Raw genomic sequence first — 247,855 nt, 5'->3', positions numbered from 1 at the left:
TTTTAATTTCTAGCTGCCTCTTATATTTAACTCTCAGTTCTGGTAATTTTCTCTTGTGACTGTTGTGTTTAGATTTATTAATCCAAAAAGGATCTTTTTTGAGAGTAGTACAAGATAAGCATTTTTCCTGCTTAATTGTAGAGCTTTACAATAAACAACTTGCTTTGTTTTTTCCTTTTCCACCCTATAGAGATGATTTTGCTAGTATAACAAGAAAGTGTTACTGGTAAGGGCTTGCTTTGGCTTTCTCTAATTACAGGTAACAATTCGCAGTTTTCAAGCTACTCTTTCAGTTAAGTCTACACACAGTAGTAAATTTATTACAAGTAATAAGTGGTCTGATTTTCAGAGTTGCAGTGTACCAACAGCATGCAGTGACTTGCAGAAGACCTGCTCCTCTGATAACTAGGCTGCATATTTAGACATTTGTGTACGGATACAGTTGCTTGAATTAAGGCAGTGAAGTATAAAAAAAATGTAGTTCTGTCCCTTCTCGTGGTTTCTCATACATAATAATGTGAAAACACCTACACTGAAATAATTGTCTGTATTTTTTATGCACCGTTGCAGTACAGCGAACCACTCACAGATGGAAAAATATGAAAAAATGGGTATTTTCAGTACAAAATAAGTTCTAGAAGGAGACAGCTATAAGGTTATCTTAAATACTTTAAAATATATGCAACACTAGCAGATGTATAAGCTTTTTCCTCTTTGCTGCAGTATGAAGATTACACCACAAAGTTCTCTTACGCGTGTACAACAATTCAATATTTTCAGGAATATTGTGCAGTTCAACTTAAATTGCATTTGTTGTTGCAGATTCTCTATAGCAACTTGTGTACCGCTAATGTGTTCTCTTGACGTTCTCTTGACATCATGGCTGGATGAATAGCTCTTGACCCCCAACAGACCTATTTGCGCCTTTAGTAAACCAATGAGGTGTCACTGCCTTTCATCAAATAGAGGTGGGGAGGGGTTGCCATGTACACTGGGAGAGCCAGCTTTAACTCCTCCAGTCTCCTGGGAATTCAGGCCGCCATGGCACCTCTGATCCTGGATCAAAGGGAGAAAAAGTCTAAACCTAAAATGAGGTTTGCATTCCCGCTTGCTTGGGTGTCCTTTTCCTTTCTCCCATCTTTTGCCTTCTAATGCATTTGTCAGCCTCTGCTAAGAGGGGCAAATGACTGATGCTGTTGCAAGCATCACAGGTGCATGATAAAACCACATATTGGATCTGGTTTTGCCACAAACTTCCAAGTGAAGCTTGGCATTGGTCACCAGTTGCGTTTTGTTGCAATTCTTCCCTTAATCTGCTCTTACTACAGTTCTACATCTTGCTTTTTCAAAGCTGGAACTGAATGACAGCAGCAGCAACTGTGAACCATTAAAGTTAAACTTTCCTCCTTTTAAAGTCCAGTAAGGGTACTGCATATAAGGGGAGGGGAAAGGGGATTATTTAATATTTATTTAAGCCCCCTCCCTGGAAGTGTTCAAGGCCAGGTTGGATGGGGCTTTGGGCAACCTGGTGTAGCAGAGGGTGTCCCTGCCCATGGCAGGGGGGTTGGAACTAGGTATCTTTGAGGTCCTTTCCATCCCGAACCATTCTATGATGATTCTATAATACTTTATTTCAGAGAGTTTATTTTTGTAGGTTAAACTGAAAGGGTTAGAAAAATGTTTAAAGTTAGTTGTTACAACACCAGAACCAGCATTAATTCAATGCAGAGACCTGTACTTTCCTTCCCTGAGTAAACAGTGAAGGGCGGAGGGGGGAATCTTGTTACAGTTTGTTTCTCTTGCTTTTTGCAAAATGGGATGTGCTCAAGGCTGTTCATTCTGGTCTGCTTCACATCAGTTTGTTCCACTGCTGGGAGAAGCAATTGCAGAGGCATTTTGATGCTGATTTAAGCTTTTTGTTTTAGAAGGATTTTGTAGTGCAAGAGTGGGCTGAGTCTGTTAACGTTGCTTTAGCTACGTGTATTTTAACACTGCTCTTGAGTCAAAGAAGTCTAGCTGTCATTGGAAATCAAGGGTGAAGCTGAAGACCACACAAAATGGCGTGTGCTTGATTAGGTTTTGAGGGGCTTCTGTACAAATTAGCTTTTTTGCATATCCACGTATATGAGACTGGATTCTCTTTGATCAGTAATGGTCAAACCGGTGTCCTACAGACCTGGAAGTAGCTGAGGTGGTACAAAGCAGAAAAATTGCAGTGATCCTCTGTTCTGCTGCTCACAACTTCAAAGGCAAACAGTAGCGCTGCCTTTGTCAGCTGCAACTGTCAGAATATGTTATTTCTAATTTTAGGTGCTTTCAATTTAAATTTGCTCTTGATGTCTGTTTTTTTAAAGCCTTCAAAGGAAGGCTAGCCATGTGGTCTCCCACGTGGAGCAGCATGATCTCATGGTGCTTTTTTAAGTTTAGTATCTGTGAGACTTTTCCTTCCCTTTACATGGTAAGCAACGTTGCTTTCTTCCCAAGAAAATGTGCAAATAGAGAAGCAGAGCCGTGGTAAAGCAGCCCAGAGAGCCTTGTGGTGCTTGGAGAGTAAGTAAAGGGTTGTGTCTGTCCTGTTTGCAAACTATGCAGGAACAGTTTGGCCTCTGGTTTGCAAACCTCTAAGGGTGTACCTTCTTCAACAACCTCCCTTGTTTTTGAGACAAGGAAAGGAGCAATAGAGGACTTGGAACTTCTCTCCACCTTCAGGTTGGCTTGCAGCTCCACACTGAAGCTCTGCAACTCTTATTTTTTTTTCATTTGTAGCGTTAGATTTTGTGTGGTTAGTCTGACCTTTCCATTCTCTTCAGTTGTCTCTAAGAGCAGGTTTTGGTCTTAAAGCTAACTATTTCTGTATTCTAGCTAACGGGAGTTCAAATCAGTTGCCTACTTACGGACATCTGTTGCCATTAGAGAAGTCTTAGCATACCTTGCCTGATCACTGGCTACGATACCAGAAGTTGTGGGTCTCCTGTAGTGCTGCGTCATCAATCACGAGCACAAGGGCATCTAAAGTATCTACAAGTGGGCACCTGGATCGGGCCCCATGTAGCTGCTGCACATTGAGCGATGTGGATATCTGCTCCCCACCATTTGTACTGATGCTCCACATGCTCACAGCAAGGACTCCTACATTTTCTCTTGACTGGAAGATTGGTATGGAAGAACTGCAGCTTTCCTTGGTGAAGGGTGGAGAAAATAATGATGATGTTGACAGGCTGGTTTGAGAAGGCATACAGCAGAAGTGCCTCTGAGACAAGGTGCAGAAGATTTGGGTACGCAGGAGGCAGGTTTGGTGATGGGAACATGGAGATGTTCCATCCCAGCACTGCAGGATCCTATAGCATGAGAACAGAGGATTCTGCAGTCTGAAGTTGGTAAGCCCAGTGCTTATTGGTTCATCAACTCATGAGCCAATCAATATAAACCAACATTTATACCTGTATTTATAAATTGATGTGGTTTTCTCTTGGTTTCTGTTACTGTAACAATTAAGGAGACAAAATCCTTAGGGAGATGAACGTGGTGCAGTGCTTTGTGGATGTGCGGATTGCTAGCAGAACAGCTTGATCAGAAAGGGTATATATATTCCAGAATTAAATTGTACCAATGACTGCATTGCCGTTCTGTTACTTGCCTCCATCCAGCACTTCAGAGGTCTGGTGTACAGAGAGGGAAGGTGCTGATGCAGTAACATTATGAGAAGCTCCTTCATCATGGTCTGTAAAGACCAGCTGCGTGACAAAACGTGTGCCCATAATGGGGAAAGACCTAGGACCTATTACTGAAAATGATAAAAGGGGAAAGAAGTGGAGATTGCCAGTGTTTCCTCAGAGAAAGTCTTCATTTGTTATCCAATATCCTCATCCTCCACACTCTGTGCAATCTCTGACTGAGCAGCAGCTCCATGGAAAGGCAGCCTGTGGAGCTCACAGTGCTTGCGCATGAGATATGCCTGAACTCTGCATAGGAATCCCTTTTACAAGCTGGTGTAGAGCTGGATTTCTGAAGTATAGCAGCCAGCCATTGAAGAGGCGCCTGCTTTCTTTTTCAGTTTTCTCATGATACTGATGCAAATTTCTGCATTCCTTTCTGGTAATACATAATGTGCTTATAATATCTCCTGTTTGTCTGACAGTTCTTTCCTGTTTATATCAAAATTACTTGACACAGTAAGAATTCATGGTTAATGCAATTACGAATGTGAGCAATGCTGGGAGATCCAGAAGCATTCATAGGATGTTTTGGAGACGCACAGTTCACAAGAAGCTTGACCAATTGGGAGTGAATGAGCTGTACCATATTTCTAACGGGCTGGACTGCACGTATGTTCCAATCCACATTTGCAGCTCCTTGTTTTCAATATCTGAAGATGACTGTTGTATTTTCTATTACTAAATGCCACCCTTTTCTGTCTTGGATTCGAGAACATCAGAAAACAAAGGAAATGCAAAGCTATAGGTGAATTTTCTAGCTAGCATCTTAACACTGATGAGCCACTGAAGGGGAATGCATTTTTAATACCTGATTGCAACAGGGAATAACAGGTGCAGAACTGAAAGCCTCACTAAGATAAGGCAGATGCTGCTGCTTGCATAATAGTAATCTTAATGATGGATTTAGAAGTGTTTTTTATTGGTACATGCCTCCTTCCTGCTCCTGGGCTATGCTTTGTCACCTTCTTTCCCTGCCTTCCTGTTGAAGGTTAGAACAAATTTGGTAAGAAGAAATAAAGTGAGAGGCAGCACAGCTCCGGGGATGGGTTTGGTTCGGGTGTGTTGAGGTTTAACCTGGCCGGCAGCTAAAACAACCACACAGTCGTTTGCTCACTCCCTGCCCCTCCACCGCCCCATGGGATGGAGGAGAGAATTGAAGATGGAAAAAAAGGTAAAACTTGTGGGTTGAGATAAAGGCAGTTTAATAGGACAGAAAAGGAAGGTAGTAGTAGTAATAATAGTATAATATACAAAACAAGTGATGCACAGCACAATTGCTCACCAACCGAAGCCAATGCTCAGCTAGTTCCCGAACTGCCCTGCCTCCTGGCCAACCCCCCAGTTATATGCAGAACATGACATCGTATGGTATGGAATATCCCTTTGGCCAGTTTGGGTCAGCTGTCCTGCCTGTGTCGCCTCCCGGGCACCCCCCCTCCTTCTCCTTGGCAGGGCAGTATGAGAAGCTGAAAAGTCCTTGACTGCTTGGCCACAACTAAAATACCAGTGCGTTATCAATGTTATTCTCATACTAAATCCAAAGCACAGCACTAACAAGCTGCTAAGAAGAAAATGAATGCTGTCCCTGCCGAAACCAGGACAGAGTGCTTTGAAGATCATTTGAGTGAACCAGTTTTTCAGAACCATATAGCTGCAGTGGAGCGTGGTGAACTGAGCGGGGCAACTGCTGGAGTGAGCCAGGTAAAATGAAGTCATGGCTATGTTCAGTGAGACTTTTCCCAAAATTTTGGGAGTCGACCCTTCATGAAGAGAATGAAGATGATCACAACATCCTGGCTTCAGCCTCAAGGGAACGCTGATCAAGGCTGGGTTTTTCTTAGGGGAAAAATCTCTTCCTCTCTTCCCCAGTTTGTCTGAATTGAGAAATAAACAATTTCCTTTTGTCTGATTCTGATTAACACAAAATTGTCTTAGTAAGAAGCCAATGTTTATCCCTGTAAGTTTGGCTCTCTGAAACCCTTTGCTAAATTCAGTGAGGAGGAAATGAGACCACTGACACCCCCCCACCCCCCTGCTATTTTAGCTTCTTTACAAACTCAGGCCAGCTTTGCTCTGAGCTGTATTTTAAACACGCTCCACAGGCCTACCTGGCAGCTGTTACAAATGTGGAGACAAAATGCTGCCATTGTGTCTGAGGGAAGTTTTCTGATGTCCCAGCCTGCTCTTCATTAGGGATGACTAAATTGTGGGTACTCAAGCAGCAACATCCAGTTGTCTGGAGGATATAAGGAAACCTGCACATTGCTGGCCCACTTCTATAAATGCAGCTGAAAACAGGATTTCTCTGCACTGAGAGAAGTCTCTAATGAGACATGCCAACAGCTCCAGCTCATCTCTGGAGAGCAGTGCTGAAGGTAAGCACCACCACCGTTACCTGTTCCGCGAAGGCCAGATGAAGAACTTACGCAGGCCATCGTGGTGTTCCCCTGAATGCCTTCACCTCTCCTTGAAATGTGAAGGAAACCTGTGACTGTGGATGTGAAGGGGCAGAATTAAGGCACATAACAATGCTAAAGTGAACCCAAACAGCCTGCTTTTGGCGAAGAAAAATGTGTGCCTATGAGTTTATACTGAAAATGCTGCTTTTCTGCAAAATAAGTCATTTCCAAAGGGGGATATGTAGGGGGCAAAAAAAGAGGATTTGGATACTTCTGGATAGAATAATGTTGAAATTCTTTTTATTGAGTCCAAGGCCTTAAATCCTTCAGACCCATCTTGGCAGTCCCCAACTGGAAGCAGAGGTGTGTGTTATGTGCTGCGGGCTTTGGGAGGGGGTGCTCATCCTGGGGGAGTGAAGGGCCACCATGCACAAGATGGTTCTGCTTTTCACGGCCTCCAGAATTTGGGGGTGGTAGCGTGCTGTTTGGTTTTATTCTTACAGCTGAGTTTATTAAAAGGTTTTCAGGAAACTTTCAGCTTTGATAATCTTGCCTGTGTTGTAGCTTAGAGGTACGAACCGCTGTGGTCATTTTTAAGTGCAAAGTCGATTGCCAAAATAATTATTTAAATCACAGGGTTATTACTTACATGTATCCAGCCACATTAAAAAATTAAAGGAAGTTTTCTATTACAAAGTTGTTCAGTGGTTATTTTCTGAAATTCACTGTGTGGTATAAAGGTGTTAAAGCCTTAGAAAGGTGTTTGCCCTAAGTCTGGGAAATGAGTCAAATCTTAATTTCATCTTACTGAAGTACGATTTGAGGTTAAAAATTTATTAAAAACATTAACTATGTTAATTCATGAATTTGCAAAATGAAACCAGTCTGCTCTAATGAACAAACCAATTGAAAAACAAAGGAGACAAAATACATCAACATGTACATCTAGCATGCAAACAACTAGGCTATTTCTTTTGCTTTATGATTTGTGAGACGTTATCAGTGAAATTGGGGAAAATTGATTTAAAATACATAAAAGCAAATGTTTGATTTTTATCTTTCCCACCCCCCCAACAAGGTGCAACTTATTTGTGTCTTTCATCTGACTGGCGTTTCTATCAGATGAATGCCAAGCGGTTCAGCTGGCCAAGATGGGCAATATTTGATTAAAAGGCATGTGTGATAGCTTGCCTGGCCTCTGGCACCCCACTTTTGCCTGGTGAATGTCTCATCCTCTTGTGCATTATTTTTGCTGCCTGAGGAACTTCTCTGTCACCACGCGGCATTGCCAGCATCCGTCTTGTGTTCATTCCCTGGGATGGGAGCGAGTTTTGCAAAGCCTCTCCTGTTTTGGTTGGGTTTTTGGCAGCTGTTTGTTTTCTAAATGCAAGTCCCGGGAAGTGATGGCCATGCAGGCAGAGCCGCCGGCGGGAGGGGGCTGTGCTGATGAGGGTGGCTGGGGTCGTTCCAGGCTGCCAGGGCTGGAGAGAAGAAAACCACTCCTAGAAGGGTGCACCTCGTCCTCCCTGCGCCTGGCTGGGGTGATGCCAGGGGTGTCTGCCACGGGAGCTTCCCAGAGGAGATTTTAGCTTGGTGCCCAGTGATGGGAGGACCTTGGAGGTAAGGACAAAAGACTTCGTGCTCTGGCAGTCATTTGCAGCCACCCCGAGCTTGTGGCCTCCTGCCTCCCTGCCTTGGGCTTTCTGTCAGAGCAAGAAGACAGAATGTGACTGGAAACCCAGGACAGGGCGTCAAGGCAAGGGAGGAACGATGGCTCACTGATCCTGGTCTGGGAAACACAGAAGATAGGGGCTCCAGAGCCTCCGGGTTTGAACCAGTTTCTGCCAGAAGCTGCTGGAGGGGTGACTGAGCAGAGACCCAGGAGGTGCATGGATGGGCAGAAACAAGCGGTGGGCATCAACCCACCAGAAGAGAAGGTCCAGAAACAGCATCACAGGCAGAAACCAGCGTCCATAAACTTCCCTGCTCATCCTTGTGACTTTATAACCTCTTTATCCTTCCTAATGGGACAGTATTAACTATGTCCTGTGTCTCCCAGAAATTTTACCTCCTCTGTCGTGTTTGCTCACATTGCTGCCTTCTGCTCTCCACCCACCTCTGTCTCCTGTCTAGAGCTATCTGTGCTCATCTCGCAGCAATCATTTTTTCCAGTTAGATGACGCTCGCTTTTGTAGCCTCTGACCTCCTGTTCTCAGCGCTTCTACTGCTCGTCCTTTCTGGTTTATTTCTTTCCCAAGTGATTTTCTGTGCAGCTATTTTTAACATTATGAAGCCAACCCTTTAAGGCACTTACTAATACCAGTTTCAGTTCTGTGCTCAATTTCTCTTCATTTTCCGGGACCTAATAGACAAGTTCTGTTTCCACAGTGGCAGCAGGAGGCCTCCAGCACATATTAGTCACAGGGACTTGCCTCCCTCCTCCCTGTTCTTGAAGTTACGGAGATGTGCTCTTGTCACCCGTGTGGCCGGTGTGGGGTGAGATCCCAGCTGAGGCTGGTGCCTTCTCTGGTGGCGTGGATGTAGGTGAGACCTGCTGCAGAACACCAGCTCCTCCCTCACCTATGCCCTTTGCTGGTTGTTTTGATGTTACAGTGCTCGTCCTGCTGACAGCACCAACTAATACAAATTTATGCTCCCAGATGGCCAGTTCCAGCTCCTCCACCCGCTGGGAATGGATGGAGAGCTCTTGGACACCATCTTGGGCATCGCTGTAGGGATTTGGTTTGAGATTGGTGCCTCGGGTTGGTGTCTGAGCTCCCTTCGCAGCTGGCAGAGACCCAGGTGCTGGGCCCACAGGAGGAGCTGGCTGGCGAGCCGTGGGGTCTTTGCATTTGGTCGGTGTTGCCTGGATCTCCTCCAGCTGTGACGCTGCTGCCCCAAGTCCCACTCCCCAAACTCCTTAGCTTCTTCCTGCACGGCCATTAGCTTGTGCTGCTTTGCTGTTTCCATGAGGAATTAATAACACCATCACACGTGGTGCCTGGCACAAACCTGGTTTGAGCCACGGTGAGACCGAGTGTGGGTCTGTGCGCAGCCAGGGCATCCTCTGGTTCCCCAAACTGTTGCTCACCACATCCCATCTCCCAAAATCAGCCCCTCTCTGCTGCTCCTGGCTTCCTCTGCCCGTCTTTCTTCTACCCTGCTGGTAATTGCTTTTACGATTGTACACTGGCGCTCGCTTCTGTCTGGGGCCGTCTGAGCTTTGTTTTACGGCCGCTGCAATATGCAGGAACGGAGCCATGGCATTAAGCGTGAAAGCTTTCTTGGCCAAGCTGGGTGGGGAAGAAGTCGCTCGGCCTCGAGATCTCATTCCCTTGGCTTTGATGGAAAACAATGGTGGTTTCTGGAAGCTATTACAAACCCGGTCTGCAGGCTTCAAATGCAAATAAAATGTACTTGCTTGAAACGTGATGGGCCAGGGAGGTGGGAGAGAACACACCCAAGGCTTGAGAAAATATGGAGCAGACAGAAATATTAAGTAAAGCATTACTTAAGTGTGTAACTGATATGTAACTGTATAACTGAGATATAACCGCTGTTCTGAGCAAATGCGGCTAATAGAGGAGAGCAAGTATTTACAGTAGCTTTTTGCCTCATTTCAGACATTGCCCTCTGGCTTTTTTCTCTTCTAAGTTTTCTAAGCATCCATGGAAATATACATTAATACCTTCATGTCCCCTTTCGCTCCACCTTTTGCAGGATCCAGCAGCGGGGTGGATCTGTGAGCATCTCCCCGGGCTGCAGCAGGTTTCTGCAGCCTGGGAGGTGGATTTGAGCAGCAGTAAAGGCAGCAAGCATGCAGTAGCATGGAGCTGCTTGTCTTTGCCAGGCAGAGCAAGCAGGCCTGGGTCACAGCCTGCTTTTCTTCACTCTTTGTCTCCTGCACTGCTCTAGTTTAATGCACTTTTTGTTCTTCCCAAAGGAAAAAGTCAGTATGAAGTCCAGACACCTCGGGGAGTGAAAAAATGGCGTCTGCTCTGACTCGTCCCTCGCACACACCAGTCTGTCTTCATCGATGAGAGAGGAAAAGCTAATTTCAGAGAGTCGATGTGATGCCGTGAGTGTGCAGGAGAAGAGCCGCAGCCCCCATTGCCCCCGCCAGGGCAGATGAGTGGCACAGAGTGATGTCCCAGGCTAGAGGAGAAGCCCCTCTCCAGTGAGAGGACCCATATAGGTAGTTTAACTCCAGCTGGAGCCTTTCCTACAGAGTTAATACCAGAAATACTGAAGGAAGGGAGGAGGAGTTTTTCTGAAACTTTACAGAATTTCAAGCAAAATGGTGCATCGTTTTTTGGGAAGCATCAAAACCATGATGTAAATGCTAATAAATATGAGTGAGTATAGACTTTTATGGAGATGGGTGGGTCCATCGTGCAGAGCTGTGTGTACAGAGCTATGTGAATAATTCCTTTTTTTAATTAGTTTTGAAAAAAATGCAGAAGAAAAGGGTTTTTTCTGACTCAAAGCAATTAAAAAAATCAGATGAAAACCAAAAAGTAAATAAAATGTTTTGGATCAAACTAAGTACCTTGTTCAACTTGAGAAGTGATGCTTTCTCTCAAGTCCGAGACCTTTCAGTTGAAGGACATCTTAAATGTAAACCAAAAAGATCAATCATAAATGCCAGGAAGAAATTCTCTTTTCTCTGAACCTTTCCTTTTATTTCCCTGTTTGGTTTTTTTGGCATGAACAGTCTGGAATCCACAAAATGTTTTTCTGCCATCAAATCTGTACTTTGTGTTGGAAAAAGCTTCTTCTGGATTTGGCGGGGGATTTGTGGTGGTGGTGGTGGTTTTGGCGGGGGGGGGGGGGTTGGCTGCGGTTGTTTTTTGGGTTGGTTGGGGTTTTTTTTCCTGCCCTCTCCCTCACTATGTACACAGGATAAGTTACAGCCCGTATCCCAAATCGCTTCCAATCTTTCTCCTCTGCTGGTGCCAGAGAGGAGAGATCCCCTTGCTGGGGATCCGCCAGGTGAAGGGGAGGTCCGTAACCCCGGTGCACAGGGGGAGAGCCCAGTATCCCCCCACAGAAACACGGAGCTGCAGCTAAAAACACGCAGACCGGGCTCCCACACTCGATTCCTGCCTGCTTGGGTCAGGATGGAAACCCACACCCTGGTGCAAAAAATCTTTTACTTAATTAACAAGGAGCCTCAGAGATGGGTAGGGGAGAAAAGAAATAATTGGGATGCCTCAGCCACACGCTCAGCACCAGATGGGGTCGGGGGGGGGGGGGTGGTGTCAACTTCTATCCTGTGTCTGCGGCAGAGGGGCTGCTGCGGGCGAAGCAGCAGAGCCAGGAGGAGGAGGAGGAATAGCACAATGCTAAGGCATGAGTAGCAGGGGGGTGCCATGGCAGGCAGCCCCAAAGGCGCGCTGGTGAGACCAGGTCTAGTTTTCCCTGGCCAGAGCAGCTGGGCTAACTGGGGACCCCCCCACACCCCCTGGATGCTTCCCATGGCGCTGAGCCACCAATGTAGCAAAGAAACCACTTCTTTTCTCAGAAGCAGATAAATAAAATCCCATCTCTCCATCTAGACCCAGGGCTCGTGCGAGGTCAGGTGCCCAAGCAGGTCTTGGAGGTGGCCTTGGCAGTAGCCACGATAATGGCGTCGGTTCCCTGCGCTGAGGCGCGACCGGTCTGCGTGCGCACACTTGTACATCCTGGAACATTAAAGCCAGCCTTTATTTGCACTGGTCAACAGCATTTGCGGTTTCTGTTTGTTTTCAGCCCAGGTCTGCAGTCTGCCCAGGTGAGTTGGTAGCACTGTGGATGTGAAGAGCTCGCCGCACCTGGACCTGGAAGGGCCATTTCAGCTCCAGCAGCCGCAGCACCTGCAGCCTTCCCATGCATTGCCCCTGGTGGGCCCCTAAGGGTTTTTGTCTGTGTTATATTTTAATTGCCAGAAAATTAAGCAGACTATTTGGAGAGTGGAGAGTAATAAAAAGCTGGCTCATTGAGTACGTTAGCTGACAATAAAGATAATGTCACTTCCTATACATTTTTTTCAAGGCCTCATTTTTGACAACAAAATTAATGCTTAAGAAATTCAGACTAGGGGAATATAATGAAGCTACAGAACAAAAACATCCAGTACAGTATCTTGAGGGAGATTCCTGTTTGCATGGGAGTATTCACGTTATGCAAAATCTAAATTTTCACTAAAAATGAATTAAAAAAAATAATAATCTCACACTCATAGTTAAGGAAATAACTTAAAATGAATGTAACTTAAGGGCTACTTCTGCCTGAGCCTCTACCAAACCTGCAACAGGGAGGTTAATGTCCTGGTTCCCCGCAGCTCTTCCTGCTGTTCAGGTGATGGGTTGCTCCCCCTTCTGCAATGGCCGCAACCAGGAGAGCTGCACAGCGGAGCCTGGCCACCCTGAGGGGTTCCAGGTGACGAAGAGAGGTGACAGGGGCGACCAGCCACTGACACAGCAAGTGCCTTTTTCCGTTTCTTCCATCAACACGGTGGCTGGATGGAAGAGGCGATTTTAAGCTTCTTCCTCATCTTCCTGATGCGAGGGTCTCCAGGTACAACGGTGACCAGCTCATGCCCTTAGGGACATGGCCACCATGGCTCATCCCAACAGCAAAACGGTGTCCTGCAATGGAGGTCCACCAGCGGTACCCGGTGTGATTTCTGGCAGAATCCGCCCACAGCGTGCAGAGCTGTGTCCGTAGGCAGCGAGGTGGGTCACCACCAATGGTGGGACGGGCGTTTTGGAGCACCCCCGGGCAAAAGGCAATGGCATGGCCAGAGCAGAGCAGGATGATAAAGCTGTGCGCAGGCTCGGGTGCCCACAGGGGAAGGGTCCCTGGAGCCAGAGGGGTTGGAGCAGCCATGGCCATGGAGGCACCTATCCCTAACAGTGGGGCCGGGCTGTCTGTGGGGAGCAAATGCTGTGGCTTGGGCTGCTGGGATGGGCAGGAGGCTCTCGGGGGCCCACCCTGCTCCAAAAATCAGCGGTCAGAGACAGGCGGGGTCTGCCGAGGAGGGTTTTGCATGTGCTTGATTTTCAGGAGTGTGCTTGGGAAGGTTCGTGGGCTTGTTGGGTTAATTGCAAGTCTGCCAGGATGAATATAACAGCGCTGTAGTGCCTTGTATAAAATGGCTTGCTCTTTTAATTCCAGGTGGGTTTTTTGAGGTTTTAAAATATTTCTACAAAGTCTTTTATTGCAGCTGCAGCTTTCTGCTTCTTTCTCTTGATAACTGAAACTGCTGGGACTTTGCATAGAAAGTATGTGTGGTACACATATTGCAGAGAGGAGCAGAATTCAGCAGGACTTGTTTGAGAAACCAGCAACTTCCCCCAAACCGGGATGAGAGAAATCGCTGTCCACCGAATAGATGGATAACGTCCTGCCCAGCACAGGGCTTGTCACTGGTTCTCTGTAATTTGCAAAGTGCCACATCCCAAGGACCATCTTTTCATCATAAACACTCAAAATGTTATGTTGATATTTTCATGTAAAACCAGGCATTCCTGGTTTGCACATCTTAGAAATACGACGTCTATGTTTTTGTGGAAACACGGATAGGTTTCATCTCAGTCTGGCTATCTGTTCAACGCAAGCCCTATTTAGCTGGAGTACCGCTTGGTTCCTTTGCTAAATTACTGTTTTCTCTCCTCCCTTCATATTCCCCAGACCACAGAGGGGTTTGGCCTAAAGCCTCCCTGCCACCCCTCCAGGCTGAGGCCACCCATGCGTTGCTGCTGCTGGGCACGGCCATGGCCCTGGCCAGGCAGAAGCTGGGAGGGACGGCCGCGCCGCTTGAGTGCCACGGTTTCAACTCCCACCAACATTTAATCATTATCCGTCCCGGGGCTGCGCTTGCGGCAGTTTGCCGGGAGGCCTTGCTCCCGCCGTTGTCCCACCGGGGCGGTGATGGTGGCGCGTCAGTGGTTTCCTGCACCGTCTCAGCTGTTTGGGTTGGCAAGTCCCAGCTTGCCGTGGTGACCTCCAGGTGTTTGCCTGTGGGAGTAACCCATCAGTGCACCTCTCCCCTAAAACGTCGCTGGGGAACTCGCTCCCTGCCCGCTTTCCTTCCAATTCCTTGGGCTTCCCGGCAAGGGCCGGCCGTGGTGGCTGCTTCTTGCTTGGCAGTGCTCGGCCCCGCTGCTGCCTCTGGCTCATTTTGACCTCCTCACAGGGGCAGCCCGACTCTGAAATAAGTGCCACCGCTTGATTGCCTGCGGCTCGTCGCTGGCCACGTAAGGTGCTTGGGGGTCCTGCGAGCAGGAGCGGGGCCACGGTGCCACGTGCTGCTGGAGATGCCCGGCGTTTGCCACATATGCCAGAATGGCAAAGGAAGCAGCGCCGTGCTGGGCACAAGTGGTGCTTGGGTACAGAGCAGTCATTTCGAGGTTTTTTTTTTTAGAGTTGATTTGGGTGGATTTCAGGTACAACCTCTACAAAGATAAGTCTCCATGTCACTTTTTAACAGCGACTCATTTTTTTCTGCTAGTTTTTCTCACAGTGGGTGCTGGGTTAAGGCCACTCACCGGGGCATCCTGGCACCGATGGCCCCACTGCTGCCTGCACCCAGGCTGTGGAGCCCGCCCAGCGCCACTGCCTGGCTTTCCCTTGGGGAAACCCCTCCAAAACCCAACGCTGCCCTCCCTCCAGGCCAGAATGGGCTGTCTTGCAACACGATCTCCTACGCTCCTGGAAATGATGAGGTAAACCTTCAACAGGAAGGAAATACAGGATAAAACGGACACTCAGTGATCCCCAGCCAGAGGCATTTGGGAAGACAGGCCTGAGCTGTGGAAGGTCAGTCATATGCTCTTCACTTTGCTTACCTGACCATAACATCACGTCATGGAGCCACTCTAGGTAGCACTGCAAAGCAAATGATGCGCGTTAGTTTTACAAACGGAGAGCCTGAAACTATTTTGGAGACATAGATGTGCAAATATCTGCCTATCTAAACCGAATATTTAATTTTCCATCAATAAATTTAGGAAGCTTCTAACAAGAGCTGGCCTGAACTCAATGGGTTGTACTTTCCTGAAGGCAAAGGCAGTATTTTGTTAAGCGGGTTAACGTTCAAACAGTTAATAATACTCCAGACTGCTCAGCTGAGGGGAAGAGTTTCACTTCTTGTGAGAAACTCCATTGAAATGACCTTCTTTTGTGTCCAAAATATACACATTTTTGAGCCATTTGTGGTTGCACCATTGGCCATCTCAGCTGATGCAAAGACAGGTGAAACGCAGCAAATTTGGGCAAGGGGCTGAAGGGAGCCTGGTCGTAGGAGGGCAAGTCTGCTGGAGGAACTGCTTTGAGTGCTCCCTTCTGCTCTTCAAAACTGACTGGCTTGGGAGATGAAAACCATTCAGTTCCTCAGTTTGCTGTATCAAAGCAGGGTTTTGGAGGATGGGTGAAGACCAAGCAAAGCCTCTGGGTTTGTGGTATTGGCACATGCGTTGCTGAAGGAGAGGAAGCGCAGTGGTGGTGGTATGCAGGTAGCCGCCATCATACCGTGAGGCTGTGCCGGCTGCACATGGCAGTGGGGCTGTGCCTGAGCCAGTGAGGTATTTCAGCCCATTTTGCACATGGGTGGGAGTGAGAGGCTGGGCCACCTCCAGCTACACTGGGGAGCCAATGTCTTGCTTTTGACCTTTGGACCAGGGCAGGCTTCATGCCATGGCTTGCTCACAAAACAGGGATGCCTCAGTGCACACAGGCTTGCACACACCACCCCTGCGCTGCGGCTGGGCACACGTGTCTTGCTGGTCCTGTGGGGTGCAGCAGGGACGCCCAGCTTCTGGGGGGTGATGGTACCCCATGGGTATGGGGGGGTCACCAGGCATCGGCGTCCCCTCATAGGGCAAAGCCATTCACAGAGATGGGGGTGGAGGCACTCCACTCCCTTGGGGCCTTTCCTTATTTGTTTCAATCATGACAACATGATTTACTTTATCTATAAATATCCCTCTGGCACAGGGAATAACGTGTCAGATGACATTTTCCAGATGGTCTCATGTTCATGGGCAAGGCGATCCCCCGGCATCACCAGCACACCATTTTGCAGCGTCTTTAAAATAATTTCGCGTCCATCCCTGCTCTCAGGACAGAGCAGAAAGAACCCATTCCCCATGTTTTGGCACGTGTTGCAATCCCCTGGCTGAGCCCAAACACTGCTCGACATAAACCTACTGCAAAAACCCTGTAAGGCGGACTGGAGTCAGTGGCCTTTCTTCTGCCTTTTTTCTCCCTACCCTTTTCTTGTTTTTTTTTTCTTCAGAAAAATGCTTTTCCTTAAAGGTGGGGGGGGATTTGAGGGATAAGAAACTGAAAACTTTGCTGCTGTTCCTTATTATGCTTTTTTTTTTAAATTTCTTAAACTTGCTTCAAGACTAAGAGCTATTGAAGGCAGGCATTTAAAAGTTACCATTGCAGTTCAAAATGCCCTGTATTTTTTCAAGTCCTTTGGAAGGAGCATCCTGACCAGGCAGCGCCGGTGGACCATGCCATCGTTAGCTGCCATTAAGTTGTTCAGATGAAGCGATCTGCCTCCTGCGGCTGGACAGGCAGGATCACCCAGGGGGGTGCCATGAAGCTCCTGGCCGGCTTCCCCAGGAGCTCTGCGACGTCCCTGCGGGCCAGGGCTGGGGTGAGAGCTAGAGCTGGAGGGTGGGGTGCCGTGGGAAGGGCTGAGTGAGAGCATCCCACACAGGAAGTGCACGCTTTGCAGGCTGATGGACCAAGCTGTGTGCAACGAGATGTCCTGTCCCTGCACGGTGTGCCCGGGATACCCGCTGGGCACGCAGGGGTGCTGCAGGGGTTGGTGGGGTGTGTCTGCCTGCTGCTGGCCAGTCGCTCAGAAAGAGCTTGGAGCAACCGGATCAGCTCCATGGGTTGGCTCCTGTGGGTGGATGTTACCCTGCGGAGGAGGGACAGCCTGTCGGAGCGGTGAGGAGACCTGGGATCTGGAGTGGAGGGGAGCAGGCAGAATTAGCCAGGCACATCGCACAGGTGTACAGCAGCTTTGTGCTGACTGCAGGAACTCATGGCACTAAATGCAGCACACCAGCCAAACCCTGGCCTGGCGGAATATCCAAATATTTTGTGCAAATCCAAATACATATTTATTTACTGTAATAACCTATTGATTGTTTGAGTTATTGGGGGAAAAAAAAAAAAACAAAACCAAAACAGGAGGTGAGATAATAGCTCAAAACAAGCACCTCTTTAGTAAGTCCCTCCAAATGGCTGAGATCTCACCTCTAGGCTTCCAGCCAGGACACAAACCTTGTTCTGATATCCAGAGTGTGGAGCTATCGACATCTAAGAGAAATCCATAGTATCCAAAATTGGTTTCTAGCTAGTAGCTTCCTAAAGATGTCCGTACATCTGAAATGATTTAGGTATCCTCAAAGCCCTAGGAGGGCAGGAGGGCTTTCGACTGTTATTTTTATGTATTAGTAGAGCGCGTAAGAGTACAAGGCGGCAGCTCTGGCCTCGGTGACCGTGACAGCTAACAGCACTGGTTCCTGTACCTGGCATGCTGGCAGCCACCTCAGGGAGAGCCGACATGCACGTTGGGAAGCCCTTCTGAGCCAGTGTGGTTCACAGCCTGGCATGTTAAGAGGCTCCCCCAGGTCAGCTCTTGTTTGCTTTAATACATCTCTCTTTCGGGAGCTGCTTCCCAGGGGTCTGCACCCCTCTATATGGTAAACGCATCCCTGTACGGCAAATGCAGAGGCCAGGAGCGGGTGATGTGTGTGTGAGGGCAGGTGCTGCCAGGGAGCAGCACCCGGACGGCGTGCACCGCCCATCAGCAAACCCTCGCTTTTCTGCTGGTATTTGTGCCGTTGCTTATCCTAGTGCTCCCATTGCTACTGGTGCGACAGCAGCACCAGGGTTTTTGGATGATGCTCCCCACCCCGGGAGGGTGACGGGACCATCCCCAGCTGTGGGAGTGGGGGGCTTGCAGGGCAGCCACCTGCCCGTCCCACTCAGTGGGTCAGGGTGAGGTTAACTTTTTAATTCTCTGTGCGGTAATCAGGAGTAATGACAATTACTCTAGAGGTTCAAACAAATCACAAATTTACCTAAAACTCAGCAGAACTACAAAAGATAGTGGCTTGGCAAAAGTTATAACAATACTTAAAACTCAGCAGAACTATGAAAGGTAATGGCTTAGCAAAACTTGTGACATTATCTTAATGTGCTGAAAATTAAGTTAGAGACAAAGAGAATGATAGAGAGGAAAAGAAAGAGACAGAGAAAAGATATCACCACCCTTGGATCCAGCGATATTCTCTGTTTGCAGTTGTAGTCCTCAGGTGGTGTGCGTGCACCGAAAACTTGTGTTTCCCCTTTTTATAACCCAAAATGCTCCGCATAGGTGGGGGTCTGTCATCACTGAGCAGGTGCAGTATGTGCTCAGGAATGTTCCAGAAATGAGTTGGTGGGTTGTGGGGGGGGGGTCTCACTGGCCCCCCCCTTCAGGGCTGACCGAATGAAGGCCTTTCACAGGCACGCGCGCACAGGACACGGATGGTCTTTTGTCTACATTTGTCTCAGGAATAGGGGAAGGGAGTCACAGGACGGTATCCTGCCTCTGCAGGTTCTGTCCTTGGTCAAGACAGATGTCTGCCACATTCCCTCGTTATCAGTTTATTCCTGCTTGGGTCAAGATGGATGTTTGTGACATTCACTTATCAGAGCCTTACACCACTCCCCCAGGCAGGAACACCCGCCATGGGCGGCAAGTGCTGCCTGGCCACAGTGGTGGCCCTGGAGCTGAAGGCAGCCGAACAGGACATGCTTTGCCTGGTGCCTGCAGTATTTCTGGTTTGAGAAAAGAAGCCCTGAAAGCCCTTAGGGTGCAAGGAAGGTCCAGGGAAGATGCACCCAGAGAGACCGACCTGCCTGGGCCGCAGCTGCCTACTAGCCACACTGGGCATATTGCCAACTCATCCACTTTGGAAAGAGGCAAAGCTGCCTTTTTTAGGTCCTCTGCCTTTACTCACAGAGAGAAAAGGTCTGGGAAGAGGCTGGTACAGGGACTGAGCTCTCAGCAAACTGTGGCTCTGGGCAGGAGATCTCATCTGTGGGGCTGCATCAGTGCTGATTTATTGCAGGGGCCTCCCTACCATCACCACTCCCAGGGCCAGGTGTTGCATCAGAGCCGAAATGAGAATTGTGGCTCCTGGCGATCTTGGCATTTGCTGCCTTACACGCTGTTCAGGGAAACCCGGGGAGGGTATGAGTTTCTGTGCACCTCTTGGAGATGGAAATCACAGCTTGGAACAGGTCCTTCGATTTAACCTGCTAATGACACATGCAAGTGTGGCCTCTCCAGCTGACCATCCCCAAACTGATAACACCACTGCGCACAGCTCTGATGTTTTTAGCATCGTTTTTTTGGGGGTTTGTTTTATTTTAGTTTACCAACTGCAGATTGGCTGCTATTTTCACTCTGAAGCCAGGGAAAGCAAAAATGTGGAATGCTTTTTGAGGCCTCCCTGACAGCCACAGCTCTCCAAGCGAGCTGCCTGTGGTGGGCGAGCCCTGAGCGGCAGCAGCTTTGGGGAAAGCGTAGGCACGTCCTCTTCGCACCGACTGCAGCTTCACCATGCAGGGAACGTCCGACGTGCAAGAGTCTCCCAAGCCGTCCCCGAGGCTGCACCTGCTCTGGCCTTTTAATCAGGGAAAAGTGTTTTCCCAAGGCAGGGAGTGCCTGTCTTCCCAGGGTTGGGAGTCGGTGGTGCCAGGACTCCTGCAGTCATGGTGGTGTGATTAATTCCTAATCCTCCCCTGCTGTTGTAAGCAATGATATTTTTTGTTCTCTCTCTGTTGTAGTACCAAGGGCTTAAGGCAGACCTGCCTGCTGTTACTAGCGAATATACAAGTTAGTTACCCACCGGTCAGGAGTAAGTACAGCGCGGTCTTGTTGTGTTTACCGACTCCATGACTACTGCGGAAAACCACTCTGGTTTTCACGCCTGCTCCTCCTTCCTTATCAATCCAGAGGTGGCTAGGACAAATGATTACAAAAAAGGGCAAATATTACGCATGTGGTACCAATTCTACTTTTCAAATTAAAACCAAACAAAATTAAGCCTGACACAATGCCCAGGAAAGACATTGGGGTTGTTGAAAGAGCAATAAACTTTAAGGACAGGAGGAGTTGCAGAACACGTTACCTAATCAACATCAGCTACCCACAGCATGCTGGAGAACAGGAAAACCTCAATAAATGCCAGCAGTTCTGTGTGTGAACAAAAGGACTCTATTTCACTAGTTAAATACTGACTTTAAACTTGATAAGTGCTTTTGTGTTGGCATTGGTCATCTCAGGGGGGAGTGAAAATTTTCCACGACTGTGTTTTTCCCTGACGTTTCAGTGGGCCTCTTAACCCTGCTGTCATGCCCCATCCAGGAGCTGGGTAGATTTCACTCGGGGTGAAAAATTTCTGGTTTGCGTAGGTGTACGCACAGTACCTCTAGCACACGGCTAGGTCAGTGCTTAAGCTCCTGCTAATCCTTTAGACTCAGGCTCTGGCCTTGTGGTCAGGAGCCTGGAGCTCTGCCCAGCCGGACCAGCGGGGACTCAGGTGGGACCAAGGAGGGATACAGCCAACAGGAAAACCAGACAGCTCCTCTGTCAAACCCTTTGCAACATACAAAGTGGAAAAATCCCTCTATTACACAATACTTTTGTGAGCTGGCTGATGAGCGTGAATATATCCATGCCTACTCCTCTACTTGAGGTTTTCTGGGGTTTTTTTTTGCCTGTTTCACAAGTTAGCTTCGGTGCTTAGAAATCTCAGACAGTCACACGCTGCTTTCAAACTGGTACAGGTTTCGTATCAAAATGGTACATCTACTTCAAGTCAACAGGAACCTTTTAAATGAGAACATCCAGCTCCCCAAAGCCCCAGCATGCAGACTAGACCATCCTCTTTCTGGAAGGTGCATTAGGACTTTGAGAGAGTGGCCCCAGATCGCTAACGAGCCAGGCAGATTTTTCTGAAAATGGACCTTCTGCATCCGCCTACATTTATAGTCCTAAATGTATTTTACTTCCAAATAGCCTCAGAGTAAAAAGTAATTCACATCTAAAGTGTAATATTTAACTCAACAAATATCCTTAAAGACCAAGTTGAACAAAGGAGTAACAGAAGACATCATTAATGACCTTTATTTGTGTAGAAACACAACAGTCAGTTGTTTTGAGAAGCATCCTCACCATCTTAATTACATCTACACCCCAAGGTAGGTTAAGGCGTGAAAACCAGCAGTATTTTAGCGCATGCTGCACTGGAGCTGGGAAACGCTGCAACTGCTTTCTTTATCTTATTAAAACTACATTATGCTCTTGGACGAAAATACTAGTCTGACGAGCGATAAACATTAACAAACATGGAAACAGAGGGAGAGAGGAGAGTCAAACACTGGGTGTTTGTAACTTAATCTTGGCGCCCACATAAGAACCACCTGATTTATGGGAACTGGCAACTCTTACTGACGGCAGCTTTACAGATTTGGGCCCCTATTATTAGCCACAAAATTTGGTCTAGAAAATAATTGCTAGAATCGGTGGAGACAGTTTGGGATTTTTTGATGCTTTTGGTTTTTCTGATGTTTCTTTCAAACTGTCCTTTTGGCAGGAAGGAGTGAAATTTAGTGAATATCAAAATAATGGGAAATGTGGTGCAGGGAAATAAAGGTTGGCAAAAATTTTCCAAATTTGACACTTTCTAAGCAAACATTTCCCCTCCAACTCAAAACAATTGTTCCTTTTGAAATGTTATTTGAATTTTGAATTATTTATATATGCTAGAAATTAAAATAACTTTATACAATCAGCGCAAAACTTTTAAATGTGATCCAACCCAATTTGGTGGTGATTATTAATTCAATACGCTTTTACTTTGGACTTGGGCCAGGTGAAAGCTTTTGCAATCTCACGCTCCCATAGAGAGGGGAAAAAAAAAAAACCCCATCCTTGATTTCCACGTACCCAAATGTTTCCAGACCTTCCTGCAGCCAGCTATAGCTACACAGGGATCACCCTTACCGATTCCTACCCAGAGTGAGCTTGGCCAGGTAGAAAGCTGAAGCAGAGAAACGTCTGGACCTTTTTTGTGGAAAGCAGATGGCTCCTGGCCTTGTGTCCAGCTGAAGGCTCTTACGCCTGCAGTAGCACACCTCCCTTTGGGTTTAAATTATGTAGCAGCCATCCTGCTTTCTGTCTGAAGGTATCATGCCGTTCCAATTTCCCTCTTACCGCATCTTCATTTCTAATCCACTCACTGCACACAGTGCTTATCATCACGCTTGACTCAACTGGCAAAATTTATCAGAGTGCATGCCTTGTTGGTCAATACTGATCAATAAATATGATACCATCCTAACAACACCGAGCTAATGCTTCTAAAAGGATTTATCCCTATCTGCCAACTTCAGTTAAAAAAAACCAAACAAACGTCTCTTGGTAGAGGCTCAGTGACTTCATTTCAAGGGGTGTCTGCTAGCAAAAGCACTCATTTTTTTTTTCCTTCGTCTTCTTTCCTCTCACAGAAATTTGATCAAGAAAACCTGACAATGGGAACACGCTCCGGTTTCAGTCACGTTATGGCTGATCAGGGATACCATCCCTTTGGGCCTGTAGCACAAAAAAAAAGGCAGGTGTCTGCAATCTGGCTCCTATCAGAAGACCAGACAATCGCCAGTGGCTGCATCATGAAAGAGTTTCATCTGCTTTTCCGAAGAGAGGGGAATGCTTCTGGTTTTCTTAAAACCAAAGCCAAAAGAGACACAGGGAGTGAAGCCAACAGCCAAGGTTGAAAAGTGGGAGGAAGGAGAGCAGATGTGGGCATCTTTCAGCCCAGCCATTGGGTCGCTGTCTGCAGCCCCCCGGGACAAGCCACCCCCTGATGTGACCCTGCGCAGAGCTGCTGGACAGAAAGGCAAGAGCAGCTACCAGACGTCCCTGGTGTCTGCAGGAGGCAGCCCTTGGGGTGGGAAAAACAGCCCCAGGGGCACAACTGTGCCCTCGGTTATGCCCATTTACCGCTTTGGGCCTTTCAGCTCCAAGAACATCCAGGCTACGGCCTGCCCATCAAGGAAAAGGTACGTGTAACAGCAGTAAAGCACGTAAAATATCTGGAAGATTGATATCACAAGGGCTTAATGACCGTGGTGGCTGCCTGCCTTCCCTCTGCGCTGCATGCAGGCAACCCAAAGCCTCTGGCACATGCTTCCTCTGCCCTGTGAATGGATGCATGTCGTTCCTTCTCCTCCTCCCACCTGCTCCCAAAGCAGGATGCTAACTGCCAAGTGCCAGCCACACAGCACCCTTCTCACTCGCCAGCTTTGCTAAGCCATTTCTCTATTTCCCAGGCTGAGACCAGCACCATGATTATGCCGCTTTCTGAGGAATAATTTTTGTGTAAGCTCTTTCCAGCACCAGTGCCTCAGCAGCTGACATACAGACCTTTCCAGCAGCAGGACTCAGCCCTGTCCAGCAGCTCACTGGCTTATTTTGAAATAGGGATGAGGATGAAGCCATCTGCAGTGTCATAGCAACCCTCCCCAGCGCTCCCCTCTCCCAGTTCAAACCAAAGCCACCTCACTAGCTGGCTGACAGACAGGGTAGGAAACTGCTCATCAAATCAAAACTAGGCCGAAAGCACTTAAAAACTGTTTACTCAGGTGATTTGCAGCTGTGAAATTAGCTGGCAGGTGATGCTGCTCTTGTTCTGCCAGGTGCTTTGGAGGATGATTTGCATGGTGCTATTCTCTTTACGGTGGCTGGGGGTAGGTCATTTGCCTCCCACAGCCCGTCCCAGCTCCCTGAGGCCCAGCGTACCCCAACTCTGATTTGCAAGCAGGGCTGGCTAGCATCTTTGGGATGGTTGTTGCCCCCTTCAAGCATGGGGGCAGCTGCACCACTTGCGCATTAGCGCTTTAAGGCAAATCCAAACCAGTGGCAGTTCACGCAGGGCTGTAAGCTGACGGCTCAGGAACTAATGATAAAACAGCCCAGAGGCGTGTGCCTGGTCCGAATTCTGCTGTTTAGATATGCCTCCACATCCAGAGACTAAGACTTTACCATCCCTGCCGTAGCAGACCCACAGGAGCTAAATCGTGGCTCTGGGGATCTTCTGGAGAGATCTCTGGGTTTCAAATCCTCCTTCCCTGGTTTGTTACTGTTCCATAGGGTGCCTGCATATGGCAGCACCGCAGGTACTGCACTTGCCATACCAGTTCCCATGATGTAGCTGTTTGCCCCTGAGCGCACCCAGGTTCACAAACCCCACCTTGCCTTCCCCTCTGTCCGGTGCCTGCTTTCACCCAGGGACCAGGCGAGGAATAGCGTCCCTGGGCTCGGTGCCATGGGCTGCTGAGGGTGCTGCCCGTGCAGCTCAGAAACACCGAAAAACTCGGGTGAGAAGGGATCTCAGGAGGTCATCTGGCCTGAGCTTTCCCTCCAAGGAGGGTGAGCATCACTATCTTCAGTAGCACCTCTGTCTTATTAATCTAAATTCCGCTCGGCGAGGCGGACAAAGATATCTCAAAATCCATTTTAACTTCAAATTTGATTAAGGCCTGTTCTTATAAAAGAAATAGTTTAACATTTTTTTCAGGGGTGGGGGGAGCAGTTTCAGATTACTTAATTGTGAGGAAAACATGGTTTTTTTTATAAAGCAATGTCAACATTTCTTTTGTGGAAATGTTTGTCATAGGTACACTGTTTTGTAACACGTAAGTAACATGGGAAATGTAAAAAACAGGGCTGGAAGACATCTCAAAATAGCTGGTGTCCAACACCTGCTCCACGTAGGACTACCTCCATCTAAACCATTCCTGATTACCATCTAACCTGCTTCCCAAAATCTCTGGTGATCTTCCTATGTAATTTACTCCTCCCCATAACAGCCTTGCAGTCAAAGGTGCTTTTGTAAATGAAAGCCCAAATTTCCCTTCTTAATTCACGCTCGTTAAGAGGTTGTTAAGCAATCATTTACCAGGAGTAATTTAGGCAAAACTTCCTCCTGCCTGAGGGTAGAGATGACTCTTGCTTCACAACATGTAAGCAGCTTCATCTGCGGATTTCTTCTCTTCTTCTAAAATTTTCAGTTTCACATCTTTGTTGACGCGTGTTAGCTTTGTAATCATCTACTTGGTGTAAAGCGATGTAGGAAGCTCAGATCCTCCTCTGCTCCTCCTTCTGTCCGTAGTTACCAGCCCTTCAGGCCGTGAGGTCTCTAACCGGGGTCGTTTAATCTCTCACTGGCCGAGGGCCGTGCGCTACCGACCACCGACACGCATCGTGACTTGTTCCGCTCGATATATCACAGCGTGACAACAGGTAAAATTGCGATGAAAAGCGTGGATCGGATTACGAGCTCCTGACCGGCCGTGGGGTAAAGGAGAAATTCCTGGAGGTGGGGAGGGGAGAGCGAGGACAAAACCAACCCTTACAGCATCTTAAACCGGTATATTATGAATTAACCACCCCCCCCCCAACCCACTACCCCCAAAGCAGCAGTGGCCTTGCGCAGGGAGGAGCTGTTTCTCGGCCCCGTCGGAGGGGGGGGAAGCCGCCCGCTCCGGGGCGTGGGGGCGGCTCGGACGGCGCCGCCGGCCCCGCGTCTCCGGCGAGTAACGGGTACGTTTCCTCGCGGCGTCTCCCCGACCCGACGGGACGGACCCAGCCGGAGACGGGGGCGGTGCTGGTGATGCCCGGGGCGGCGGGAGGGAGCCGTGCTTCTCGGCGGGTGCGGAGCGGCGGCTCCGGAGGTGAGCCGGGACGCGGGGAGGCCGGTGGCCGCGGCCGGGACTCGCTGCGGGCAGGGCGGCACACCTCGCGACGGCGCCGGGGCGGAGCGGAGCGGAGGGGACGCGGGTTAGTCGTGAGCTGGGGGTGGGTGGCTTCGTTCGTGGAGGAAAGGTGTATTTTTCCACGGAGAACTCTTCCATGAGCGGAGGGCGTCCCCGGCCACCCGCCGCCCTGCGGGCAGCCCTTACGCGTGGGTTGGAGTTCACCCCCCCCCGCGGGACGGCGGCTCCGCTCGCCTCGTCGGGCGCAGCGGCCGGGAGGGCGGATTGGCGGCGGCCTCGCACGGCTGATGGGCTGCCCTCAGCCGGGACCCCCGGGCAGCTCGGAGCTGGCTCCGTGCGGCTGCCGTGCCCGTCGGAGCTCTGCAGACAGCAGTTCCTACGGTCCAGGCAGACGAGGGCCGGGGTTATATCCCTCCCGGCGGCGGCAGGGCGTTCCGGCTCAGGTTTGTGAAGGGGAGCTTCTCTCGGATCCCTGCGCAGCTTTGTGAGGGTTGCTGCTGTGCAGGCATCGCTGTCAGAGGTGCGGATGAGTAGAGTAGCCGTGGGGAAGGGAGCCGCACGTACAGTGTGGTGTGTGGTGCAGACTGAAAGGGCTCCGTCCCGCTTGAGAAGGACTAGTGGAATGCTGAGAAGCTGTGGATCCAGGTGAATGGCAGCAGCACGGTGGGAGGATGAAGAGAAAAAGGTTGGATGGGATGGAGAAATGTGCAGCTCCTCTCTGCCAGCGGTGACAGGCTGGCTTGGGTGGGAGGGTGGAAAGACAACAGAACTGGTGACAGGACAGAGTGCAGTTGGCCATCATGTTCTCCGGCAGACGTACCCTGAAAAATGTCAGAGTCTGAGCAGGAATAAGGTCTGAGGAAGAAAGATGAAGACTCGTAATAGAGCTGTAGAAATGCTTGCTGCGGCAAGAGGGGGAAGAAAGCCCCTACAAAAGAGGCGTAAGAAAATACGTAACCCTTGTAACTGTAGTAACCTAAACCCATAGTGATGTGCTGAAAGAAGGTGAGTTTAGAAACTTTGGCTAAGAACGAGCTATGCCAGTTAAACTAACAGGTTGTTTCCTAGTGCATGAGAGATTGGTCAGCATAGAGTGGATGTTTCTTAACCCAGAAGAGACCCACTCTAGCTTCTGCTGAGCTCCACTGGTTTTGCGCTACTATTCATGTGTTCTGTAATATTTGCATGGAGCAAATATTACAGAACTCAAATTCCCCTTTTTTACTTCTTGTAGCAATTCCAGGTGCATCTCAAGGGACAGGCTCTGTAGGAGGAACCACTGACTAGGGAGTCTTATGTGAAGGTCCTTCTCCTGTTCACATGACCCTCATTTGACAACACAAAACTGGCAGTCATCCTTGAGAGCCAGAGTGTGTGATGCTGGGTGAATAGCAATCTGCCTGCTATGAATTAGTTTTAGGTGTGTAGTTTAGGTAGCAGCTGGTAGCTATGCCCCAAGTTTTTCCTCTCACAGGATTTCTGCTGGGTTTCAAGGCATTGGCGCTCTCCATCTGACAGTGGGTCTAATGAAATTTTTCCTGCACAGGACGGGTATCATGGGGCCAAGTTCAGTAGTTGTAGACTGTGAAGGCCTCTGTGTGCAATTTGGTGTTACCACAGAGTTAAGTTTGGTGATACTAAAAGGAGGCAGCCTCCTGGTGCCTATCTCACCCTGCAGTGGAGCAAAACGAGTTCTGGGAGCTAAAACAGTAAGAAAATCAAATTCTTCCTCAGAATTGGCTTTCTGGTGCTTTAGCTTTCAGGGCAGGTCACAGCAGGGTCAGAGGAGTGTCAAGGAAGAGCCTAAGGAGTTAGGGAGTGGGGCCTCTTGCTTTAGCAACAATTAGCCATTGCCTTGGTTTTGTCATGTTATCAGTGGATACTTTGGCATAAAGTACTTATGAGTAATTCTACTTCCATCTTACTTTAGTTGCGTTTGGTCATTAGTATAGAGACAAGCTGCTGTCTGCCAGGTGCAGTTACCATATACAATCATACAGATGTGCTTGTTCTGTATATAGAGGGAAGACCAGATGAGCCATGTACAGTGTTGGATACGTCTTGCCATCAGTACTGTTGCGGTTTGGATCAAATTCTAGTTTGTGATGGCAGGAGAGATTGGGGACACCTCTCTTGTCTTTACTGGCAGCCCCTCAGTAAATCATCGTAGCAGTACTATCATTTGGCTGCCTAAGGGTTGTGCTGCTTATGCTTCTTAAAAGCTTGTACTCTGTCTTTTTGCTTGGAGATCCCTTTCTCTGCTCTCATCTGGGGTGTTTTTGTTTGGTTTTTTTTTTCTTTTTCTTCTCCACAGGCACTCTTGCCCAAACAAACACTTAAACTCCCTTACGTTGCTGCATCATTCAGATTCCAGAACAGACTCACAAATCTTATTTTGGGTGGTGCTTTCACTTGGAAACAGGTGATATGTTACCAACTTGCCTTTTTACTTGTAACTGACTTCTTAGTTTGTCTCTACTGGCTTTTACAATTGTCTTAAACCAGGGCTGGGAACTCTGCCCAACAGTATAAATGAGCATTGTGGCATTATGAACCAACCACTCCCCTGCGAGTGAGGGATAAAGTACAATCACGTTAGTATTTAGATTTTTCTGTTAAAAAGGAAAATGTTCACATTATGTTTTTTATAATTGCACAAAACCTGCTGTCTGTGCAAGATACGTGGGTTAATATCTCCTGATCTTTAATGTGTTCAGCCTTGCAGTGGCTCTGTCAGGTAGGAAAGTACTTCTTCCACATTCACAGGAGGAAGGCTGTTCTTGGACCATCTTTCCTCTTTAGCATGTCTCTGGATTTTAAAAACAGAGAAAGAAAGTGTCGTCCAGATTAGGGGAAGGAAAACCCACTACACAGTGGCCTATTAAACTGGAAGTGTATAATCATTAGTATGCTCTGATACAGTGTATCTCTTCACTCGTTAAGGCTGCCGGATGGTTAGTCACATCCAACTGACCTGTAGAAGAGGACAGCATCTTCCGTGCCTTCTTTCAGTTTTGCAAGATGTGCTGTGAAAGCCCTTGCATAAGCCTGTAGGCAGCAGTAATATTGGTGATAAACAGGATTTGCTCACTTCCTGACCAGGCGTCGTTCTGACTTACGTATTCTCGCAGTCTCCCCGTATACGCACGTCCTTCCAAAGAGCTGCTCCTTTTCGAGCCATGTGCCAGTATTTGCTTGAGCTGTGAGGGTTAAAATAATGTTTAGACTTAAATTTTATACACAGTTTCCAACCCTACTATACAATGAGTGTGCATGGCTTTCTACAAATATGCAGTAATAGGAAACTACTATTTGAAAGCTGTTTGTGGCAAAAAGCTGTATCGGTTTGCTAGCTGATCTACTGCTAGCATCTGTCCCTTTTGTCTCTTTGTCCTTTCCAGCAGCTTTCCGCAGCCAAATTTTGCATTTTATTTTAAGTATTGATGAGGGGTTTATGTGGTCTGTTTCTTGAAAGCTAAAAGCTGTGAGGTACAAAACCTGCTCTTTCAGTTAAAGAAGATCCAGATGCTAAGCTCTATGAAGAAGAACATTGGGACACTTTTCTTGACAGGATGCTGTATAAGATGCTCCTGTATTATTTTGGGGGGAGAGATACCAGTCTGCACACCGTAGCTGGGTTCCTGATTTTGCCAGTCTTCCTCTACCCAGTAAATGTTCCTGCTCCCCTTTGTGCCCCACAGTGACCCCGGCACCTTGCCTTGCTCCCCCCACTTGTCGCATTGCTTGGTGCTTCCACCAGGACAAAACCCTTCATCGCTCCCTCCTCCAGGGACCTTGGTTTGGCACAGTGGAGCCCAGCACCCTGCACTATATGGTGTCACCCCAGCAGTACACTGCGGAGCCATGGAGGGCACTGGGGAATGAGGGGGCCAGGCAGGCCTTCCCTGACCCATGCCAGCCCCTGTGAGCCGAGTGGGGCAGCCTTGAGGTGCAGCAGGCTCAGCCAGGAGCCCCACACAAGATCTGGCCATGGGGGTGAGGCAGCTTTGCAGCCAGGCTGGGGGTCAGTCCATGGGACAGGGTTGGGGTCAATGCGGTAGAAGGTCAGACACAGGCATGACTGCAATGTCAGGGGCGAAAGCCTCAGCTTAAAAGCCTTCTCCATGTTTCTTGTCTCCTTCCTGGTTTCCTACCTGCAACCTGGCTGCCTCATACAGTGCTGTTTCCTCTGTTAAGCAATTCCGTCTTCAGTCCTGCCCCTCGTAGCTCAGGGTTTCTGGGTTGGTGATGCTTGCTGTTGCCATCTCTGATTCCTGAAGCTGTCCTACGTAGCTGCTGCTCCCCAATGTCTCCTGTACTGGGCTCAAGGGCCATGGCAGAGCAGGGAGGAAGGTGTGGAGCGAAGCAGCATGGGGAAGGATGGACCTGCAATGAGGAAGTGAAGAGGCTACGGCCCACTGTGAAGGAGGGAGGGATGGAGGTTTAAAAAAAAAAAGAAAACGAGGGGTGTGCTTCAAATTACTACAGGACTTCTTGATTTGGGAGGCGGGTTACAGCTCCTGCATCGCTGGGGTGCTGTACTTTGCAGCTGGGAACGCTGGCCAGCTGTACAATACCTAGTGCTGGGGGCTTTGCAGTATGTTCTGCTGTTGTGTCTGTCAGGTGCAAGTAAATCTTATCATATCACTTTATTCACGAAATAGGCATAGAAATCTCAGGAAGACACCAGACTGTAGTGTTTTACTTGTGCTTATGAAGCTTCACTAAGAAATACTCAAGATCATTTGAGACCCTTGCAAGGACACATGGAGTCTTATATTTCAATAAATAGCAAAAAGACTAGCAACAGCTTTTTGTGAAGTTAAGAAGAAAATTAATCTTCCTGGGGCTTTCTGGGTAACCTGAGGTATCCCTGAGGGGGGTGAGGAGCAGGTACCCACCAGAGGGCCCTCCTTCCCTGCACCTTGGTGGCCTCGCCGCAGAAGTGTAGCTCACACCTGCAGAGCTCCTTGGAAGGCTTTGGGAAAGCTGCAAGTCAGAAATTACTTCTTCCACTTCACCCCTGTATTCATCTGAGCAGGCAGTTAGGATTTCAATATTGGAAATCTGCTTTTCATCCTGTAGCTTAATTCTCTAGATGAATGCTGTGTGGAGTGTGAATAGCATTGAATTATAAAAGGCGTTTTCTTCAGTGAAGTTACATGTGATCCTGACAGGCAGCGGTTTAGCTCAGTGCAAATAGCATGTTATCATGAGGTGTGCAGAAGGGAACAGAATCAAATGCATTATCTCTTGGTGTTTCACACGTATAGTATTAGTATTGGGGGGAAGCCTTCATAAGCAAGAAACTTGAGCTTAGATTCAGGTTGTGTAAAAAGTCAAGGTATTTTAAATGCATTAACTATGGTACCTGGTGTACCCTTTGGAAAGGCTACCCTGTTTCTCCTTTAGGCTATGATCATGTGAATAGCTTCATACAAACTGGGCTACCATCTGTAGTACAGGCACCGACCTGAAAAGCACGGCTCCAAACCAGAGTCCTTTGTCCACCTTTCTGCTGCAGACTGCCTTACTCCAAGTATTTCTAGAGACCACCCTTGACCGTAACTCTTCACAGCACATACTAACAATTCAGAGTATCACTTTATTTACTGTTCTGGCAAATGTGGCAAACTTAAGAGTGAAAGGATGAAAGGTGAAGGGACAGTGCAGAGCAATGTGTATGGTCTTTGGACTGAAAGACACTGCATGCTTTGCTTTCACAACTTGTGTAGTCTGTAGATCTGGTTTTTTCCTCATTTGTTCTTGATGAAAGCTTTGCAAGCTTTAATCTTCCATTGTGCTTGAAAGGAAGGAAATGCGTATCTGTAGCCACTCTGAAACACGGTAACTGGGAACTAATTCACGTAAACTTTCAGCAGCTTTTTTTTTTTTAAATTATTTTGGTTATACTTAAGGAAGCCTTAACACTAAATGCATTCGATGGGAATTGCACCCACTGGTTATTCTAAATCCCCCTAGCTCTAGATTCAAGCTTAATATATTTAATTTTGGTGTGCCAAATGTTACTTAAAGGTCTACCTTGACAATTCTGCTTTGATACTAGTTTTAGGTTTTAAGATTTTGTGTATTTTCTCGTGACTTATGTTTATAGTGGCTTTTAGAGGAAAAGCTATTGGTGCACCCTCCAAAAAACTTGTCATGGCTTTCTGAGAAAAACCAATGCAAGGGCTAAAACCTGTTAGCAGAGAGGAATAGAATTATGGATTTGACCTTCTCCTTGAAGCAGCACCAAAAAGACTCTGGATCTTTTGTAATGTTTAATCTGGGAAAACATCCTGGACTCAATATTCGGGAGCATATTTAACAAAGCATTTAAAACCAGCACTTTACCTGACACATGTTGAAATGCTCTAAACTTCTATTATACCACCTTCAGTGACTTGCAGCCCCGTCTGCCTTGTGGAAACTCTTGAATGGCGTTCTCTGTGCCTTGCTGAGCCAATAGCATGTTGCTTCAGTCACGGCTAACTAACCATTGGGGCTGGAATAGGCAGGAGGTATCTGGCCACATGTGAAGGCTACTTTGTGGGATGCATGTTGTGATTGATGTGGGATGTAGCACACTGTTCTGCACAGAAAATACTATACTAAAGGTACTTTAGAGTAGCAAACTAGTTTATTCCTTGGTGTGTGCACCACAGTGAATGAACTCAACAGATCTGTGGGAAAGTGCAGCCTGTTTGCTGTGAGGGAGGACCTGGCTCTTGACTCTTGTTGCTGATACCTGTTTGCTAGTAAGTCATCTCTGTGTTGTCTCAGCAAAGTCTTAAAGCACCTCTTTCTGACAGGGTCAGGAAACTCCCTTGCTCAGAGCTTAATAATATTTGCTTTTCTTAGTCACAAAGCACTGCTAACATAAAAATGTGAGTGAATTTTAAGCAAACACAGCTGCACGTTTGCATTGGTGTGGCGGTCATTTTTGTGCTTGTGGTCATTTCGTCTTGCTTTGTTTTATCAATCAGAATTACTGGATGGGACTTCAGTGGTGTATTGCCATCAGCCATCTTGTAGCTTCAGATAAGACTTCAGCAGATGTGATAGGAAGAAATGGAGCTTTTTGCTCTAGCCCTAGAGGTGTTTGCACTGCCATGGAGGAGTCTGTAATTGCCCTGGTGCTTTCACTGTTATTCTGGAAAAGCTGTTGTAATCTGCTGCACCTATTTACTGCCTGAGAGATTTCTCTCCTCTTCAGCCGCTGAGTATCTGTAAAAGAAATCAAACTGGGGCATTGCTATCTCCACACTCCTCATAAGGGAGAAGTGTTGAGGGAGTAGCAGTGCTCTCTTAACAGCCTTCCCTCAGTTTGTTCTTCAGTCAAGCTGTTCTGTTGAAGCTAAACCTCAGAAAAGCTTCATATTTATGTTGTAGGTGGAATTTTCTGCCTCAGATACTTGAAGGAATCCCCCTTTTGGTGAAAATTTCTCCTTAGGTTGGTTTAGCTGCAACACAAAGCCTTGCTTTCTGAAGAAGGATGTACAGGCAGGGTGGCAATGCCAGGACATCCTTACCTTCCTGCTTAACTGGTAGCGACTCATTTGGCATGTGCTAAGGAGATGTTTAGGATAAGCTGTTGATAGGCTTGAGCAAATTATAAAATGAGTTCTCTGGAGCATGAAGCCATCAATACATTGTTTGCATTCCAAGTAGGTAAATGATGATGTGTCACAGTTGCTCATTTTCTTTGTTTAAAGAATTTCTAAAGAACTGTACAGGGAATTTTTGTAATTCCCTGTAATTAAGGGAAATAAATACACGAGTCATTCAGGAATTCGGTAACGTCAGCCACCTGATGTGTGTTATAACTGGTTTTGTTTGCTCTAGGATCACCAGTTGGTAATCCAAATCCAGATTTCACCCTTTCAGGGGGAAAAAAGCAAGCTAGGGATTTCTCTGTATTTAAACATTACAAGGTACTCTGTATTAGGTATAGCTGGCAAGGTTTGGGGAGCTGGGGGCTCCAGGGGTGACCTGTGTGGAAAGGGACTGTGAGCTGCCCTGTGCTGGTTCTAGCTGGTTCCAGTCACCTCCAAAACAGATGAAAACAGCCTATTGCACACCAAAACTGCAACTGGTTAGGGCAGTATACTGTGCCTCTGCTTGAATGTATTTAATAAAGGGCGGTAGCTGCTAGGGACAGGAGACACAAAAGGGCACACATGAGGACAAACATGGGAGGATGTGGAAAAGGAGACATGAGGAGTCACAAAAAAGGATGTGAAAAGGTGACATGAGGCAGAAGGCACAAAAGGACATGTATGAGGACAAGTAAAAGGAGGCACAAAAGCAAAGATGTGAGGAGACACAGGACAGGATGTGAGAGGAGGTACAAGAGGACATGCAAAAGGAGATGCAAGGAGATACGTGAAGAGATGTGTCTGTAGCAAAGGGAGGAAGAAGTGGAGGAGATGTGGAAGGGGATATTGTTGGGTACATGGCTGGAGATGCTCTCCTGGAAGGAGGTGCTCTGTGCTGGAGGAGGTACCCTTGAGGGACTGTGACCCATGCTGGGGCAATGACACCCCTGAGGATCTGTGGCTTGTGGAGTACCCACACTGGGACAGGGACACCCCTGAGGGACTGTGGCCCATGGAGAGCCTGTGCCGGGGCAGGTACATGCCAAGGGACTGCAGGCTGTGGAGGATCCATGCTGGAGCAGAGGAGCAGTGGGGGGAAATGTGAGGTGCAAGGAGCAGCCAAAGGAAGCCATTTCACACTGACCTTGTGCCACCTATTGCCTCATCGAAGGAACTGGGACAGACTGAGTGTAACCTACAGTGAAAACAAGGGAAGTTGAGACTGGGGGGGTGGGGGGGGGAGAGGAGTAGAGGTGTTGGATTGAAGATAAGCCTGGATGAAGAGGAGGAAAGGTGTTTCTCAAAGTGTTTGTTTAATTGTTGGCCGGTGGTGTCTCTTCTTTTTTCTTTTTCTTTTTTCTCAGTACCTGAATCAATAATTAAAAGTTTGTTAACTTGTAATAAATTAATTTAAAGTGAAATTCCCCAAGTCAAGAACATTTTGCCTATGGCAGTATATTCATTATGCTGGAGTGTAAAGTGGTTTAGCAATGACCTGGCCAAACAGTACAAACCCTACAGGGATATAATCTGGGTAGAGTTTTCCTCCTCCATGTGTGAGACTGGCGTACTCCTGTATTGCTGCATTGGTGCTTTGGCATTTTCCTAGGTACAGCTTTCTAGAGAAGGGCCAGCACCAGCCAGTTGCAGGTGTTCACGAGTGGTGATCCTTGAACAAGTCGTGTAGGCAAAAGCCATAGAATAGATGCAGCTTTACTTGCAAACCCTTATATTCAGATTGTAAAAGATGCATTGTGGGGCAGAACTGGAGTAAACTTTTGCTGTTGATGGTGCTGTTTCTGCAGGGTGGAGTTGCATACCCATCTGTCTTCCCCCATCCCCAAACTCTTTGCTGGTGCAGTACTGCTAGCCTAGCAGTAACTATACTGTGTACTCTAGGTGTAATGTGGTTAAAAAAAAAATATCTCAATACCTCACACTTCTTCCTTCCAAACACGAGTGAAATGATAGAGAGAAAGAGAGAGAACAGAGGGAGGGCAGGTGGCAGGATCTTGCCATTTCTTGCAACTATATGGAAAGCAAGTGTGTGTTACCCTCTTAGAGTCTGAAGGAAAGCAGAGGGTATGGATGGGAAGGGCAACTCATCGTGACGTGGCTGTTCCCAGGCTGGATGATGCATCATTGTCTACGGGTAGAGTAGAAACGCTCCAAAGCAGTCTCTCTGAGAGACTGAAGATGTGTTGAAAAATCATAGGATGATAAGGCTTTTGTTCAAATGGAGGAAAAAAATTATGAGATGAAAAAATCTCTGCTGGGATTTTTTAAATTGAAGAATGATTATTCTGAAATGGAAAATTGTGTTCTGTTATTAAGCTGACCCATAGCCATCTGTAGCAGGCATAAGGTAGTTCTTTATTACATTCTGCCTGAGATTTGTCTCACAAAACTTCTGTTTTTACTGTTGGATTGTATTGATTTTATTTCTTTTAAATTATGCAGACTTTCACCAAAAGGGAAACAGGGATTAAAGCAGAGAAGACACTAAAATGTTTTCCATCTTTCAGACAATTTTTCTTCTTTAAAGACTATATTTCTTGTGAAACCTTACTGGTTTTTTTTTTCTTTATTAAGAACCTGGCACCACTTTGACTATGCAGGCTTTGAGGAAGGCATTGGCATATTGATGACAGCACCCTTCAATTAGACTGTGGGTTGACACACCTTATTTCAGAATGTTAAAAGCTGTTGGACTTTGTGGGAGATAAGCTCGGCTCTACTCTTCCATCTGCTGCAGCATATCTCTTCATGGTTAAATCTACACTTTGGACTTCAGTGATCTAAACTTGGGGGCTGGACAGGAAAGTCACACTAGGCTTGTAAAAACAGAAATAGCACTGTGTATCCCAGCTCAACTGCCTGGCAGGGTTTTTAGGTGTCCCTCTGCACTTGAGTGTATTGCTAAAGAAGGCCCGGCTCTGTGGGTAGAGTAGGTGGGAAAAGAGGAGAATGTGTCTTTTAAAGATGACTGCTGTACTGAAGGCTTAACAGTTATAATGTTCGATTCTCTTTCACAAAGTGTGGCTTTAAATGGTGAAAGAAGGGGAAAATATGATTTTCTTCAGTGGAGGAAAGTGTTAACTGTGGATCTTTGTGGCAAATATGGAACAGAGGGTGGTTATCAAGGAATAAATGGAAGGGAAACAAGTACCATTCTGTGATTCTGGGAGCTCAGCCCTCTTGACAGGAACAAGTGTTAGCACTGGGGGTTTAGATAAGTTCTCAGTTTTGGGGAAGGCTGACAGGTGGTTCTCCTCTGGGGACATAAAATATCTCAGAAGCAGCTGTCCCACTCACTGTCAGGTGTCAGGATCATTAGTATTGCAGCAAACTGGAGGATGAAAGAGAATCTCTAAAATCCCATTATCTAAGATTATTCTTGTACATGTCTGATTTGAAAATAATGGACTGATGAAGACAAAATTGAATAAATGCTGTATTTCCTTACAAGTGGCGAGCACAGTATGCATCCAGGGAAGTAAGGGTCTGTCTTGGTTTGTGATAAACAAAGGGAGAGGTTTGACCATGTTTTGTTTTTGAAGGAGAGTAACCTTTGCTAGAGGACAATATATCATACCAGATCCAACAGCCCGAGAGAGTTGAGACTGCTGCTCCATGTCCAGCCAGTAGTGAGGCTGAAGATGTATTCAGCAGGCACACACACACGTATACACTACATTATATATGTTACGTATACATGGCTGGCCACACAAATCACAGGCAGACACTTAGAGCACCCACATGAACATAGGCAGCACCAACAGCCTCATCCTGCTCCCCTCTCTGGCTGGACAAGATGGAAGTCCACAAGTGAGAATATACATAGACATATGCACAAGGTGGATCACTTCAGCAGCTGGGCTTAGACACTCAGCCCAGTATAGCTGCCCCTGGATCCCAGTCTCCTCAGTTGCTGGCACCTGGACATACAAGTCCCCAAGGTCGTAGCCCTAATCCAGTTGCTAGGACAGACCATCAAACGCGTGCACACACACAGAGCTGGCCAGGATGTCACATGTCACATGTCCCATGGCAGACCCCTCTGTGCTCTTGCCCTTAGAGATGCACAGGTGATCTCAGATCCAGAGCTGGCCATTAGAGACCCACACACCCTCCTGGCTCCCAGGCCACTTTGCATACTCGCAGACTGGCCCACTTGATCTTTGCTAGCCATCACACACTTGCGTACCCACACTCACTCCAGTTGCTGGCACCATAGACACATGGGCCCTCCGACCTGTGGTCTGACTCCAGTTGCTGCATTCACACCCTGATATGCACACGTGCCCACAGAATTGAAAGTACTCACCCAGGAAAGAGTCCGAAAGGAACTTAAGAAGACAAGAGACTGCGCTGATCATACGCAGGGCATGGCCAGACAAGTGTACTGACCATCAAGCTATTTACCTGCATCTAGCCCTTGTTATCCCCTCACACCTCTATTTTCCTCACTCTTGTTCCTCCCAAAATCACCTAAACCTCTCTCTTGCCCTGCCTTTTGTTCCTTGGCAAAATATTTCATAAGAAGTCCTGTGCAATTCCAAACTGTTCTTCCCCCTGCACCCTATAATATATACCACCTGTAGGCAGTGATCCCCTTAGTCTGCAAGGTGATCTGGAGAGCTGCTTCTGGTGGCTGTGGTGATGGGTCTCGTGCCTGGATGCTGGGACAGCCCTGGGAGGGGCCCAGACAAGGTGCTGGTTCCTCCAGAGTCCTTGATCCAGGATCCTGCCTGCCATTGTGCTTCTCTGAGCTTGGGCAGATGGGCCTGGGAGTAGCCCAGATGGGTATATTTGGGCTCCCCCTCCTGCCATTGTCCCTCTGAGCTTTTTGTGGGTGTGCAGATGAGATTTGTCACGTAGCCTCACAACCTGAACCTGAGCTGTGTTTTTTTGATGGGGCACTGTGGCAGCATGGAGAAGCCAGGATGCTTTTTTAAAGATAACCTAAAGGCGTAATTCAAGCATGTCGGTATGAAGGAGAGTTCAGCATGTGGCTCTGCCATAATACTGTCCGGAGGCTCGTGGTCTGTTGCCTTCCCTGTCAACGTCTTTTTCTTCTTTCCTCCCCTTCAGATCACGACGGTTGTCTTGGGAGAGCAGGCTCTGACGGGAGCAGGAATGCTCAGGATGCCCAACTACGTGCTAAAATTGACCAGGGTGGTGCTGAGCCACAAGCTCAGGGCTCTGTTTATCTTCACCTTTAAGTTAATGTCCTTTGCCTCCATCATGTTGTACTGGAGAATCACGGAGGACCCTAAGGGCAGGGGCCAGGTCTACAGTTTGCCTGTTGAGATCCGCTGTGCTCACTCTGTGCCTTCTCCTCCCCACGCCATGGCTGGTGGACCCTCTCCTTCCCCAGGGGATGTGTTTTTTGTGGAGACCTCGGAGCGAACTGACCCAAGTTACCTGTTCACATGCTCTGTGGAGTCAGCAGCCAGGACGCACCCTGGGACAAGGGTTGTGGTGCTCATGAAAGGTTTGGCAAACAGTAATGCCTCGTTACCCAACCACTGGGGTTTCTCGTTGCTGAGCTGCTTCCCCAACGTGGAAATCCGGCCCCTGGACTTGACGGAGCTTTTCTCAGGGACACCTCTGGCAAAGTGGTACTTGCAGGCTCAGCAGCGCTGGGAGCCTTATTTCTTACCTATCCTGTCTGATGCCTGCAGAATCGCCATCATGTGGAAATTTGGTGGCATCTACCTGGACACAGACTTCATTGTGCTTAAGAACTTAAAGAACCTCACCAATGCGCTTGGTACCCAATCCAAGTATGTACTGAATGGGGCCTTTCTGTCCTTTGAGCCCAAACACAAGTTCATAGAGCTTTGCATGCAGGACTTTGTGGATAACTACAACAGCTGGATCTGGGGGCACCAGGGCCCACAGCTCCTAACACGTGTCTTCAAGAAGTGGTGCTCCATCAGGAGTCTTCGGAGCAGTACAAGCTGCAAAGGAGTGAGTGCTCTGCCCCGTGAGGCTTTTTATCCCATTCGGTGGCAGGACTGGAAGAAATACTTTGAAGTGGTGAGCTCCTCGGAGCTTCACCACCTCTTTAATAACACCTACGCGGTGCATGTGTGGAACAAGAAGAGCCAAGGGACAAGGCTAGAGATCACATCCCAGGCTTTGCTGGCTCAACTGCATTCTCACTTCTGCCCTGCCACGTATGACATCATGAAGAAGGACTCTGGACGGCAGTGACTCAAGGGTCAGCTAAGAGATGTTGCCCAGGAGCCCACAACTCTCCAGCTGTTCCCTCACAAATGAACCTTCTTTTGAAGTGAGATGGTGGGAGTTGAGGATAAAAGTAATTTGTGGGGTGTAGGTGGAGCCTGCAGCTTCAGCTGATGTCTGTGCAGCTCTTTGTCCTGATTTTAACTGCCTACCAGCAACATTTTGTTTCTTTGCAGGACGTTGCTTCTGCTCTGCTTGGTCAGGTAGAGAAATCTCGGGAGTGGAGCAAGTGCTGGGCCACTTGTGGCAGTCTCCATCAGCCTTTCAGAGGAGTAAGGCCCCTTTCTATGGCTGTAAACCTGGAAGAGGCCTTTGTGGAAATGTGTATCTCATTGCCTGATTCTCAGGACTTCTGAAGTGCAGTCCTCAAAGCAACAAAAGGATGGGAGAGCAAATAACAACAACTGAGGAGCAAGTTAAGGATATGCTAGAGGAGGTGTCCTGAGAAAAACACAGAGGAAAACAGAGAAGAAAGAAAGGGCTAAAGTAACTTTTTCTTTTCATTCCTTTCTCTTCCGAAGCCTTTGGCAGAGGAGACTTTCTCATGTCTGGTTTGAGCAGGGAGTAGGATACTGCAGTCTGTATTCAATGTCGTAGATCTAAAGACGTGGAAGTTTGGTGTGAATCAGAACATGAGGACCTGAGGCCAGCTCCTTTAGAAGGAGATCTTGTGCAGCAATGATCTATTTTATAGTAGTGGCAAATTAACACCCTGTGATGAGCAGGAGAGCTCATCTAAACCATTGCACTTGACACAGGAAGAGCTGAACTATCTTTTACACTGAGTTTGTCTCTGTGACCGAATGTCCACAGCTGTGTCTAAGATGCACCAGATCTTTCAGCACTTGGCTGGATCCTAAAGGAAAGGCATGGTATTTCTAAGTATTTCCAAGGTTACAGAGAGCTTAGTAGGGAACGTCTACTGTCTAAATTCAACTCCATTTAGGAGTCATTTATGGTAGACCTCTTCAAGTAGCCTGGAGTACTCCTGGAGTACAAAACTCTCCTGGGACGTCTTGAGGAGGGCAGTAGTGGAAAGCTTTACTCTCCTCCCTGAGCATCTTTCTGAATTGCAGTGGAGAAAGTTAACTTATCTCTTGCAAAGTGCTGTTGTGCCTTTGAGCGTTCCCACCACAGAGGCAAATTTGTTGGACAAACCGAGAGAGGAAACTTGTCCGTTGCCTTGATGGCCAAAAGGACGTATTGATGCTTGTTGTGGTTTAGCCCCAGCCAGCAGCTAAGCACCATATGGCCGCTTGCTCCTCCCCTGGCCTGGTGGGATGGGGAGGAGAATCAGAAGAAAAAGGTAAAACTCATGGGTTGGGCTAACGACAGTTTACTGGGACAGCAAAGGGAGAGGAAAATAACAACAACAGTACTTATAACAGAATATACAAAGCTGGTGATATACAATGCAATTTACTCACTGGAAGCCAATGCCCAGCCCGTTCCAGAGCAGTGACTCCTCCTCCCTGTCCAGCTTCCCCCTCATATAATGAGCATGATGTCATATGGTATGGAATATCCCTTTAGCTAGTTTGGTTCAGCTGTCCTGGCTGTGTCCCCTCCCAGCTTCTTCTGAAAATTAACTCTATCCTATCCAAAAACCAGGACAATGCTCTTACAGTTTGTGTTGGAGAATAATGGAGAAAGACCAGTGAGAAACAAGAATAAGTGAGAAACAAGAATAAGGTTGAGACCATCAGCATCATTATATCTGGTCCCCACCATGCTCTAAAGGGGATCACTAAGGCACATGAACTTGGTACTACAATAGGATTAATGCAGATGAGCAGAGCAGTGGCCATTTGCTCTCCTATACTACTAAAGATTATGATCTCACTGTAAAATCTTTTCTGCCTCCAGCGTGCCTCCTCTTCTAATGTCTAGGAACAGCAGTGGTGTAGTCCAATGACCCCTTTGATGGCCGCAAGTCAGTCAGATCTTTAATGTCACCTGGCCCCAAAATGACAGCTCTTTCACGTGGTGCTTCCTGCAAGTCCTCTGAGTGTGAGTCAAATGAGTTTTAGATCTGCAGTTGTCTGAGGCCTCTTCTGTTTCCCAGATCAACCATAAGCAATGTGAGATTTTCTCAGTTTAGCCAAAGCAATGGTCAAAACCGTAAAAGACTGTGCATGCAATATTTTTCTGTTTGTCTCAGGTTTATTTGTCTCTTGGTGATAAAAATGAGAAAGACAAATTGCCCATCACTTTTACAAAACAGCTCCCTGTCCCTCAGGGAACATGGCCATGGGAGCTTAAGGAAGGTGTGTACCTTTTTTTTTTTTTTTTTAATGCTGAGCTGTCTGGTGTTGATCAGAGGCCGGTGCTGCCTTGACTGAAAGCTACCTGCCTGTGAGTTGGGCAGGGCTTGAAGTTCATGCACAAGTAGCTACTCTGGAATGAAGAAGGTGCTGGAAACACTTCTCCAGTGGCTGGCACCACATGCATGTATGTATGTAGTGCTGCCCCTTTGTTTTGCCCAGTTTTATGGTATATCCTGGAGGCATTCAGGATTTTGAATGTCTGCAGCTCTCCCAACACTGAACATTTTTAAAAACAAAGACTTTGTGGGGAAACTGCATGTCTTCCTGACTGTATAAGTATTCTTCAACATGCTAAGTGGTATAAATGGATACTGTTTTCACTCCCTACTCCCACTGTCACTACTCTGTGGGGTTTTTTTCACTGCATTCTTTAGAAGCAGATGCAAAATTGTCTGCCCTGGCCTAGTGTGTGGTCAGTGAGGCATGGTTTTTCCTTCTACTGGTTCCTTCTGTTTTGGGTCCTTTGGGCTAAACAGAAATATTAGTGAGCTAGGAACCCCTACCAGAGATGATAAAATGGTGGTTGGTGATATAAAGCCATAGCAGGGAACTCTACTGTGCCAATACCAGAAATTGATTATGGGAACATTTGGGACCCACTGCAACTAATATCTGGCTTGATGTACCACTGCTTATTCTAGGAAAGTGCCTTTTTGGATAAGTGGAGTGGGGTTTGTTGTTGTTGTAGTTCTTTGGTTTGTTCCTCTGTAGAGTCAATGTTCTGAGGTTTGATGAGAAAATCAAACCAAAGCAGCCTTTGGCCTTTTCCCCTTTGTCTTGTGGAAAAAAAAAAATAAAAATACAGTTTTTTACTATTACTTCTCTCTGCCAAGATGTTCCATTTTGTTCTGTGGGGCGTTGGTGGTAAGTCTGAGCAATCTTAATTATTATGCAGAAAAGATATTTAAAGTTGTATCCTTAACTGACTCACTAAAATTAGGAATGTGGAATGAACATAAGACAAGTTGAACATAAGCTCGTGTGGAAAGAAGGCTCTGTGGACCATGACCACATGCCATCTTTGGGACTTGAGTAGAGAGAACAGAGGAAAGCAGTGTGTGGTACTGATTCCTAATCAAATCAGGTATTGCTCCATTATTCATGACCATCAATGTATCTGAAGCAAGGCATTTTAGTCTCACTTTGAAGGTCTGGATTTTATGGAATAGGAAACTTCATGAGAACCTGTGTTGCTTTTCCCCTGGACTACAGCCTCCCTTAGTAGTAACAGTGTCTGTGCTCTTGTAGACCTAAAAGTGGAAAGCTTGTGCTGCAGCCGTTCATTTCCCCACCTGTCATTCAGAGCCTGATATAAAGACCCTGGACTCCAGGGGAGCATTTTGAGAGGCTGTGAAAGGACTGGTGGGGTCTGGTGTGCAGAGGTGTTTTATTGTGCCTCCTGGAGTCAAGACCCAGGGAAAGTTTTCCCTTGAGATGTAAAATAGTTGCCTGTGCCTTCCTCATTACTGATATGCAGTCAAGGATGATGCAAAGGCACTAGCTGTTTCTTGCCCATCTCCTTTGTCCTTGAGCTCATGAAGGTTAGCTGGTACACAGGTGTGCAGTACATCAAAGAGAGAAGCCTAGGGTTGGAGTTTCAGAATTGGACAGTGCAACAGGAGTAAGGAAGGATCAGTAGGGTAATCCTGGACCTGGTCTCCTGGGAAGAAACTGAATGATTATTACTTTCTCTGTGCTGGATGAGAGCGCTTCTATGCCAGGAGTTCTTATGTTGGAGGGGATCTAGGACGTGCAGTAGGTAGTCATGCTCTGTAGGGCTCTTTATTTTCCCCTGTTCTTCTCCTCCCTGTTTCTTCTCCCTCCTCCCAAAATGTGTAGTCCAGGAAGGCTGTGGTGCAAAGCAGGTTAAGACCCTTTCTTGGGGGAAAGTGCTGTTACCTGCCTTAATCATGTACATGTTGGGAGCTGAGGTCTGCCTAGGGCTGGTTTGTCCTCAGCAGGAGAGAAGGGGAAAAAAAAAGCTCTCTCCACATGTTCTGTTTGGACATGCCATTTGTGTACACTGGCACTCTGGTCTTTCTTATGTACTTCAGGTTCATCTCTCTCAAGTATTTATGACCATTCCCTGTGTCCACTTGGCTTGTGGTCTCTCTGGTACCTTCTTTGTAACCACGCCTGGAATTCAGATGAAAGGGCGTAGTCTAAAAGAGAAAACTACAGGAGGAAGTCACTTCAGCTGCACCCTGCCATTACAGCTGAAGCTGAGATCTTGATCTTTAAATTTGTGTATAACTGATGGAGCCAAATAGCAGCTGCCATGGCTCTGCAGTGTGTTGGCAGACATATGAGAAGTAAGCAAGTACTCTTCACAAAGTGGAATCTACGTCCGGGGCGGGGGGGGAATTAGGCGCATAAAGTCTGGTGAGTTAGCTATGAAAACACCATCAGTCTATAGAAAACATTGTTTGACAAAACAATGAACAAAAGATATTAAAAGCTACCAACATTATTTTTTTTTCCAACTGCAGAAGGAATAGGAAGCCTGCTAGAGAGGCAGAAGGTCAGTAGGAGATGAGAGATTGAAAGGGAGTTCAGAGATCAGTTTGAAGCAAACAGAACCTAATTTCTGCATCTGGCTACAGGTAAGAGGAATTTGGGGATGTTTCTCTACACTGTAATCTCTCCTTGTGTGGGATGCACGCTACAGTCCCTTGCACATCACCATGTCCATGGAATACATGTCAGGACTGAATGCACAGACAGGTGATGGGACCTGATGGGATGTATCCGTGAGTGCTGTGGGAGCTGGCTGATGTCATTGTGAGACTACTCTTTGTTATGCTGAAAGGTCATAGAAATCAGGAGAAGTGGAAAGAATGAAAAATCATTCCTATCTTGCCTATCTTCAAGAAGTACAAGGAAGAGGATCCAGGGAACTGTAGGCCAGTCAGTGTCACCTTGACCCCTGGGAAGGTAATGGAGCAAATCCTCCTGGGAGTCATCTGCAAACATACTGAGGACAAGATTAGGAGTAGCTGGGATGGATTTCAAAGGGGAATTCATGCCTGGCTAAACTGATAGCCTTCTATGATGAAATGACCAGCTCAGTGGATGGGGAAGAGCACTGGATATTGTTTATTGCAATTTTAGTAAGGTTTTTGACACAGTCTCCGTAATAGCCTTGTAGGCGTAGTAATGAAATGTGCACTACATAAACACAGTGAGATGGATTTGAAAGCTGACCGAACTTCTGGACTTGAAGGATTGTAATGTGACACACAATCCAGGTGGAAGCCAGTAACTAGTGGTACACTCAAGGGATCTGTGCTGGGGCCAGTACTGTGTAATGTCTTCATTAATGACCTTGATGATGATGGGATGGACTGCAACCTTGACAAGTTTGCAGATGATGCAAAACTGTGAGGAGTAGTTGATAGAGAAGGTGGTTTAGCTGCCCCTCAGCGTGACCTCAATAAGCTGAAGAAACAAGTAAACAGGAATCTCATGAAGTTCAACAAAGACAGATGCAACAGGTGAGAGATTACTCCATGCGGCTGCGGGTGGTAAAGGCAGCCAACACCCTGCTGGGCTGCATTAGTGTCATGGTCTTGCATCAGTCAGCAGCTAAGCACCACACAGCTGCTTGCTCACTTTGCTCTTCCCCTGGTGGGTTAGGGGAGATAATCAGAACAGTAAAAGTGAGAAAACTCATGGGTTGAGATAAAGACAATTTAATAGGTAAAGCAAAAGCTGTGCATGCAAGCAAAGAAAAACAAGGAACTCATTCACCACTGCCCAAGGGCAGGCAGGTGTTCAGCCATCTCCAGGGAAAGCAGGGCTCCATCATGTGTAACGATTACTTGGGAACACAAAAGCCATCACTCTGAATGTCCCCAACCCCTTTCCCCAGCTTTTTGTTGCTGAGCATGATGTTATATGGTATGGAATATCCCTTTGGTCAGTTGGGGTCAGCTGTCCTGGCTGTGTCCCCTCCCAGCTGGTTGTGCACCCCCAGCCTACTCGCGGGTGGGGTGGGGTGAGGAGCAGAAAAGGCCTTAACTCTGTGTAAGCACTGCTCAACAATAATAAAAACGTCTCTCTACTATCAACACTGTTTTCAGCACAAATCAAAAACATAGCCTAATACTAGCTATAATGAAGCAAATTAACTCTATCCTGGCCAAAACACACATATAGAGCATTGCCTGCAAGGTCAAGGGAAGCAATTCTTCCCTGCTACTCAGCACTGGTGAGACACATCTGGAGGCCTGGTTCTGAACTCCCCGGTAAAAGTGAGACGCGGACGTACTGGAGCAAGCCCAGGGAAGGGCCGCTAAGATGAGAAAGGGGCTGGAGCGCGTGCCATACAAAGAGAGGCTGAGAGAGCTCTGATGGTTTTTCTTGGAGAAGAGCAAGCTCGGGGGGTGTCTTGTCAAGGTGTATAAATACCTGTTTGAAGATGGATGGGGTAAAGGAGGCAAGCCGAACTCTTCTCTGTGGAAAACAGTGGCAGGCTGAGACACCATGGGCGCAACTTGAAATATGGGAAGTGAGAATGAAAGAGATGGTGGTGAAACACTGGAACAGGTTGCCCAGAGAGGTTGTGGAGTCTCTGTCCTTGGACGAGGTCAAAAGCCAAGAGGACACGGTCCTGAACAACCTGCTCTAGGTGACTCTGCTTTGAGCCAGGGGGGTTGGAGAAATGATCTCCAGAGGTGCCTTCCAACCCCAACCCTTCTGTGATTCTGTGACTAGATGGGACGTGACCTGAGGCCTGGAGAGCTCCCTCGATGGAAGGGCTGGGAAGAGCTCAAGGTGCTTTCCCAAGAGCTTCCCCGGTGTTGGCATCTTATGAGTCCGTCTGTGGTGCTGCAGTGCTTGGAAGGATTTGGGGAGGGGTCTGGGAAGCTGCAGAGCAGTAGGCCTGACATTTGCTTGCAGGCAGCCGAGTAGAAACTGCAGTAAAGCCTAAGCTTAGAAGCTGTATGGATAAAGATGGTATTTTATGAACATGTCAACGTGTCTTCTGTAAGGGACGGTCAGCTGCCATCGAGCACAGGGCAAGGGGGGAACTGTAGCGTAAAATGAGGGACACCTGAATTTGGCAAAGTCATGCAATGAAGTATCCAGCATAAAAGTGAGTATTCCCAAAGGGATGAGTAAAATAATTGGTCAAAAGAGTGTGTGTTCAAAGGAGCATTCAGAGCTGCAGTCTTGGGGTTCAAGGTGGCAGGTCTCTGAAACTCTCACTTCAGCTCTTGTGGCAGCCACCCAAGCAGCGTGAGCACTGGGAATTCCTCACAAAGGAGCGGAAATCAAAAGAGCAAAATGGTTTCCTGCCACAGTGTAAAGCTTAAAGTGTAGCAAAAAGGGTTTTCCTTTTCCTCCTTTTTTCTCTTTTTTTTCTGATTTATTCCTAATTAGATGAGTTCTTCACAGCACAGCCACAAGACCCATCAGCTGCATGACCCCCCTTTCAGCCAATGTGTTAGCTGAATATATGGTGTCACATCCTCCCTAATTTGCATGATATCTCCATCTGTTCAGAGTCCACCTTTCACCTTTTCTTCTCAGAAGAAGGAAGTGCCAGACCATAGAGTTCTAGGCGCTCCCAGAGACACTAACCTCTTCAAAATCCGAGCAGTGACTTCTGTGGTGTCTTGAAAGCAGGGACAGGTGAGTAGTATTTGCAGTTTCTGTTGAGTGGGACTGGCAGTTTGAGAGGAAGGTAGAGCACCAGATTTCCTGTGACATGGAAGAACCAACGCTCTCTTCTACAGTTTATCAAGCTAAAATGATTTACAGGATTTAACAGGCTGTGGTGAGGAGGGAGGGAGAAATAGGTATGTAAAAAGCAGAGTGGCTTTTTTTCTTTCTTTCCCCCCCTACCTGTAACACCCCCAGCACACACTGGCCTTTCTCTGCAGGAGAAGAAAATGTTCTGGGAACCCAGAGCTGATGATCTGTGTATCGGCTGCCTCTCCTCTGCCCACCAAGCCCCAGTGCCTAGTGGAGAGCGGTGGCTGTGTGCTGTTGCATTTGGAAACCTCCCAGTGTGGCTGACAAGTCATTTTCTGGCTTCATGGAGCATTTAGTATGTGACGTAGCTGCAGGGGTGGATGAGAAACGGCGTTGTGCCAGCTGAGTTCTCTGTCCTGTTTCCTGTCTGTTTGGTTAGAGATTAGAGCTTTTGCTGTTTCCTGAAGCTCTGTTCTGGAGCATGGGGATTTGGAGAAGGAGCAGAGGGAGGCAGAAGAAAGCCAGAATCCTCCTCGCTGCTTTCCCCTCAGTTGCGCATTGACCTGAAGGCCCTGTGACAATACAGAGAAGCCAGGAGATTGTTTCAGAAATGACCAAAAGGCATAATTTAAGTGTGCTGCCCTGAGGTGAAGGAAGGAGAGTTCTGCTCTGCTGTGGCACTGTCCTAAGTCTCGTGGTCTGCTGCCTTGCCTGTCAGTGTCTTGTCTTTTCTTTCCTCCCCTTCAGATCACGAGAGCAGGCTCCGACGGGGGCGAGGCTGCCCAGGATGTCCAACTGCCTGCCAAAACTGACCACAGGGCTGCTGAGCCACAGGCTCGGGGCTCTGTTGATCACCTTTTCATTTGTGTTCTTTACCTCTGTCATGTTCTACTGGAGAAGTGAGGAGGATGCTGAGGGCCAACCGTACAGCTTGCCTACACCAAGCAGGTGTACTCAGTTTTTGCCTTACCTTCCCCATCCCACCGTTGGTGGGTCCCCTCCTCCACCAGGGGACGTGTTTTTTGTGGAGACCTCAGAGCGAACTGACCCAAGTTACCTGTTCGTGTGCTCTGTGGAGTCAGCAGCCAGGACGCACCCTGGGACAAGGGTCGTGGTGCTCATGAAAGGTTTGCCTAGTGGGAACGCCTCATTACCCAACCACTGGGCATTATCCTTGCTGAGCTGCTTCCCCAACGTGGAAATCCGGCCCCTGGACTTGACGGAGCTTTTCTCAGGGACACCTCTGGCAAAGTGGTACTTGCAGCCTGAGCACCAGAAGGAACCTTATTTCTTACCCGTCCTTTCTGACGCCTGCAGAATTACCATCATGTGGAAGTTTGGTGGCATCTACCTGGACACAGACTTCATTGTGCTTAAGAACTTAAAGAACCTCACCAATGCGCTTGGTATTGAGTCTAACAATCTACTGAATGGGGCCTTTCTGTCCTTTAAGCCCAAACACAAGTTCATAGAGCTTTGCATGCAGGACTTTGTGGATAACTACAACGGCTGGATCTGGGCGCATCAGGGCCCAGGACTCTTAACACGTGTCTTCAAGAAGTGGTGCTCCATCAGTAATATCCAGAACAACATGAACTGCAAAGGAGTGCATGCTCTTTCCCAAGAAGCCTTTTATCCTGTTCACTGGAGTAACTGGAAGAAGTTATTTGATACCATCAGCTCCTCGGAGCTTCACAGTCTCCTTAAGAACACCTATGCGGTGCACGTATGGAACAAACTGAGCCACGGGACAAGGCTAGAGATCACATCCCAGGCTTTGCTGGCTCAGCTGTATTCTCAGTTCTGCCCTGCCACATATGTGAAGATGAAGAAGGACTCTGGAGAGCCCTAATGTGACCTGTGGGCCCTTGGCTGCTGGGAAGTTCCCCAACCCGAGGGAAACTGAGCGCCTGTCACCTTCCACAGCATTGGTTTCTAGCCTGTGGAGCAGGTATTCTGTGTGACTGCTCAGCGATTTTGTACCATTTCTGATATCTGCCTCAGATCCCACGTGCTTCAAATATACAGTAGAACCTGAGTTTGGACTCTCTTGTTGTCCTTCAGTCACCCTTGATGCTGCGGGGAAGGGTGAACTTGTTCATCGGCGCCCATCAGTTGCTCCTCTGTGGCTCTTCCCTCAATTGTATGAGGTCTGTAAAGCCTCTCGTGTAGTTTCAACAGCTATAGGAACCCTTGGCTTGCCCTCTGTAACATTTCTAAGTATGTGAATAAATGTCAGCTAGTGCTATAGGACACGGTTTAGAGGAGCTTAGGACCAAATTCCCCAGGAGATAAAGATTCTTATGGCTGGTGTTGTTTTGGGAGAGACTGCGAGCATATGAAAATTGCTTTAAGAAACGGAAGACGTTTTCAATCCCTGCTTGGCTCAGTGTAAAGTTTTTCTTGCTTTCCAAAGCTACTTAATTTCAAAGATCTTTTCTACTGTTTTATGTTCCACAGTGACAGGCCATCTTTTTCTGGTCCTCCCATCAGGGAAACCAATAGCCAAAAGCAGTTCGTTTACTAGCATGGGGAAACATGACAGGCATTGAGAACAATACTTTCATGACGAGTCACTGCTTGGAAGTAGTAATTGTCCTTGTCTAAATTGCACCTCTGCAACACTCGAGTAATGTATTTAAGATAGCACTGGTGGTAAAACAGTTGGTAGGCTGTCAGTGATTAGGGGTATTTCCTGGTGGTTTATTTGCCTCATACTGTTACATAGGTAAAATAATAAGCAAGTCACAGTAATGCAACTCAGATTTAACTTACACCAACCCTTTTTCCTCACATCTGGAATCATACATTTTATGACTAAATCGTTCACTCCAGTAGGTACTTGTCTGTGAATTCTGAGAAATGGTCCCATCATCTCTGTCAGGAGTATGGGTGTACGCCTTTTCGTAACCTTCTGCATTTGCTTGATATGGAAGGGTTCTTTTGTACAAGTATTTCCATCAAATACTAGGATTGTTCTGGGAGAGACCGGGCTGTGCAAAGATGCAGACTGATCAAATGTGCAGCTTGTCATGCATTTCTTGTAACTCCCATTTCAGACTGAATACCAGTAGTCTGCTTTTTTTTTTTAAGAGTGAAAAATAAAAAAGCAGTGCTTCTGGTCAGCAAATTTGCACCAGCTGGGCTATATTGGGGTTATAAGGGGTGGGAGGTGTAGAAGACACAAGGGGCATAGGAAGCCTTGGGAGCAGCTTGGAAGGTTTTTCTGAGGAGAAGGGGGAGACCTGAGGGCCTCAGACTGGTGCTGTTTGTAGAAAGTGCCTAAGAATAAAAAGCTCAAACTTGGGTTTCCATAACCTTGCCTCTGGCATGGCTGGCTGCGCCTTCTGGGTGGCCCCCACAGCACAACAATGTCTGGGTGTGATGGGAAGGATGAGGGAGGTAAATCAGCACTGGCATAGTGGCCACACCAAAGGGGAAGCAAGATAAAGGCAGAGCAGTCTCACCTGTGGGCTGGTGGGCTCCTGCAGCCTGCCTGGCCATGGTGGGGCCACACGAGAGCGGTGGCCAGCCAGGGCTGTCACAGAGAGCAGGAGGGCGAGGAGGAGGAAGGGGATGTGCCATGAGGAGCGGTGCAGGGGATGTTAGTGGGGGCAGTTGAGGTGTTGATGGGGAGGATCAGGATGTGTTACCTGCTCTCTGGAGTTGCGTTTGGCTGTAGGTGTGCCGAGGCAGGCACCTGCATGGTAGCAGAGGCCCTGCTGCTATCTTCCCCCCTAGAGGATAGCAGTTTGCCACTCCTCCAGCTCCTCCTCCTGCTGGGCTTTCTAAAACCATGGAAAATAGGGCTGGGCTGGGCTGGGCTGGCCCAGCTCTCCCTCCTGCTGCTGCTGGAGCCACACAGACCATGGGTGTGTGCTGGGGTAGTGCCTCACCACCATGGTCGGGCTGGGAGCAGTGGCTGAGGTGGTGGTTCTGCCATGGCGGAACCTTCCAGAAGGCTGCATGTGGCCAGGGGCTACATTCTCCCTTCTGGGCAGTGCTGGGGGAACGGAGTGGATTTGGGGTGGGCTGTTTTCCTTATTTCTGGGCTGGGTAGGAATAACCTGTCTCTGGGAGAGGCATCTTGTGCACCTGTGGGACTGTGTCCCTCCCTCCTCCTGCCTCCCCAGCCCTTTGCTTGGGTGGTGTAGAGCAGCACAGCTGTGCATCCCATGGCCAAATCCTGCCCCTTCCTCTTGCTGAAATTTAGGCAGTTTCTTGGGTCAGTGATTAGAGGGTATTTCTGTGGTGTTTTTTCTGGTGTCTGGGGATGGTCCCAGTGCTATGAGGCTGAACAGCCCTTGGCTAGAGATGTCTGATCTCTCAGGAGTCTCTGACTCCTACCTGTGTTACAGGGAAATACAGCATATCTTAACAGCAATCTCAATTCCCATGGTTCATGGTTCGGGAAATGGTGATTGATTTATGGCTTCACGTTTGATTCCCCCCCCCCCCCCCCCTTGTGTTTTAATCATATTTGATCTTTTTTTCAGCTTGTGCTGTTTTTCTTAAGATCATTACTCTGAGGCAAAGATAGGACCTGTGTAGCTGTGCCAGTATCAGTACTATGAGTGACATGCAGCCTCTCTTCCTTGCATTAATCCTTATCTTCATAATGTCTTTGCAGGAGATGAAGAAGAGAGCTAGTGCACAGCAGAATATGCTTTGGATTCTTGTAGCCATGAGAGATTGTTTCCTGCAGACCTTTTCTCCAGGTCTTTCCTGCCCACTATGTCATGGGCACATTAGTTTTTACCTTCCAGTACTACAGAGTGTGATCTAAACTGCGGGCAGGATTACACTTTTTGGGTAGAGGACTCTGTGCAGCAGTCCCTTTATGGACAAGGTGCTCCGTGGAGTGATTCATTGGCATGTTGCTTTATGGTCATTTCATTGTTGGATCCAAAGGATCCTACAGCAGTGCTGGAGCAAGTTGTGCTCCCTGCTTCATCCATCCATCCTCCGATGTGATCCTTCCATCCCTTCCTTCCCATAGGATTACTTAGCTCTGCAACACCCCACTCAGTCCACCCCTCTCTGGCTGTTTCTGATGCTGGGAATTGCTGTTTCCAGCCACTCCCCATAGACATGGGATGATGCGGAAAGAACCTGCTGTTACCAGAGCTGAGCCAAGCTGGGAATAAAAACTAGAATGAGCAACTCTGAAGTCGAGGACAAGGGCACTAGCTAAGCCTGCATAAACTACATGGCCTTCTTCTACTGGGGAAGTGAGGAGCGGAGCTGGCTATGTACTGGGGTTGGCACCTAACACTTGACATGAAAGGCTAGTCCCATGCTGGACACAGGGAGTTTTGGGTTAGCTCTTGTGCCATTTTGGGTGTGGGGCTGCTATGACCCCAGCTGGGCCATCCTCAAACAAGGGTTCAGAATGGTTCCTAGGGAATTTTAAAGCCCAGGTGAAAGCTGGGCTTAGACTTGAACTGCAAATCTATGGTTTTGGTCCATATCTAGTAACCCCAACCAGTCCTGTTGTAAGTCCAGAAGGATACAAAAATAGCAACAGACAGAAAGCTACAGAGTCCAAAAGTGAGCTCTGACTTGCTTTCTTAACCTTGTCACTTTGCGAGGTTGCTGCAAACAGCCAGGTTGCCAGCTGATGCCAGCTTGTTTCTTTATCTCTTGAACTCCTGCTGCATGCTTGTGAGCAGAAGTTTGTCTTTGCTACTGGCACTAACAAGCACATTGCTGTGCCTGGCTCACAGCTCCTGGCAGTGACTCAGGTGCTCCACACCACACAGCATGGCACGTTCTGCCTTGCCACATACTCGTTACGGTAAAGGAGCAATCACTTTTATCATAAAAGGAGACAGATGTCTTCTCTGGTTGTACATTAGCCTTGTGACTACTACTCATTGCCTTGTCAGTCCATCAATCCCTGTCTTATCTGTATGTATTCAAAATGGAAGCTTACCTGCTGTTTTTCAGAAGCAGCCAAACAATACAATGCACCAAGTCTAATATTGGGTTTTCCATAAAACAGCTGTCTTGCGCTTAAGAGTAGTGTGGAGAGACCTCAAGGAGCGAAGCTGAGGAAGTGCTAATTCTTTGTGATTTCAGGCGAGAATAAACAAATAATGAGCCATTTCCTTGGCCTGCACCCCAGTGGTGGTCTGATAGAAACTGCAAGTCTAGTATCACTTCTTAGTCCTGGTAGAAGTCTTAATTCCTGAGGGAAGGGAGAGCTGAGTGGCACAGGACTGGGGTCTGGGCTACAGTCCCCTCCTTGGTGGCTGGATATCTTCCATTCTGAGACATTGCTACACTTGGTATTAGGGTCTGGCAGCCATCAGTGAGGTTCAGAGTCTTCTTAGTGGTGGTACTTGTATCGTAACTTGGTCTTTTCCTGCTGCAAGGCTCAGGGGTTGGTGCTGGCATGCACTGTTCTGGTGCACCACTGCACCATCTCTGAGCTTGCTCAACAAGCAACTTTCATTGCGGCCATAGCTAACAGCACTGATAACATTAGAAGAACCTCTTCTCTGTTATGAATTCATATGCCACCATTCTCAAATAGCACTGTCACTGAGTGCAAGCTAATCCTGTCAAAGTGTTACTGTCTGAAAAGTAACAGCTCCTGCTAGCGGTTTTTTGCATTTGATGAAGCTATTGAACAAGTTCACTTAACTGAAATTGAGCATGCCTGGTTTTTTGGAAGCTGGTACAGCTCTATCTGAATTAATTCAACAAATTTCCTAGTCTATCTAAGCGTAATAGCATTACTGACCATTTTCCACTAATCTTAGATGATCGCTTATTGTATTAAGGGAGACAGAAGCTGAATTGTAGCTGAATGATTTTGCCATGACTGGCTATGAGATTTTCTGTTTGTGGCCATTACTTACATACATCGTTGGTTCTCTCTGTTGCAAATAGACAGAATCTCTCTCTTTTTTTTTTTTTTTTTTTTCTTGATAACTTCAGTGAGATGCCGTCACATTTATGGCCGCATTCTGTGCAGTGATTTGGGAATCAACAGCTATAAAAACTGCCATATCATTTTTCCCCACAATCTGTTTATTTTTTGCAGAAACTTGCTAATATCCTCTGACTCTCTGCTGTGGCTTGCTTTTAATTTTTCTTACCCCACAGAGTGTCTCTCCAGCACTGCATTAGAGCTATGCAAGTGGGTATTTTCACTTTTCTTTCTTTTATTTCAGGTGAAAACCTAGTTCTAAAAAACATGTAAGTGAAATTGGGTATTGTGGGGTTCACTCTGGAAAGGTGAAATTGTGATTAAGTACAAAAGACACAGTTAAGAGACAGGTACCTTGTGTCCTCTGTATCTAGCTGCAGTATCGTATGGTTTGGTCTAATATACCCATTACAATTACAATACTTCACTCTCAACTCCAATATTCACACATGCTTGGTCTGCCATTCTCTCTAGGGTCAGAAGGAGGAGCTCTAAAGCTGTTGCTAAATGCCTAAATACTAATTTACTAAATATTGGGGGCATTAGCTAGTGGATTCATCCCTGTTTGGCACTGCTCTGCTCTTCCATGCCTAAGAGACTGATTAGTCACCCACTGAATGTTGGTATTGTCACATCTTACCTCTTCTACTCTTGTTGGTAATGTAAATCTGGAGAAAATGGAGATCTTCAGCTGTTTTCTGGTGGGTCCCAAAAATACGCCCAGCAGGCTGCTTGTGATCAGTGATATTGTTTAAGACCCCTAGAAGCTACCTGGGTATGCAGCAGCCTTTGCTGGACCTTCTTCCTCTCTGTTTTTGTTACTGAATTTGTAGCAAATTACATACCCCCTCCAGTGTTTTTCTGTTCATCTGTCCACACACGTACTTGAAGGGACATCACTAAACTCAAGAGTACTTGACTCATTCTCCTAAGGACAACGAGGAGTGGTGCAATCAGTTCCAAGGTTGAACAGAGCTATGTTGCTGTGTTTCTACCTGATGTACTGTAAATGTAGCTTTTGAATAGCTAATAGCATTAGGTAGTTGAAGTTGCACTAAAATTGTGCAACAAAGATGAGCAATGGTAAGACAAAAAAAGAAGGGAAGGTGTACCACAGTATATTGTCATTTAGCCTGTTGTTGTGGTTTAACCCCAGCCAGCAACTAAACACCACACAGCCACTTGCTCATTCTCCTATGGTGGGATGGGGGAGAGAATCGGAAGAGTAAAAGTGAGAAAACTCATCGGTTGAGTTAAAGATAGTTTAGTAAGTAAAGCAAAAGCTGCGCATGCAAGCAAAGCAAAACAAAACAACGAATTCATTCACCACTTTCCATGGGTGGGCAGGAGTTCAGCCATCTCCAGGGGAAGCAGGGCTCCATCACACATAATGGTTACTTGGGAAGACAAGCACCATCGCTCCAAACATCCTTCCCTCCCTTCTTCTTCCTCCAGCTTTTTATTGCTGAGCATGATGTCATATGGTATGGAATATCCTTTGGTCAGTTGCGGTCAGCTGTCCCGGCTGTGTCCCCTCCCAGCTTGTTGTGCACCCCCAGCCTCCTCGCTGGTGGGGTGGTGTGAGGAGCAGAAAAGGCCTTGACTCTGTGTAAGCACTGCTCAACAATAACAAAAACATCTCTCTAGTATCAACACTGTTTTCAGTACAAATCCAAAACATAGCTCCCTACCAGCTACTAGGAAAAAAAATTAACTCTGTCTCAGCCAAAACCAGCCCACCTGTGGAGGCAGACTTCGATGTTCATGACATATTCTGGCCAATCTCAGCTGTACCAGATTCTCCAGCCCTGCCCTAGTCTCAATGCCTCTAGCACTGGGTCCCATGCTAAGAGCTGCAACTCTCCTATGCTTTCCCAGCATCTGATTCCCTCTGGCTAAGACAGTCATTTGTGCTGGTTAGGCTAAGTTCTAGGCCTGGAGGTTTGAGAACTTCCACAGAAGTCATAATCTGAGAATTATAAAGTTATAATGTAACTATGTAAAAGCAATTGTAATTGCTTTCAGTGTGAACTGAGCATGTAACGTTTCATTCTCTGGCATAGCTAAATGCATGCCCTTAAAGAATTTGTACAGTTTATTTCTTGCCATTTATTCTCACTACTTGAAGTGTCACAAAAATCTGATGATGTTCTATAAAAACATTGCTCAACAGTATACATTTTTTTCCTGTTAGGAATGATTCGCAAGGTTTCAGGGACTTCTGAGTATCTGCTACTGCAATGTGAAAAATAGAGGATTGCAGAAACTGGTGATGCTTGGTTGGCTTCATGTACAATTCAGGTTGTACCATCATCCAATTGTCTTCCAGTTATGGTTGTTTGCATTTTTTTCTTTCTGTTGTTGTCTGTGGTTTTGCTACCAAAGAAAATACAGTAAAGTACATTTACAGTTACGTAGGGCAGGAACCCCTTTGCTTGCTTCAGGATGCTCCAGTACCCCTCAGGTGCCTGTACCATAGCCTTTTAAAGTTAGGTGAAATAAAGCCAACTGTGGCTTCCAGCAAACCTGGGCAGAACCAATGCAGTGATAGACTTGAGGAGAGAAGTACATGGGCTGACCAGCTGGAAAGCATCTTAGCAGAAAAGGACCTGATGGTCCTGTGGAGAAGACGTTGACCAGGAGCCATGAGTGCGCCCTTGTGGCAAAGGTGGCCAGCAGCCTGCTGGGCTGTATTATGTAGAGCATTGCCTGCGAGGTCAAGGGAAGCAATCTTATCCCCGCTACTCAGCACTGGTGAGACACATCTGGAGGGCTGGTTCTGAACTCCCCAGTAAAAGTAAGACGCGGACATACTGGAGCAAGCCCAGGGAAGGGCCGCTAAGATGAGAAAGGGGCTGGAGCACGTGCCATACGAAGAGAGGCTGAGAGAGCTCTGATGGTTTTTCTTGGAGAAGAGCAGGCTTGGGGGGTATCTTGTCAAGGTGTATAAATACCTGTTTGAAGATTGGTGGGGTAAAGGAGACAAGCTGAACTCTTCTCTGTGGAAAACAGTGGCAGGCTGAGACACCATGGGCACAACTTGAAATATGGGAAGTGAGAATGAAAGAGATGGTGGTGAAACACTGGAACAGGTTGCCCAGAGAGGTTGTGGAGTCTCTGTCCTTGGACAAGGTCAAAAGCCAAGAGGACACGGTCCTGAACAACCTGCTCTAGGTGACTCTGCTTTGAGCCAGGGGGGTTGGAGAAATGATCTCCAGAGGTGCCTTCCAACCCCAACCCTTCTGTGATTCTGTGACTAGATGGGATGTGTCCTGAGGCCTGGAGAGCTCCCTTGATGGAAGGGCTAGGAAGAGCTGAAGGTGCTTTCCCAAGAGCTTCCCCAGTGTTGGCATCTTATGAGTCCATCCGTGGTGCTGCAGTGCTTGGAAGGATTTGGGGAGGGGTCTGGGAAGCTGCAGAGCAGTAGGCCTGACATTTGCTTGCAGGCAGCCGAGTAGAAACTGCAGTAAAGCCTAAGCTTAGAAGCTGTATGGATAAAGATGGTATTTTATGAACATGTCAACGTGTCTTCTGTAAGGGACGGTCAGCTGCCATCGAGCACAGGGCAAGGGGGGAACTGTAGCGTAAAATGAGGGACACCTGAATTTGGCAAAGTCACGCAATGAAGTATCCAGCATAAAAGTGAGTATTCCCAAAGGGATGAGTAAAATAATTGGTCAAAAGAGTGTGTGTTCAAAGGAGCATTCAGAGCTGCAGTCTTGGGGTTCAAGGTGGCAGGTCTCTGAAACTCTCACTTCAGCTCTTGTGGCAGCCACCCAAGCAGTGTGAGCACTGGAAATTCCTCACAAAGGAGCAGAAATCAAAAGAGCAAAATGGTACATTATAAAGCTTAAAGTGCAGCGATAATAGGGTTTCAATATCCTTCTTCTTTTGTGTTTTTTCCCTTTTTTCCTTTTTTTTTTTCTGATTTATTCCTAATTAGATAAGTTCACAGCACAGCTGCATCACCCTTATATCAGCCAGTGTGTTAGCTGAATGTATGATGTCACATCCTCCCTGATCTGCTTTTTTCTCCATGTGTTCAGACTCCATCTTTCACCATTTATTTTCAGAAAAAGGAAGTGTCAGACCCCACAGAGTTCTAGGCGCTCCCAGAGACACTAACCTGTTGAAAATCTTGTCCAGCTGAGCAGTGACTTCTGTGGTGTCTTGAAAGCAGGGACAGGTGAGTAGTATTTGCAGTTTCTGTTGAGTGGGACTGGCAGTTTCAGAGGAAGGTAGAGCGCCAGATTTCCTGTGTTTGTTTTGCAAAATAAATGGACTGGCTAATGCAGCGTCTAAAATATCGTCTTATCCACTATAAAAGCAGAAATGTATTTCTAAATATATAGAAGTGCAATTGTAGTAGAAGTTCCTCCTCTCACTAAAAATACAAGCCGTGCTTTCCTGCCTTCACTATAGCAATAGGCTCTGTCTCCTCAAGGCTGTACCTGCTTTCTCTTTACAGTTTACCGAGCTAAAAATTATTTACAGGATTCGACAGGCTGTGGTGTGGAGGGAGGGAGAAATAGGTATGTAAAAAGCAGAGTGGGTTCTTTTAGCTGCCTCTAACACCCCTAGCACACACTGGCCTTTCTCTGCAGGAGAAGAAAATGTTCTGGGAACACAGAGCTGATGATCTGTGTATCGGCTGCCTCTCCTCTGCCCACCAAGCCCCAGTGCCTAGTGGAGAGCGGTGGCTGTGTGCTGTTGCATTTGGAAACCTCCCAGTGTGGCTGACAAGTCATTTTCTGGCTTCATGGAGCATTTAGTATGTGACGTAGCTGCAGGGGTGGATGAGAAACAGCGTTGTGCCAGCTGAGTTCTCTGTCCTGTTTCCTGTCTGTTTGGTTAGAGATTAGAGCTTTTGCTGTTTCCTGAAGCTCTGTTCTGGAGCATGGGGATTTGCATTTGGAGATGGAGCAGAGAGGGGCAGGAGAAATCTTAGAATCATTTAGGTTGGAAAAGACCTTTAAGATCTTCAAATCCAATGTAAGCCTAGCACTGCCAAGTCCACCACTAAACCATGTCCCTAAGCACCACATCTACCTGTGTTTTAAATACCTTCAGGGATGGTGACTCAGCCGCTTCTCTGGGCAGCCTGTTCCAATGCTTGACAACCCTTTCAATGAATAAATTTTTCCTAATATCCAATCTAAACCTCCCCTGGTGCAACTTGAGGATGTTTCCTCTTGTCCTGATTGCCACAATCCTCCTTGCTGCTTCTTCATATGCTTTTCCACACTGTCCTTTAGGGCCCCAGTGGTGGGTCTAGGAGGTTCTGATTCTGCTGTGCTTTAATGGGTGGCAAGGGCAGAAATGCTGATGCTAATGCTGAGAATGTAGCTAAAATGACTTCTCTTCTTGTTGCTGCCTTGTCAATAATCTTTTCCTCTCCATCCCTCCCTTTTGAAGGAGGAAGAGAGGAAGGTAAGGATAGGGTGGAGGAGGGATTGTATATTCATCACCAGATAATTCCACTTGCAGAGCTGAGCAGGTCACAGCCAGCATGGCCTTTGCATCCTGGGTTGGTGACAACTGGGTTAAGCAGCACCATCTACCAGAGAAGGTAGATGTGAGGACTTGGCAGAGGAGCAGTGTTGGGAAGCAGCTTTGAAACTCTATTTACCTGGGCAGTTCTTGTCCTTATCATCTGCCTCCAAAGCTGCCTTGTGTCAATTCCGCTCCCACTATCCATCCATTGTGCTATGCTACAGTGCCAGCAAAAATGAGCCAGGCTCTCTGTAGGGGCATATGGTTGATTTCAAAAGGCAGCAACTGCTCGTTCAGCAGTCTGGGAGACTGAAGCCTCTTGATAAGAACTGATGTCAGCACTGGGGTTTTAGTATTGTGTTTAGTTTTGGAGAAGGACAGGTTGTGTATCAGGGGAAAAAAACTCTCATCATGAGAAAAAGCTCTCATCAGGGCAGCAGTTCCACACAATGTCTTAACAGAGCTCCAGGAATATTCATAAGGAGCATTCCTATTTTCTTGTCCTAGGGTTTTTTGCACATATGTCTCATGTCCAGAATGACCTGAAATTCTAGAAAATGATAGATAAGGTCTCTAATGCTGTTCCCAGAGTTTGTTGTGCACCACCATGAAGGTATGCCATTTGTGTGTCAAATGCTGTCTATCCTTCCAAGTGGCAAGCACAATGTACATGGACAAAATATATGGGCAGAACTGAGGATTAGTCTTGGTTTGTGATATGCAAAAAGGAGAGACATGTCCTTATTTTGCGTTTGAAAGAGAGGGATCCAAATTCTGATGTGGGACCTGAAGGCCCTGTGACAATACAGAGAAGCCAGGAGATTGTTTCAGAAATGACCAAAAGGCATAATTTAAGTGTGCTGCCCTGAGGTGAAGGAAGGAGAGTTCTGCTCTGCTGTGGCACTGTCCTAAGGCTCATGGTCTGCTGCCTTGCCTGTCAGTGTCTTTTCTTTCTTTCCTCCCCTTCAGATCACAACAGTTGTCTTGGGAGAGGAGGCTCCAACAGGAGCAAGACTGCCCAGGATGTCCAACTGCCTGCCAAAACTGACCACAGGGCTGCTGAGCCACAGGCTCGGGGCTCTGTTTATCCTCGCCATTTCATTTGTGTTCTTGACCTCTGTCATGTTCTACTGGAGAAGTGAGGAGGATGCTGAGGGCCAGTTCTACAGCTTGCCTACACAAAACAGGTGTGATCAATTTTTGCCTTACCTTCCCCATCCCACCGTCGGTGGGTCCCCTCCTCCACCAGGGGACGTGTTTTTTGTGGAGACCTCAGAGCGAACTGACCCAAGTTACCTGTTCACATGCTCTGTGGAGTCAGCAGCCAGGATGCACCCTGGGACAAGGGTCGTGGTGCTCATGAAAGGTTTGGCAAACAGTAATGCCTCGTTACCCAACCACTGGGGCTTCTCGTTGCTGAGCTGCTTCCCCAACGTGGAAATCCGGCCCCTGGACTTGACGGAGCTTTTCTCAGGGACACCTCTGGCAAAATGGTACTTGCAGCCTGAGCACCAGAAGGAACCTTATTTCTTACCCGTCCTTTCTGACGCCTGCAGAATTACCATCATGTGGAAGTTTGGTGGCATCTACCTGGACACAGACTTCATTGTACTTAAGAACTTAAAGAACCTCACCAATGCACTTGGTATGCAGTCTCAGGATGTACTGAATGGGGCCTTTCTGTCCTTTACACCTAAGCATGAGTTCATGGCGCTTTGCATGCAGGACTTTGTGGATAACTACAACGGCTGGATCTGGGCGCATCAGGGCCCAGGACTCTTAACACGTGTCTTCAAGAAGTGGTGCTCCATCAGTAATATCCAGAACAACATGAACTGCAAAGGAGTGCATGCTCTTTCCCAAGAAGCCTTTTATCCTATTCAGTGGGAGGACTGGAAGAAGTTATTTGATACCATCAGCTCCTCGGAGCTTCACAGTCTCCTTAAGAACACCTATGCGGTGCACGTATGGAACAAACTGAGCCACGGGACAAGGCTAGAGATCACATCCCAGGCTTTGCTGGCTCAGCTGTATTCTCAGTTCTGCCCTGCCACATATGTGAAGATGAAGAAGGACTCTGGAGAGCCCTAATGTGACCTGTGGGCCCTTGGCTGCTGGGAAGTTCCCCAACCCGAGGGAAACTGAGCGCCTGTCACCTTCCACAGCATTGGTTTCTAGCCTGTGGAGCAGGTATTCTGTGTGACTGCTCAGCGATTTTGTACCATTTCTGATATCTGCCTCAGATCCCACGTGCTTCAAATATACAGTAGAACCTGAGTTTGGACTCTCTTGTTGTCCTTCAGTCACCCTTGATGCTGCGGGGAAGGGTGAACTTGTTCATCGGCGCCCATCAGTTGCTCCTCTGTGGCTCTTCCCTCAATTGTATGAGGTCTGTAAAGCCTCTCGTGTAGTTTCAACAGCTATAGGAACCCTTGGCTTGCCCTCTGTAACATTTCTAAGTATGTGAATAAATGTCAGCTAGTGCTATAGGACACGGTTTAGAGGAGCTTAGGACCAAATTCCCCAGGAGATAAAGATTCTTATGGCTGGTGTTGTTTTGGGAGAGACTGCGAGCATATGAAAATTGCTTTAAGAAACAGAAGACGTTTTCAATCCCTGCTTGGCTCAGTGTAAAGTTTTTCTTGCTTTCCAAAGGTACTTAATTTCAAAGATCTTTTCTACTGTTTTATGTTCCACAGTGACAGGCCATCTTTTCTGGTCCTCGTCAGGGAAACCAATAGGCAAAAGCAGTTCTTTTACCAGTGTGAGTAGAGATCCTTGCTTTGTTGGAGAAATTCTTGTGGCATGTGAGTATCTAACCACTACCTGTCACACTCTAAGAGGGTCTCAGCATCTGCCTGTTCCTGCATTGGTATGAGAAGGAAAAGCGTTACCTTCCTTTCATTGGAGTATGGAACACATTTTGGAAGAACGGGGCAGACATGACCACATCAGCAGAAGGACCAGTGACCTGGTCCAGAACTAGGAGCACTGTCCCTAGTGACATCATCTTATTGTCACTGGGGATCTAGTCAGCTGATTACACAGGGTCATTCATCTAACCCTAATGCAGATTACACGAGCAGATAAGTGACTTCAGGCATCACTGCCTGTAATGGGAACACAGGTGCCTGTACCACGGACTTTTAAATTTAGGTGAGATAAAGCCAACTGTGGCTTCTAGCAAACCGGGGCAGAGCCGATGCAACCTGCTATTGATCTGATGACCATTTTCATATCTGAATGTGTTTCCTGTGTGTCCAGGGCACTGCAATTGTAAAAATGCATTTGAAATTAACCTCTTATGAAATGAGGTGAGGAGAAAAAAAATGTGCTGTGTTTCTGCAGGTGCCAAATCAAAATTCCTGTCTGGAAGGCAAAATGTAAGCAAGATGGGGTTATTGCTCTTTCAGATATGCAGTAGCTAACAAATAAGAGAAATATGTGTATCAATTTTAATATAGCCTTTTCCTCAATTCCATTATCTGCTGAAAAGTACAATGTTATCCACGAAGGAAGGCTGATGTATGTTTGATCCGGTCTTTAATATGAGCAGCAGGATGTTTCAAGGTTTGTCAGACACTGAGCCATGGCACACTATTAGCTAAACACCTCATTGCAGACCAAAAGTGAGTCATCAATTTTTACTCAAAATTACTTGTATAACACATCAATTTACTCTGCCATCTGGTCCTGTCCCCCCCCCTCAAAAAAGAATGCAATGTTGCCTGATGACTCTAACTACTAGTCTTCATTACTGGTGCTGAGGAGTACTGGATATGCTGTTCCAATATGCTGCCCATGGCGGCAAACAACCATCTGTAGGTCATACTGTTCTATCTTCACTGTTTCACGTGTGACTCTTTCTTCAGCCAGCAAGAAAATGACAGTGTAAAGGGCAAATTCAAACTCCGGGCTGACACCAATAAAGGTACTTCCAATTGGCTTGACCGAACCTTTCCAGCTGAACTGGATGTTCAAAACTTGGTCATCTTTGTTAGGCTGAAAGCATAAACAAAACAACAGAATAATCTCCAACACAGCTGTGACCAGACAGATACAATTTCCAACTCCAGATTTTTGAGAGCATTGCCAGATTCAGTTATCCTTGCTGTGCCAGGGTGCTATAGCTGGAGCACAGCCTTTTCCCTGTCCTCTGGAACGTACATGAGCATTTAATCTCAATTAAGCTTCAGCAGTGTTGCGATTCTGTAAACATCAGCACTACTTTTTAAAATAGTTTTTGCAAAAAAAGAAGCTGGACTTGAGGGCATGCTAGTATTTCTTCTGCTTATTTACACCTGGGCAAATTAGATTCAAAGCAGTTAGGCCTACGATTGCATCATTGTGCCTTGATTCATTGCCACAGCTTTTATTTCTGGATCCATTTGTCTTATTTGCAAAGGTACCCTGTTTGTTCTTACCCTGGTTTTGTTCTTCCGAGTGACATATCCCTTGTAGTCAATTTGGTTGCGCTTTTCCTGAAGGTAAAATTGCACCCAGTTGTGTAAACCTAAGATCTGTTTACCACGCCTTGTTTCTCCAACAAAAACATGTTCAAAACCACAAGAATCAGGTCTGTAATAAAACAAAGAATAATATATAGGTCTTCTATGTGTTCAAATAGTTCACATTGGTAGAGGTAAAAGGCAAGAAGATGCACAAGCTTGTTTAGGTTGATTTGTGAACAGGATTTTTTATTTGTCTGGATTTGTTGGGTTTTCTTTCTTTGCACAAAACTTGCAATGAAATCTAGCCATGAAGTCTAAATTTGTATTTGATGATGAAGGTTGCTAGTAAATGCCACAGATACATCACTGCTGCTTATCCAGATTTTAGCAAGGCTTCTGACACCGACTCCCATAACAGACTCATAGACAAACTGATGAAGAACAGATTAGAAAAGTGGATGAGTGTCTGCGGTTGAAGGCCTGTGATTAGGGACACAAAATGCAGCTGGAGGCAGTTCACCAGTGGTGTATCCCAAGGGCCAATACTGTAATTATCTGATCAGTAAGTCTTTAAAGATGATCAGTGTGGGAGCAATGAACACCTGATTTAGGCCATATTCTGAGGCTATCTTCCAGTTCTGTGTGTAACAGACGGCACTTGGGCTTATAATTACCTAAGTCAGAATAGCATTGAGAGCGGCCATATCCATCAAACGTACCTGTCTCCTTCTTTCCTGGAATAGAGCTGGAACCAGATGTCATACAGCTGATATTTGAAATCGGCAAGGTTTGGCTTTGCTAAGTTTTTTTTAAGCAGATATTCATGAGCTAGCTGAAGGATAGAAAACCAAGATATATTCACAGTTTACTTTTTAATTCAGTGTTTGCAGCGACTAAAAAAGATCTTTCTTACTTTCATGACTTCGGTCGCTAAAATAGCATCAAGAAAACAATTGTTTTCAACTATTTCTTCTGGAGTCACTACTTCTGCTACACCGGTTGATGTCTCATAGTTGTCCAATAAGGAAATAAAGGCTGCAGAAAAAGAGAAACTTCCAGCATGTTCATCCTGATGAACATGCCATATGCCTAACCATACCTGTGATCCAGTCATTACAGAGTCTAATCATAAAAGGGTGCCATATAATATGCCTTGAAAGAATAGAAGGCATTCCTTTATATGTCACATTTCATTCTCAGGTACGCTGTTCAGTGTAGGTCTAGAGGTGACTCAAAGCCAGATCACTGCTGTACTTCTTTTTAAGATAAACAGCTCGCTACTGAGCTTCCGTATGGAACCAAGTGCTTGATGACCTTCTACCAAAACAAATCTGGCCACCAAAATAACAGACATAGGCTTATGAACTATGCTGGCAGAAGGGTCTGTGGGCATAACTTCAGTAGAAGAATAAGACAGCATAAACCTACGTGAGATGGCTTGAGAATGTGGCCAGTGAGTGGATGGGTTAATTTTCTCCTTTGCACCCCTTTTGCCACCTGCTCCCTTCCCTCACCTCATCTACTCATGCTCTGACACTCAGTGGACTTTGGGGGCTGATTCAACACACCAAGCTGATAGAAAAATACTTGAGGTCAAAAACCTAAGTAATTTCCTGCCATGTTAGCAAGCTGAAGGCACTCAGCATAGGGTTCAGTGAGTACCAGAGCTGCCCTCACTAGACACATGATTGCATGGCTCAGAGCGGAGTGGGGGAACAGAGAAAAACGGTGCTCCCTATTATGTCAGCTTAATGGAACTCTATCTGGGGAAAGAAAAAATCAGGGAGGGAAACATACATTTATAGACATGCTTCAAGTATAGCCCCTGACAGAAATGCAAGAAGTAGCTGTGGACCTAGTGCTATCTGAAAGGGCTAGAAGCTGTGAGCAAAGAAGGAAAGATGAGTTTGGTGTCTTGATTTTCAGTACAAGGAATAACATCAAAGCAATGAAAAGAGCCTCATCCATTTCACTTTGTAATGGAAGAAACACAGAGAAATTCAAATTTTGGCTAAGGCACAAAAGGATGTTCTTCCTGACGCTGAGACTACAGGTAACCTCCCTGCAAATGTTGTGGAAACTACCTTCAAATGACAGGCGGCCTGATGATCCTTACCACCACCCAAATTATGTATGATGTTACATTTTAGGCAAACACATAAAACCCAACATGGATTCTTCATGTCATTTCTACCATTAACAAAAGAATGAGTCTCACTTGCATAAGTTTTTATGCTCTTCAGGTGTTCTTCATTTACGTTGTGAAACAGATGTCTGGCTGCGCTGTCGTGGACAGCACTGTCACCTTGCTGTGCAGCACCTGCTTTTCCCTAGGAGAAACACCAGAGTAAAATAATGAAAGTAGTAAGATGTCCTTAGTGGAGACAGTGTCTGCCTTTATAATAATCAAAACAAACCCCATAATGCCATCACGATTCTTTGTTAGGAATGGTCTTCCTAAGAAACAAGAGAAGGCATTACAGAAGAACTGCCAGCGTTAAGAAAAAGACATAATCTGTGACACTGTAAGAGCCTGAAATTGCTCTGTTAACTCGTCTTCAGAGATGATAGCTCAGTTCTGATCAGTAACTAGCTGTGCTACTATGCTATATACATCACAAATGATAAAGAGAAGTAATGTAGAGCTAAGGCTCCCTACCACCACAAATAAATAAAAAGAAGATTTGTGCACCTTCCTTCTCTGTTTATTTGTAACCCACAGACCCACTGCATATAGTTTACGAGGCCAGGGAGATGCCAAGATAGTTCTGTGCAGCTCCACCAGCTTTGGACTGGTGCATCCTGGTGCTCTGAAGTTTTCAAACACTTCTGGTTGGCCATGTTTAAGGGCATTTTAATCAATGTTACCAATAAGCACATCCAAAATGGAAAGGAGGCTTTCCTGACACTTTTCAAGTTTCTGTTCCAAAAAGGGCATTCTCAAGGAAAGAGGAGAAAAGATGAGTAGCAGTTTGTTAACATGGGCAAGGGGTAGCTAGAGCCTTGTTCTGAAAAATGGAGAAACTGTATGGGAGAAGGTTTCCACAGACACATTTTGCTCTGAGGTAGGTACCCCTTTTTCAAGGTTATCAGCAACAGAAAATTATACCTTATATATGAAGCAACATTAAAATAAAGTGTTTGAGCAATTGTGTGAGTACAAAATTGGATACTGAATATTCAGTGGCCTGCTGCAATTTTTTGCCAAAACACATGGTCATGTTTGTATCACACTGACCTGGCAAGGAGCGAAATGGCTGCTCATCAAATCTGATATTCACTCCTCCCTCATAGGTCCCTGTGACTGGTAGCAACAAGCCTGAAACCCTCCTCACCAATGCCTCTGTGCTACTCCACACTCTCCAAGAGAGACCCAGGAATTCCTCAAATTCCTCCCTTATTTCCTCAAGAATGACTTGGGACCTATCTCCCCTTCTCCCTCGCTGCAAGTCACCCAGGCCGTACACACAAGCAGTGACATACACACAAACATCCAGGGTAGAGGGGACCTCAGGACATCTCTAGTCCTGCTCAAAGTATGGTCAACACTGAATTCAGACCATACTGCTCAGGGTGTCATCTTGTTGGGTCTTGAAAACCTCCAAAGATGGAGATTTCACAGTTTCTCTGGGCATCCTGTTTGGGTTGCATTTGTCCTTGTTGAATTTCATGATGTTCCTTCCTTAGCCTATTCCTCCAGCCTGCCTATAAGGAAGCCTTCTGAAGAGAAGCCTTGTGCTTGAGCATAGCAACTTCATCACCACAGTTTGCTGTCATCTGCAAAATTGGAAAGGTTGCACTCCATCTCCTCCAGGCCACCGATAAAGATATTAAATGTTACAGGACCCAAGACAGACACCTGAGAGACTCCACTTGTAACCAGCGTCCAGGTAGTGTGGACCATTAATGTGTTCTCTGTCCTGTTCCCTCTCCTAGGTGATGCTTCGTCATTAGGAAGTCCTGCCTATGCCATTAGTGGAAATGACAAAGCATAGGCAACTCTTTTAGGAAAAGGCAGTTTTGCAGACACTTTTTCCTACAGTACCATACTGCCCTTAATGCTCATGGGACTTAGCAATCGGTTACCTGCAAATCAATTGTGTAGTCTTTCCCAGGTGTAAGGCGGTTAACATCCATATCCCACATCTCATTGAAAAGTTTAGAAAGTTCATGATTTAAGGCCTTCCTGTCAAGAAATCCAGAGAAGTACACATGTTAAAAAAGACACATGCTGTTATTTCTGCAAGTCACTTCTGGAGTCTTCTAATGTCACTTATGATCTGGATACTGCTTGTCATCAGGAGAGCTTTCTCTTCTCCCCAAACCTTCCTGTTAGTGCTGCTCTAAAAATCGCAGAGCTTTTGGTTCCTGTTCATATCTAAAGAATGCAGATAACCTGTAAGGAAACTTGAGCCTTCCCTAAGAGTATATTTTAACAAAGTTCTTGTCAATAAGCCTTCCCGCAGTTTTCCATGCAGTGAAATAAAAATGAAGACGGTGATGTTTCATTCAGGAGGATTCTTATGTACAAACCAGAGGCAAGCATGAGATTGCTACCAGCGTGTGGCAACACTATACAACAAAACAGGATGCAAAGAATTCTCTCTCTGTTGCTTTTCTACCAGCAATCTTATATACAACACCTCCTACCTTTTTTCTTGCAAGACTCCACACTAGAGATACTTTTCTTCACCCAGACATGTGGTTAACCGAGCATAAAGTTAGCGTGATGAAGAGTGACTAATACTCTAAACACAGGGTCTGCATACAATAAATTTTTTTCATCCACTGATCTCTAGTGCACATACAAACCTACCCAGGCTGGCCCTTTCCTCAATGGAATTTTGTCCTGGATAACAGCATATAGTTTTTAGCTATCTGTCCATCCATCTATCAACAGTATTTAGGAAGAGTTGTTATTGTGATGAACCGCCCAAAGGTAGCTCCAGTTTCAAGGGCATTGTGTCCACACCAACACATAAGATCAAGACAAAGAACAGAGTGGGGAAGAGAGAGAAGTGGATTAATCTTTAAATGACTGACAGTTGAATTAATCAGTTACAAACCAGCATATGCATTGAAGCCCAGAGAAGAACCACTTGATAATTTTTAATTTCTCCTCCAAAGCAGATGTTCTCAAGAAAAGGAAAAAAGTGCAGAAATTTGTCAACAATGGGCATGTCTTTCAAATAGCCACTTGGGCAACTTGCTGTGATTCTAACTGGTTCTCCCAGACTGAACCGAGGCACCTTCAAGCCCAACTCTGAACCTCCTAACAGATTACTGTTATGTCTTCTATTCTGGCCAGGATGGAGATAGTCACTGCGTCCTCCTGCCAATAGCAAATTCCATTTTCTCTAGCAGAAAGAGCAAACAAATATTGTGGTAAGGTCACAGTCTTCTGACGTGGCAGCCTTGCTGTGAGGCAGCTTGAGAGCCAGGAAGAGCAAAAAGTGAGGCAGGCAGGCACCTGCCCCGTATGTTGGCAGGGAGGGAATAGAAGTCATAGCAGAAAAGAAGGCATTAATCAAATTGTGGGAGAATAGTCTGGAAGCAAGATTTTATGCACCTTCTCCTGTCCTGGATTGCACTTGGTGCCTGGCTCAGAAACTGCTGGTCTAAACTCCATATTGAAAGAAAGTAGCAAACTTTCCCTGGAGAACTGGGACTTCTTTTTTTCAGATTATTGAGGAATCTTTTTCTCCAGAATTGCCTGTGTAACTGTGGGATGGAACTCATACAGCCTAAGATTTAAATCCTGAAAAGCACAATCAATCTGCGCTTAACTCGTTGAGAGCTTATTGCCCAAAGAAATTCATATCCCTGAGTTGAGAGCCAAAAGCAGCCAGTTTATATTAATGCACCAGAGGATAAGCTGCAGCAGCTGAGGAGCATAAAGAACATATATGATATTCATACTGTACTCAGCATTATTTAGAGTGGGGAAAGCAACCTCCTACAGAAGGGCAGGGCATAAAACCGTAACTACTTTGGCTGCCACACCTCAGTCTGCCTGCAGCTGGGAATCTGAGCCATCGCGTACATCAGCTACACTGGAGGCACTGACAGTCCGTTTTCGTTTGAGCTCTGTGATACTTTGAAATTGTGATTGATGGAAAATCTACAAGATCATTTGAATTTTAAACTGGGCTTGAATGGATGTCAATACCTGAAAGAAGGAAAAGGACCAAAAATTTTAGTATAGGGGAGCCAAAGGATATGTTTGTTGCTAGGGTTAAACAGAAATACGAAGGAAGGCTTTTGGTTGGACAAGTACTTGCATGGATCTTACAGTGGAGCAGAAGGAGGCTATCAGAGAGGAGATACATTCAGCCCTTGCCCAAACCCCAGGTTCTGCTTATACAGCAGAAGTGTGGCTTGTGGCATCGCATTATCAATACTGGGAGTGCACCCCAAATGAGCCACTGGCTCAACTTCATGGGGAGTTAGCCTCATGGCATATCACAGAAGCCACCAACGGCAGCATTTTTATTTATTTTTCAGCCGTACCCCTACATTCTTTCCAGAGTCTTAAGCAATTCCTTCTCAAAAGAGCTTACAAACCAACACTAAACAGAAAACTGCTCATCTCAGCAGCTCAGCTTAAGACCCAAGAACAGAATTGGCAAGTTCACAGAACAGTACCGTAGATGTTTTTCAAACTTCCAGCACCATCTACGTTCACGTTACCTTGGACCGAACTGCTTCTATTGGATTACTTTTCTTCTGGGTTCTGGACCCTCCTGCTGTCTACTCCTCTGCATCAGCTTGCCTCATCTGTTTGAGTGCCACCATATTATGTTTACTACAGTTTTTCTTTTGGAAGTAACTACCAGTGGCAGATAGGAGTCTGCTGTCCGTTGAACATCCAAGGTATGTGAAATATTAGGGGTGTTTTTTAAAAATATTTTGTTATGGCATTTTATAGACATATTTTAGTATGTATGTATGTATTTTGGTAAAAGTCACTTATACAGTAAATCTGTCATCCCTTCAATACCTATTGCTTTTTCTTGGTCTGCTCTTGGCAGATTTGTCCTGTGTTTATAAAGGACTGTAGGGCCCTGATTGATCTTTCCTCCTCTAGAAATGTTATGGAATATCACCTAAGCTCAAGGTGTCTACTCAGGAGAGGGTTACAGCAAGAACATACCTACAGATTTCAGTCCTCATATTTATTTAATAAATATACTTCTACTAAATGCATTCCTGCATTTGGAAAATGTGTCCCAAAGCTCTAAAGTCACCTAATTTTATGAAATAAAAGCCTTTTCTCTCCTCTTTCTCTGCTGGGTGCTACCACAATATCATCATGGACTTTTCCTCTCCTTTTTGTTATCCCTTTAGTTTTCAAACAGAGCAGAGCACCTGTACACATTGTAACTGAAGATTAGAATAAAGAAAAATATATCCCTGCTAAAGCAAAGAACTTGTTTAGCAACTTACATAGTCATCTTGTAAAAACTCTTTCTGGGCAGTATTTCTTTAAAAAAGGTCCATAAACTTAGCTTACACATGAGACAACTTCAAAGAGAAACAGCCCAACACCTTCATGTAAATCCATGACACACAGAATGTAGGTAAGGTTTTCCTGAAAAAAAGAGTATTGTGTATTTCTCTGGTCGTCAATGTGATTGCATGTATGAGTCAAACCAGAGATTTTTATCATTAATTCTCTACCCCCTCCCTATGGTGAAATCTCTCAGTTGTTAGATTTGTGCTTTCACATAGAATAAATTATTTCTGTGCAAGAAGTCTGGCCAGTCGGATTTTGTCCAGTTGGAGTCTTGCTTGGATGTGCTTATGTGCACAAAGCACCACCCCAATAACAAGAACACTTAGTTTTCACTTCTAAGAGCTGAGAAAACTTTTGGGGGAGGCTCTTTGCAATAGTAACTAGTGCACCAGCAGTGCAGCTAGAGCAAAAGAATCTAATATGTCCATTTTATTATAGCTTTCAAGTGAAACATTCACACGGTGTGCCTGTTTTTCCAAATTATTTTCTTGCATGGAACCTTCATTCTATCCAAAACGATACCCCAAGAAGAAATCAAAAATGACTCAAGACATGAAGAGAATTAAAGGGTCGGTGGCGAATCATGTGAGCAAGTCAACAGGTCAAAGCAAGAAAAACATGTATTGCAAATGGGTCACACAGAGCCTGCAAAGAAGGTTTGACTGAACATCTTCTCTATAGTAAATTTACCTTCAGAGATCCTTTGAACAACATCCAATATTTAAAAAGCCTTTAATCTTGGCATAGAGAAGAAAAGCATTTGGAAAGCCTGATGAGCAGCCATTTACAAGGAGTTTCCAATCATTAAAAAAAAATGGTTCAAATGTTGTGAAATACATGCATTAGCTTATATGGTTAATAGAAGATACAAACAATTCTCTCAATTTTCCTCTTATGACAGCATGTATGTTACTTTTACTTGAGTTCAGTGATGTTTTTCTTAGTTTAAAGTTGGTATTTAAAATGCCGAAGGATAAATAAGACAGGTTTTGCAGGTGGAAAGGAAAATGCATTGTCAAGGGACAAACATAAGAGTGGGCAGCTACTCAGCAAACAGTCTGCCAAGGTGCTGAGCACGCAGGTGATGTTTGGAGAACCGATTCTATGTTATCAGCCATGTTTAAGCAAAACCTGATCTTAGCACCACCTTCTTTTGCTAAAACATCTTATGATTCAATTGTCTCACCAACTTTTTGTGCTGAGGTGAGTTAGTAAAACAGAATAGAAACATGAAGCAGCGTTACTGCAGTGCTGCATTTCACATAACTCCCTTTTACACGTCTCCCAGATGAGTATATCCCATCCCACTGCCCTTCATGTTAGAGAAGAATTAGTATGATTTTCTCTTACCCATCAGCCATGCTCAGAAGAAGGTTTTCTCTTAGCAAATACACTGAGCAGTGAAAATGCAACCTGAAGCCCAGAAATCCTTCTGGGAGTCCAAGGCGTGAATCTGTCTCCCTCTTATACCCCGCTTGCCCGCTGAGGACTGTCACTCAGACTGACAGCACAGGAAGGCAAGGGAGAAGCAGGAGGTGCCAAACCCCACATGAAGACAGGACAGTACCATGTCTCACGCCTCTCTCAGCACAGGCACGCTCAGACCAGGAAGTCAGAGCCACATCTACCAGGTTCTTGCTTCACCTTATCGCCACAGACAATCAGTATGGCAGGCAACACAGAAGGTGACGGCAAAGAGACGCACGGCAACCGCTGCCTTCTCCCACCTGGGTTTTCAGATACGAATCTGAGATCCTTGTATGAACTGCAGACACGAGTCACGGCGTTGCTTCTGGAGTTGTGTTGGATTATTTGTTAACAGATTTTTAGATCCCTGCATGAATTTTGGGCCCAGAAATAAGCTCTTCAGGTCTGAAAGCCTTGACTGAGATAGACGGGCCATTCTAGTCTTGCTGTTTTATATACAGTTATTATTTGACAATAGAAGGGAAGATGGTAAAAAAACAGGGATCAAAAAAATAATAGGTGGGGAAGAAAAATAAAAAAAAAAGTGTTCTTCTCTATTTACAGCTGAAATTGCTACTTGCAACCTTGTGAATATTAGGAGGCATTATAACCAGGAAATGTTTTACAAAGGCAGCACTTTGCATGCACCACTGGAAACGAGGGGTGGCAGGTGCCGGTAAGTGCAGGTACCCACTCCAGTGCTGGTGCTGGAAAGCATGCAGTCATTATATGGCTAAATTAACCTTTAGATGGTTTAAAGCATATTTTTGTTTGAATGATATTTTAAACTTTTTCTTCTTCATAGTAATTAATTCCTTAAAAACATAGCTTTAGGTTTAAACTGTATATATGTATATACAGAAGCCAAAATGGTTTGATATTAAGCTCCTATTTATAGAAATGGTTCTGCACCTCTGGTCCATGTATCTCTTCAAAGAATCATGTTGGAGCCATACAAAGCTGCAGGTAATGAGGATGCCTGCCACATGGAATTGCATAGGGGACAGGACATGCAGCTAGCTCACTTAAAAGTGAAGCTTCCTTCTGACATGGGTAGGGGAAATTAATGTATCTCAAAATTGAATATTCTTAACAGAATTTTTTCTTTACCATTTTTTGTTACTATTTATTGCAGTTCTGGATAAGCAAGATAAGTCACAAAAATACAGTGTCTGTTTATCAGGAACTGAATGCAGGAAGTCTTTTCCTAGGCTTTTCATTTTAAATACAAAAGCCATTCGGCATACTCTGTCCATAAGAAAGTTGCAACTTCTTTTTTGCACATTAGCAGAAAGAGCCTAGATGCAAACCCAGGGAATTTCCATTTACAAGCAGCATCATCGCTGGAGTCAGTGGATTTAAGTTAATCTTTGATAAAATTACAGGTCAGATCAGCAGCATCACAAGCAATTTCATAACTAAACATGTACTTAAATCTGTTGTAAAACTTCTGTCCTATGATTTAGCTGTTGAGCTAAGAAAAACGTAAGGATCCCAAAGAGTATAAAAGGTAGCGTTTGCCAACAGAAACGAAGCGCTGATCAAAGGCAAATGAGATCAGCGCAGAATCTGGGTCATTTCCAAGTCTAACGCAGTCAGTAAGAAAACCTGAGCGTCCAGAGAGTGGCCTTGCTAACACCGTGGATTGGCTTTCTCTGCTGAAGAGATCAGGCAATGCTTTGTCAAACCCATTGCACAGGGCAGCATACGTTTGTTCTGCAGGAACTGAGGTCGGGCTTCCCCTGCTCTCCGTTCTGGCACAAGGGAATAGGGAGAGTATTTGGCGCTGTCTCACTCACATGTGAACAGCATTTCCAAAGGAATGGGGCAATAGACTTGCGGAAGATGCTCTGCCTAACAGAACTGCCACCTCAAGCATCAGATGCTGACCTTTGCTAAAGTCAAGGATTAAGGAAACCCTGTGAATAAGGCCTGTTTCTAGAGCGTGCAGGCACCTCTCTGCATTTCTGGACTAACTATTTTGCTTTTTAACTGTGGTGGCCAATGGACAAGTGTTGGTTTGTCGCCTCTAGTCAGGTACCTAAACTTCTCTGAAGAGGAAAAGGGCTCATTCGGAGTTAAATTAAACCTCTTGGTGGATCTAGAGGGGATGAGTGAGAACACTGCGCTTTACAAAGCTCCAGACCAAAGTGGCCAGTGCTCACATATGCATGAAGGACACATTTGCACTGGACAGGCTCACTCAGGGAAACTGAGTAAAAAGCTGTCAGCTAGAACACTGTGCAGATCTACAGCAGGCTCAGTCCTTTCCTTGGAGAAGCCAGAGCAAGCCTTTGGGTTACCTTTTGTGTGTGGGTATAGGGAAGATGAAAGTTTCTGAGAAACTGAGTTTGCTGGACATTTGCATGGGAGCTTTGGCTATTGCCACCAAGTCTCTACAAGCTGACCAGCACTGAAAAGCAGTGACCTAGCCAGGCCAGAGCTCACTGAGAGCAGGGAGCAGGGACTTCGAGGTCTCTGCTCTTCCCTAAGCATTCATTCTCAAGCTGGAGCCTCACCTGACAGATTGTCTCCCACCAAGCTCCACGGTCCCTGTGCCCAGCCTGTCTCTTAGTTATCTCCCCAGTTTCCTAAGCATCAGTGTCTCAATCCTGAAGTCCTCTCTAGCCAATGGTGTTGTAAAATAAACCCTCCACTTACTCGAGAGTTTCTGGTGCAGCAGCTGTCCTCAAAGAGAAAAGTAAGAGGATTACACAGCCAGGCATGTTTTTGTGATGGCAATGCAAGGAACAAATAATTCCATTCCTGCAGCTTACTGTCTTTACCTAGACCATGCAGTGACGTGGCCTGCTTACCTTTAGTTTGGTCTGTTAACCTGCCTTTATTTACCAGTACTAATTCCTGGTTTAATAGGTAAACCATGGTTGACTTATGAATGTTCTCATGGCTGATTAGCTGCTTGCACAGAGAGCAAACACAGAGGCTGGGAGAAATCACGTGCTTGGGGATAAGGGTGGCTTAGTACCCCTGAGCAAGCTGAGGGGCTCAGGGAGGAAAGATTTTTTAATTGTTTTTTTTTAATCTTAATATTACACGTCTGTCCTTGATTTTGTAAAGAGAAACTGTGTCTAGGAATCAAGGCCTGTTTACTGCAAGTTAGGACATACTAATTAAAGAGCTTTGGAGCGTTTGATGTTTAGCACAGAGACAAGATGCATTTGCTTATTAGTCATTAATTTGCACACGTTGATGTAAACCAAAATTTCAGGCGATCTGGCTGAAACATCCTCCCTCATTCCACAGCTCGGTTCTTGTGCTTTTCAGATAAGCATTGCCATAAATGAACCTGGCTGTCGGCCATCACCGGCCTGGATGAGACAGATTCCCAGGAGGATTCAGAAGTGCCAGCGCTGGGCACATCTGGGCACACGGGCACTTTTCTCCTTACTCCGGGTTGCATGCAGGTGCTGGCTGTGAAGCAGTACAAGCAGGGGAAGTTAAGGCTTGAGAAGTTTATTTTATATAATAATGAATTGTGGTGTTGACAAACATAAGTTACCCTCTTCTTATAGTACAGCTTCGATTATAATTTTATTATCCTTGCTTTCCCCCATCGTTATTTATGTGGTTAAGAAAGGGCAAAAGGGCGGTACGGTCGGACAGCGAGGGCAGGCTCACGAAGCGGTGGCACTACTGAAAACCACGCTTGTGTCTGTTCTGCGTGGGCGTGGAGCGGCGCGGCAGGTAAACACGCTACGCAGAGCGGTGAAACCCATGACTGCAGCGTTTTGTTTCTTGTGCCATTTCCTCGCCTCTCGCTGCTATTTGTGCAGGCACTGGGAGGTGCCGTCCTGCCAGCCCGCCTCCGGGCAACCGCGACCCGCGGCCATTTCGAGCAGCGCCGCTTCAGGGCCGCGGTTCCCCGCAGCCACCGGCCAGGGGCGCACTAGCCGAAACAACGGGGACAGCGCCTCTCCCATCCCGCTCCCCTCCTCCCCCCATCTCCACAGTGGGAAGCGGGCCCCGCCGGGCAAGGGACCCAGCCCCCCAGCCCCCGACCTCCGCCCCGGCCCCGGGTGCAGTGGCCGCTGCCCCGGGCGCCTCAGTGGGGATCGGCCGCCCCCTGGCGACCGTTCCGCACCCCGCGGCCTCGGAGGGCTCCGCCTGGGTGTGACGGGTCGCGTGCCCGCGCGCGGAGGAGGGAACCGACTGGCGGCCGCCAGGGAGCGGTAGCGGTTTGGCGCTGATTAGCCGGGCGCGGTGTGACGTCGTGGGGCTGGTCTGGGCGGGGCAGGGGGGGTGCATGCGCTTCTGGCAGGGGCAGCGATAGCGATGGGGGCGCAGCTCAGCACGGTGAGTGTGTCCGACCCCCGGGTGGCAGGGGGTGGCCGGGCCCCGGGGCGGGGGGATAGTGGGCGGGAAGCAGGCCCCACGCCTCCCACCCGCGGGCGGTTGGGGTCCCGGCTGCCGTGGCACTGCTTTCTGCCTCCCCCCTCTCCCCCGTTCCTCCTGCCAAGGCCCTGAGCGAGCTGAGGCCCTGAGGCCTGGCCGCGGGTGACGGGTGAGGCGCGGCCGCTGCTGCCGCCTCTCCCAGAGGCCCCGGGGCGGGCCCTCTCTGGATGCCTGAGCAGAGCTGGGGCCGTTGGGCGGTGTCGCGGAGTGCCCGAGGCCCCCGGCTGCCGCCCCTGCCGTGTGCCCATCATCCGGGAGGGAAAACAGGTGCCTGTGTTGGGAGCTGCGTATGTACCCCGCATCGATGCGGTGGCTCAGGGATCTTCTCGTGGTTGATCCAGGCTGGGACATGCGTGCCAGTGTGGACACCCATGGTTCTTGTGCGTGGGATAACGATGCCTGTATTAGCTGCTGTGGCGTGTGCATTTTTCTTTTTATTCTCTCAGTTCCCTGAATGTTTTTTTCAATGTCCATGCTGACAGCTTTAAAACCACCAGTCTGGCAGCTGCTGTTGCAGCGGAGAGCTCTTTTGGGATCGTGTCTGCCGCGCGGTGGGTTTGCAGTGCTATTATCTGTAGCATGCATCGTTACCCTCTTTCCGCAGCTGCCTGGCACACCGTTTCTTCTGATGCACCTACTCAACCATTTCTGGCTCTGGGTTTGTGAAACAAGCAGGACGGAGGTGGATGCAACATAAGCTAGTTTGGGTACAGCTGCTTATTAGGTTACTTAAACAGAAGAGGATGAGACAGATGCTAAAGCTGCAGAAGTAAAGAAATGCCTGTCTCTTAATCCTCTCATTATCTTCAAAAACAGATGAAAACAATCTTTAACTAAGATCACTTAAAAATAAAGTTTGAATGAGGAAGTGGGGGATGGGATTGGAACTGTGGGCACAAGGTTTTTCTTGCCAAAGAAGCATTTGGTTTGTGTGTTTGTAGGGCAGTTGATTTGGTGATGGAGCGTCCCACTTTAAGGTTGCGTGTTGAACTGTGTTTTGCTCACCACATCCTAGTGGAAAGAGATGGTGATCTCCATGCCATGGCTTCCCCCTTGGGCCTTTTTTTCCATCCCACAGAGATCTGTTTCCATTAATAAAAATTCCTGCACAGTTACTTATTTTGTGATCTCTGTTAGGAAAGATTTGTGTGCCTGGAAATTATGAGTCACCAGGTCTTCATTTAGTGATTCCTGGCTTTATGGTCAGCCAGTTGCTCCCTCTGTTGCTGTAGATCTGATGCAGCTTCCATGGTTGCACTGGAGTTATCTGCATGAATATCTTCATGTTCCCTGTGGTAAGAGTATATAGATCACTTTTAACCCCGAGAATGTATTTCTTAGCAAGGATATTTTTTTTGTAATCATTCAGCCTTCAGTTCTTGTTTTTTCTGCCTACCAGCTGATATCTTCTGAGTCAGGAGCTAAAATAGCTATCTGAATTAGTGGGTGTGCTCTTTCTTTCCAGGCTAAATCCCAGGAGGCTTTTGCACTAATTGCCCATAAGTAACAAATTGCCTTCCAAGAGGCTAACACTGTGTTAAAAGTATTTGTCAAAATTAAACTGTATTCTGTTCCAATAGACTCTGATCTGGTGCATTGCTTCAAAAAGTGATGATTATGCACATTGAGGGAAAGAGTGTGTTAATCTCACTTATTGAACAGCTGTGGTAGTTTTCACTTGACATCTGATGACCCAAAAATGATTTGCAAAGATGGGAGAAAACATTTGTCTCTCCACACAGGTGGAGAAGCTGACTTGCAGAGATGATATTTTGAGCTCCACTCTCTTACTGCATTCCTGATCATCTGTTACTGACATACATTAGTGTTGGAGTTGAGACTGAGCCTAAGGTTTTGAATTCCCATTTTCAATAGCAGTTTTGCTAGACCAGAGCTGTACTTTTTTTGGTCCATTTTAGATAGCCACATCTGTAAATGAAACTAGTTTATTTTGACATACTAATGTCTTATTTGAAACAGCTGCTGCAGATTCAGCTTGCTGTCTCCACCAGTTCTCATTCACCTGTTGCAATTCTCATTAGGGAGTTTATTTGCTGCTCTGTCACTTTCTTAAACAACTCCCCACCCTCCCCCCTTTTTTGTGACTTGGTAACAAAAGTTCTTGGAGCTGCAGTAATCTGGTGGATCTGTGGGAATTAAGGAATAACATTCCTGTAAACTTCAGCTTCTTCAGAAACAACCTGTGTGGAGCTATTTCAGTATTTTCAAATAAAAGTGAAAAATGCAGTGTTTGTGTATGGCATGGTGTGCCTTCAAGCTGTACCCAGCATTGATAGATTCTAAATCTGTACAGCAGCATTTTAAGAAGAGAGTTTATGCTGTGCCTTCTTTGTAATTTTACACTTTCCACAGTTTTAGTAATAATAATGTAGGACTTTTTTTTATAGCCTCCTGAGAATTGTCACACTCATGGAAACATGATTCTAAAATACTGGTCAGGCCCCTTTAAAATAAAATGAAAGCTAGCTACGCAGGACTTTGACCTCTTCCAAAAATTAGTAAGTACATTGTAGACAATCTGAGTACTACTTCTTTTTTTTTTATCTCTGTGGTCATGCTTTTCCCTTCTCCTCTGTTAAAGCATTTAATAACAAATTACAGAGTTGGAGAGGATTTTTATAAGTACTTGTTCAGTTTATTCTCCTGTCCTAAGTTAGGACCAAGCCTACCTACACAGGTGATTTTGTAGGCTGTTGTAGCGCTTATCTAACCTCACAAGAACAGGACTGTCCCTGGGAATAGGCACTAGAAACGAAGGCATGGGCCTCTAGCTGAGCATGGTCCTGGCAGGCTCTGTGCTTGTAGCCTGCAGGTGACCCATCTTCAACCGCGTAGACCCACCAAGTGCCCGAGGTGTCTGGCACTGGGCCGGGGAGGTGACATCTTCCTTCCATCTTGTCTGCACAGCTGTAGTTGCAGCAGCATGGTCTCTTCTGTGCTTTCCTGGACTGATGTGGCCACTCAGTCTCTCCTGGCTAGGCAGCCCGTGTGTGGTGTTGGGGATGGAGAGGATGGTGTGGGGCCATAACCTGCTCCCGCCTTGTGGGGTTTCAGCCTTGGGGTGAAGCTCATCCCTGTAGCAGGCTACATGACCACATCTCTGTCTGCCTCCAAGTGCTGTGATATAAAAGGCCCAAAGCAGTGGTGTGCATTAGGTGATGTGGTTGAGGATCCTATCTGTGCATGTGTGCACCAAGGAGTGCGGATTCACAATGGTGGGTGGGGAACCTGAGTGATACCCTGACCCGGCTACTCCTAGGCCTGTCGTAAGAGAGCAGCCTACTCGTGAAGGCTTATCTCCACACACGTGTACAACAAAGGGGCACAGAGACACTGGCAGACGGGGGAGCCCCAGTAACCCACTCAGAGAAATGAGCCCCGGCCCTTCCCAGAGCTTTCTGGGCGAGCCATTGCCCTGTGGGCCAGGGGTGATGCCTGTCTGAACGTGTCAGCGGGAAGCTGGCTCCCCTTGCAGGCTGGGGATGCAGGGGAACAGTGTTTGGGGATTGTGGGACATTTAGGGGAGGAACCAAAGGCAGGGATTGAGGATGTTTGGGGAGGAACAAATGTGTGGAAAATAGAGGGATAAAAAGGGCTGACCCTGTGTAAACAGGCCTGCTCTGTACCCTTGTCTGGCTGCGTCCTGCAACCAGTCAGCGCAGTCTGTCCTGTGTCCTCATTAAATGGCATAGTTGCTTTCCCAGGGAAGGGATGCTGTTCTGCATGCACTTGTCTATGTGGAGGTGTAGGCGCTAGTGCCTGGAGCCAGACCACGGGTCAGAGGGCTTGTGTGTCTGTGGTGCCAGCACCCAGCGTGAGTGTGCGATGGTTAGCAAAGATCAAGGTGGACTAGCGGGCAAGTAGGTGAGGTGCCCTGGGGGCCAGGTGTGTGTGTGTGCATCTCTGAGGGTGAGGCCGCGAAAGGTACTGGCTGCTGGAGGGGCCAGTGGTCCAGGCCAGCTGCCAGAGGGAGAGTGGGTTCTGTGGTCGAGCGTGAGACCCACAATTACTCAGGGCCCTACAACGTATGTGATGGTGTGTGAAGGGTTCTGTGCAACAGTGGCTCGTACATCCACGTGTCAGCAGCTGGGGAGACTGCAGTCCGGGGACAGCTGCTGCAAAGACTAAGCCAGCTACTGGTGGATCCACCTTATACACATGTGTGTATATGTTATTTCCCACTAATGGACCTTCATCCTGATTGATCAGGGAGGGGAACAGGATGAGGCCATCAGTGTTGTTTGTGTGAGCATCTGTCTGTGTTGATCAGTGTGGCCAGCCACGTGTGTATTTGGGCATGTGTTGTGTATGTGTGTCTGTGTGCGTGCCTGCTGGACATACATGCGCAGCCTTGCTAATGGCTGGACCTGGGGACACGGAGCTGTGGCATCCTTCCTTCTGTCGAGCTGCTGGGTTTGGCAACCCTCTGCCAGTGTGCTAAGTGCCTCAACGTAGGAGTAACACCAGGTATTCATAAAGCAAATCTGTGTGTTACATTGGCTGGTGTTAATAAAAATTGTCATGTCATGCTACCATATTCCTTCTCACCAAAATAACTTTCTCTTGTTATGCACATGTCTCTAACACTCTTTCTGTATTGCTGCAGTTGAGTCGGGTTGTGACATACCCAATATGGCTAATCTACACCACCATCCTGAGGCTTTTCAAGAATCCCCGTCCTGCAATTACTCTGAAGGATCCTGAAGTGAAGTATGCATTGAGGCTGGTTGATAAGGAGGTAAGTAAGGACTGTAAGCATTTACAGTGCTGAGTGTGACGTCTCCATGGATACTGTGAAATGCTTGTAGCTTCTTAAATCTTGGGTACTGTTGCAGCAGGGCAAATATTTGTATTTTAAGGAAAGGACTTATTTATAAATGTGCCTTGCCTAGTATAACTGAGTTCTGCAGTTTTGCAGGCAAGTTGTTTCCAAGCAAGTTAGAGTGGAGAACACCGCTTTGGAAATGACCATACTTGTAGTTTCTGTCACGTGTGTCTCATGTCATAGAGTACATCAGAAGAAAATTCCTAAACTCTGCACTACTAGACTAGCTATGAGATGGAAGTCATGCTGTCAGGCAGAGCAGGCAGTTTTTTCATGGTCAGGTAGCATTCAGCATAGTAGTTGTCAGGACTATGTTGACAGTGATTCCTTTTACTAGATTTATGTACTCTAATCTGTTACAGGAAGAAGGGTGTTTAAATGATGTAGTCCTGACAGCACCTGAGCTGTCTCAGGTTCTCTTTCTCTCTTAAAAGCAGAAGCCATTCTGTACCTCCCAGGCTGCTCAACCAGATTTTCAGAGGAAAGTCGTGACCCTTTTGGGGTGGATCTTGCTATCAGAATTTGGTAACTCAATTTGTGGGAAGGTGACTAAAGCCACAAAAGGTGAAAAGTCCAGATTTCCCTTGGATAAACTCACCATCAAAAGCATGAGATAGAAATCTTGGATTTTCAGGTGTGAAGTCACACCTGAAGATATTTTTAGTGTTGACTTTTTAAGTCAATGAGCTAGGCAGAAGGTTATCAGAAGAGTTTTGATAAAAAAGGACTTTGGACTGGAACAGAGCTTTGTTTGAGGTATAGAGAGTGCGCTTATAGCTTGGCTTTCATTTGTTCTGTCTGTCAAAGAAAACAATTATTGTCATTCTGAATCCTGGTTTCATGGGAACTGAAAGCTTCCCCGTGGCTTGGGCTGGGTAGCATTACTGAATTTATTTCCCATGTGTACTTACTGAATTTGTTTTCCATGTGTACTGCAACAATGCTATTATTATATACTCCTTGCTGTTATTGTATACTCCCCACTTTCTCATGAGGTCTGTAGTACATGGTTGCAGGTACAGTCTGCCTGACCTGCAAGGAGGGGAGGGAAGCTTGAGGCACTGCACATGCTTCTGAGAATCAATATACTTGCAGGTTTGTGCTGTAGCAGTTTGTTGTTATTTTTTGTATGCTTTTTTTAATTTTGGGATGGAGGACCAGTCCTTATATAACCTGATTAAATGCTGCTGCATGTGGTACCTTGATCAGCTGAGAATGTTTGAGTGATGAATGTTTATAATTTTTTGCCTAAATGGGAAACGTGCCCTGGGAACAGAAGTTAATTTTGAAAAATAATAACTTGGTACAATAAGTGCTAGTAGCTTCTAACATCCTGCCAAAAATCTGGTGTGAACACTTTGATTTTTGGTACTAAACTTCTCAACATTGCCATATCCACGTGTCTGGGAAAGATGAAATTAATCAGAGTCTTTCTGACATACTTCAGTTTGTATTTTACAAGCTATTAAATTTGAAGTAGATGAGAACTTCAATCTAAAACCACCTGTCACTACACAAAACCATTTTAACTTGGGAAGAGAATCATGGCACTCAGTGTGGTTGTGGAGCCTACATCTGTGTGGTTGGCTAGAGTTTACCTTCCATTGCAAGAGGAATTTCAGTAAGCTGCTTTTACCTTGTAGTGTTGCTCCTTTTACTTGCCCAGCCTAGCTGAAGACTGTCATATTTTTAAAGTTTCAACTGTTCCCATGTTGGTATTTATCATTCCCTTTTTCTGACTATGAAGCTATTGGTACCTTTAACAGAGCACCAAAATGATTTATGTTTGAAACAAAAAATGAACAAATGAACTCCCTGTTTTGGGGGGGGGGGGGGTTGTAATTTTTAACCTGACGTATTTTGATGATATAGTTGAGAGTATGGCCTTGCAGAAACTTTTCTTAGTGTACTGTGGCCCAAGCAAAGAACAAGAAGCTTGACCAGGAAAGGAAGTGGCGGGAACTGCTTAGACCAATTTCCAGCTAAAGAAAACGAACTGGTGATTGCAATGGAAAACTGCGTTGCATGTACTAGGCTTCGTACAGCAATACACATATGTGAAATTTCAGGAGGATTCCACAGTTACGTAGAAACAGTTTTTAGGTGTCTGCAATCTGAAGTTTGAAAAGCACTGGTCTAAAGAATGCCTAGTTTGACATATATGTATCTTTTAACGCAGCTTAGATCTTTGTGCATGAAAGCTGGAAATAAAATATACTATTTTGTTGAGCTGTTGCAACCAGAAGCCTTTCTTCCTCTGCCCACTGTCTGCCTTTTCCCCACCAGCTGAAACATTAATATCAGCCCAAATTGAGTATGCCATACCTCCCATCTGTTGAACAGAGAAAGAGGGGTCACAAGGCTGCTTCCTACTGTTTAGCATAGGAAAAAACGGTCATAATATAGTTAGATGTGCTAATTTAGTTTAAAAAGCCCACAACCTCAGCAGTTTTTTGTAATGGTAAGAATAATTCAGTTGTTGCCTTTCAGTGGCTTCAGCAAAGCACGAGTCTGCAAAAACTGTTCTTCAGCTTTGCATTTGCCGTTGTGAATGTGGAAAACTCAGCACCTGCAACCTGAAAGAGAAATGCGTGCTGGTGGCTGGAGGCCAAGGGCTTCCAGGTGCTTAGGGCAGTGACAAATGATGTCATTAGGGAATGCAGTGGAGATGACCCCATGCTGGAAATACCTTCTGCGTCCTGTTTCAAGGCTATCTTTAATCTTGACTAATGATTTCCTGAATGGCATGCTCAGTGTCTTGGCCACGTAACAGAGACAAGGCATAGGCATGCTGATCTAGTTACTAGGAATTTCTTGAGCCTTTTAGTGTTTCTCACAATTGCTTTTTGTGATGCACTGAAATACTTGTGTTCAGATACCTTTGGCTAAGCTATCTTGACTTTAATTGATGAGATGATTAACTGGAAACTTTGTTCTTTCTGCATGCTATTAAAGATGGCATCTCAAAATAAAGGATTATTGACAGAATCCAGCTTTGAAGTATTGAAGCTGGTGCTGAAATTTTCATACAGAAACAGAAGCGGTCAGTGCGGGAGCAGCAGCGTTAAGTTCACATCAGCTGTCTTGTTAGTGGAATTTTCAATGGAAGTTACTGTTCCTGAATAGACATAAGTACAGAGAAGCCCTCTTTAGTCTGCCACTCAGTTCCCTTCTTTCTTCAGCATTTACCTTAAAATGATTTATTTTGAAGAAAGTTTCATCAGCATGAGCAGAACTCGTAAGTGAAGACTAGATGAACTGTGATGAGAAAGAAATCTGTCTCCATTGGTTACTTTAAAAACAAAAAAAATAAAGAATGGATTACAATATTTTATAGGATGTTTATGAAATTTTCTCTGGAAGGGATATTATGTCCCATAGGGCTATAAAAAAAGAAAGTAATTGGAGGAGGCATTACACTGTGTGCTGTTTCTTTTTGTCTTTTTTGCTGTCTTTTTCAATCCCATGAATGTGACCTGATTTTTAAGAGATAAAACTTAAGTAGTATAAGAAATAACATTTTATTTACTTATTGACAGAATTTCATTCAAGGTATAACTTTCCTAGTCAAAGATTAGAATAAGTATCCCAGCTGGACTGCATAAATTGTCATAATTTTATCATAAAGTTCTTATCTAAATAGAGTGCTCTTTTCAATTTTAACTAAGAATTAATGCCATTTTTATGGGGAAAATATTTTTAAGGCTCTTAGCATAGCAAAGGGGACTAGGCTGCTGCTTCATAATCTTCTTGACCTCCACTAGTGTCTTCTGAAATCATCTTCTACATTGAAATGATTAATTCATCTGATTTTGAGACATCAAAATCAAATTCATTTTGGCCTTGAACTCCTTATTTAAACTTTAAATGAGAATTGAAGAACTGATTAATTTTTATCTTGTGTCCTTTTCGCAGAAGGCAATGTAAATGTTCATACTGTTTAGAAAGTTATTTAGTCTTAATCTGCATATAAGTATCTTATTAAGTTTTGGTATTCACATTTAGAAATCAAAACAGTATTTGCATTTGTGTGTTTTATTTCTGGTTTTACTTCTGTATTACTTCTAAAATATTTTGAGATAAAGTTAAGTTTTCAGGGAGTTTAAATGAAAAATTGACCTCTACAGGATTGCCATATTCAAAGGCGTTGTATTATGCATAATGGAAGAGGTAGTTGCATTATGCAAAAATTTCAGTTATGGTTCTGCTCTCCCCCAAATATTTAATCCTGCAGGAAGCCAGACTAGTGTATTAATTTTACAAAGGAAATTACAATTATTAAATCCCAACAACATAGCTGATTGTTCTTTCTATTTTTGTCTTTCAGGAAGTTAGTCATGACACAAGAAGATTTCGTTTTGCTCTCCCTTCCATAGATCATGTTCTGGGTCTCCCTGTAGGTACGTTCTGTCTTTCCTTACTGAGAATCCAAGCATTGTTAATTATACTGTAAGAGATTTTGTGGGGATTTTTTCCTTACATTTTAAACTGTTGAATTTCAAACACTGTCCACGTGGCTTGAGCTAGTATTTAGAGCTTTGCAAGATTATCCTGATGTTGTGAGTCATCTGCAGGGTCTGAAATCTTGTGTACTTACAAAGAATGTACATCCAGCTTGTTCCTGCGAAGACAGTAGAAACAAACGTTGGCCTTTACTTGTGTTTTTCCAGTCTTGATTTTCCCTTGTGTGTTATTCTCATGGCGCTTGATCTCTTTGGTCCCTTTCCATCCCCCGAGGCAGCGCCCACAGCTACTTCTCCTCTAACACATGGGGTTTACCAGATGATCTCCTCACTTCTGAATTTGCAGCCAGTCTCCTGGAATTTCTTAATCAGCATGGGGTTGATGTTTCCTTAGGCCTTGCCATGTGGCGTGTTGCCTTCTGTAATAGCTTAGTGCTATTGTTTCCTACTGCTTATATAAAGAACATTTAATTGTGAGTTATGTTTAATGGGGATTTCTGCTTTAACAACCTGTTGCAATGATCTGTGGATCAGAGGTGCTTCATGGTAGTCCTCAGCACCTTTCCAGCATTACAGCCCATTGTGTTTAGGTTCCCTCTTGTTTGGGATGTGTTATTCTCATGGTCCTGATAAGCAGCTATGAGGGCAAAGCTAGTTTCCCTCCGTTGCCCATAATGAACATTGAGGAGTGAGCTGTCTCTCCCCTGTTACTGTTCTTGTCCTACGTGCTAACAGAAAGGAAGCCATCTGGGGTGAATTTGGCCTACTGGATGACACAACTCTCTCCAGTGTTTTAGCAAGATCAGGGCAAATTAGCGAATTGTTCCAGCACAGCCTGAGAAGGTGCGTGCCTGGCCCTGCACAGTCCCAGGAGCAGCATAGTCGTGCTCCCGAAGGTGCTCTGCACGGGCAAATCTGTGGGTAACTGAGGGAGTTGTTTACTGGGTGACACTTGGGAAGCTAAGAGAGCTGAAAGCTGGTGAAGGTGGTAAAAGCAACTGGGAGCAGCTGGCTTGGCAGCCGTAGGACAGATACTGGCGTGCACTCTGCATCTTTAGTCCAGCACCAGCATTTCGCTTTGCCCACCAATTGGAGTATTACAGGAAAAATTGTGATTCACACTGAGGGAGACTGGGACTGTGTATGGCCCCATGTAGAGGCTGCCAGCAGCTGCTGTCCTGTCAGGGTGGGATAAAGCTTTAACAAGTAAGAGCATAAGGCATGTTTTCCCTTTGGGAGGAGCACCTTTTTTGGATTTGTACCAGTTCTTGTGAGGGCGTGCCCCCAACAGCAGTCCCGTCTGTCTGGGTTCACAGTCCACAGTGGTCACCGTGGGTCTGTTCCTGGAGGAGGGCGTGGTGAGGCCACCCTTTGTCTGGAGGAGGAACGGGAGGCTGCTGCTGTAGCTCCCTTCAGGTCTTCCCTAGCAGGAAACATGCATGCTACCAGATGTGGATAGGCTTTGCTGAGAGGATCATTTGAGTCACCCTTATATCTGTGCAGCTTCAAGTCGGTTATGGTTGCTCAGTACCCAGGTCACCAGGTAGCACATCTTCATTCATCCACTGGTTTGCCTCACTGGCCCTCCAGCTTGGTGAACCAGCTCCCGGTAAAATCCTCTCCTTGTGTTCGCATAACAGCCAGAGAATCTGCGCTGTCTTTGGAGAGCTGCATTCATCTTTGGAGAGCTGCATTCATCTTTGGAGAGCTGCATTCATCTTTGGAGAGCTGCATTCATCTTAAGAGATAGTAGGTTCTGTTGACCCAGTGGTGGTAAAATAATGAAAACCAAATGACCCCTAGGTATTATTCACTTGGGTTTCTTCACGATTTTGGAATTTCGTAGGAAAACCTTTCAAAGGAGTTAATTTTAGGGTTTTTTTAATCAAAAATGTAGACATTGAGAACTGAAACTATTGTGGAGAGTTTAGCAAATGTGTGACACTGAAACATGATTGCTACATTCAAATGTTAAGCTGGAGGAATAGCTGGCTTAGAAAGTTGCTTTATATCTAGGCAGTCTTATCAACTGCAGCGAAGAGACCTCCTGGTAGACAGGAGTGATCTGTTGTCAAAGTAAGAACAGTTACAACTGAAGTATAACAGTTTATAACTAACATGTTAATAAAGAAGTGTGAACAGCACTTGACAGTTTTCCCCTTCTTTTTCCTTTTCGCTTGTCTGTTCAGGAGAGACATAGCACATCTTTGCAAGATCTTACATGCAGTCAGGGCTTTGGTAAATGTAAATGCATGAACCTATCAGAACAGACATGATTGACACATACAGTTTGCAGCGGAGTTGTCAGCCCTTTCAGGTAGAATTTGTGCATGGTTAACAACTCTGACAAGGTGTTACACTGTCAGGAAAATGAGAGAGGAAAAAGTGGTGCCCCAAAACAAGGTAGGTAGGAGAATTTTGAGACTGTGTTTGCAGTCCGTGCCAACTCAGTACATCCACTGAAAGAAAAATCTTTTGAAAGCAAACTGCATTTTTTCTTCCCTGTGTACAGGACAGCATATCTACCTGTCTGCACGGATTGATGGAGCTCTGGTTGTTAGACCTTACACTCCAGTTTCCAGTGATGATGACAAGGGCTTTGTGGATCTTGTCGTCAAGGTGAGAACATCACGCTCTTTTACCAGGCAGGGCAGCCTCTGAGCCCACCTTTACACTTGCAGTGCTCTCTGAAGTCTGATGTGCTGGCTTCTGTTCAGGTATGTGCCACTGCAGACTTCCACTATTGTTACAAGTGATCCGCAATTACCTACAATCCATATGGCATTTTGCAAGCACTTCTTTACTCAGTGTGTCTCATGAGGTGCTGCATCATTTTCTGTATTTGCATACTGCAATTTTTCAAAATCTGTGTAGACCCACAGGTGTTCACACCCTTTTTTTAATCCTTCTGAAATAAGGAATTAACCTTACCCGAACTGTCAGCTTCTTCTGAAGCTAATGTAATATGGTCATTATGATCATTAAGAGCAGTGATCATTATCGTTACTGATCCAGACAGTCTGAATGACTGATTTAATTGGCAAGAACATGATTTTGAGTCTTGCGATAATGTACTTCTGTTTTGTCTCTTGGTAGCTAGACTAAGCAAATACATTTAAAGCTGACAGGAATGTAAAACCTGAATATCTGCACTGGATTTCCTTATAGAATTTTACTCTTAAGTTTTTTTCTTCTATACAAGTAATAACATTTTATTCATTTATTGTGAAACTAGATGTGAATGACTTATGACTTCATGAGCATGGGGCTATGTTTTGGATTTGTGCTGGAAACAATGTTGATAATATAGAGATGTTTTTGTTATGTGGACCTGTTGTTGAGCAGTGCTTACACAGAGCCAAGGCCTTTTCTGCTTCTCACACCGCCTTGCCAGTGGGACGGCTGGGGGTGCACAAGGAGTTGGGAGGGGACATAGACAGTACAGGTGACCCAAACGAGCCAAAGGGGGTATTCCATACCATGTGACATCATGCTCAGCATAAAAGGGGGCTAGCCGGGGAGGGGCGGTAGCAGCTCCAGGACGTGTGGCTCAGGGACAGTCCGGTTTCGGGACAGGTCTGAGCGTGTGGTCTGAGTTATATGGTCCTCGGGTGAGAAACTGCATTCTGTATCACCAGTTTCATATACTCTGTTAAGTACTGTTTTGTTTTGTTTTGTCTTCCCCTCTCCCTTTGCTATCCTAGTAAATTGTCCTTATATCAACCTACCAGGTCTTGCCTTTTCCTTCCCATTCTCCTCCCCATCCCACTGGGGGGTGGGGGGAGGAGGAGGTGGCAGGGGGGAGTGAGTGGCTTCGTGGTGCTCAGCTGCCGGCTGGGGCTAAACCATGACAGCATTGCACACTGAAGACATGACAAGGGAAAAACATAAATTTTTGACTCAGATGTAAATGCTTCACAAGACTCCTTCTTCCCAGTGTGTCTCTCCATGCATGCAAATGATGCTGTTCTTGTAAAAGTGTAGCTAGTCTCAGCTTGAACTCTTTCACACCCATGTAATTTAAACCAAAAAACCACAGCACAATTCCAGCAATATAACTACACCCACTGATACCAGTTGGTGAACAGTTGAATATTCAGTTAGTTGGTATCCACTTTTTTTGTTACTCTAACTTTGAGGTGCCAGCAGTTGGCATCCTAAGAAGAAGGTTTGGGTATATATCCCTTTGCAACTGAGCTGTCAGGGATCTTTCTCAGAAGTTTTTCTGTTTGAAATCACAGTGGCTTTTTTTTCCCCTTTTGAACTTGGGTCTAAATCGTGTTGATTATTTAGAGATATTTTCTATGTTACGGAAATACAACAGAGAAATTGCCAGTCTGTCCAGTCTGATCAAAATTGGGGCAAGAATGCATTTTAATCTTTTTCAGAAAAGTCAGTGCTTCTCTTTTATTGTCAGTCAAATCTACATTGATAGTATTTCTTCTTGTAGTAATTGTGTTCTTTGCATAAAGAATATGGGTACCTAAATATTTGAAGGACAAATTATCATCTTTGAGTTGTGAGATTAATTGCTTCATTGTTGTTTTTAACAGATCTACTTAAGAGGTGTCCATCCAAAGTTTCCTGATGGAGGGAAGATGTCTCAATACTTAGACAGCCTGAAAATAGGGGATACTATTGACTTCAGAGGACCAAGTGGCCTTCTTGTCTACAAAGGAAAAGGCAAGGCTGACTCAGAAGATATAATTTATGCAGAGAAAACAATACAGAACAAACATTATAAAGTAGTAGTAATATTGGTCACAGTTTTTTTCCAGCTGGGTTCAAATCTTAGAATCATAGAATAGTTTGGGTTGGAAGGGACCTTTAGCCATCTAGTCCAGCCCCCCTGCAATAAGCAGGGACATCTTCAACTAGATCAGGTTGCCCAGTCCAACCTGACCTTGGATGTTTTCAGGGATGGGGCATCTACCACCTGCCTGGGCAACCTGTTCCCGTGTTTAACCACCCTCATTCTAACAAAATTTCTTCCTTATATCTAGTCTAAATGTACCCTCTTTTAGTTTAAAACCATTACCCCTTGTCCTGTTGCAATAGGCCCTGATAAAAATCTGTCCCCATCTTATAAGTTCCCTTTAAGTACTGGAAGGCCACAATAAGGTCTCCCCAGAGCCTTCTCTTCTCGAGGCTGAATAACCCCAACTCTCTCAACCTGTCCTCATAGGAGAGGTGCTCCAGCCCTCTGATAATTTTTGTGGCCCTCCTCTGGACCCGCTCCAGCAGGTCCATGTTTTTCCTGTACCGAGGACTCCATAGCTAGATGCAGAGCAGGTGGGGTCTCACCAAAGCAGAGGGACAGAATCTCTGTGGCTACATTTCGATTGCACATACTGCATGAACTGAACATTAGCTGTCACCTCTGTTTGTTATTTGGGCTGATACGCTCAATATACTTACCCTTTCCCACTAGACACAGGGATTCTTTTCTGTTACTAGCATCTCTGCACAAAAGAAATGGCTAGTGTTTTAAGTCAACAGCCATCGTGAGGGAGATTGTTATATGACTATAGAAGTGCTTTTTATTGATACTGTTCTCAAAGAAGGGAATTCTCTCCCTGCCTCTACGGACATAGTTTATACACTGATAAAAACACTTCGTTGTTGCGCTGTCCAATGCTAATTTCCTAAGTGAAAATGAACTTTATCAGTAGGAAGTGCTTTTATCCCAATATAAGGTATCTCACTTTAGCATAGTCCAGCCACAAATGTGTCACAAAAACCTTCCGGCAGTTTTGTGAGCAGCAGAACTCAGACACGTGGTTTTCCAGAGCTTTGTAGGTTGTGTTCATGTCATCCTGGATGAAGAGAGGTGTGAATACAACAGATAAAACATTATGGGCAATTTCAAACTCTCTGTCAGATTTGGCTGAAACTGGCAAATCAGCTCAAAAAGAGGAGATAAATACACAAAAAAATACACACTGCATATTTCCAGTTTTAACTTAAAATAATCTGCATGGGGTAAATAAACTCTCTGAGAGATTAATTCCTTTGTGTAGAACTGTTTCCAGAATCTGGGCTTCTGAATATCACTGGGGGTATGGGGCATGAGCAAATAGAAATACAGGTAGTGATGGCTTGATGCTATAGTCAGGAGTAAGTAATAACCCATGTTGGTGTCTGATGTTATCATCACGTGTCTTACAATCTCAATCTTTCAGGATTTGTTTTAATTCATGACATCTTCACCTTTGTCTGTTTCCTGATCCTGCTTTACGGAGGGGGAAGGGTGACAGGGCTAAAACAAAGTCAATTAGCTGAACACACTGAGAAGGCATCATAGTCCCTGATTCATGCTTTTGCCACTGTTTTCCATCTCTCTCTCTCCTTTCAGGCGAGTTTGCTATTCGGCCTGAAAAGAAAGCTGAAGCAGTTACTAAGAAAGTGAAGTATGTGGGGCTGATTGCAGGTGGGACTGGTACGTATATATAAAGATTCATCCTTGGCTTCTCATGGCTGGTAGATAAATATACAAAATAAATATACAAAATATACAAAATATGTTTGTTCATATTTTCTCTCGTGCTCACTTGCACTTTCTTTTGCTCCTTCGCGTTCTCGTATCATTGACCTGCCTTTCTTTTTCAGGGATAACACCTATGCTGCAGATCATTCGAGCAATCATAAAAGACAAAGATGACCCTACCATTTGTCAGCTGCTGTTTGCTAATCAGGTAATTCTGTCCTTTTTTCTGTTTATAAAGTTTTACTTAACTAACAGAACTCCACTCAGCAAATGAAATTCTTGCTGAGAAAGCCTTGCAGAAATGCCAATGCCGAGAAGTGAACTGAAATTTGAAAACTTCCCATATAAAAGCACTATAATGAACTGGGGTTTTTTTAGCGTTACTATGGAAACGCTGCTTTCCTCCCAGCTAACACTTGCTTTCCTGTGTCTCATTGCACTGTTTCTAATCCAGTTTATAGATGTTTTAAAACTCAGCATTCCTTTTTGCAAGTTGTTAATGTTTTGGGCAGACTTTTCAGGGCTGTCTTTCTTGGAGGAAACAAGAAAGAGGTGGACATCTGCCTCCTTCAGCAATTGTAGCTTCCCAGCTTCGGAGCAGGGTTTGTATGTGGGATCTTTCTGTTTGAGAACACCTTAGGTGAGACTAAAATTAACATTGGTCTCCAGCAGCTCCCTCAGCTATGGAGCTGTGATTCTGCATGGTTGTCACCTTTCATTTCCATTCCTTCTGTCAGTTCTTCATGCATTTCTTTTGCTCTTTGAGGTGTATCATACTGCTGTGCTGGACAAAGGGAAGATCTCTCATCCATGGAATCCTTGTGATAGAGATTTCTTGGATGACCAGGCAGCCCACATGGTGGTGCACTGCTGAACTGCAATGCCTCTTCTTTGCCTGACATTCTTCTGGTGTTAATCCTTTTGCTTTAAAATTTCTCCATTGTAATGAAGATTTGTTTCTGGATTACGAGGCATTATTTGTGGTGAACCTCACTTCATGCCTGTGTTTTTAGCTTCTTTAGGCTCTCCTCTATCATTCCTCTCTCCTCTGATGTTCAGTGTGTGCTCATTTCCTCTGTACCATATCTGAATTATAAACCAAGGTTTTTCTATCCAAGCTGTGATCCAAGTGCCAACAGATGCCCTGTGGTTTATTACAATAAGAGCTCCCTAAGAGCTCCCTCAGAGCCTTGCCGGTGCCCTCTGGCGCTGGCTGGTGCAGCTGCAGCAGCTGGAGTTGGCATAAAGTAGTCAGTATCAAGGCAGGAAGGATAGGATTTGCTATGAGTAATTCAGAGTGACTAATGCAGGGCTTCTTGAAAACCTACTGCTTCTTGCAGGGAGAACTTGGGGAACAGTTGCCTGCGTATTAGCTACAGCCTGTGTAAACATCAGTCCTTGGCTTTAAAGAGTCCTTGTATCCAGTAACTGCACAAATATAAAGCAGCCTCATGACAAATGGTCAGTCAGAAAAGCCTGCAGACTAGATGTTTTCTAATACTTAATATTTAAAAATATTTTAAAATATTTTTTAATGTGTGTTTTGCTGATCTTTTGTTTTGGCCCTCCTGAAAGAGCTGTTTTGGATTACAGATGACAATGTACGTGGGCTCATACTGTGTTTCTGACTAGCATGTTTTGAGTTGCTCAGACCCAGCAGCAGCCTTTCAGGAGCACACGCAACTGCAGATCCAGAAATAGGCACCTTCTCGGCAGTAGTCGCTGGCACATTCCTCCTTACTCCCACAGTTACAGGCATAGTGGTGTCCTCAGTGCCAAATTATTAAGGCTGCAGAGGATGGTGCCACTTTTAGTCTCTACCCTTTTCTCTCCTTCCCAAACTGCAGCTGCTCTTACCGGAATAAGACTTTCTTTTGGCCTTCGGCGATTGCATCAGGGAGGAGCAGAACTTGATACCCTGGGTAACACGTGTTGTTCCAATCAGAACTTGATACCCTTTTGGTTATTTGTCGTTCCACATTCTGTTTAAAAACCAAGCAATCTCCATGTGGCAGTGCTGATGAAATTTGAAGTGGCAAAGGTGAAAAACTGCATTTTCCTGACTGAATGGCACAGTATGGAGGGGGAGATGTTAGTTCTTTGATGAAAGTTGCTTTTGTAATAGGAGGGCTAAAAGAGGGCTTTACTCTTCTGATGCTACCACTGATTCTCTGAACAAGTGAAGGTTCTATGTTTTGATACAGGTTTTGCTTTGTTTTTTAGGGGGAAGGCATTGCATGGTCAGGATTTGGGGAAGTTGTGAACCTTTTTATTAGCTGTGCAGTGGGGTAGTCATGGAAATAACTAGCGTTTGCTCTCTTCAGCTTGTAAAACAGAGTTGAATAATTTGTTCCATCTCACAGAGCTAAAGACTAGCCAATGCTCCATGGTCGTCTGAGGGCTGCACTCAAATGCAGTGCGTAATCATTGTTTTCCTTATCCTGCAGACTGAGAAGGATATCCTGTTACGTTCTGAGCTAGAGGAGATCCAGGTTCAGAATCCCGGTCGCTTTAAGTTTTGGTACACACTGGACAGAGCACCTGAAAGTAAGATCTAACATACTACTTCCACTGAAGCTTAAGTTATGAGTATTAATGCATGTGTTTGACAGGAGACATGCTACATTATATACATATTTCTGGGCTTCTTTCTTTCTTAATGAGTTGTGTCTGAATGCATCCAGTAGCATCATTCTTTACACTGTGATGCACAGAAACTCCAGATGTAATTGGGCAGTGTTTCCAAAGCTACGCAGCTCACCTCAGGCGAATGGCAGTGCAGTGTTCCTCCCATGACCACACCTGAACATTTACCATTATTTACTCTGATCCAAGGTGACCTTCCTTTCCCCTTCCCCACAGACATAAATACGTTGTCTTACCATCTCGTGTGGAGAGCACGCAGCAAGGCCGCTGCGGTGGGAGTGTCAGAGGCACTGTATCTCATGGAGATGTGGCCAAGTGCAGACTCCTACCTAGCTGTAACTGTCCTGCAGTTCATGGTAGCTGATCTTCTTCCTAGGCAATGGAATTGCCTTTGTATTAACAATGTTTCTCAGTGAAAACACTGTTCCAGCTTGGTGCAGTCTAGTTTTAAAGATAATGTGATATAGTTGGCTGGTCTAGGGGAGAGGATGTGCCTCCCTCAGCTATGCAAGTTTGAGGAAGAAAAGACTAAATAGTTACTGCTGTTGTGAAAAAGCTAAATATTTTCCATGTCATTCCTTGTTGTTTTCCTTTCTTACCATTCCTTGTCATGCCTGCCCGCCTCACGATAGATTGACACACCTATTCAGTGGTAGTTTGGAGCAGAGAAGGAAAAGCCATATGCCTTCTCTTACCTTGTGACCAAGTATACACCTCCGGTAGGGCGAGGTCCAGTCCCCACACAGTCTGTTGCTGTCATGTTCTCTTCTGCAATTAGTGCTCTCCTGGAATTTCTAAACACTCCTTTTCTTTGATATTTGTGAATTGTGAGCTGATCTTAGCACTTGCGATAAAAGTTTCTCCTTAGACCTCCCTCAACACTGTTCTGCAGCCTTTTGCTACCATATATGAAAATGGGCCAAACCTGGAAATTTTTGTATAATCTGTGAGATTATATTTTGTATAATCTGTGAGAAAAATGTGTCTTACTGTGCCCAAAGGTTTGGGTGAGCAGCTTTTTGCACCCGGGGCTGGGGATGCAATGGGTAAACCTGAATCCCGGTGTTAACTGATGAGCACCGTGAGTGTGCCAACCGGGAACAACTTCATCAGCTACATTTGCCCTAGTGAACCTGTAAACTAGTAAGGAGGATGGATGTTGTTATTTCACAGTGGTGGACCTAAGAAGATTCGCATTCTGTTCACAGCTCTGCTTGAGATTTCCTTCAGGCTTTTAGCAGGTTGTGTTAAAAGTTAGCCCTTGTTTTCTCCATACATCAGTTTTGCATCTTAAAAGCAGAGATGGCGGTTTTTCCACGTAGTGTAACTGTTGAGGACGCTCAGGCAAGTGGAGGGTATAAATGTTACAGTCCAGAATGTTACTAAAAAACGCCCAAACCCCCACACTTCATTCTAAAGTGATTTGGATCTATCTTTGCCTCCTGTTTTCCTCGTTCCTCTGCTTTGTTTTTTTTAACAGATTGGGATTACAGCCAAGGATTTGTGAACCAAGAGATGATCAGAGACCACCTGCCCCCACCTCAAAATGATGTTCTGATCCTCATGTGTGGACCTCCTCCAATGATCCAGTATGCTTGCATTCCCAACCTGGACAAACTGGGCTACACCAAGGACATGAGGTTCTCCTTCTAAAGATGGCTGATAATTCAGTGATCTTGTGTGTTGAAGGGAAGAAAAAACATTTAATGGGGAACAGGACAAAGTTACAGAGATGGCTGATGCACAGTGCTGGGAAGCTACATTTACATTAAAAATACTTTTTTTTTTTTTCCCCAAACCTCTGGCAAGTAAGACACTTAAGCTCAACTGTTACTAAAACCATACTGTATGTTGCACAGAAACAGCTGTATTGTGGAAAGGTAGCGATGCCTACTGCTCAGCTATGTTGTATACTCCATCTCACGGGAGGACAGTGTAGCTGCTCAGGGCAGTAAGCACTCATTGACACTTTATCTTAGCATTATAATAAAATGGCAGTAATATCCTACTTCCTAACGCTGTGCATACCAAGTATTTTATTTGGTATGAAGTATGGAAATATATAGAATGTGCTGGATTATTCACCTTGCTTATGCCAAATTTTAATCCTTACAGTACTTTTACAGTATGAGGGCCAGGAGTGTTTGCCTTGTATGCATAATCTTTGCAACATTGGAAGCTTCAAGATGCTTGTTCAGTTGAAAGATGACAATTAACCATTTTTGACTGAAGTTGTTCAAGCTGCCTTGTTAATGAAACAGAGAGGTAGAACAGCAATACAAAATTTGTTTCCTTTGTATTTTGGAATAGCCTCTCTTAAATGCAAACACTTTTCTAGCTGGTCCCAGTTCTCATCCTTGGGCAATGAAAAAAAGTACAGAAGGCAGGTGGCTTTGTGCACTGTTCCACAAATGGCTGGAATTTTTTGCTTGTTTGTGCGTGGAATACTGAAAAGAAAATCCTTTTGGATTTACTTTTAAGGAGCAGATGGTGCCATAGGAGTACGAAAGCAGTTGCTCTGCATGTCCTGTGTAGTGAAAAAAATGCTGGGTGAAAACTGGATCTAGTTTTAGTTTCTTGTTTCCCAGAGATGGATTTGGAACACAGGGAGCTCAGGTTTCATTGCCAGGGTGGGTTTTGGGATGCAGTATGCATACAGTCGGGAGGCTCGCCTGTGTGTCTTGCTCAGGCAAAGCTCCAAAGGGTTTTGCTTGGTAAGGATGCATGGGAACAGCCTTAAGTCACCAAACTGACAGCAAATTCAAATGTCTCACTGAATCTAAAACTGTTTCTTAGATGCTGTTTTACTATAGCTCTGATTTTTATTTTTGTTAATATAATTTTTTTTACAGCAGCCTTTTACCTAGCCTTTAGTAAACTTAAGGCATCTTGTGTGTCGAACCTTCTGCTTCTAAACAACAGAGATGCTGCTGAGGTTAGAGCTGTCCTGCAAGGAATCTAGGAAACTAAAAATCTTCTTCTGGTGATGAAATCAGAGTGACCAAAAGGATGTTTAGTCATATATGAGGTAATGTGGATGCGAGTTAGCTGCAAGTGTCAATGTATAATACCACTCTTTTAAAGATACGGGTAGGTATTTGAGATTATAGTTTGCCATGTTTTCTTTTGTGTCTGTACAACAGATGGGTACTGTGCACTTAAAAGGTTAATTTTCAGTATGAATTAGAAGGAGAAAAAAGATCCTACAGTTAATGTAAGGAACCTCAAATGGATAATACTGTTATTAATTTTATTAATTTGAGCTTGCCTCTGAAGTCTTGAATTTTTGACGTGCGCTTCTGAAACTTGTACTGTGCTCCAAAGTTCAAATAATACTCAAGTTTCAGTCCCTTTTTTAGGAGACAAAAAGCAGAAATAAGACAGAAATTATCTTGCTGCTGGTTTATATCACTGTGGGATATGCATAGATTTTTTTCATTATTGTATTTAATGAAGTTTTCTTGTAAAAAAAGTAACTAGCTGGTTACACATTAACTATTTTGTATTACTCTGCTTATTCAATTACTGGCTTTTTTCACATCCGTGTAAGAAATAAAGTATCTTGCAGGTGAATCACCTGTGTGTTACTGAGCACATCATCTTCAACCTTGTAAGAGACAAACTATAATTGTCAAACACTCTGTAAAGTGAAGGTTCAAAACAAAAGCCTGCTAGATTTGTTTACCCAAGTGCTTTTCTCTCTCTTTTGTTTGAGTTTGGTGAAAACTTCTGTATTTGGATGCTGAGTCAAGGAGTAAACTGTCTCTGGTTTTCTCCCTAACACTCCATTGTCCTCTTTTTACCTTTATTTTGTACATCTTCCTTGTGAACATGAGGCTCTTTTAATAAAAAGAGGGATTTTATATAATTTACTGAAATAAAACTGTGTCACAGTCCCTTTTGCTTGATGGTCCTGCGCTATAGCATTTAAACAAGTCAGTCATAAAAGTTGGGTTTGCATCTTCTTTTTTTTTTTTTTTTTCCTTGAGCCAATTAATCTCACAGAAAATACAAGTATTTCTCCAGTTTTCTGACAAGATGTGCTGAGTACCACTAACCTCCATGTTACAAAGCAGCTGGGGAAACGTGAACCTCCTGCGTGAAAGGCATTTTGTGGGAAGTTTCCTGAGAGAAAGAGGATCGAAAGGGCTTCTGCTGCTTCGTCTTTACCCCCTTCACTTAACACTGCTTGCATCTTCCTCTGGTACTGCTCCTGCTGCAACAGAGGCTCTGAGAGGAAGGAGGGAAGAATTGAGCCATTCCTTAATCTCACTGCTGTAGCTGGGTCTTGAGCTGTGGGCCTGCTGATCCGTGTGGGTGTTAGCCCTGTCACAGCCACAGGAGCCAGAGCTGTGAGCGGCTCTGGGGTACCTGTGGTGAAGCGACTGCTTGCCCTAAGCAAGTCCTCACCTCTCCTGGCTTCCCCACTGCCTGTGTGACTGAGGGGGTTCTGTGTACTTTAGTCATTCAAGGCACTTGAACGCTGCACAGGCAGCTTGTTGCAGCAAATTCCTGCAAGTGCACGGCTTCTAACAAATCAGCTCTGTTGCTGCTGTTCCCTTATGGTGGATGCTATCAAGCAGTGTCCTGTGCTGAGCTAACCATAGAAACAAGCGTCCTTGCAGCAGTGGAAGGGAAACGTCTGTGCAGCAGGGAGCGGGAGGTTTTATCCTCCCAGGGTGTGGGAGAGGGAAGAGAAAGGGGCACGCTGGTGATGGAGCACCCAGGGAGGAAGGGCAGGAGAGGGGTTTCTTTAAAAGGGTGGGACGAGGCTTCTGCTCTTTTTTTCTTGTTGTGAAGACCTACCTGGCCAAGCTAACCAGCCCACAGCAGCAGTGCTGCAAGTTTCCTCTTCTGATAGCATTTCCTCACTGAGCTACACTTCCATGTGCTCTTGAGCTCAACTACACTACAAACTGTACAAACTATACATTATACTAAACTATAATTAGCAAATGATGTCCAAAGGAAATAAAACCAAAAATGACACCATCAACCCCCTCACTTTGCTTTTACTAACCTTATTACGTACATTACTATGGAATTTGAGGTCAGCACCTTACCTGGCAAATCAGTATGTGCAGTTACAGAAGCTTGTGGTATGGCCGTGAGTCACTGGAGCTGAGACACCAGCTTGGCTGAATAAATGAGCACGGTCAAATTTACATTGTTAAATACTTTGTTGGGCATCTTCACCACCATGAGCTGTAGTACAGAGCCTTGGCCCCCTCTTACGGCTGCTGAGGGCCCAGGCTCCTGAGCTGAAACCCACAAGGCAACCAGGCAAAGAGTGTGGCACTGCCTGTGCGATGTACCCTGGCTCCCAGAATCAACACCAAGCCTGTGTGCCATCTCTGCGGTACCAGAGCCGCTTTGGAGGACACGAATCAAATTGGCAGCTGTGCCCATGTGTAACTTCCATAGTTCAAACTCTATATAGTCAAGACATTTTGATTTTCCCCTTCCCAATGCCGAAAAAGCATGAAAAAGATCCAAAGGAAAAAGCCCAACCTGTTTTCAGAGAGACAGCATTCCTACAGAACTGGATAGCTTAAAAGCCACATGCTAGTTATAATTAAGATACCAATATAATGCAAAAATTAAAGCTTTTCTGCTGGTCTTTTATAAACCAATCAATCCACCTGCAGTATTGGTTATGCTGTTACTTTAACCAGGTTAAAAAAAAAAACAAACCAAAAACACCCAACCCTCCTGAATGGGCATAGAGTCCTCATTCTCTGCACATAGCCCCATAGCTATGCATGTTTTCTATATGTAAAACACCAGAACTATCCCGTCCCACCAAATCCCTGCTACGTGCACAAAATACAATGATCCAGACAACTGGATCTCAAGGAACTATTTCATGAACTATTTCAAAGCTAAAAGATGTCCCTTCCTCATATCCAGCTACCTTTGTGACTCAGCAGAAAAATGTCACAGTTCTGTTTTTACTTCACCTTTCAGCCTCTGCACCTAGACCATGGAAAGCTGCAAACACTTCTGGCATCAATGCTGCACCTGCTTTATGGCTGTGTAAATAACAGCCTTTATTTCCCAGCTGTCACTGCTACCCCATCTTATAACTCAAGTAGTAAAATATGAATGAGCTTTTGAAATTATTCTGTTAAATAAAAATCAATAAAATTGTAAGAAAACTACAGGCAGGGAAGTTTCGCACTGGAAAAAAAAATAATCTATTCAGCTAGATATAGCTACAAACAAAGTGAGTTTACCAGTCTGAAAAACTGATCCGGTCTTCACTGGTTAACAGCAGCTGAATGAAAATAATTACAATTGTGCAACTCCAAGTGTATTTTGTCTACTAAAAGCTGAGGGGAATGGAATAAATTGGTCCAGAAATGCAATCAGCTGCTAAGCTACTGAAAACAAATTCAAAGTGAAATACTTTTTGCCTCCTCCGAACTTTTGTTCCCTGCCACGAGGGCTCAGGAGCTGCCTCTGCCACCCTGAAAAGCAAAAGCTCCCACCAGTGTCTCCAGGGCTGGGGTGGTTTTATTTTTTTTGTCCCTGTTGGTTGGTTTTCCCCATGTTTTCTTCAACACCTTCCAGCACCTTTTGCCACACCTTGACTGACACAGTGGCTTAACAAGACCAGGCTTTGCAGCTGGGACCAACCCTGCCCCTGCGCTTCGGTCACAGCTCCGAGGTCCTCCGTAGCCTGGCACTGATCTACTTTTAAGGGGCAAGTAATTAGTAGGTTTCTCATAGAGCCCTTTTCTATCGTGGGGAAGGGCTTTTCCTCTTAGTTGTGAACCAGCTCCTGCCTCTAAACCAGCATTTTTAAGTCCTTGTTTTGTCCTTCACACTCAATGCAAAGCTTCTGCCCAGCGCCAGTACATTTTCTTTATTACAGGCTCAACTTCCTATTACAGAAAAAAAAAATCTGCCGCACAGTAAACAAAGGCTGTGAGTCAAGTCTGCCACGACCTCCCAAAGGCTCAGGGCGATAAAGCTTTCATTGGCTCCAGCTAAGACTTAACGTCTGGCGAACAAAATGTTCTGGAAAAATGATGTGCCTTCTATAAACACATTTTTCTGGCAGGTACGTCCTGTTGTTTTAAAACCTGGAGAGGCTGACGCAGCCTGGCTTCTGCAGGAGGTGCAGGAAGGCGATGGGTGGAGGGAAGGTGGGAAATAAGGGGGTGGAGGGAATGGCGTGTGAGAAGAAAAGCAAGAGAGGCAGAGCTGAGCCCCACGCAGCCTCTGGTGCTGGTGTGCAGAGCCACTGCTGTTAACCAGCGGTTTACAGAAGATTTATGTACACATTGCCCACCTCCTTCCATCCTTTTTTTTTTTTTTTTTTTTTTTTTTTGCACTGAGGCAGTTTTCCAACATGTCTTTTGTGGGCAGGAAGCTGTCAGTACTGGTGACAAATTGCCGTAGCACAGTCCTCCCTGACAGGCGGCATTTTTGCTCCTCCTTGGCAATGCTGTCTAGCATGACTCCTCGGATGTCCTTGGGCTTCCCTGGCACACCAAATGTGATCACCAGGCCCAGGCAGTCCTGTCCCACCAGGCGGCAGAACTCTGCCAGCTTCTCAAACCTGTTCCTGTTTTGGAAGCGCTCGTCTGCCAGCGTGGCTTCCTGGCAGCAGTCTTCCACTGCCTCAGTAGGGCTGCCTTGGCTGCAGAAAAGCTCACCCAGCTGTAAAACTTGCATGGCGAGCTGGTGTGATTTGCTTGTCAGCTCCAGACAGAGTCCAGATCCAGTTTACCCCAAATAGGGAGGACTGCTGCTTGGTCATTTTGCTGGTCATGATACATTCCTCAACTCCCTTTTCCATGCAGAAGCTGATGAAGTTGACCAAAAAGATCTTGTGCAGCATGTTTGTGGCTAGCTGGAATTTGGCCAAGGATCCACAAAAAAACCAAGATAGGACTTCACCCTTTGAGATGCATGGACCATGTCTTGGTTGAAGACTTCACAGCTGACTAGAGGTTCAGCCTTGTTCCTGGTTGTCCTCGTGTGAGACCTTCTGGCCCATTTTCTGTGCAGGAGGAGATCACCACATGCAGATCGCCTCGGGGAAGTCCCTTCCTTTTCCAGCAAAGGCTCTGTAGGCACCAGGCTCAGCCAGACCTATTAAGCGTGCACATGGTTACCTGGCGCCTTCCAGACAGAGGTCATGGCAGCAGCAGAGCTGAGCTTTGTGAGCAGGCTGCTGTCCCCAGGGCAGATGGGCTTTTTCTTAGGTGTGTTTCTCCAAAGCTGAGCAGTGACCAGCCGAACAGGCCCAGTAGCTTTCACGCTTACTGAATTCACCCGTGCTTGTTTTCATTATTGTTAATTCTGGCACCATTTCTTTAGCTGATGCTATCTATCTCATTCCAGTCTGATTTTATCTCCTTTGATCTCCTTTCTAGGACTATTACAGAGCAACCACTTTATTGGCACTGGGTGTTTCCTGGAGATGAAACAACCTTTTTCTTTTAATCACCCAGAGAAGGGTACGCATCCAAACCTGAAGACTTCTACAGGGTGCTTGAAATGACATGGCAGGTTTTTTTTTTTGTTTGTTTTGTTTTGGTTTTTTTGATGGGCCGTTGCCTGTCTCCCACTATTAACTGCCACTGCTGTCAGTGGCATTAACTGTGCTGCGGCAACAGCCTCACTTGGGCTTTTGGCTCAACTGAGAAGCTCCTGCTGTTGCTGCCTGTAACTGGATTATCTCAGGGAAGCTTGGGCAGTCAATGCACCACCATGCATGACTGTCAAATACAACTACAACTAAACAAGGTTCCTGACCTTACAAAATCCAGTCTCCCTAGCTGTGAAAGCTGGAGTGTATGTTACACTGCAGCAGGAGCCAGCCCTGTTGAGCTCTGGATGTTGCTGGCACCAAATGCACCACTGCAGTCTCTTCATTGGCCCAGGCTCTCACCACCATTTTCAAGAAACAGGCTCTGTCCTGCTGAATGCTGCTCTTCCTCTTCTTTTTCATTCTGAATGAGTGAAAAAAGTGCCGAGGATCTGTCTTTCTCTGCCCTCTTTACTCATTGCTCAAAATATCTCTCCTTCTGTCTACAGATGTTCTTGTGCTCCTGCCACCCCAGGGAAACACCTTCTCAGGTGCACAGGCTGGTCAGTCCCGCTGCTGCCCTTGGGTCCTTCTCTCTAAGAAACAGATCATGTCCTACATATTACATGTCTTTTCTTCCACAGGTCTTCAAATATGTCATGGGGCCATCTCCATTCCTTCATGATCTTCTCACAGCTACGATTAGGGAGCACCCTGCTCCTTCTGTTATCTCTGAACGCAATTCTAATTTCCTTTCTATTTGAGTGTTCCCCAGCACCTAATACTCTCCTTGCTGATCATTGTTCCAAATCTACTGGCAACTTGGAAGGTTTTGCTTCTTAGCTGCCTCAAAGAGCGCTGTCTTCTTCCTAACTCAGGATAAAGAGGCTCAATAGGAGAAGCTCTTGCTGCAAATGAAAATGCCAAAATACTAAGGTGAAGCATAAAGCATGCACTGAACAACAAAGCAGTGCAAGGTATAAAAAGCATGCAGGCAGGGTAAGTGCAACTTGTCTCCTGATGGGAAAGCCAGGATGCAACAATACCTAGTGGGTGGGAATCAGAAGAGTCATTCCAGAGGTTATTCTGGATTACTTCTCCATTCCTAAGCATGTATGTAATTTAACAGAAAAAAGCAAAACCCTGGCTTTACTCTCCATACGCTCTTGATCAAAACACATCTATCCTTTCCTCAGCATTGTAAACAAACAGACAACAAACATTTCTTATACTGTAGGTTTCAAAGTGTTTATCCTCAGTGTTCCCACTGAAATGCCGAGCTGATGAAGGAAACCACAGAAATGAAGGTCACGAGACGGGTGTTCTGCATTTTCTGGTACATTATCTGGGCTACACTGGGCAAAACATTGATCATCATTTGTACCTGCACCCCAGCAACAAAATGTAGTTTGGGGAACTCAACTCCTGTTGGCAAAGTAGCTGGCGCTCCTATGACTGCTGAGGGCTGCAAGGGTGTCCTGGTTTCAGCTGGGACAGAGCTAATTTTCTTCCTAGCAGCTGATACAGTGCTGTGTTTCGGATTTAGGATGAGAATAACGTTGGTAACACATTGATGGGTTTAATTGTTGCTAAGTAATGGTACTTACACTAAGTCAAGGACTTTTCAGCTTCCCATGCTCTGCCAGCGAGGAGGTGCATAAGAAGCCGGGAGGGAGCACAGCCAGGACAGCTGACCCAAACTGGCCAAAGGGACATTGCATACTGTATGATGTCATGATCAGTATATAAACTGGGGAGTTGGCTGGGGGCAGTGATTGCTGCTTGAGAATGGGCTGGGCATCGGTCAGTGGGTGATGAGCAATTGCATTGTGCATATTCTTTTATCATTATTACTCTTTTCTATTTCTTTGCTGTCCTGTTAAACTGGTTTTATCTCACCCCATCAATTTTACTTTTCCTGATTCTCTCCCCCAGCCCACTGGGGAAGGGGGGCAGTGAGCAGGCAGCTGTGTGGTGTTTTGCTGCCTGCCGGATTAAACCACGACACAGGGCCATCCCAACTGGCAGATCCTCTGGTGTTGACCAGACAGGCGAGTTTTGCTAAATGTGTACCCCAATGTTTGAAGGTCCCACCACCCATTGCTCTCAGTGTAGTTTTTAGCAGTCTGTTGTATCATTTGATGTTCCTGGAGGCTGGTGCATGACAGGGGATGCGATAAACCCACTCATGGCCCAGGTGTCTATGAGGCAGACCCCTCTAATCCTGGTTATAGTATTCATTACTCACTCCTTTTAAAAATGGCTAAGAAGTCACTTCAAGAGGATCAGAAGATCAGCCCTTCTCCTCTGTTTGGTGAACTGCCTGCTGAAAACCAACATTTTTCCTTTTGGGATTGTTTTCCCTTGCAGTTCATGTACCTGTGCCTCTAGGGTCAAGTTAGGTTTCCATCCCACTTCCTCATGTCCTCTCCATAGTCATGCAGGTAAAACCACAGGTGCCTCGTGGTGTGTACCCTCTATATCCTCTCTCTTGAGCAGGGGAATGCTTACGCCTAATAGCTGAGATACTGGTCCATACAAGTGGGGAATAGGACATACTCTCTTCAAGTTGCTGGACCTTCCAGGACAGTTTCTCCACAGCTGAGATGAGGGAGGAAGAGAGACTTTCTTCATATTGCTGGAGTCAGCCAGCCACTTCATCCACTGTTGGCACCTCTTTGTCTTCCCAGTCCATTAATGCCAATGAGTTGGTGTATGATGATGGTGTACTCCATACAAGCTTCCACCACATGGGCTGGGTACATTGGATTTTGTCAGGAGCTGTGGGTAACTGCGTGTTGCCTGGGTCATAATAAACCACACGGCTAATTCCCTCAGATACTGGATACCTCTCTCCATGGTGGTCCACTTGTCTGAATGACATACATCATCTTCACTAAAGGGATGTCCTTCCTTCATGCCTGACAGAAGTCACCTCCAGAGGCTGAGGGCTAGTGTTCCTTTTCCAATCGCCTTGTTGGTGCCTCCTTCCCTGGACAGGGATCCCAGCTGCTTGGCCTCCCTGCCCTCTAATTCCAGGCTACTGGCTCCGTTATCCCAGCATCGGAACAACCAGGTGACAATGTGCTTGCCTAATCGACGACTGAAATCTTTTTGCCTATCTTGCAGCTCACTCGGGGATAGGGATCGGGTGATTACTGTCTGGTTTATCAGTTCTTCCACTTCCTCCTCCTCTTCTTGTGATGGCCCTGCTTTTTCATCATCCTTTACTAAACAAGCTGACTTTTGCTTCCAAGATTTCTTCTTGTGCATAGGGGTGACTGATACTGGCACAGGTTGGTTCCCTGGTTTGGCTGCAGCGCCTGTCACGGGGGTTGGAGCAACCGCAGTGCCTGTCCTTTTGTCGTCAGATCCAGAGACCTTCTCTTCCCTTTGAGGGTACTGAGTAGCATTGAACAGAACTCGGGAGGCACGGGCCAGGCCCCAGCACATCGCTGTGATTTGTGTCCCTCTGGAATCGCCAGGGGGGACAGCATACTTTTCCCAAATATTCTACTAGCTTTTCAGGATTCTGCACTTGTTCAGGGGTGAAGTTCCAAAACACTGGGGGTGTCCACCGTCCTCGGTCCTTACCCATACTGTTCCACACACCCTGCCACTCATAACTATCCAGCCTTGGGGCAGATCTCTGGGTGGTATTCTTAAATAGTTGTTCAACCCTGAACGGGACCTGAAACACATTCAGGAGGCATAGCAATAGGAACATGCTGGTCTGAACAACCCAGGGGTTTTCAAAATTCTCAAGAGCTGTTGTAACCAGCCTTGAGGAGAAGGGAAAGGTGAAGGAGTGGGAGAAGGTGTCCCCCCTTGTCTCCCCCATAGATTGGCTCTGTGAGGAGAAAAGGTAAAGAGTGTAATTATTAATCGTTTCCGGCAGATGGCTCCCAAAGTACAGTAATGATGGCAATGCTGAGTACAAATACCAGATTAGTCTCACAATCAGTAATTTTATCATATCATAAACCAGTGCTACACAGTACAACAAAATGGTGACCTTGATCCAGCTTTCAGAGGTGAAAAACAGCACCACAGGGAATATATATAAGTAAGGTATCACACAACACAACCCTGAGAACAAATAAAACAATATTGTGAACAGTGACTATTAAACTAATAGCTTAACATGCTCTGGTTAGATCTGTTGTTATCTCAATCCTTCAAGCCCCATGTTGGGCACCAAAAAGGACTGTCGTGATTTAACCCCAGCCATTAACTAAGCACCACACAGCTGCTTGCTCACTCCCCCGACTCAGTAGGATGGCAGAGAGAACCGGAAGCGTAAAAGTGAGAAAACTTGTCTGTTGAGATAAGAACAGTTTAATAATTGAAATAAAATACTACTAATAAAAATTGTAATGAAAAGGAAAATAACAAAAAAGAGAAAGGAATAAAACCCAAGAAAAACAAGTGATGCAAATGAAAAACAATTGCTCACTACCCACCTACCGATGCCCAGCCAGTCCCCAAGCAGCGACTGCTGCCCCCCCAGCCAACTCTCCCCAGTTTATATGCCAAGCATGATGTCATATGGAATGGAACATCCCTTTGGTCAGTTTAGGTCAGCTGTCCCAGCTGTGCCCCCTCCCAGCTTTTTGTGCACCCCCAGCCTTCTCGCTGGCAGGATATGAGGAGCTAAAAAGTCCTTGACTTGGTGGGAGCATTACTTAGCAACAACTAAAACATCAGTGTGTTATCAACATTATTCTCATCCTAAAACCAAAACACAGCACTATCCCAGCTGCTAGGAAGAAAATTAACTCTATCCCAGCTGAAACCAGGACAGAGGGCATGGGGAGGGGAATGACACCTAGGACCAGAGAGATGGTTGCCCTCTACAGCAAGAAGGGCCAGAGCTGGTACTTCCTTCAGCACCCTGCCAGGACTCCCAGAGGAGCACACACTGAGCAACGGGGAAGCGCTTTCTCATCACGCCATACCAAACAACCCAAGATGGTTCAAATCTGGATCCCAGAAATAAGTAAAAAGACCTGAGGTAGTTGATTTCTTCACTGTTAGCTGAGTCCTTCTGCAGGCACTACTGACAAATGAACTAATGAGTCCACAAAAAATGTGCACTTCTGTCCCTTCCTCTGTCTTTTAAATAGAACAAAATGAACTTCCTAGCAAAATAAAAAGGAAAAAAAAGAGGATACATTAAAAAGGAACCAGCTTCCAGAAGCACTTGGCATTTTTCACAGACTTTATTAGATTTTACATGGCAATACACAGTAGTTATGTCGCCCTCTTCAAACACGCACAAATTAACATACCCCAACGGTATCAATTGTGTGCACATGCGCACATAAACTTCCTGACTTTATCACTTGCTTTCATATTCCACCCCCATAAAATAAGCAAGGTTCAGATGACAGGCAGCTTCGAGGGGATGACCTGGCTTCCAAGCGGTGAATGCAGGAGAGGGTTGTTTGGAGCAGAACGCTGCTTACACTGGACTTAAATAAACCATCATCTGCCGTTGTTGATACGTTTGCTAATAGCACTGGACTAAAGAGAAATCAGAAAGTATTTGTGGCTAATTCAGCACGTAATATTGCGTCACTGCCCCCCCCCCTTTTTTTTTTCCCTGTGAATATGCAGTCATGTTCACTAGCCAGCACCTAGTGAGAGTGAATCTGGAGGAATACTTTTGCTCAGAAGCCTGCGCCACATCTTCCCAGTGCTTCTGCAGCATTTGGGAGAGCAAGGTCTTAAGCTCAACTTACATGTAAATAACAACCATATTGCAGAGTATTCACAGAAAGCGAGCCCTGAGTTCACTTCCCAAGCATCTACACCCTAAAGCTGACGGCAGGCGTTACCCAATGTGGTATTTCTGCACTCAGAAATAGCTCAAACACCCCCAACGCTGCAGAGGAAGAAACAACAGTCAGCAAATTATTTGCGGAGAGGAATTAGTCAGGAATATTGAACAAAGTTGTGATCTGTTTGTAGACAAATGGTAACCAGCACAAACTATTTTATGTATGTATTATGGATTGTTTGCCTGGATCCAGTTACTAAAGAGAAAATGGCAGTGCTTGATACTATGTTTAACACAACCAGTCCACATAAAATTTTTCATCTTGGTACATAAATAATAGCCTACACTGCACATCCTTCAAAGAACCAGGCTGGCAATAGCTTATCAGGTTACAGTAATATAATACTAGAATATGTTCTCCAATCTACCCTAACATCTGATGGGAGCTCCCTGGAAGCCCCTGAAAGAACCCTTCTTCCTTTCCTAGCTTTGTTAATAGTGTTTCAGAAATACCCACAAAGTCAGCACAAACCTAACATCCCTTGCACCACACCAGCAATGTATCGGACACGGTCTCACTTCCAGCAAGGAGAGCGACGAAACGAGTGACAAACGCTTGCTCAAGCAACACACCACCGCAAGGAACAATTCCAGCTGTACTTTTTTTGCCTTTATAAAGCAAAGAAGCTTCATGCCATTGTGCTAAAATACATGCAATGTTCAACACCATACGAATGACCACTGTAATAAACAGAGTTACATTTTTTTGTTTGCTTTTGGCTAGGACACCTTGCAATACCAAAAGTCTGACAAAAGAATTCCACCGGCTAGTTAGGATTTTTAAAATATGATGATCCTCAAAAGCAGAGGAGCTGTGCTTTAAGAAGGTAAAATGATGAGCAACATGTTTGATATTTGAATTTTGGAGGAAAAGTCCCACCTTCGGTTTAATATTATGAAATAATATATTTCCTATACATTTCTCTATATAACTTTTTTTTTTTCCAACTACACCATCTTTACGTTAGTCACAGCACAGAAATATCCCTTCCATATGCAGGGAGTACTCTCAACTTTAAGGAAATTTTTTAAGTCACAGAAGTGTTAATAACCTTGTTTGAATGCTATAACTACTGCTGCTGGGAACAAGAAAGAAGACATTTTAAAATGTGCAGTTTCTGTACGAGTCATTGCTAGAAGAAACATGCTTTGTAATTGTTTCATCCCGAACGGAAGATCATTAAACTGTGCACTTATTAAAAAGCAATGAAAGCAAACAGTTCCAAAGGTCAGCCTGCCTTTTCCAGTAACCAGCTGGTATGCAAACTGGCATAATTTTTTTACAACCCTCTCCCCTTCCCCCACACTTTGAACTTTCCATCACTCCATCTCACAAAATTTAAATTTTTGCTTTTACATGTACTTCATATACTTCTTCTTTTTTTTTTTTTTTTTTTTTTTTTAATAAAACAGTATAAAAATAAGAGCAACAGTCAAGAGCTACTGGAGAGTTTATGCAGGGCAGGGATGACTAAAATCCTACACTGGATACCGTAAGGAAGGGCAGAACTGGTATTGTGCTGAACAAATGCACTTGAAAAAGAGCAGTAACATCTTTTTTCAGCTGAGAGCCTAGAGAAAGCTGATGCACGATATCTACAGACCCAATACTCCTATCTAACATAATCTGTTATTTTGAAACAGCATAAAGGATTATCTGAGGCCATGAATAAACAAAAGGAGCACTATCATACCACGTAAATTTAAATGCAACACTCTGAAACATATCACCAGTTTGTACATTAAATATAGTAAAAACAATTACCATTCACCAGTGTCTGGGTGTTTCTTATGGCAACTTTAGAATAGGCACCTTTTTTTTCCTCTTTTTATTTTTTTTTAACTCTCCATTCCCCAATGTTACTTCTAACAAACAGAAGCAAGAACAATGTAATGTACATGATCTGCTGCCCGTCATGTATGACGACGACGTTTCTTGCACATAGGAAAGTGAGCCTTTGTCAGTGCCTGGCGGTTACTGTCACACGTTGGAGTCCTCATCTGTTATACTGGTGCTAGGAGAGCGAGTTGCAAAGTCTTTAAACATTTCATCTTCTTTCAACATGTGCTAGAAAGGAAAGGAGGGAAGAGTCAAGGTTCTGGCCCTCACAACTGAAATCAGGCACTGGGATGGTCCAGCCCTGTGCCCGGCAGCAAGCACCGCTGTCAGCCCTGCCAGCCACCACTTCGTTCTGCTGACGACGTTTTTCACCCACACTGGTTCCTGACCAGCTTGCGGCCCAAACGGCTGGGGGAGTGCAGGCTGGGGCTGGGCTTCCACCAAGAAAACGTGCCATGACACTTAGCTGGTAACCCACCGCCCAAGGGCAGCCAGCCGGCCGAGAGCCAGGTGCCGCATCCTCTGCCCTCCCTGGAGGGTGTGGAGTCAGCGAGGAGAGCTGGCAACCACGTGCCATCACTCCCAGCCTCCCAGCCGGGGGAACCTCTCCGCCCCCATGGGCGGCTATCTTCCTCAACCCCTGATTTTTCTTTTCCCCTCTGTCCCTGTACAAAACCCAAAAGACTTCAACTAATGCCTAGTTCTGATGAGATTTCACTATACCCGTAACTTGCAAGGTATTTGACATACTTCAGGCCTCTGAGACCAGTGGTGCTTCACTCATCCAAAGACTATGTCTTGCTATGCACTGAAATCAATCAAAGCAATTGCCTCCAAACCCACAAAACTCAGCTGCTTGACAGAGGCAGTAACAGTGAAGGAAAGTTGTACTTCGTGTATTTGTATTAAATAGCATCGTTATTAAATAGCACCGCCAAGGGGTTTATACCCATCTTACAGAAACAGAGATCTTATTCCACGGACCCCACTTTTAAGCCTTACTGTCAAGTTGTTGATGCCTTCAGAAAATGCTCCTATTTGCCTCACTGTCCCTTCTGAATCTTCCATCTACAAAAAACAGACAATGAAGAATGAAGGAATGAATGAATTCATTGTATGCCATGACGGAGTGGCGGTGAAGTGCAACAAATAAGGTAACTACTTGATTGCACCCCACACGGTCAGAGCAAGGGAGGAGCGTGCCTTGTCGAGAGGGGACAGTTATGTCAGAGTAGGTCCCCAAGGCACTGCGTTCACAGCTTGAACCTTCTTGGGCTGAGACACACATTTGAGTAATGCCACGTGACTGCAAGAAATCAGGACCTTTACGGGCCAAAGCAAAGGGAAGGTTTCCCTGTGAAAAAGAAGGTTTTTCCACCAAACCTGACAGCACAGTCGAGGACACCAAACTGCTAGAACTGGCTTACCTGCTCCAGCCTGTCCAAATCGTCATCATCATATACTCGGATATCCAGGCCAGGTTTAAAACCCTTCTTTGACCCACTTCCAGATGCCCGTCCCAGTTCCATAGGACACACATACTCTTCCACCTCATCTTGCTTCTTCTTTCTCAGGCTCCCAAAATTGCTGAAGGCAAGTTTCTTTGGCTTACAAGTGAAGAGAAAATTGACAAGAAGTTAGAGAGTGAGTAAAGAATTAACAGATCTCTTACTCTTGCATTGGTGTTTCAGTGATGCAGGGACAAAACCTCACTGGTCTCCTACACAAAGATCTTCTGAACAGCTGTACCGCACAATAATTGCATCCAATAGAAAATGACGTGTCCCCTCATTCTACCACTGTTAAATCACCATTTAAAGGGTCCCGAATGAGATCAGAATCCCACTGCGTTAAACCATGAGCATATAAACAGTAAGAGACAGTCTCCCTCCCAAACATCTTATAGTACAGCCAGAAGGGCCACACACAAGGGTGCTACCTCTTTTCTGTGCATATGAGAGGCTGAGATGTGGTGTGTTCATGATAAACACAAGTGTCAAACCCAGATCTGCTGAGTCCTGCTCTCATGCTTCTTTTGTTAGCAGCCAGCCCTTTTCTCAGACCTTACTGACCTGCCCTCCAAACACAGATAAAACCACCATGCTGGAGATCTAAATGTCTGCCTGGAAGCTCACACACCAACGCAGAACAAGTGACCTACCTTTACTTTGGCAGTTGCTGTTAAGAGGACGTAGTCTGGGGACTCCATGGCTTCACGTTTCTGCTGCTGGGCCTCCTGCCCAATGAGGAGGTTGAAATGAGTCGCCAAGTGCCGTCTCAGTAACGTCTTGTTTGGTGGGATGTTCAGCAACTGTGCCATGGTTTCTACATTGAAACGAGGCTCCAAAACCTATTAATCAAATCACAGAGAATCCAGCTGAAGCCAGTACTGTCTGATGAGGTCTCAAGGACGTCAACAGGCATGCCTATCTTGGTTACTTCCTAAGGTTGCTTTCAGGTCTTTGCATTTTAGAGGAAACATACAACAAAGAGGCAGAAAAGAGAGTTAACTAGTTAAAGGATTCGTAAAATGCTACCCTCAGGCTTTCCTTCTTGAGTTATAAATAGAAACAAATTGGCAGGTAAGAAGAAAGGAACAGATAAATCCACCCTTAACTCACGTAATGTGTGAAGCTGCCACAAAATATTTACTCACTTTCCTCTTTAATTCTAGAAAACATAGCCAGAGGAATGATAGAAAATAAACAGAATGTTTGGAGCAGGGATATACCTCTTAATCACCCCAACAAACTTCTGCAAGTGTAAGTGTGTCACCTGGAGAATCTGATACTAGAGCAATTAAAAACAATCCTGGTTTGACATTGAAATCACGAATTTTACAAAAGTAACAAGTCTTCCTTACAAAATAAAAACATATCTATGTCTAGGAAGGAAGATGGTGGCTGTTTAACAGCATGATAGCAGTGTACAGCATCGTAGGACAGGAGGTGAAGAATGCCATACCTAAATTAAATTGAGGGAGGAATACAGATCATCAAACCCGCTGCTGCCCCCACTAATTCTGCCCAAGACATTCATGTCTTTTAAACTATGGGGCTTATATTATTAAGCAGAATAAGAAGATAAGGTGTGTGCAGCAAAGATGATGTCAGAACTTTGGTCTAGCGATTCTCAGCCATTTTTTTTTTTTTCATAAAATGGAATAAGACCTTACCATCAGTCCCCCATGCACACCACTCCCCCTCAGATTAGGAGCATACTCTGCCAGATCAACGGAACGTAGCCACTCCATCACACGATGATTGGTCCACTGGGTGACCTCAGAAGGTGTGACGTTATTCTGTGAACATGAAAAATGGGCAGTTAAGGAGACTTCCTGACTCAGCTGTCCCAGCCCCAAGCTTTACTGAAACAAACCTCTTAATGAATACAAGCCCGCTTTGCACTTGAGAATAAAACCTCTTTTTGGATTGCTATCTTGCAGCAATACCAATGTGGAGATAGGTCTGAACAGTGGGCACGTCTGTATTATGCTTCATGCCACTTGATTATAGAATTATAGAATCATAGAATGGTTTGGGTTGGAAGGGACCTTAAAGATCATCTAGTTCCAACCCCCCCTGCCATGGGCAGGGACACCCTCCACTAGACCACGTTGCCCAAAGCCCCATCCAGCCTGGCCTTGAACACTTCCAGGGATGGGGGCATCCACAACTTCTCTGAAAAACCTGTTCCAGTGCCTCACCACCCTCACAGTAAAAAATTTCCTCCTAATATCTAATGTAAACCTACCCTCCTTCAGCTTAAGGCCTATCACTACATGTCCTTGTAAACAGTCCCTCTCCAGCTTTCTTGTAGACCCCCTTCCGGTACTGGAAGGCTGCTATAACGTCTCCCCAGAGCCTTTTCTTCTCCAGGCTGAACAACCCCAACTCTCTCACCCTGTCCTCATAGGAGAGGTGCTCCAGCCCTCTGATCAACTTCCTAGCCCTCCTCTGGACTTGCTCCAACAGCTCCATGTCTCTCCTGTACTGGGGCCCCCAGAGCTGGACGCAGTACTCCAGGTGGGGTCTCACAAGAGCAGAGTAGAGGGGCAGGATCACCTCCCTCGACCACATTTGATGCAGCCCAGGATACGGTTGGCTTTCTGGGCTGCAAGGGCACACTGCTGGCTCATGTTGAGCTTTTCATTATCCTGCTGTGCACTAGAACTACTTGCACTTTCTACCAGTAGAACTGAAAATTTAGCTAGCTCCGTGACCTGCTGCACTTTTCCTCACATACGTGAATCTAAATCCAAGAGTCTGGGTTGCTTCACCATCCATTGCCCTATCCAGCATACGCTGCTTCCAAAACAAACTGATGGCAGTTTCCCTTTGGTAACAGAGCCAAACTCCTTTTAGACCGAACATTTTGACACAGCCATCAATTTTCCAGAGAGTTACACAAGACTCATGGCAACAGTGTGCTGAGTTCAAGATGCAAGATTCATGTTCCAGACAGTACATCAGAGACTAAGACAAAACAGCCAGCTGTTGGCTAGGAAGAGGAACAGGGGATTTGGCAAGGGGACGTGAGTCTGGGGCCATGGCAGGTGGAGGAGAGAAAGTGGCGTTTCAGGTAGCGATGCCAGGGCATGAGACTTGGAAGAACAACATGAGAAAAAGGAAACCGAAAATGAAACAGAATTAAATAGGAAGCAGAAAGGAGGAGAGGGCAGAGCAGAAATAATCACAAACACCAGGGAAAACCCCTACAGGATTCCTCTTCAGAGTTTCAACTTAAAGCAGTACCTCATCAGATGGCCTCCGGCGCAGACAGTTGGGCTCGAAGTTATTTATTCTCAAAACCTGAATGGCTCTTTTGATGCTGAGGTGGTGGAGGACGCTGACAACTTTCAAGGACAGCAAGTCATCCTGTCAAAGACAAAGTGGGAGCTAATAAACATAAATGCGCTTATTGGTGGAACCAGCACCCGACTGGAGGAGACTGCTTTGGATCCAGGCTTAAAATGGCACATCTGACACATTCTGGGGTAAGATTTTAATACATCAGACACATGATTAATGTCAAACCATCTGTCCCAAAATAAAAGCTTCCTGTGTTGCTCTGTACTAGCTCCTGAGTGATGTTCTTCACATAGGGTACAGAGCTTAGTACAAGAAACCGGTAATGAGGGTAATGAGGAGGGGAGAGGGTTAGATGGCACATCCTCAGCGATCTGATTAGAGCCAGGACAACTTTCTAAACACAGCATATCAGACTCACCTGGCATTTGCATTTAAACTGGCCAAAAGTTTTAATATCAGAAATGTCCAGCTAACAGTTCAACTGAAAACAATAAATTACTCTGAAAATCAAGGCATTCTGTATTGTTAGAATGAAAAAAAGAGGGAAGAAAAAAAAAAAATAAGAAGGTGTGTCAGGTTTGTCTCCCACAACTGGAAATGACAAATATTTTCTAAAATGCTTGCCACAAGTGATGGAATGATGGAAAGGGTGACCATACCCAGGCTGTGGAGGGGCTCACCTTAAGTCTCCTTGGCTGCAGCTCACCATCACCACCTAGCTCCTACCTTGCACATGCACCCACTACGGTTCAAGGGAAGGAGGGCAGGTTGGCCAGGAGCACCAATTCCCCCTCACACGTGCCAAGGGAGCACGCTGGACACACGGACAGCCTGAAGGCTGGCTCTGCGACAAGGCACCGCAAGGCAACCTGGCAACACCACACCATTTTCAGCATGGGGTGAGCCATTTCTCTCACATCTTCTCTCACATCACAGGGCTAGAGCCTACAAAGGCACGGCCACACTTGTCCCTGCAACGCATCGGTGATACTAACAAAAGCAGCTGGTTCTTTCTCCAAAATTTTGATCCTCACAATGTTTCTTACTTGAACATTCACCTCACGGGGAACTTATTTTACAGCTCGCACAGACCAGCTCTTTAGGCTCCCACCAGTGTCCACGGAAAGTGTCCAGCATCTCTTAGGACAATTTGTACCATGCCAAGGAATGAGATGGTGCCTCACAGTGCCCCTCTTTTTGCACTGACCACAGGGCATAGATGGCTGGACAGGTAGCCGGGAGAGATTATTTCCCCCCTTCATGACTACAGTAGCAAGTAGGAGTTTTGCTTTGGCTCCATTTAAGTTCCTCCTTCTCCTTTTTGTACTCAGGGCTCCTTCAAACCACTGAGGAGGGAAGAGACAGAGCCTTCTGGCACCCAAGGGGGCTCAACTCACAGGACGCATGTGGTGGACAAAGGCAAAGGAGACAGAAGGTTTAGATGAAGCTCACAGATTAAAAAAGGCTGTTGGTGCTACCCAACACCCTGACCTGCTCACAGGTTTGCAAACTAAGCGATGCAGAAGATGTCGCATTTTGCCCACCTCTGGTTTCATTCCAACAACTAGCCCCAGAAATTTAGCATTTCAAAAACAAAACAATGAGATTCTCTCCCATTCAAGAAGCCAAGTCATGAAAAGCTTGTAAGGAGGAGTATGTGATGGGTCTGGCTAGACTTCCCAGCTCACTCGCTGCTGCTCCAGAGTGCCTCAAAAGAAAAACCTCCCGTGCACTGCAAGTGTGGTCACATGCTGTGAGACTTGTATTCCTGCTAAGGTAGGCTCTTCAGTACTAATTGAGTCCTAACTAGGCCATTAAGTGTCTCAAAGTCCAATCCTCTACTGGCGCAAGTTGGCTAACAGATAAATTTATGCATCCTTGTGCGGGGTTAACCTGGCTTAATACATTTTAGCATAACTTATGTGTTACAAATACTGGACTCTATTTTTTTCAGAATATTTAAGACTAAATTCTTCACTTGCCCAAATAAACTCCAAGATCAGAGTTTCTATTTTGTGGTTTGCAAAAGTCAGGGTAACTTCATGTGATTTTAAAAAGTATTTCTTTCATGCTTTGCATATAGCTGTATTTAGTTGATCATTTACACTGCAGCTGCTGTTACAATTTGATGATTAAACTCTGCCTGAAAATATCGCTAGTGATTTACAATTAAAGGGAAGTAACAGAAAGAATATCTATTTAAAAGGCAAAGCTCCTGCTACACATCCCTCCTCTGTCCACCTATTATTTTTCTTTCTTTTTTAATAGAAAAAAGACTGACTGTTGAATAATACAAGTTCCCTTACAATACAGTCTGTGCCGCATCTTATCCGCATTCAGTCCTCATCCAGGTAATACACTGGTAAAGTCTCCCAACACAACATCAAGCTCAGTGGAGCCTACTGGCATCAGATCTCCAACTGAGAAGAAGAAGACAAGAAGGAGAAGAAAGAAACTGCCTCCTACTTTCATACAGATGTCCGAACACAAAAAAACCTAAAGGAAGCAAACACCAAACCACACTACATAAGCAACAAGATTTAAGATTTGACCAAGATGCGCCCAACAAAGTCATGCCAGGTAGCTGAGGCAGGTTAGTCCCAGGCAGCGTCTGTGGTTCCTCAGCTGCGCTGTGCTTGTCTTACAGGAGAGTTAGATGGATCAACCCTGGGCTTCCTCCTGGGGCTATTGTAAAGCCTACACAAAATACATGCAAATGTTGCACAAAAAGCTCACTTTTATTCTGCCCATGGCATGGCTCATGAGAGAACAGGAGTGTAATTGACTTCTCCTTTGTTATACAGAAGGAATTAATATTGGCAATCCTCAGTTTGCATTTGTGTCTCCAGAGAAGAACAAAGGTCTTTTCTCATCTTAGCTGAGACCTTACACAAAAGAAACCTGCTGGGTTGGCTTCACCTGATCGGCAGTAAAGTGGGAGTTGACGCTGGTGCTAAGCATTTTGAAATACATTATGCAAAAAAAGCTATTAAATGTAGCCTGTTTTCAAACAAGTTGGTTCTTAAAACTGCAATTTTCTTCAAAGGAAATTGCTTGCGTTTTCTTAACTTAAGCATCCACATGAATAGGTAAATAGACCAAATGTTTGCTCACTGAAGAAAAAAAATTCTACCTACTTCTTTTCACTAATAACAACTTGAACAGCAAAGGCCCAGCCGCATGAACTGCAACCACAGAATTTGCACACTTTTGTGTACCTATAAATGCTGCCTGAGCACATTGGTGTCATGCACAACAGTTAAGCACAAGATTGCCCATTTCTCATGCATGAGTCTGGGCTCTTGCTTACTATATTTGGTCTTCCACCTTAACATAGCATCTGTAAAGCTGGAGAGAATATAAGAAATACTTGCAGGTGAGTATCAGGTGTTCTGTTTTCTACAGGTTACAGCTGTTAGCATTAGCTTAACACAGGACACCTACTACAGTTTCAGGGGGTCCTTTAAATGCTGCAACGAAGCACACAGACAGATATGGCATTCTGGCAGATCCTTCTAGCAGTAGTGATGCCTCTGACATTCTGACCTCCCTCAGCCTTTTCTCTTCAATTATCCAGAAAATTTGAAGACCCGATTTATGAATCATTCAACATCTTTGAAATTATTGTCAGAAAGTCTCACGAGACACAAGATGTTTAGCTGTTGAAGTCTGTACTTTTGGTACACTACACGTGCATAGGTGTAGCCTCTGCGATGCTGCGAGAGCAAGTAAGAGTAAGCTCCAACTTTAGCTTCCTTTCAGTAGATCCAGTCATCTGGGGCAAAACTCACACGCACAGATGGCGACCACATGGTACTTCTACATTCCTTTTTAAAAACTTTCAACACAGGCCCAGAGTAATGCACAGACAGTCTGCTGACCTCCACACGGGCGTCAACTTTCTGCTCTAGGAAGCTACAAGCCAGATCGCTGCAATCCAGCTCTTTGGCTCCTTGTGGACACCGGATCTCATAAGATGCCTGTAAGGGACCTGAGAACGGCTGTCTGTCACACAAGAGCTGCCCAAGCAACCACAGATCCCCTCCACCCCACAAGCGGGCTGCTTGTGGGGCCAGCCGGGATTTGGCCAGTAGCCACTCGCACGGGAGGGCCAAGGGGAAGAAGGTTGGCGGTGGTGGCTTGTGGCAGTGCTTCCTTCTCAGCCACACCTGGCTGTCTCTCAGGGCCGGCTGCTGCCTGGACTCACCCTTTCCCCCTTATAGCAGGGGCAGGAGGGTGTGTTTGGAGCTGGAGGGTGTGTTTGGGGCCAGGGCTGCCGCTGGGGGACGGCTTGGGGGAGGCTGAGGAGGTGAATGTAGGAAGGGGAGAAGGCTGCTTGCAGAGGTGCATGGTAGGGCACGGATCTTGGTACTGTGGGGTGCCAAAAAGGTTGCTGCTGCTGGCAAATTGACCCAAAAGGAGCAGGAGGAAGATGAAGGCTGGGCTGGAGAGGGAGGAGAAGTGAATATAGTATCTATTCAGTCACAACAATAGGCACAGTGTAAAGCAGGTCTCTCTAGGGTCACCTGGCCTTCAGTGAGCTATCTGGAGGTACAGCAGTGTGCATTAAAGTAGGGAGAAACTAAGAACACAAACACAACGTCAGGAAAAGAAATGCCATTTACTCACCACGCTCATGTAATGCAGCATTCGTCCGTCCACCTTTCCTTCATCAAACTGGGTCTTGTACTGGGGGAGGCCAATGTCATCCAGCCACCCTAAGGCAGAGACAGACACTCATGTTAGTGTGGTAGCCAAGTTAACTAGCACCAATTAGTGTTATTCCCACTCTTTGAGCCCCTAATTAGCCATGATTAGGAAGCCCTATCAAAGCTTGCTGCCCCAGAATGTAAAAAAACTTACTGGTAACCCAGTGGTAATCCAGTTTTCCATGATTGTTTTCCTCTTCAGACCCCAGTGCCTGCAGAGCAAGCTGAAGCTTCTTCCGATGCAGTGGGTGCTTTATCCCAAGCTCCTGTGAAAGGAAGGAAAGCAGCAAACCTAAAGACAATACTGTGTTTTATTTCTCCCTCTGCTGAATTACAAATGGTTTCAGAGAGTCACACCTTATTACAGCACTTGCCGGTGACTTGGCAGGTATATCTTCTATTTGCTGAATATCAGCATCATTTTAGCACATGTTCAGCTATCTATGCACTATGTCCGGTATGGTGCATTTCTTATTCCAGTTGTAGTATAACTACAACTTTGAATGAGCGCACTCCCTCATTGAGAAAACAGGGTTGCTATTAGGTGAGGACAGTGATTTTTAAAAGCTGAAAATTCAATTAGCAAATATTGTGGATTCAAAGTAGAGATTGAATCAACTTTTTTAACGTTTCTAGTTTTAGAAAACAAGACATAAACAATTCCATAACAATTTCAACAAAGAAACTGATCATCCTTGTGTGTAACATATCCTCATTCCCTTGTGTAAAACGTGCAGAAAATAGACCAAACCAGCAGCTTTTTACACCTCTCTCACACAGGCATAAAATAACTGTACCATACGCAAGTGCTAATGAATCTACAAACCCATATGATAATGAGGCACTCTTGTGTGCATATTTCTGAAGTGGCATAGCGTACTGATATGTCCACGCTTAATGAAGTTAAGTCACTTATTTGTAGTTATTAGTTTCGTTACAGAGCATTACATTTCTACGAAACTTCAACTAAAAAGAAACAGATTTGGCATTGCTGCAGATGATAAAATTTTAAAAATGCATCTTTTTAATTTTTTTTTTTTACTGGGTGCACCTTACAGACATGATTTGCATGCACAGAAATAGCAAATTTTTGTACGTTTAACTGAAAGCAGTGTTTCCAGTATTTCTCACCTTTTCCAGATCCTGCTGAGAAGCCTGCAGAAGTGTTTGCCCAGACAGTATCCAGTGTTTGCCATTACTAATGTAAGAGCCTAGCCCTTGGTCCTGGAGCCAGTTACAAACCTGCTCCTTTGTCCACTTTGCGAACGGCATGTCCAGCTCACTACAGAAAAAAAAAACCAAACAACTGATAAATCCCATGTCTCAAATCTCCTATTCTTGTACATAATGATAAAACCAAAACCTAAGCCTAATTCATGAGTATTTTGTGGGAGTTGGGACAATCTCTGTGGGAGAGCGTGCATCACGGTCAGCTGTTAGGTGAGCCTCGTGAGGCAGAGGGTGTCTCTACTTCTGAACTGTCAGCACCATGAAGCGCTGATCGCTGCTGATGTCCTGCCACTATCACAATAAACACAGTCTATTAATACCACTGAGACAACCATCTCCGCTACCCAGGGTGGCTAAAACTCTGAAGTAAGACCATAATGTTTTACTTTAGCCTTTAATCCCCAGAAGTGCAGCAGGAAACGTACCAGAGGAGTATCTGTCATTGCCGCGTGAGGGCTGACACCAAGCTTTGCATGGCCTCACAGCTGCACTCCTGCAAGGCGTGGGCAAAGAAGGCTCCACTCACAGCTGGACCCCACCACGCAACCAACCTCAACCCTGCAAAGACCATCTCTCAAAGGAGAAAACAGCCTGGATCCACCTGCTTCTGTATGCCAGGAAAGGGGACATTTCATTTTGGCGCCGCGCTTCTTTGGACCCCGTGCTCAACTGGAGCTGCTGGGAAGGTGAGCACCAGCACACTTTGCATCACTTGTCTTACTTGTGAGACTGCCCCAGGTCTCGAGACCAGCCTAGTCGTGGCCCCGCTGTTGCTCTTGTCCCTCCTCTTTTGAACTCCGTCTCGGACATGTCATCTGGGTTGAAGGTAGTAGACTGACTTCTTTTAAGTCTAGTTTAAAGGAAGAAAGCATATTCGCATTTGGCTGAGGAAAAGGCATGCTTCTACTACTAAAACCAATATAGGTAAGATCTCCTACGGGGTTTGTAGCTCTTCCTCCACCCCCACTAACCAGCTGATAGCTCTGTCAAATGCCACACTGGGTCCTGCTCTTGAGACAGTAAAGCACGGAGCCACAGGTTGGAGGGAGAAAAAGGGAAGATGTGTTCCCAGCAAACCCCCATGCAAGCCCCAGCTCTGGAGAACAGTCATTTCTCATCTTTTACTTACTTTCCAAATAACTTCTTGATCCCTCTGGCCTTTTTCTTGGAATCTGGAGAAGGTGGCGTCATCTGTAGACTATCTGTTTCTTTTGGGCGAGGGGGCAAGCCAGCCAAATCCAAGTGATCTGCAGATCCCTTCTCCGTTTCAGCTGTTAGAAAGCAAAAGCCCTGTCAACACCCCCTTGCGCAGGACTGTACAGCCACGCTCCTGAACTTGGGAATGACTCTTGCTAAAATTCTTGAAAGCCATCACGTTAAGAAAATGGGGCAAAGAAGGATGGGAAAATGCAGGAGAAACAACACATGTTCCTCCTTCACAGGCCCGACTGGGCCCAAGGCAATGCTCTGCACCAGCTAAGTGCCTTGCATCTCAAGGTGGGCAAAAACCACCTTGTGAATCAATCCATGAATTAAATCCCAAGTTTACTCTTCCTTGGGGAGTGGTTCTACAGTCCTTCCAGACAGAGTTGAGGCACGTGGATGCCCAGGAACAATTCAGTGCCATGGCAGGACACCGAACCAGGAGTCCCCAAACCACAGAAAAATAATTTCCCTGCAGGTGTCTTTCCTAATAACTTGCAGTACCCCGTAAGTTCCCCATCCAGGAAATTCCAGCAACAAACAACTCCTCCTGCCTCAGGAGCAGGAGGTAACTTTCCCCCACACTTCTGCAAATCATGGAATATTTGGTTCCTCTGCAGAGAAACACCAGGGATTTCAGGTTCTGTCTGAACTAGATCTTCTCTTTCAAGGGATACATAGAACATCTCTGAGACACTCTACACATTACCACCTGCTCTAAAAGCATTAAATCTTTGATCTGTAGCTGTTATTTTCTATGACAACAAACCCGAGGGCTCCTGTTCCCAGAAGTGGTCACAAAATTGTTTAGTAAAAGCTAAACTAACAAAGAAGAAAACTATTTTAAGATAATTTAAAAAGAAAACTAAAAGAATTGCAGTATCTACTAGGCTACGTAAGCAAAGATGTGCCAGCAAGTGCCAGATAGCTGAATAAAACCACCACGTGGAGTTTATGCCACTTACTTGCTGAGGAACAGTGACAGCACAAGCCTGTTCAGATGAAGCAGCTGTAGCAAGGCAGCCTGCAGCAGGCTGACAGTCAGGCCTGTAACCATTTTTACCGTCTTTTAATATGGCTGTGTAATTAGCTGACCATTGTTTGGTTTTCAAATGGACTCTCAGACTTCCAGGAGAAAACCAAACAAGTTACATGAATCAAGGTAGAACAGATATTGCTGAGACATGTGGTCTCAGGCCACAGAGTTAACGCTGAGATGGCCACAAAGTGCCACGAGCGGCAACAAACCGCAGGCTTTGCCAGCGTATCTTTCTGCCGGGCAAAGTTGAGGTGATTCAGTCAGAATACATTTAAACACGTCCCATTTTCCACCAACGCTTTAGATGTTAAACCTTGCAGTGAAGCAATAAGGTCACATAAAAGATGATTTCTGGGCACTTTGGTTTGAGTGCTATCAAACACAGGGATTCTGCCGGTAAGAGACAGCACTAACGTCAAACCAGGCTTTTGCATTTGTGGTTTCTGCTTTACTTGTATAAGAAAAAGTGCTAGCTTAGAAAAAACACATTTAAACAGCATTCTAGAGAAAGAATACCAGGACAAGGTTGGGTGCATTAGTAGCAGAGATTTGCGGGTATTGCAACATTTGCTTCTTGTCCCTCACTCCCCTTCACGTACTGACACAACCCTGACACTTAAGGGGCCGCACGAGAATCTGAGAGGGCCCAGAGCGCTTGGTCCCTTCGCCAGTGAGGGGCACGCCGGGTGGCTGTATGACCACCCTGACTGACACAGCTCCGCTTGCTAAGGCAGAACCCTGCAGGTCTTACCCGCCCTTGCCAGAACCACCCAGGGAATGCTCACATCACGAGACTGGTTTTTACTACGTGAATGGCTCCGTCCCCATCTGACACAATTATTTCTCATTCGTTTATTATATAGTAAATATAACTACATCTTAGAAGAGGAATTATGTATCCTTCCCCTCAGAACTCCCCTAGGTGAATGCCTGGGAGATATACCTCATTGCCTGCTTCACCAACCTCTAAGCTCTTCCAAGGGCTCCAGGACAGACGACAGCACAAAGGTGCCTCAGATATTTAAACACCACCAATTCTCACCTGTTACCTTGGTCTGTGGGTAACTTTGTGCTCAAAGTTACGGCAAAGGTCTCTGCAAATTAACCCGCAATCTCTCTCATTAGTAGCAGTTACCAAGAAATGGCGCAGCTGACTTTTAGCAGAGGGCAGATGTTACATGAAAACTACTTTTAGTGATGGATGAGAGTTTCGATGCAGAGCTCTGGTGTCTAGTTCTTTTTTTGAAAAGTGTGTAGCCATAACCAGCTGTTAGCAGCAGATACAACACAGCGCTGGTACAGGCAGACATGCAGGATTACTATACCTAAAGTAGGTGCACTTGCACTTCGACTGCGATCTTCAGATATCCAAACAACGCACATAACCACACGCAGCACAACGGGAGAGAACACGCAGAGGGACAAGGTAAAACACAGTTCAAAACTTACGTCAGCAAAATACAAGACAAAAGGAGGGAGGTACATGAGACGCATGCGCTACACGCAACACTGAATTCACACAGAGATTAGGATTACCGATTCACTGTTAATCCCCACCCCCATCACAAAAAAGAAATGCAGTAGGGCTCTATGGTAGAGAGAGTAAAACAGAATCGCAGTCACTTCGGTGCAGGGAGACCACTTGCTCCATAATACGTTGGGCGGGTGACTCCCGTGGGCTCCCGTGAGGTGGCAAGTACCTGGACACCAGCTTTACAGATGGAAGCACTGAAATCTGGATAACATAAATAACTTATTCAAATTAACAGGACCCTGATCTAGATGGCCCATCTTCCAATCCTTTAAGACAGCTACAAGTACTCCACTTTGTTGGACAAATTAATTTCAGGATGAAACAAGTGATTACAGAAAAGCACACAGGAAATAAACCAAAGCAAAGAGTCTAACCCTCAGAATAGACTGCACAGCTACTCCAAGTAAGCTAGCAAGTTCCCATGCTATACATCACGGGCAAATATGGGCAATATATAATAAATATGTAAGTATGTTATTTCTTTTGAACAGAAGTCTAAAATTGTCTTTGAGTAAGTAAGAACAGAAGACTCTTCTGCTCAACAAAGCAGAAGCTATCCCCCTTCAGGCTTCTGAAAGATAAATTCTTAAATCTTGTGCAAGAGAAAGCCAAAAACTTTAGATGAATGGCAGTAGATCTGATGCACAGACCCACTTGATGCTTGAACTGGAACAGAGGAAAGACTACTATAGCAGACCAGTGAATGTAAGGCGGATTTCAGTTGGTGGCAACAATGCCTTCTGCGTGAAGCAGAACATTTTGTTTACTACTTTGTCACGTGCAACCATCATCAAATGACAATACCAGAACAACCCCCCCTCCATTACAGTCCAAAAATCAACATGAGCTTGAATAACTTGTCAATCCTGTTCCTGCTGTCACCATCTCTTTTGCAATGCTGCTTAAACACACATAAAATAAAGAGGAAGACTGAGTGCTGCTGCTTCGTTTCTGTACATCTGAAAATCTTATAAAAGATAAGCTGAGGATGGAAGCAGGGGAAACAAAAGCACACAAATCCCATGTGCGAACTACTGCCAGACAGCTAGCATTTCAAAACAGCAGCAATCCACTACAAGGTCCCAGGGGAGATACCACAGCAGAGGTCGAAACAGATCAAATACTTCTTTACATCAGTGAGGGTTTTTTTCTGTGGTTTTCTTTTGTTGGTTTTGTTTCATATTTTCCAAACAGTCTACTGAGAGAAATGCCACCAAGTCACAGTACCACTAAGGCTGGCCTGCCTGCTTCTTAAGACAGTTACAGCTGCTGTTAAGACCCTTCAAAATACACAGAATCTGCATGCAGGTGCACAATACCTACCCAGATTGGGGGCACTTGCAGTCCTCTTGTTATTTTTTATCTTGAAAAAGCCTCGTCCAAATGAAGATCTGGCTTTGCGGGTACCAAAACTATCCTCGTCGCCTGTGCCACCATGAGAAGGAGACTTTGGAGGGAGGGTTGCGAAATTATTACATTCCATAGGAGGTTTAACCTGCTCAAGTTGGGGAAATAAAGATTCAATATCAGGGAATTACAAAAGGCGTTTTGAGAGAGACTACAAAGTGACTGCTGACAGATCATCTGAAGAGTCCCTCTCATTTGTTACTACAAGAAAACGGAAGGTAAAAGACATACAGGAAAACATAAACAAGATCCTCATTTGAACATGTTCAGGACCCAGGATTACTATCACTACCTTATAAGAGTAACATGTCTTCTGTAAGATGTTTCTCAGTTTCTGCAAGGCTGGCTTACGGGTATGGAAAAGGTTAAAATACAGTCCTGGAAGGCTTTGAACTTCTCCAGCTTTACAGGGTTTGCGTCCACCCCACTGTGGGGGGAGTGGGAAGCAAACAGAGAGACGAGACCTCCACAGTATATCAGTTCTCTGCCAAGTGTCAGACAGCTCATTTTATCTATCACTGCTCTGCAATTTCAGAATTAATGAGTTAATTGACTATGCCCACTGCCAAAGCTGAGAGGAAATTAAGTATCAAGCAAGGAGTATACATGCCGGGACAGACATCAGACACACCAGTTAACCATTTTAAAGTAGTAGTTTTAACCTTGCTGGTTGTTTCACTGTTTCTTTAAAAGAAGGAGGAAGCAAACCCATTCACAATCCAAATATGATCCTTTGGCTTTTGCTGAATTGATGCAGCATTCACCCTAAAAGTGGTATCTGAGGTCTGGTCAGGTCTTCCTATAAGCAGTAATTGTTGCATGCAAACTATGGTCATACAGTACCGTAGGGTAACTGTTCTGCAATGACAGCCTTTTTAGGAACACAATTGCTACTCAGACAAAAACAATTTGGAAAGCCAAAGGTTTTTAAAGAGACACTAATCAAAGGTAATTACAGAGTCAGTAAAATACTTAACGATTAGCTTTGCTAATTATCTAATGGTAGAGTATGTGGCGGAAACATTAGCTTAGAAGGCAACCTCGTGCTCAACCAGACTGAAAGATAATCCATGTGTGAGAAGACAAGAATTGTGAGACACTATAAGCCTGACACTGAAGCGATGGTGATAAACCATCACATACTCCTCGCTATCTTGTCTGCAGGTCTGCTATTCCCCCTCTAGAACTGCATGCTGCAATTTCACACAACTGAGCCTTTCAACACCTTTGTTTCTCCATGTACGTGCACGAGTGTGTGCGTGCGCACACACACACACGTTACCTCTGTTGGCTTCTGTGCAGAGTCTCCGTCCTGTTTGGGAAAGATTAAGAAAGACATTTCAAAATTAATGGTTTATAGCCAGTATTCAATTCATTATGGTCACGCTGAGTTAAATTCTGACTGAAATACCCTTTCCTGCTTATTTTTTTTTCCCCCAAAATAAATCTCATCAGAGCTGTATTTCACACAGATTAATTCTTGCTTTCTTTGAGGTCAGTGAGCTGACATGAAAATACAGTTGCTTCGGTTTACTTTGTCAAGGATTAGCTGTGTACATAATTAGCGACATGCACTCTGTTAAGGCACTAATGGGTGCAGCTGGCTGAGGGAAAGCAGGGATCAGACAGGGCAGAAGTAGAAGCCAATAGATAAAACATTCACAGCCTCCACTCCTTGGCTGTCCAAATGAACCAAATAAAAAAAAAAACCCCCACGAACCCTAGCTTTCATCATCAAGTTCTGGTTACATTTTCAATCCTGTCAACATCCCTCCCGAGCTGTAAGGCACACCTCAGTGGCTTAGGTATCAGGAAACTTCAGGAGTTTAGGCCGTCAAAAAAGAGTACAGGAATTGTCCTGATTTGATGACATTGTTAGAGACTAGCTGCCTTTAGTCACTTCAAGAGAGACCTAAATTGAAGCTATCACCAGACATACACAGGCTCAGTATTTTGTTCCTGACCCCTTAAAACATAGTCACTCCTGACTGGATTTTATAATCCATTAATTACAAAAATGCCAAAATTATTCGCCTTAAACACAGGTAGGAAGTAGTAGTAGGATGTACTTTCTTCTTGTCTTAAATCAGAAAAGTGTACCAACTACAAAAAAGAAACAAAATCCAACAACTTAATTAACTGAGAAAAAAGATCACAAGAGTCTCAGGTAAATGCTTCATGTAAAAAAACAAAAAAATTAGAGCACCTGTGTCTTTAAGGACAGATTTTCTCCTTTAATAAGATCTGGAAGATGTCACATGTACATGACCATTCCTAACACATGACATGAGAAGCCCTACTCTGACACAGAGTTTCTCAGAAGAAAACAACAGAGCATCCACAAGGTCACTGCCACAACAGAGATGTCACCTCTATTTCTAAGGGGATGGGAGGAAGTAAGAGACCAAACCAACCACTTCAGATGTCTCTTTTCTCAAACTGCTCAGACTGCTGGACTTCTGCAGTGAAGAAGTTCTGAAACAACAACATAAAAACCAAGCCAAGTTACTGGAATTAAATGTGCTAAGATAAAAACGCTCTCAGGAATCAGCTTTAAAGAAAGCATTATAATACATGATGAGATATACTAAAAACAAAAGATGTTTTGAATTAAGGCAATTGATACCCACGCAATTTGCTGAGATACTGTAAGAACCTCTACATCATAATTACTGCTGCTAATGCTTCAGTGACATGATGCCTACCTTTGGATATTTTTGGCTTCTTATTTAACATATTTTCAGAAGCACAAGCAGATGTTATACAGGCAAAGGAAGTGATATAAACAAAAGCTATGAAAAAAAAGTATTTTTAGCAACAGGCTTCTGACTAATTTAATCCTTAAAGAAGCCAAGCATTTTAAGTCAAACTTGTGTGTTTTAGTATTTTATCTTCAGTTCCATTTTCCATTCCAGATCAGATATCTCCCAACTTCTGGTGGGACTTACAGTCTAGAACACTTAAGTCTGGTTGAAAAGAAAGTTACCATTAAAGTTTTTCCCGCAACCAGGTATAAATTAAGAGTAACTTCACTGAATTTTACAAAGTTACCTATCTTTATACCAACATAAGGGGACTAGAATTTGGCTTTAGGAATATTCTCGTGGCACTAAGTCACTCAGAATAAAAACAGCTGCTGAGCCTCACACTGTGTAGCAGACAAACCCTGTTGACTTAGGCTCCTTACTAACAAATCGCTTTGACTCAACTTTGAGTTCATAAATGGTCCCACTGATTTCCCTTGGGAATATGGCTGTGTGGCAGAAAGCAAAATTATTTTCTCCTTGTAGTCAGCTGATCACCTTTCCCACACTATCAAAAGAAAAAAGCAAACCATGTGTGCATGTACTATGAAAAACTGTAAATTTCAAATTACATTGACAGTCTACAACCTAATTAGTGATGCTTTACACTGTAAAAGAAATTAACTGCATACGTGCACAGATAAAGCATTGGAAGATAATAAGCACAAAAACACTGAACATGACCAGAAAACTACCACCACAAAATATCACCTTGGCTAGAATTAGTTGACATATTTACACGCGATATGTAAAATATGGAGGGTGCATTGGGGGGGGCGGGGTTCAAGTCGATAATCACATATAAATATGTTTCCTAAACATTTTTGATTATGATACTTACACTGGACTATCACACAGCTTAGTTTCTGGGGAGGAACCTGTTGATCTTCCTTCACTGTAAAAACAAAAAGATATGAAAAAAGTAAGGTATTTGGAGATAAAATATCATCCAAATACCTTGCTGATACAGAAACCTCATCTCACCCTGCTTTATCCTGTTTTCACTTCAGTTGTTATGGTACTAACATATGGCAAATTTTCCCCTCTACGGTGGCAAGTCTTGTAAAAGATAAAGGACAAAGGTGAGCTCAAGAGCCTCAGGAAAGATAACTCACACTGTAAGATGATGACAATACTGCACTATTCAGCTTAAATAAACAAATGCAGAGGTTACAGCATGTGCAGGGTCTGCAGCAGCACCAAGTAGTGGAGGTCATTGGCTGCCTGCGAGTCACCCACAGCGTGGGGCATTTTGCTGCACGTTAGTGCTTTGTTTTTTCCAAGATGGGAATGATGATATCCCTGCTGGCGATGGCTAGAGCTGCATGAGGCGCAGCACAGTAGAAAGCAAGCAGAGCCTGTCTTCTGGATAGGATGCTTTTCTTGACTGGAACTGGAATGATCACACATCAACTTGTGCTTACACTGATTTTTCACATCAAGATCGATGATGGTTTTAATCCAACAAGATCTCCTTGCCTCTGGATTCTTAGTATTTGATACTCATTTAGATAAAGCCAGGGATTTGGACCCAGAAGAAAAAACCCTAGCACAGCCTTTGTCTAGCTGTGAGTCCAGTGTGTTTTTCAGTACTCCCTGCAGTGCCAGTCCAGATCTGCAGGGGCCGGGTTTCCTCACCCGGACAAGGAGGGTGCAGGCTCAGAAACGCTGGAGGAAGCTGACAGCCACTTCTCACCCAGGAGAGGCTGCCACTGGGCTCAGGCATGGGAGCCCCTGGGTGCCACAGCTCAGCGACAGCCCCGGGGTGCAGCCACGCATCCCCACCCCGGCTTCCCTTGGGACATTACACATTTAATAGAGCTTTCAAAATTTCAGGCAGGGCTCTCATAAGAGCGAGCAAAGAACTATCTTTGCATTTCATCATGTCAAAGGATGGCAGCAAGGATATCTCTTTCTCTGATCTTTTGAAATGTCGCTTGGGTTTCCCTCTGGGGCTCCATTAACACCTTAAGGTTAGAGCTGGACAGTCCTTTTGTTGCAGTTTTGGCAGTGCCTTACACCAGTCTTTAGCAAATGTGGAAAATGTCTGAATGCAGATCATAAGGAACGCATTTGTGCTAGTGCAGCCAACATTATCTCAGCCAGACCTAGATGATGTAAACCTAGATAAAAATAATGATACTGTGTTCTTCATCACATTAGATCAGTTTTTCTCTCCTCCTGTTCATTTCTTACAAAGCAGCTGGTAAACAGTATGAGTACTGCTACAAGCAACGGCAACCAAACCAATACTTGCTTACTGAAAAAGATTTAATCAATGCACTTCACGAACACAAGCTTAGTTTGCCATAGCTAGTCAAGTGAATGCTAGCCTTGTTTAACTGACTTAATGACTTGACAATACAGTAACTGACAGACTATTACTCTCATTAAACGTCACAGAATATTTGATTTACAATTGAAAAATACATGGAAACAGTAATACCTCATTTCACTTGCAGGATCTGACCTAGGCTGTGTTTTCACTTTCTCTGCAACAGTTTCTGAGCTCTTGGATGTTGATGAAAAAGAAGGGATTGAAATCTGTAAAATACTGGTGTGGATCTGTAAGGAATTCTAAAAAGAATGAAGAATACGTGTTACACTGTTTCGAGCTGAAATTAAGTGTCACAACTGAAAAAAGAATAACAGAAACTATGAAAAGAAGGATCTGAAATAAGATTTTTTTAAAGTGGGGTTTTTTTTTTCCCTTCTTTCCATTGGAATACAATGATTTACTACTTGAAATACGGCACTGATGCTCAAACATGAATTACTGCACAGATAAGCGACAGCACAGACAAAAATCTCACAAGTGTCCCAAAGCTGCCTGCTAAATCTATCTCTACCACAGATGCGATGAAGGGTAGTTCACTTTTCAGGTTTACTCCTGTCCTCAGCCACTCAGAGAATACAAAAACGCTGCTAAACATTTAATTTAATTTCATTTTCTTCATAGTGTGTTCATGCTGCTTAGTTAAGTCAAGTCCCTGCTCTGACTCAGAGCTTTAAGAGAGGATATCTACCATTTTGTTACTGGAAAATGCGATTGTAAAAATCAGAGACTAGACCACAACTTACTTATCACTTAACGGAATGGATGTAATAATGATAGCATCCTTTTAAATAAGACAGGATATATTAAATAAGTCCCAAGATGTTTACTTCAAGCTCCTGAAAAATTAAATGCAGCTCCCAAAATAGCTATGTTTGACATGAAAATTAATTCCTCTGTTTGACAGGAAAAGTAGTTTAGATCCATCCTTATGACAAATACATATATTGGCTGTTTCCTGATCCCATTTGATTATTAAGAAACATAAATTTAACTGAACTCAAACGAAACTCCTCCACACCTTTCACAAGAAAACCACATTCTCCAAAAGGATATGGGACATTACTAAAAACTATGCAACTCAGAAAAAAATCTTTTCAGAAACTGAGTTTTGGCATGTGCAATATGAAACCAGCACAAGCAATGTTTTCAAGGAGTCATGGCATTAATGGAGGGAAAAAAAAAAAAGATACCTCTTCGTGAATATTCACGTTAAACTCATCGTGGATTGGAGATGCTGTTACTGGGGTTGGGGATGGGCTTTTCTCTGCATCAGTCAGACTTGGTGTGTCCAATAAAACCGTGGAAACAGACCCTGAATTGAAGAAGTCTTCACAGTCACTTTCCTTGCCTGAAGGGAGAGAAGATGGAAACTTGTTGGCTGGATACATGATGATCCTTGCTCTCATGCAAGGCCCAGCGGTGTGCTCGTTTATGGGTCAAGAAGGGAAGAGGCTAGGATTTTTTTTAATTTTTTTTTTTTAGGACAGACTACAATAGGAGAAGGGGAGTCATTGTGAAACATTGCTTCCCAATTCAACCACTACAAAATAGCAGGTTTGGAGCAGAGGAAGCACATACATCTGACAACAAAAAGCCCAGCAAATGCCCTCAGGGCATTTAGTGGGATCAGTTTCAACAAGCTTAATAAACTGGAGTAGATATTTCCTGTCCTGTGTTCTGGAATTTCAGTCTAACTACTTCTTTTCCCTTATTCACTAGGTAAAGACCAGGGGGTCAAGTCTGCCTGAAACTTAAGATGTCTCTATGGTATCTTCAAGTTAACCGCAGGAAAAATGCAGCCCACTGCACAAGAGTCTAACGCCAGCTTTTAAATGACTACATTACGTTTGCAGACTGCCACAAACGGTGTGTCTCGGTTAATGCCGTAACCCGCGCCAGCATCTGGGATCCTCTGCTCCCAATGAGCGACCTGCTGCTCCTGAACTGCCTCAGTACTACCAGAAGGCTTGGACCTCCACACTCATCATTGATACCAGAGTACTGAACCTGACAAGAAAAAGTTACAGGCAACCAACACTAAAAAGTGAGCAGAAACCTAGCACTCATTGCCAAAGATCTGATACAAATACAAGCTGAAGTGTGTTGGCAGCAAAAGCCTGTCTTGCCCATTTTTGCTCCGTGAACTGACCATGAAGCACAGTTCCCAGAGACTGAAGGTCTGTTTTAACATCCTCCTGTCTTTGAAGGCATAGCACCGCACAAAAGAGCAATACCTATTTAAAAAATGTTACTCCTCCAACGCTCAGTATGGTGCTTTGCCCTCATCACCACCTTACCTCTTCCCTCACTCACAATGTGTTTTCCCAGCCTTGGCAGATTGAAGACATGCAGCTGTGTCCTTAGTTCCCCCGAGTGCTGGTTTCGAGAAAGGAAAAGCCCGTACATACTGAGACCCAAAGCCCACAGACAATGAGGACTGCCTTATCTCAACTCCCTTACAACAAGGGAGAGGGAACCACCTATTAACAGAGTGGTGGCAAAAATGCTTTCCTGTGCAACCCGTGGTCAAGCCAAGCCAGTTTTTAGCCTAACATCTCCGAGCACACAGCATCCTGTTTACATCCATGATGTTGGAGTAAGAGAAGCTGCTTCCTGAACCCAACACTGCGCCCACCTCAGGACTGCAGTGCTCGTCAGGGAGCAGGACAGGCTGCTGGAGACCATGGCCGAGGGCTTTCATGCAGCCCTGCAAATTAGCTGGTGCCCTCAGGAGCAGAGGTCAGGATCTCCTTGCTCCAGTCACCGCCTCCCCACAGGGGTGGCCTCTCAAAAGCCAGGCAGAAGCAAAGAGGGGCCCCAGCAACCTCTCTTTTCCCTGAGTCTCACCCCCAGTTTTGACAGCGTGTCCAGATGGGGCTCTGCCCACCACTTTTCCTGCCTTGGCCCAAGACGCCAAACGTGAATCCACCACCACAAAAATACATATTTTGCCTCTTCGCTCATTTCTGGCTATTGACAATCTTCACTCTTTGAAAGGATCCCTGGGGGGTCCTACATCCCCCTCCTAGGAAGATCATCCACCTCCAACATTTGCACAGCCAACAAAAGCCACAAGCCCTTGTCTGCCCTAAAGAAGCTCGAGCAATGGGCTCGGGTCAATTCAAGGCCTGTGGAAGGCTGTGTGTGAAGATTGGCCTTCAGAGGACTCAATGACAAAGGAGGTTTCCATAACAAGGTAATACAACACTGTGCCGCACAGACTTTTAAGTTGCGCATATATTATACGTGCATACATTATCAGAATGCTAATGTCTAAAATTTGCTGGGGACAGGTCTTTCAAGGACGGTGACCTACAAAATGCAACTTGAGCACTGAAAGAACAGGATGATGCAGGGGAAAAACTCCATCCTAGGACTATAATACAAATAGACCAGGATTATTGCTGTAAAGGGAGAGGCTAATTTTCTAATGTCTGTTTTCTGAAAACCCAGAACCATGACAGTGTAATGCTCTACACGTGTTTCTTTTGCTTTTCTTTTAAGGGAGGAGGGAGAGAGACAGGGTACTCAGTGCAATTACATCAAACTGATGACCATCGCCCTCAGAATCTACTGCCTTTGAGGATCAGAAGCTCCTGGATCTGGAAACCTCCACCAGTCTTGGAATACATGGAATGGACCATTATGTGTTATGGTGTGTATTACAGCCACCATTTCAGCTGCACAGTTAAGCTCATTATCTGGTGGCAGAGGAGGTGGGTTTTTTGCGGGTGTGTGAAAAAAGACTGGTAGGAAAAGCCAGCCTGGCCCCCCACTGTGGTAAGGAAGGAGAACTGTTCCACAGCTGCTGCGCATGGTGGTTTGTGAAGGCTTCATTACATGCCAAAGGTGTGGCGTGTCATCGCAACACAGTCCTGGCAGCAGATCCACTTTGCTACGAACATTTTTGCAGCTCTTGGGCATTGCTATTACAGTGCATGCAGCCGCTGGGGCGGTGCTGGTTTGGCTTGTAGGAACGTGCGCGCTCAGGCACTGCTCTGCTCAGCTACCAACCCCTCCCCAGGAATACATACAAGAGGGGGGAACAGCAATTTTTAGCACTTAATGTAGCAGCCAGCCCTGAAAGGCATTTCAGGAGGCTATGGAAAGAACCTGAGAGCTTATCATATTCAAACTAATTTTACAAGGGGGAAATAAGCAACATGACAAAAATAGTTACTACTACCAGATGGTAAATGGGACAGAACCCAAATGTGCAGCTTCCTGGACAAAAAAGGCAATTCACCATTTCACACCAGTTGAAGAACTGGCTTTTACTCTACCTAAGAGATGCCTCCAAAGATAATAAGTCTAAGAGTTGACATAACACTACCACAATGCACCTAGAGTTTAAATGAGAGTTTATTTTTTTTTATTGTACAATACCTTTTTTACCTTGAGCCAATATCACCATGTCTTGAACCTTCTTGTACCTATTCAGAGATTGCCGAAGCTCTTCTATCTTCCGATCCTAAAATAAAGGAAAGTTGGGACCATACTTCCTCCTTCAGTAAATCAAAAATAAGCAATACAAATACTAAGATACTCTTCGATTTAATTGCTTGTGAGACTAAAAGGAATGTGAAGTGTGCATGAGACAGGACCCAGAACTCTGGAGAGACTTTGAAATATCAAAACTGGTATTTAGCAAAAACTATCATCTGGTTAATCACCAGAAGAATTGTCCCAGCCTTGAAAGTGGATTTCAGCTCCTTCCTTAAGTCAAAGGTAGAGTATAATACATTTGCCATGTACAAAGAAAGCAGTAATCAAAGGATTTAGCGCTTTGGTGATCAAAAGAAAACATCCTACAAAATGCACATGCATATGAATGCGCAAAATCATACATGAAAACAATTCATACTTTACAGAAAGCCCTTTTGGAAACGCAGCTTGTGATATCTCATGGGACTTGTATGGAACTCTTTGCATTTTCAGAACACAGTGTAAATTGCAGTTGCACCAAACTGAATGACACAACAGCGCAAGGACTCTGTACATGCGACTGCTCATAAATGCTCGGTTATAGTCCCTTAAAGGCACTGCAGTGCTTCTGACTACAGTGATTCTTACAACTGATTTTTTGAAACAAAAGATTGATTCTTACAAATTTGATTTTTTAATTGAATTGTGACAAGTTCATATGTGAAGATTTTCTTAGATATTTAACTCAAGCTGATGAATGATTACTGAAAAAATAATGACTTTGCTACCTTCTCTTCATTTGCTGCCATTAGAGATTCTACCGCCTTCTTCATTTTCTGTACCTCTATATCTAAAAACACAATACAGTTCTCTAAGTCAATTTAAATAAGACAGTCTAAGGAAATAAGAAAAACAAAAAAAGGTAGAAGCAACTCGGTAATATCTGAAAGTAAACTTACAAATTAAAAGACAAAACATAAGCCACTTAAATTCTATTTTAGATGGAAATACATAGAAAAAACCCCTTTTTCTTCAAAATCTTTTTTTTCCTGACCTTTTTATCAAGGAAATGATGAAATTCAGGAAATTTCCTTACCCCCTCCCCAGCCTTAGGAAAATGGAAAAGTCAAGAATAAAACTACTACTTGACTTCTTGACTTTTGCTATCTCCATCTTTCAAATCATCAAATAATTGCAAAACAAAAAAGTCCAAAATATAGAATACTACATTTGGAGTGCAATAGAACACGTCCTCCTTACAACAGTCAACAAACATCACACATGGCATCTCAAAAACCCACTATACAAAGCAATAGGATTAATGGATATGATGAAGAAAGCATTGTGCAGTGATGCTTAGTCTTAATTCAGTATGGATGTAGAAATGAGGACAGCACAATGGAATGATACAAGCATTTGCTGTGATGAGCAGCCATGCTAGAACACATATTGTAGTTCAGACTTGGAAAAGGTTCCTAATACAGATGACACTGTTCTGCGCTTCATCTATAATCCTTATTTACAAAGAAGTGTAAATACACAGAAACGTATGTTCTAACAAGGTTAGATTTTGGAGGTATTCTGGACTAGAAATTCAAAAATGGAAAAAATCTCCATTTTTGCTAAGATTCTGCCTTGCATAAATGAGGTAAACTTAAAATTTTGTTACAAACATAAGCAGGTGGCCAAATTCACAGGCAAGAAAGCATTTTACCTTGTTTTAACTTCCTAAAATTTCTCAGAAAACAAACAGAGCGGGAAGAACATTTTCCTCCTTAATGAAATGCAAGAAGAAAACAAGCTGCCTGGCTGGCTTTCTAGATGAAAGACATTTAGACACATTGGACTAAAACAGCTACTGATCCAGTTCCAATGATTTTCCCTCAGTTATGCTAGCTGAAAATCTGGTTTACTGGCTTGCAACTGCATTTCATTGAGAGGCAACTGTTTCGTGAGTCTCCATGAGACCAAATCTTTCTTTGACTATCAGCTTTTCTTCAGAAAACTTTGTATTTCAAGTGTGATATATCCACCCTTATTCTCAAATGTTACTGTAAGTGTAACTAAGGGTTATAGATGATGCAACCTAACAATGTTTGTTAAAGCAGTTTTGCGAACACATGCAGAAAGATATTCTGAAAAGCACTTCTGAAATGCAAATGCTTGTGGAAAGACACCAGAAACCTTACTTTTATCTTTGAGCTTCTTTTTACAATTTTCATCTGTGCAGGAAAATCCATTGGATTTGAAATTAGCATGAAGGTTATGACATCAAATAACTTTTAAGACAATATTGATACTTAAGGAGTCAACTATTCCTCATGTATTAGCGCAGAAGCAAGCAGTTCACGGTTTCAACCTGCACTCCCCCGGTGCTAATGTTCCTGATGACACAAAATAGTCTTACTGCTCTCCTACGCAACTACCTGTCTCAAGGATGTATTTTTCAACTGTACGTTTTCACTCGTAAGGCCTCAGAAAAGGCTTATGCCAATAGATTACTCTTAAGCTAACACTTTACTGGCAAAAGCCAACTAAGTGATAATGTAAACATATTTGTTCAGAAAGCACAGTTCAGCTAATGTGCCGGATAACCAGTGTTATCTGCAAACAACGTTACTTAATATTGGTCCAAAGCAGAAAAAAACCAGGTTCATCATGGCAGAAGATCTCCTTGCTGATTTATAACGAATACTAAACTAAAGCTGAGAACCAGAGGGTAACGGGAGTTCAACGCATACAGCAGCTCCCAGGAAGAAAAGCCCCATGTAAGTAGTCATAAATGCAATGAAGTCAGACCTTGTTCACATTTAAATGTTCTTAAAAAAAAAAAAAAAAAGGAGTCATGGTTCAATCTTTAGTGATCTTTTGCAGTGTTTTTGAAAACAGATCATTTTATTAAATAAAATGTGACAACCTACACACAGCATTTTCCTCCTCAGGTCAGGGGAGGAGACTAATTAATCTCTTGTGGCTTTATTTTTCTAAAAAACATACTTTAAAAGCACAATCTTAAAATCAGCAATAACTATCAGTGAAATATATTCAGAAAGAAAATTGCAGCAGGTGAAAAAAGTCTGTGGAAAATTTTTGTGAGGCTCTAAAGAAAAATTTCTATTTTTAAGTATGTTCCCTAATCTAAGTTTCCCCAAAATAAATACTGTTTCTTCTTTGCAAGCAAATAAAAGAATTATCTGACACATAAAATTTCTGTGCTAATTCAAGCTTAATTAGGATTTAGACCTAACCAGTACACAAATCCAGAATCAATCCTCAATTTCACCTACTTATGGCTGGGTCCACACTGAAGATTTGCTGGTACACATCAAACTTTGGTTTGCAGTACAGCTTTTCCCCTTCCTTACCAGTAAGGGGTGTACAAGCAAAGCCCAGCATAGATACCCACACAGAAAGTTTCCTTCTCATTATCATCTTTTTGGGGAACTTGTTAAAATTAGTTTAAGGATTTCTTTGCCAATATAAACTGCATCTTTTGAGGCACCATGCAATCCACATAAAGAGCTAACTAGTGATTACTTAGGCTAGTTTAAAGTTGATCAAGAACTTGCTATGACAGTAGGTTCAGCAGTTGCATCGTGAACACTCCCTAAATATATTAAAAGTAAACACGAAGACAGAAAGTATATGAAAATTGAGGCTTTTATCTGTTATCTCCTGTACAACCATTCATGGAAACATGACCTCAGGTGAGGTGACTGAGGAGGACACAGTGAGAGAGCCTCCCTTCTTACCTCTGTCCAATATTTCAATTCCTTCTCCTTTCAGCTTGGAAACCAGTTTTTCTTGCAACCTTTTTACCTCAGCTTCCTTCTGCTCTAGTTTGTCTTTCAAAGCTCCTAGCTCATCCTGTAACAGACACAGAACCACTCGGTGACAGCTCCCACACGCATCTGAGATGTTTCCAAAATTCCCTCCTATGAAGCACAGTGGACAAGTCCTCAGCCAGTAGAAATGACCAAGGGCCCCCTGACATTTACACTGGCTGAGGGTACGCCCACCAAACTGCCTCTGAACATCACAACAGACCGCTGAGTCCATAAGGGCAAACTACGGTCTGAAAGTGTTGCTCTTGCTGATAATTAAAAAGAGATTTTACATCTAACTTTAAAAAAGAAAGAGTAAAGCAAAAAAAAAAAAAAAAAAAAAAAAAAGCATTTTTCTTATTTATTTAACCTTGCAGAGACAGAAAAAGTGCAGGTGATGACGCTGAATGCTAAAATCTATGAACACTTATTTTGGTATTTATAGGGCATTCTGCATGTTCAAAGCTGGACAATTATGGAGCTGTGCTTACACCAGGCTGAGGACAGTTTCAGAAATAACCACTGCTTCTATGAAAGAAAAATCAATCACGACACCATCAAGCACATAAACACATATTGGAAAGTGGTTCAGATGAAAATGTGGTACCTCTGCCACAGTTCGGGTTTGCTGATCAAGCATTAGAAAAGGAAGCTTAGAGATTCATGGGAATAAGACAGATGGTGTTTGGGGGAGTTGGGGTGTATTAGATAAATGCTGTCAAATTTTAACTTAGATCTAACCATCTGCACTAGCGAGTGACTGGCACAGATCCATGCATTTAACTTTTTAAAATTTGAGTCTGATCCTACCCAGTTCAGTAACATGTTTCTTTGATGTCCGAGGATATCTTGTGCTACAGCATCATCAAGACAGGACCCTCACTGCAAATGTACCCAACACTGAAAATTTAATTTGTTCAGTTTGTAAACAAAACAAGGCAAGACTCATGATTTTGGCATTTACAGCTTCTAACTGAATTTTTAAATCCTTAAAGGAATAAGCCAAACTAGAATACTATGGCTTAGGTATATTCCTGAGTTTCCCTCAAAAGATCTATTGCAAATATATAGCAATATCCACGACCCAAACTACGGCCCAGACTACAGAATTTCCTGAAATTGGTTCCTGTTTGCTCTAAAGCATCATCAAAAAATCTTAAAATTGCCAAGAAATCAAAGATTCTTCCAGAACAGTGGCTGGGTAATACAATCCTCCAGTGCTCTAACTTGGTACTGATTTTGATGGGATTTCTGCCAGTGTAGGACCCATGCTTCTCCAAAACAAGACCATCTCTTGGTCACTTGAGAAGCTGCTGTTATACCCATGGGCAAATAGAGCTCCATGTGGTTGCTGATGTGTATTTCTTCCCCTCAATTAGAAACCTGATATGTAAATTTACACGTGGGGAGGGAACAGTATAAAAGAATCACTATTTTCTAGCTAGTTTTCATGAATAAATTTTCTCTAAAAAGATGAGAAAAAGTTCCATTTGAATAATGGACATAAGCTACAGAAGAGGCAATCTTCTCTTGGAAGAGGAATGATTTTAACCCAAGTCCAATTCCATTATGCGTAACCTATGCAAAGTTCACAACACCAAAATCCTCTCCCATCCAATATTAAAGCTGTTTACAAGGAATATCAACATAAAGAGCTTTCCGCATCTAATGGGTTTATTGCACTGCAAACCAACACATGGCAATTAATGAAGAACAGAGCACGACAGCACGATGCAAGACAGACTGTAAAACAGTGGAACATGAAGGATTCAAAACAGGCCCAATGTTACCCAGAAACTACTACACCTTTAGCATCTGGCTTTTTTGCTCCATCCGCTGCTTTTCATACTGCATCTGACCCACTTTGATTTTCATACTAGAAAGTTTGGCCATTAAAGACTGGTAACAGAGACAGAGCAGTGAGAGAAAACTATAGATAGAAAAGAGACAAGGCTAAATGGCAAAGAGAAGTTAGACACTTACAGAAACAGGCTGCTAGAATTACTTAGGTGAATGCTTTCTCTTCAGAAGTGGCTGATTTTTAGCACATTTAGGAGAAAATAAATGCTCAGCTTTGGTCTCACCTATGGCGCACGCCTTTAAGTACTGCAACTGGTGTTCCTTGACACATACATGAAACAAGGGTCTAAACAGGTAATAAATTTACTGTTAACAGCCAGCTGCATGGTAAATTATCCTTCATAAAAAACAATGCCCAGATCTGAAAACCATAGCGTGAAATTTGGAAATAACCCCTGTTGCTGAGTACCATAAAACCCCTGGGCCTGAGTGTGCTCAGGACTTTGCAGGGTGCAGGCAAGAGGGGGAAAAGAGAGTGAAACTTCTAAAGCCTGACTTACACCCATCTCTGCTTCTTCCCTTCAGCCTCACTTACTTTGGTTGTTTTCAGTTTTTTCTCATACTGGAGTCTTTCATTGTCCATTTCTCCCACTCTCAACCGCAATTCATTTATTTCCTGGATCAAATCCTGAGTGAGGGGAAAAACAAGATCAGAAGCAACAAAGAAATTCAGTTAACGAAACAGAACAATAGCTACATTGGTCGGACCATAAAAACCGAGCGGCAATAAAAGGCACTCTGTACAGAAAAACACACCACCCATAGCTAAGTCACACAATTCAGAGCTTCCTAGATATCCCGGGACTGTATTTCTTAGTTTCTGCATTACTGCACTGAATACAAGAGGGCAGAGGACAAATGGAGACATAAATTGAAGTTGTGTTCTCTGTGCTGAGGGCCAAGAAAGGCCTCCTGCCCCTCCGACTTCTCAACTGCTTGGATGTCCACCACTACAAGTGGGTAACTGAAAACCGTGGCAGCTGTCCGTCAACAGGCAGCAGCCACATCCTCCCCTTCCCAGTCCCTCCCATCCCAGGCTCGCCAGCTGTCACCTACCTTTTCAAAATATGAAATGATTACAGTGTAAATCCACATTTCTGAAACGTAAATGAGCCCCTCTTACTGAGGGCTGAATGGAAGAGCCAACACTGGTTTCTACAAGCACAAAGGCGTATGTGTTTAAGCACCAATGGCACCACTACATCCGAGCTTTGCAACTTCAGCCTGGTTTGGAAGAAACTTGGAGCCACCACCAACTCACATCTGAGCTCTTCAGGGGAACGGCTTGACCTCCTGGCCATCCTTCTGGAGAGACCTACCAGGTTTGGAGGTCAGTCCTGAGTGCCAACAGCTCTACAGCTCCTTTCCTGCAGTGGTCAAACAAACCCTGAGCTTGTGCCACCAAGGTGCAAGGCACTTTTTCTCCAAACCTCCTAATCCTCGTTTCCATGGGGAAATAGGATCTTAAGTGGCCACTTGCAGACCTGCACGAAGCCTGGGGAACAGCCCGGACAGAGTGTCCCTCCATATGAGAGATAACGAACCACAGCTTATTGGGAAAACAATCTTCCTGCTCAGCAGGGGAACACATTACCAGAAAGCTATGGCTTTCACACAACTCAAAGATATCCAGCAATCTTCTGCCTGATGTATATCTCACTGACCTTTAATTTATATAAGGACACCAGATCAATGTTACATTTGTGTGAAAAAAGGAAAGAAAAAAAAAGAAAGAAGAAAAAGGGGAAAAAAGGGAAAAGAAAAAAAGAAAGAAAAAAAAAGCAGTTTCTCAGCAGCTACTGTAATGCTCTATCACCAGGAAACTCTTCAAAAGAGGAAATAAGCTCTTTGTGCACCCTAGAAAACATAAAAGAACTTGAACTGCAGTATAACAGCTTTTAAGCTACCAAGATAGCATGGTACTTTGGTTGGCTTGTCTTCCTACTTGGTAAGGGAAATCCTATCCATGTCAAGCAATGCTGTACATCGAGCTCACAACTGTAAGAAGAATTTTTCAGACCTAAGTGTGTAATTAGCAGAGATTTACAATTTATAAATTAACAAGCCAGCAGCTGACATTTAAAGGGTATTCATGGGTCCCGGGTAACACTTGCCTTCCAGCTCCACACCACATTTTCTGAGCTTACAAGCCTCTGGTTATTATTCTGTACTTAATGGATCTGATGGCAACAGTATTTCTTTAGCAAGATCCCAGCTCAATTACCAGAACTACAAGAAAAATAAAAATACAGAACATTTTGATGCTATTAGTAATTACTACTGCTAATGTATGACTTTCTGATTTCGACACACATGCAGTTCTTCACTGATTCTTCAACGTGTGACCTTTACAAAGCACATTACTCTTCTAAGCATAAATATACATGGATGTCAGTCTGCTGACTACATTAATCGAGCTATTTCTTATCAACACCAAGTGTTTGAGATGTCTAACAAATCTATGGTCCCAGGTCTGATGGTCAGCTTTGAGACTATGACAATTGCTTTGAGACTATGACAATTGATTTGTTTGGAGCTTTTCTCTCCTGCAGCCATCATTTTTGCTTTGGCATGATCCGATGTCAAAATATGCTGTGTAGCAATAACTGCTGAGGTTGCTGCCTACAGATTTATCACTTGAATTATGTGACTTTTAAAATACTGCAGGAGGAGAGGGAAACCAGTTATCTCTATTCAAGGGCCCCTCTGAGCAAAAGGAATAACCCAAAACTCTGCTACTTTTATGAAAAAAGTTAGCACAACCCATACTGATTAACAGAAATGTCAAGATGTACTCACAATGTCATGGAAAACAGAGCAATCTTGCAACCAGAATCCAAGAATGTAAGATCTTGGAGCAGAAACTAAGCTCTTCTGCTCAATCTGTTGTGGACCTCATGGGTAATTGGATCCTTCACCACTGATAACTGGTCACCAAAAATACTGTACAATTTGCTCAAGGTTAAATAGAACTAAATACAAGTCCTAACAGCATGCTTTGCCCTAAAAATATTTTCAATTACTCTCTTGCAAGTGCAACATTAATTCATGTCTTAAGTTATCTGCAACACAGTAACTGTAAATGACATTCATTCTCATCTTTTTAAGGCAGAGGAGTACATTAAAGACTCACCAGGTTCTACATACAGATCCTCATTAGTACAAAAGAGATGGTCAAGCCTTGCATAAATGAGCCGAGCAAACAGAAAAGGCCCAAACAGGGCTGTCTCCCCTGCTACTGAATTATTATTTAACTTTGGGCAAGCTACCAGAGGTAAAGACTGGCAAAGGCACTGAGGTTCCCTAAGAAATCCTAATCCTGCCAGTGTATTTCACTTTCCTGCTTGCTGCCCAGAAACATTTACCCTTTTCTTCTACTATTCTCTGTTCCACTGATTTTGACTACAAACCTTTCACAGCAAGGACTGTGCCTTGCCCCCTCCTGCAGCAGCCCCAGCAAGGAGATCGCAGCGTTGTCTGAAACCCGAAGGTGCCAACCATTGTAACAGCTTATGACCCGAAGAGCTTTGTGTCATGCTTGAGGCGTGCGTGTCCCCATGGCACTCAGGGTGCAGTAGAGGTTCATCAGGATCTGAGAACTGAGCCAAAACCCACCGAGTTCCCTGGCTGACTTGGATGAACCAGCAGTAAAACAGTCACCCACATGGTGGCCAGTGTACAGCACCTGCTCTGCTTGCATTTAATATCTCCCCTTCGGGCACCCATAAATGGGTTAAAATACCTGCCCTGGGCATAATGCATGTTCCTGTCTTAAAAACCTGCAAAACAGGCAAGAGCCATTAAATGGTCCTCTACTGATCCAGGGTCAGGTCCCTCCATGCAAACACCCAACAACTGTTCCTTGCACGAATCCACGAATGGAGCTGATGGGGTGGGACATACAGACTCCTGTTTCCCAAAGCTTTTCCCTTCCCTGCTCATGTTACTCGCGCTCTCCACGGCAGGGCCAGGGAAGCACAAAAAAAGCAATGATAACTTTATGTTTCAGAGGTCAGAGGCTTCCTTACTGGCACTGGAAACACAAACTCCATTCGTCAGTTTGCTCTGCTCAGAAATTCATCTGCACAAAAGGAGACTGGTGGTGTTTAAATTATGAAGAATTTCCCATGAGTGAGCCAGTTTAACCTCTGGCTGCTGCTTCAAACACCGTGCCTGTTTATGGACTCCTCCCTAAATAAACTCCCTCGTATGATATTTTCTTACATAAACTCAGCCCAACTCAGACCACCCGTGCTCCTTAAGGAAAATAACATTGGTGTCTGCTAAGAAAGTGGAAAGACTGGAATGATTTAAAGAACAGATCAACTATAAATCTCTATTAAGCATACAATTAGCTTTGAAAAAGCTATGTATTTGTGACCATCTAGACAGGAAAGTTCCAGAGCACAAAGGAAAAAACGCTTACAGATCTAGTGAAGCATCTTGTTCAGAGAAAGAATGGTGAATATGAGAAACCTACCAAGCTGGAATGGGAAGTTGCAATGAGAGACATAAGTAAAAACTAGGTAAATATGAAGGATTTAATCTTAATGGTAATTCTGTAGGAGACAGTAGCTCCACAAAAGTTGTTTTAAGATGTCAATGTTGTGGTTTTCTTCTTTTCACTTTCTTTTCCCTAAATAAAAACAGAAGCAATATTCGTAGTTTTTCTTTCTCAGCTTGATTGTGATTTTTTTTTCCATTTTGAACACTGCATGTAAATGCCATAATATTTTACAGTAGCATATTTTAAATAGTCATTTAAATACTCAGCTCTGCTGAAATAATTGATCATCTATTACTTTAAACAGGAATATAATTAGATTAACACTGAATAAAATATTGTGTACTTCTGAATACTCCAAGATACCTGTTAGAGATTTTGCATGGCTGAGACCCTTACAACTAATGCCTACCTACACTTTTACGAGGCTTTCTGGCTTCAAACACGAGCAAGGATCAGCTACACAGATCTGCAGTGCACAGAGGGCAAATCCCCCAGGAGAGCACCGCCAGGGATGGAAGCTCCAGGCTGCAGCTCTGCTGGGTGTTGTACACTGCTGGGCTGAAGCCAGGCTGAGATGAGTAACCGCTGGCCTCTCAGTCCTGGGCTTCTGTGGGGCTAGGGTTTGAAGTGAGGCTTCAAAATGCCCTCACACTGAGTCACCTCGCTATCTCTGTTACTGAAACCAGTGTCTTGTACTGTGCTGTGTCTTTGCACATGCATGCTTTTTGCACTTGCAATGGGCTTAAGCATTTGCCTCAGACATGGCTTACCAAGACAACGGTTTGAAGTTGGCACAGGAGAGTGCAGTATATTCATGATTTTATTTAAATCCATCCTAAATGCCATCACTCCTGAGATCTGATGGCAAGAATCAAAAACTGGTTTTGGAAATCCTTCTTTGTAAAACCAAAGTTTACCAAAGAGGACATTTTTTATTTTAAGAGACACATGTTTTAACCTTAAAGATGAGTTCCCTTCTTGCCTGGGGAAAAAAAAAAATTCCCAGGAAAGGTTCAGGTAATGTGAAGCCACGCTCAGCTTTCACAATTTCTTCAGCTGGGTTCTACTCACCTCTGTGTCTCTGAATCTGTCTTCATAGTCCAATCTATCCTTTTCTACAGATGTAAGCTTTAACTTCAGAGTAGAAATCTCTGCCATAAGATCCAGCTTCTGAGTTTCAAGGGATGTTCTGCTCAGAAGCTCCTGATTCAATTTAAAGAGGAAGAGAACAGAATTATTCATCCAAGGGGAAGAAATCAGTTATTTATTTCTACAACTAAAGGCCTCTTTCCTAGGGAAAAGCATCACACTCTTCCTTGCACTTTCTGAAGCCTTGGGACACAGCTATTACCCATCTGCCAGACTCCAGGCACTAGGATGCATCTGAGATCACAGGGGCACTATCACAGGTTGGCTGCCAGTATGAGAAAAAAGCTTGTCTGTCATCACAGTTGCTCTGGGCAGCAAGGAGCTTTGAGGGGAATCCACCCATCCCGCCAGAGGCTTTAATCCAAGTGTCTTTGAAATTCAGTGGGGAAAGGCTCAAAGAAGAGTGGGACTGGATTCCTATAGTGTAAAGCCACACTGACATTACTAAGTACAAAGACTTTAAAGCAAATATGGTAGAAAATTATCACTTAGATAAGAGACATCAAGGGGTGCAACACCTTGAACTGAAGAGCACTGCTCTCACTGAAGCAAAACCCAGTTTGTTAAGACAGAACGAAGACAGCGAGGCAGACATGCGCCTGTGAAATACCTGCTGCAGCATCTCTTCTGTGGCATTCAGTTTCTCCCTGTGCTCCTCTAGACAGAACTCCAGATCCCGAATCTTTTCTCCCTGGGCCTCCACCTGGTCCGTAAGCACGCTTACCTGCACAGCGGAGAAAAAGGGATTCATGTAAGTACCTCATTCCCATAACACTCGCGTCACCTGAAGAACTATACGTCAGTAACAGCACTGGCTGGGACACTGATGAAACGGGACCACGGGAGGAGAAACAGCAGCAAAGCTCTGCGGAGGACATGACGTGTGGCAAAGGTGATGGAAGAGGAGGGAAAGCTCTCCCCTCATGCTTACTGGAATTTCAGCCAAAGTTCTGGCAGATGCGCTGCAATTCTACATCTCCCTTCCTGACTTGTCCTGGGAGTTTTCACAAGGGGTGGCTGCTGCATTCTACAGCCAACAACTATGCCTTCGCTGTGACAATGCATTGACTAAAGCCCACTGGCTCCTGCCTTAACAATCAAATAGCAGCTAAATCTCACTGCATGCAACTTATTCTGCTTTCCAAGTGATTGCACGCAGTGTGTCACTGCATACACCTTCTCCTTTTCAGAAAAATAAAAGCAAAAGAGGTTAAAACACACAGACTGAGAGAAGAAAGACCAAGACAACACCTCTGAGGCTCCACACCAATTCCCTTTTTGGCTTTTCTGAATGAATTCTTTGTTTAAACAGGCTCTTTTGAGGAAATCTGCAGTACCGCTGGGAACAAGGGCAAGCTGCCTGGAACAGAGCTCGGCATTTTCACAGCCTTTAGGCCAGGTCCATGTCAGGGAACTGCAGCATGTCTGTGCTGGGCAGGGGATGCCAGGTAGTCCTAACCCTGATGGCAGGAGTAAGCCAGTTGGCAAGGGTGCCCAGGGCTGGTCCAGTCCAGCTCAGCACCAGGTAGGCAGGACCTCCAAGGAGCTGCTCATCTCCTCCCGCCTGTCAGCCAGTCCTGCAGCTTTTGCCACCTTGCACAAGGACAGGACATCTGGCACAGATGTGGACAGTACATGAATGGTCATGGAAAAAGGTGATCTGAACGATATATGTGCATGTAAGAAGGTGGTTGCTCTGCAGACGTGCTCGCCTACCAAGGCTCAACAGGAGATCAGATACAGAGAAAGGTAGGCCTTTAGATTTTTCCTGCAATCTAAGTTCACAACTATCCTTAATCTGGGTTAACTCTCCAGTATCAGCAAGCCTTCTCAACACTGTCTAAGATGACACAACTGCAAATAGATCCTCAGAGGTTTTGTCACATACATGCAAGAGCAGAAAAAAAGAATTTAGGTGACTACTCACTTGCAGAACAAGAGATTCCTTATCATTTTCCAGACGAGCCAGCCTTTCTTGATATACATCTCCACTTCCGGATATGTGTCCGTTAGTCTGAAAAAGACAGCAAATATTGTGTTGTCAGCTATCATACCATAAGCATCATTCAATGTTATCAACGCACTTAAGTATTTTTAGTCTGCACAGTTCAAGAACAGATTTAAAGTATTCTCCAGCCTGCAAAGGGTTACAAATCAAATAAACTGTCAACAAAGGATACAAGACCACCATTCAGGACACAAATTGTTCAGAGGCTTAAAGATGAGAAAGGAAGAACCTTTTGGTGACCCAATTCTGCAAAATTCACTTACTGTGCATTCAGCATTTTGTTAACCAAATTTGTACTCAATGATGTACTATGCTAAGCCATACTTGCAAAGAGACAAATACCTCAAGACATTCGGGAAGTGAAAAAATCAACATACAATCTACAAATTGTGCATTACGCTTCTTGCAAGTCAAACCATTTTTTCTAAAACACACAGTATGAGACATCCTTTTACATCAGGCACATTTTACTGGGTATGGGTGAATGTCTGCACTCTAAACACATTTCTTTGTAAAGCTGCCTGAGGCTAAAGAGAAACAAGAATACATGTTAATGCTATCAGAGAGTTCAGAGGAATCAGCAACTTTCTTTCTTCATAACAACTTCAATGCTCTTGAGCAGCGAGAAGGATTTTACTCTATTCATATTCAAAGCTGTCTCAAAGCACTTTGTGATGGACGCCACAATCAGATCTCAGCTCAGAAAATAAATTCTCGTTCCCATCGTTGCATAAATTGCTTAGAGGAGTCTGAGAAGCTGCTCTGAAATCCAGCGCGCTCAACAGAGACTCCCACCGACGTTGAGGGGCCTTGATTTCCTTCTGAATATGCGATGAAAAGAAACCACGTGACTGATCCTCGTGCCCCACTGAGTCTGCAGCACAACTTTGCCTTGAGAGGCCACCACCACTGAGGAGCTGCAAGCCTCGGGCTCCTACTTTGAATCTCCCTTTCAAGCAGCTCATCTGCCCTGATTGCAGAGGATGCCTCAGGAAACCTGCTGGCTAAAACTCTTTTTCTAAGTTACCTTGGGTGGCGGGAGAAACTGCCTCATTTGAAACTGAAAGAATAAAACTCCCACCAGCACCACTTAAAAGACTGGACATGAAGCAAATGGGAGGGAGTACAAAGTATTTGATCTCACCTTAGCGCTCTCAAGAAATCAGGCTGTGTCCTGGCAGCTTTTAAAACAGTGTGCAGTAGCAAAGGTGCCTCCCAAGCATACATGCGTGACTTTTACAAGGTGACCATACTATCTCCCCTGAAATCACTAGAGCTACGGCAGACTAAGAAAGGATGCTCTTCTGTAATTTGTACTAATGCCTCATATCATAAGGATACCCTGTATCTGAATTATTTAGCAGTAAATTACTAGACCTTCTGATCATCCAGACACTAAGCACCAAGGCAGAAGTACTCTAAACTTCTGAGTTTGCCCTGTTTTTCCCTGACCTCTACCAGAATTTAGCTCATACTTTAGGATTTCCATTCAAGATCAGTGACATCTTCAGTTTTGTAACACTTTAATTTAGGTGAAAGAAGTCAAAGAGCTTCCAAAATAAACTTGTTAGTTGCTCAACTAGCAGATTATGCTTTAAATTTTGTAATTTAACCTGTATGTGAAATACAAACCTGAGGTTTTTGCATACTTTTGCTATTCTGTAGCTCCCTTCTCATTTAAAATCTTCCAGTACATCTCAGGCACTTACTCAGTCTCCGTAAGAACAGCATCCGTATTTTGTAATATACAACACATTTATCAATCCAGTGTGCGTATCTGATATAGGAAAGTGATATTCATCCCTCATTACAAGAACGCAGCTGAGGTGCAAAGATGCCCCTCCATCCTGCCAGGGCTAACATGAAAGCCCTTGTCAAAGCACAGACTCGACTCCCTGCCTCCCAGCCACCGCATCAGGGCCCTAACCACTGAACCTCTTGATACCTCTAGTCAGTGTAACCAAACACAAATCAACTAAAACCAAAGACCGCGTGAAGAAAATATGTCCAGGTAAGTATTGGTTTCACACTACAATGAAAATATCTTTATGATGCTGTGAAAACTGATGAGGTGTTAAAGCAGAATGTTAGTCATTGTGCATAGCATCTTGCCAAGACACCTTTGTTGTTAAACTCTGTTCTCATTCCTCAAACAAATATCCTGTTCTGCTCAGCACGTCGTACTTGGTTTTAAAATAGGAGCACTTAGAGAGTGAGAGTTCAGGCTGCAGCTGCACACTGCCATAAGTAAGAAGGAGGAGGCGATGGGAACCCCAGACAGGACTGGAGTAAAGGTTGTTCTCCCACAAAACCAAATACAAAGATGACAGTGCTGGCAGTCACCAGAAATATTTTGTAAAATCTGCATAAAAAACAGACCTCCTGTGGTACATCAAAACCAGAAAACGTCGTGTACAACCCAACAGTAGTTTCCTTTTTGCCTGAAATGTTAACTTCTGCATAATACCTGGGACTAACTCTTCATTTTAGGTATGAAAAGGCAAGAAAGCCACAGGCTTTGGTTTCAGTGGGGAAAAACATGAGACTTGGAGAAAGGACGACACAGAAAGGCCACAATTTCACAGAGCAGCAGCCCCAGCACCTCCTACAGTGGCGCAGAGATCAGGGACTTGCAGGCAAGGGCCACACAACGCCTTCCCGCATCTCTCCTCTGCGCTGTCTTCAAAGGTAAAAAGTTGATACCTGGCATGATTTTCTTCCGAGAGAGATGAGGAAGGAAAAGAGGAGATTAAACACATGAAAAGAACAAGGTAATGATGGCTCTTTTTCATCAGCAACTTAAAATCTATCTCCAATTAAGTGGTTAGACTTTGTGTGTGTTTTCAATTTAGGGATTAATTGCAAAATACTGTATGGGAAGAGAATGCAGCTTTACCAACACCGATCTTAATCCTAAAAACAAAAGAACAGTTGTCACGATGCCACTGAGGCTTCACAGAAGTTTGAGGTTAAAGCATTTACTTAAAACGCCTTATAAGATCAGACCCAGTGCACTTAAAAACTCTGCAAGATCAATCTGTGGCTAATCTGTTAAACACATATGTATGCTTTGTCTGCAGTCATGTAAGTGTAAAAATCAACACTGCTCTGGGGGGAATTATTCCTGTAATAAGTAGATGCATCACCAAACTTTCACAGCTTGCCTCTCCTCAGTCTTTAATCCATTTTCCCTGGAAGTGAGTTAGCATTCCAAAGTGCAGGAAAATTTCTACTAGCTGCTGTTTTAAACCTCCTAATAAAAAAATTTAAAAAGCAAAACTGTTTCCTCTCAAATGCTGAATTCTCCTTCCAAAAATAAAACTAATTTTTAGCCTACTGCTGCTGCTACTGCTCTCATTTCCCTTCATCTTCTCTGCTGCTTTTGAGACAAAATAAGCAGCACAAATTACACTTTTCTTGCTGCAGATGCAACTGAATTTGTATTGAAAGAGCTGCCACTCCACTGCATTATTTTCTTGTACGGCAGATTGCACTGACTGTTTTGACCACCACAGCCCAGTCAACAGTTGGGCAAGTGAGCCGTCCCTGACATCTCTTTCCTGACCATCTGGAGTTAAATTAGAGCTCATCAACATGCTTATGTTGTTCAGATCATTAGAATACACATTACCTACGCTTAGCTAAGCACAGCTACTGCTGTTCTGTTTGTTCACTCAGTTTTAGGGAGTCCCTTGCAAGGGGGCTCCTCCAGCCTCAGTTACCCCAACATCACTTTTCCCAGCCAAGTATTCGCCACCATTTCCCCATCATATAGAGCTGTGACAGCTTTACCCTCTGTAAATATCAGTTCTGTCCCAAATTCATACTGGTCAAATCTGTCTGAACGCAATCCGCCCCAGTGTTAAACTGGTTTGTGTGGGAGCCCACCGCTGCCCTCCCAAACCGGCATCTCCTTCATTTCACATCTCCCCACTCATAGCTCTGAATATTTGCAGCCTGCTCCACATGCTCTGGCAGCAGGCAGGCAGACCTGCTGCTAAGCTTTTCCTAAAGTTTACAGATTAGTTCCTCCTTACAGAATGAGCAGGGGAAAAAAAACCCCACAATCCCACTCAAAAACCCCCGCATTGTATTTTAAAGGCTTCACTACAATAAAAGTGAATTCTGAAAGAAAACTAGCTTAAGACAGACCTTCACTCTGAGGAGTTTACCTGAAACATTTCCTAAATATAAATAACACGGCTGTTGAATAGGGAAGATGCAAATGTTTCAAAATATTCAGTTTCTTCAACAGCAGCTCAGCTGGTGTCTGATACAAGAGAAGGACGAAATGCTTATTTCCTACCAGTACTGCCCAGCTATGGCTTGCCACTCGGAGAAATGCAAGAGCCAGAACAAACACAGATAGCCTTACCTTATTTAGCCAGACGCAGTGTCCGTGAATGTCCCAGCTATACTCCATGCTGGTCATGACTATCTTCATGCATTTAAGGACACGAGCGACCGTGGCAGGCAGCCGAGGCTGAGAGCTGCAGCCCCAGCACCGTCAGGGCTCCTCTGAACTGAGACAGAGAGGTTAAGTGACGGCAGGTTTCCTTGCCTAACCAAGGATGGAGGCGAATGTGGCAGCAGAGCGGGAGATGTGGGAAGCAGAGCCGTGAAGCAGCAGCGCTCCTCAGGCGGAGCAAGCAGCTCCTCTGGGGAATTAACACATCAAAGCCCGGGAAGATCAGCCCTTCTTCCAACCTGAGTGTTTCACAGGGATCCCAACACACAAAGGCCAGGCAGAAAGGTGGAAGAGGATGCGGGCAGGGGGGTGCAGAGCTGTGTAAACCTGACTGGGAGTAAGGGCAGCCCCACACAGGTGGCAGCTGGCCATCTCCAGCCTCACTCCTCGCTGAACAGTGCAACCCCCTCCTCTGCACCCTCCCGGTCCTGTGGAAATCATCCAACCAAAAACACATGAGAAAAGAGCAATTCTGATCCCTTTATCTGACTACAAGGTAAACAGGAGGGCTTGATGGGCTATTAATTGTAAAAGCTGGAAGAACACATGCAATTCACCTGTAGGTGCCAAGAAAAAGAGGAAGGAAAAAGTTGACTCAAGTGTCCCAGGTCTCACGAGTGGCTTGCCTCAAGTTTATGTCATACTTAAGAATGACGTAAAGTGCAACAATAACAACCAACCCTGTCCTCACGTTTAAGTTTCAATTTACCCAGTGACAGTAGCAGCATAACAAATCCTTAGTATTTTTGACCACAGAACCTAGCTCCAGGAGTCCTGTGATTATCTCTCAAACCCCACAGCTTTTATCATTAAAGAAACATTCACAACTACCATTGATAGATAAAAATCTCAAAAAACATGAATACTGAATAATACAAAACAAAAGAGCAGAGCAGAAGAGGAGCAGAAGCCGTGTTTTTTAAGCCAGACTTATGCATTTTGGGTTGGGAATGGTGATTTTCAATGGGTCTGCCATCTGGGGTGCCCTGCGCTCCAGTGCAGGACCACTCAGGTTGTTCTCACTGCTGATGAACTCATCCACGATGCATGAAGCTGCTTTGCCAAGACATGCTATAAATGAGCCCGTATTATCTTCCAGTGTTAAAAAACACACCAGTCTGGAAGATCACCTTTAGCAAGAAGCAGCGTCCTGTGTTTCAAGAACTTTGAGGGGTAGATCTCTCATGGACAAAAAGTATTGCCGGGAGGCAGTTTATGATGACAAGCTGAAACGGTATCACAAGGCTCCTTTCATATTGTAACTTGAAGAGGGATCTCAAACCAGTTGTTTGGTGGTAAACGCCTCTGTGCCACACATTACCATAGGACCTTTCAACAGCTAAACTCAACATAAGCAGAAGCTGAGCCAAATGAATGCACTGTACGCCCACACTAAGACAATCAAACAACAAACTTTGGTTTGAAGACAAGATTTTTCTGTGAATAAGAAATATGAGATGATTTCTGGCTAACCAAACCGCTTCCTCCACTTGGGAATCACCCTGTTGTCCAAACAGGCCAACATATCTCTTTAAGATTACAAGCTATGTTTATCCAGCCAGGAAAATTTCTCTCTGAAATCTAATACCCCCTCATATTAACTCTCATTATTCCCAGCCACCCTCTGGAAGAACCAACTTGTTGAAGAAGTGTCAAAATCTGAGTCTGGTCTGTGAGACGACAGATCCGCTATTCACAGCAGCAACACTCTGGATTGCACAAGCCACTATGGGTACCACAGCTCAAAATAACTATCATCTTCAGATGAGCTGAAAATGTTCTTCGAGAAACCTTTGGAGGCCATGAATTTTATTTTGCTTTAATGTTCTTATAGTCAACTTCAGAAATTCACTTCTGAAGTGAAAAATATAGAGAGATATATATCTAAATTCACAAAGTCACTTTCAAAGCTAAAACCACAGTTGCACTTGCTGTGGATTTTAAAGAAAAAGTATTACCCTGGCTCTTTTATTCCAGGAGCACGTCCTTTAAAGAGGAGAAGACACACAACAGGACCTGCATACACAAGTTCAGATCAGGAGCTTGGGGAAGCTGGCGCTGAGGTGTGGGAAGGGACTGTCCACCCACTTCTACCCTTCACCCTCCCTTTTCAACAAGACACAGTTGGTTTCTTTTTTCTGGAAAAGTTGTTGCATAAGATGTATTAAAAAAACCCCAAACAACTAAACAAAAAAAACACCACCAAAAAAACACTGTCAAGAAAAATAATAACCAGAGAGAAGACTGTCTCTTGTTTGTTTCAACTGAAGAAAAACTGGAGCAACATTCATGACTGGGAGCAAGTTTTCTGAGAATTATTCTTCAAGAGATGGCTCTATCAACTTCCAGCTGGACACAACAGGGCTGCCTCGGTCTTGCAAAAGGCAGAGTTTCATTTAAAATGGTCTTGTTACTGGTGATGATGTTACAAATTACTCGTTTGCTGTCTATATTCAAGCCAGAAGCTCCATTTGCACAGACTATACCACATGTTTTATTAAATCACACACCAGAATATATTACACATTTCTGTTGATCAGGAGAAATCTGAAAAAACTCAAACTTTGGAACAGTTATGATCTGGCTATGGATTTCAGGTCTGGTCCACAGTGAAAGCACACAGTCCCAACACATCTGAGCTTAGAAAAGGTCTTGGTCCCTTTCCAGACTTTGAACAAATGGCTTCATTTGTAAGTTCAACCACAACATTCACCTGCACATGGAGATGCGAGCAGGGTTTCAGCAACACAGAGACTGGGTTTGAGTTGTAGACGTAAATTAGAAATGATGTGTTATAGTTAAACTGGCTTATTTGGGCAGCACTGATCTGCATTTTCAACTCCTCTGAACTCCCTCTAGGGATCACCTGATGGCTGCTCTTGGAAGAGCTCTGCCAAATGTCCGGGCAGTGTACGTGCGCTCTGGTTTCACGTGGCCATCTGGCATCCACCAGTTAAAAAAATCAGCAGGAGGGGTTTTAACTCTTTGGCCCTTTTTGAATGCTTGCATAGACTTCTCTGACACACCGAGAGGAGCAGAAAGGAAGCAGTCACTAAGTAGCAGTACAGGGACATGGGGCAGCCCATTCTGATATGGCAAAATTGAATGCTCTGCTCCGTTTTACAGAAGCGAGCAACTTTGGGAGACTGCTGTCAGACCTTTTTCTCAGGGCACCAGAGGTTTCCCTGCAGGGGCCAGAAGAGGATTTTTCTCTTGTGACACACTGTTTGGCAGCAGCGAACACTATTTTTGTTTTCCTCTGAGACACAAGAGACTTGCTTACAGCTTTGGATGGGATGTCACACACCAGTTCTAGCAGCTTTGAATAACCTGGTGGATGCAACTTCTTCATGTGTGGAGGATTAAACAGATTTCAAACCAAGGAGGTGTGTCCCCTTCCTCGGTAAGGATGGGCACGGTTGCAGAAAGCCTTTTCCTGCAAATCATGTGGGCACTTCACCTAACATCCTCCTGCTCTGACAGGGACCAATGACACTGGTGACACCTGCAAATGCCATGCCTGTACCACAGCACAAACTGTAATGCTGTCTTTCCTACTAGGAGCTTTAAGTATGCCAGGAAGTACAGGGGAATAATTTGAGGCAGACTGAAGGAGAAGCATATATGCAATAGCTATTTTCTACAATCTTTTGTATACACAACCCCTGCACATCTTTTCCAGTGCTCAGGAGGCACTAGTCTGAATGGCACAACAAAGCCCTTCCTCTCCCAGGTTCAGCCCACGGCCATGATGAAAATCATTACTTCCTCATTGCCACGCAGTGATCAATGTCACTTGGGTCTGAAGGACCCAATCTTGTTCCAGATCCTAACAGCCAGGCATCCCGAAACCACACATTTGCCGCCGCAAGGGGCAACAACTGGCCTTCACCTCAATCATCTCAACAGACACAACTACAGCCTCCAACCACACTGCTGGGTCCCTTTACTCCAGAATAATGCGTGGTGGATCAGCATCGCTAAGCATGGACTACTGATGTCTGTGCACACCATGGGGAGAAGTTAATTTTCAAAGTCTGTTTATTTGGCATATGAACTTTTTTTATTTATAAAGGCTGTACTTGCACGAAACCTGTTATGTCCCTCAATTTCTCCTCCGTACAGAGCAGAGACTAGTTACAGCGATGTTCACTGCTGTATGTTACAGAGGAAGGAAATGCTGATGTTAGCAGGAACTCTGGTGTTTTAAAGATCTGACTCAAATGTCACTCCCGTCTCCTCCTCCTGATCTCAGTGCTGGCTGCCATGCTTTGACAGTGGGGGCGAGATCCAAATCCCAGTGGAGGCAGTGGAAAAGTTCCCACGTACTTCATTAAGTTTCAGACACTTGCAAATGAGCAGTTCAAAGCAAAGAAGGAAAAAAAAAAACCAAACTCAAGCGCTCCCCTCAGACAGTTCTGCAAGAGCTACACAAGTGAGCCCGGCCGCGCTAGCCCAGGTCCCCGTCTCTTCCCGCAGCGCTGTGCACGGCCTGCGTGCCGCCTGATGGCACGTCAGCCCACCCAGCACCAGCCACAGCTCCATGCCTGGCCTGCGCTCCCCAGCCTCAGGTTTGGCAAACGCAGTCCTGCACCCATTGTTCTGGGCTGCGGCATCGCGTGCGGCAACTAAGCACCAAAATAATTCTGTGTATTGAGATAAAAATGCTTTTTTGCAAGATCAGCCATGGACCCACGGTGACTGAAGTCTTTCCAAAGGAGGGTGTGATGCCTCTCCCAGGAAGACAACAGCGGCTTCCCATCCTGACAGCAGCAATGCGTCGGGTGCGACGTGGAGCCACCACAGTGGCCTGTCCTGCATCAGACCCAGCCTTCATCAGATCTGGCATCCCCATTTCAGCAGCAAAGCATTACCTTGACCAACGCCAGGCATGTCAGACAGGAGGACCCAGACACTGCTGTAATACAAATTTGGAAAAATCTGCAGAAACGCACACCTGCTGCTGCTGTCATTGTTACAGCTACAGGCCGACTTAAATCCTGAAGCATGGCCTCTAGAAGTAAATCTTGACTTTCAGTCCTGATGCTTCCCTGAAACTTGTGTGCACCCACACCACCCCATGCAAACCCTGCCACAGACCATGAACACAAGGACCCCTATTTGGCCCTGCTAGGAAGTCACCAGTCACAGGGCACCTGGAGGCAAAACCAGTGGGTCCTTTGAAAATGATGCTATGTAACTCACCTTCTGATAAGCACAATATTTTATTTCCCAGTGTAGTCTTCAGGTAGCCTCCACCTGAGCAATTTTTTTTTTTTTTTTTAAATCGAGGGTTAGGGAAAGAACAGTCTTATCAGGTACAATTTGGTGTATTTTTAAAGCAAGGGTGGCAAAAAACTGCTAGATTCACAAACACAGAAAATAAAAACTTTGTTTGATTTCCAGGTTAAAGGGATGCTGAGCTTGTACCACTCACTTCTGCTATAAACCAGGTAAGGAAGCTCAGTAACAACACTGGTGCCTGTAGAAAATATGCTGCCAAAAATGCTTTTCAGTGAAAAGTTCATATTGAAAACAGCTTTCCCTCTGCCCATTTAAGTGTTTGATTCCCATAAAAATGTCTTACCTAAATCTCTGACATGAAACTCCAATTACTGAAAATTTTTTGCTCCCCAAAATGAGGCATGGTGGTACATCAAAAAAAAAAAAAAAAAAAAAAAGCACAGGCCAACCGACTGGACAGGGTATTTGAGCTACAGCTTTTTTCTGAGCAGCAATCCCAAAGCAAAATCTCTTCCCTTTGGTTCTTTGAAATGTGCTTTAAAATAGTGAAAAGCCCTGCACAAAACACCGCCCCGCTGCCTGAGCCAGTCTAGCTAACACACAAACCAAGCACATTATGGGTGAAACAAGGCGAGACCTTACCATTTGACTTTGGAGCCATTCGATCAGAGCCTCTGCTGTCGAGTCCGGGACCTGGCAGCGCAGCCCCTCTCTCTCATCCGCTTCCATCATCTCCAGCAGGCCCCGCAAGTCCTCCACCAGGTGCAGCGCCCGCAGGCCCCCCATGAAGGGGGAAGTGGGGGACTGGCAGTCGAAGATGCCATTGGAGTACTCCAGCGCCTTTGAACCTGGAAGGAGCAAAATCGCACGGGGTCAGGCAGGAGGCAAGCAGGTCAGACACACAGCAAGGCTGAGAGATGCTAGGCGGTGTCGGCTCCCGGCAGGTGTTTATCTGAACCAAAACTCAGCGCTGGTGCTGGATTCTGCCCACACACGCAGCAATTTGGAGAAGGGTAAGCCCTTGCTGGCGTGCTACGCAGACAGCAGCTCCAGCAGGAAGGAGGTGGGCCGATCCGACAGAGGACATGTACGCCACAACTGTGCCCACGGGTTCAAGGCGCGGGCTGGGATCCTGCTCCCCGGGATGTTTTGGAGGCGGAAAGTCCTGTGGGTGGGGAACAGGCTCTGCTAATGCTTTGCGTCACCCTGTAGGGATGGCATGGCCCAAGTCAGACAGTGGTGGTGTCCAGAGGAAACGGTGCTCTGCATTTTTCATGTAGGAATATGTTATGCTGCTCCAAGGCACTGGAAAGTTTTTAAAAGAATAAAGAAAAATATGAAGAAAAATAAAAAGACCAAATAACTTCTACATGAGAATAAATTTTAAACCCAACAGTTTGACATTGTAGCACTGATATTTGCATGTTAATAAAGAGAAAAATCTCTTATTTGCATAAACTCACAGTACGCATATTTGACCTACATTAAAAGTTGCTACATATTAAGTAAGGAAGGCAACTATGAATTCAGGACTAAGGTTGATTTAAGTCAACCTAGCTAATTCCAACTATAATTTCAGCACACTGATTTGTGACCTTAATACTGTAATGCCTCAGCACAATGAGACGTGCTCATGACAGAACATCGTTTGTACTGTCAAGTTTTGGAAACCACAGTGAAATGCCATATATGTATTTCCACAAACTTTCATTCCTCTCATCCGGCAAGCCACAAAAATGCAAGTATTCTGCTAATTCCCTTTGAAAAAAATAAAGAGAGAAAAATCCCCACAATAGCATAGGAGTTGATATCTCTTTGTCATATTACTTTATAGGTCTGTTCAGACACATGGGTAAATGAAGTCTGTGGTGACTTAAACATCCCAACATCATATTTTATTTTTATACTAAACTTCATCCTGCCATAACCAACTTAGGCTCTTGGAAATACAGATACATGATCGGATCCAAATACCAGTATCTACTTATGGAAATTACTAAAGTCACAGCTAATATGTATTTTTAGAAATCATTATGATCCAACTGAATCCACTTTACATGTGTTGCTGCTATGTGTTCTTAATACTTTTAGGAAAACTGCAGAGAAAAGTCATTGTTCAAACAAAGCACACACTGTATGATGATTTTTTTCCCTAAGGGAAATTATTTTAAGTGGAACTATTAAAGACTTTTGTAACTTTGTTGCTACCCTTGCAGAATATTTTTTCAGTTTAGGTAGCTGTTTGCATAGCTCTGCTGGAATAGGATTAAACTATTAACTTCTTGCTGCTTTGGTCCTCTATGTTGTGTACTTATATTATTTTCTAACTCACTAGACTCAACTTAAAAGCAGAGATTGTATACTTTGTGATGCCTCTCCTTGGTTCAGTTAGAATTTACAGGTACTTACAAAAACCCTCAAATTTCAAGGCAGGTCCAAACCAAATGTTTGGACCCAGAGCATTCCAATTTTGAAAAAAAGAAAATTCACTTCCTGTTTTAACTCTGTAGAGTTCAGAGAAGTTCAGAGTAGACAGCATTAGGAAAACTTACTCTTCCTGCCTGGCAGCAGCTCTTTAAACACACTCAGTCTGGTTTAAGACGTGCCTTGTCCTTGACTTTCACGGTGCTGTGTCCACGAGCTGAACTCCACCACTCAGCCACTTTGACCAGCATTTTAATAGAGGCTAGGAGAAAAACTACAATCTATTTAGCTGTGTCTGTGTGTGAGAGAGTCTGTGCAATCCCTCCACTCCATTTATTTGTAATCACTAAGCTATAATGGAAGACACCAAACACAATTACCAGCACGTTCCCTTCTTAGCCTGAAACTCTGCTCTCCGGGTATGAGAAATGAGGACCGAAACAGCCAAATGAACAAGCTGCCCCAAGTGTTTACCTGCTATAATGCCATCCATCTGCTCCAGAGCCGCAGCGAGCATGTCACTTGCATCACTCATCATCTTCTCTCTTCTCAGGAACGATCACCAGCTACACCATAAGGAGCAACAAAACACCAATAGTGTGCGTTGGATCCAGAGCCTTGAGTCTGCAATTCAATCTGCAAAAGAGAATTTCATTTCACTGCCTGTTCTCTGAACTTAGACACCACCGTCGCTGGACCATCAGGAAGACTGGGGCCGTTTGCTGACCACAAGGCTTGGTGTGCCTTCACAACCAGGCATGAACTGGCATCAAAGAATCAGAGCATCAACCTGATGATCCAGTTCCTATTGTTGGTCAGACTGTGGCCTACTCTGCCTGCTATCGCTAAAAGGAAGCTGCAACTCGGCAATAAACGATGTGTCTCTCTGCTGTATTTTTTCTCCCCAAGAATTTGCTCATATAGAAAAAGAGTCTGACCATTTGCCCAAGATTTTTGGATGTGTGACAATCCAGAAGTCTTGGGCATGCAATCGCTTGCCTACAGGCAAGGTATTTCAAATGCCCAGGACTCACTGGATATTGCATGTATGCAGACTATGCCCCCGACAACGCTGCTCTGAGATTAGCACAGATTCATGCCGTAATGATGCACTCTGAGCTTACCCTCAAACTTTTATACCCAGAAGTGGTCCCCAGAGGAGTATTTCCAGCAGAGGCTGGAAGAGTGAACCTTCCCAGCGTGCTACCCAGGGAGGTGAACTAGCAGATCCAAAATTCTGATGGGCTACAAGTTAAGCACATGCTGAGGTACTTTGCTGAAGTGGAGCTGCAAAGGTCAGAGGCGTACCCGATCCTTCCACCCCAGCGCAATGCACACAGAAGCAACTGAAACAGCCCAGATTGCCCTGGCTTTAATCTAGGACACGCGAGACTACTTCTGCTATAAATACAGTTAGGGAACAAAGTTAAACAAACACCAGGAAGGAAAACTCGCTTTAACCTTTTGCGTACCCTGCCGTTTGGTTTTTGTATTAGGCTGCACCACTGCTGACATTTGCCCCAACATAAGCAATTAAGAAAGTTGTTCACAGTTTCTCTGGCATAAGTCCTGGAAAAGAGTCTACTAAAAAACAAAACAAAACTCATGTTATAAACTGAATTTTTCCCTCCTACGAGTCACCTTACTGGTTTGACCCAGCTGGGAAGTGGCTCTTGTTGGAGACTGCCAGATAGCTTTGCTGAAATGCTATCCTTAAAACGCCAACAAACATTTCATTTTCCACATGAAAACTTTTATTATATAAAATAGGTCCAAACTCAAACGTAACTTTTGAAGGACAGCACAAAGACTACTGCACTTCTGGCAAATGCCTTGCTTTATTATTTAGTTTCCAGAGTCAGAAAAGCCAAGAGAAATTTAAACAGTCAAAATACCTGTCAGTTAAGGTGTTGTGAATCTTAAAAAATGCAGTAGCACTGTAACCGAAGACTTCCAACCTTCAAGAACGAAGTCCCCGAATTTAAACCCAATATAAATAGTAAACTTCAAACACTACAGTACCTGCCATAATATGCAGATCCTTCAAGATACTTGGTTCGGTGCCTCTACACCTGACAAAAACAAGCAGAAAACTCAGCTTTCGCAAACACATACACTTGGACAATTCTGAAGACAGTCTTGTCCTTTCCCCTTTGGGATATCCTGGCTTGGATAACCAGGTCCTGTTGAAGTCTAGTAAACACGGGCATCTGCGCTGGATTTCCCTCTGAAGGCAAAGAGCACACAGAGAAATCCCAGGCCTGCTGCTGCCCCAGGCAAAATGCTGATTCCTCACAGCTCTCAGTGGAAAAGGACCAACAATGCAAAGCATCCACGAACCCGCAAGAGCCAGTTAATGTTCGGGAATCAAGAGTGCTATGATCTTCCCAGTATGCATAAACACCTGATGGGGTGAGTAAAGAAGATGGAGAAGACTCTTAGTAGTGCCCAGTGACATGACAAGATGCAATGGGCATGCATTAAAACAAAGGAAATTCCACTTCAGCATAAAAAGAAATCAAAAGCTTTTTTACTGTGAGGGTGACAAGCACTGAAAGAGTTGTACATTTGAGGTCTCCGTCCTTGGAACTACTCACAGACTGACCGCCCGGTGCAGCCTGCCCTGGGCAACCTTGCTTCGGGCAGGAGCTGGGCTGGTGATCTCCAGAGGTGCCTTCCCACCTTGGCCATCGTTGAGCTCAGCACAGCTCATGATCAAGCATTACATACAGTACTGAGGAGGCCGCCTAGGCAAAGCCAAGCTGCAGGCAAAAAATGTCCTAAGGAACAGAGCGCTCCCTAATAACTTTTGTTCACAGGGCACACCTTGATCCTCACCTTCTGTCTCAGAGAGACATTAATTGGGGACAAGGAAGATTTACATTTGTACAATAAAGCCATGGCTCATAGGCACAGAAAAATCACCATCCCTGCACTTCTCCCAGGCACAATCACTCCTCATGTTTCCAAAAAAAGCACTCCTTGCTTTTCCTAAACAAGGAATTTGTCCATGGTTATCAAAAAACCCTAAGACAGCTCTACTGAAGGGAGCAACAGTGGCAGATAGTGGTATCAACAGCATCCAGGAGACCTCCAGCATTTACCCCAGTGTTACCAGGTCCTACCTCCAAGGAAAGAGAGACATCAGTCTGCACAGTTTCCTCCACTGCCACTGCGAAGAGAGCTGTGCTGCTGAGAGCAGCAGTGAGAAATTTTAAGATAAAATTTAGTTAACCAAGACCGTGCAAACACATTGATCTCCAAAAAACCTTCCACGACTCATGGAGCATCTGTTAGCAGCCTGACCAAACCTACAGCTGAGAAACTTGGAGAGGTGAAATAAAAAGAACAAAAAAGCCCCAAACCAAACAGCTGGAGATGACGCGACAAAATCCCAGTTCCCTGGTTATTTGGTCCTAAAAGCGGTCATTGAAAACTAGCCTGGAACAGCACATCCTGCTCTGGCCACCTTCCCAGCACAGCACAGCGCATCGCATCTAGCAGTCAGGAAGTAAAACCACTGTGATAGAAAAATACTATTGGAGGCATCCTTCCCCAGTAAGGGTATAGAATCACTTTTATTCTTTGCATGCCATCACCAGCACGTGGAGAACGGAGTGGCAGGGAAGAAATCAAAGACCTGGTACACCAGCAGACCAAAGAATCAAACTGCATGAAACAAGAAAAGACAAAAAAACCACAGGAGGAAGGGGGTGGAAAGGGGAAGTGCACAGGGAGTCAGAGAAACACAGTTATTAGACAGAAGTCATAAATCAGCAGCCTTTGTGGATTACAAGTAGAAGGACAACACTGAAAACACCAGAGGATAATCCCTGCGCCCGCTGAAGGGCACCGAGACTGCCTCTGACTTCACAAACTGTGAGAGAAGCCTGGGCTGACCACTAACACAGCATACCTTTCCCAATAAGTATGTTCCTTCCTTTGTTTTGCTTTTTATGGCTTCAGTCTCATAGAAATAAAATCTAGGAGAAAACTTAAGGCTTCAGTTGTGGTTTTTTTGTTGGCAACCACTAAGGAAAACCACGCAGTCAGGTAACACAAATGAAAATCCATCTTGAAGCAGCGCAAGGGAGCTCTTTAGGAAAATAAGGAATAGCTAATATTTCAGATGATGTCAGGCAGTTTAAAATCCTTTCATTCAGAAAAGAAGAAAAAAAATCACCATTTTAACACACATGGATCAATGACACGGCAGATGAACGAGAAACCAAGGTCCACACAAGAGATGGAGAGGCAGACGCACAAAAACCACCCCTGGCATAATGCCATTGAGAACACACCTGGGAGGAAAGTACTGACAGTATCCTGTCGGACAGACCATTTAAAGTAAGTTTTCCCTTGCTTTGCAAGAAAATGATGACTTACCTTCCTTATAGCTTCAATACATAGACAATCAGTGCAAGATGGGGTGGGGGGGCTGTTTTTACAGAAGCAGATCCCCTTTCCAGGGCTCCCAGCTGAATACCCCGCTCATGCCGGCAAGAACAAGCACCACTTCATCAAGGCTGTATTTACAATCCACCATTAAAAAAATTAAAATAAAATACAAATGCAGCTATGTCCACTATCAGTTACAATTAATCTTATCACAAGCTGGCATTTCTACTGCATCCCTGGCCGTTTCGGAGATGTTATTTGGTCTTACTTGCTTAATGTCCCTTCCTCTGGTTCGAACACATCAGCCGGTTGCTAGGGCTATGCTGTTCACTTTTCAGTAGGTGGAGATTTTTTATTTTTATTTTTGAATGACATACAAACCCTCCGGCTACAGTGCTAGTGAAGATGTATTCCAAACGGCTTACAGAGAAAACAAAACACTGCCCTGCAAATAAATCCAAGGAAAGCTAGAAAAAAACAAGGGGCTTTGTGAATGGGAACTGCAGTCTGCTGGATGCAAACAGGAAAGCTGCCTGAATATGAATTTCAAAATCAGATATTTAATTAAGATGTCAGGCTTTAAAAAAAAAAAAAAAGTGCTTAAACATTTTACATATGTAGGAAATGATAGTTTCCCCACCCAGAGGCTCTCTCTTCCTTAGATCAAACAACATGCAAGCAGGCATCTAGGGGAAACATCTTCCAGTCTTTTTTTTTTTTTTTTCATTTTTGTTTTGAGGTGGTCTCATTCTGGACCTCCACCTGCAAAACACACCACACTTTAAAACCCAGAGGTTTGCAAAGCTAAGGAGAAGGAGCTGCCTGCTAGCAGGTCCAAAGGCCAAAAGGACATACCGTGCCCCACGTGCAACCTCTCCAGGGAAGGGCAAGGGCTGGCCTTCCATCCCACTCACCTTCCTCTTCATGCACGTGCTCTGCAAACGCACAGCGTTTGGAAAGAAAGCATCAGCTACAGATTATTTTTATGATATGATGCAGTAAGATGGATGACTTGAGTTTCCCAGCTCTCCCATTCCTCCATAACACTCCTTAAATCAGGAAATGTTGATACACAGGAATGAAAAATCTTGATTAGAGTTTGTTTCTGAGACCTGTAGAGAGTAAAAAAAAAAAAAAGGACCCCCCAATAGCAGGCTGTGACCCCAGAGCAGTCTACCACAAAAAGACAATGAAAAAGCCTACAAATTGCAGTCATCTCTTATGGGGAAGGTGGAGGGAGAGAACCTGTTCCACAGTAAAAGTAAGACCCCAAATTTCACCTTGTTGTCAAAAATTAATGCCCCTGCATTCTCGGTCCTACATGTCTGAGACAACTGCGAGAGGTCTGAAGCATCTTCTGGATTCGTCTCTCTCGCCTCACAACACTGAAACAACACATCCTTAGCAATTAATTTTATAAGGTAAAGCTCTATTTCATGAAGATAAATGCCATTTCAGACACATTATCACATCTATTTGTGCTTTTCCTGCCTGGCCAGAAGAGAAACACGAACACACAGAGACTTATTTGCAAAATACATTTCAATCACAAATAAAATGGGCTTGAAATGAATTCAGTCTAAATCTGTGGCACAGTTTCTCATGGGATGTTTTGAACATACTCAACTATAGTGCTACCAGTCAGTAGTATTTTAACACTTAATAATGAATATATTCAGCTAATTTACACTAGGAGTCATTAACATTTCTTTTAACATAAAAAAAGACTCCATTTCAGATTTTCCAGGCCTGAAAGAAGAAACTAAAAAAAGAAAATGGATGCTTCTTGAATATATTGCTCTGTTGTTTAGCACCAGCAGGGCCAGGCTCAGGGCCCCGCCAGCCTGCAGGCTCAGCACCCTCCAAGAGCCCAACGCTCAACCGTGCAAAAAGGATAAATGTTGTTATGAATAAAAAACAACCCAAATGTTGGCAAGGACTTACTTAAACTGATAATATTATTTATTTTTATATATATAGAAAAATTTCTTCTTGAATCTGCTGAACTCTAGTCAATGACATCAAAGCAGTACTGTTCTCGTATTACGCAGGACTACAGAAAAAAGCAACAAAGCTCCCTTTGTTCCCTAAGTCTAGATCCTTTCTTTGTTCCCTGAATTTCATTATTTCTTTGTTATACAACAAACATTATTTATTTTCTTTAATTGATAAAAATGAATAGAAGCACACTGAGGCTGAAAGCCTATCCCATAGTACGCAAGAAATGTCTTTGAGATAAAAGGTATCAAGCCATAGAAAAGACTTAACAGTATTTTAAGAGCATAAAGTACAAAAGTCCTTCCAAGCTATGATTGTTTATAGCAGAGAAAAACTTACCTCAAATCGCACAACTTTTATTACCAACCAGCTTAGCTGTTTTCTGCATCTTGCCTTAAAATTTGTTAAGCACATTAATCATGATGTAAAAGTTAAGCCTTGGCAAAATAAGCATCCTTTAGATACTTTGACAGAGAGGTATACACAGCAAATACCCAAAGTCTCCAAGTCAAGGTTTATGGCTTAGATTCATAGCCAATTACAAAACAGACCACTTAGTTTGATCTGCAGTACTGGAATCATTCTGGTTGCTTATCTTTGCCACCCTATTCTCCAGCAGCTCTTTTTTATTGTAATTAAAAGGAATTTAAAAAACACAGCAGGTGACAGGTTATATTGTTTCATGATGCACAAGTGAGCTCTGTGATGGCTGGATGACACTGGATGACATGGAGGTAGCCAGAGCAGCAGCACCTTACCTGCAAGGCAGCTGTGTAATACAAATATCTGTTTGCAAACATTCTTCAGACTCAGTTTCACTCTTAACACACAAGCAATCCAAGGTCAAATGGAGATTTGCACAAAAACCCCACAGATATACTTCATTTTAGACTGTTCACATTATACTGGTTAACTATTTAGTAAATGCTTTCAACTACTCACCTTAGAGAGTTTGAGAAATCAATGTTATTTTCTCACATGTTTTGCTTAGGTCCACTGATTAGAAAAACAAAATATTGATTCCTTGCTCCGGGACTGCTAACGCAAGCAAGGAAATGCCTCACATTCCCCAGCAACATGTTACTGACACGCTGTGGCCACACAGGCTACAAAACAAAAGAGGCACTGTTGGGTAAGAGTCCAAAAGGTAGTTCTTCAAAATACCTTAAAAACCATCAAATCCCAAGCACAGACCCACGTTTAGATCCAATTTCATAGCTTGTGCCTCTTTCTTTTAATGGGCTGGATCCAAAGACCAAATTCACAAACTTTCAAATTTGAAAGGGTTCAGCTTTGGATTTTGGACCTTCAGGTCTAGGAGTTTCTAGATCCACAGTTTCAGTGTTGTCACTACATAAAGCAAAAGTAGAGGGCACCTACCACCAAAAGCCCAGCAAGTAAATAAAATATATTTAGCTTGAACACTATTTTCATATGTTTAAGTACCAACTATTTGTGAAGAACAATAGAAAAAACAATACTTAGTAATACTGCAGCATCAACTGTAACACGGGGAAAAATTTTATATAAAGTCCCAGCATTACATCCTTACTATCTGTCTGCCTCTGGTTTTGTTTTCTTAAGATTTATTTTTCCAAGAGGAATATGTAAAAGCAGAGTGTGATTATCTGAAGTACATGCCTTGTATGTAAGGATCCTTCAGTTTTTTAAAGACTAGTTATATCTGAGAACTTGAGGTTGGCAGTACAACCGTTGCACCACTGATACATCAACAATCCCCTGATACAGCATGATTCGCCACCTCTTTCTTCTTAGCAATTTAAAATTCAAGCAGGGCAAAATTCAACATGGTTGAGTAATTTTTTTTTCTCATGTAATAGGATGGGACCGAATTTTAAAGAGAAAAATGGGGGGGGGGGGGGAAGTGAAAACAAGAAACTGTAGGCCAATTTTCACTCTGGCTTTGTCTTGCTCACGTCAAAAATGTGGACTTTAGCATTTTCTTTTCTCCTAAACTAAAGCTGTTTGTCAATAGCTCATGCTGGAGCTTACCCAACAGCTTGTATTTAGGTAGCATACTTGTGAATTGGAGAGAGTCTACATCTAGAAAACCTGCTTTAGGCAGCACGTGACCTTAATCACTATTAAAAATGGACCGTCTACCTTTGAGATTCTTGGAATATCAGATGTAGGCACTGTGCCTTTCAAAACACAGACTTCAAATTCTGAATTAGTTCTGAGCTTTGAAAAGGCTGAAGTAGTTCACGTGCAAAACATCCTGAAACTTGCACGTTTGTTCACATCAATGACAAAGCAAAAGTGAACGTAGTCATCTGTGTTTTGACAACTGCTGTGCATGCTATCCCATTGCCAGCCAGAGCAGCCACAGACGAGGGTCCTACAGAGCGATGCCCCACTCAGCTGCAGAACAAGGAGACACCTCTCGCCCAGGGAGTGCAGCGCTGTCGGGATGCTCTTCTCCCTTACCTCAGGAACATCCTCCCTTTCTTCCAGGGGATGGCTTGCATTCGCTGTCCGAGCTCCAGAGCTGCTCATTCAAGCCAGGGGTGAAGAAGAGGCAACTACAGCCCTGTCTTTTTCCCAGGGCAGCCCCAAAATGCTGCCTCCACAGAAGGGGCTCACCCAGCACTGCCTGTCTCACGCTTCCTCTTGACCAGCTTCTGTCCCTGATATCCCTTTCCAGGACACAGCCTCCAGTCCCTAGGACAACACAGCCCCAAGTATGATAACCACGGATTTTGGTTACACTGGAGTAAGCAAAGCTTTCCCCCCCCACCCCCAGCCAGGGGGCAGAGCACATTTGATTTTGTCTTGCTTTGTTTAAACACTAAGAGACAAGAGACAAAGGATAAAAACCATGCGCTCTCAGCTGGACGAAAGGGTCCTTCTCTTCTCTTTTGAATGCTGCACTGATGAGCAGCAAGTGAACAAATCCTCTCCCCTTCCTCCCCCCCCAAAAAAAACCCCCACCATATTATTACAGTGCAACTTCAAGGAGCCATATATGCTGTCCTCATTGCTGCCTAATGCTCGCCCTTGCTCAGCTGGGGAGCCATGTGTCCTCCCTATCCTTGGGTCAGCCTTGCTTCTCAGCACAAAGGCTACTTTGCAGCTAGGACACAGAAACTAGCTCTTTTGCTGCCCACTCCTCCTTCATGAAAGTCCAGTTCTTCAGGAAAGAGGTGTTGTCTTCTCCATCCCATATCAACCTCTCCTCCTCTTGTCAGATTGACACCTCGTCACCATCCCTTGCAGAAAGATATTTTCATACCCTGGTGTCCTTTGGCCTCCAGCATCACCCAAAGCTACAAAATTCAGTGGAGTAGGGGCTGAGCTGTGCCTGGGGCTCAGAGGAGCTCACAAGAGAAAGATATCAGTGCTAGGGGAATGGGAACAATGCTGCGGTGGGCTGGAGGGCTACACGGATAATATGGTCATAGGACACGAGTGATACTGAAGGGTAGGAGGGTTTTCACCAGCAAGGTGGAGGCAAGCAACAGGTCAGCATCAAGCCAGAGCTGTGATCTCTGCAGGAACAGAGCATGAAACAAACCTGGTCCTGATCCTACTGTCTTACCCTTCTTCTGCAGCAGGAAAAGGAAGGAAACTGGGAAGAAAAGAGGTGGCAGAGGAAAAGGTAACTTCTTTCTACTTTTTTTCTAGTAAGAGAGAAACACCTAGGAACTCTCCATCCTGCAGCCAAGCCTTTATGCATATGTAGGAAGGGGAAATATCCCACCCATCACTCATGGCCCCATCAGCAAGATGAGCAGAGAGTACTGGCTTTAAAACAGAGGAAGATACAGCTCATGAAATGAAGAAAAATCTTAGCATTCAGAAACTTAAGACATACTTGCATCAATGCACGTTTGATGCCCAACTGGGGACAGAATTGCAGCTGCTACAAACCTACCTAGATTTCTGTGGGATAACAAGGTTACTGAGACTGATTTTACTTGCTACAGATGATCTGCTAAATGTGAAACGGGGTTTTTTATTATTACGTAGAACAATGCAAAATGCCTGTTTCATTAGATACAGCAATAAACTGCATTTTTGTAATATAAATTACTGACCTTACTAACAGTAGGCTGCCTTCAGTAGACAGGGCTATAATGCACTAAAATGGAGAATAAGGTAACTTTTAAGAGCAGCACAATAAAGTTTACAATCCAGTTGCAGTAGTACAGAGTGAACACACCTATAAACCACCTGGTTCAGGTAGCCAGAGCAGTTTAACCAAACCAAGGGGCTACAAAACTTTCTTAGGCAACAGGATAAGCAGCGGATGGGGTAGCACACATACCACCCCACGTTGCCCAGGCCAGTGGTGCCACGATCCAAGTCAACGAGTCTGAAGCAAACTTAGGTGTGGCTAAATCATACAACAGCAGCAATAATGTAGAAATACTGTCCTGTGCAAGAGCTGAATTGCCCCTCTCCGTTATTAAGTATCTGCAACATGTTTAAGCCAGTTTACAACTCTGATGTACCAGTCAGGCTTACAGATTCTGCTGGAAAGTCAGTTTTACACCATAAATCTTGCAATATCTGATTTCTCCCAAAAATCGAGATCTTAGAGGATCCACTCCACTAGGATCTTAGTTTTCATAGAGAAAGACAAAAAATGTTATTGAGCCACATGATTGCTGAAGGAAGTTTGATGTGATCTGAGAATATCCTGAAAGCTGGAACACAGGAAGCCCCTTATTTGACATGTAATATAGTAAGGCATAGAAGGGATGTGGATGGGGGAGCAGGATCACTTGACTTGTCTTTTTTAAGTCTGCAATAGAGGAAAAAAAGACAGCTTAGGCTGCTTAACTGTTTCCCTTCCCTCAAACTACAGATACAATTAAACTAAAGCTTCAAAAACAATACATTTAATAGTATTTTAATTAAAAGTTGGGTTTATAACCTAAAAAGACCAAAAGTAACCTCACTGCTGTTTCATAGTTGTATTGGGAAAAAGTGGTTCTTGTACTTGATATTTTTCTAACTTTCCAAAGCCCCACTGTAACAGAAGAGAGCAAGGATGGAACAACACATCTAGGATTTAAAGCTCTGCCTAGCCCATGATTTATACACATCTAATTAGCAACTCCTGCACACACACACACACCCCCTTGAGCTCTGGGAACTGCTGGGATAATTCCTGCAATTAAAAACTTCAATGCCAGAACTCTTGTTTGCCAAAAGGAAAAACAACCACCCCCTCCTCCAGCACAGCTGGGCATGTTTTAACAGGAGTGGATGCCCAACTGTAAAAATGCTCAGATCCAAGATCTGAACTCTCACAAAGTTCAAGATATTTATTAGCAATCTGTAATCCAGCATGCCGTTGTCTCCCAAGGACCACCATGGCCCTACTCCAGTAAGAGGAACTGATGCAAATCAGAAGTTTTGGGAGCTTAACACACTGGGGTTTTATTTGACCATGCCCAGGGATCTTTGCTGGACATGGGCTAACAGTACTGAACAAGTCTCACACCATAGCAGCATCATGCTTTGGTTTCCCCGTCAGAGACCATGTTAACTTCTTACTATGTCACAGACATTGGCAGCACAGACAGATGGGTGAAGGACCGCTCAGCTTGCCTGCCATGATGTGAAATTAAAACTAGTATGGAATAGTTCAATGCATGCTGACTGACAACACTCATAATGTTTTGGACGAATTAATGACCCTTAGTATTTCCATACAAATGTTCCTCTGAATTCATAATCTCAAGATAAAACTTCAAAAACCTCGAGGGATCAGATACACTTTTAATGTTACATTTCTTTGAAGTACTTTCCCTTTGTATTTCAACAACCCTTCAAAGTTTTCCTACTTACATACCAATCAGATTAGACATCTGATGCTAAAAGAAGCAGATATTAAAAGTGTTTCACACTTTCCCAACCTTTGGGTATAGGGGGAAGACTCAGTCTTGTAGAAAGGTAATCTATTAACTAGACGCTGATTTTCACTATACCAGCTGGCCAAGGAGTTCTTCATGTATCAAAGGTCAAATAGAAACAGGGTACAGCCCCAGTCCCACCCGCAGCTGAAGATCCTGGTCCTAATGAACAACACAGGTTTAACCTGTAGGATGCAAATGGTCTTGCTGACATCAATTCGCAATCAATGGAAGTGCCCAGTCCAGGAAGGCCACAAGAGGGAGGAGATTGTTCACGTGAAAAACAAAGGTCCACCAGCACTGTCAAAGCCCTTATGAATTTTAATAGGGGTGAGCTGATCATCTTCAATGGTCTTCTTCAGAGGCAAGGGGGAGAACACAATAGGACTCCCAAAACACTGTAAAAGTTGCCAGTGAAAGAGGGTGGCTGACATGATGTACCAGGTCTTTGTGCCTCAACCAAGGACCTCACTGGACCGATTGAAAAAAGAAGGCCCCAGAAGTTGTCCTCTATTACATTGTCAAAAAAAGCCCACCCAAAACCCAAAAAAACCCCTCCACCAAAAACCCACCCCAAATAAACAGAAGTAAACAAATCATTATATTTTCTCATCATCACCATGAACTAGCAGCTTCCTCAGCAACCATGTGAACATGTTGGGCCAAATCCTTCACAGTATATACATGGAGGCTCAGGAGTTACCTGGAGATAAGTCTTGCTTGTTCTCAAGCACTGAAGAAGTTTTTAAAGGTTGATTCTTGCTCCATATATAATAGAACCATAAAAATAACTATTTTAAAACCATTGCCCCTGTATTTCCCTTTGTGGGGATGACTATTTTTCATGTGCTTACTGAGCCATCACTGGAGGGACTGTTTCTGGGGGGTTATAATTAGCTCTGAAGCACTGCAGATTTTGTTTCCCTGGCTACTGTTAGGATGGGATCCTCCCTTAGAGGAGTATTTTACTCTTACTCTGCTGAATGGAAAGAAAGCACTGAGACAGTCTAGTCTGGGCTTGCAGAAGACACTGGTGATGCCAATGGCCCAACTACAATGATCCTGCTGCGTAAAAAGGGAAAAGTAAATCCAAAACTGGCAAAAATGTTTACTTTACATGTACAACAGACCTACAGCTTCAGTCCTGTTTGGGAAAAGAAACATTGCTTATTTCAGGATGTAATTCATCAGATATCTTAATGCAGAGGTCCCGTCATAGTACATCTCCTCTTGGGGACAGCTCGTCATTTATTTATCACTGTACAGTAACAGCCTGCAGCAGAGACATTTTAAGCAGTTGTGCGAGGTTGCCTCTTCAGTCACCAGACAGAAAGGGGGGCGGCTCTAGATCACAACTGCTCACAGAAAGGTCCGCTGCTGCTCCCACCCTCTCCAGCAGCACTACAAAACCCCTACAGTAATTACCTTCCTTACAGCAGGAAACTGTCGCTAATGTAGACGGATTCATCTACTTCAAGGGTTTGCTGCTAAGATATAACTACCATGATACTTTACTTCCTAGAGGTTTAGGTCTTGTTGATAAACTCTGTCACTTTCGCAAATGAATTACTATGCATCAAACAACATGAGTGTGCTCACTGCCGGTATACTACAGTTTTGCAAATACTGAAATATCTTGGAAATATTGTGTTACTGAAATAACAGTTATTTCCAAGGTATTTCAGCCTCCATGTATACCACAAAGGATTTATTAGTGGGTTTCTAGCAAAGTCCAAAAAGCAAGACTACAAGAAAGTTCTAAATGCTACAACACAAGGACTTCTTCGGGACAAACTTTTAAGACCAGCCACTGCAACTGTGCACTCAAGTTCGCATAAGCCAAGTGCTCCTGCAATTCACTACACACTTCAACTGCTTTACTCAGGGAAACAGCCTTACTTGATCACTGAAGATAAATACTGTGTGCAAATAAGCTACAAGCCCAACAGGAAGCCCTGCTGAAGCTTGTGGAAATCTACACAAGCGCAAGGAGCCCTTGCACGTAATGAAGTGCAAGATTAGTGCTGTTAGAGCCTCCAAAAAAATATATATTGCATTACACTGAATTTCATTAACAATAAATTCCTCCAACTGGAACATGTTTTACCTTAAAAGGTGACTGAAGGTAAGAAATTTAAAAGAAGGGTCTCCTCATCTTCTGAGCAAAAGATTTATTGCGCTACAATCTGAATGGAAAATACGGATGGATAATATTAAACTTGTTCCCTTAAATACAAGTTTATTAGAAGTGCCAAAGTAATGCTTTCCAAAATGGAACAATAACATGCTCTACACAACTACTCCTGCTGTTATAGACCTTACCCAGCAGATTATCTTTTAATTTCCCAACTTATCCAACTCCGTTTTTCAAACTGAGGAATCTTTGACAGAAACCCTACTCCTTGATGTTGCGAGGTGAGAGAAAAGGAAAACACCCAGAATAACTCTCAGTTCTATGAAGAAACATTCGAAAAGCATTGCCTACATGGCAGATCCTTGACAAAAGCCATGGTCTCCTCATTTTTCATCAGTTATTGATAAATTTTTGGAACAAAGTCCACCTGGCCATGCGTTTAACAATGTATCACTCCTGTTTCTGTAAATTCTGGTTCAACATCCAACATTAAAATAAAAGGTTTCACAAGTACATTGAGAAAAAAGAAGAAAAACAAACAAACAAACCAAAGCCAGGAACAGGTATCTCTGTGTGGTAACAACCAGATCTCTGGCAGTGGAGGTATCCGAGTCATGCAGTTGGCCTTTGGGATTTGTTTTTTGCCCCTTATTAAAACTTTTGACAGTTCCAAATAGCAAGCTCTTGTTTCCTGCAGATGTCTCAAGGATCATAAATGCATTCAGGCCTCGTATAATATTTTAATGAAATATCAGTTCCTGCTCCTCTACTTGACTTGCAGGCGAAATCTGCCATTTTAAGGAGATCATCTTAAGCAGCTTTCCGAGAAACGTCAAGAACTAAATTGCCATTTCTGTGCTGTGGTTTTGGGTTTTTTTCCCTCCCCTAATATTCTATTTAAATTGTCTTTAAAAAGAAAGTGGAGTGCTATCCAAGATGAAGTAGTGTGATGTGCTGTATTTTACAGACTGCAAGACCTGGATCAGTACTGTCGGCTAATTACAAACCTTCACAAAAGTAGGGGTTTAATTCCCTACGTTGCATTATTGTGTCTAAAAAAAAGACTTAGGAAAATAACGTGAACAAGGCAACTATTACATGGCATCCCATTTTCCTAAATCGAGGCTCACTTATCAATGAAACAAACGCTGATGCTCAGCCACACTTCTGACATGTTTGTGCCTCCTTCAAAGCTTCTGCAAACCTATTTTAATGTTACTCAGGCAAAAGCTGCTTATGATTTATAGAAACATCTTTGTTTAAGGAGAAGAAACCTTAACTTGCTGTTGCTACACTGCAACGCCAACTCTGTCCTCAGTGCTGGAGAGCATTCCCAGTTCTGGTTGCCCTCTTCCAAACTCCCCACAGCCGAAGACAGACCCCGGGACAAATCCTGTGTCGATGCCGCAGGAGGTCTCTCACTCACTGCAGCAGTGGTCTCACTGGGAAAAGATACCACCAGCGTTTGAAGGGTTTCTTTGCAAAAGACTGACTTCGTTCGTGGTCCCTTACAGTTTATAACTGGGCAGGACTAGACTGCCTAAGCTGCCTACACCGCCTAACTACCAAACCAGGTGGAAAAAGAGCCAGAGGATGTCCAGGTATCTGAAATAGGGGACCCAGCAGTGGAAAGGCAAGGTCAACATCAAAGAGGTGAACTTCCATGGAGGGAAGCGATTTAGCACGTGAGTGCATACTCAACAGGGAAGAGATAGGTCTGAGTAAGGTACTTAGGACACCTCAGTAGCACACGCCCCAAAGGCAGCCTGCTGAGTACATCGGTAACGAAGCCAACCTGATCTGACCACGTGCCTGGGGGCCTCAAGAGAAGACATTTAGCATTGACCAGCAAGGAGACCTGTGCCCAGAGGGAAGCATCCCAGCAGTCAGGGCTGCCCTGAGAGCTTGCAGAAGGAAGGAGGGACACCAACAGATCCTGGGATAGAGGACTTCTTCAGTCCTGAAACCAGTACTGAGAAGCCATGGCCAGACAGCTATGATACTCCTTCCAGCTAGAGGAAACATTTTCACACAGTTGTGGGCAAGTTCCCATGCCACAGGCACTCCTTGGGCTATACTCGGCAGCACTCTGGTTGCTGAGACCCCCTGCTCTGTACTCACACAACACCTCGCACTGCGGCAGCCTGGCCCAGGGCTCTCCTGGTACTACAGCAGTGTGGTCCAAGGCAGGAAACTTCCAGCTTAGGTGGGGACAGCAGTTTTGAAAATCTACACAGTAGTCTGCCAACAAAAAGGATATGCTGTGAAAAATACATTATTTTCCTAATTCCGCCTGACAAACTCCGAAGAGCTAACCTGATTGAAGACAGGCATAGAGATGAAGTAAACTGGGTGTTAAATCAAAAGAAACAGCTTAGCTAAACCAGCCACCCTGAAGGGCTTAGGTTAAAAGTTGTTCACCTGAGCTAGGAGTCCTGTTACTCTGGTCTTCGTGGCTATTTTAACAGGTTAGCCTACCTGAGTAGAGCACATGTTCATCTACCTGTGCAAACTTCTCACTCGTGGGAACTTCTCATCAGTAGGGAAAAAGCCAGCACTCCTCAAGGAAATAGCATCCAGGAATCTCAAGTGCAGCTCCACACTGCTACTAAGGCCACAGTTAGTGCAGATGGATATTCAACTTGCAACTGAGTAATTGTTATCTCGTAGATCAACACTATTATCTGTCTGCAGATCTCAAGCGATTCATCTTCAAATCATTTAGAACCAGGCACAGCATGGGGGGAGAGGAGAATCAAGTGTTATTTCCCACTAACACTAGAAAATAATAGTGCTCTCCTAAAATCAGAAAATATCAAGTAACAATTAAAAAAGAGAAACACACCCAGTATGGATGCATGCCAAAACACACATGGCACCACAGGGATGTCTCCAGTACATCTGCAACAGCAGCCTGTTCCTTGGAGGTTTCTTGTCCAAGAACCATGACCCAGCCTGGCGCTCCTTTGCTTGCAAGATCTGACAAGATCCCAGGAAGCTGATGTGGCTGCAGGCCAACGACCTTGTGCTGTTCCGTGCTCCAAAGAGCCATATGTAAATGCTTACTGAGAATAACATGACTACACAGGTTTCCTCTCCTGTTCTAATGCCAGCAAGGCTCCAAACTTGTTCTAGATATACAGGAGATAATACAAGAGATAGCAACTCAGCCATATCTCAGTGCCCTATGGTGTGGATCACTGCATTCACTACAGCTGTCATAATACACTATAAATTATATGCAACACACACTTTTAATAATGCAAACCTCAGAACTGTCTACATATTTTGCGGTAGCAGAAATTAACAGATGTTGACAACTAATCAGATAGTAGAAGCATTAAAAGAGACAGCTGTAGTTCATTACTACTATTTGTTGTGTACGTACACAGTTTCTTGCCGTCATAATTGACTACACTAATAGTTTCGTCTCATGTAACGATGTCGTTGGGCTTCTTTTTCCTATCCTCCCAACAGGCAGTTATTTCAGTTCCTCAAAGCAGTGCTGCCCCTACCTTTAGTGACAGGGGATTATCAGTGGCTGACAACACCCCAACTGAACATGGAAGCATAAACTTAACACCACACCCAGGCACCAAGAAACCCCATTTGTCACCAGATATCTGATCCAGACGAGCGCTTGCAGGAGCTATCCAGAGGACACGATACCACGTTCGTGCTGGTCTGTGCACATCACTCCTCCTACTTCTCTGCCCAGAGCACTGCAGCATTGCTGGCAGAGGTCTTCTGAACAGGAGCACAGCTGCAAAGAAGGTCCTGAATGAAACGACGAGATAGGCTATAAAGGAGCAGGAACATGTAAGTGAGGGCAAGGCTAGCTACTCTAGGCACTCACAGGATACACAGGTGTTAACTTCTGAAAGCGTCCAAAATTGCAAGGGAAGCAATAAACAGTAGCAAATTGTTGTACTGAGAAGAGTCAGAAGCAGAAGGAAGAGAGGAAAGGCAAGGCAGCAATAATGGAAATCTGTGCCAAGGTCTTGGATGGAAAAGCACCAAACCCACAAAGAGGCTCCTGAGAGCACTTGGAAGCTGGCAATTGCAGACTGCCTTTGCTACGTTGCCAGACTATTTTGGGGCTGAAACACTGATAGACAACAAAGCTCTCCCCCAGACAGCCAGAGATGTGGCAGAGAACAGTATCCTCCACCTGGTGGATTTTCATCCTGTGCTAGGATCTGGGAACAGATACAAAGGGCACCAGAGCAGCCGTCTGCTCAGTTTTGGTTTTCCCAGCAATGCTACAGCACCTGATAGGATGTATGACCCTACTTTCTGTCCACACATGGCCAGGAGATGGCTGTTCGCTGCCCAGATGGGTGGCCCTGGCAGAACCACCACAGCTACTTTACCACTGCCGTCGCCTGGTGGACCTCCAGCAGCACGACACCCAGGGCACCTCCAGCCTCCACTGCTTGGCATCAAGCCCAGCAGGCAAGCCAGCCAAAACACCCCTGGTGCCAAGCCTTGTGAGCACAGCCAGGAGTGGTGGCCCAGTCCCACAGCAGAGTTGAACTTTCAAAATATTTTGAACAGCTCCTTATCAGCAAAGCGGCTTTACATCAGCTCAGCATTTCACAGTGTTCGTAATCTGGTCCCCTTAAAATGGATTGACAACCTAGCTGAACCACAGCCTGAAATAGAGACAGTCTCTCTGTTGGCACAGGATCTTTTCAGCGAGACCCACCCAGCCTGAGATCAGCAAGTTGTGTAAGCCCACATTTGACAACAAGCATGCGCCTAATGCCATTCAAGTCAATGGTACTGGAAACATGTTTAACACTGGCTGCCTGTTCGAAAGACCAAAACAAGACCTCAAAATACAGATTCTGCCAGTTTTGTGCAACCTGTGGGTGCTTTCAGTAACATCAGCACTCTGTTATAAGGTCCACAGTAAAACATCAGCTCTCCTCACCTTGACTGACATCAGTCCATCAGCTGCCAGACGTGACCTCTGCCACAAACCAAACCAAACCAAAGCATCCTGATCCTTGCGGCTACAATCTTCCTTCCTTCTTGGCTTAGAGGCACTACCAGAGCACAGCTACGGTGGCAGAGGTGGGGAGTGTTTGGGCCCAAGGGGATTGCTGAAGTTCCAAAACTCAAATCAAGTCTGCAAAGAGACGTCTTCCAATACTGATCTTGCTCCAGATCACTCTGATTCAGCGTGATGCCACCATCACACAGAAAAGCAACTTGTTTACCAAGATATTAGTAGGTAAAATTTACTTAAGGTTACATAGAACCACTGTGACCCATAAGCTTGACTCCATACAGAAAACAAACCAAAAATTACTTAGTGAATCAGGGCAAACAAAGGCTGCTCTGTTGTATGAGAGCACTCACAGAGCAGCTGCGCTTGCAGAAGGGAATGAGCCAGGGAAAGCCTCCACCAAAGCAACTGGGAGTGTGGGAGGAAGCTCACTCACCTGCCCAGCACACAGACAGCACCTAAGCTAAAAGTTAACAGCCTTTGCCACTCATGGTGAGGAGCAAAACACTGGCGACTCAGTCATCAACCTGCAGCGACAGCCCGCAATATGAGTTTTGTTAGTTTATCAGGTACTGATTATTATTTGCTATTGATGCTGATATGACTATGAGGATGATGGTTCACCTAGCTTGGAGGTGTCACCAAGGTTAAGTCATCCTACATCCTGCATCAAAACCACTTCCATAAAGAAAAAAAGACACATCATTATCATAAGAGACTCCCTTCTGAAGGCCCGATATGCAGACCGGTTCCACTTCTTAGGCAAGTCTGCTGCCTCCCCAGGGCCTGGGTTAAAAATGTGAAGAGAAAGCTTCCTGCCCTGGTACAGCCCTCAGATTATTATTCATTATTGATTTCTCAAATAGGCAGCCACGAAGTAGCAACAAGAAGTCCGAGGACAATCAAGAAAGACTTCAGGGCCTTGGGACAATTGGTTAAGGGATCAGGAGCACAGGTAGTATTCTCCTCTATCCCTCCAGTTGCACAGAATGATGAGAGAAGAAACAGGAGGAGCCAGCAGATCAACACCTGGCTCCAAGCCTGGTGTCACCGGCAGAATTTTGCATATTTTGATCATGGGTTGGTCTACATGACACCAGGCCTGCTGGCAACAGATGGGGTACACCTGTCTCAAAGGAGGAAAAGGATCCTTGCACAGGAGTTAGCAGGGATCATTGAAAGAGCTTTAAACTGTATTTGAAGGGTGAAAGGGATAAAACCAGGCTCACAAGAGATAATTCTGGGGGCAGCATGGCAGCGTTTGAGGGATGGTGTGCTAGCGAGGTTCTTCAGTCTGCTGTCTCAGTGGAGGTAGGGGATGGAGATCCATGCGGCAGCAGAGACACCAAGGGTTAGTGATGTGTTAGAAACCACTCAAGTGCCTAAGAATGGTCACGTAGCTATTAGGGCTTCTCCCTCCAAAAAGATGGCAGGATCAATAGCCCAACTGAAGTACCCCTACACCAATGCACACAACGTGGGTGGCAAACAGGAGGAGCTGGAAGCCATTGTGCGGCAGGAAAACTATGATACAGTTGCCATCATGGAAACACAGTGGGATGACTCGCACGACTGGAGTACTGCAATGGATGGCTACAAACTCTTCAGAAGGGATAAGCAAGGAAGGAGAGGCAGTTGGGTGGCCCTGTATGTTAGGGAGTGTTTTGACTGTTTAGAGCTTAATGATAGCGACGATAGTGTTGAGTGTTTATAGTAAGAACCAGGGGGAAAGCCAACAAGGCAGATATCATGGTGGGAGTCTGTTATAGACCACCCAACCAGGATGAAGAGGCAGATGAAATATTCTTTAAGCAGCTGGGAGAAGTCTCACAATCACTAGCCCTTGTTCTCGGGGGGGAATTCAACCTACCAGACGTCTGCTGGAAATACAATACAGCAGAGAGCAAACAGTCTAGGAGGTTCCTGCAGTGTGTGGAAGAGAATTTTCTTGCACAGCTGGTGACTAAGCCAACTAGGGAAGGCTGGACCTGTTGTTTGCAAACAGAGAAGGACTTGTGGGTGATGTGATAGCTAGAGGCCGTCTTGGGCATAGCGATCATGAAATTATATTCTCAGAGAAGGAAAGAGACGGTCAGCAGAACCGGTACCTTGGACTTCGGGAGGGCTGACTTTGGCCTGTTTAGAAGACTGGTTGGCAGAGTCCCTTGGAAGGCAGTCCTGAAGAGCAAAGGAGTCCAGGAAGGCTAGACACTCTTCAGGAAGGAAATCTTAAAGGTGCAGGAGCAGGCTGTCCCCATGCGCTGAAAAATACGCGGCAGGGAAGACCACCAGCCTGGCTGAACAGAGAGCTCTGGCTGGACCTCAAGAAAAAAAAGGAGAGTTTTTATGACTTTTGGAAGAAGGGGCAGGCAACTCAGGAGGACTACAAGGATGTTATGAGGTTATGCAGGGAGAAAATTAGTAGGGCCAAGCCCAACTAGAACTTAATCTGGCTACTGCCGTAAAAAACAATTTAAAAATGTTTCCCTAAATACATTAGCAACAAAAGGAGGGCTAAGGAGTATCTCCATCCTTTACTGGATGTGGGGGGAAACATAGTGACAAAGGGATGAGGAAAAGGCTGAGGTATTTAATACCTTCTTTGCCTCAGTCTTTAACAGTAAGACCAGTTGTTCTCTGGGTACCCAGCCCCCTGAGCTGGAAGACAGGGATGGGGAACAGAATGAAGCCCCCATAATCCAAGGGGAAATGGTTAGCAACCTGTGACACCACTTGGACACACACAAGTCTATGGGGTGGGATAGGATTCACCCCAGGGTACTGAGGGAGCTGGCAGAAGTGCTCACCGAGCCACTTTCCACCATTTATCAGCAGCCCTCACTAACCGGGGAGGTCCCAATTGACTGGAGGTTAGCCAATGTGACACCCATCTACAAGAAGGGCCAGAAGGAGGATCTGGGGAACAACAGGCCTGTCAGTCTGACCTCGGTGTCAGCGAAGGTTATGGAACAAATCATCTTGGGTGCCATCACACAGCACATACAGGACAACCAGGTGATCAGGCCCAGTCAGCGTGCACTTATGAAAGGCAGGTCCTGCTTGACTAACTTGATCATCTATGACAAGGTGACCTGCTTAGGGAAATGCTGTGGATGTTGTCTACCTAAACTTTAGTAAAGCCTTTGACATTGTTTCCCACAGAATGCTCCTGGAGAAACTGGCTGCTCATGGCTCGGACAGGTCTGCATCCTGGCCTGTATCAGAAATAGTGTGACCAGCAGGACTGGGGAAGTGATCATCCCCCTGTACTTGGCACCAGTAAGGCTGCACTTTGAGTACTGTGTTCAGTTTGGGGCCCCTCACTACAAGAAAGACATTGAGGTGCTGAAGCGTGTCCAAAGAAGGGCAACGAAGCTGGTGAAGGATCTAGAGAATAGGTCTTACGAGGAGTGGCTGATGGGAGACCTTATCGCTCTCTAAAACTACCTGAAAGGAGGTTGTAGCCAGGTAGGGGTTGGTCTCTTCTCCCAAGTAACAAGCAACAGAACAAGAGGAAATGGCCTCAAGTTGTGCCAGGGGAGGTTTAGACTGGGTATTAGCCCCGAAAAGGTTGTCAAGCATTGGACCAGGCTGCCCAGGGAAGTGGTTGAGTCACCACCCCTGGAGATATTTAAAAGACGTGTAGATGTGGTGCTTAGGGACGTGGTTTAGCGATGGACTTGGCAGTGCCAGGTTAATGGTTGGACTCAATAATCTTAAAGGTCTTTTCCAACCTAAACTATTCTATAGTTCTATGATTATTAGTTTCATTGTCATTATAACAGCTATTATTTACAGTTATTATGTACTTATAACAGCTAAGGGCATGAGAAAAAAAACCTCCTCCAGGCATAGGCCCGTTGGCTTGGTTAAGCAAGGAAGGTGTTTCAGACATCCGAGCTCTTGGATGATGCCTACCCACCACAAGGAAGGATGATTCTGCTCCCAAAATGTGCATCATGTCCTTGTCAGTGCCACTCACTGCAGGTCTCTGAGGAACAACTTCATCTCCCTCAAACCAGGGGTTTGGTGGTGGGGGATAATCCTAAGTCCCTACTGCCTTACGTACCTCAAACCAGTGTGCACTGATCTGCTCAGGGGGCAGGAAAAAGAAGCAGCAGTGTTTCTCAACCTACCCCCTGATTACACACCTGTGTTGGGTTTGCGTGGCAAGGTTTTGGTAGCGGGGGGGCTACAGGGGTGGCTTCTGTGAGAAGCTGCTAGAAGCTTCCCCCATGTCTGATAGAGCCAATGCCAGCCGGCTCCGAGACGGACCCGCCGCTGGCCAAGGCCAAGCCAATCAGCGCCTCTGTGATAACATATTTAAGAAAGAGAAAAAACAGTTAGAGAGCACTTTTGCAGCCGGAGAGAGGAGTGAGAAGATGTAAGAACATCTGCAGACACCAAGGTCAGTGCAGAAGGAGGGGCAGGAGGTGCTCCAGGCGCCGGAGCAGAGATCCCCCTGCAGCCCCTGGTGAAGACCATGGTGAAGCAGGCTGTTCCTCTGCAGCCCATGGAAGACGGATGAGGGGGTGTAGAGATTCCACCTGCAGCCTGTGGAGGACCCCACGTCAGAGCAGGTGGAGACACCTGAAGGAGGCTGTGACCCTGTGGGAAGCCCGCGCTGAAACAAGCTCCTGGCAGGACCTGTGGACCCATGGAGAGAGGAGCCCACCGCAGAGCAGGTTTGCTGGCAGGACTTGTGACCCCGTGGGGGACCCACACTGGAGCAGTTTGCTCCTGAAGGTCTGCACCCCATGGGAGAGACCCACGCTGGAGCAGTTCGTGAAGGGCTGTAGCCCATAGGAGAGACTCACGTTGGAGAAGTTTGTGAAGGACTGCCTCCCGTGAGAGGGACTCCATGTTGGAGTAGGGGAATGATGAGAGGAGTCCTCCCCCTGAGGATGAAGAAGCAGCAGAAACACCGTGTGATGAACTGACCATAACCCCCATTCCCTGTCCCCCTATGCTGCTGAGGGGGGTGTGGAGGTTGAAGCCAGCAGTGAAGTTGAGCCCAGGAAGATGGGAGGGGTGGGGGAAGATGTTTTAAGATTTGATTTTATTTCTCATTCCTCTACTCTGTTTTGCTTAGTAATAAATTAGATTAATTTCCTCTCAGTTCAGTTGGTTTTGCTCATGACAATAATTAGTGAGTGATCTCTCCCTGTCCTTATCTCAACCCATAAGCTTTTTGTCATACTTTTTCTCCTGTTTAGTGAACAAGGGGAGTGATAGAGCGGCTCTGGTGGGCACCTGGCCCCCAGCCAGCGTCAACCCACCACAATACCTCAGTACAGGAATACCAGAGGAGAATGAGGCCTTCAGAAAAGAACGAAGGTAACAGGAAATATGGCAATTGTTGTGCCATCCTAATGAAACAGACTGAATTCTCTGGCCTTACCATTAAACACTAGATGATTCAATTGAATTTGATCTCCCCTCATGAGGCAAGGCTATTTCCTCTCCTACTTTCTCACAGTAACTCAGATTTGCCTATGTCCTATTTTTGGTATCTAAATTAAGAATATTGCTCATAACCAGATTATATGGCATTTATTCTGAAGAGTAAGAGATACTGATACAGCTAAAAATTCAATATAAACACCCTGTGGATGTAAGCCATGACATTTATATACCGGCTTAATAAGCACTAAGAGGAATTTCTGATGTAGGGCACATGACCCTCCCTCATTTCCAAGGCAATTATTTTAATACCATGATTTCAAAGTGTGACGTGTCCTTGAAAATGTTTGCAGACAGACAGCTTTATCAAAAAAGCTTCCAAATCCTGAAAGGACAGTTTCAGGTGCATCACCAGTTTTGAGATAAGAGAACACCTGGGACCGAGTGTATGGGCTGGCCAGCAGATAAGCAGGCTGAGACAAGCATCAATTATGCGGTATGGATCTGAGCCTCCCTTAGACAAAGGGAAAGGCTTGGGGAGAGTCAGCACAGAGCTCCTTCTTTAGCCCATCACTAGTTATAAACAGCACCACTCATGCTGCCATCGCTGCCAGCAGAGCACAGCTCCATCCCCAGTCCTTGCATGTTTCTGGAGCCGTCTTGCTGCTCAGAGCAGCCCTTGCCTTTCATACCTTGTCGCTTACTCTTTGATGTTTTCCAGATACCTCAGCCTCAAAGCTACTGTCTTGTTAACTTCAGAGGGCCAGCTTATAGCTTTAATCACAAAAGAGAACACAGCCAGACTCCATGGTTATCACTTGTCAAACCTGGTCAGCATCAACTCAGCCTTTCAAAAACAGGAGAAACGGAGAAACAGCCGGTTTGTTGTAAGGAGAGCTGAAAAGATGACAACAGCTGGTTTTCCCATCAAGACCTTAAAAGTTCCCAGTGCTTTCTGACAGCAGTTTGATGGCCCAGGCAAAAAACAAACCTCTGTCCAAGCCCCTCTGGGCAAGAGCTGTTCACATACCTGGGCAATCGCTTCCAAGCCCAGGGATGTCGCAGCCAGTCCCAAGGGAAGGCACATGCCTGCTGGCATCCTGTGCACCCCACAGCACAACACAGCTTCTTCCTGAAGGAATAGCTGAGGTGGCTTCCCTTAAACATCAACTCATACCATTTAAATTTGCAATCAAAGATCATTACTTGTCATGGCAATTGTAGTTGTTACCCAAACCCACCCTGAATCGCAGAGTCACATTTCTATAGACTTGCTACGCCATGTAAAACTGTAAGAAAGGGGGTAACAAGAAGTCCAGCTATCATGCAAGGCTTGCACGTCAGGGTGTGGGGACACAGGCAGTTGGGCAGGCAGGGCAGGTTTGACATGGAAGATGCAAATTTAAGTTCTTAAAAGTTAAAAAATACTCTGCTCCTTGATGTTATTTCAGAATGGAATTTCTTAGTTATACAAATCAAACTGCAGAGGTTAGTAATCAAGTTCACCATGGAGAACCATGCTGGCTCAGGTGCCCATCACAGTACGTGCCTCCTGTTTCCCTCTGGCTGTGATCTTTTAAGTTACCTGCTAGCTGCCATCTCCCACTTCTTCTTTCCTTCTATTCAAGCTGATGTCCCATTTCCCACCACCCTTTTCCCTCCTGATGCCTTCCTACTCCCTTGAGTGCCCATGATGTTTGTGATTTGCAATCAACTCATAATACATGATGACTTCTCCCTTCTCTTTGCTGCTTGCGAACAGTTAGGAGGAAGAATGAAGAAAAAAAAATCCCAAACAACCCTGCCCTCAGTTCTCATGCTTGGCACAACTGCAGCCACAAACAGGTGATGGCAGGAAAAGTCTTCTTCAGTCCCACAACTACTACCATGGGGCCTTGGGGCGATGGTGCTCCAAGGAGCAGCTGCTGCACAGGGCCAGGTGCAGCATCCAACTCTCAAGGCTCTGCTGAGCAGAAGGACATGCAGTTCTTCTCACAGCTGAGAAGTTACCTGAATTTTAGTGAATTTGCATGGGGGGGTGGGGAAGAGAAGGAAGAAGTGTCTAGATGGTCAGGTAGCTCCCTCCCTCTCTTAATTTCAAACATCTAAGTAACACACAGAGATGCTAAAGTATCTCAAAAAAAATCCTTGGTAAGACTATCAGCATGATCTGAGCAACTCACCCTGAACATATTCTTGGAAGCACTCATCATTTTTGAATGCAGTACCTCAACATAATTACAAAAAACAAAATTTAAAAAAAAATCACAACAACCCAAGGCAAACATGCAGCTCCCCACGTGCTGAGCTGCTGACATTTCTTCTAAGCAGCCAAAATCAAAGTCTAGTGAGAGAAGTTATCAGATGACAATGGAGAGACACAAAGACACCACCACAAATGCTCACACGCTGCAAGTAAAGTGTGAAAGCTTGCATACCAGCTGCTTGCCTCTTACTACTGCAAAGTCCAGGTCCCAACCCAGCCCTGAGGATTCCCCAAGCCCAGGGAGGCAAAAACATCCAGATTCGTGAAAAGCCACATTCAGCTCCTCAAAAAGTCAGCTGACAAGCCATCAGCAATTCAGGTATCATGCGAAACACTGGATGAAACTGGAGCCCTGCGAGCATGCCGCGGCTCCAGATACCTCTGCTCAACGCTGGAAGGAAGCACCTGCAAATGAGGTATTGGCTACACAAGAGATTCAAAGGAAAAGAAAAAAAAATATTGGCTATAATACCTTGGTGCTGCTGTCTGTCATTGAAGATCTCATCTAAGGCATCAGGATAGCTGTCCCACTCATCAGAAACAGAAACTAAATACATTCTCGGAGTTAAGTCTCAAGCCCCTAAAAAGGCTCAGTAAAGTTTGGCAGCCCCAGATAGAGTGCATGACTGAGGACAGCTGCTTTCTCCACTGCCTTCACTAGCAAGGCATGCCCAGAATAAAGTTAAGTCAAGCAAGACTTTTGCCAGAAAGTTTATCTAACAAGGCATCTGAAGTTAGCCAGAAGGTGGCCAGAGAACATCCAAGAACTTGCGGAGAAGCAGCCACAGGATTTTCCAAAGACAGATGAAATTCTTCATGTGATTTCCATGCTCCTCTGCACCAAGCCACTTTTCACCAAGCAGATTATCTGTCCTCCCCAAGAGGACTAAACTGTTCTAACGCTGCCCCGTGCTGCAAAGTACGTTTGTAAAAAGCCAAAATTCCTGAAAAAAGAAGTTTTAACTAACTTTAAACAAGTAGTCAACAATATCGTTACCATGACTTCCTCTGTAACAAAGTTCGTAATTCCACAGTCAACTACTCACAGCACTCACCTTTTCTATATGGCATGCAACACATTTGGGGGTCTTGTCAGTTAATTAAGCAGTGGTAAATCCACACCAAGCCCCATAGCCTAGTGCAGTTGTACAAAATATTTTCTGCAACTGAAGTAATCTCAGACACCACTTTGAGCCAACAACTTCCACTAGAACCCACTAGGGGAAAAAAAAAAAAAAAGAAAAAATATCCTAGCGTGGCACGTGGTGGGTGAGACATGGAAGATTAGTTTCTATATACTTTGTGTGCTAACGCAGTCCCCATTTAGGATGCCTCACTTTTCTCATCTCAGTCTCAGCTGGAAAACAAGGACGGGAGGACGCCACTTACAAATACTACAGAAAAGGTTTCCACTGTGTCTGGTTCAAGGGGGAAGGGGAGGGAAGGAGCAGAAAGATCCCCCAAGCCAGCGGGGGTGAACAACACCCTCCCATCAAACAACCCTAAACCAATTCACATGCTGTTTCAGCTTTATAAACTCCAGACAATTCCTCACATACCTCCAACCACACACTGAGAAGTGACAACCACATCACTAAGTTAGACAGCGTATTTAAAAACAAACACCAAAAAACCACCACCAACAAATGCACTTAACTAAATAGTTAACAAGGTTAGGCAAGTTAATTAAAGACAAACAGTTCTCTCTTTCTTTTTGTTGTTGATGGGAATCAAAATATTTTTTTTCCTCCTCTTTAGTTTAAACAAGAGGTGTGGTGCTGTTCTAGTATAAGTCAGGGAGCTGGGACCTCAAGTTGATTTTGTTTCTCCTCTCATGGCCTAAGGTCACTTGAATTCTTATTCATTTTCCCCATCTGTAAAACAGGGCAAATAATTAGAAACTACAACACAATGTTATAGAAATTATTCCATTCATAGCCATATAGTTATTTGAAGATGCAAAGTGCCAAGCATTATTACTAAATGATGAAATGATATATTTTTCTCCCCCAAGCTATATAGGGGAAGAAAAAAGCCATGCAAACAGCCAACCGTATTCCCAATGAGATGCAATACTGAGAAAGTGGGACATCTTAAAACAGATTGGACAATCTTCTTCCAGCTCACAAAGATTATTCCCAATGCATAAACCTCACAGGGTTATAAATGCAAGAAAAGAAATGTATCATTTGTCCAGGTTTCTGCAGACAAAAATCAGCTTGCCTAAACAGGGAAAATGTACACTCGATATTGAAGAGAGCAAAAAGAATTTCTCAAAGAAGTAAGGGAAGAAATTAAATTAGATTTGAAAGCTTTGTGGGGGATGAATTTATGTTTTCTGAATATAAAGTGACTGTCAGGACTGGGAAAGTCAATTAAATAAAAACTGGATGGGAGGGAGGCAGGGAAACGCAGTGTGCAACAGAGAGGTCACATGCTAGATAAACAGGGCAGTACGCTAACTATTTACAGATAAATACAACTCTCTCTCTCTGCAGAGATTTATGTATATTTAGAGAGCCACCATCAGTACTGTGGGTGACCATAACGTTAAGTTACATTAACGTTACCCAAACTACATCACATAAAATGTGAAGGGCAAAAGCGTAATAACATACTGCTTTCTGCAACCAGCAATATTGCCTCTCAGAAGAAAGGAAGGAAAAATAACCAGAAAAATCCTCCCTCCTTCCATCCTCACTAACGCATGCCGAGGTGGCACTCTCCTTCCCATCCTCTCCAGTCCAAGGATCACTGCTCAGCTGATGGGCTTACATGGGACAGGAGATGTCACTCACCAAGAGAAACGTTAACTCAAAAATAAATAGATCTGCGGTTTTAACTTTTACTGAACCCAGCGAGTCAGGTCAAAACTGGCCTTTCATCAGTATGCCCATGTCATTTAATGCACTAATACTGCTCCAACAACATACTGGGTTATGGTAGGGGGGGACGTCTGGGCCAGGGGAAGGCACCACGTTTCCTATAAATGAGGAATTTTACTCTGCGCTGGACCCTTTGCTGTGCAGCAGTCTTGGGTAACACGTCAACAGGAACGCAATATCCCCATCCTACACACCCTGAAGCTGCGGCAGCATGAACTGTGCCGTGCCCCACGCCTGCCCTACTCCCGTGCCCTGGTTTCCCTGGGCCTCTGCCCCACGCCTGCCCCGGCATGCACACCACAACCCTGCTGCTCCAGCGGCCAGGCAGGAACGGGACTGGGGGTGGCCTGGGGAACCCCCGTGCCCCAACCGCAGGCAGTGTTACACCTCCCATAAACATGCAGAGCAGCCACAGGCTCCAGGGAAATGTTTTAAATTATTACTTTTTTGACCACATTTCAGTTTAGCACAACTATTAAAAGCCCAAGAAAAGCTGTGTGGGCTGGACCCTGCAGGACAGGGCAGCAAATGCTAATAAACACAGTAATGAGACGTACACATAAGTAGCCTTGTACTTCTTTCCCTCCCATATTCAACATGACATTGGAGAAAAAAACCCCCAACAAATACTAATTTTTGCCTGTTGCACACAGGCACTGTAACAGGATGGACTGGACATGTGCTATTTCAGTGCTCCATGTGCACACTCTGTCTCAGCTTTGGACACCCAGACAATCGACCACCACTGAGTGCACACTTTAACTCAAAGCAGTCCCAAGAACTGGCGGAGCAAGGTGAAGATGTACCTGAAAACTCGCATGGATTTTGCTACAAAAGAGCAGCAGTCGCAGGAAGCACGACTGAGTCTGGCTACACGGACATAACCAGGTTTCTGTGTCTTCATGGCAATACACTAAAGTGTCTCTCTCTGCTAACGCTTATTTTAAAAGCCTTATTTAGCTTTTCTGGATTATTTATATGCACTGCCTTACTGTGGGCCACAGTTGGACTGTCAGCACCATGTTTAACACAGTGCTTGCTAGGGAGGGAACAACGGGATGGGAATCCGTGCTTCTACGGCTAAACAAAGGCAGCAGGCAGAGGCACTGAAACTCCACTCGAAACACATCAGCGTATTCTGTGTGGTGAGATCAGAGCTCAGACATCTGGGCTTAACTTGGGGCAAGACAAGGAGAAAGCCCGTGTTCCTCCCCCTGGCTGGGAGGAGCAGACAGCAGCCTGAAACACAGCCCGCTGCTCCTGCCAGCGCTGAGGCAGGCATGGGAATTTCTTGCCATCTTGTTAGGAGAGGCTCTTATTTATTTGTTTAATGGTGAAAGCAAGCAGCAGCAGGAGAAATCAGCTCCAGCTTTCCACACCGATTACTGAGGGCAATGGGTCTGACTTCAGCAGCATGCCTCCAAATACTAGAAACATACCAGTACTGGAGCTATGGGAACCAAGAAAGGGGGACTGAGCACCTGCTACTGCAGCCTAGGATGGACACGGCCACACACCCCTTTCTCAGGAGCAACAGCACAAATGGCAGGGAAAACAAAGCAGATTTAGGTCCCAAAACTTCTGCTGCTGCTCAGGAGGAGAAACCAGCACAGCATCTGGAGAGCAAAGAGGCAGACACTTCCAGCGAAGGCAAGACATTTACACGATGATGCCAGCAGATTGAAAGTCTCCAAACACACATCCAGCAGAACATGGCTGCCAGCCAACATTGGACTTTTAACGATGTTTTTACAGCCACGACCGACTCAAATCCAGCTGGAGTGCAGGGCCAGCTGGAGTGTAATCCCAGCAACTCTGATAAGGAGCAATAAAACTGAAGAAATGTGACCAGGATGGGAGACAATAGGTGATAACCACTCCTGGAGCCGGCAGACCTCTGATTAAAAACTCAGGGAATAAAAGCATTTGGCACTGGAGTTTAGGGTTCCTGACAAACAAGGAGCAACATCCACTTCTTTCCAGGTCCAGTGCGAGACCTCGGGCAGCCTGTGAATCCCAAAGAGAGCTCACACACAGTGATTTAGTGTGGGAAGGGTCGGACATCCAAGAAGAGGTGCTCCAAAGGCTATGGAGAGGGAAATGGAGTAAAAGAAGGGAAGTAACATTTCAAATGAGACACCAGCCCTTGCAAACTGTGGGCATGCAGCAAGGCTAGGGATGCAGGACAGCACTAGGGAGCAGCAACGACCAAAGCCAGGAGAGCCCCAAGCCCTTGGTGGCAGCACACCAGTGGTCCCAGGCAGCAGAGGAGGTGCTTGCTGCCCTTTCCAAAGTCCAACGACCGTTAGCAAACCTGTGGGTGCAAGGCCAGCAACCCCGTGGGTCGCAAGGCTGTTAAACACTGCGAGGAACAGCAGCCACTGCTGACCCTACCAGCTGGCCCAGGGACAGCGCAGGGAACATCAGGGTGTGCGGGGGAACAGGAGGGAGATCCAGCCCATCTGCCACAGAAAGCACAGACAAAAAGGCAACAAGTCCCAGCTGGAGTGAGGAGGCAGCCCTATGAAGCACAAAGACAGCAGTCGAGAAGCCCACAGTACAGCTGTGGAACAGAAGCTGACAGCTGACATAGGTAGACTTTCAGGGGCCCTGGACAGGTGAACAAGTGACCAAATGTCCCTTATGTAGATGCATCACAGGAAGGGAGGCATGTTTGCTTCTCCAGAGGGCTCACAAACGCCACCTCAGAGAGGACAGTACAACTACTGCACTCCTCATCCAGTGATAAGGCAAGGATGAGCGGTTCAGAGACGAGAGCAGCTGAAGGGCAGCAAGCCAAGACAAAGGATGCAGAACGATGGTAGATGCTGGTCTCGGCCAGTGTGTGTACAGAGTATGAAAGAGTGCAGCGGCATGAGTCAGAAGGAAAGACCCAGCAAGCAGCTGGGACCTCAGCGGTGGTGTTACGGGGTGAGCACATCCCAGCCGCAGGGTGCGTGGCCAAAGTGCAGACGCAGCAATTCGACCCAGCTCTCCAGCTGGAATTTCGGATGCTAAATCATGCTAAATCATACTGTAATATCCAAAACAAAGTAGATGAGGCATAACTGTTCCAAAAACAAGACTGCCAGCTCTGACATGCACTAGGCTACTTGGATCAAATCAGTCTAGACTGAATGCAAAATGCTGCTTCTTGAAGTCAACTAAACTGAGCCATTTCCAAGGGGTAATGGAACAGATAGGTTATTTTGCCGAATATGTTTTCATATAAACTTGCCCCAGTAATCTGAAAGCTCTTGGCAGTTTCCCTGCACATTGCCATAGACCTGCCAAGTCAGATTAACTGCACAAGCAGAGCGCAGCTGCATCACACAGGCATGGCAAGCCCAGTGAGCCTCATACCGGAGCGTTGGCACTGCTTGAGCCCATCATATGCCACAGAACAACTCCAGTGGTCATTTCAGTTTTATTTCTTGGATAATCAAAATACACCTCATTACTCTGCTACAGTCCATATGCTGACTCCAAAGTCACTGTCTTTGAAATGTGGAAAGCCTCCCTGAATCTAAACAATGGTTCAGATTGTGTTAAGTAATGGCTGTTCTTTAAAAGATATCAAATAAATGGATGTCTATACAAGCAGAAGCAGCATGACATTCTTCTACAACTCCTGCTGGAAGCCATACATGGCATAATTTTCATGACATTTGAAATAAAAGCCTAAAGGAGCTGTTGTGTAAGGTATCAAGCAAAAGAAAAAAAGCAGATCTGTAGATATTAGACATCAGCGACACGGTGGGTTAGACTACTCACCCAAAGGAGCAGACTTAATGCTGATCACCACTATCACTCTTGAGCACGTACCACTCATCCATGTAAACTTCTGACACTGAAAAGAGAAATAAAGAACTTAATCACTGCGAAGTCTGAGGCGACTTAACAGTGACATCTTATAAAAGTTTATCATCAAGTGACACAGGATACAGGAAGCACAGTGGATGACATACATAACAGCATTTTAAAAAAGCCATTACCAAGAGATTAAAGGATGACAACTGATGTACAAAGTGGAAATGAGCTTGTTTATTCCACATGATTCCCAGCAACATTATTTCTCAGTATTTCTACATAACACAGTTGGCCCATGCCTGCCCTCCACCTCCCCAGCTGATCATGCATGTATAACACAAAACAAAGGTGGTGAATGATGCCAGGCAAGGCTTCCTTCTCACTATTGCAACCTCCAAAAAAATCCCAACCAAGCACCCCATAGCACTGAACGTCTAGAGATCAGTGAAGTGAAGCCAGTGGAAGTCAGAGCAGCCCATACCACTTAACCAACCCTACAGCTCGTTCCCAACAGCTATTCCTGAGTCTCTTTACTATGACTACTTTGGGAAATCAAAGACGTTCTCTGTTACTGTGGTTTGACAGAAAGTTTTAGTCACGGATACTCCCATCTACAGATTGTGGTCAAAATAAGAGCTATTTGGTGTGGGAAGCTCGACAAAATTGTTCTGTGAGAAGGTTCTGCATAAACTTTGAATTTAAAATGCAAAAGAGAAGTTTAGGGAATCAAACTTCAGATCAGTAACAAAAAAACTTGCAAATCCAGGCAATTACATGAGCTCCCTTTAGAAAAGGCTTAAGAATCGGTAACTGATAGATGAGTGCTCAGTGAAATATAGCTGGTAGAAGGACTGAAACAACCAAGAACACTCCAGTTTACCCCTACCTGGGACACCGTGCTGGCATGCTGAGATGCTGGTCTCCAAACAAAAATCACGCCAAGAGCAAGAACAGATCTTGCCAAATTGACAGAAGTTTAGGACAAGCAAGCAACATGATTAGAAAGCAAAGAATCAGCTCAAAAAAAAATGTAGGTGTAAAGAGACAGAGATTAACTAGTTATTGACTTAGGGCAACAAAGACCAACTGCAAATCCAGAAGATGTAAACTAGAACAGAGAGAAGGCAGCCTGTGCATGACTGGGAGGAGATGAGCATACCCTACCCCCCCACCCTCTGCCAAAAAAAAAAAAAAAAAAAAAAAGCAAAACATTTTCAGGTCTAGATACTAAAAAGCTATAATGGACGGTCTCAGGGCACACAAATGATTGGGTGCTCATTGCCTGTCAGAGCAGCTTTTTAGACTATATTGAACAAAAACACCAGGGAAAAAAATTACACAGAACACAAAGCGACTGGGACATATGAGTCTGTGCAAGCAGACTCCGTCACAGGACTGGGGCTTCAGGCTATTGCAACAGAATAATTATGTACTGAGCCCTGTGCAACACAGGAAAAAAAACATCTGTCAGATGGAAAAAGAGACAAAATGTGGTAGGCGGGGAAAAAAAATATTTGAGGTTTCTATAAAGGGTACTGCAGAATGTCATGTATGAAACTACAAAGCTAGGAGAAAAAAGTTAGTTAACAGCGTTATTTTAAGCCTGCTTAAAGTAATACCAAGGGCTGAAATGGAAAACCTATAATTAGACAGAGCTTCTCCCCTTCGTTACAAATATTTGACTCCAGCTGAGCCAGGCGAGGCTCACAAATTGACAGGATCTTTGGGATTCCCACTGCCCGGGCTGCTAGGACCCACAGGCAGCAGTCAGGCAGAGGGGAAGGAGAAGCGGACCGCATCAGCTGTGGGATTTTGACGCTGTGCCCTGATGCGTGGGGCTGGCCGGCCACCCAGCTGCCTGTTGTTGCAGCTGGTATGTCCCTCTTGACACCCGTTTCAGAGGCAGCCAACGGTCCTGCCCCAATTTCCTCATCGTTTTCTCCACTGCAGAAAGCGTTTCCAGTGCAGGAAAGTTCTGGCAGCTTTTCAGAATGAAGCTCCCTCCTGGTCCTGCCAGGTCTGTCTCCCTCCATCGACTCCGTCTTTAAGGACGGGAGAGTCACGCTCCCCATAAGTGCTGATCTCCGATTGATATGCTCCTCCCGGAGTGGGGCGCCGGCAGCGCCACAGCTATTCCCGAGCCTCTCTACCATGACTATTTTGGTAAATCAAAGATGTTCTTTGTTACTGTGGTTTGACAGAAAGTTTAGTCATTTCCTTCTCAGTCAGAGTTACACATCCACAGCCCACACCTCGAGCAAGCTGTACGGCTGCTGGCTATCTAATGAGGAAGGGAGCACTTCCATGCATTTCTCAAAAGTGAACTAACTGCCTTAGACTCTACCTTGTGAGCGGTCACCACAAGGATTCAGTTGTTTCAAAGGTTGCTAGGGAAGTGGTCTACATTTCCTGCCCCCTTGCCTCTTGCCTCCTTCCTCCCTCAAACCTAATTTAATTTTTACTAATGAACTTCCCCAGAAATCTCAGACTCCCTCTAATCCTACAGCTAAGGAAAACTCTCAACTGTTTTCAAAAGTCATTCCAAAGGGCTGGCTGTGACGTTCACCCCAGTGTTTCTCCTGGCTGAAGGGGGCACAGGACACAGAGATCCAAGAGGCTTTACCCTGTGACCTGCATTAGGATGCCAGGAAGGCTGGCAGCCCCCGGGGGAAGTCTGGAGCTCGGGGATGCTGGGTGAAAACAGACTTTTCAGACTTCTGGGAAAGGGTGGAGTTTTTCTGGTTTAGCTGGAAGGGTAAATTATCATCCAAGAACGGCAACAGAGAGAATAGCTGCTCTTACATCACGCATGATAAATGTAGCACGAAGCCCCGATCAGAGGGCATGCAGGCATCCAGGCGTCTGGGGGACGGGAGTTCTCCAGCCTCGATAGCAAGAGCTAAGCTCTCCACCGAGTTCAACTTAAGTTCAATTTCAGAATCAAAAAATCAATCTTCCAGAAAACCACACTCATAATCAAGAGCCAATTTTTAGGAATGATCATTTAAGAATAATGGGACTAGGCAAACCAGGCAAGATAAAAATTAATTGGGTTTTTGCTTTCAGAGAACGTTGCAAAATATAGATGCCCTGGAGGAACCTTTCTAGTATCCCTGGGGGAGCGCACTACAAGACAAAGACAAAAGAAAAGAGAGGTGCAAAACATTAAATTTTTTGTCCTTTCCAAACTATAATCTCTTAACCAGGAAGAAAACACAAATCCTAATCCTACAGTCTTGCATGTTCAGCAATAACATTTTACCTTGCCAATCAGAAGTTTTGTACAATAGCCACCCATTTCTTTTTCAAATTCAAGAAGCACGATTCCATGCAATTGCACGCTGTATGAATTTAAACAGGATACAGCCTTATGCCTAAAGATCTGAAAAATTCACATGTTGCACCGGGTTTAGGGGCATGGCTTAACAAGTAAGCTGCAGCACTATTTCTTTGCTTTGTGCCTCCTAGAAGCTTAGTTTCAGGAACATTTTTGGAAGAATGCAAGAGTACTGCAAGCAAATAATCTGGTTTATATCTGGTTTTTACTAGATAAAAATAAAGATCTGCTTTGCCTAAACGTTTCTGATCAAGAAAAGAAGAGCTTTGAGTTACAAGATCTGAGTGAGTCTCTCCTCTCTACTAACAGCTAAAAAATGACTCTATAACGCGGGACCCAAGTAGTCACAGCCCAGTTCAAATTATTCCTCCTTCCCACACACTTGCTTCACTTCTGCGTGTTTGTGTTTCAATTAAAAAGCTACTACGACATTCTTCCCACATTTTTAAAAGAAAATGGGGCAATACATTCCACAGGCAACAGGACTCAAGGAAGTTTGTGTTTACATACCTCCCACCACCCCCTCCGGCCCCAAGGCACTCCACAAGCTACACACAAGTTTCCTGCACACACACACGCATGCACCTGAATTGAATGTGAGGGCCAGCCCTGCTCCATTACCAGGTTTTGTAATTGGATCATTTACACCTTGAGGACATGGTCAGACTGGTGGACAAGTCATCCAGGCAATGGACTTGGGACTCTCAGCACCAGGAAGTCACAGGGGAAGAAGGGACCTGGGCAGAAGGGCTGCAGCTGCTGAGAACAGCAGCAGCCGGACAGCAAAACTCAGCCTGCTGCAGTGGACAGCACAAAAGAAGGTAGCCACAGTTTCCCAGACATGGAGTGTTTCTTGACATCCATGGTGAAGGTTCAGACAAGCCGCTCTGCCCTGCGATGGAAGTGGATGCTGCCTGTAACACTGAGAGCTCGAAGCAGTTATGGTTGCCTCCCCAGGAAACATCTAACAACAGCCGGCGCTTCCCTGGCAGTCAGCAGCTCCACACACATCCTGACCTCTCACCCTTTCAGAGCAGGGCTGCAAAAGCCTCTGCTTTCTCATGGTAGTATCACTTGGATCTCTTCTGACAGCCACCCCGTTCCACAGCTTGGCTGTCAGGAGAAGAGGTGGCAAGAAACTTCCTCTGCCAAGAAGCCTCCTCTGCCTACCCCTTGTCTGCTGCACACATTTCTTGGGGCAACAAAACATGAGCGAGTGCTCAGCTTCTTCCAGTCACCCCTCACCTGTGGTCAAGACGCCTCTTCCCAAAAGCCCAGCCACACTTGCAGGAGCTCGGCCAAGCCATGGCTTCCCACAAGCGTACGTGGAGGCTCCCGCACAGACACAGCTCCTTCTTGTGGAGGCACGCACAGGCATCTCTGCAATCTCATTATTCAGCTCCCCCCAGATCTATGTGTAATAGAAGCCACTTTTGAAGAACTTGGCCATACACTTTCACCCTTTCCAATGGTAATACCTAGCTTATACTGGGCAGTACAAAGCAGCATCTTTTTTTCTTTTTTTAGCTTACTTTGAGACGATTCTTGTTTGAGAAGCATATTTGATGCTTGTGTACTCTTACCTTTAGTCTGTGTTAATAGACCATTTTTCTTTTTAATTTTTTTTTCTCTTTAAAGAACTAATCAATAGCTCTTAGATATAACTTGACTCAAAAATTAATGAGGGAAAATTAATAATGTGTATTTCCAAGGAAGTCATCACTGCAGGCTGATCGAGTCCAGTTATCTTGCCTTGGAAATGTGGGTGAATGATTTGAAGCCAAGAAGCAAAGCAATGAAGAAACACTAACAGTTTGAATGATTGAAGAGGTAATGGTTTTCCAGGGAAAAAGTCATTGATGCATGTCTTTTATTTTGGTATGCTAGCAGTATAATTTTTGAAAAAGGCCTTTGGGCAAAGGCTGGTTTGAACCTGAATGGAAGTAATCAGGGCTGCAGCTTGAATTATTTCCCCACATTTGTATACATCATCTATCCACACCAAATATCACCAACCAACACACAATCTCTCTCACATTTAAATCACCCGTCCCTGGACACATTTTTCAGCTGCTACAGGTCACGTAACAGGTTATCTTATTTACAATGAGACAGGCTGGCTGCACTTAGGCAAACACGTAAAACACAGATGCTTTAGCCCTTATCTTTATTTTTGGTTTCTAGAAGGGTGCACACCTTTTGACACAAAAAAACCCCAAAAAACCCACAGAGCATCTACATTAACAAACCAGTCTGGTTTTGGACATTACTGCACCCACAGTTGAAACCTGAAACAGTACTTGTCCAGCCTGCATGTGCCAGCCTCGAGCTTAAAACCCAAATTTCAATCCAAACCCAAGGGGTCTGGCAGGCACAGAAACCCAAAATGAAAACTAAAGGGACCTGAACAAAACCAATCACATCATTAACTCCAGTGATCCAAGCAGTCGGTATCTCATATAACATCATTTCCTACCACGAAACAGTACATTTGAACAATGTACAAGCACAAACCTCACGGAATCAACACAGCAGCATTGGAGGATACAGACAACATCGCCAACTGCCACAAAGAAACACTTTCTGGAAGTGTGTGTTTAGCGGAGATTATAAACAGTCTCCTGAGTCACAGAAGGGTAACACCAGACAGACCATTTAATGAAGTACTTGTAAGATCAGTAGCAAGAACAAACTGCAGAAGGTTTAAAATAAAAGCTTTCAAATCACTAACTTATCAGATTTTAAGTGAAACTAGACATGATTTATGCAAGGAAAAAACTTATGATTAATCTATGACTAATTTTATATTAATCACTGACTGCAGCCATCTTTGAATTGGAGCGCTACTCCATGCAGTTTCTGTCAGCTAGTGCTCTGTTTTAATTGTACAAGCCAAAACAACAGGTTATGTGCAGTTTGTCATCTGTGAAAGCGTAGTTGATGGAAGACGTAGAAGTGACTGGAAGACATGGAAGATTATTTTATGAGCTTAATTGAAGATCTCACGCCCCCAGCACCCACGTTATGGAAGCAGTGTGGTAAGAAGTCTGTACCATCAGATACAAAATAATTCAGTTCAATTCGGTACCACCAAATACTGGTCTTGGTAGTATTCTGCCTCTTTCATAGTTATGTCAAGTTTGCTGACGCTAAAGTGACTAAGGCATCAATCCTGTTAATCACACAGCAACCCTAAGCACACAGAGCGGACAGCCATCTTCAGGCATCACTTCTATCCTTGTGTAAATACCAATAACCAGTTGCCATCTCAAGCAGCCCTGGCTCTGGAAGCCAAGAGGCTGCAAGAGTTTCGTTAGAGAAGACAGCTTTTTTAGGGCGAGATGATCACAATGGGTGTAACGCTGCTATCACTAAACTAACACGAACAGATTACCAAAGTGTTTTCTCTCTCACAGGCACCAGGTTGGTCTTATTCTCCTACACGTGCAAAAGAGCCAAGAAAAGCATCCATGTGCCTCTTGGTTGGAGGTTTATGGGACGCCTTCAACCCTGGCATGCGGCGTCAAACGCAAAAGACTTTGCTCTGTCAGTGTTGTTCATCATCTTAATCTGACTGGTGTTGCCGTACAGTGGCTTCTGTCTTCCTTCCCAACTCTGCTAGAAATAAGCACAAGACATTCCTTAACAGAAAGGGATTGGGCTCACACATAAGGTTTGCCATAAAGTTTACCAGGAAGATGCCTGCCCTTCAATTACACTGAATTGTTATGGGTATCCTTCACTTTGAAGTTCAGTCACAGCAATACTTTGCCATTCCTAGAAGGAACTTAAATAGCTCCAACACCACAAACTTGTAAAATCCTGTTAGTGAGGCACATACATCCAAACTCTGTGTTTCCAGAGCTGAGAAGTGAGATGGAAGCTATGTAAACAACAAAACCCAAAAGCACTTACCAGGAAAAGTAACAAAATACATCCTTTTGTTGTTGTTGTTAACAAGACACAATGAAAAGATTTGAGTTAAAACACCTAGAAATTAGGATCAACGTAACAAGATGCTTTGTCAGCTTCACAAGTAAAAGTTTTATACATTTATTTTGCTATTTCTCCATGCAGACACTTCAGTTGTTTCAGCCCTTTTAAGTTGGTTACGTGCTAATATACATGCACAGAACATGATTCAGCTATCGTGTTTTCATATGCACTGCAAATAGTAGAAATGGTTCTTTCAGGATTAATCACATTGTTCCACACAGTTTTAAAGCACATGATTGCAGAATAAAATCCTCACCACATATTTTTGGCCTGGATTCTAAAGGAAATTAAGTATATGTGGTAGTGGTGTTTGTCAGTCCTCACCCTATTAAATTTTCAACTTGCTAGTCAATTTTGACCACATTTGGCAGAAGGCAAAGAGATCCGAATAGGTGTCATATTCTTACATCTTTGGGAGAAATTATTATGTAGGTAAAGGAGACACATTCAAATTAGCCTCCCACGGAGTCAAACTCTGCTGCAAGAACTCAACAATTCCCTGTTCTGTTTGGACCAGCAGCCACTCCGTCAGCATCTGCACGTGGGCATGCAGCGCACGTGTTGACTCCTGTGTGGCCAACATGAGAGATGCTGGAGAGAAATGATGGACCAAGCCAAAAGGGAGGGAACAGTAATTTGGAGATAATGGACAGCAAAAATTAAGAGGTCCAAAGAGAAGAATCACAGGTCATGGTAGACAGAAGGCCAACACACACAGGGGAAACAAAATTGTGAAGTACTAGGTCTTGTCAGCTCTGCTACCTGAGGGATAGTTGGTGGCAGCTCTTTGCCATGCCCATACCTACAAGCATGGTAACAGCCTTTCCCTGCCCTCCTTCCACCTCCTGGAAAGCTCAAAACACACCATTCTCTCACACATCCTAGGCTAGTTGTTTACAAGCCATGTTTCATCTTCAGATATCCACAAATAATGCTGGATGCTACTGGGGACACAAACGGATTATGCCTTCAAGCTGGCAGACGGGACAGGAGCAGCGCAGCAGCAACTGAGCTCACGCTTGGGAAAGAGCCGGGGCAGACTAGATCCACCACAATCCACCTGCATCACAGCTGCAACAGAAAGGAAGATCCCTCCTCCAGAAGCGGCACCTACAAATTGCAGCCACCTTCCTCTTCATCCCAGGAAAGGAGAAATGCACGCCACATCCCACGAAGCTCTTGCTAGGGAATGGAAGCATCCCAGAGGCACTACTGAAAGATGACCGAACAATACTGTCTTTAAGGAATACAAAGGGAACAAAAGCTTACAAGCTGAATCGAGATCACTTGCAACCTATGCGAGCTGGTTTTGCCCGAGGAGCTCTCAGTATCATAAACTTGGACAGCTATTAGTGGATGAGAAGTACAATCAAATTATCCCTACTTCAGAAGAAGGGGAGGGCTGAGGGCCAGAAACAAGCAATGACTACCCTGAGAGGTGCCAAGCAGCCAGGATGGGCAAGAGGAGCACGCTGTAGAGCCAGGATGGACATTCACCTCCAGCCGGGGCTGAGCAACCCCAGGGCAAGTCCCACAGCCACCGGTGGCAAGTGAGGCTTGCCCCACTCCTCCTTGTGCACTTAGCAGCTAGTGGATAGATAGAAAGAGGGTTTATTTGTCTTAGTGTTTAGAAACAAACACTTCTGCTCCATGAAAGCAGAATGCAAATTCCTCCCCATGCGCCCACAAGCCTTTCTGGTTTAGTTTGATTTTAATCAAGAATCTTCTTTACAACCAACCTATTACAGCACTTTATTTAAGGAGTAAGTAAGTATGCCGCTACCAGCATTAAATACCCTTTCACTAACTATTACAGGGCATTGTCCTCAGAGGAAAAACGTCATTAGCTTTCAGTCTCTCTCCTTCTTTAAAGAGGTCAGTGTCTTGCAGCAACAGAAAAAACAGTTTTTCTCTCAGGTAAAATATCAACGATACAGAAAAGATGCAGGCAAAGCACAAGACTCATGGGACAAACAACGAGATGCAAAATAATCTTCCCCTTCTAGACCATCACTTCAAGTTCAGACCAATTACACAATTTTAAAAAATCACCAGCACCGGCTTACCCCCAAGCTCTCCATGGCCTTAATATGCAAACCAGGCCTGCAATGGCAGCCCACTTGTCAGAGGGCACTTTATCCAGCCCTGTGCTACCACAGCCAGCGGGCTCTGCGGGAAGCAGGGCTGGGCGGCCACAACAGCCTGAACAGCTCTACTGCTGCAGCAAACACCCCAGAGGAAGAGCAACACGTGTCCTGGCGGCAGCTTTGAGAAGATGCTAGTCCTGTCAGGAACATTGGATCTGTCCTGTGATGAGATGATCTCTCTCCAGCTGTGATAGTCTGGCTCCTCTTATTAATAGCAGGGCACTGGCATCTATAGCCCAGGGCTGTGAGCCAAGCACTGCAGTGTGTCAAGAGCAAGGTGGCAAGGGTTATGGACTAGAGCTTCAAAACACTGGAGCTGGGAACAAGACAGAGCCTGAGGATAAAAATAAAGATATTCAACAAAAACAACAAGCCTTAAATCACCATGAATTACGACTGACAAATGCATCATAGCAGAGACTGGAATAGAGCCAGGTGGGGCTATCTGACCCCACAAAGCAGTATCTTCACCTACGAGCTTTCCGTTCAACTTGGTCCTATTAACTCTCCTACTTCACCCACCCAGTTTTGACTCCTGTACAAGAAGCAGCAGCCCTAACCACCATAGCAACCAAACAGAAACTATTTTAGTGAAAGCTAGTTTCATATTTCACATGAAATATGACTAAATATTTCATATTTAATTGGTTGGGTTTTCATATTAATTGGTTGGAAGAGAAGTTGTTTGGTTTTTTTAAGGAAAGAGGCAAACTTTGCTTAGACTCCAAAATGAAAGGCAGATGTGAAAGAACTACTTACAAGATGCTGGGGGCAAACAAGTGCACCATTAAGTATGTGTTGCGTTGTATCTTTATTTAGAAATCACCTAATAACCATCGTTCCCATGGGGGACAGTTAATATTAGAAGCCACATACATCCTTACACAAGGATGTCTCTATTAAGCTTCCTACATAAAGATGTTCCTAGAATTCAGTAACTTAGCAAACCAGATTTTTAACTGCTGTGTAAAATTTGAGCCACACAGCAAGAAGACTTCAACGTCACTTAATCTGATTATTTTCCACGACGTAAACTGTGGAAAGGACCATCTTCAGGAACATATTCTGAAAGGTGGTGGAGCACAGGGAAACCCATCCCCTGCACAGAAGGGCTAGGCGAAATCTAAGCCTTTCACTGGAAATCTTCCCCCTCAAGCAACACCTAGGAGCACAGGTTGCTGTCCCATGGAGGAGATGGTGGAAGCACTGGGGATGGGAGAAGCAGAAAAGGTCTTTTCAGAGAAAGTCACCATCATACCTCTCACCTTCTACAATCCAACCAATCCCTGTTACCGTACGCAGTGATAGGCCCCTCCGCAGACAATATGAGAGATTACTTCAGTGATGGTTTCAGGATGCAGAGAAAAGGCTTTCAGGTGACAGCATGTTTCTGCCTCGGTTCCTTTTATCCTGAAATACCCCCTAAGAATCCTATAAATTTGTGGAGGGGAAAAAGCAGCCTCCCATACTTGACCAAATAGTAAAAAACAGCTCCTGCTTTATCTACAGAGCAAGTAATCACTTGCAAAAACATTGGGTTTTATGGGGTACGGTACAAAGGAAGACATAAGAATACAGGTACATTGTTCTGAATTTGTACCCCAGAGTTTTCCAGTGGCTGCCTTACGTGTCTTAGTGATCGTAAGCAGTCAGATGTTAAGATTTTCATTAGGAACAGGAGCACTGCCCCAAAAAGAGGCAAAGGCCATTTTACTTTGATTTCCACAAAAGCCCCCAGCTACTGAGCTCCAACACAAATTCCACTTCCCGTTCATTCCTCACTTACTATTTTGTATACTCCTTAGGTATATAGCACACCTCTAACCCCAGCAAAGACAAGGTCTAGCAGATGTCAAACTTGCAGAGCCCTGAATTTAAAAGGGGATGCAAGTCGAGACGAGCATCAGACAGGACTACATAAATGCAGTGCTCTACAGAGGGTGATCTAGACGAACCAGAAGAACATGAGAAATGAAGCGCCAAGAAGAGGACAGATTAGGAAGATCTGTATGAGCAGTGTGTGCAGCACTGAATAGCTTGCCTCACGGAGAAGCCGGCTAGCTCTGTTCTGCAGAGAAACATGTCTCAAGCACAGGGCTGCCAACACACACCACCACACTCTTTTTTAATTCAGGATTTTTTTTCCCCTTCTTTATGCAAGCTGGGGACCCGCAGGCTGAGAGATCACCTGCTGCAAGATGAAATTACTGAAACAACTTCCCACAGGTCCTGCCGGGCTCATTAAACCACACTAACCCTCACATACATGGCTGTAATGCAGCTGGCGATAATACATTTCCCCTTTCTGCTTGCATCACCAATTCTTACTCATTAGGGCACTTATAATCTTTATATAGAATTCCTTTATGTAGCCTAATTTGCCAAGAAGTAATCACTCTCTTCTTCCCCTGGTAATACAAATGAGACAGAGCTGAAAAGTGATTTCATTTGCCATTTACTTCACGGTTCTCCTTCCCAAAAGTTACCTTCAGATGTTCTGTATGAATACGTTGGGTCATTAGAAAATGTCTCAGAGAGACCCAATGTTTCATCAAGTTTTGTGTGGAAAACATGAGTAATTTAGGAAGCTTTACATCTTTGAGTTTACTTGGCATTTCTTGCCAAAAGAAATCCATGAACTTGCTTCCTTAGGAAAGAAAAAACACAACCCAGAGAGCACTGAAGAATTCAACTCTCCACTCAGAGGAGGGTAAATGGAGTTCACTCGATGAAGGGGAAGAGTCGCATCCATGTAAAACAAGCACTGCAAAGGACAGCAGGCAGAGACCTGTACCACATGCAGCAGGAAAGCGAGGCAGATCTCAGTCTGCCCCGGCTCACTTCGCCCCCGAAGTCGCAGCAATGCTATCTGGTAATTACGCCGCAGTGTGGTCTGGCAAGCCACAGGCTTCTGGCTTCAGGTTCAGGGCTCTGCTGCCAACTCATTCAGGGGCTCCAGTATGTCTCTTTACCGTATTGTTTCAGGCTTTCTCGCAGGGAAAGCAAGAAAAGATAGCCTAAACCTGGAGCTGTTACTCTATGCTAAGACTACAGTCCTGTGCATTCAATCCAAACTTTAAAGGCTAATCTCACTACAGCTTTTTCAACATTTTGTTGGACAATAAATACACCGGATGCTGAAAAGGTCACTGCTGAAACAATCACTGTCCTGCACTACCACTCCCTACAAGTGAGTCGAAAATAGGGAACACAGAGTCGTATTCAGTCTTCCCTGTAATTCAAGAGTATTCACAACAGATTATTTTGCTTCTGGCTGAGCCCTCAAAATTTCTGTAAACGCTCACCAAGGAAGGGAAACAAATCACTGGCTTGCAGCACCTCATTACACACAAACCTCATTAGATGTTTAAAACCATCCACCCCAAGCAAAGGAGTAGGCTGTAGTTACAAACTCTGAATCACAAAAATAGTACTATTTAAGACAAAATAGAGAAAATTGTTTTTAAAGAGTAGAACAACTCAGAGAGTGGGTATTTGCAAAGACCTTCTTCTGCATACCTCTATGCTGCTGTGTTTTCAAACAGCCTTTCCATACTGCAGCAAGTTTTGTGTAATTACCTAGCTAGGTACAGAGAAACTTAATTGTACTGTATCAACAATTAAGGCTTTGACTTCCTATCCAAGAGCTCTACTACTTTTAATTAAAATTGGACGTTGTAACATTGTTAAGACTATGCAAATCCGTAACGTGAAGTCAGCTCTAATAAATGCACAGGTAATCTTTGAGACTCCATACAAGGATGCTGGCACAGAATCAAAAATAAGCTTTGTTAGTACAGACAAAACCAAACAAACACACAAGGGTCCAGGAAATGGTTTTGAAGGCTGAACTTCCCATAATCCATCAGTATCTTTTCAAAGCCACTACAAGTCTCCTTAACTCCTTGCATTATCAGAGCGCTTTACAGCAACGTTTTCCATCAGATTTGCAGCACATTGAGGATTGCAGCTGGGATTTCCCATACAGCAACTGTGCAAACCAAAGCCAAAAAAAGAGGCAAGACCCAACAGTGCCGCAGTGTCAAGAAAGTGAGACAGCATTGAACAAGATCAACAGGAGAGTCTGCTAACCCAGGTTAACACCGAGCATTTTCTCTGTCTGAACATAAACTGGTTTTGATACAAAGGGCACTTTTCACAGGGTTATAGCACTAACTTAATGGCGCACCGCCTAAATATCCATTTCCTCAAGCCAAGGCTGGATTAGTCCCAGAAAGCCAGGTTCTGACGCTCGTACTTGCACATCATGAAAGCAAAAGGAGAAGGTGCCAGGCTAGGGCTGAACCAATTTTGAATGTTTTCCGAGTCCTTTCATGTCAGTCACAGATCCTTTATAGTTGGAGTTGTGAAGACTCGGTCTAGTCACGCACCCCGAGGGAGAATGATCCAGACGTACATGTACCCACTGATTCAGGAACTGGAGCCTTCTGCTCCCCCAAGCAGCTGCAATTAACCCCAAGATGGTCTTAAGGGGCAGGGTGGGGTGGGAAAGGGAGGAAGACCGAAGAAGAGAGAGGGGCCGCGCGGCCACCCGAGCACCCTCCCTAAGGAGGCTGCCTCTAACCCGGGCTGGAGGGAGAAGCTTTCCCTGCCACATGGCTGTCCCACCGCTCTCCTGCTCCAGCCTGCCCGGCCAGGGAGGGAGAAGGGCTGCGCTGCAGGCAGGCACATCTAGCAAGCAGCTCCCATGGGTAGCCGCCAGCTCTGGTGGGGCAAGATTGCTCCGGGTTGGACAGGGCAGCCGGGAGCTCTGCTGCAACCCCTCACCAGTCATCCCTCTGGCTTTGCTCAGTCTAAATTTGATGGGGCTGATCATCTGGGCAAGTGCCTATGTCAAAGCAAACTTAAAGTCCCCTGTGGTGTTATAGCTGCAACTGCTAGGAACTAACTTTGGCAAAATGCGGGGCTTTCTGGAAAGCAGAGCCAGGAAAACTACAAATAAAGGCCCATACGATTTGTCTCATTGGTCCTCCCAGTAGCCATTTCGTTACATCACTATTTTCCTAACTAATAAAGGTCAAACTATAATTTTTGTTACTTTAGATTTATAGTTTCTCTCAAATGAAAGGCATTCTTATGCCAGAAAGAAACAAAAAGGAGATTTATTTGCCCTACGGATACTGTAGCAAACTCAGTTCAGAAAAACAAAAAAAAAAAGAAATCATTCTTTTCCTAATCTTTTTAAAAAGGGAGAAAACAGTGAACAAGAAGCCAATATCATTAGCGGACAGAAGAAAGAAAAAAATGAAGAAAAAGAGCAATAACAGCCTTTATTCCCAAGAGCTCCTTCTAAATAACTTGGGAGACTCCAAGCGATGCAGCTGTACTTCCTGTGACCTGCAGCATTCAGTTTGGGAACAGGAGGAAGGTCACCGCCTTGGAACAGCTCGGTACACCCACACTGCGTACGCAGAGCACTCGGCTCAGAAATGCATTACACCGGGGCAGAGAGATGAACTGAAAGAAACTGCGAGAAGGTCCTTTCTCACGGCGCAGGAGCGGAGGACCGCCGATCTGCGGAGCAGTCCTGCAAAGGGCACCAGCTCCAGCTCGTACATGGTAGCAGGCTTCTCTTGGGAGTCCTTTGGAGCAGAGTCCGCAGCAGCGATGGGAGACAGAAACGCTCTCTCACAACACACAGTTAAGAGAACGCCAACCAGATAACACGCACATGCTGTCCTTGCTCCCAGCTTCAGGCAGGCTGGGTATTTCTAAGAGCGGTATTACCAAGTAGTAAATTCAGTTCATGATTATCCACGCTGTATTAGCGTGCTTCTTGGTATAAAAAGCATTTGGGAATGATATAAGCAGCTATACACACAATACATTTTATAATGCACACACAGCCTGAGGAACATCACTTGATGTACTATTGATAGGCAGCCACTTCTGAGGCGAGACGGACTTTGAACAGCATCGCAGCAGGAGGGTAGGGTACAGGGAAAGAAAATGACAGAACAAGAACACTGAACTGCTACAGAACAAGAACGCTGAACTGCTGCAGGACTTAGATAAACGGACTAATTAGCAGAGAGTTTGTCTACATTGAAAAATTAACACAAGCATTGCCCCTAACTTGACATCCCATCTACATCTTTAATTGGAGCATGGCGCTTTTAACTTGAATTGGCAGGAAACACAGCTAAACTTTGATTAAGCACATTTAAGCAATACCTAAGCACCAGTGCAAGCATACTCGAGGATCCCCAAGTCCTCCAAGTCTTTCCCGCTATTTTCCCCCTGCCATGTACACAGGTACAACACCATCATACCCCATTGACAAATTCAGAAAGCAACAAAACTTTTTCATATATATATATATATGTGTATACTTTAAAATATATTTATTTTAAAAGTTTAGTGCTATATAAAAACATAGCAGAGCCTTCAGACCCCTCGGCACCCTGCAAGCACAGCTACTGCTATCCAGAGCAGTATCCTTCCTTCAAAGGATGCCCAAGATCACGTGAGCTCGACTCATTTGAGAGGGGTCAGCTCCACCAGGATACACAGCTGGGATCACCTCTCCCCACAAGCTCTTCTCTTCGACCACTCACCAGGGGAGTGGTGACAAGAGCACCATTCAGTATTTCAGGTACACAAGCCCTTCATCGCTAGCAGGAGCCAGCATCAAGCTCAATATACACGGGCAAGATCACTATGAGCTTAACTCAGTTCTGAAGGACATCAGCAGGAAAAAAGGAGTCGCTGGTCCCTGTGGAATAGGAAGGGGAAGTAAAAGTTACGCTCGCCTAAAGCGAGGAGGCATTTCATCCTGAATTGGGATCCCTTGAGTTGGAACCCAGCCAGAAAGCCCAAATAATAGCCCTTCTGCTCACAAAACCACGGCTGAATCTTGACTGTTCACAAGCTGTCTGGAATACAGTGTTAAACTCATTAAAAATACAATGGGGAAAAAAAAAAATCCCGCCTCCCATCACCCTAAGAAGATATTAAATCAATGCTTTCTCCATTATTGCTTTGACTGTTTTTCATCACACAGTTCCCCAACAACTAAATGCTTTCTTCAAAATTGACAAATTTAAAAGTGTTGGGGGTTTATGTACATTTTTATACTTCCTCCCCGCATGTGATGCCATTGGAAACCTTTAAGTATTGCATATGCACAGATGCAGAAATTTTGCTTTTACTTGGATTAAGTGTCTGCATTGTTTCTTTGAATCATCCAGCTTGTGTCTTCTACAGGAAATTAAATTAACATAAAGCATCTTTTAATAATCATAAGAGCTCTACGACAATTTGATTTGCAAACAGACAGACCAGCATTCTGCATTACAGTAGGTGGTTTATCAAGTGTTTTGATGGAAGATCTTGTTCAAAGACTCATCCAGAAATTTAACACCACCCCGTACTATTCCAGCAATGCAGTCAATGAACAGAAAACAGTTACAAGACCACAGCCAAACAACCACTCACTCTGTTCACAGGTTACTTTGCATCACAGTCTTAAAATCTAGAAGTCTCTGGGTACCAGCTAACGTAATCCAACTGAGCTGCAGCCAGGATCAACTTCGTGAAGGCAAGTTAATACTGATCTGCTTCATTCTGTTTTTCTAAAACAAAGCCAGCTCTGCACCGCCGGAGGCCCCAGCCTTGTGAAGGAGGGAGTCTGGTGGGTCCACTCTCAAAACCTGCACGGGGTCTTGGCAGAGACTCCTCGGTACAGGTCACCTCAGAGAATGCACACAAGAGGGACAAAAGGAAGAGATGCAGAGAAAGAAAGACAGCATCGAGGTACAGAGATGACTTGAAACAACAAAGAAGCCCAGGGACAAAGCCTGCTATGTGCACGCAAGCAGTTGCCCCTACCAAGTACACAAAACACTGCCAGAAGCAGCAGCCCAAACCACAGGAAAGCTCTTACTTCAACATACCAACCTCTCCATGTGCCGCTTGATCACCTATGCCTCCCTGAAAAGCATCACTCCCGCTCAGACGCATGGTCTGCCCTCATACACTGCAAGGGCTCTGTGTGCTACGCAGTCAGGCACCCCCATCTCAGAGGAGCTCAGGATCCAAAAGTAGAAAGATAAAAAGCAGGATAGCAGGAAAGCAGTGAAAACAAGGGAGGCAACGTATCCCAGCCTCAGAGGGAACAAGTGGCAGAGCTACAAACAGAACTCAGTCTGGCCCCATCCACCCAGCAGCTGCTCCGGCATGAGCACAACCAGCTTTTGTGCAAACGCTGAGACATGGAGCATATTCCAAATAAATATTCCTTAAGGGGGAAAAAGAAAAAGAAAAATGCATCAAGTAAGACTTTTGAGACTCCTTTTGCTCCCAGGTTCATGGGCTTTAGCTTATTTTTAGTAAGTTGTCTTTGCAGATGCCAAAATAACATCTCTCCCCCACTGTACATACACAGCTGGACATGAATTTTCACAGCCTGACAGCATCTGCATTCAGCTTCACAGATGTGAAATACAATAGGAAGTCTCAAGAGGAAGCCTCTTCTCTAGAAATCCAAACACAAGTAGTTAATATGGTCCCAGTGCCGAGGATACAGCCCATAGGAAGGAGGGACCCACAAGTGTAGAGTTAGAAAGTTCCTTCCTCACCACCAGCAGCATTTCCTCCATCCTTTATTCCTAAGCAGCATGCTTGAAAGAAATCAACATGCATGATTCAAACACTATAATCTTGAATTGCTCCTTTTCTCTAATACAGGTGCTATTACCACACAGGATCACAGCTAAGAATCAGCGTTCACGGCTAAGAATCAGCATTTTGCTCAGAAACTGCCTCTCCTCAGCCATCACAGCTTTGCAGAAAGGCTGGAAGTCTATTTACATCCACCAGATCAACACAATCTCCACGCAGGCAGGAGAGGCAGTCAGACCACGTGGGTGCTGCTTTCCCACAGAGGAATGTTGCTGTGTTCCCATGCTGACCTGCGGTTTGAAATTCCTAGGTAGCATCCATCCCCTTCCACTCCCAGCCCCACAATTAGCAAGTGGCATTGCAAACCCTCCAGAGCATCACAGCGCCCTTGCTGTTCAAGCCCAGCGTAAACCAGACTGTAAAATTGAACTGGTCCATCTCTTGCCTCCACTGCTCTTTGACACCACCACACCGCTCTGGCATGCACATTTTCGTATGCTTTTCATTCCTGACGAGGTCCAAAACTCTCACTGGGAGAAATCTGCCCACTCCAAAGACACAAGCCAGCAAATCCCCATGCCCCCAGGGGCTGACTCCGACTCTAGCCAAAGAAAATCAGCCCAGCCTCTGAGGCTGTCCTTAATGCCATCACAGCTGGGAAGTCCACCATACCCTCGCCCCAGTACTGGGAAAAGGAGACAAGGGCCAGAGCCAGCCCCAGAAACACGTTTTCCTGCTATGGTGGGAAGTGCCAAGCTCCCTGTTGACAATTTGGCTACCAACCAACCTCCAGTGTTCCCCAACCCCCAAAGAGGCTCTGCAGCAAGAGTAGGGCTGTCGTCCACCCACTCAAAGGTTGCCCCAACCAGATCGTTTTCCCTGCTTTCCACACCCCTGCCACATGTTCTGTCGCTGCACACCACGAGGAGGAAGCAGGCATGCCAGAACAGCGTGCAAAGTCCCATCGCATACACGAACCGGCTCCAGTTTGCCCACATTAGCAGCGCACACAAGGTGACCTCTCCCTCCTCCGTAGGAAGGAGCACATGGGTCCGCAACCACAGATTCACCCGCAACAGGCCCATGTTTAGTTACTTCATCTCCAGCACCCCTCTGCCTCCCTATACGCACAGTCCTCTCCCATAAATCTGCCTCATTTCTTGCAAACGCCTACACAGTGAGCTTGGCGTACTCGTCAAGCCTCATACAGGCACAGCCAACTTTTCAAGGAGGATTCACTTTTCATTCTTCATAGTCTCAAAGCTACGCAACATGTTGAGTCTGTGCTGTAACCTCCCTTTTATCGCGGAACGCGTAACACAGTTTAATTTGGATTAATTTCATGTATGGTTTCTATCATACCCCGGAGAACCTCTGGCTGCCCTTGCACTTCTGTATAAACATCAACCAGATCCAGGCATGAGGCTCTAGATACGGGAAACAACATCTCAGCTTCAAAGCTTTACAGTGCAAGCTAGACAAGAAGGATTAAAGAAAGGACACCACATAAATTACAGCGCTCTGAATTTCCCCACACGCCTGTGGGAGACTGCGGGCCGTGGTACAGAGGGCAGGGATGTGTGCTTAGAGGATGGACCTCATGGCAGGTGGCAGCACATGCGAGAAGCACGTCTTCCAACAGGGCCCATGGAGGCCCTTGAGGGTCACACATGCTTCGGCTGTCGAGACCACTCGTCCTCTCCACCGCTCTTAGGGACAGGACAGCGGATGCTGGGTACAGCCAGGCAGCAGCATGGCGATGTGGGCTTGCAACAGACAGCTGCCATGCCAGGGATGGCAAGGGCCAAGCAGCTAGCTGAGCTCACCCGATCCAAAACTTCACAGCCTGGAAGGGTCGTCTTTTGTTGCATTTATGTCAAGCAACAGTATTTTGGACTGTGCTGTCATTGTATCCTTGACTCTGTGATTTCTAACTCTTGGAGCCCGCAGGGTCGCCTGTTCTGCCACAGAGGGGCTCCCAGCACCCAGCAAGCCCACCTCTATCCCCACTAGCCAAGCCCAGTCCACCCCTGGTCCTCTGTGGGGTCTGTCTCCTTGCCCCTCACTTCCAAGCCCAAAGACTTCAGCAGCAGAGACCCATCAGCCCCTCCATGCAGGGGGGCAGTATCGGGATGTCCTCCTCCCTTCACCGACCATTTCCCTTAACATCTCACCCAGACAAAGGGGACAACAGCAAAGGCATCTCCACTGGGGCTGTCACTGGGTCTCCAACTCTCTTAACCTCTCTCTTTCCAGAAAAACATGGCAAGTCAGACAACGCAAAGTTTAGGTCTCGCTAAAAGCAAAAGCGGGACTTTCATTGCCTCTAGCAGGTATTTCATCCACTGCACTGTTTTCTCGCTCTGCCTATGGCAAGTAACATCTTACCCACAAACAGCCCAACATCTTAGAGCAAAAGGAACAGCAACCCCCCAATGCAGCTCAGAGGAAAGCCAGTGGGGTGCCATTTCTTCTTTTTAACAGAGACAAAGAGAAACAGTCCCCCTGTTTTGCTCCTAAATGCACACTCTGCAGGAGCTATACGAACACAGCTGGATCTAAGGAAGGGAAAATGTTGTTCCCCATCACATACAACAGTAAAGCCAGGCCCTAATTGCCGCAGCCATAGAAAGATGATGTAGGACATTTAGTAAGAAGAGGAATTAACTGCAATATATCACAGCCAAATTCCAACTTAGCATCAGTCCAGCTGGATACTCTGTCTTAAATGACCAGGCAGCCGATCCTAAACTACTGCCACATGTATGTAATTTCCCCCCCCCTCAGTCCCTCCCTTCCGAAAGAGGTGCTGCAAATCATCAGTACATCAAGGCAAGTCCCTACAGAAACATCACCTTGTTTCAACTACTTCTGCATTTACAGATGCCCGACAGTAAGATTAGCCTTGCCTAAACGTGGCAGACCTAACTGCAGCCTGTTATTTTTACGCCATGCTCCAAAGTGAACGGAGCAGCGTAAGGCACAGACACGTGCCAAGTACGACCTCACATATGTTTTGACAATTGCATTTTCGTACCAGTGCTGGGTTTCACTAAGAGCAAAGTGACATTTCAGGACAGCGCAGGACAGCATGTCAAACACTTTCTCTTCATGGAAACACAACAGGACAAGACATTTGTTGCAAGAAACTCAAACACACACCAACTACAATTATTATTCATCATATCTTCATGATATTTTTACTGATGAATGAATAAATTATCATTTACATCAAAGGCAAGATTTCCAGTTGGAGGTTATTTACTTTCACCTCAATCACAGCAGCTCTGGCAGGCCAACTCAAGATACAGATGATTTACAAACCAAGCAGCAAGTGCTTGCATGCTGGGAACTGTTCAAACAGGAATAATTCAATCTTTTTGTAGTCTCATCCTGGCTAATTTGCCACAAGCTGTCTCTTTTCAGATGCTACATGAAACACAAGCAAAATAAACCAAGTGGGATTAAGCTGGTACATTTACAATCAGTTCATCTACCAAGAGTTCAGGTCAGCTAGTTTTCCACATAAAACAAATTTATTTTTTTCAGCTTCACAGCGTTAAAGGAACAGAAATCTTTTCCAGTAACCAAACATTTCTCACTGGACAAGTGTGCAGCGATTACTTAACTAATGCAAACGATTTTCAGTCTGCGTGCAAGGAATGCATGGGATAATTGTAGGGCACTCTCTTTCACTGGCATTTTACAAGTACTTTTTAGGTAGCTATGGAGACGTTACAGCCTTTTTCATTTTGCTGTCATAACTAGACAGCTATTGATTTATTTGTAAAATTCCTTGGAAGAGTGGGAAGAAAGGGGGAGTTTTAAGTACCACAAGGTCTGAGAGCAAGAAGCAGAAGAAAAGAGAAACAGATTTCAGATGGAGATGGCAGCATGGTGCCTCCTTGCAGGAAGCAGCCTTGAACTCCAGGTACCTGCTTTAGCACTTCTGAAAGTAAGAAGGTAAACATACACCACTTTATAGCATGCAGGCAACAGAGGGATAGCCTCCCAACCAGGTCCAAAAGGAAGAAGACTTCTAGCTACTACTGCCATCACCCTGTGCACACTCTGACTGAGGGCCTGCTGCGGTTTTGCTCTGACACAAAGCTCTCTGGAGTCGTGGTGGGACTCCATCCTTGCAAACATCATGCTGGGCTCCCTCCAAGCAGTTTATGCAGAAGCCTCATCCCCGGCAGGCCTTGCAGGTAGTCAGTGCCTCCTCTCCACCTTCCCCAGGCGTTACAGCCCGGCAATAGATGACTGGTTGAACAATCCCGCGCTTCACCCTCCTTCCGACAGCAGCTCAAGAGCCTGCCGTAAGCCTAGCAAATACTGGTCTTCAGTGGCTGATTCCACCATGATGCCTAAAATGATACTGAAAGAAATGCCATTCATCATATTGACATCGCTATGATCAAATACTTCCGCATAAGAGGATTTAATACCGCACATCATGACAAGCAAATCTGAAACCTGATATACTGACCTGGAAAACACTGTGTCACACAGATAAGGACGTGCAAATAATTACATATTTAGGTCCCATTCAGAAACTCCACCAGTAATGAGAACAACAGATCAGGCTGTAACAGATTTTTCCCTTTGGATAAAACAGAAAGGAAAGCCTGTTTGACCAAAATATTTTTCCTGAATTCACCTTAGCCCTAGTCACAACAATGGAGCCAGAATCTGCAGAATTATCTCTACCACCAAGCTGCAGGAAGTTTACCAGCACCACCCTGAAAACAAATCTCAATCTTCTCATCTCCACGTTGCATTTATAGCCTCATGTCTGTTCACCAAAAAGGCGCTCTCAAGCCATACCACAAACGGAGGGAGAGTGAGCAAGACACTGCTGCTGCAGAAATGTTTGCATCTACGACAGACCTGTTACTGCTCCTTTCACGTAACGCCCATCCATCTATGCAACCACATCATCAATACTGCTTCGTTAATTCGTGTGAAGGCTTGAAAGCAGGGAAGGATTAATCATCCTTGAAACTTCCCAAGAAGCCGGCTGAGGAGTGTCATTACTGCCCTCAGGGTGTGTGGGTGCCACCAGCCACCATGGGTGAAAGCGCTTAGACACTGTCACCGCTCTCAGCGACAGTCAGAACAGCCCACGTTCACAACAGCTTTGCCACATACTTCTGCAGGTGGTGCTACTAGCCTGTGGCCAGTGAGGCCACCCAGCCCCGGTGCCTGCCAGCGCAGGGCTGCACCAGGAGTGGGGCAAGCTAGCCAGAGGGGAAACACCATGGGGTGGGCCCGGGACTCACCACATCCCACAGCTGGCCGCTCCCAGATGTTTCTGCCACCCCATCACCACCAGCAGCATCCTAGTTTTGCAGCAGTGCAACAAAGCTGGTCACAGCAGTACCACAAATCCTGTTGCACCCCCCACCAGGTGCCAGAGGCATGCCACGCGACTGCAGCATCCCCGTGCCATGGGGCCTGGCCTGGCCTCGATCCCTCCTGCCACATGGTTGCATGCCCCCCTCCGAGGTGCTGGGACATGAGGGGGACACATCCGCACCCCCAGCCCAGCAGCAGTCCTCCCGCTCGCTCAGAGAGCGAAGCCACACTGCACACACCTCTCTGGGGTCCCCTACCAAAACGGGCTCCAGCCCTCCCAAGCAAGGGTGCTGGGAAGAGACATGCACTCCCCTGCGGTATCCAAATTCCTAGCAGTGCTGCACATCCTGAGGAAGCCCCCAAAAACATATTTCTGTGCCAGCACCAACAGAGGTTGCAGTGGTCCTGCCTGGCACTACACAGAAGGTCCAACACCAGCTCCAGGGTAAGCAAGGAAACCTCTAAGAGGATACTGCTGTTTAGGACCTGTTAATTACATGTTTCACATCCAAGGGAAGGTGTAGACCAAGGTAAGCCACTATATGCTCTTTTTGGAGGAGGGGAAAAAAACCCCACCAAAACCCACAAAATATAGGAAAAAATCCCAGCCTAAGACAAAAAAATTATTCTTTACTGAAATAAGAAAAACAGGTTCTTAGAGCCAAATTAAGCTTAGCCAAGAAATATAAATATGCATTTCTGAACCTTCCCCTGATGTTTCCTATACAAATATAACAAATTAGAAGTGCTGTCACAAGTTAAACAAGCTTCATTTAACTGGAGAAAAAAAAAATGCTGATGGCTCTAAGATCTAACAAGCCTTTTCAGGCCTGCTGTGAACCAAAACCAACTTCCCAGTGATTTAAATTAAGAGTAAAGAAATAGTCTCCTTTGCTTAATCCTGTTTTGGAAGCAGGACAGAGGATACTACAACAAAGCTAGCACCTGAACCCACCAGGAGGCATGTAGCTACCCTATGCCTTTCCTGGAGATTAGTTGCTCAACACACCCACCTCTTCTTGAAGACCTTTGCTCCACTGTGCGTACAGTTGTGGGCAGGAATTTGGAACACTCTGTGTGCTTTGGCTGCTCCAACATGTCCTTATACCCCTCCCTCTATGTAAGCCACTAACCCGCTGAAATTGTCTATAATACACACCCTGTTCCAGGAGATCAGCCATTTGCACTCCCATCTTGAGAGAAGCCACCAAGGACGGGTACTTCAGCCTCCCGCTGCAATGCAAAGGTCCCTCCTCGCAGCACAGAGGTCCCCAGGAGATAGGTTACACAAAGCTCTTGTCAACTATGGTGTAGAGCACCTTGCATTTTCAGTGTACCAGCATTTCGGGGAAGATGAAATTTTCATCTGATTCCTAAAAAAAAGGAGCTCGATGTACCATCCCTCCCCTCCCATTTAACAAAAGTGTATCAGAACTGCTTCTAGTGTAGGAGAGAGACCAAAAGGGCACCAGCTGAGCAGCACAGTCATCAGATCACCACCTCCCACTGTAAAGTGTGTTTTCCAGCTTGGATGTTTGGATAGGGAAACCAATGCAGGTGACAGCACCAGGAACGCTCCCTGGTCCCACACAGCCACAGCCTCATCCATGTCCCAGCCCGCGCCTCCCCTCGCACCCTGTACGCGGCAGCTCTAGGAGGCAGCACACTCCCTGCCAGGCTCGCTCCCAACGCTCCTCTGAGATGACAAAAATGAACCCACGCTATGTTTCAGCACAGGCTTATAAACCTAAACCAGGGTGGTAGAGGACACACTTTGAATCCACAAGAAAAGCTTCCAACACAAAGCAAAACAATACAATCACATGGCTGACATCTAGAAATAGCCATTCACGTTCAAGTCAAGGAGATCCCAACAGGCTATATGGTCCCTCTCCTCGCCAGCACCTTGTCTCCACAGGACTTCTTCCATATGAGTAGACTACCTGATTCAAGCCTAAGGGAAAACAGATTCTGGCAGTCTCCGTATGGCAAGAGTGACTTTCACAAACCCACGCCAGCTGTGCCCTTGTTAAGCTGCACAGAAGCCAAGACAACAAGTGCTACAACCACGTGGGATAACAACTATTTTCAGAAACACAGAAACAGCTCAGTGCTTTTTTACAATGAAGATACTTTTCCTCACCTGCTCTTCAAGGCAAATGTTATCAGCATTAGACTCTACAGAACCTTAATTTGGTCCTACGGACACCTTCACATGCCAATCTCATGACATCCAAAAACATCAAGACCAGCCTCCAAAGGGCCTGCGTGTTCTTTTCCCCATCCCTTACACTATGATCTGGGCTAATCTAAACAGCTAATGTCCTTCAGCAGTGCTTACACCTCTCCTGTGTTTTGCAAAGGCTGTATTTCTGTCTAACCTTCATACACGGCTATAGCTAGTGAGTACACATACTTTAGAGAGAAAACATCAAGCCAAGACCTTCAGTAAAACACCTACCTAGACTTTCTGGATCCTTTGAATGGACTTGAAGTTCCCTGAACTCTGGAGGTAATCAGAAATTAAATTTTGCTCAGATCAAGACCTATGCCATGGAAAGACACTCAGCAGTGCAGGACAGTCTAAGCCCGCTCAGGAAACCCAGCACATCCTCAAAGCATCTGCAGGAACCTCCGATGAAGCTCTGTGTGTGTAGCAACTATGCTCCTCCTGCCCTCTACCTGCAGCATCTCTGGGACAGCCGGTAGCCAGCAATTAACCACAGGCCACAAAAACTACCGTGAACAGCACACAGCCTGCGAGCCATGACTCTGTCACTCCTTTAAGTGCAAGCGTGATCATAAACCTTATACCGCACTTTACCGCTACAGACAGAGAAACCAGCTCTGACATTCTTGCAAATTCTGTATTGAGGGGCGAAGCCCAACAAAACAGCCTCCGAGTCACTCACCAAACCACACTTCTTTACAGCAAGGAAAGCCATTGTTATCATTAAGGACCTTCCTTCTGAATTTTAGAACTTGGTCTGAAATCCTCAGGATTCACACCATGCCAGGCTGAACCCCTCGGCCCATGAACACTCAGCCGTGAAGCCGGGAGAGAACCAGACTCCCACGACCATGCTCGACGACAGAGCATACGCACAGCCGTGCGCACAGCTGCAACAGCGTCAACGAAAGGTACCCCCCTTCCTCATCACCGCAGCCAGATCCTGGTGCTGGTTTGGTAAACGTACGTGTGTTCCTGTTTCTGTCATTCATAAAAAGGCACTACAGGGGAAAGATTTGAAAATGAGGAGGTTGGGGGATTAGTTGTTTGGCAGTTTGTTTGGTTTTACAATGTTAAAGCTATTTTTCTGTTGCCAACTAAAAATTGCATACATGGTAACTCCCTTCACAACTACTGCAGTGTCCATGAACTATTTGGGGTTATATTCTACATTCATATATAAAATACAAGCTGTACTTTTTCCCTTGATTTTTGTTTCAGAATTGATCAGTCTGAGAAAAGGCATGCAAGACCAAATCATTATCATCTCCTCTTTTTTTGACACATCTGTTAACAGAGCAAGAAAATAAAGTTGTTCTCCCAAATCGATCACATTTGGAGCCACAAGAACCTTGATTTGAAATGTGCTGATTCATGCTAGCAGTTATCAGATTCTTCCTATCTGAGACATAATTAGACAGCTGTCTTTGACAGCACAAAGATTCTCCAGCTTAGAGTTCAGATGCTGCAACAGCTGGCTCAAGTCTTAGCCTTAAATTTTCCACTAATATTTAGGAAAAAGCCTATAAAGAAAGATGCAAGTACAAATCAACTTTTGGATCAGTGTACTTGATCTTGGAGCTTTTTGTTCTCAGATGGCATTTGATGGGACTTTATTTATGATTTATGCAAGAGTTACAACACTGTGCCTACTGGAAGTGTGATTGCCATCAAGATGTATGCAAATGGCTGCTTAAAGTCACACTCTCTGTTATTTTTATCTTACCTCAAACACCACGAGCTAGAGACTGCTTAAATGGCCTCTGGTCCTGGTTCTTTTATGCAGCCTGCACTGCTTAATGATGCAGAGCAGCAGAAGGGAAGGCGAGCATCCTTACCTTAACATGAACGAGGACACGGGTTTCCAGCCCAGTGCTGGATAGGAGATCTAATCTCCCTGCCTAAGTATTCTTCCAGGGGACCCAGGCTTTTGCATCTCCCAGTGATTTTAGCAAGAATCAGACTTGCACCATGCTTTTGAAGAAAGAGAACAATTCTGGTCTTCACCAGGGGCCATTCCTCAAGGTCCTGAGATGACATGCGGGAGAAGATGCAACGTGTGAGGCACAAGGGTGAGATTTAACAGCATTCCCCTCAGACAGCACCTCTAATGAAGAGCGCTCTGATGAAGCATTAGCTCTGTCAGCCCAGAGGAGCCAAGCATGGGACTCCCACCCAGAGGATATGTTGGGTTTGCGAGACCGTACTGCACAGTCTAAGCCCTTGCCAAGTTCTCCACCTGCCTCCCCCATTAACAATGAAGATGGCCCAGAAAGGGGCAAGGAGAAGAAAGGCTATAGCCACGACTGGCTGCAAGACCTGTATCTAAATATATTTCCACTGAGGAAAGAAATCAGCTCTTTATATAATTGGTTTATCTTGGCCTTTTGACAGAAACAGAAGCACAGCCGTTGGAAAAAGGATAAAACTTTAACCCACCACACTTTCCTCTTGTACAGCAGAAGTCACAGAGGAACAAAGTGCTCTGGAAGCTAAAGAATATAGGGAAATCATATGTGCCCATAGCAAGGGCAATACACATCACGGGCAAGCAACTGCAAATCCAGTGTGATGACTGAATTATTAACGGAAAATTCCAACCTTTAAGCAGAAATAAAGTACTATCTTGGCAGCAAACACTACCAGAAAAATAACAAACGGCCACTACCCTCAGCCTGAGCTCAACCAACACACAAGTCAATTTGGGGGGGGGGGGGGGGGGGAGAAGAGGGGAAAAAATAGATGCATCATTCCCTGCATCTCAAGGGTATGTTCACAACTGAGCACCCTCTCTAGGGCGCCCAGAACAAGGAGAGATCCAAAGCAAAGATCCCCCCAGAAACGTACCGAGATAGATGTTACGACTTCATGTGATCCTCTGCTAAAAGTTGCCCGAAGTTGGAAACATGCAGCAATTGCAAATGATAATCCCATGGCAAGAGAAACACTGTTCTCCAAAAGAAGGACCAAGCTTTAATTCTGGATTGGATGCTGACTTTTCCAAACACTGGGCAAGAGAGATAATCTCTCAGGAATAACACGGAGTCTTTCCTACATTAATCAAAGATTACTGCTTGTAAACCTGCCATCTTCAAAGAGCTATTTGAACAGTAAACTTTATTGATTTCTGAAGCTGTCATTAAATGGCCACCCTTTCACCATTCATAGATCACCTGTTTAGCGGTCGACTTTTCAGCACTAACAGTTTCCTATCAAGAGACAGGGAAGGCTGATGCCCTAGTCCTACTCAAACTAAAAAAGCAAGCACAAATGCAAAGACTGACAAAGGACGAGACCTCGGCACAGTACATCTACTAAGGGGACACTGCAACACACCAGTTAGGCTCTGGGCACACAAACAAAACTATAGTAGGGCAAGACAGGGTGGGAATTTACACTAGGTGCTAAATAAATGCTAAATAAATATCTGTGTATAAATACCAGCAGTAAACATGAGGCAAGGCGATGTAGTTTACCTCTCCTGGGCTGGATCCAAGAGCCAAGTCGCTAACGGGATGACTAATGGGATCTCACAATTACAAATGGGGGAGGGGGGCCACTATTTAGCCTAAGTACAGGAAGGTACCAAGTGGTTTTATTTATGAAGGTATTTAGTGTTTTTATGTCTTCTTGATGCACAGCTGTATGCACAAGCTCCACACAAGACGAGTGAACACAACTAAACCCACCTGAACCTTCCAGTAAACCTGTTCCTTGTATTTATAAATTTACAGATGTTGCTTGGCCAGACAGAAATAGGTCAGATCATAATTGTACAGCTTTAAAGAAGCAACACAACTTGAGTTTTGCTTTGAAGACTGAAAATAACAAAGGTAAGTACAAGAAGAAGCTGTCTCAGGTATACCAACCTAGGATCACCATTTACAAGCCGAGGCAGAGGTTACAGTACCTTCTTAAGGAAGAGCGTGCAAATTCAGCAGTGGGACAGGGGCTTTACTGACCACCTCTAACACGACAGAAATTTCCAGGATGCTCCATTACCTCCCTAAATCCTGCCTAATATCTGGGCTCTTACTTTCTCTTTTGAAAACTACTGCAAACCAGTGGACTCCTCAGTCACAGGCATTTATTTTTTTGTGCTCCTCTTACCCCACCCCAGGAGTCAGGGATGCATTTTCAGAACATCTGTACCAGATTTGTGATTCGACCACCTCTCCACGCTCCCCTCACCTTCACAGAAAACACATAACGCAAAGCACAACAAAGGAAATTAGTCAGTTATTCAAACGAGTTTACAGTAACACTATCTTGAGTAAGCAATCACACCACTGTCAAGAAAGTGACTAAACCTTCTTTGGTTTTAAACCTCTTCAGGGGAAGGATTTTCACTTCGTTGAAACTGCTCCTTGAAGCAGTAAAAGACAGAAACATCACAGAAACCCCATTTAGATAGATGCAAAAGGCATAAAACCTCCTGAAGGATCTTGTACCATGTACCTCGTAACATGCAGCACTGCCTGCCCTCAGGCCACCCAGACCTGACCAGTGAGCAGGGACCAGACTTTGTCCCCCTCATCACCAGCAAGCAATGGGACCAGACAGGCTGGCAGCACTACCTGGGAACCTCAGTCTCCTGGGAACGGCTGTAATTTCAGGAACGTTAACAATTATCCTCATGTTGACACAGGTCACAAGCAAAGTCTCCCCGTACCCTTCCACAGACATTTTCATCAGGACCTCATTCCTTCCTGCAATGTGTTTTACACTGCACAGGCAGCACAACCCAAAACGGAAACAGGACTTGCATCTAAGTAGGGGGGGGGGGGGAAAAAGATTACATTCACCACAGCTTTCTGCCTCATGTGACATCCCTGATTTTGAGGCGCTCCACCCTGCATTTCAGGGACAAGCAGAAACGTTACCAGTTTTTTCCAGAGCATGAATCTGCTGCAGACGCATGTGCACAGGACACATCAACTTCAATACTTCTTCAGCAGAACCCTTAAACCCAGAACCGATCCAGTGAATGGATGAAAAATCAGAGCAAAACTCACCAAAGCCGAGGAAAGGCTTGAATCTGGACCCATGCATTTTGACTCGGGCTCTTGCCATTATCCCATTTAAGAGGGTTACAGTGGTGCTGCATTATTATGAGTGCCTTGCTCACAGGTGGCGTGCCTCAAAGCAGGAGCAATGCTGCTGAAGAGGGAACCTGCTCCTAAGGGCCCCAACTCCACAGCCAGGCAAACATGTGGAGCTCCCGCTGCCTTTGGGGAGGACAGAAACAGCAACTTCGTACTCCCAGCCCAGGAACACCAACCGTAATTTACGAGCAACGCAGTACACAGTCAGTCTCACCAGCAAACAGAACAACTCCCTCTGCTTCTAGGAGCTGATCTATCTGATACAGCTTTTCAAGAAACTGTGCTAAATCCTATTGTCAAAACTCCCCTGGGACGGGTACTAAGCCAAACTAGGGGGGCACTTCAGTTCTCAATTTCTTACAGATGTGAAGAACTTAAGAGACCAAAACACTTGCTGCATTTGGAACAGAGAGTTTAAGCAGATTTCAGTTTTCCTGATTTCTGGGATACCTCTCAAACTGACCTGCCATGCCGCCTCACTGAGCGCACCGGTTTTACTGAAACCCATACTTGTGCTTTTTATTATAATTGCAAGTCACTTTTGTCCTTCACAAAGTTAAATCCTCAAGCTATGGCCGCTACCTTTAATAGAAGCAATAAATCTGGAGTTGGCACACCGAAACATCTTCTTCTCCGATATTCGATCATGTAAGCATGGAGAATATTCTCACTCTGTGACCCATTTTTGCTGTTTACTTTTTGGAATGCAGAGACACTCGTATTGCTCAATCCTGCTGCCATTGCAATACATACCAGAGCTTACACGTTGTGCTGTTGGTAGTATCTGCACTTGGGCCAAAATAAGGAGAGCCAGCAGAGTCTCTGAAGGCTCACAGCCAAGCCTGAGTCCTAAACACTTCATCTGTGTTTTTGCACAAGATCGGCAGCGCTGCGCTTCCACGGGAGAGCACACACATGTTGTTATACCACAGAGAAGCTGTAGCTTACTTCCCCCGCCGCCCCCGAAATAACTACATAGGTATAAAGCACCTTTTTACTGCTACAGCTGCACCTCAGCCAGGGTGTGAGCTAGCACAGCTATTTCAGTTTTTTAGAAGTCACAGACCTAAAAGAAACAGACCTAGAAGAAATAATTACAGGATGTAACAACCCCAGGCCTTAAATCAAAACACGTTTGTCAGTTCAAGATAAAACTCACAACTGAAGTTTCACAGTACTTGTGGCTGAAGCATCCTACTAAAGCCTGAAAAAATTAAAGCGCAGCCTACCTCTCCCCAAAACTTCCCTAAAAGCTATGTCAGTTCCAGCACATAAATAAGTTACAGAAGATCAGGAGCTAATTACCGACCCTCCCTCTGAAACCGTTCTCTTTCCCCCTTCCAGCTAGGACGCAGAAACGCAGCCCCAGGACAGAGGGCCGGCTGATTTTTGGCAGGGGAGAGGGCAGACTGGAGGGGAAGCCCCTCGTCGCACCCCGCCGCCATCTGAAAGCTGCCCGCTCCCCGCACGGTGCCCGGCGCTCCGGGCAACATGCGGCGGGTGCCCGACCCACGGCGCTGGGCTCATGGCGGGCTCCCAGCCCACGCGTGGGGCGCGCAGCGGCGCCCGACCCCCCGTTCCCCGGGGGGGGGGACACCCGCCGCCCCCAGGCGGGACAGGCAGCCCGGGCCCATGGCGGCGGGGAGGGGCCCGCCCCGCTGCGGCCCTCACGGCACGGCGGGAGCCGTCGGTGCGCGCTGCTGCCGCCGCCAGCGAAAGGCAGTCGCCGGGAAGGGCACGGCGGGGGCTGAGCCCACCGGGACACAAAGTTGCCGCAGTCGGGCTCGGTTCGGTCTACAGATAGCGGAGCCGGGGGCGGGCCCCGGGAGCCCCCCCGACGCGCCCCTTACCTGCGCCCAAACCCCGGCGGGCCCTCCCGGGGCTGCCGCGCCTCCGCCTCTGCCGGCTCCAGGCAGCCCCCGCCGCCGTCCGGTCCGCGCCGCTCCGCCGCCCGCCCCGTCCCGGCCGGCCCCGCCCGCGCCCCGCCCCGGACCGCCCGCGCCCCCGCCTCGCACACGGCGGCCGGGACCCAGCGGGGCCGCGCCGGGCCGTGCCGCGCCGGGCACTCGCCTCGCTCCCCGCCCTGGGGCCGGGCCTCCCCGACGGGGCGGGCGGCAGCGCCGGGCCGGAGCGGAGCCCTGATTGGGCCCAACGGCAGTCACTCGGCGCCGCCGGCGGGCGGAGGGCGGGGCGGGCTCGGCGCCGGAGTCATCCCCCGCGGCCCTCAGCTTCGGCCCTGCCCGCGGCGGGGTGCTCGGCTCGCCGATCCCGGGGCGGGGTGAAGGGCAGGGCAGGGCCGGCCTCCTGTCGGTGGGACTCCCCGGTCTGAGGTGGGGTTGGGACGGCTGCGAGTCCCCCAGGACCCCCTACGGGGGAACAGCCCAGGGTGCCCCGGCGGGCGTCCCGCCCTTCCCGCTCCGCGGCGCTCCCTGCCCGCCTTCGCGCCTCGGGATTCATCCCTGCCCGGCCCTCTGACGCTGGGCTAAACCAGCCTGTGTAATCCCGCCAAAGTGCTCCTTGGGAAGGGAAGGAGGGCTGGCTGCGGCTCCCTGAGGAGCAGGCCCGGTCCCGCAGCTGGAAGGAGACGTCGCACCTACAGCCGAAGCCAAGTCTGCGGTGGCGATGGGTGCGCTCCATCTGCTGCCTCGCATCCCACCCCTGAAACCAGCCATGCCTTTGCCTCTTGGCTGGCAAAATGGTCGGCAGAGACCTGAGAGATTGCTCCTTCAGGAGCGGAGCCACGCGACTAGCAGACCTAAGGGCTCGTCTTGGCGGCCAGGTCCAGCCAACTAACTCTTAAGTGTGTTTTGAGTTGACCCAAACGTTTTTATTTCAGAGCTCTTCCTGCTATCCCCTCTCCCAAGGCTGGGGTTAGACAATACTCCTAATGTAGTGGGTTTGTACGTGGAAAAACTGATTTGGTTGTACTTTGTTTTGGACTATAACTTCTAAAAAAGTCAAAGTTTCCATTCAAAAGCATGTTGAAAGTAAACATTTTTAATTCTCGACAAAAACATTTGCTGTTGAAGCACAGTTTGTAAAGAGGGCGAGTCGATTCAAAACACTTTTTTCTGGCAAGTTACCCGCCTGTCGCGTTGGCCACACAGCTGTAGTGTGTCTCAGGTTAAACACGGACCAAGTTTTAGACTACAAGAAAAGAAATGCATGCAGCCATGCAATTAAAAATACCTGGTTATCTCTGGTATCTTCTATTCCTAGTACTTCTGTTTCAAAACTTTGGTGGCCAAGTATGGTTTGTGACGCTGTAACATCAGTTTCTACAATTGGTCTTTTTGCCTATTTTCTCTAATCCTCATCGAATCTCCAGGAAATGTTACCAGTTTGCTGTCAGCCAATGGGTAAATGCTAGCACAGGGCTCTTGCATCCAGCGCTCCATCCCTCCTGAAATGGCTGGGAATGGACTTGCCCGATAATGAGCACTTGGAAGAAATATTGATCCCCGCTGAAGTCCGATACTCATCAGCCTTTGTTTTCTGAATTGACTTTTCTGTTGATTCCTTTTTTTTTTTTTTACACTTTCATTAATTTTTAATTCAGAAAGTGAAGACTCTTCTTAAAGAACCTAATGCAGAAGGGCTTCCTTAGTCAGGATGGCATAAGAGGGAGATCTCTCTGAAAACAAATCGGAGCTGACAACTGTTTGAATTCTTTCCTCAAAGAAAATACCTTTGCAAGTTAAGACAAATCTCTGATAAGGCTCTCTGGCTTGGTTATCTCTCATCTCCCAAAATAGCTTAGCCCTTTTTGCTCCAGGCTGCTCTGCAAGGAAAGGTTGATTTTCTCCACCTTCGTGAAAACGCAGCAGCCTCTGAGAAGGCAAACATCTCGCTCGTCCCTCCTGTGAAGGCCGCAGGAGGTTATAACAAGTAAGAGTATTTTTCGACATTCTTCACTGCTTGAGAAGGTGAAGGGAAAGAGCTTTTCCCTTACTTTGCAATGGGAACACGTACCGTCTCCGTGGTTACAAATCAATAAATGGCATTAAGCCGAGTATTTCAAGAGCTGTCAGAGGCGTTTTGAAGGCACAGCACACACTTTCTTACATGATCTTCCTCAGGCGCTACTTCAAGTCTTCTGCGCGTTCACGGCGCGGTACAACTTAGGATATGGTGTTGCAGTGCTGTTATTTTTCAGCGGGAGCAGTGGGGTGAGCACACACACCCTGAGCCTCCGTGATCACTGGCACAAAGCGGGTGCCTGGGTGTCGGGGGTGGAGGCAGGAGCAGGACCATGCGTCCCGCTGGCAGCGGCTCGCGCATGAAGCCCCTTGCAAAACAGCAATGAATAGTCTTGCTAAACCTGCAGTGCATCTATTCCATGGCTTTGCCTGCGCCTCATTGCTGGGCGATAAACATAGTGCAGTTTTTAGTGCAGATATCCCTACTACATTCTCACAAGCGTTACTATCTCATTTTATACAGTTTAAGCAACTCACCTTGGCTAATTGGGAGTGTTAATGACGTGTATTGATCCATGCTTCAGCTTCTGGAAATCACCTGGTTTTAGCAGCACGATGGTCATTAGCCCAATGCCTCAGTATCAGTGCTATTTCACAGACAGGGCCCTGAAATGCAGTAACAAACTGTATACATTGCAGCCAATTTTTATTTTTTATAAACTTCAGCACCTTGTTTGGCCCCAGAAGTTTTCCTTTAGACCAAACCCACTCCCCAAAATACAGCAGCTGAAAGAGCCAATGGATCTACTTCCCAAAGGGCTTTCGTTTCAGGACAGTTCAGAAAGTGGATTCTGTGAGTCGCTCTCTTTATTCCCAGCCGGGTGTTAACCCCGAAGCTGAGCCAAGGTGTTTTCAGGTCAGGTCTCTGCTACCGAGTCTCCTGGCACAGTTGTGTCAGCCAGAGCTGTGATGAGATAAGATCCTTTGAAGGCAGAGCTGTGCCAGCAAAAGCACCTTGTGCAGATGTAGGTGTAAGCAGAGAAAACTGTCGCTTTTGTCCGGGTAGCTTATTTCGCTTGAGGAGGCTGGAATACACTCTCTCAGCAAAAGCATGGTTTTACTGTTAGAAGCTGCATCTACCTTGGAAATATTTGCTCTTCTGACGGACTGTTGTAGCTATGCTGTCAAAGCTGACCTGGCTTTCAACTATTTGAAGTATCCTGACTGTTAAATACTCAACAGAGCTAATTGTTTCAGCCAAAACCTCAAGCTTCAGTATGTTCAGTCCTGGGACAAAGCACTGCACAAACAATTTCTAGCTGTCAAATCAATAGTTTAACCTTCCTCCTCATGTTTAAATTCCCCTGCAGGCCCTTCCTAAATAAGAGAGGAGAGATTCAGTGCCAAAAGGATCGACTTAATCCACAGCAGCCTAAGTACCAAATGCCCCCAAACTGTACCCCCCAGAAGAGTCAAACTTCCGACCTCAGCTGTTCCATCCCTGAGTCTTCCTGCAGCCAAGCATTCGAAAACACTGTAAGAAACGCCCTGCAGAGTGAACCTACCACTGAACTGACGGAAGGGATGCTGCGCCAGCCAGACAGGTCTGCTGAGGGCTGAAGTGCTTCACGTGAGCAGTTTCTCTCCAGAATTTCTAGTTTAACCCCCTCTAGAAGGAAGAAGGCCATTTAAGAAACGACCGATCTGCTCCTGTGCATGGGATTGTTGCAGGTGCCCCTAATCCTCTGAGGTGGGGTTACCTGCAGATCCTAGAGCCTCCAGCTGCAGTATGGGGTGAGACTGCAGCAGGAGGAGGCAAAGCACATCACTTTTCCGTTTGAGAGTCTGCGATCTAGGGGTTAGGAGTGAAATCCATCTGTGAAAAGTTGTCCTGAAGGCTGGATAAAATTGAGTCTTCCAGAAGGTGCTGGAGAGAAGATGCCATTTCACACTTGTGTAGTCCATGCTGTCTTTGGCAAGGTGCTTGGTGTGGCCATTGCCAGCCTGTTACCAGTCTTGAGTATTTTATCTGGAACCTTGTGCAATTAGCCCCTGAAAACCAGGAAAAAGCAAACTCAAGTTCTTTCTCAAGTGGGCAAGGAAACTTCCTGTAAAACTTTACACACCCCTGAGGGTGAAAAAGTAATTAGCTGCAGGGACTTCTCCAGCCTGATGAACGTCAGAGATGTGTCAGTGTGTATCTGGAAATCACAAAAAGTAGTAGTACTAAGGAGAAGATGCTGTATCTTTTATGTAAAAGGTGAGCAAGAGAAAAACCTCTTGGCATGAGGAATGCATACACATTCAGTGGCAATAGCCTAGCTGTTGAACAGATTGGGTGTTTCAGATGGGCTTTGTCTTCCTGTTGCTTTGCATGATTGCAATCATTTAAAGCAGGAAAGGAGAGATTGCAGTTAGAAAGTTTTACATTCTAAAATTCCTGCAGGCCTACAAAACATTATTTTTCTTTCCCTGGCAATCTCCCACTCACTAATTTAGCTATAAGTGTACCTTAACTGGGCTGAAATCCTCATGCACATGCAATTTTCACAGCATTCTCTCGATTTCTGTATCAGCAGATAACTCTTACACTCAGGAGCTGCTTTCTGGTATACTCAGTAAAGATGACTGCCCAATAGAGAGAAGCCCTTTGGGTACTCCGAGTGTGTAGCTTCAGGTGCAGGAAAGAACATTCAACAACTTGGTGGTATAAGAGTAGTCGGAAACCAGCATATAGGTAGTGGCACTGACTTTTACTTATAGACCTCACTGTGGAATGTACCAAATAAGCACATCTCCACTGAAATACACACGGGGGGCTTGCACAGTGATCCATCAGCAAGGCAAATACCCCAAGTCTATGAAGTACTGCAAACTGTTGTCAGAGAAAAGCAGGCATGGTGGATGCAGCAGGACATAACAACCCTGCTAGAAACTCTGTTTGTAGCATCTGCCTAATCTGAAGGAGACTTTTTCTAGATGTAGGCAAATGCATCCCTCGTGCAACTCACACGTCTGACCTCACCATCTATGGTGGTGATGACGCCCTACACCTAAGCTTCTGTGCCCCCACCACTGGGATGACTCTCACTATTTAATTTCCCACTAATTCTGAGCTCATATTGCTCCGGTTTGCCTGGCACTGTTTACATACAGGCATGGCTTTATCACCCTTTAGTTCCTTTCCTAATGGCTTTCACATTCCCTGAGGAAATTTGTGAATTTTTTCCTCATTTTTTTTCCCCTGTTTCTCAGATACTCACCCAAGCACATCTCTTGGTTCAATTTGTTCTCAGCATCAACTTCTAGATTGCACCATAAGGAAGAACTGCTGGTGTTACTGGATGCAGTCTTTTTACAGCTCTGCGAAAATCACGTATGGGCACACCCCAAGGCCTTTTAACAGGGCTCTCCAGCAAGTAAAGCACTAGTACAGCAAACAAGTGCCTTTCTTCAGAGAATCTCAAATACTGCATACTACTGCGTGGAAGTTATTCTCTCCACAGTGCCAATGAAGAAAACAAGGGATGAAGAGGTGAAGGATGTATCTCAGTTCGCAGCGTAACACCGTACAGAGTCTCCTGAGCAAACCTCTGAGCAAGATGGTGTATTTGCACGATACAGAGCAGCTGAACAGCTGCATTCACATCATCCAGTCCCTCTGCCACACAGCTGGCAAAAGCAGCCACGGTGCAGCACTGGCCCCGCTTCGAGAGCCGCAGATATCTCTCTGCGTGGCACGCTGTAGACATAACTGTAGTGACTTACTCCAGATCACACAATGAGTCAGTGTCAAAGCTAGCTCAGTCAGCCGGCCTCTAGGCTCAGGCTTTAACCGGCCTTCAAGAGAGGAAAACAACGCCGGTTCAGACATTCCTTAAATACTAGGGCTGCGAGGGCCGTGGGGGAAGGCGACAGTATCCTGCCTAGACGCGAGCGGGAACTGCGTTTGCTTCCCATTTCCAAGAGCCGGAGATATGTGCACCTTGTTTGTTCCTGGACCAACTCCTTTGGAAATGCGTTTTGCTGGTGACTCATTGGGGTGGGAAAAAAAGCAAGGCTCCCAGGCTGAGTCAGCCCGGGTGCTGCACGGGGTAGGAAGGGATGCTTTCAGGTGGCAAGCACCGAGCAAGTTGATCACTCATAATTACTAAAATCTTCTGCTCCAGAGAAACAAGAGGCGGGAGGCAAAATCTTAGGGGCTGACGAGGATAGTCGCCAAGCTGTCTTACTGTATCAGTCAGCATGATACTTGCCATGCTCCAAGCAAAGTGACAGACAGCCATAAAAAGGGGTTATTATCTTCTGAAAAAAAGAGGAGAGAAACATGGAAAATACAGCTCAGAGGAAGCACAAGGAGATGATGATCATCAATTTAGCTACGTTTGGTTTTGGTGTCCCTCTTTCTCTCCAGAGATTTTACACCTTAGGAATGAGGAGAATGAAGCTTTTGTTCATGGAAGATACCTATTTTTAGGTTAGAAAAAACATCAAAATGATCTTTATTCTCCACATCACTTGTGAGCCCTGTCTTTTTGTGTTAAGGATAAGTAGAATATGAGACAAGGGGATTTTCTTTAAGTGGGGAGTAAGTCATATCTAAGTTAGTATTGCTGATATGAACAGTTTATAAAAAGAACCCCACTAAGCCTATAGAACTGAAAATACTTACATTGTTTACCTAAAACAAGCTATTTGAGGACCATTCATGAGACAAAAAAATGGGGAAAAAGTTAAAATCGCATTTCTGCATTCTTGTCAAAAGGTGTGTAGGATGAACTGCATTTCAATGATCAGCTAGTTAATAGGAGAAATAGTTGCCTCTTCCCATTACAAAAGTGTCTGAATATCTTACTGAAGTTATTACATAGACAATTTAAATCTAGATGTCAAAATGTGTTTTCAGATTGCATTTATTTAACAATGTCTCTGTTAAAGCTGGTTAAATGTTTTAAGTTCCATCCCAGACAAAGTGTTGATTTTGACATTTTGAGAGAAACGGAGCAACGCATTTGGGATGAAGAGGTGAATATTTAGGATTTTCATGAAATGAAATATTCCAAGAACAGCAGCCAAGGAAATGAATATGAAAATCAGAATATAAATATTGAGCTATTTCATGGGAATGCACGAACAGGAACAGGTTTGTACGCCATTTAGCCAGGTCCAAGCAATGCTGACCACATAAGAAGGTGAAGGCTGGGACAGATGCACAGTGGCAAGCAAACAGAACAGAAGTACTGTCAGGCTCAGGGTCACTCTGCCTCGCTGAGCTGTACCTTCCACATTCATTTTAGGTATCCTTCTGCCACTGCAGCTCCTTCACGAGGACAAGACAGACAGGCTGGATCCAACACAGCTTGCAGAAGTGAGTGGGCTCCCTGATGAAAGGTTAAACACGTGCAAAAGAAAAAGCAAAGCATAGAAAACAGGTGAGCGTAACAAAACAACGTAAGGGTGGATTAGCCAATGTGCATCTCAGGCGAGATTAATTATACTCTGAGACTAATCTTGCTGAGATGGAAGGCAGCCTGGCTTCATGAAAACACCTGCGGCTGTCCCGACTGGTTGGCTAAATGCCCTGGTGCAAAATGGTTTTACTAGCCCTATCAGCTCATTAATGCACAATTTGCTAATGCACAGGCATGAGGGCTGGGATCCTGCATCAGCGGTCCTGTTGTGGTGGTTTTGTCTTTGTGCCAAAAACTTCTCAGAACATCCTTAAAGAAACAGCTCTCCATTAATTCAATTAACAGTGCCAGGCACTGCAGGCTTCATCAAGGCCTCTGAGAGCTGAAGATCTGATTCAGTGAGAAGGGCTGCATCTGTCTTCTATAAAAAATGTCTTTGGTTCCTAAAATAAATATTTTATCTTAAAAAGGTTCTTAAAGAAAGTTTCAAATTTAGGTGATCAAAGTTATTGTCATTTCTTCTTAACATCTGTGGATATTTCTTCTAATCTTGGGTTCAGTAAGGAACTATTTAAGCATTTCCAAACAACTTACTGCCCACTTCCCTTTACTCAGATGGCTTCTTTTATAACTGCATACAGCACTGCTATGTTTGTACATAAACCACCTTAAAATTCAAACAAAAATGTCAGGAAGTTCAGATATGAAGCCTTTAATTCATATACAAAACACATGCAAGGAACATTCAAAAGTTGTTTCAATCCATCTTAGGCATCCAAGGAATGATGTTTTCACATTTAAGATAAAACAGAAGTCAGAAGTAACCATTATCTTTTGGCAAGTGTTTTGCAAACATAAATGTCCCCCTTAATCTTTGGAAATCAGGACTTTAGACTGCATGATATTTAAAAACCTTGTCTTCTTTTAAAGTATATGCTTATACATTTACTTATGTATAAGTAAACACTTAAGCTGGATTCATTAATAATTCAATAGCCTACTTAAGATGTAAGCCTATTTAAAATAAAACGTGAAATTCTTACATTGGGTATTAAAACATAAGTTTAATATATATATTTTTTTGAATGAATGAAATAAAATTCAAAGTGAAAACCATAAACGTTTGCTTTTAAAGTTTTAAAGAACATAAAATCACTGAACTGATAGAATTAGCATCTGAACATCTGGAACAAGAATTGGCTGAACTGAACCAGCTTTTGATAAAAGTGATTTTTCTACATGTGCAGAAAGAATATTGGAGCTGAACACATTGAATAATCCGAAACAGAAATACCAATAAGTTCAAAGCTGAGAAACTAACTGGGAACCGAACACCAAAAAGCTTGTGTTCCTCACTAAGCTGTGAATAAAAGTGAGGAATGAAAGCGGTACCTCTTTTCGTGCTTATGTTTTGAGGGACACTGTGATCAGCAGCAAGCACTTCAATTCACCAGCTGCAAATGATCCTTTGAAATCAGTTATGTTTTAATGAAAAATATACAACGATTACCTTGGCATTGTTTCTTCTGTGGACAGCACATTTGTAAAGGTCTGCATGGTTAGTTAAAAATACTGAAGGAGAGAGTGTTTTTAAACAGAGAACTGAGCCATGAACACAGCCAGCAGCTGAGCATGCAGGGCACCCACCCAGGCCGTTTGGAAGCAGTGGGCTTCCACCCCTGCACGCGGACACTGTGGGGGTAAAATACCACACACTGACACATAAATTCTCTGTTTTCTCATTCCTGCATGAGATGGATACATATTTTTCTTTGCCTCCTTTGGCCCAAGCTTAGCTCGACTCACCGTGCGCCGACGCGGGCAGGCTTGCTTCAGGCTGGCTCCTCTTCACTTACCTCCCCCAGTCCACGCTTAGTTTTAGTCTCAGGACCCATATGACTGTAAGTAATAGTACCTTTGTTAGGGGAGAACGATACATATAAAATAAATATGCGATAAATACGCTCTTAAAAGATGTTTCTGAGTGATGTGCTGCATTCACAGCCATGTATTTTCCGCGGCAGCAGGTGACCGCTCAGAGAGACGGGGAAGGTGGCGTACAGCCCAGTTACTCACATCCCCTGGAGCAGGGATGGCAGAGAGTAAACGACTGAAATGCTTGGTCAGCAATGCACAGTGATGGCTCGGGAGCGCGGGCGCTTCGCCTGGGGCCTGCCACACCACCTCCCTGCCCGCCCAGCCTACAGGGGCTCGCTGACCGCCACGCCGGTCAAACCTCCACAAAATAAACAAAGCAAAACATAACTTTCCACTCAAGTGAGCTGGAAAATTAATTTAAAGTGTGATTTAAAGCTCCTGAGACCTGCCCCAGCCCTGACAGGACAGCGGGGACAGGGCTGGGCAGAGGCATGGCCAAGGACCAGGATGGTGCCAAAATGGTGCCCTGAGCTGTGGGGCCTGGGGGAAGGCGTTGGGGTGGATAAGGCCTGCTAGTGCACCCCGGGGCATGGTGTGGGCCCCAGGCAGGAGGTTTGGCTGTGTATGGCTGGGGCAGGGGTCCCACCAACCCACCGGAGCAAGCTCATGGTGAAGCGTGGCTTGGGGGCACCTCTCAGTCACCACAGTTCAGCAGATGATGGCAGTTTAACAAGCTTTCCCTCGCCACCTCCCCTACAGACTCCCAGGCCCATGTCCCACCATGGTGGCCAGCCTCCTTTCTTAGGCTTCCAGCTGGCACTCCCGCTGTCCCTGCAGGATATTGGCAGGGACCTGCTGCTGTCTGGGCTGGCTGGGGACATGCGGCACAGGGCCATCCTGCTCCCCTCTCCCCCATCTCACGGGTGTTGAGGTGGCACCGGGAGACTGACACCAAGCAGCCACCGGCTGAGCAGCTTTCAACAGGGCCGAGTCTCAGTGGGCAGCCCTTTTAGGGCTCATGGTCTGCCTAAACTCTGCTGTAGGCTCCTACCTGGGGGGGGAGTAGTATCACCCGCCCCACAACACCTTTTCCCTGGGCAATCTTGCTGCCGCCTTACTGGTAAGGTCGAGCAAAAGGGAGCAACTCAGACATGGCTTTTGCCAAGGTTAGAAATCAGCAGCGGAACTCATCAGCTCTGCTGTCCAGTTGTCCATACCAGCACCACCTATCCCTCCCACTCCATGTGCTGGAAGGACGTCGTTTTGCATTTCATCATGAACTCCTGTTAACAAACTCATTACAAGAAAGTTACTGCAAAATTTTTCAAACTGAACTTCCTCCTCTCTGCGCAAACAGAGGAGATCACGGGGATCAGTTCAGTAACACAGGACAGAAAATGTACTGCATTTCTTATGATAAAGTATGATGGAAAAATGATTTAAAATCACAAGCTTTTCATGTCCTCTATTGTCATTCAGCCTACGGGATCTGCTATCGGCTACAGCAATCAGTTTGGGCTGTCAGCTACCAAAGCTGCATTATGTATGCAGTAGTATTTTTAAACTAAACATGTCTTTACATATACAAGGACATTAAGGCAAGCTGCACTCCCACTTTTCATAAAAATTATGCAGCTGATGGCTATTGCACTAACTAGGAGACACACATCAAAGGAGGACTGGGAGACTGACACAGACCCCCAGTGACTTCAACCAAAATGAGTTTCAGGCAGTTTCAAAAAAATTTATCTCATCCAACCTGAATGTAGCCATGGCATTTCCAAAAAAGAGGGGGCAGAAGCGAGTTCTCGCTCTGCTCAGAGCTCACATCCCCTTCCCTGTGTCAGGTCTCAAGATTGATTCGACCTGGAATTTGCTTTTGGTGGGGAAGTAGCTAGCCTGACTGTTGTGCAGGTCTGCCAATAGCTTTTGGAGTTTCACAAATAATGATTTGAACTTTCAGCATCAATAAAGTATTGTGGTGAAAATGGCTGAATGAGATGCCACGGCCTATTGCTATGGGGAGCATAAGAATGAGAGGCGGTAGCCTGGGAAATGTTTTCTCAAGCAGCCTACTGTCCCTCACTGTGCCTGGGCTGGAGGGCAGCAGCTGTTCCAGGAAGGCAGTGTAAGGAGAAGGATCAAGGAGGCAAGGATGGTGTCATTTTGAACACCAACCAGAAATGAATCCTCACCAAAAAGAGATGCCAAGAGACACAACGGCAATCTGCAGTCACCTTACCCTGATCTTTCTCCTCCGTCCTTTGCTATAACCTGTTGCAGATACTTGCCTTCTGTTTGAAACTATATAAGCAGCTTCTAGAGGCAGGAACCTATAATATAGCTGCAGGACACCACAGAGCTGTGCCTCCATCTTTCTGAGGCACGTACCCTCATAATGCAGGAGGAGCAACTGCATCTCTTTGAAATTTGCATCTGCACTATGTTCAGTGACAGTTGGTATCATTTATTTATTGGTGCCCCGCAGCAGATCTGCCTATCTGCTTGAATGGTCCCACTTCACGAAAAAAGCCCCTCCAGCTTTTTAGACAAGCTCTGTAGCTTGCAGGAGGAGGAGATGTCAAAACAGCACAGAATAATATTTAAAGCAAAGTATTACCCACCAGAGCAGGCAGATCTGGAGGGGATGTTTCTGAAACTAAGCTAACACAAACTTTTGTTCTGCTGGACGTGCACTGGCACACTCACTTGGGACTTACCTGGCTGAGCGGACATCCATATCTGTCAGTAAAATCAAAGATCCCCATGCTGACACGTTAGGCCAGATACCGAGAAAGACAGTGCCACTGCTCCAGTTTTGTGTGGCTGTGCCAGTGCACACAAGCTGGGGAGCAGACGCAGTGCCCGGTGAGGATCCCGCCCTGAGCCAGTGGGGTTCCTTGCATATTCCCGGTCACTGCTACTCACAGAAGATGGTGAATTAAGTCAGTGTGTTTGCCATTAGCTTTTCCCATCGCCTCTCTAGTAATTGGAACTAACATTTTGTAGAATTTCAGAGAAACCTAAATGCTTTTTCTGGCCTAACCTGAGTGCTGTTTCTGTGATAGGAGTGTTCTGAGTGACACTTTCTGCAGCAGCACTGCTCAGCTCGGTAACTGGCAGTAAACGAGGCACTGCAAGCCCTCACATTGTGAATCTCATTTAACTAAAGGTGGGGAGTTTCTAATAGAATCCTTTAATCCTAGAGGTATCTCAAAGTAGCTGACTTGGCAGTAGTATCTGATGATGGAGAATGGATCCTCAAGATCAGGTGCAAAATAGAGGTTAGCCACATCCGATGATGAGAAGCGTGTAGGTTCAGGTATTTCTACACATAGCCTTCTCTTAGAGATTTGAAACCTCTCAGTCTTAGGGAGTATTCTGGTTTTGGCTGTGATAATTTTTCTTCCTAGTAGCTGGTATAATGCTGTGTTTTGGATTTAATCTGAAAATAATGTTGATAACACACTATAAGGTTTAGTTGTTGCTAGGCAGTGGTTACAATTAAGTCAAGGACTTTTCAGCTTCCCAGGCCCTGCCAGGAAGGAAGCATGAGCCTTCTGCAGGAGGTGCACAAGAAGCTGGGAGGGGACACAGCCAGGACAGCTGACCCAAAATGGCCAAAGGGATATTCCATACCATATGACGTCATGCTCAGTATATAAGCTGTGGGGAGTCGTCTAGGGAGTGCCATGGCTCAGGAACTAGCTGGGCATTGGTCAGCAGTTGGTAAGCAATGGTGCTATGAATCACTTGTTTTGTATCTTCTTTTATCATCATTATTATTACCCTCTTCCGTTTTTGTCCTATTAAACTGTTTTTATCTCAACCCATGAGTTGAGATCTCTCCTCATCCCACTGAGGGGAAGTCAGTGAAGGACTGTGGTGTTGTTTTAGCTGCCGGCCAGGTTAAACCACAACAGTGAGTAACACCAGTTTACACTCTGCACACTACAGGAAACATATGTTAAAATCACCTGAGGGAAGAATTCCGAGTATGAACCCAGCAATCCCCCAGGTAAATCTGCAATTCTTAAGAAGCATGTTTTGGCCACACATTTCTTTTCAGTGAGACGCTAAAGCCTCTGCAGTCTGTGTCGATGTATAGGGATAGCAAATCTACAGCTGCCATTGGCACCGTGCTGCATTGCAGAATTGCGTCTTCCGTGCGTCATTGCTTAGCGTTGAATATTCAGCTATAGAGAAGACAGCTGGGTGGGCTATTGTAAGGCAGGAAATACTATAGATAGCAGCACAGCATTGAATTAACTGCTAGCACAAAGCTCATCTTCACATGCCATTTTCTCCAAAACCTTAGAAAGTCAAGTCACAGTAAGAACTCAGACTTACTATCAATCTGTCGAGATTTAAATATAAACAGCAATTGCCGTAACAGAAGCGTAGGGCTAATGTGCGCACAAGTTCTTACTTTCTTCAGACAATCACAGATCAGCTCCATATGCTGGTTTTCTAGTCAACAGCTGTGTCCCAGCTATTGATTAAACTTTAATTAATCAAGCTGAAAAATGATGTCGCAGCTTGCAAGTGCAGCTTCTTCTACACAACTCAGGTTTGGTTCATCGTGCTTATTCTGCTTTTCAAGAAGAGTTAGCAACAAAATCATTACTTTAAGGCTGCAGCATTCCTCATCAGGCAAGGACAGCCAACAGCAGGAGACAACAGACTTCTCAAGGTCTTGAAGTCTGGCCGCTCCAGCATTCTCTGATAATCATCTTCCTGGTTTTAACCTAATGGTATACTATTTCATTAACAAATTGGCAAGAACTTTCCATCCCATTCCTGAGCTACAGTACAAGCTACAACACTCATTTCCTTATACTGGTATGGCATTAGCTATCTAGTCTATACATTGTTCAGAAATGCAGCCTTGGCTTGACAATAATTACATTTGGTAATTATTAACTCTCCATATGTGCTGCTTTACCAGGAAAGCTAGCAGAGTATCACTAACGCATGGCATCCTTCTGCCTTGTGCACTTTATGATTGTTTTTACTGTAACGGTAAAGCAATCATTCTCAAAAAAAGGCCTTTGAAGTATGGAGCACTTTGAGCCTTGTTTTCACAGGTGCGAAACAGAGACAATGGTATTAAGTGAAGTCCAAAGGTCACACAGGTTGCCTGTAGCAAAGTGGCAGAACTAGACACAGATACTCCAAACACCAGGCAAGTTGTTCAAAATGCATGATTGTTGAACTCTGTACCTTTGTATGTGTGATGTAAGGTAGAATAAAAATAGCCATGGAAGCTCCGTCCTATTTACCTTCTCTTTCATAAGTTTAGAAAAATTTCTGCATCAATACAGCTCTTTGAATACAATCTTTAGTGTGTCTAAAGGAGCCTACCTAGCTCCTTGTGAGGTTGAGGAAAAACTCTCAGTAGGTGTCATGAGGGCAATTGAAGTTGTAGGCACTGATGTTAAAGCACTGGAGTCCATCCATCTGCACAGCCATTGCCAAGAAGCAAAGCCACTGCAATCAGAATAGTTCACTCGTGCCCTTTTCCCAAAAGCCTGGGTTTTTATGAGCAATATAGGTTCGTGCAGCTGATGGCCTCAACCTTATCATGCCAATGAAAATAGCAAGCAGGTTTTTGACTTTGGCTCTAGATCCTGACTGGTTTTCAAATAAAGACCTGAGGAATCATGGACACAACAGTTTTCTTACTTTGTTGTGTCTCAGTTCAGCATTTTCTGTTTCCTGCCTGCTGTCATAAGCCCCCATTGTGGGGATCACCCTTTACCTGGAGGCTCTCAGAATTGAGAATTACAAACATCTCTCATCTGCACAGTATCTTTTGGCTACAAAGCTACTAAATTCATAAGGGTCAAAACCTGTGAGTAGGGCCACCCCAGTATCTGAGGCATTTATGTACCACGAAACAAATACGATCACACCTGGTGCCACCTCATAACCTGGGTTTGCAAACTTGGCAAAGCAGCCAAGGAAACTGAAGGTGAATTCAATGCATCCTCTTGGGCTGAGGAAGTATGTCTGCATCCAAGTTGGGGTGCGTGGAGAGACAGCACACCGTCAAACAATCTATGGACTAGGATCTTTTAGCACAGCCTTGGGACAAAGGCATTGGATGTCTACATCCAGGTTTCCACTTCTGTAAAAAGACTAACACCTAGGTTCAGGTGGTAATGTTTGAAGTTGCACAGTATCTAAACGTACACAAACCTATACCTACAAATACCTATGCTAAGTATTTTTATTCTACTTTGTGACAGTCCTTGGTATGGAGAAATATAATTGGTAACATTATTAATCCACATTATTTTAGCATTAGTAAAAGATTAAGGAAAAAAGACCCCCTTTCCAAAACTACAGGTAAAAATCCCACAGCAATAGTTGTTGGTGAGCTCCAAACAGCAGTAACACCTGTGCTGTCCTAGCAGGGTTTCAGATTCGATGATCCAATTCCTCTTCTCGGCACTAAACTCATTTAAGTGATGTAATTCTGCCACAGTACTGACGAATAACCCCAAATGAAAACCCCGATAATGAGATTTTGTAGATTAAGTTAATCTCACTGCAGGTTTCTCATTGTGAAGACTAGGTAAAAACCTATTTGAATCCTTATTTCAGAAGGCAGCTGAAGTGAGACACAGCTCTGAGTCAGCTCTGTTAGAACATGCAGCGAGACCAGGGGTAGCACATAACACTCAAACATGAAAGCGTCAGCCTTGCTGATTACGTCTCTGATTTAATTTGCACTAGTCCTTATACTAAGACTTATTATATATGGGAAAACATGGGTATGCGCAAGTGACTGAAGAGCGGATAATTTTGAGGAAGCGGGAGAGGGTTAGGCCTTCACATCTCAGATGCCGTCAGAGATGGCACCTCACTCCATTGCACACTTTGAAAATACAAGCCAAGTGAGAGTACTAAACTCGCTCCTTTTCCGTAGAAAGGCTTAAAGGGAGAAGCTGGACGACTCAAATCCCAACCAATAATTATTCTTCATTTTCCTTACGATTCAGGTGTACGTAAAAATCTCCCCTATTTGAGAAAAAACCCAACTTCAGCAGTGAATGATCAGTTTTCATTTTGAGCTAGATTACGAGTAACGTGGTCACTTCAGGAGAGACTCATTCATTCTTGTGAAGAGAAGTGTGCTCCCTTCCTCGGTGTCCTTCTGGCCCCAGGAATCTTTCCCTTATTCCTGTACAGTGGCACAGGTTTCAACAGGCAGGACTGGAAAAATTTTTCATTTCACTTTTTAGGCTTTAGGAAAGTAAGTTAATTGCTAACAATACACAGCAATCATAAGAATAGCTATAACATTGAGAATCGATAGGCAAAGTTAAAAATCTGGAAGTGGTATCCCGAGTTTACAAAAGGGAAGTCACATCTGCTTAGTAAAGTTTGCAGCTATTTCTGTATGGCGTTGCTTAAGCTAAACGATGGCTGAATTCACATGTTTATCCTGGCTTTGCTCTTCAGCCAAGTTTCCTGTCATCACAGTAGAAGCTCTGCCCAGACCATCATTAACATTTGTCCTGAAGCTTCAGCACATGGCCCTTGAACTCCAAAGTGTTGTCTCTGATGCAGAAAGAACTCAGTGATTTGTTAGCATTTATTGAAATACATTCTCAAGAAAAAGCTATTAATACTTTTTCTAATGTTAATGATCCTGTGTGTTTCTTTGAGAAATATTTTGACTAAAATTGTTGCACTCAAAACCTAATTAAGTTTAAAATTTAGGTACAGATCTCTTCTATTTAATTTTTAACTACAATTTTATAAATACCTCAATATAATTTTGATGCTGTCAACCTTTACTAAAAAGTGTGGTGCGGTGGGATTTTTTTCTGCCTGTGGCTCCATCTGTTTTTCTTATTTTCTCTCCTTTTTACTTCCAGTGCTGCCACAAGTTTTCACTTAACCACCAACCAAAGGAGCAATTTAACTTGTGGAGTTTAGTTCTACCTCGTACACTCCAAGCGCAAATACTTATTTAAACTAATTCTAAACAGAGTTAGTCAAGCAAATACAGCGACTTACATTAAAATATCTGCAAGATGAAGTTTTCAGGCTATGTTTACACTGTGCTGAGTAGTGCTGTGTAGAGATACCCAAGCTAGATCTGGAGCTAGATGGTGGAAGACAAGCCAATTAAGGTTAGTCCTACAGGTTTTGCTATCATAATAGATAGATATTAGATTATTTCTAGGATTCCCTGGTGTGCTTATGGTGCTGTCCCATGCCATATACAAAACAGCTGGTTCAGAGCTAGCTCTGGACTTCCTCAA

General features: G+C 45.1%; 7 protein-coding genes across 40 annotated transcripts; 4 read left to right on the top strand and 3 right to left on the bottom strand.

The window, feature by feature from the left end:
* Window positions 1–25,346: 25,346 nt before the first annotated feature.
* On the top strand, window positions 25,347–49,869 carry LOC142602747 (lactosylceramide 4-alpha-galactosyltransferase-like). 3 transcript variants are annotated; one of them, XM_075759641.1, is made up of 2 exons: window positions 25,347–25,478; window positions 48,579–49,869. In XM_075759641.1, exon 2 carries the CDS (start codon window positions 48,619–48,621, stop codon window positions 49,681–49,683), a length of 1,065 nt encoding a protein of 354 aa, XP_075615756.1. In that variant the 5' UTR covers window positions 25,347–25,478; window positions 48,579–48,618; the 3' UTR covers window positions 49,684–49,869. The 3 variants fall into 3 exon arrangements, with proteins under 3 accessions (XP_075615756.1, XP_075615766.1, XP_075615745.1); XM_075759651.1 differs by lacking the exon at window positions 25,347–25,478 and adding an exon at window positions 25,819–25,909; XM_075759630.1 differs by lacking the exon at window positions 25,347–25,478 and adding an exon at window positions 47,668–47,768.
* LOC142602742 (lactosylceramide 4-alpha-galactosyltransferase-like) lies at window positions 25,351–62,538 on the top strand. 6 transcript variants are annotated; one of them, XM_075759575.1, is made up of 5 exons: window positions 25,813–25,909; window positions 36,142–36,217; window positions 38,644–43,215; window positions 44,621–44,734; window positions 58,842–62,538. In XM_075759575.1, the coding sequence occupies exon 3, from the start codon at window positions 38,689–38,691 to the stop codon at window positions 39,769–39,771; it is 1,083 nt and encodes a 360-aa protein (XP_075615690.1). In that variant the 5' UTR covers window positions 25,813–25,909; window positions 36,142–36,217; window positions 38,644–38,688; the 3' UTR covers window positions 39,772–43,215; window positions 44,621–44,734; window positions 58,842–62,538. The 6 variants fall into 6 exon arrangements, with proteins under 6 accessions (XP_075615673.1, XP_075615718.1, XP_075615690.1 ...); XM_075759558.1 differs by lacking the exons at window positions 25,813–25,909; window positions 36,142–36,217 and adding an exon at window positions 25,351–25,478; XM_075759603.1 differs by lacking the exon at window positions 36,142–36,217 and having other exon boundaries at window positions 25,760–25,909.
* On the top strand, window positions 61,285–62,538 carry LOC104631509 (lactosylceramide 4-alpha-galactosyltransferase). The gene has a single exon (XM_010309745.2). The coding sequence runs from the start codon at window positions 61,285–61,287 to the stop codon at window positions 62,350–62,352; it is 1,068 nt and encodes a 355-aa protein (XP_010308047.2). The 3' UTR covers window positions 62,353–62,538.
* Window positions 62,539–64,005: 1,467 nt separating this feature from the next.
* LOC104635452 (poly(U)-specific endoribonuclease) lies at window positions 64,006–73,816 on the bottom strand. Of its 2 annotated transcripts, none has more exons than XM_075759691.1 (7): window positions 73,579–73,816; window positions 68,799–68,898; window positions 66,931–67,042; window positions 65,626–65,747; window positions 65,432–65,544; window positions 64,686–64,839; window positions 64,006–64,263 (listed from the first exon to the last, which is right to left on the bottom strand). In XM_075759691.1, the coding sequence occupies exons 1-7, from the start codon at window positions 73,587–73,589 to the stop codon at window positions 64,006–64,008; spliced, it is 870 nt and encodes a 289-aa protein (XP_075615806.1). In that variant the 5' UTR covers window positions 73,590–73,816. The 2 variants fall into 2 exon arrangements, with proteins under 2 accessions (XP_075615806.1, XP_010300568.2); XM_010302266.2 differs by lacking the exon at window positions 73,579–73,816 and adding an exon at window positions 70,036–71,252.
* A 4,108-nt stretch (window positions 73,817–77,924) lies between these two features.
* On the top strand, window positions 77,925–100,433 carry CYB5R3 (cytochrome b5 reductase 3). 2 transcript variants are annotated; one of them, XR_012836514.1, is made up of 10 exons: window positions 77,925–78,009; window positions 82,736–82,867; window positions 87,282–87,354; window positions 89,930–90,036; window positions 91,971–92,100; window positions 93,773–93,856; window positions 94,027–94,112; window positions 96,352–96,451; window positions 98,031–99,197; window positions 99,254–100,433. XR_012836514.1 is itself a non-coding variant. In XM_075759668.1 (9 exons), exons 1-9 carry the CDS (start codon window positions 77,989–77,991, stop codon window positions 98,201–98,203), a joined length of 906 nt encoding a protein of 301 aa, XP_075615783.1. In that variant the 5' UTR covers window positions 77,953–77,988; the 3' UTR covers window positions 98,204–100,433. The 2 variants fall into 2 exon arrangements, 1 of the variants encoding a protein (XP_075615783.1); XM_075759668.1 differs by having other exon boundaries at window positions 77,953–78,009; window positions 98,031–100,433.
* Window positions 100,434–103,623: 3,190 nt separating this feature from the next.
* On the bottom strand, window positions 103,624–104,567 carry REP15 (RAB15 effector protein; the record flags this gene model as incomplete). The annotated part of the gene is given in 4 exon segments (XM_010313198.2): window positions 103,624–104,243; window positions 104,245–104,425; window positions 104,428–104,525; window positions 104,527–104,567. Coding segments are annotated over 4 exon segments (735 nt in total), but the record flags the coding sequence as incomplete, so codon positions are not given.
* A 5,728-nt stretch (window positions 104,568–110,295) lies between these two features.
* Window positions 110,296–230,442, bottom strand: PPFIBP1 (PPFIB scaffold protein 1). 25 transcript variants are annotated; one of them, XM_075759338.1, is made up of 32 exons: window positions 230,218–230,442; window positions 197,516–197,591; window positions 165,781–165,830; window positions 164,233–164,394; window positions 161,977–162,182; window positions 151,542–151,628; window positions 150,225–150,338; window positions 149,537–149,668; window positions 144,494–144,586; window positions 143,905–143,997; window positions 142,027–142,141; window positions 140,464–140,496; window positions 139,063–139,124; window positions 138,236–138,320; window positions 135,040–135,197; window positions 133,958–134,088; window positions 132,353–132,406; window positions 131,122–131,182; window positions 129,990–130,019; window positions 128,624–128,795; window positions 127,092–127,124; window positions 124,654–124,795; window positions 124,246–124,374; window positions 123,426–123,576; window positions 122,449–122,560; window positions 122,215–122,303; window positions 117,529–117,651; window positions 115,950–116,075; window positions 114,936–115,124; window positions 114,202–114,381; window positions 113,777–113,842; window positions 110,296–113,002 (listed from the first exon to the last, which is right to left on the bottom strand). In XM_075759338.1, the coding sequence occupies exons 4-32, from the start codon at window positions 164,294–164,296 to the stop codon at window positions 112,916–112,918; spliced, it is 3,117 nt and encodes a 1,038-aa protein (XP_075615453.1). In that variant the 5' UTR covers window positions 164,297–164,394; window positions 165,781–165,830; window positions 197,516–197,591; window positions 230,218–230,442; the 3' UTR covers window positions 110,296–112,915. The 25 variants fall into 25 exon arrangements, with proteins under 25 accessions (XP_075615453.1, XP_075615469.1, XP_075615443.1 ...); XM_075759354.1 differs by lacking the exon at window positions 165,781–165,830 and having other exon boundaries at window positions 138,245–138,320; XM_075759328.1 differs by lacking the exon at window positions 165,781–165,830 and having other exon boundaries at window positions 230,218–230,441.
* Between the last annotated feature and the right edge of the window lie 17,413 nt (window positions 230,443–247,855).

The sequence above is a fragment of the Balearica regulorum genome, chromosome 1, assembly GCF_011004875.1.
Source record: "Balearica regulorum gibbericeps isolate bBalReg1 chromosome 1, bBalReg1.pri, whole genome shotgun sequence".
NCBI lineage: Eukaryota > Metazoa > Chordata > Aves > Gruiformes > Gruidae > Balearica > Balearica regulorum.
This window is presented reverse-complemented; position numbering and strand designations above follow the sequence as displayed.

What these genes read in the sequence shown, in the direction of transcription:
- LOC142602742 (XM_075759558.1), top strand. Translation starts at nt 38,689, where the DNA reads ATGCTCAGGATGCCCAACTACGTGCTAAAATTGACCAGGGTGGTGCTG.
- LOC142602747 (XM_075759641.1), top strand. Translation starts at nt 48,619, where the DNA reads ATGTCCAACTGCCTGCCAAAACTGACCACAGGGCTGCTGAGCCACAGG.
- LOC104631509 (XM_010309745.2), top strand. Translation starts at nt 61,285, where the DNA reads ATGTCCAACTGCCTGCCAAAACTGACCACAGGGCTGCTGAGCCACAGG.
- LOC104635452 (XM_010302266.2), bottom strand. Translation starts at nt 70,064, where the DNA reads ATGGAATTTGCTATTGGCAGGAGGACGCA. An exon ending in TAGCGACCGAAGTCATGAAA is followed by an intron (nt 65,545 to 65,625) that starts GTAAGAAAGATC and finishes TCTATCCTTCAG; the next exon opens with CTAGCTCATGAATATCTGCT. An exon ending in CTCGGAAGAACAAAACCAGG is followed by an intron (nt 64,264 to 64,685) that starts GTAAGAACAAAC and finishes TTATGCTTTCAG; the next exon opens with CCTAACAAAGATGACCAAGT.
- CYB5R3 (XM_075759668.1), top strand. Translation starts at nt 77,989, where the DNA reads ATGGGGGCGCAGCTCAGCACG. An exon ending in TGAGGCTGGTTGATAAGGAG is followed by an intron (nt 82,868 to 87,281) that starts GTAAGTAAGGAC and finishes TTTGTCTTTCAG; the next exon opens with GAAGTTAGTCATGACACAAG. An exon ending in AGCTGCTGTTTGCTAATCAG is followed by an intron (nt 94,113 to 96,351) that starts GTAATTCTGTCC and finishes CTTATCCTGCAG; the next exon opens with ACTGAGAAGGATATCCTGTT.
- PPFIBP1 (XM_075759338.1), bottom strand. Translation starts at nt 164,296, where the DNA reads ATGATGAGTGATGCAAGTGACATGCTCGCTGCGGCTCTGGAGCAGATG. An exon ending in AGGAATCTCTTGTTCTGCAA is followed by an intron (nt 150,339 to 151,541) that starts GTGAGTAGTCAC and finishes TCCGCTGTGCAG; the next exon opens with GTAAGCGTGCTTACGGACCA. An exon ending in CTCAGCAGGATCTGGAAAAG is followed by an intron (nt 122,561 to 123,425) that starts GTGAGAAATACT and finishes TTCCTTTCACAG; the next exon opens with GAGCTTGGGATAAAGCACCC.